At 37.3% G+C, this 252694-nt stretch overlaps 4 protein-coding genes across 9 annotated transcripts; 2 read left to right on the forward strand and 2 right to left on the reverse strand.

The window, feature by feature from the left end:
* Positions 1-15983: 15983 nt before the first annotated feature.
* Positions 15984-142079, reverse strand: LOC121316683 (PH and SEC7 domain-containing protein 3-like). Of its 3 annotated transcripts, XM_041251745.1 has the most exons (17): positions 141513-142079; positions 127170-128098; positions 107077-107188; positions 97964-99017; positions 96109-96585; positions 76942-77133; positions 75679-75759; positions 75307-75419; positions 73733-73791; positions 64465-64554; positions 34354-34397; positions 31495-31685; positions 28925-28995; positions 24000-24157; positions 23159-23303; positions 21926-22069; positions 15984-18250 (listed from the first exon to the last, which is right to left on the reverse strand). In XM_041251745.1, exons 2-17 carry the CDS (start codon positions 127965-127967, stop codon positions 18035-18037), a joined length of 3945 nt encoding a protein of 1314 aa, XP_041107679.1. In that variant the 5' UTR covers positions 127968-128098; positions 141513-142079; the 3' UTR covers positions 15984-18034. The 3 variants fall into 3 exon arrangements, with proteins under 3 accessions (XP_041107679.1, XP_041107687.1, XP_041107695.1); XM_041251753.1 differs by lacking the exons at positions 127170-128098; positions 141513-142079 and adding an exon at positions 115149-115381; XM_041251761.1 differs by lacking the exons at positions 96109-96585; positions 97964-99017; positions 107077-107188; positions 127170-128098; positions 141513-142079 and adding an exon at positions 92957-93093.
* LOC121316705 (SH2 domain-containing protein 4A-like) lies at positions 119626-189049 on the forward strand. 4 transcript variants are annotated; one of them, XM_041251787.1, is made up of 10 exons: positions 119626-120209; positions 162135-162266; positions 173128-173475; positions 174091-174250; positions 178542-178704; positions 183576-183717; positions 184599-184794; positions 185692-185822; positions 187339-187559; positions 188044-189049. In XM_041251787.1, the coding sequence occupies exons 3-10, from the start codon at positions 173301-173303 to the stop codon at positions 188134-188136; spliced, it is 1281 nt and encodes a 426-aa protein (XP_041107721.1). In that variant the 5' UTR covers positions 119626-120209; positions 162135-162266; positions 173128-173300; the 3' UTR covers positions 188137-189049. The 4 variants fall into 4 exon arrangements, with proteins under 4 accessions (XP_041107721.1, XP_041107748.1, XP_041107732.1 ...); XM_041251814.1 differs by lacking the exons at positions 119626-120209; positions 162135-162266 and adding an exon at positions 166351-167043; XM_041251798.1 differs by lacking the exons at positions 119626-120209; positions 162135-162266 and adding an exon at positions 169867-170474.
* On the reverse strand, positions 189025-204550 carry LOC121316701 (sodium-coupled neutral amino acid transporter 9-like). The gene is made up of 15 exons (XM_041251771.1): positions 204457-204550; positions 201677-201829; positions 199046-199175; positions 198658-198779; positions 196959-197022; positions 196753-196846; positions 194412-194582; positions 194235-194294; positions 193807-194004; positions 192867-192974; positions 192184-192290; positions 191927-192040; positions 191455-191603; positions 190558-190647; positions 189025-190076 (listed from the first exon to the last, which is right to left on the reverse strand). Exons 2-15 carry the CDS (start codon positions 201778-201780, stop codon positions 189911-189913), a joined length of 1677 nt encoding a protein of 558 aa, XP_041107705.1. The 5' UTR covers positions 201781-201829; positions 204457-204550; the 3' UTR covers positions 189025-189910.
* Positions 204551-208019: 3469 nt separating this feature from the next.
* On the forward strand, positions 208020-233604 carry LOC121316719 (probable ATP-dependent RNA helicase DDX4). Its single transcript, XM_041251828.1, has 19 exons — positions 208020-208132; positions 210404-210452; positions 216797-216877; positions 217907-217954; positions 218262-218351; positions 218651-218722; positions 220092-220148; positions 220285-220329; positions 220926-220970; positions 224219-224358; positions 224470-224622; positions 225007-225161; positions 225827-225956; positions 227784-227950; positions 228256-228401; positions 228680-228779; positions 230994-231264; positions 231607-231714; positions 232719-233604. Exons 1-19 carry the CDS (start codon positions 208058-208060, stop codon positions 232797-232799), a joined length of 2013 nt encoding a protein of 670 aa, XP_041107762.1. The 5' UTR covers positions 208020-208057; the 3' UTR covers positions 232800-233604.
* The last annotated feature ends 19090 nt before the right edge of the window (positions 233605-252694 follow it).

Below are 252694 nucleotides of genomic sequence, written 5' to 3' on the forward strand. Positions count from 1 at the left end.
CCAAAACTGGTTTAGAGTAGCTTACCAAAAAAGAGAAACAAGAAATGAACCAGTAATTCCTAACAAGCCACACAAACTCAATAATAAGTATACCTCTATGTACAGTGGTCCACTATGAGCGGCGTTATATAAAATAAAGAGTGACTGATTATGGAAGAACTAGAAAATCATCAAAAAATTAGTCAAATCTTGTCTTCAGAATCTGAAATCGACTAGCAGCAGGGAGGTGCAGCTCTTACAAAGTGAATGCCAGGGAGTCTGTTTGCACAACAGATTCATCAGCTACATTGCAGATCGCAGATGTTTCTAATTGTTTGTCCAATCCCTGTAATTATATTCTCTGAACATGATTTCCTGGGGGATGTCACTGGTTGGCATTCTCGTCCTGCCCTCATTTCGACAGAGATGACAGCATTATGCTCCAGGGAGTGAGACCTTACACCAAAGCCATGCTTATGCCTGCCACGGCTGTAATATCATCCATCATTCCTTGCTATTAACTTACAATACTGTTCTAGAGATACCTATTCATAACACACATGTTCCACATGTTTTTAAAGTGAACTCTTTATTAAATAGCCGTGTATCATGAACACCCAAGTAGTACGATAATGGCCTGGATTCTTTGTTAATTAGAAATTTAAAATGTGCAAAATGTGCCTTTAGCTGCATCTTAGTTAACCAGTACTTCATTTAGCGAGGAATCATTGTGCTGACACTGGCATCCCTAACACAGAGCAGCAGTGCCACCCTCTGTCTGTAGAGGTTATGCACTGTTTTTTTTTTTTTTTCTGTCAGTTATGTTGGCTGTTTTCACAAGACCTTCAAAAACAAAAGCAATGAGTCATTCTCTTTTGTGTTAGTTGCTGTGCGTGCCATAGCAACTAGAAATAATTCTTGCCTTAATGTTTCAATATTTCAGAATACTAAGCTGAAAGACAGCAGTTTGTACTATATATATATATATATATATTAATTATATATATATATATATATATAATATATATATATATATTATATAGGTATTGTCCCGGTCCTCGGGACATGTCCTCTTCCCCCTTCCCGTTTTGTTATTTTTATATCATTCTTCTTCTTCTTCTTCTTCTTCTTCTTCTTCTTCTTCTTCTTCTTCTTCTTCTTCTGTATTTAAATGAAGGCAAAAGCCATGTTTTTATTTGTGTTTATTTGTAAATACGTATGAAGGTGTAGCCGTGCATTGTTGTTTTGTTATTTTAAATGTTCTGGCAGAGGAAAGGTTGGCAGCTTGTCCTCTGCCAGGAGTAATAAAAAAAAAAAAACTTGCGCAGATTGTGTAAAGTAAATAAAAACCTGCAGCTCTCTGCATTCTGGGTGGGTTGTTCAGAGGAGAGAAAGGATGAAGAGAGGTCTCCCAAGTGGCACATCCAGCAAAGGTGCTTCATGTGGATGTGCCCTACAGCCTGGGGATCACAGCTTCAAGTCCAGGCAATGTCACAACCAACCATGACCAGGAGTTCCTATGGGGTGGCGCACAATTGGTCAAGCGCTGCCTGGGTCAGGAGGGCTTAGGTCAGTAGGGGAATCCACGGCTCACCATGCAGCAGCTACCCCTGTGGCCAATAATGCGCATGTGGTTCTGCAGTGGAGCTTCCAGATCTGTGTTTTATGTTTTATGATGCTGTTTATGTTGAGACAAATGGCTTTATAATGCAGCTTGTGGGTTCTTGTTTATACAAAATACTACACAAATACAATCTGTTTACCGACATATTACGCCGAACACCCAAGACCACTGCTTTACCCATTATCTTGGTATGAATGTTATTCATCATTATCTCAACATGAAAGACCCTTATTACCGGCTAGCACCCGTTTAGACGGATGCATCCACTGGTTCACAAGGAAGAAAGGCAATGCTCCCTTAAGCTAATTTTATTTATGACATTTCCCCACCCTATAAAATACTATATTACTTGATTAAAATGACTACACCGTTTAAAAGAGGGTGGCCTTTATAAAAGGGAGACATTTATTAATAATACTACAATTTTCAAATGTTGCAATATTTGATTACATGATTTATGACATTTTAAAAGTATCGGATTGCTTATTTTCTGTAATGCGGTGTAGCAGTGTGTGTGGCTAACCTACTTTGACTACAGTACATTTATCTGTAACAGTTACTAAGAGCCTAGTAGGTGGGAGTTGGAAGGTCAAAGGAGTACTGTACCAGCGAATCAGGACTGTGTATTGGTTGTTAAGGGGCGAGACAATGCTGGTGTTGCAGTTAAATCCAAGAGTGTGACTGTAGCAGGGAGAGATCTGTGCTGACTCTGCTGGCGTGTTCACAATACTGCAGGAAGAGGGCGGCAGTCTTCCAACAACCGCCTGTGAGTCATGGCAGTGACACGGGGAGGTGGGAAGGTAGGTGTGTGGACTTTCCCCCTCTCTGAATGGCTGAGAGGCGAGTCTTGGCAGATTGCTAGCCCTATAAAAAAATGCTCTGTGTTTCCTCAGGTCTGCTCACTTAGACGCAACGAGAGTGCAGAAGCTCTGATCCAGGACTGGGAATCAGGCGAAACAAAGAGTTTCACAGCGAGACAGAGAGAGAGCGGGGAACCCTTGGGCAGACCCCGGCGTATTGTAAAAGAGCAGGCTAGTTAGCCTACAGAGTAGGACGGTGATCCGGGTCGTGCGGGTAGCGGCGACCGGGATAATGCTGCCGAGTGCAGCACCTTTTATTTGTAGTTTTATTACTGTTTTATTTTCCATTGTTCTTTTCGCCTTCTGTTTTCATTATTATTTCGTTGAGCACCTGCGAGTGCATTGCTGTTCGCGTATCAGCTGTGGTATTTCCGTGGTGCTGTCTATCATCGTTGATAGGCAGCCCACGGTCAACAGTGCCCTCTGCCGGAAAAAGCAAGAACTGTTCTCAAATAAAACTGGGCACCTGGGTGGTGTTTTCAATTACACTTGTCTGTCTCCTAGTCAGTGAATTACCCACACCCCTTCCACAGTGACGTAGATGTTTTTCTGCACCAAAAATTATCTCAGAATATCAGTTTGATTTTTGTAAAAAAAAACTACAATATATCCTACTCGGATATTTTTTTTGTCACTTTATTGCTTGTTTGTAATTTCTCTGCAAGAGAAATCGAAACTAAACCTTCTCATACATAGTAAGCACAATGTTTTTGTATGCCTGAGGCGGCATTGCCTACTTTAGGCCGCATCAAAAAGTTGGTCTAAATTTCACCCGGCCAGGGCCACCTTTTCATTTTTCGAGCGTTCACACGTGAGATAAGGCAGCCCTGGGCTGGCCTAAACCGCAAGTGTGAACGGGGTCTTGGAGAGTGAACAGAGCGGGTGGAGAGTAAGCAGAGTAAACAGCGAACAGAGTTGAGAAAGCGAGTAGAAGCAGAGGGCAGGAGGAAGAACATTAGCTGGGTGGACAGAATGTTCGAGTGCGGCGTGAGAAGCGAACAGACGGCTTCTCCTCCCCCCCACCCCTCCACCCCCCCTTCCTTGTGTAGGTCTTAAAACTGTCTGCATTGAGAGTACAATTAGGAATCCTAACCTATTCAAATTAGAGCTAGTCGCTCCTGGGGCTCTAGTGCACATACTTCACTAGGTGGCGCAGACACGACTACAAATTAGAGGTAACACACACGGCCATGACATTTACTTATTATACTGTGATACATCACCATTTTTGAAATTATTTTTTATACTAATATTCTGTGCATTGCTGCAGCACGGCATACTATAAGCCATTTCAAACATGGTTCATGGCACTGATTAATTTCAACCAATGGTTATAACACAGATTACATCATGTTTCCAAAGTATTTTCTGTAATAGGAAAACAGTGATTTCAGATGTCAACTTTACTCACCAAAGTGTAGAAAACATGTAAATAAGCAGGTATATATTTTTGTTTTTCAAACTGCACTTAAAGATTTTTTTTTTAAAGATTATGTACTCAGCTGTAACAGGTTTTTCCAGCAAATTTGTGGCTTTAAAGACAAAGCATAGGAGCTATTTTGCACAGGGAAAAGACAAATTACATAAAATGTAATTTAGACTTTAACTTTTTTTTTGTTGTTGTTGTTAGAAAATGGTCATATAGCCCTGTTTAAGTGCAATAACCCACTCCAGGGTTGGCTCGAAGACATATCGTACTGCACTTCTGGATGGCTGAAGGCACTCTGCCCCAGGCCTATTGTGGGTTACTGCTTACTAAACTAACTGTGACTTACTTTTTATTATTTGTTAATACTCATTAACACTCTTTCTCCTTAAAGTAATTTCTGCAGAAAACAAATTTTTTTCTTTGCAGATTTTAGAAAATTTTACCGCAGATTTCCGTGGGGACTAATTAAAGACTGGAATACACGCTTTGGAAGTACGGCCTAGAAGATATTAAGGATACAGTATACTGGAGATTATAAATCATTTTGGTTCGAATTGTTTCACATGCATTACCCGTTCAAAAAAATAATGGGAGACTTTCTTTCCTGCTCAATTATTGATGAAATTGGTATAGCCAGTCACAGCTGGAATAAGTAGTGCATGTAAAATGAGGATTTACATGAGTGCAGAAAAAAAAAACATGCTTGCAGACACTAGCAGAGGAAGTCAATGCAGTATTAAAAAGGCAATACAAACAATTAGGAGGTTCCTCCCCATGGGCATGAACTTGTCCTGCTGCTGTATGCTTCAGATGTTGAACATTATCTTCTAGACTGATTGGAAGGAGACAGGTGATATGCCTGTATGGAATTCAATCACACAGTTTCTATTCAGTTTTCTTAAAATGTATTTTTCATTTCAGTATGTATTACTTCTAAAGGATTATTGCTTATTCCTACGCAGTCTTCCTACTCACTGTTCAGAATAATTTCAAACCTTACTGCAAGCAGGTAACCAGGCAACAGACACAACATCGAGGGATCAGAAGGAGAAGTATGATTAAAGTCAAAACAATGAAATAAGACCTTCAATATCTGCTTTAAGACCATAAAATTGTAGAAACATAACACAGGTAAATAAGATCTAGCATCTACAGGCTTGCTAGCCAAGTCTCCGTGACAACCAGAGAGATAAGGAGTGGTAACCCTGTTCTTTTGAGTTACACTTATTTATAATTGCACTGCAACTCCACAAATTGTAAACAGAAAATGAAAAAGGGTGTGAGACTGGCTCAGTAACTATAGCAACACAACGTTTGAAGCCATGCTCGACCAAGCTGCTAGCACAATCCAGTCATTGTGAGCAATGAAATATATTGTACATTTGAAAAAACTTCAAGGTCGGAAAAAGAAGAGCCTGCCTTTGTTTCAGTTAGTTTGTATAGCCAGTGAGAGAGAGAGAAAAGGCAGCATGTAACATCTTGAACTGCCTGCTGCTAATAACATCCAGCAAATAGCCATATACATGAATCATGTCAGAAAAGGGAAAGGCAGGCACTTGAATTGGCCGCTGCTAACAACATCCAGAAAACCCACAATAACTGCAAATTGTTGCAACGAGAGAAATGAACAGCAGCATATTGTAGTGTTCCGGGGTAACCAAAAGGGAGGCAGATGACCACAACAAGATCTCTTTCGGGTTTTATTGAGGAGGTCAGCAAACCACAACACAGCCTACAGCAGTGTGTAACCCTGTGTGGAACCCAGACACATTATTGGACAACATTCACAAGCACACCTGGACCACGACTCAATCACTCTTCCCCCACCCCAAAGGTGCACTCATTCACATGCACAGGAACTCAGGACAATGACAAAACACAGAACAGCAACACAAAAACCATATAACACATAACAAATAGTCCAGATCGCTATAGTATGAATAACTGGAACTGTCAGCTACGCAGAACATCGAGAAAGCACCTTGAGTGATTCAATTGGAAGAAAACTCAAAGATTGTCTGGAGAACTTCAATTACAAAAAGAACCACCGTTAGGATCATCATTGAAGAAAAGGACAACTAATGATTTCGTAATATCCTATTAAATGTAATTCATTGAATTTATATTCATTTATTTACTAACTCATAATTACAATTATCCTGTTTGCATATTCATAATATTATATCTACTGACTTACAAATAATGTTAGTTCTTATAGAAATACAAATTATAGACAATGAATGTATTCTAGCTTTCACACTTAGTTAATATTTACACTGAAGACCATTATTGATTACTGAGATTAATGTGCTGATTTATGCTATTTTGAGATTAACATTATTTTCTAACTTTGTACCATATTTTATTTAAAGAGGTTTGATAAAATGTATGAAAGATATAACAGCGTTGCATGTTTTATTGTGCAATTGTTTCCTCGCAATCTTGAGCTCCACTGGGAGAAATCTGTAACTAAGAGTGCTAACTGAATTAAATAATTTACACACATGAATTAATTGTTTTAAACTGGGTTTAAATTGGGTATGCTAAACATCAATTCTCCCTACAAAATCAAAGTTGAACTATTTACTGCAAGTCATCCTGAGTTGTAATTATCTACTTTGTGTTTTTTAAAAATAACCCTTTTAGTCATACTTTGGCCAAAGATTTTTGAACAGACCACCCCGAGAACCTGCTTTCAGTTTGTTGATGAAGGCAAAGTCATTCCATTCTCTTCAAAATTACATTGTTTTTAAAAAATCCCATGAAAGAACTGCTAGACAAAAAATTGTTGCATAATTTCAGATGGTTTTAGGTCTCCCATCTCAGCACTTAATCAATTCATACACACACTGATTGTATTCCATGTTATCTGCACCATAAAAGCCATTTTAGTTAACAATTCCAAAAACATGACAGTATCTTTAGAAGAAAAACAACTGAGGTAGTCTTGATTGAGAGAACACAAGTACTCTCAAAACCTTATTAACCCTTTATCTTAAATCCATGACTGTTAATTGCAGGAAAGGTCATTACTAAACCTTATACTAGATACTCCCTTTCATCGCCTTGATTGGTGCTCTCTAATCAAGCTAAAGAGCACTTAACATCAGAGTCCGACATCTTGTCACTACAATACCACACCGGTAACACTTCCATTGCTCATAGGTCACAACAGACAGGGATTATATTAAGAACATAAGAAAGTTTACAAACGAGAGGAGGCCATTCAGCCCATCTTGCTTGTTTGGTTGTTTGTAGCTTATTGATCCCAGAATCACATTAAGCAGCTTCTGGATGGATTCCAGAGTGTCAGTTTCAACAACATTACAGGGGAGTTGGTTCCAGACCCTCACAATTCTCTGTAAAAAAGTGCCACCTATTTTCTGTTCTGAATGCCCCTTTGTCTAATCTTCATTTGTGACCCCTGGTCCTTGTTTCTTTTTTAAGGTTGAAAAAGTCACTTGGGTCGACATTGTCAATACCTTTTAGAGTTCTGAATGCTTCAATTAGGTCGCTGTGTAGTCTTCTTTGTTCAAGACTGAATAGATTCAATTATTTTAGCTTGTCTGCATATGATATGCCTTTTAAACCCAGAATAATTCTGGTCGCTCTTCTTTGCACTCTTTCTAGAGCAGCAATATCCTTTTTGTCACGAGGCGACCAGAACTGAACACAGTATTCAAGATGAGATCTTACTAATGCATTGTACAGTTTTAACATTACTTCCCTTGATTTAAATTCAACACTTTTCACAATATATCCGAGCATCTTGTTGACCTTTTTTATAGCTTCCCCACATTGTCTAGATGAAGACATTTCTGAGTCAAGATAATCTCCTATGTCTTTTTCATGAATTCCTTCTTCAATTTCAGTATCTCCAATATGATATTTATAATGCACATTTGTATTGCCTGCATGCAGTACCTTAAATTTGTCTCTATTAAATGTAATTTGCCAGTTCTGAATCTTGTCTAGATCATTTTGAATGACATTTGCTGCTGCAACAGTGTTTGCCACTCCTCCTATTTTGTGTCATCTGCAAATTTAACAGTTTTGCAGAATCTAAATCATTAATGCAGATTAGGAATAGAAGAGGACCTAATATTGATCCCTGTGGTAATCCACTTGTTTATTTATGTTTACTGGAGTATTTATACTTCTAAATAATGCAGGAAGATTGTTCTTCACTGATTTTAGTATTCAATTATACGACGAGTTAAAAACTGTAAAGTTCATGAGCAGCACCGAGCAGCACTCTCTACAGAGGCAGAATCGGCAGACGCCTGCTTCGCCCACCTTGTAGATTCGCTGGTGCCTGGGCGAGCTCTACACTAATGTGATGTGCTTTTTTACAGAAGGAAATCAGTGAATGAGCTGCAAGACTGACACAAATATACTTGTGTTAATGCTTTGTAATATTGGTCTCAAAATAATAGGTTTACCCCGAGAGGCTGGAGTCTCGATTGAGGTTGATATTTATGATAATAACTTTCGAAAATTAGTAAACTGAGTGCGAAGGTTGTTGTTGCCAGTTACTGCGAAAAAATAAACGCATTTTAGAGGGAACACTGGATGTGATCATGCGGACATTCCAAAGGTTTTCCATTAGAGGATATAATGGTAAACTGTTGCCTAAAAAGGGTTATAAAAGCCATTGTTGAATAAAACTCACATCAAATCTTGGCTAGAGTTTGCCAGAAGGCATGTGGGAGACTCTGAGACCAAGTGGAAGAAGATTCTATGGTCTGATGAGACAAAAATAGAGTTTTTTGGCCTCAATGCTAAGCGCTATGTTTGGCGCAAGCCTAACACCGCACATCATCCTGAGAACACCATCCCTACCATGAAGCATGGTGGCAGCTTCATGCTATGGGAAGATAGAGGGCAAAATGGATGTAGCAAAGTATAGAAAAATCCTGGAGGAAAACCTGTTGAAGTCTACAAGAGACCTGAGACTTGGGAGAAGATTCATCTTCCAGCAGGACAATGACCTCAAACATACAGCCAAAGCCACACTGGAGTGGCTTAAAAACAAAAAAGATCAATGTCCTGGAGTGGCCCAGTCAAAGCTCAGACCTCAATTCAATGAGAATATACAGAAAGAGTTGAAAAATAGACTCATGGTTGTAATTGCTGCCTCTACCAAATATTGACTGAAGGGAGTGAATACTTATGCAATCAACTATTTTCTGTTTTGTATTTGTAATTAATTTAGAACAATTTGTAGATTTTATTTTTCACTTTGACATTATGGACTTTTTTTGTGTTGATCAGTTGCAAAAACTCCTAATTAAATCCATTTTGATTCCATGTTCTAACACAATAAAATGTGGAAAGGTCCAAGGGGGGGGGGGGTGAATACTTTTGAGAGCCACTGTATATATAGCACCAAAAGACATTATACTCGCAGGGTTCCCTCTGGGGCATCTGAAGGTACTGTATGTGCTGATTATACCGTTTTCATTAGTTTTCTTGCAGGTTTCATCACATTTACCTTGTAGTAAAAGTCACTGGGGCTAAGTCCTGTTGTACTGTATTCCTCCCCAGAGGGCCGTTTACCTTGCGGCACTCAACTGATATTCAGCCAATGAGAAATTAAAGATGTTTTTAGGAAAAAGAAAAAAACATATTGTTTTCCTTTTAATAGCAGCCATTCACCAAGCAGCCTCTCCACAATCCTCTTCCAAAGTGCGTCCTTCCATCTCAGTCTTAGTGAGAATGGGTAACAAATTGGATGACATTGGAAAAGAAAGTAGACACGACATAAATAAGACATAAAGCAGGTAGTTGTAAAACATATTGATGCAAAGATGACTACAAAGGACCATGGCTTTCTAAAGCAGGGATGGAAATAAAGCCCCACTGCACAGCAGTTTGATCCATTCTTGATTTTACAAGGAGTTTAATAAGACACTGAGCTTGTTACCTATACACTGACTAATCAAGCTCATTTTAAAACCTGGAATGGGCGAAACTGCTATGCAGAAAGAGTTAGTTCTATTCCAGTAAAAGCATCAGGAAATGCCTGCAATAACCAAAACATGGATTCCAGGTAGCATGGTAGTATCTGCAGAGGAAATGACATAGTATACACTTAGCAAGCAGCAAGCATCTCTTCCCAAGGGCACACAGTACTGTATTCACTTAAACTCTAGTACAAACACATAAATATACAGGGGAATAGGCATGGTACTAATCTGAGTAATCCAAATTTACTTTAGATGGGATTAATTAGACTTATTTATAATTGTGAAGCCTTTTGTTTATAGTACCGAATGAGAAATAGCTTTTGAAAGATTGGAGAATGCAAATAACTTTCAATATTGCGAAGATCTGTGTAACTAATCCATAATAACTACTAAAGCTTCTATTTATTTATTTTTGTAAAGCGTCCTTCCATGGGTAATTACAATAATTGACTGCTCCTTTTCAGCTTAATAAAATATCCAATAAATCAGACTGGAAATCATGTTGATAGTTATTTGTGCATTTTAATAAATGCTGTGCTCTATTGCTCTCTGTTGATACTGAATTAACATTACAGCTCACTAAATGACTTTTCTATTGTGCCTGGCATTAGATGCCTTTTTCAGGGAGGAGTGTAGAAGCTAAGAAAAGAGCACCCATAATCATAGAAACATTTGAGCAGAAGAAATGAAAACCTCTTGCTGTTTAAGTGCATCATTTCCCCTAGGGGGCGCATCTAATTACTCCTTGAATGACCTCAATGTCTTAGGCTCCATGACCTCACAATGCAGACTATTTAGAATGCAAACATATACTACCTGAGTAGAAACAGTAGGACATCCCTGCTTCTGTTTTCATTGTTTGTATGTTCCATTAATGGCCCCTGGTATTGCTCTTGTTCACTGAAACTAAACTAAACTAAACCTTGTGTACAATATCTGCATAGCTAAGTTTTTCAGAGGGGCCAATCCTAACAAGATAAAATAAACAGATACAGTTATGCAAATATATTTTGATAAATTAGTGACAAATCTGGTCTGAAAGTGATTTCATAAATCTCACCTGTTGTCCTTTTGCTATATGGTCTCAGTTTGTTTAGTTTTGAACAAAGTTAAATACATCTTTGCAGGTTTAACCTCTATGAAAAGAGTCAGGCTTGTCTGCTTTTGTGGTTATAGATCTTTCAATCTCGCCTCACACACAGGGGTTAGAACTTTCTGTATTGTCCCATGTTCTGGGTAAACGGTATTCCCAGACTGAATGTCTGTTATAGAACAATCTCGTCATTTCTTTCTTTCCCTTTGTATATATATCAAAGCCAGTGACCCTTGCAGGACCCCACTCAATGCTGTCTCACGAGACATGTCTTCAGGCACTTTCTGTTACCTTTATCAATTCTTTATTCAACCACATACTTTACCTTTGATTTCAGGCTGCTTTAGAAACAGTCTGTCATATATACTTATTTACAAAGCATCTGGACAATCCAGGCAGATTTTGTCACGTGCCCTGCTGCTGTCTGCTTTATCAGCAACACTCTGAAGTCCAGGAGGTGAGCAAGGCAATGTTTCAGGAACCCGTAACCCATCAGCTCTATGCTGATATACATACTGGTCTGGCTAACTTTTTAAATAGCTTTGCTTTATCTCACTGAGGGTTTTATAACACTATGTAACACAATTTTTGTTCCTGGGTAGTAAGTGTTATTTCCTAATTGCTTATGCCTCAAAAGTATATAAAATGGCTATTATTCCCCACAAACTTTGCTTTTGTGACTAGGACAGTGATATTTCAAAATATCACTATTTCCAATGGCAAAATGGGCAAATGTGTGTCTTTTCGTTCACATAAAGTCAGAAAAAACAACATATGAATCCAAATTAATATGTATTTATACTAAAGTAATACAAAGATGACTACAAAAGATTTAGGAGTAGTTTTTCAAGATTTACAGTTATACTATATTTACAGTATAATTGTAAATCTCAAAAAACTACTCACTTCTAAATCTTTTGCAACCATTTCGCCATTGGAAATAATGATATTTTGAAATATCACTGTCCTGGTCACAAAAGCAAAGTATATGGGGAATAATAGCCATTTTCTATACTTTTGAGGCATAAGCAATTAGGAAATAACACTTACTACCCAGGAACAAAAAAACACAAATAAAAAATTTGTTACACAGTGTAATCATTGTTTCTACACTGAAGTAGTTCACTGTGTTCACTTAAATGTTGTCAACATAATGGCTCTGTAATTTGACTTACCCGTTGCTATTATTCGCTTCCTAGTTCTTTGTTCAGTTTATCTAGCTACTGTTAACTCTCTTTTACTTGGGTGCCATTCATTTATTTAATCTATTTTATTATGCATATAATGGTGAATCAAAAATTGAGTATTCTCCAATTTTTGCCTCGGTTCTGTTCTTCGTGAAATAATTGAAACTTGTTTTTTATAAGTTTAATGTCAGCAAGCCACTGCCCAGCTGCTGAAGATCATTTCAACTTGCCTGTTCAGTATTCCACTAGGGCTTCTTGCATCATCACTGTGAGACTATAGGTGAGAGTGAGGCTAATTGCATTATTAGTCTCACCTTATACACCAGTGTGAGTGTCCCTGCTGTCAATGAACTCAACCAAGCACAATTGTAAGCAGGGGAACCAAATAACATGAATGACACTAGGATAAGAGAACAATCAATTTTTTGAGCCCTTTCCATTCTACCTTTGCACTGCATGCTACTCAATAGAACAGTTGTATACTTCGTATTCTTTGTCCTTCATCACTAAAGCAGATAGGGTTGGATATAAAATGGTTTACTGCATACCATGAGTAAATATACAGAGAATCTAAAACAAGCTAGGAGAAAATAATTTAATACACCCACACACTACGTACTGGTGGTCAAGCTAAAGCAATCAGCGGCTTATGTAGTTCTTTGTTTACTAAATGCAGATATTCAGTTAACATTAGCCAAACTGGTATACATTAGTCTTGCAAATGAGTTTGAGGCAGATTGAAGGGCATGCATTGTGTACAGAAGAGCAAATCACTCAGCAATGTGAATGCAATGTGGGTGTACAGCTTGCTTCATCAGTACTAGTCAATAAAATTGCTATATATTTGTATTATCTACCCATGCCCAACTTTTGTATACAATGACTGATAACTGCTGTAGCTTCTTTTCATCTACCCGTTACACCTTTATTTTGATAACATAAGCAACCAATTTGATGATATGTCTGCTTTTTTATTGAATGAATAGCAAATCGAATGCAAGTTCTAATTAGAGTATTTCAATTCAAGTATTAAGTCAGTGATTACATTGTTTTCTACTGTTGTTTTTCCCCCAAACAGTGACATTCTAAACACCATCCAGAAACAAACTATTTATCCTATCACTGTAAAACTGGCAAATTACCAATTGCACTGTATTACATTTAAACAAACATAAATGTAACATGGTTAAACTATAGGCAGTTGTGTCTTTTGAGCACCACTGTTTATAATGATCAGAATAGATCATTGTTTGCAAGATCGAGACAATTCATCTCACAGGAAATGATTCGTTACATCAAAACAAGCAAACGTTATGACTGCTAAGATTTTCTTTGCTGTTACATTTATGGTCGCTGACAGACAGACAGTAGCCTTCCCTTTGGGGTGAAATAATCTGGCACCTTGCTGTATTATAATGACCTTCTAATTACCACTGTTATATGGGTTCATCTGTCTTTTTGAGGGTTTCAATACCTACATCTTCTGTGAATTACCTAAATGAATAGGCTGAAACATCTTTCATGTTGTATGTTGGTTGTATTGGTGAGATAATTCAACATCTAAAAAGCAAATTGGTATCACTGTATTCCAGAGAACTTTATAACATTATTATTATTACTACTATTATAATATTTAAATGTTCAGTTGACTAGCTGGTACAGTAGGGGGCTTACATTGTACTTACAGACATGAAATCAATTTTACAAATCGGACTTTAAATTGTTGAAATCTTCTGACTTCAGCATTAGACCTCCACAAACATCTGAGTATGGATTACCCACACACAACATGGTTGTAACTGAAAGTAATATACTTTTAAATAAATAAATATATCCCATTTGTAGCAAGGACAGGCCCCCACCCCATTACAGATACATATTTTGCAATCATGCTAGGTGCTTAGGTCTACAGGTATCCTTAAATCGATATAAAACATGCAATGACTTTAGATTCTAAATACTTACTACTTTCTAAATACTTACTACTCAACTCAATGCTGCAAATGCATTTTAAATTAATTTCATTGTTGTACTTTTATATTGTTTTTCAATGTCAAAAGCTACAACCCTCCTGTAATGTTTGTATATAAACCTGCAAAAAACATTCCAAATATTGAAAACGCTGTACACAAGTTAGGTTTTAAAAGAATGAATCAGCTTCCCACAAAAGCCCTTCAAGATTGACTTTGCTTTTTCTTGCAAATTGCTACTGTAGTTTCATTATTGAAAAGTAGGCTATCAATATATTTTGAGGGCTATTTTGAGGGCCCCTAGTTTTTGAAAACGGTAATTACAATCTTAAAATCTGACAAATACACAGTAATTAACCACATACCGAAAATTATACCATATTTTGGTAACTATGGTAAATAGACCACCCTCACCCGAAATATCTACCAAATTTCACTGGTCGTTTATAGATCAATGGTTTTAGTTCTTAGTCAATGGTACTTTAAGAAAGGCTATTTTGCAGACTATTTGACCTACTCACAATACAGACTTACTTTCAATGCAATAGGAACCAAGTTCGTATCTAAGTATTTAATTCTACAAAAACAGATCCAAATCAGATCAGAGGTTCTACTACTATTCTGAGAAGGTCAAAAACAGATAATCCGATTAGTATTATGTGACCTTGAACTGCAGGTCCAGTCAAATGCCTTGGTCTACCTCTGTGACAATGACCTCCATAACATACTTTGTGAGTTACTAAGTGTGAAGGATGGACAGAAACCTCCTCCCTGCCCCCCTCCTTTAGGAAACTAAGTAGATGTAAATAACTGAGGAACAAAAATATCAAGATGAACTACAATATTTTATTTGAGTCCTTCTGAATTATTATATTATCTGAAACTTCAACGTTGTTTTATTTTTCTTGACATAAAGAACCATTTCCAATGTAGTATTACTAACAACCAACAATACAGCCTGTAACCATAATAAAACAAGAGTGATAGTTATATTCAACAACATTTACACAGCTAAGGATTGTACAATATCACAATTTTCAGAAATGTTGCAATGTATCTGTGTGTTTAGATTAATAGAGCCATTCTGGGGTTAAATGTGCACATTGACATGTAGGGTGAAAGCACTTGTATGCATGTGTGTAAATATATTTGGATGCTTCCATGTCTATAGTGGATATATTTAAATAAAATTAACAATACCCTATTTTGTTGTCCTTCAGAGATTTGACTTAAAACACGTTTTTCGAACCTTTTTAGAAAATGCATGCCGACTTCAATAAATGAAGCGTGTTTTGTCTCAGAATAATATCTAAAATGTAATGAACAAAGCGACCATGATAAGATAAAAAAAAAGGAACAATCACAGTTCAGCATCACCAGCCGACATCTACCAGAACTTACTTTAAATGTACTCTTGTTTAGCAAAGCTAACAAATTTAAACCATGAAATCTTTAATATAAAAACAGTACAATAATATTTGAACATTAAATATATCCAGATTTGTATTTGTCAGGTATAGTTTATAGTGCAGTGCACCCAAAATTACACTAAGAACAGCACCTAACTTTGCCTTTTTAAACAGCAGTTATGAAATCGTACAGCTACTTTTGAAATTTTTGATTAACTCCAACTGTAGTAGTAACAGTTTGAAAAGTTATTTACCAGCATTTGAGGAGTTAAATTTTAAGATATTACAAATAAACCTAGAAGTGTATAAATGTACCCTTTTATTGTCCTGCACAGTACCTTGTGTTATGTGTTTATATATATATATATATATATATATATATATATATATATATATATATATATATATATATATATATATATATATATATATATATACACACACACACACACACACACACACACACACACACACACACACACACATATATATCGGTCCCAATACCCTACATAACAATGTATAATATGCAGTTTCAATTTAGCCAATATGGGACTTGGTTTAAGTTGATGCTAGTCAATCCGATATTTCAATCCTTCACAAAATGTACTAATAATAGTCTGTATTTCAGAATGTATTTTATGTGGGCATAACAAGTTATATTTTATAGTACATCAATGCAATTTGAGTGGAAAAAATCTATTGTTTTCAATTGCAATTTGAATAGCAGTTGTCACTTGAATCTGTTAACGTATGTGTTTATTGTTACCACTTGTAATATGAGGGCCCAACTCTTAATTTATTTTGTTCTAGTGCAGTCTTTTATATCAACTTAAATCATCATGTTTTCCAACTTGTTTACAACAAAATCAATTAGGACACACACATGGGATTTCAGTAAATTACCATGGCATATCTGTACCTTGTAAGAATGTGAATATTAAAATTAGCTTTATAAACCTGCAAGTACCATAAGTGAAATCGAGGGATAGTCTCTAAAGACACACTTCTATTGAAGCTAACATGGACATTTAAATAGACAGTATGCTTGCGGTGGGGCCATCAAGCTCACAATTTGTAGATTCTCCTTTAAGTTCAAGAACTTGCTTAGACTTTAAATAAAACCTCTCCATCAAAACTTCATAACAGCTGAAAGTAAAACTGCAGTATGTTATGTGCATGCCTCCCCCTTCTCTACTGCACAACTGAGCTGAGCCATGAAAGATGAAAAAACAAGCAGGGAAGCAGACACTGCTAGAATTTCCATTCCAAAAGTGACTTCTACTTGTAGCACTAATGATATCCATCTAGAAAAGCGCACATACTGTCATACTGTCTTCAGCACTGAGGTATTAACACAAACTAAGTATCAGTCTACCCCTTATAAAATGTTTGAAACAGATTTAAAACGAATTTATAAAGTGCACTATAAATACTAGTTCTGTCTTTACAATATAAGACAATCAAATTAGAGTTCAAAAATCCACATAAAAGATTATAAGACACACACTAGGATAGCTGGCATTTACACTACTTAAAGAAACAGATATATTACTTTTTAAACACACTGGATAAAATAAACGGCTCAGCTATTGAAATGGAAAACTCTGGTTCCTACATGAAACTTCGATGCTCACACTTGAGTCTAGAGTCTTAACATTTGACTACATACATAAACAATATAAGGGGTTGTAAAGACTAGTTCAGAATCAATGCATACCTTACAGATAACAAAGTACAGCTCTAATCTACAGTGCCATTTTAAGCCTGTGTGCTTGATGGAACAGCATGTATATTGTGGTAGCCATAAAACTTTGGATTAACAACCAAGTTTTGTTTTTTTTTGTTGCTTTTTTTAAAATAAAGATTATTTCATTTTAAAAGCAAAGCAAAAGTTTGTACACCTTTAGTACTTTTAACTAGTGAAACATCAATCACAGTCACTATTTACACCCTGGTATTTAATCCTTAATTTTAAACTAAACTAAATGTTAACACTTTAAAAAAGGGACCCCATTTAGAGTCTCCTCTCATAACATGTTGAAGTGTGACCTTTTATTTGTCATCTACGTGAAACTACAAATACTTTAAACAGGTTAACTACCAATCAAGTCTGTTTGCACTGGCATTTTATTGTAATACTTTTCATACACAGATGTTGGTTGGGTATGTTTCACTAAACTGAAGGATAATATAATACTTTTGTTTTGTACTGAAAAGGCAGAGAAATGATTGTTCTGAAACAGACCTGGCAGTTCAGCAAGGACAAGGAAAGTGTCACTTATCTGAAAGCTTCAGAGTAAAATAAAATCTACAACAATTTATACAACAAGCAAAAAAAAGAAAAAAAAAAAATACAATATAAATTGCCACACAGGCACCAGTCAGTCAATGGCTACTCTAATATTTGTCCATTAATGTTCATTTATAACAGTTGCCAGATAAATAAATTACTTAAAACATATTTCACAAATATCTGTATCTGATGGGCTTGTTTTGTTGCATTCCTTCCATTTCCTAGGTGACCTTTTCCTTAGAGCTGGGTGTTTCAGGCCGGTATTCCTTCCTTTCTGAGACATTGCGCTTGACCTTTGCGCTGGCAGGCGATGACTCCTGGTTTAGCGATGGACTTGACTGGGATTTCTTCAGACCACTGCTGTCACTTTCTTTGCTGCCAAGTATCTCTTTTACTCCCTCCTTTAGAAGTTTAACATACATCTCATAGCGGTTCTCCTGTCAAGGACAAAAACGATCACAAATGAGCTACAAAACACAATTCACTTACCATGTTGAATACTAACGCATGATTACCAAGGAGCTTTATAAATGGGGTACACTGAAGGAGATAAAGCACTATAAAGAAGAGAATACTGTGCAATATGATGGGCTTGCCTCATTTTTTGGTTGCCTCATGTTTATTTATTAGAATAAGGACAGGCAACAGGCTGTCAATTAACATTCAACATTGTTATTTAATTTCATTAATAAGAAATGTTGTGTTATAACATTTAATTAGTTCAACACATCAAGAATGTTTGGCACAGTTAAACAGAGAGTTTCTTGCTTTTCAGATAGTTTCAGATCATGACAACAAGGACTTTCAAGAATATACGTCTTGTTGAATTTAAGAGTACTAGAAAACTAGGTACTCTACACTTTGGGGATTACTCCTTAAGTTATGCAAAATCATTTCTTATATTTTCACAGATTGCCACAGCCAATCAGGTTCTAAATAGAGTTGCTATTATCCAATGGTAGATGCTCGCTATGCAAATATGGCCTAGACAAAGGATGGTGGCATGATGAACAGGTTTCTACTGACAAGTCACTATAAGGTTGTGCCTATTATTACAAACAGGTATCCCTAATGTTACTTTGTCTAGAGGCAAGTAGGCTACCCATAGAACAATATATACTTTGCCGGGCTACAGTACCTGCATACATTTTTTCATACATTTTTGAAAATATCTTTTTAGGTAATGCTGAGGAATACCACACAGGAACAAACAATTATCCTTTATCAAAAATACATTATGAAAATGTAACTGAAACCATGTGGTATAAATATGCTTAGCGCCACTGCCAAGAATCGTGCGTTCAATCCGTTTGTGTCACTCAAGATTATATTGGTCAGTTTCTTCTGATTTTCAGATGCAAAACACCAAGAGAGACTTTTAAAGCGTTTGTATATAACAGTTATTCTTCAGAAGATCTGTGTACAGCGAGGTACATTTTTTCCTAGCCTAGGATTCTGAACAGTAATAGTAACATGCTGGGTAGCATACATGCTTGATTTTCAGGGCTTAATGTTTTAAACATGAGCTCAGAGAGTTTTAGCACATACCACTACCGTACTGTAGGAGGGTGCCCCGCCATCAATGTGTGTTAGAAATGTTGTGAAATGTTTATTTATCAAAAGGATACTCAAAAACATTTCTTGGATACAATTTTCTTAATCCTACTGTACATATGCCATGCTTTTCATACATTAAAAACCAGACAGCAGCAGTTTTATTACAGACATTTATCTACTCAGAACCACAGAACACAAACAGAAGCAGAATAAAAGTTCCGGAAGGAATACCTAAGAAATAAATGGAGTTTACAAAGCCAAATAAAAAGAACTGTTATTGAATTCAAAGTCAATCTGTGTACAGATCACTAGTATTCCACCACATCCTACGTGGTTTCTCATTACTCCCATTGTCAGGAAATGTGGGAGAAAAGAAACAAAAGTAACGCCCACACAGAAATATACACATTTACATCTACTAAAAACATTTTACTTTCAAATCGACTTTCAATACGTCCTTAACATCACTGAGATCCTTTTTGCCAATATAAGATACTTCAATCTCCACAAATTTGTTGAAGTTCAGCTTTTGGACAGCCTACTGATGCCTGCACATGGGAACAGGAAGTCATTATGGCATGACACTAAATTGCTCAGACGGTTTTGAATTACGCATTTCTCATACTTGTGTTCAATACCTACTGCAAAATTGAATTCCTAAATGATTTCCAACTTGTCTGTCATTCCACACATCACATTTAACAGATCTTCTTGGGAATGATTAGAAAAGAAGTCGATACCTATCTACAGTGGCTATAGTAAGTATTCTACCCCCTTGGACGTTTTCAGTTTGTTGTGTTACAATCTGAAATCTTGATGCATTTAAATGGGATTTTTTTTCCTTTCATTTACACAACCTACTCACACTTCGAAGAGGCAAGAGAATTTTTATTGTGAAACAACAGTTAATCAAAAAAAAAAAAAAAAACTGAAATGTCTTGGTTAGATAAGTATTCACCCCTCTGAGTCAATACCTGGTAGAACCACCTTTGGCAGCAATTACAGCTGTGAGTCTCTCGGGGTGAGTTTCTATCAGGTTTGCACATCTAGATTGTGCAATGTTCGCCCATTCTTGGCAAAATTGTTCCTCTGTTAAGTTGGATGGGGATCGTTGGTGGATAGCAAGTCTTGCCACAGATTCTCAATTGGATTCAAGTCTAGGCTTTGACTGGGCCACTCCAGGACATTCACTTTCTTGTTTTTAAGCCACTCCAGTGTCGCTTTGGCTGTGTGCTTGGGGTCGTTGTCCTGCTGAAAGGTGAATCCCCGTCCCAGTCTTAAGTCGTTTGCAGACTGAAGCAGGTTTTCCTCATGGATTTGCCTGTATTTAGCTCCATCCATTTTGCCCTCTACCCTGACAAGCTTCCCAGTCCCTGCTGATGAAAAGCATCCCTGTAGCATGATGCTGCCACCAGCATACTTCACAGTAGGGATGGTGTTACCTGGGTGATGTGCTGTGTTGGGTTTGCGCCAGACATAATGCTTTGCATTTATGCAAATTATTTAAATTTTTGTTACATCGGACCACAGAATCTTTTGCCACATCTTTTCAGAGTCTCCCACATGCCTTTCTGCAAGTTCCATGTGGGATTTAAAGGTTTCCTTCTTGTGACTCTTCCATACAGGCCAGTTTATTGGAGTACCTCAGCTATTGTTGACATATGGACAGTTTCTCCCATCTCAGCCATGGAACGCTGTAGATCTTTCAGGGAGTTGTCATTGGCCTCTTGGTGGCTTCTTTGACCAATGCCCTTCTTACCTGGCTGCTCAGTTTGGGAGGACGGCCTGCTCTAAGCAGATTCTCGGTGGTGCCCTATACCTTCCACTTCTTAATGATCAACTTGACTGTGCTCCAAAGGATATTCAAAATCTTTGAAATATTTTTATAGCCCTCCCATTATCTGTGCCTTTCCACAACTTTATCCCGGAGTTGTTCTGAAAGCTCCTTGGTCTTCATGGTAGTATCTTTGCTTTGAATGCACTAACCAACTGTGGGACCTTACAGAGACAGGTGTATTTAATCCGAAATCATGTGAACCACTTTTACTGCACACAGATGGACTCCGTTTAACTTATTGTGTGAATTTTGAAGGCAACTGGTTACACCTGAGCTTATTTAGAAGTGTCATAGCAAAGGAGGTAAATACTTATCTAATGAAGACTTTTCAGGTTTTTATTTTTAATTGATTTGTTTTTTCACACCCCCATTTTTTCATACATTGAAAGTGTTGAGTGGGTTGTGTAAATAAAATAAAAAAAATCCCACTTAAATGCATCAAGATTTCAGGTTGTAACACAACAAACTGAAAATGTTCACGGGGGTGAATACTTCCTACAGGCACTGTATATTCTGTGGTAAAATAAGTAGAAAAAGAACAATAATTGTGGTCAAAGTCATTGTAGGCTGCTGTCCTGGAGTGCCGGACAGTAACCAAAAACTATTTGGGACAATCATCAGGTTCTAAAAAGTTGGAATAAATTGCTTGGACGCATTCAGTGAACGTGGGAATTGCATGCCTTCTTCATTTCAGTTTGTGTTGGCACTGAAGACCTACCTCAAACTCCAGATAGTGTTCTTTGAGTCTGTACTCCTCAATCTCCTTTGTTTTGACCTTCTTATCAGGTGGGTAGGATCTGTGTTCAGCCAGTTCAGTGGTGATGTGCTTCAGCTTGGCCTCATGAGATTTTAGCTGTTCTTCCTGCACACGAGACAACTTAATTCTAATCATGCACTTAATTGCTTATTTTAAGCAGAAAACAAATAACTAAACAAGCAAAACATTGGCAAATCAGAAATCACTACACCAGGCTGGGTATTTTAACTTGGAAATAGAATGGTTTAGTAAGTGTGACATCAATATTTAATATCCAGCATAAATAACTAACTAACAGCAGGTACTATCAACTGGGAATGATCTACTTCCTGTACATTACTGTTATCAGCAAAGAAATATCCGCTCCCCAAAAGTTAGTGCTTTTAAGCATTTCTATATAATTGCATTTTAACAAATGCATTTAATGCAGTTGTAGTTTTCCTTCTCTTATATAAACACCCCTTCAAAAGACAGCTTCATATCCCCCATTCTGTACTAGCAGTTTAAATAAATTTATTGTTTTAACCTGGTTAAAATCTCCATCCATTTCAGTTGTAAAAAGTTACTGTGCACCTGACTGCTTTCCAATATTTACTGTGTTTTAAAATAATTTTTCATATTAAAATTAAAGATTTTATACTGATTAGGGCATAATTAACAAAAGGCTTTGCGCATATAAAAGAACAGGCTCTGTCTACTGGGTTTGCACAGTAATGTGTCTTGAAGATTTCCCTGCGTTGCAAACAAATCCCCTGTGGTGCAAAACTCCTGTGGTGTGCTGCTGAATTTTAATAGCTTTTTAAACCCAGCTCTTGACTTGTAAAATCCACTTTTAACAGACTTGCTTGCCTACTGAATGTTAGGAATACAAATGACTGTGTTTTACATGCATCATGACATTTATTTATTAGAATCAACAGAGACAACCGCTTACTAAAGTCTTTATAGCCCGACGGACAGCAAACTACTAAATGTGAAGTAGTTAATTGTTTCCTTAAAATGTATCAATATTAACCAGTTAATGTAGCGAACCAAGACCAGTTACCAGGCAGATTAATAATTCTACCCAATACATCAAAGCTGTGCATTACAGTTTATCAATAACATTAACCAAAATGGTTACAGAACAGACACATGAATATATCCAAATGAGAAACTTCTCTTTGAAACAGGAGTATAACACCATTGCCTTACTTGTGACATCCTTGTTGTAGTTGCAGGTAAAAGAGGGCGGCTGAACTTCTTCTGTGAGCCGATCGCAGAAGGAAATGATGGTGCGGAAAACATGGCTGCCACTGAATTGATCTTTCTTATCCAAAATTCCATTTCTTCAGGAGTCCTTGGGGTTAACACAGAAATACACTGTAAACTTCTGCTATACGCACACAAATTGTGAACAGGTTTGATTGAGTGTGAAGGAGGAATTTGATATTCAAATTTGTTTTAAGAGAAATTCATTTTGATTACAAATATGAGAAAATGAAGGACATTTTAATGGGCCAGACAGGATTATATTCCACTTTTATTAAATTTTTAAGCCATATTATTGAATAAATTACAGAAGTTGTCAAATAATGTCAGTATTCTAAATGAAATTTCTCATTGGCTTTTAGCCTTGAATTAACTATGCCCTCCTGCCAACATAGTAATGCTAGGAGATAAGATTAAAAAAATCTAAATACTTTTAAAGTGCAAATGCTAAATTGCAACTGATCGTCTGGGGAAAGGGGAGGGCATTGTTGTTGTTCACAAAGCCTTAGTGCAATGCGTTATCCAAGTTTGTTTCACTGATAAGAACTTTTATTACTTTTTCTTTGAATAACAAAATAACACTGTAGAATAACACTTGCAGTCTCACAGTACTAACAGTGAAGATAAATGTGTTTTCATTTTAGATTCCAACTAGAGCATGAAATTAGATTTCCGTCAAGTAAAGCTCTTATACGCCCAACATATCCATACACCCTTCAAGCCCAGGGAGCAAAACATACTCTACAAACTGGAATTATTTAATGCAGGACAACAGCACACATACTGGGCTTGGAAAAGGAAAACTCTCCAATCAGCTGTTTTAAGCTTCAAGACATTGGGTTTCTTCTCATAGTCCGTTGCCTTTATAGCCAGAGCATGATGTATGCTGACTGCATTTTTCAAATCGTCTTCTGACAGTGCTTTCTCTGGTTTATATTCATCCTAGGAGGAATAAAAAGACACAATATAAAATCTAATATCAGTAAACTGGTAAAACCACTTTCTATAGATAAAATGCTCATGTCAACCCAATAGAGAATAGCAAGCAGTGTGTTCATGACAAAGTGAAGAGAAGCAGTATCCGCATCATCCATGTTCCTGCTGTTTTACTAAAAAGTCAACAGGTGGGAGTCAGCTATGCCAGCAGAACAAATGACAAGACAGTGTGGCATTTCACTTATGTAAATACTGTACGTGTGTACCACAGCTGCATATTCACACTCTTTCATGGGGGGACAATGTTTTACATGTTCATAAAGTAAGTTTAATAAAAGATAAACCGATTCACCTAGCTCTGGCTTCAGTATGGGATTAGACTGAACAAGGAGCCTGCAAGGAAGACATATGTACCAAACAACTACAGCAAACTATCATACAAACATAAAAATGCATCACAGTACCCTAATAAAGTAGTTAAATTATTTGCCTAATCATATTTCAAACGAGAAATTAAAAGCATTGCTAGGCTTAACAAAATGCCAAATCGATGGGTCAATGTTTATTTTTAGAGACAAAGCCCCTACATGAAATTAGTGGTTTTTCAGAAGGTCAAAACAATCTTCCATAATCTTTGTGTATTTGCAATCACAGTTTTCTTCTGACAACCACTACATCAAAAAGCAAGTTGTTGGGGATACAAAGCAGTGGTTGGATGAACTGGCCTTCTACATCCTGAGGCGTAGTGTTAGGTACCTTTGCATGTAGTCTTACTGGAATGGCTCCATCACCCATTAACAAATAATATTCCTGTATCATCAAAAATCATTAAAGAACACAAACTGCTTTATCATACAAATCTCTTCCAATGTACCCACCAGTAAATACAGGTTGGGTTTTTATAAATCAGTATCAGTCTCAAAAAATAAATTACTAGAATATGGGAGCAAAATTCATATAGAGCTAACAGTAGACAGTTGGTTGCAAAATGTACTGATGTATCAGAAGGAGGGCTCCAAAAGCTTGGATAGCTCTCATTTGGGAGAACCACTAACTAGAGGTGGTTTATCTTTGAGGAATTGCCATGTAACCCAACAGGAGAAATTGTTACAATGTCAAACCAGTCCCACCCTGGCTTCCCATTTCGGCCCGACACTAACCACAAAATTCCACAAGCAACACCTTTGACAAACCACCATCCCTAATCCCCGACAGGTTTTAAGTTGCTAAAAAATATCAGACATGATAAACAATACCCATAACAAAGCACAAACACCAACCCAAATAATGTGGCTCAACACAAGTAGCTTTACCACCATTAGTCAAACTTGATAAACAGCCTTTGTATGCTCCTTAACGAGGCTATAACAGTTATCTTAAAATAGAAATTAATACATTTTAAACCATGGCTTCACATTAGAGCTATTAAAGCTGCCACTGACATCTTAAGTCAAGCTGAATGACATGATATAACATCCTGCATCAGTTAATGCAGTATAAATGTACCGACATAAGACAGCAATGTACAGTCGATTGTACAAGTACCTTTCATATCCTGGCATATCATTTTAAAACTAGAGATGGGAGTTTTTGTGAACAAAAATAAAGCACCTCTAAGGTTTTGTAAACATGAAGTAAAATGGTTATGTCAAAAAAATCACTGATGCGGCATGGCAGTGAAACGTTTAATGGAACCCACTGTAACTGAGAAAATCAAAGAATACAGTTTTGTACCAAACATCAAGACAATAACTCGGAGCACTGTCTTTACACAATAGAAAGAATAACAGTCTGACTCCAGCCTGATAAGGACCAAGGACCATTTGAAAAGTACGTACATACTGTAAGGAAATGAGGACTCATGTTATAGAAGCTGAAGTATGTATTGTGCTCCTGACAGGATCTACTTAATTTGCCAGTACATGAAGCAGCAGCCTTGAGGGCCTTGAACACCGATTTATTCTTCAGGTATAAACCTCTGGCTTATGTGAAAAAAGGGAGAACCTTCTGAAACAAAATCCATAAGAATATATAAACTGGTCTTGAAGCCCTATAAAACTGGAAGGACGCAAGGCGGCTGGCCTCCAGGTGGCAATTCTAGCTGCAAGCATATCACTGTATAAAAGCAATACTTCCCAACTGTACTGAGAGTAAAGGAATCCCTGTAATTTCTACGATTACAGAAGATAGCTTCTTTTTTTTTATCTTACAAGTGCACTTCCTAGATGACCTTGAACACTTATTGGAAGCTGTCACCAAGGATGTCTGAGAAACTAAAGCTCTTTGCCATTATCACACACCAAGCACTGCCAGTCAGCTTTTTTATTAGATGAAATGGCAGCGTAGAAGACTCCCCCCGCAGGGCTGTCTTGGTTTCCTCCAAATTGAGATGCACAGAGGATAGAGTGACACCTGTGTCCTGCTCATTTCTGAATGCAGACTGGCTGAAACCCCCACCATTAACAGCAACTTCATAGTTTTAATCATCTTCACAGAAAACATATTTGTATCTGTTTTTACGAACCCAAGTCAGCCTTGGCAGGGAGTACTTGTAGCCAAGACCACAAAGGTGCTGGCTTAAAAACCTAAAATGTGGTGATTTGAAATGTATAAAATGAGCTGTGTCAATGTTAAGTGTCAACACGAATAACACATAGAGAATCCATGCACCCCGACCACACACAGACACTATAAAAATGGGTGAACAAAGAACACCAGTTATTGGAAAATATGTACAGTAATAGAAGAACAAAAAAACAAAAACACTACAGAAACTACAATAGCTCAAATGAAAACATGTGCTACATGTAATGCCACTGTGAGGTAACAAGGGTCAGACTAGCAAACAGTCCTGGCAACAGCAGATGCTTTCACAAACAGAAAAGGGAGAATATATGGCTCTATTGGAGAAGTAATTCCGATTCTCAGCTACAACTGATTTCACAATGCTTAACTGATTATAAAAGTACTGGTAAATCAAAGTCACGCAATGCACAATATAATGTTTATAGAAAAATAGTGTCTGAGTTAATGCATCTGATACACCATGATATCTTTACCGAGATTTTAAAGCTTCCCAGATGGGGTGATAGTAAAGTAGCATTGCACAGGAATCCTTGTGGTGAAAATATGAACATTATACAATTAAGAACAAAATAAAATTAATCATGTTAATAAAATGAGTTAGTTTGCTTATTTCAGTGTTTAATGTTTAATAAGATTGCATTTAGGACACTGCAATTCTGTTCTGGATTCTTTATTTCTCTGTTTGAAACCTTCCGGTTTTGGAATAATTGTATTAATGCATTTATTGCTTCACACTCACCATGTTTACACTATTCTGTGTAGTATTCTTTATTTGGCAGATAGGTACATTTTATAAAACTTAAAATATTATTTTACTAGAACAGAAACTACAAACTACCAAATGCCTATAAGTATATCATAACCAATATGATTTATTTTCTTGATACACATTACACTTCTAAATTCTTTTTCCCTTTCTTATGCCTTAAGGATGATCATTTCAAACCCATGTAATAAAGTAAAACTGGACTTTAATTTAAATGCAATTGATTTAACCATCACAATCTCAGTGTGCTTGCTATTTGCTTTATATGTAAAAGTTGAAATTTTTTTTTTTTTTTTTTTTAAATAAAAAAGCTCAACTGTTACATGCCTGCTTGCCAAGTCATTACTGTAATGGAGTACTCACATCCGATTTCCTATAATCTAGAAAGAGCGATGTGATTTTAAAAGTTAACCTGTAGAGCAAGCTGGATTAAATCAAATTAATTTCTTATCACTCAGGCTCATTTAATTTAATAGGGTCATTATTTAAAGAACCAAATGCTAATGAAACAGATGCCTCTCCCTTTTCGTACCAGTAACTGTGGCCTAATCGTGATCATGATTTTTTGTTCTATAAAACATTCTTGCTTTAGTTCTCTCTTTTTTTGTGATGTGTATGTTGTATGCTGATAGTCACTAAAGCATTTCTGTAAATTTGACATGACCAGTTGTGTACCATTTATAGAAATATAATGCATGTCTTTTAACAAACTGGGAGATGTTATGCAAACTAAATATTTGACACTCTTCAAGTGGATATTAGACTGTAGATCCAGACATGTTGTCCCTTTTGTAGATAGAGATGTTGTCTAAATGTGTCATTTTCTAACAACGCTAAAGATTCACCTTTAAGTCCCTATTCACAACACTAAGGCCATTCCTAGGAATGTTTTGTCAAAGGCTTTTTAAATCCATTTAGATTAAATCCCTTTGCAGTTCATTAAACGTTTTCTGAACGGTTTAAAAGTTAACTCTCAAAACACAGTTTAACTGAAGACATTTTTTTTTAAAACAGCAAAAAAAAGTCCTTAAATCTTTAAAAAAAAGTCACCACAAATTCCTATTACAGGTTACCCTACAATTATTTTCACATACATACATTCAATGTAAACACAGTAAATAGTTATGAAACTATAATAAGTGCTAGTATTATCTGCTGTAGTTTTCAACCTAAACAGAACAATGTTTTCCTATTTAGATTAAAATTGTCTTTACCAGCTATTCTCTGTCAGCGATGAAAGTAATGCACCTACAATTAATGCACGATTTACATTATTTCTGCAAAATATTGCAAATTTGGACAATACAGAATTTCTTTAAAAGCCATGTTTCAGGACATGATTCACAGACAATCATTTTACAGACAAATACGGAGTAGATAGATCAACAAGCCTTTTACTAGCACTTAGTAAATTGACTTACCTTTTGCAAATAAAGGATCATTCCCTTGAGAACAGCATAAAAGGTCTTCCACCCTCTTTTGCCTCGAGGAGCTGAAACATAAATGAAAGTATAATCCTCATCTTCACTGTTCAAAGGTTGTGGTGGAAACAAAATAATTAGGAGTTAGTCGTAAAGAACAAATTACGGTTGTTGATCAGAAAAGATCAAACCAGTCATAGGGTTAATTGCAGTTGACAGACTGATATTTTCTTGTAGTGGACAAAACCAGCAGACTATAATGAGAACAAAATATATAATGTCTATTTTCTAGGTATCTCATTAAAATGTAATTTAAATTAAAATGTAAAATGTTACAGATTCATTTTATGATTCATTCATTCATATATAGAGAGAGAGAGAGAGAGAGAGAGAGAGAGAGAGAGAGAGAGACGAACACACACACACACACACACAGTGCCTTGCAAAAGTATTCAGACCCTTCCTATGGTGTCCCATTTTGTGAAATTATAAAATGATGCAGACATTTTTTTAAACTTAATATTTTATTAAAATCCTGAATGCTCAAACTGAAGACTTCTAAGGGTAAGATAAGTTACAGTAAATGTCAGCAAAAACTAAAGAGAAAAAACTGAAATGTGCTGATTGCATAAGTATTCAGACCCGTCAACTCAATATTTGGTGGAAGCACCTGGCGCAGCAATTACAGCGGCAAGTCTTTTTGGGTAAATCTCTACCAACTTTGCAGTTTCTTGGCAGACTTGCTCAAGCTCTCTGAAGTTGCTTGGGGATCGCTTATGGACAGCAGTTTTCAAGTCTTTCCACAGATTCTCAATAGGATTCAAGTCAGGACTTTGAGCTACTCAAGGACATTCACTTTCTTATTCTTAAGCCACTCCAGTGTAGCTTTGTCCTTGTGCTTTGGATCAGTGTCCTGCTGAAAGGTGAATTTTCGCCCCAGTTTTAAGTCTTTACCAGACTGAAACAGGTTTTCCTCTAGTATTTGCCTATACTTTGCTCCATCCAGGCTTTGAGATGGCTTATTTTTAGTAATGGCTTCATTCTTGCCACCCTGCCAGGCAGGCTACTTCTGTGAAGTGTTCTGGATATTTTTGACTGATGCACATTTTCTCCCATTTCAGCCATTGAACTCTGTAGCTCTTTCAAAGTTGTCATTGGCCTCACAGTGGCATCCCTCACCAGTTTCCTCCTTGCCGGCTGCTCAGTTTGGAGGGACGACCTGATCTCGGAAGTGTCTAGGTGGTACAATGCACCTTCCATTTCCTGATGATTGTGTAGACAGGGATATTCAGAGACTTTGATATTTTTTTTATACCCTTCTCCTGATCTGTGCTTTTCAATTACTTTATCCCTGACTCTTTGAAAACTTCTTGGTCTTCATGGTCTTTGCTTGAAAGTCACTGCCTGACCAGGGAACCTCAGACAGGTGTTTTTATTCTGAAATCATGAAAACCACTAATACTGCACACAGACAGAGGCAATTCAACTAATCGTGTAGCTCGTTAAGGTCATTTTGTGCACCTGAATTAATTTAGGTTTGCCACAGCAGGGTTTGAATACTTATGCAATCATGACACTTCCATTTCTATTTCATATTATCTATTTACTTCTTTCTTTTTGTTTTTGCTTTGAATGTATGGAGTAGATTGTGTATAGAACACATATTAATTCCTACTTCAAAGTGTCACGACTGCAAGCTTTAAAGCAACAAAATGTGAAAACTGTGAGAGGGTCTGAATACTTTTGCAAGGCACTATATATATATATATATATATATAATATATTATATATATATATAATATATATATATATATATTTATTGGACTAAAGCCCTTTCCTAGCTGTGATTTTTTGAAAAATAAGTTTACTGCACTGTGTAGAAAAGAAAAAAAAAAATTTTTGTACACTGCAGTTATACCTCCAATATATCAAACCAACATTAAAAATCACACTTATATATAGTATCTTATTTGAGATTGACTGCATTAAAAAAATATTAGAAAGCTGAGAAAAAGATATCGTACTGTAGCAGTTATCTGTATTTAATCAACTTTGTATTGAAAATAAACACAGTCTATCGTATTATTGGTAGCATCACATACCTGTCATTATTTAGAAATTGTTTAGTGGGCCACATTGAATTTGCATCTGACGTGAACATGAAATGGACCAGGTAAACTGAACGAAGACTATAAACAAACAAAAAATCATAATGGAGCACCAGCTGCGAAATAGTGTACATGAGAACTGGTCCTGAAAAGCAGACAATCACATCTGTGCACAGACAGCTGAGATCACCTCTTCTCTACAGCTTAATGAAGGAGAAACAGCAGCTCACATGAGAAATCTGTGGTGCACAGGGACATGGGACAACATTTGGTTGGAAATCAGGACTTTCTTGACGATATAGAAGTGTTGGCATGTATTTCATACTGTGATGTTCTTTAGCAAGCATGTGGAATGGTTTGGTGAGCATTTAAACCTGTTGTAATTTGGTATTTGTGTTTTTCCAGATTTTAAATTCCCACTGTACATCTATTGAGTCACAGGAATCTAACCTTGCAACTTACTTTTCTTTCCATCCATGTCTGCATGGATTTTACGGGCGAGAAAGCCTGATTTATAAACTGCAGCATTTGGGTCATGGGAAATATCAATGAAAGGGTTACTGCCACTGCCAATTCTACTGATGCCTTTTAAGTGGGCATTATCAGATTTGTCTGCAAGCTCAGACAGAGATTTCTTCAGCTCATCATCATCTCTACAATAGAAAGAAGAAAAAAAACGTTAGTCAGAAAAAAAAAAACCTAACATATGGGTCTATCCAGTTAGTTTGATCTAAATACCATGGACCCCCTGGCACTTGACATATTTTACAGACAGAAAATCCACTGCAGATGCTGACATGCATGTTTAGATGTTTGATTTTTGTAACACTGGCATACAACTTCTAATTACCTCTGGGGCAGTGTGACAGGCTGCAAGCCTGCATGGGTTAATAGTTTGGGAGTGTTTTTATTTTGTTTGGCAGGGATGGGGTGAATTCCATCCCTGCAGAATACACCTGTGGAATGTGGCTGGGTCTTGATTGAATGATTGATCATCAAATCAGGTCTCAGCCACATGGTCTAAAAGCAGCAAAAATCCTTTGTTAGCAAGAGGCAGTAGGGAGGTAAAGCTCCTGCTTACATTGTCTGCATATTTAGAGAACTCAAAAGGAGTACATGTGTAATAGTTTGTACATTTAATGCTGTTTAAGAAGCAGTCAAAAGCTCCAAAATAAAACAACAACATGTTGTTTTAGTGTTTCAAATACTAAATTACACTATGTGGCCTTTGGTTAAAACACATTCCTGCTCTACAGGAAAAGCAGTTGCTAAAATATACCATTAGCACTACAAAAAAATCAATAGCCAAAAACAGAATGGGGGATTGGGTAATAATGACATAATTCAAGACTGACAGTAAGATCGCGTCAAGTAAGTAACTGTGTTGAATTCCAAAAACAAATATTCGTTTGTTTTGCCATTTGTCCCCCTCCCCCCAAAACAAAAGTGAATCTGTCTTGCTCATGTTAACATGATCTAAAAAATAAGATGCACAATTATATAAAAACAATCACTAACTAGCCTGCTGTACTAGTACTAATCAAAAACCTGTTTTTAATGAGAAATAAATCAGACCGGCAGCGTTTTCTTTCCAGACACAAGCACGAGAAATGGGTTTTAAACTATAGAGAAAAAACTGCTGTGCTGACTGTGAGCTACATGACTCACATAGTAATCACACTGGAGGACATGCAGTCAATATCAACACCTTTAAAGTTGCACTAGTGACTAGTGATGCTGTAAAGCAATGGGATTATGAGCTCACATTACACTGCTTTATTATGCTTTGAATAATTTATTCAAAATGTTACTGGTGTTTTATAAGCCTCAGACAGGACCTTTAATACTAAATGTAAGCAATGCATGATACATTTAGATACGACCTAAAATTAATTAATACCTAAATTGAGGAAATATCATAATTTCAATTTGGTACTGAAGTGTCCAGCTTAGCAAGAAATGGTGGAATGACATATAACCTTCATCAGCAAAGTCTGTCTAGTCAGAAGTGTTGCATAATAAAGTCACTATGAGCTGACTCAAGACTTGGTGGTAAAGAGTGTCAACACCAAAGTGCATTTTGAACCGATTATTGAATTGTAATGAAAATGTGACCGTTATCATTTTATCACTGCTTACCGATCAGTCTGACAGAAATTCAACAGGTGGCTTGTGAGGCCTGATCAGTATATTAACACTTTAAATCACAACACCATCTGTATATTTTATTAGATCACAGGGATTTTATCTATGAGGTTTATCTACAAGTTTACCTTGTATAAAATCATACTTCGGTGTAGTTTTATTACCAACACAATGTGATTCATTTCAACCATTTCAGCACATGCAGCAAAATCAATTGTGTTCTAATATCAAAATAAATCAGCAATGGCAGCCTATGTCTGGACCGTTTCAGAAAGCACAAGACCACATTTACTTGTGAAGGCACTGAGAGCAGGCATTATTTTTTTAGATTACAGAGTACACAACTAGACGGCCTTCCACATTATAATCATCTGTGTTTTTTTGGTGATGCAGAATTCTAACGTTTCTCACCTGCAGTAATTATTCTACTATTTATCTAATAATAATAATAATAATAATAATAATAATAATAATAATAATAATAAAGTCTTAAATTAGGAGTTATAAAGTATTTTCTGTATGGGATATTTAAAAACACAACATAAGGCCTCAGTCAATCATAAGAAAGTCACTCAATACTTTTGCTGAACCTTCATCTACCTGGCATTAAAATGAACAAATTCAAAGGATACACGTTACCATCTACATTTTTGCAATATTAATTTCTTAAAATGTTTGCTATCCTGTTATTTATGTAGTTATATATTGTTGTTACTGCTTATACCATAATTGTAATTTTTCAACCAGAAATCCTGTCATTTCAGTAGCAGAATCGGTGGTTGAATTTTTTTTCTTAAGTGATCTTAGCAGAAATAATAGAGAATGACAGAGAACACATGGTAAAAAATGAAACAGGTAAAAAATGACATTTTTAAAATGTAGATTGTAACAATAAGTATCAGTCTGGTTTTACTACAGTACATGCAACTCAACACAAATTGAAGATAAACATGTTATTACAATCATAATACAATAAAACATAATAAAAATAATAAACAAAAAAACAACATTAATAACTTAGATATTCCAAGGATGCATTTGCATAACAAAAGAAGTCATCACTTAAGGACCATCATTTTCAAAGTTTTTGTTTCCATTTTCAATATCTTAGAATATACATTCCAATTTTGTTAGACTGTTTCTTGTAAATGAACAGCAAAATATAACAATACTTACATAGCCCATTCCAGCTTTTCGTTTTTGATTGAATTGTAGAGGGCCTAAAAAATGAGAAATAATGTATTATTAATAATAATTATTATTATTATTATTATTATTATTATTATTATTATTATTATTATTATTATCTGAATATACACTATGTTATTATTGTAAACTTATGTACTCCTTTCACTTAACATATCCGATTTATCCACACCCTTCTTAGTCAGGAGCTTGCCTCCAGTCACCAATATGGTCTAGTGAAGGTGCAAATCAAAAGCTTGTAAGCTGGTACCCAGGCGTGTCTAATGTGCAGAAAAGGATAAGGCACAATATTAATGGGACAAATGTACACAGGTGGAATTACAATTCAAATCTGAGTTAGAGCTAGCAATTTTGCACTTTCAGACATGGGTTTGAAGCGAATCCATGAGACACCAGTGTCCTTTCAGTTATTTAAATTCCCATGGAACATGCACACTGTTAAAAAAAAAAGATCTTCCACATTAGCAAACTGTTATGTATATGGATCTATTAAAACACTTGCATAAGTTTAATGCAGAACTTTTAAATACAATAACACTACATTATTACTGTAGGTTGTAAAAGGTTTACACCTCCATCGTGGCGATCAGCAACCCCTTGCCAGGCCTCCTTGCCAAAATGAAGTAAAGGAGTGGTTTGTTTTTAAAGATTACTTCACCAGGTCTCACGACAAAGGTGGTTACATAATGTTTTAATAAGCATGACACCAATGTGAGCCTTTCAGAAGCATCCCAGTCCCCAAGACATTAAACCACCCAAACTTTAGCAATACCATACAGAGGCTCATTATGCCAGCCAGACAGCTGTCCTAGACACATATCTGTAGGCTTTTCTACTGAACACAAGAGCACACATTGTACATGGAGAGTGTGCACAATACAAACTAAATGTGTATCGGCAATCTTGAGTTAAAAAAATAAAAATAAATAAAATGATCTATCTATCTATCAATCAATCAATTTATCACAGTTAAGTTTTAGTAAGCAAACTTGTTTAATTTGCAGACGACACAAAAATAGGAGGCGTGGCAAACACCGTTGCGGCAGCAAAGGCCATTCAAAATGATCTAGACAGCATTCAGAACTGGGCAGACACATGGCAAATGCATTTAATATAGAAAAGTGTAAGGTACTGCACGCAGGCAATAACAATGTCCATTATAAATACCATATGGGAGATGCTGAAATTGAAGGAGGAATCTATGAAAAAGATATAGGAGTTTATGTTGACTCAGAAATGTCTTCATCTGATAGACAATGTGCGGAAGCTAAAAAAAAAGGCCAACAAGATGCTCGATATATAGTAAAAAGTTTCAAGGGAAGTAATGTTAAAACTTAACAATACATTAAAAAACACCTCATCTAGAATATCGTGTTCAGTTCTGTTCACCTTGCTACAAAAAGGATATTGCTGCTCTGGAAAGAGTGCAAAGAAGAGCAACCAGCATTATTCCTGGTTTAAAAGGCATGTCATATGCAGACAGGCTAAAAGAACCGAATCTATTCAGCCTTGAACAAAGAAGACTACGCAGCAACCTGATTCAAGCATAAAAAATTCTAAAAGGTATTGACAATGTCGACGCAGGGGGACTTTTTCGACCTGAAAAAAGAAACAAGGACCAGGGGTCACAAATGGAGATTAGATAAAGGGGCACTGAAAACAGAAGGCACTTTTTTTACACAGAGAATTGTGAGGGTCTGGAACCAACTCCCCAGTAATGTTGAAGCTGGCACCCTTGGATCCTTCAAGAAGCTGCCTGATGAGATTCTGGGATCAATAAGCTATTAACTACCAAACGAGCAAGATGGGCCGAATGGCCTCCTCTCGTTTGTAACCTTTCTTATGTTGTTATTATTTCTTGATGTTTCCTTTTGTAGAGTTTTTTTGTATCAATACACCAACTTCTAAGGGTAAGATAAGTTACAGCAAATGACAGCAAAAACTAAAGAGAAAAAACTGAAACGTGTTGATTGCATAAGTATTCAGACCCGTCAACTCAATATTTGGTGGAAGCACCTGGCGCAGCAATTACAGCGGCAAGTCTTTGGGTAAGTCTCTACCAACTTTGCACTTTTTTTTTTATTATTTTAAATACACACACACACATATGTGACAAAGTGCCCTCCCCTGTGTATATTATCTGTTATATGTTGCGTGTGGTGTGTGTATCTAAACGGGTCTGTGTAACACAAGTGTTTAAAATGTATAATTGCATTTAGGCACAGGATTGTACATTACTTCACATGCATTTAAAGTAGTTAATATGTGAGCACGAGGTTGCACATAATTAATTCACGTGCTGGGATTCAAGTGAATAATTAATTAGTAATTGAATCCCAGCACACCAGTATAAATAGATGCACGTTTTATTCACTCGGGGTTGGGTGTTCGGTGAGTGGAGAACGGGATAGGAGACGGAGGTAGAAATAATAAGAATAATATTAATCGTTAAAATATAGAAGCGCACCGTGCCTGTTTGTTGGTCCAACGGACAAACAACCAGTAACAAACAAAACAATCTGCAAACAAGTCTGGATTTTTAAACCGCTTAAGCGCCGTGTCACTGGACAAAAATATTACAATGTCTGCAAATTCTGTCTGTTTGTTTATTTATTAAATGCCAGCGCGGTCGAGTTGGTTTGAGGTGGTTGCTTACAACCTGGCTAAAGTCTGACGCCACCAGACTGCGGTCGGGTGAAGCCGGCCGAAACACTTATATATTATATATATATATATATATATATATATATATATATATATATATATATATATATATATATATATATACACACACACAAACACACAAACACACAGTACCAGTCAAAAGTTTGAGTACACTTGCTGGAAACTAGGTTTTTTTCATAAATTTACAATGTTTTACGTCTTATACGTTTCTGCAAATACTTGAAAATGAAAACACAGGTTACAATATACAGAACAAAACATGAGTATCAAAGCAATGTTCAAGAAAATTGAAAATTGTCTCTAAATCTTGGATTCCTCAAAATAGCCACCCTTTGCCTCACAAACACAAGGCATTCGGTTAACAAGTTTCAGCAGGAAATCACTCGACATGTCTCCCCAGCTCTTCTGCAGCAATTCCCAGAGATGTAGGGCATTTGTGGGTAGCTTTGCTTTGACTCTTCTCTCCAGCTCGTCTTTTCTGTCCAGTTCTATGGGATTGAGGTCTGGAGACTGGACAGGCCAGGTCATTAGATTGAAGTTGTCCTTCACTTTCCTTCTTCACCAGATAGTTCTTGCACAACTTTGAGGTGTTTCGGGTCATTATCTTGCTGAAGAATGAAGGACTGCCTAACTAGCCGTAATCCTGATGGCATGCCTGACCATGACTCTGCCTCCACCATGCTTGACAGTGCGTCTTACAAATACTCTGCAGTTGGACCCAAATATTTCAAATTTTGACTCATCGGTCCATAAGACCAACTTCCACTCCTCAAAAGTCCAGTTTCTGTGTTTTCTGGCACAGGCAGGTCTCTCCCTCTTATTCTAAACTCTTAGCAATGGTTTCTTTGCAGCAATTCTTCCAGTTAGGCCAGCTTCACGCAATCTCCTTTGAACAGTTGATGTTGAAACATCTGTACTTCTAGTAGCATTTAGCTGAGCTTGTATTTCAGGGGCAGTTAATCGCCGGTTTCGCAGACTTGTGACTCGAATGAACTTGTTCTCCGATTCTGAGGTCACCCTTGGCCTGCCTGACCTTGTTCGGTCCTCATGAGTGCCAGTTTCTTCAAAGCGTTTGATAGTCTTGGCCACAGCATTTACAGACACTTGCAAAGTTCTTGCGATTTGTCTTAAAGATTGACCTTCATTTCTTAAAGTAATTACATTCTTTTTTCTTTGCTTAACTGAGTGTATTTTCTGCTCTGAAAACATAGCAATTCACCTCAACCTGACAAATACTGTGTCGCCAAAATAAATAACATAGTCATGTATAATAATTTAAGTGTGTGTGTTTTATACAGTTTTTAACGTGGTTTAAATTAAAAGCACTGAATGCCCCTACCTACAGATTGATATAAAACATAGATTTGTCAAACAAAGTGTTCTATGTCAGCAAGCCAGCACAACAAAATGAAACCCAGCAATGCCTATGATCTCTTCTATCTAATGACTATGATAATTGTTTTTTTTTTATATATATATATATATATATATATATATATATATATATATATATATATATATATATATATATATATATATAAGGAAACTGATAAGAAAATATACAGCATAATTTGAAATGCATTACGGTGAGTAATAAAAACTGACTCCATTGTGACTTAGCAGTCTTAGTTTTCTGTATAACTCTAAATAAATATAAAACTATAAAAGGGGGCAATGATATTAATCCAGAAATAGGACAACACTGATATTTTATTCTGGGCTATTTTTTGATGATGATGATAAAACACAAGTTTCACTTGTATAGCGCTCATCATGCAAGCGTTCCAGGACACTTTAGGAAAATAAACATAAAATAGCCTATATCTTATATATAATTCAGCTACAAATAAACAGACCAAAACAAATCCACTTTCAAACAGGATTTAAAAGATTCAAATTGTACTAGCATCCCTGATCTGAATCGGGAGAAAGATCCAAAGACAAGGGGCATTATAACTAAATGCACAGTCTCCGACGGGACTTAAAACGAATTTTAGGTACCGTCTGAAGATTAACATTTATCAATTTAATCGCAAGATTAATCATGCTTTTCTTGTTTTAATCACCTGACAACCCCTATAAATATATAACCTAAATTCTTTGTACTTTTCCATATGAAGGTCTTATTTTAAAATGAACCAATAGGGATGAAGCCCAGCTGAAGGTCTTTAGTAGGTTTAACCAATAGTAAGATTATTTTATCACAGCAGTCTAATCATGAAGTGAGCGAGGCAGTACATAATAAATTTGACGAGGTAGGGACACATCTTCCACCCTGTAAGCTGAAGGTCTTTAGCCGTCGACTTAGATGTCCATTAGAGTGATCATCCAAATGGGTAAGCTACAGGTTAGTACTCACATCTCGCGCAATACCCTGATCGATGTAAAGCGCGTTATTAGAATAATATCTCTGTGAATTACTCTTAATATAAATCTTGACAAGTACATTATAAATTTTAACGAAATGTTTAATTTTTTATCAGTATTCTGTTGTCTCCTTTATAGAGAAACCAATGCTTAGGTAATTTTTTTTCTAAAGACGACAGCTTATCGCCATATAAGGTCTTTCACTTGTGATTCTTCCACAGTATCCAGTAGAGGGTACCCTGCTGCGAACATAATTCCGAAGTGACTTAATCGCTTAAGTGCCACAGGTTCTGCTGGATTCAGGCATCGACCGACGTCACTTTCGTCGAATTTCTGCAGTGAAACTCTTAAAGCGTGGAATGAATGGAATGAAACTTACCTTACTTTTCTGGTTAAGTCTTCATTCCAATTGTGGGAACTCTGTGTAGTTTTGTGTTCTCAAGTTTTTTAAGGTCTCAAAGCTTTGTTCATCAAATGACAATTTATTAATAAGCAAAAATAAACAGGACCACACATGCAGCCTACATATCCAGCATTTATGAAAAATGTGCACTTTTGCTGGCTTTTAAAAATGACACCAAAAAGGTACCACATTCACACAACTTGAACATGTGACCTCAATTTAAGCTTTGGCTTTTTTTTTTTTATGATAAATAACGTTTTGTTCACTAAATTGTTTTCTGGCACAAATCCGTGACAAGGTCTTTATAAACACATAAGGTAACGTTTTGTAGAGATTCACTAAACAAACAAAAATATTATCTAACTCCTACTATCCTGAATGTTGTAAAACAAAGCCAGCAATATGTCTGTATTCTATGTGACACATCCCAACATTGCCAAGCTCATACATAGTTTTGAAGATTATGAGCCATATTTATAAAGCATTTTCTGTCAAGTTCACCGGACTGTTTTAAAAGGAAAATCTAAATAAAAGTAAATGATAATACAAGGTAAGTGGTGACCTACGCATAACACGGAGAATAATAATAATAATAATAATAATAATAATAATAATAATAATAATAATAATAATGTTGCACTTTAAAATACAGTTAATAAACAAAGTTAAAACAAAAAGGTTCAAAAGAAGGAATTTGTAAAGAAACAAAATTGAGATTGCAGTTGTACATATCAATGTATAACAATAAAAATCAATTCTGTGGAAAATATCAGTTAAGCCATACCAGGGATGCCCAACCTACAGCCCGTGGTTCTTATATGGCCCACCACAGCATTTCATACGGCCCGCGACCTGCTTGCTGGCACAGCATAACTTACACATGATTCACAGGTTTTATATTATAATTTTCACATTTCACATACGGTACTTGCAATGTTTTAGTGTTCCACGCAGGCCACATAAACTGCTCAGTAATGAAAGCACACCAAGCTGTCCCCACGAGTAGAAACAAAATGAGGCAGGCTACCTGTGGTAACCATGGTAACTCTCATTACAGAATCGTCAAGGTGGAGTTTAAGTATATTTTAGCCATGGGTTCAATTTTACACAATTACAGAAGAAATACAAAGTCGACCTTTACCCTGTAATCAACTGGAGAGCATTTCTTTTGACTTCTTAATATCTACATAGGCTACTGTAACTGCACTGTAATATCTGTACTATGACTGCACAAGAAAGAAGATCTAAAATAATAAACTTGGGGTGAAGTCAAAAGAAATGCTGTCCAGTATCGTTAAAAAAGTCGATTACAGGAAATAAGATGAAAATAATAATAAAAAAGCGGTTGACATTGTATTTTTTCTTCCATAATGTTTTGTGAAAATAAAGATAAAAAAAAAACAAGTAGCTAAAAAAAACTTAAAAACAGAATCTTTACGTTCTTCAGATTTTCCAACTTAAGTCACACGCAAACGACATCCATCTGTCTGAAAACCCCTTTGTTGACGAGGTGGATAATGACCCTGCTTCTCTTCAAATGGAATTTATTGATCTGCAGTGTAACTCAAGTTTAAAGGATATGTTTCACAAGAAGAAATTGGTGGAGTTTCATTCCCTGCTTCCCAATGATCAATTCCAAAATCTGCTGATGTCGCGTTTGACAGACGATCACCTGCATGATGTACTATGGATGAGGGTTTCCAACTTTGACCCAAACTTTGAGAAACTGGGAGCTGAGAAACAACCTTTTAAAGTTCTCACTAAGTGTATATTTTTCTTTATTCGTAGTTAGAGTGAGAATTATGTGTTTATTTATTTATTACTGTTTTTAGTCTGTCTTTGGCAATCTGATGATTGTTCTATTTGACAGATACAGTGTGTTGTGTGACATTTTAACTCTGGTTTATTTATTTTATTTTGAAAGAGACAGTCCTGTGCACAGAAACAAGCATTTACAAGCTAAACGCAAATAAATAAATACAGATGACTTTAAATTGGCAGACATTGAAAACTGGAACCTATATATACGGTTCTTTTAAAATCTTATGAAAATATATATTTGATAGGCCCATGCAAGGTTGCCCTTAGGTCTATGTGGCCCACACATGCAAAAAGGTTGGGCACCCCTGAAATATAGTACTATTTGTCCACCTGGAGATTCAAATCGGATGACTACTACTACTACTACTGGTACCACAAAAAAAAAATTAAAACATACTATGACTACAACTGTACAATTACTACTAATAACAATGATAACAATAAAACTGTTGGATATATAGGGATGTTCAATAACTCTTTTACAGTTTAGTCCATTTTAGACCAGAGTTGCCGGTGATCAGGGTGGTAGCCTTTTATCAAAACAACACCTGTTTTGTAAAGGGACAGCCCATCTCTAGTGTGTCCAATAGGAATGCACGGGCGGGGCCATGTATTTATTTCCAGTCTTTTGGTTCATTTCCATGTCGTGTCTGGTGTTGACTGACATTCGGCGACTTCGCTCTCGTCGCTCTGTCCTGTGTGAATGCAGCTTCAGACGTTTCTGGCGCCAGACCAGTGTCTGTGACAATATGGCGAAGCAGTTTTTTTTTTTTTTTTGTACAGTCAGATGCTGACTGCTCAAGTACAGTAGTCTTCACGAAACACTTAAGAGAACACTTTGCCTAAGGAAACACACTAGTGAAACTTTTTTTCTCATTATAAAAGCTCTTGCTAAAAGAAACAGGAACTTCGCTTAAAAGAACACCTTCTTGACATCTATAGTGATTTGTTCACAATGGATACAGTACGGTTTTGTAACCTAATAACTCATTATCATCAAACTTAAATTAAAATGGTTTATTCAGTCTTTTCAAAAGCGACGTGTCTTGAGGCACACAGATTGGTTTATTAAATCTTTGCAGAACCACCTTCATATCATTGACTCATTTTGTATTTTGATTTCTAAGAGTGCACCTCATTTCTACAAAATGGCATGTAAACAAAATGGCGAAATGCGCTGCTGTTTCTCTTGCTACAAAAAATTGGAAAATTGATCGAGTTCTTGAAAAAAAAAAAATTGGAATCTGACACAAGTCGCCGAGCAATTTAGTGTTTCCCGTTCTGATGAGTTGCTTCACCATTCTGTTAAATAATGTGCACGTCTTGTATAGTGCTGCTGTATTATGTAAAATATGTAGGGGTGCTGTGTTGATTTAGTTTGACAGTTTATTAATGTTAGTTTGTCTGTTAATTTATTATTATAGCTTATTAACATACACTTGCCTATTGCTTTTCTTTTACTTATTCAGTTAATTTCATATGCTGATGCATGTGCGTCATGCAAGTAATACATATTTATTTATTGAGTCATATTTTGTCTTGTGATCAACTCCGAGAGAACACTTTGCTTGCTTCCTGAGGGGGGTTCTCTTAGGTTGACACTACTGTACTACAGTGACCAAAGCGGTTGCAAACAGTACTAATGCCGAAAAATGCAAACAAAAAATCTGTTCTTATAATTCTGAATGGGAGATGAAGTACCCGTGGCTTGTTTACCGAGATGTACTGGGCAAAAAAAAAAATGGGCAAAAAAAAGGCAAACACACACACACACAGATATACAGATTTTCAAGAATCTTTGCTTAAAAGACACAGACAGTGATGTTGTTATGATGATGTTATTGGAATGCAGGAAAAAGTGAACACCCGTTGACATAGACAACAAACACTGCTTAGAATCCCGTCTCGTTGTCATGGGAACGGTCTATACTAACGTAAAGAACAGTGTACTCACATGTAGATCTACACACAGACAGAGATTGCTTAAACTATGATACAGCATAGAGTTTAAACGTTCATAAAAAAATTACCAAAATGTACACCCCTGGAGTGTATAGCCTTTGTGTTATCAGCTGATTGTTTAGTACCTGATGGATGGGACACAAAATTTTGGGCATGTGTGTTTCAGGAAAGCATGAACAGAAAAGCTAGTGCGACCTCTGTATGTGTGTGTATGTATGTATGTATGTATGTATATATCACAATTGGTTTGGTCTGATAAAAAAGTGTTTACTTGAATGACTTCTTACACGATGATACCGATTGTCCCATTACAATTCTCTAATTCATAAGCACATAGTACATGAGTATTTGGGAAGGACATCATACAGTTATATAAAAAAAATAATAAGTATCTGCCACTTGGAGCAGGCAAATGGTATTCAAAAACTGCATGCCTTTAAAAATATAAAACAAGATCTATGGATACGTATGTGTACATGTTCCCTTTATTTTTTACTGGAATAAAAAAATTGGAATAAAAAAAGATCTCTTTTTTTTGTATCACCTAATGTAATCTAGAACTAGTATCAAAATTATTTCAACCTGCCAGGTGTACAAGGTTATAATATGGGGGAGCTAAGTAATTAATTGACAAAAAAAGTGTAGGGGAACTTAATTAGTTTAATTTCACTAGCTGAATATATTCAAAGCTTTCACTTGAGAGCTGTTTACTGAAGTTAGTAATTCAGTAAGCAAGGTTTCTAACCAAGAGCTAATTACGGTTTTTAAAAACACAGGAACTCATTATTTATTTACATACACTGTAGGAATGATTTCAAAGTCATGAATTATGTTAGTACTACCATGCTGCCACATCTGCTAAACTACCCAACATGTAACACAATAAGCATTTCGCTTAGCAATGCATTACAATATACACCAGGGGATTCTTAACAATGGAAAGAACAATGGAAACATTACATTACCCTCCTTCACAAAGATCTTTAAAGCCTCTTTACACACTCATATTTTACCTGTTCTCTCTTCAGTGTAAGCTTTCTTCATTGTAGAGTATAACTGATACTTTAGAAAGCAGTACTTTTATATTTAAAACAAAAAAAAGGAGGAACGCCATCAACTGCCTAGAAATAAGGTTTCAATGCAGAATGAAATTACACAGAAAACACATTTAAAATACAAAAACAAACTGCAAATGACTGCTGCAAAGGACTAGCTCAGTTTTAATAAAACCTTGCAGATCCACTGCAGCACACAATAAAACCAGGCTATTTTTTTAGATGATAAACTAAATCACTGGTGCTACTGTTGTTTATACAAGTATTATTACTTTCTAAAAAAGCATTTTAATAAATCTTGTTATTTTTGACATTTGCATAATCTCACTAGTTCTAGCCAGTGCAAAATCAATCTTCTGTTCAAACTGACTTGAATACTTTGAGGTATACAACACATTAAATTATCTTTACTGCAATTATTATTATTATTATTCCATGAAATATTATAGGTAAAACAGCACTCACTGTTGGCCCAAAGAGATTGTTTTACAAAAAAGATGAAAAGGAGTAAGTTCAACGACTGACCTTGCAGTATACATTATTTTGTGTTACTGGCATGAATCATAACCACTTTTAAAAAAAAAAAAAGAAACAAAATTGACAAATCACAGGCTGCGAGTCAGTACTATTGACGTTTCAAATATAAAGCATTATATACGCTGCTGACCATTACTGCCTACCCTCAGGAAAATGAAGAAAAGTATAAAAGCAATACATCACATCTATAAACCCAATTAACCTTCGCTGGTTTGCAAAGTGTAATTAACAGAAATGCAGTGTTTCTCTACTCTATAGAATACACAATGCATATTGCAGAAAAAACTATCATCATACACAAGCATGTTACAAATAGGTATTCAGATTGTATCCTAAGCCAACAAGTGGTTATTTTGCAGTCATAAATATGCATGCTATAAAATCACCTTATAGGAAAATAACCTTCTAGCTTGATTGACTCATACTGAGGTTACAGCAAATATATGATAATAAGCTTAAATACTCTGCATGGATTTTAACACAAAATAGGTTTTCACATGATGTTTAAATAACAATTACCAATATCAGTCTGCCTATGTAAATGACCACATTCATTTTGATGGTATTCCATTTTTTAATTTTGCAATGTTTTACCAAAAAAAGCACAACAGTTAGTGTTTCTTGCAAGTATGTTAGAAAGCAGCAAAGCAAAAGGTATTTTTTAGCGTTTACATTTGCGGTAGGTACTTTTTAAATTTTTTTTACCTTGCTCTGTTTGTGGTGTCCGGCAGAAAATTCTGAAGAACTGGACACTTTCAAAGACTTGGAACGAAGAGACTGTCGACGGACAGCCTCATCCCTGGCATACTTGACTGAGCCTGGGGGTCGCACACGCATCTTGCTGCTACCCTGGACGCTGTTCACACCAATCATTTCCACAAACCAGTTCCAAAGGCTATTGTACAGTCAACTCAATGGAATGCAAAAATAAATAAATAAATAAAATATATATGTGAGGCTTGTGAGTTTTATGTGCTGCGTCAAACAGCACTCCCTTGTGTGCACTGGACGAGAGGGAAGTCCTCAGCTTCAATGCACTGTTGCTGTCTCAGCTAGCATCTTCCACTAGTGTTTTGATTCAGCCTGATAGTTCCAAGGGAAGGCATACGTCAGTGACTGGGAGTTAAAGAAAAAAACAAAATCACCCCCTCATATGCACTGAGCCAATGGCCAGGCAGGCAATTCATTTATATTCTAAATAGCAACACTATTGCTCTTGTGATGCCGAGCTGCAAGCCCATTAATGTCTGCAGCGAGATGACACAAATAAAAGCTTCGAGCAGCCTGTCACTCACCGTAAAGCAGCCAGGCTGAAGCTGAATGATCAAACAGCAGATGCTGACGAGCTCAGGAGTTGCAGGGTCTTCTAGTGTGTAGCTCAGCTCAAAACAATCTGTTCAGTCAGACAGAATGTCATGCGACTAAAATGATCATGATACAAGAACAAATTCCACACTAGCTTCTGTAACTATGCGAACCAATACTGCACTGTCACTTATGTAAAATGATGTGTTTGCCATTACCTTCTTTATTTTTCTTTAAGCAAGCAAGCTATGTGAAGAGAATATTCTACAATTCCTGCTGTGTTAAAATGTTAGTGACCACAAGCTATGTGTTACTTGTCAGGTTTTACATTTGTATGATTCTGCTTTCTTTCATTTTATCACTAAACCTGTACACTTGCAACCAAGCATCCTGTACGAAGAAAAGTGTTTTTTTTTTTTTTTTTTTAAATGACCAAACTACTTATTGAAGAAATGTAATATTGATAGGAACTAGGATGATTCTGGTACACTGAGATTACTATTTCAGAGTCAAACCATTCCAACATCCAACAATTACCGTATCTAATCGAAAGCTGCATTCCAGGGTCGTCTTTCTGCAGCCATATTTAATTGAATGTCAAACATCCTTATTGTTTGTTGTACAGAAATCTTAAAAGCCGCCTAGAAGGTTAGGAAAGCTGCATTAAAAAGTGCAGACATGCCCTTTCCAGTGAACTTTAATCTCTGGTATACTGGCGGTCTCCACTGTGAGAAACAAACAAATTTACTTTTCACATGCACCTGGTTGATATAGGAACTGTCTGGGATACACAAATATTTTTTTGGTGACAAGAAATGTCCGTGTGTTTCACAGACCCGTTTATATCCCGTGTACCCATGACTATACACCAACGTTAACACACAACACGCAACACAAAATACACACAGGTGCAGGCACTTTGCCACAGTCTCCCATTTGTTTAACTTGCAAAAAATAATCTTAAAGATTAAGGGATGATTTAAATGAGGTCTGCACATTAAACAGATAGGTATAAATAAATCATGCTTGTGGAAATAGAAGAATGATTGATATCTGCATTGAAAATGCAGTGTGGGAAGAAAACCATAGGTTATTATCATAACCCTGGTTCCCTGAAATAGAAGCGCAACCATTCATCTATGGGTAAACACCCAATTTGTAATAGTTACACTTTGTACTTAAAAGGGAATCAATGACATCCACCTCGGGACCTCTCCAAGCAGCCCCTGCTAAATTAAACATCAATTCCGGTCACTTCTGGTGATCTATTTTGCCATGTTATGGAAATGTGTTCAAATGATAAACAGCAGCAGCTCAGCATTTACAGAAAGGTAATTTGCATATAATACCAAGATGTTAAGTACCGTTACTTACATTACCTAGGATTTAATGAGTCGTTAGGTTAAAAAGTCAACTCCCCAAAGCTCAAAAAAAAGATGTCAACAACTTTTAATGACTGGTTGAGGGGTTAAGTCATACTTCTGTCCACCAAATGGTATTGTGTGAAAAAATGTTGAATCTCTGTTGGATTGTTCTTGGTTAAGTACCTACTGTACTTACATTGTCCTTTGTTTAAATCATTAAGAGAAGCTAGTGATATTCTTTGACTAGAAGTCTTTAATACCGTCCTTCTAGGGTATAATGTGGTTTATGAGGATTCTTGTACATTAGGAGTTTGGTGTTGACTTTAGTGTTGTAGGAACAGAACAGGTTAATACCATTCAGCATATTGGTCTGGAAGCAGTTTGCCTAGTCTCTATGACAACTGCATAGATAAGGAGTGTAGACTTTTATTCTTTGTGTTTTAAACTTATTTTTAAATTGTATTGAATCCGCAAAAATGTTTAAAAAAAAAAAAAAAAAAAAAAAAGAGGTAAAAGGGAGTGAGCCTAAGTTGGTAACCACAGCTACACTGACAAGCGAGGCCCACAGGCTCGATCGAGTTTGACTCCCTAGAATTGCCAGTTGTTGCAGCTAATTCAATATAGTTATTATGAGCAATAGGAGATACTGTAAGTGTGGAAATCTTCAAGGGCAACCAAGAGGTTGTCTCTGTTTTAAAGTGAGTTTTGTAAAGTTAGTCAGAGAAAGGAAACAGCAGAGGTAACATCTTGAATGGCAACACCGCTTTCAACACCAAGCAAGCAAAGTCAGGAAAAAAAGGAGCTTGCATATAATATTTTTAACCAACAGCTCCTAACATGAACGAGTAAGTCAGAGAAAAAAGGAGAGATTTTAATAACTGGACTGCAAGGGCTGAATAACATCTAGAAAACACCCAATAATTAATAAACTTGAAGATGACTCAAAGATTGTTTAAAGGACAGTAACATACAGATAACTTCACTACCTGGGATTGGCGTTAAAGAAAAGGACAACTAATGAGTTACAGACTCAATTAATGGACTGAATTGACCTACCGGGAATGGTCAAATTTACTGGAAGAATGTATGTTTTGTTAAACAAAGGCTGAAAGGGGACAGCGCGCTACAAGATGTCACGCATGCTCAGCACTGCGTCAACTCTGAGGATTCCCAATTAAACTAAAGAATAGAAAAGGGTTACAGAAATTATATTTGGGAAATTAAATAAATGTATATTTGCAGAAAAGTTGATATGGGTGTAATGTAAAAAAGGTGTGTGTTAAATTGTTTTCTTACAAAAAGAAAGCCTAGTTTTAATGTTCCATGAAAGTGAATTACAGCCAACAGCTAGAATTATTGCAAGGCAATCTACAAACTTGAATAAGGGGTGTGGAATCTTATTTTTCTTAAAGAACAGATGAATGGGTGTTAAAATGTTTTTGTGCTGTGATTCTAATTAAAAGGACATATGTTTGACAACTGATTGGTAACAAATTAAGAACAATTTTGTAATATCCTAATAATTAGAATTCACTGAATTTATATTCATTTATTTACTGACTCATATTTACAGTGATCCTGCTTGCATATTCATATTATATTTACTGACTTAACATAATTACTTCTTACTGAAAACAAATTAGACAATTAATGTATTGCTTTCACTTATTATTGAAATTTATACTGAGATTTTGCCTAACCATTATTCCTTACCGAGATTGATGTGCTGCACTTTATTTAGAAACGTCTGATAAAATGTATAAAAGATTGTTGTGTGTTTTATTGTGCAATTGTTTCCTCGCAATCTTGAGCTCATTTGAGAGAAATTTGTAACTAGGTGTTAAATTACTTAAAACCTAAATTATCTTCATTGGGTATCTATAGCCAATCTCCCCTACATGTGACATAATATACAATGGCTAATGGTGTAATTAGGAGTTTTAGAAATAACAGCTCTAATGTACCTAATTTCAAGGCGCACCGTGTTAAATTACAACAGTACAGTCCTGGATACACTCTAAACGCACTACTTGTTGCCTTTAGTTTGTTTAGTAGTTTTGTGACTTTCTCAGGCGCAATATTTACATGCTGAACCCACATATATGTACACTTTATTACAGTTACAGGCATGTTTAAATCTTTACAGCGATCAGTACAGCCAGATGGAAGCCGACATTACAAATGTTAGGATTTAATTTAGACTGAGACAGCAGGACTGAAGGCAGCCCTGCTGTCTGGCCGAGCCACTGCTGTGCCTTCCATATGTACACTACATAACACTACCAGGTCTCACTTGCACAATAACCTTTTCAACATATGTCCAAAGATACCGAATACAGACAAGGTGGTTTAATACCAATCTATATTAAAGTTAATTAAACCTGGCAGTTGTAAACCTAACTGAGACCTGATTTTTTCTAATGTTGGAATTGGTACATTTACGGTGGTGCTTACTAACATAAGCATTTTTTGATTTTCACCTCTGGAGACCTAGGTCCAAATACAGCAGGTTACATGCAACATGAGGTTGATGGTCCCAGCTTAGTCATTATTACAAGTCAACACTTTTAACATACTCTTATTGTGAGAGAGGGATGGGACTAAATAACGGGGGGGGGGGGGGATTCAAGTTATCATTGTTAACCCTATAGCATGCTACAGCTGGGCAATTACACAGGAATGTCGCACCAAGGATTCATTTTTTAAAATTATCCTATCATTTTTGTTTATCATGGTGAAATTACAACAATTTTACAGGAAAATGTGTCTACTTTTAGGATTTATAAAGCATTACCAAAGAAATGTTTGGATTATAGGTGAAAACATACATTTTTTTGTTGATAGCCTACTTGCCAGTTACAAAACGTAGTGGGAAATGAATGGAGTAATTGCAATTTTTTCATGTTACTAAAGAAAAATACATTTATTTTCATATTTCCTTCTAAAGCAGACTGTGTGAGCTTAATGATAAGGGCAAGCTGCTAATTTCATCATCACTCCAGTTTGTCAAATTTAATGTGTTTACAACGAGCCTGACTCTCAGTACGTCCGATACTGAAATGTCATATTTTTTTAGTTTGCTCCTGCTTTGAGTTTGGAAACGATTTCATACTGTACGTTTAATGCACAAATGGTACCCTCAACATATTTACCATATTGATTGCTCACCACAATCTCTAGTTTAGCAGAAATCCTGGTGTCGGACCTACATGTTTTTGTACATCCGACACCATATTTTAAGTGTTAATTACTGCAACCTGTTGGTCATGTGCAATCATATATCACTTTCAACTTCCTGGTATGAGCACATAATTGAACAGGTGGTGTGATAATCCACATTCATCCAAGAATACAGCACACACTAAGATAAGATAACTATCAGTAGGAAATATTAGTATGTCCACATTAATCTGATGGAATTTTTTTTTTTTAAATGTTTTGTTCAGAAAGGTTCTTAGTATAGCTTATATATTATACCAAACATATTAAGGATAATTTGATGGTGATCAGTCGTAGCAAGTTTTGTTCCTTGAGCCCTCAAAATGTTAAACTTTTTGATGACATCCCCCATTCGGTATGCGTTTGCTAGTACCATGAAAATGTAAGTCTCCTCCTGCTTGCCCTGAAACCATCCAGGCCTCCCAGATGACATATCAGCCTTCCCCGAAAGGACAGTCAGTGATGCGTCATGACTGCAAGGATGAACTTGATAAGTATAGACCTCAAGCACATTATGTCACATACTCTCAAAGATAGTTGTCCAAGTTGATTTTGCTGAAAATTCTACCCTGAAAGATCAGAATGAAATCCAGTCAGTTCACTGGAGCCACAAATCAAGCCACTCTCTTCACATCATATGCTTGAATTTCCACAGAACCTGAAGAAAAGAACAGCATTGTTATTGTGTCCGATGATTTGAACAACAGCAAACTGAGTGCAAACACCTTCATGATCCATATCCTTGAAATCACTGAAGAACAAATACCATGCAGTCAAAGATCTTTTCAGGTGGGGCTAGCTCCCAAGTCAAACAGCGGTTCCTCTTCTCAAACCTGTATTTGTGGGAGGAGAAGTTCAGCTTCAAAGTGAGCTGGCATTTTTTCGCAACATCTCATGGCAAAGGGGTTGTTGACGGGATTGGAGGAACAGTGAAAAGATCAGTTTGGCGCTATGTTCATAGTGGTCAAACAACACCATTTGCCTTCTACAGAGCAGCGAAGGAGAGAAAATCCAGGAATAAATATTCTGTAGCTCTCAAGAGAGCAAATTTAAAAGGAAAGGAATATGCATAAGTCTCACTGGGAAGTAACCATGGTAATTCCAAATACTCAAAAAATTCACAGCATTCGACCAAAGGGAAAGTATACTTTTATTGTAGCTGAAACGTCCGACTCCAGTCATTTCACAGCGGTGCCAATTAAAGTACAAAGATCTGGATGAGACCCTTGATGAGTCCAGCAGTCAACCAAATCAAGAAGAGGATATCTCTTGCAAATAAGTCTTCTTGGTAGGGGATTGGGTTCTAGTGAAGTACAATGGCAACATATTTCCAGGAGTTGTCACCAAGATGAGTAAAGAGGATGGTCAACACATCCATCCAGAAAGTCAATGCCATGTGCCCATCTGGAACAAAATGGAAATAGCCAGATACTCCTGAACACATTATATACTTACAAAAGGATGTAATTAGGAAGATTGAAGCTCCAGTAGTTGCAGGAAATAGGGGACAGCAGTTTTGTACTTTGAGTTAGATTAGCTCCAATAGTTGCTTGAAATAGGGGAACGTTCACTTTCACAACCCCATTCCCGGCTCTAGAGAAGCAGGTCACATTAGGGTGTACTGGACTTCAGATTACAATAGGTTACAATACTGTTCATGTATCCTCTATGTAATATACTGTATGTCAGAATGGAAGTTAACTTTGGGCATTTAAGTACATCTTTTAATTTCCAGCTAAACATTGTTTAGTTGTTAGACCTCATTTTGAACTGTGAAATTAAGTAAATAAGGCCTATTACTGTTTTACTAGAATTTATCAATACAGAGTATCTACTGTAGATGTACAAAAGGCTTAATATATAGAATCAACCACTTGAAATATTTTTAAAAATTAACCCTCCCATTGACAGCTTAGGAAAATGTATGATACTTGGAAAATATATATATATTTTTTATTTTAATTAAAATAGTATTTGCACGTCCGACACTGAAGAAAAACATTCCTATTTCAGAACTAATGTATGTCATTTTAAAGTAATGAATTGTACATTAAGTATTTAAGTCTTACCTAAAAGATAAACAGAGTTCATTACCATTGTCTTCCTAATTTAGAGCAATCTGAATGTTTCTGTACCTATGCCAGAAAAATACAATTCTCCGAGTATATCCGACACCAAGTGTTTTTAGCCCTCCCCCCCTGGAGTGGATATTTAGTATTCAAATTTTGATATGATGAAACAACTATACTAACAGAGGCATCTATCATGCCATAAAAGAAACCCAGCAAGTTGTGTCAGTGTATATGCTACAGGTCTGCAAAGAGTCCACAACGTACGTCTGACACCATGAATTGCCGGGCTATTAAAGTTGCCTTGCCTAACATTAAAGCCAGTATTTGGAGGGTTCACAACCTTGTTTAACAGTTCTGAAATCTCTAGAGCAAATAACTAAAATGCAAAAGCATAGAGGCTAAGAGAGTCAACAAAGCACTTACTTTTGTTGTTTCTTATGCAGTTAATATGCCCTCGCCTTTCCTTGCTGCTGACTTGTGCAGTCATTCAAAAAACAGTGCAATCCTTCATTGAAATGAGCAATTACCTCTAGCTATTTGTATAATGAATAGAATATTCAATCTCTGGCCCCGTGTCTAAATAATACTTCTTGGCTCCAGATCAGAACATTAATAAAACTGTAAGACAAACACAGTAATGAAATGATTTAGTGCCCTTGCCAAGATGCTGCATTTTGCTACCATGGAGCACAATCAGGTGCTACAGCATGTCTTGAAAGTCAGAGCAAGAAAAAATGTAGCTATTTCTAAATATAGATCCTAATACACATATTTGTTAAACTAAGCCCTTTGTTAAGAAATAGCACAAACTTTACCAGAAGTAAATAAATATTTTAGCATAGACAATAATAATCATTTAACTTGCTTTTAAAAATAAAATACGGTTAAGATATATGTTGAGGCCAGCAACAGATTTAGGTGGATTTATTACATCCATGTCCCATCTCCCATACAAATCCACTGCAAATGGAAACTGTATAATCCACATCAAGTGATTGCAAATGCTAAATGTTTAGTACAGTAGAGAAAGAATATGTTAAGAAACAAGAATTTAACCTTGCTAGTGGATTTTCTTTCAAGAAACTATGTCACTTCGAAGACACTACACGGTTAAATTTAACCCTGTCTATCTAGCTTTGATTTCTGATTAACACAAGGAACTGAGTAGCTGTTCAAACTGTTTCTTCTTAAAATACATTTGAGAGTGACTCAAGTATCACAAGGAAATTGACCATTTAGATAACCATAACCAACCTGCCAGTAAATGTTAAACCCTGTTTCGTGCACCTCATTGCAAAAATAAGAAGGTCAGCAGCATCATTTTATTTGTCGGACTCTTGTCGCTTGTACCTTAAAAGGTTAAGGTGTTTTAAATGTAACATTGACTTACACGCATCAAATCTTTTTCAGCACCCCTGCAGCAGGTAGACGTGAAAACAGCAGTATGATGGCCCACGAAAAAGACACAATTCTGTGATTGACACTGGCTGAACACATAAGGGAACTAAATTAGAATAAACAATTCGGTTCAAGAAATCAATTTCTACTGATACATGCTAGTCAACAGATATTCAGATGGCTGTTGCCAGACTGTTGTTGCCACCAGAAGCTAAGAAAGATAGAAGAGTGACTAACAACTTGTGTTCACAACATATTACATATTTCTGAACTTTCATTACTCTTTTACTCCTTGCATTCCTTTACTATTATTTGACTTCATCAAAAATCTGCCACTTGGGACACCCTCTTATATTAACCACACAACTGTCAGGGCAGCTAATGGATACTTCAAATAAATTAGGAAGGAAATTTCACATTTAACACATCTTCAAATATTTCAGGAGGAGTGATGCATTAGAAAACACAAAGAGTTTCATGCATTCAACAAACCTGTAGTTATATACAATTCAGACTAAAACATTGAGGGTTATATTGTAGATTTTCTCAACAATAAACACATATATTATATATACCCTCAATCAGCTTAAGTCATTATAAAGAACAAAGAGCAGCCTGAATTTAATTAACTTTTTATATGTGAAGTCACCAGGAGAAAGTCTGCAGCTCAAAGTATTTTCAAAGACATACTACTAAATATCAAATGGGTTATTTGCTGCTTCAGCCTTCTATGGTATGCCCTGCTTGAAAACAAGTATCAACATAATCTACATTATGGTACATTTTAATTAACATAACTTGTTGATTGAACAAGATCCGATTTAAAAAAGTAAACAATTTGTTTACATTTTGGATAAAATGAACATACAGTGCCTATAGGAAGTATTCAGCCACCTTGGACATTTTCACAGTTTGTTGTGTTACAACCTTAAATCTGGATGCATTTAAATGGGATTTTTTTCCCTTTCATTTACACTACCTACTCAGCACTTTCAATGTGTGAAAAAACAAATTAATTAAAAATAAAAACCTGAAAAAAAAGTCTTCATTAGATAAGTATTCACCCCCTTTGCTACGACACTCCTAAATAAACTCACGTGCAACCAATTGTCTTCAGAATTCACACAATAAGTTAAATGGAGTCCATCTGTGTGCAATAAAAGTGGTTCACATGACTTCAGATTAAATACACCTGTCTCTGTAAGGTCCCACAGTTGGGTAGTGCATTCAAAGCAAGATACTACCATGAAGACCAAGGAGCTTTCAATACAACTCTGGGGTAAAGTTGTGGAAAGGCACAGATCAGGGGAAGGGTATAAAAAGATTTCAAAGGCATTGAATAGCCCTTGGAGCACAGTCAATTGGATCATTAAGTGGAAGGTATATGGTACCACCCAGAATCTGCTTATAGCAGGCCGTCCTCCCAAACTGAGCAGCCGGGTAAGAAGGGCATTGGTCAGAGAAGTTACCAAGAGGCCAATGATAACTCTGAAAGACCTACAGCGTTCCATAGCTGAGATGGGAATTCCGCTTGGAATTTGCAAAAAGGCATTTTGGAGACTCTGAAAAGATGTGGCAAAAGATTGTGGTCCAATGAAACAAAAACTGAACTATTTGGCCTAAATGCAAAGCATTATATCAGGCACAAACCCAAAACAGCACATCACCCAGGTAACACCATCCCTACTGTGAAGCATGGTGGTGACAGCATCATGCTACAGGGATGCTTTTCATCGGCAGGGCAAAATGGATGGCGCTAAATACAGGCAAATCCTTGAGGAAAATCTGCTTCAGTCTGTAAAAGACTGAAGACTGGGATGGAGATTCACCTTTCAGCAGGACAATGACCCCAAGCAACAACAGAGTGGCTTAAAAACAAGAAAGTGAATGTCCTAGAGTGGCCCAGTCAAAGCCCGGACTTGAATCCAATAGAGAATCTGTGGCAAGACTTGCAGATTGCTGTCCACCAACGATCCTCATCCAACTTGACAGAGCTTGAACAAATTTTGCCAAGAAGAATGGACGAACTTACCCCAAGTGTCTCACAGCTGTAATTGCTGCCAAAGGTGGTTCTACCAAGTATTGACTCAGGGGGGTGAATACTTATCTAACCAAGACATTTCCGTTTTTTTTTTCATTAACTGTTGTTTCACAATAAAAATTCCCTTGCCTCTTCAGTGTTGAGTAGGTTGTGTAAATCAAAGGAAAAAAAAAACATCCCATTTAAATGCATCAAGATTTCAGGTTATAACACAACAAACTGTGAAAACATCCAAGGGGGGTGAATACTTACTATAGGCACTGTATGCTACATACGTCTTCTGCATAATATTTACAGATGTGTAATGTTTTGATAAAGTCCAGGCATAACAACTTAATTGAGTAAATACATAAAAAAAAATCAGGTTACTGACCATTTGTCGCATAATGCAGCCTGGGGCTGACACATCCAGGAGAAAGAATCAAGCCCTTCATATTGTTGGCACTATGAACTGCAATGGATTATGAAAGGCGTCCAGCACTGTCATTACCAAATAAATTAAACAAAACTATTTCATTTCATAATGAATCTGTTTCTTCGATAGGCATTTTCTATACAGCCAGCCATGACCATATTATCTTACAACTAATAACCCTATGATGTGGGTATGATTTTACTTTATTCCAATTAATTATTTTTTCACTTTTTGTAATTAACTTTAAATGCTAAAGTTATGCTTAAAAGTAATCTAAATGAAAATGTTATTTTGGTTACCTGTATATCTTTAAAAAAATATAATACTGTTATTATGGTATATTCTTCTTATAAATGGACTTAAGGTACTACTATTAAACAAAAACAACAACATAATTTCTCAAAGGCTGTATATATTTATATATTAGCAAGACAGCTAATTCCCTAAGATGCCATTATGTAGTTATTAAAAAGCAGGTCTTCAGACGTTGTGGTCGCCCCTCAGTGAGCAGTGCAATGAGTTATTGACAGCCTCTACTTCATGTTGTACAGTTAGGCATTGCTCACCTACACGCTGCTCAGGCTTCTCACACATCCATTGCCTACTGGCTAAGAGTCCTCTACTTTTTATTGAACAATGTCAACAACACAGTCTTAGGGGTCTATGAAATCCGCGTTGCGAAGAACATGGATGGAATCACGGAATGCAAAGAAAAAAAGAAAAAAATAACTAATTAGGCACTGTCACAAAGACGGCCGGAGTGGGTGGCGTCAGAACAGAGCCAGGAAATAAACAAAGAGAGAGAGGTGGAGTTTGGTGGAGCTGAGCGAATGGTTTCACTCAGCATTTAATGAACAGACAGCCAGAAAATAAACGGTTGTAACAAACACAAAAACACAGGACATTATTATATTTTATTATTTATTACCTCCGTCTCCAAACCCGTTCTCCACTCACCGAAAACCCAACCCCGAGTGGGTGAAAACATGCTGCATTTATGCAGCTGTACCGAGACTCGATTGTAATCAATCATTCAACTGAAGTCGCGGTACAACGGCACGTGAATTAATAAAGTGTAATTCCCTGTGCTTACATATTATTACTTTTTACTTGCATGCGAAGTGCTGTGCAATCCTCGTGCCTAAATACAAATATACATTTTAAACACTTGTGTTAGACCCGTTTATATCCCATGTACCAATGACTATACACCAACATTAACACACAACATATAATGGAAAATACACAAAGGGGCGGGCACTTTGCCACAGGCACCTAAGGATATTACCACAAAATATATATGTATATGTTTTAAAAATTACATTGAACAGTGTTTGTATAACAAGAGGCTTCAAGAAACACACATCATGGGAACGCATTAAAAAACAATTTTTGCACCTTTTAGCCATCATACACTTCACTTGCCAGCTACCAGCATCGCTTGGGCAGTGCTTAATTTGTAAAGAGGTGCTGGGTGCAAGCAATGACAATAATACCAACGTTAAGAATTATTGTGTATAAAAAACTTAAAAGGCACTCAAGCTGAAATGGTAAGGTAGTTTAAAGTAGGCTCAAACGTGGCAGCGGACCGCCTCTCTTCAGCGCACGCAAGAACTCGAAGACTTGATACAACTGTGTTGAGAATTTAAATAGAAAGCATTATGAGATTTTTAACTAGAGGTACCGGCGCTATGACTCTGCAGACTCAGAGGTTTCGGGTCTGAGTCTTGACAAGCCCTGGCACAAATTAAGCAATTAAGCTATTCTGAGCAGATAGTACTGTAAAGACCACTGCAGAATGTAGTGTCTAGTTGCTGCATTTTTTCTCCAAAGTTCTCAGGAAAATATTACTAAGTGCCTTTTTTTATTAAATTAGAATAAATCAACATATTTACATTGTTTAATGATAATTAAATATATGTTATAGCTCAGCTTGTGTTGAAAAGAAACTACTAAAAAACACTTTTTTAAAATGTACAATGTTCCTAGTTTGTTTCTATAATATTGTGCTAATTTGTACCCTTTTCTTCTGAAAGCACTTTGATTAAAACTGTTTAGAAAGTTTTTTGTTTTTTTTGTCATATTTTTTCAAGCATTTCTAGCTTCATCATTGCTGTCAATGTATCAAACACTTGTGGTTACAAAAAACAAACTAACTAATAAATTACAGATTTTTAAAACCGAAAAATCTAAATAAATCCGAAAATTCTAAATAAGAGAGTTACAAAAAACAAACTGCAGATTTTTAAAACCGAAAAATTTAAATAAATCTGAAAATTCTAAATAATAAAAACGGACTTAACAGTACAACTGCAGTTCCATACAATGACCTTTAAAATTGGATAGTTGTGAAAACCAACCTCTAATGAAACGCTGACATTTTCTATTTGTATTCAACAGATTTATTTACCTTTACCCTATTTAATTTACACCAACATTATTGTAGCAGTGATGGCTTTTACAACATCTATATTATTCCTTGTAAATATTAACAGAAAGTCAAAGGGGATCAAATGATGCCTGGGCCATGAGATCAGTTTTCCAGCTTCAATGTGTTTAAGCGATAAGGATCAGGAGCCCACTGAATAGTCAAGGCATTTGTTTACAGCAGAGTTTTTTTCTTGTAGGTTATAGTTTGATGATCATTATAGTTACAGTAGGATCGGCCATACATTTAGCACAGTATATACAGATGAACCTGCTTTATATCACCTGGCTTAATATCGTACCCTGTTTATTATCACGATTTTTGCCACTTGCCATGCACCATAGGTTCTTTGAGAAATTACCTCTCTTAATATTATCTCACAAACCCTCTTAATGTCACGCTTTGTGGAGCCTGTCAAATGCTGCTTGGCTGGGCTTTACTAAGTAACCACAGGATATAATTAAAATTTCCAACGCAGCTAACAACCAATAATCATCTCGGCTGATAAACTGACATTTTGTGCAGCCTGTCAACAAATTCTGCGTGGGCAGTCACGGGATACAGACTCTGTTACAAAACACCAACGACACCAAATATTTCTTCTTTAACAGTCAGTCTTATACATATGGACACAATTCATGCCTTTTTTTTAGATAATGACACAAACAGTTTAGTTCCAGTTAACGATACACAATGTACGTGTCCTGTAGTAAACTATATGCATGGGTTTAAATGTAAACAATGACTAAATGTACAGTATTAAAACACTGCTCTTTAATTCACTGTTAGTTTTCATTCTTTTCCCCTCTCACTCGTAATGTGCTGTCATAGGCAAACGTGTAACCTGGTTTATATCATGGTCCACTTTATATCAGAAATTCTGACTGCACAGCAATCATGCTATAAAGCGGGTTCATATGTTTTAATAAAATATCTGCTTACGGCACTGTGTGACAGGATAGCGTCACGGCCAAGGCTGGTGACAGGAAGCACACCCAGAGGCGGAAAGCTGCAGTTTTAGTACTGATGCATGCTTTTAATTAACAATACAGAAACACAAATAAAAGGGTTAAACAAAAACACTTGAAAAAACAACACAGCAAAAACAGCACTCAAGCTGCGCTATCGTGGTGCTTGGACTGCTAGCACACCCTGCTGCACTCAGCCTCCCTCTCAACTAACCAAACAAAGGATCTGACTCCCTTTATATAGCATGTGGCTGGTCTTAATTGATCCTCAATCAATCAATTAAGCTCCAGCCACATTCTGCACAAGGGTTTCCAATTAACCCTATCCCTGCCAAACTTAAATACAAAAATAACAAAACACACACAATTTACACGGGCTGGGCTTCCGGTGTAGTCTTCTGTACACTTGGGGTAGGCAACCTCTAAACACCTAGATTGGCTTTCTCTGTTAATGTTAGGAGCATTAAGAAAAAATAAATGCTGCTAACATTAAATGGACAAAATTAAATTTAGGAGTTTAGAGATTGCCTACACTCTCAGAAAATGTTTGAGCCTTTATTTATAATTGAGGAAAAATACAATTAAACCCAAAGATTTTATACTGAGATTGTACAGTTTATGCTTATTCTTTACATTGATAATATTGAACATAGGAACACAGTTTAAAAGTATGAATTATCCCACAACATTAACCATTATTCGTTGCTTTACAACTCTGTTTCTAGCATACCAGATGAGCGCATTTTTTTAAACTGCTCATTTATGCGCACAATGTATGGGATGCCAGGGGTCTCCAACCCAGGTGCTGGAGAGCTACAGCAGGGCTTCTGGTTTAGTTTCAGCCAAGCTCTGTTACTTTATTGCCCCAATTATTGGCTTAATTGGTCAAGATTAACAGGTGTTCCAGATCTTTAAAACTCAGGACGTGTTCCAGCCTGATACGACGATGGCTACCACTACAACTAATAAACGAGCTTACAGATGAGGGTAAAGACATACCCATTAAGTGATTGATACTTAATTTCCCATGCAAATATTAACCTTTACCCGCTAACATGCTGTACAACCCCAATCACTACATGGCTAGCAAATTACAGTTTGTAACTCGATCAGATCCCCAAATGGGATATGTGATACAACCTCCTCATAGGTACTGTTGAATATTTAACAGCGGTAACATTTTTTCCGTGCATACCACAGTTTGGCAAACGCTTTCAAAACCTGACCCCAATGACTTGGAATGTGATCTTTTGTCTCACTCATAGTAGATCAAGCATTGATGTGTGGAATCAGATTGTATCTGTTCAGAATAAACAGGCTTTGGTCTTAAGGTAACATTTAGGAAGCCATATTAAAAGAAACCCCAAAGCAATGGCCAGACCAGTATTCGGACAGTTTTTGGTCAACAACCTACACGATCAATTCATAGAAATATCACAAAATAACATTTTAAACCCATCAGCTCTGTAAGTAGAATTACATACTGTATTCACAGTGTTTACTCTTTCATTCGCCCTCTGCTTTGCAAAGCCCCTCTTACAGATTAATTAGCTAGATAGAATGGGCTGATCATCAAGCTGGAATGAATGTGGTAAACATTGTATAGTAAATATAGATGGAGTACAAAACAAACTAATGTTTCTGAAAAATAAACAAGTCTCCACTTCCCTGATGAACATAGCTTCAAACTATGCTTTATTTAAGCAGCTCACACATTTCAGAAGGCAGTAAGGATTTTTAGTTTAGTTTTTTAAATTAAAATAATCATGACAGGAATATTTGAGGTAACAATTTTAATATTTTCCACATATAGCCTTCCCACATTGGCAATATAGGCTAGTTTTAAAATATATAAATTGGGAAAAAAATATAATTTATATATGTAATATTTTTTTTTTTATAACTCTACATTCATATGTGAAGTTCAGAAAGACGAGGACATTTTACAGGAATCATGCTAAAAATGTGTGTCGGAATTGGAATGGATTTAAAATAAAAAAATGAAGTCAATAAAATAAATTACAAAATGCCAGTTAATATTGGCAGTAGCCATGTAATAATTAGGAATAATGGACATAATGGAATGGAATTTGTTTTTACTGGGGCGTTTGCGTTTGTCTTTTAACACACTCCCAGAGCCAGGCCAACAAATACTGCACATCAGACTAAAAACATTTCACTTTAGAAAAACAGCCAAGTTAGAATTCAGGGATGAGTTATATAGGACACACAAAGTATAAAGCCAAGTGAAGAAAAATACAACAAGATAATGGTGGCTAACTTGCCACTGTGACTTTCAGTGCAGCAGGAGCTACTAGCAGCATGGTCGTTTTTCCATTTTGCAGATACTGCATCTTTATACGCCAGATCCCTTTAATCTTACTTGGCAGGAGAAGCCATGACCCTCAATATCCAGACCTCTGAACAAATCCACACAGTGTCCGGGTGTGTGATGCACGCAGTATACACAAAGTTCTGACGTTTATTACCATGTATTTATTTTCTCAGATTTCTACTGCAAACATTCTTGATCTCCTTTATATCAGGTGGCAACACCAGGGTATTGCCAGAGGCTCCCTCTCAAGTATGCATTAATGCTGAAAACAACCCTGAATAGCGGAAACAGGCAGTTGGCTTGGGAAATACAGTCTCCAGGGCCATGGCAAAATGCATTCCTGGGAGCATTATCTAAGGCAGGGGTGCCCAATCCTGGTCCTGGAGGGCCAATGTCCTCCTGGCGTTTGTTATAAATGTCCCCTAAATTACTTAATTGGACCAATCAAGCACTTTAGAAGCTTAATTGTCTGTAAACATGAAATGTGAAAATGTCTTCTTCTCCGATATGTCCAGCAGTTAAAATAATGCAGGGCCAAGGTTTTCATCATCTAAAAACGGAACAGCTCATGAGAAAGTACAGCTGTCCTATTAGATCAAGTTCAAGGACACCTTGAACAAGCAGATTTACACACTGAAACACAAACCAAGGAGAGTTAGATAAGCTGGTTAGGGAAAAAGGTCAACTTTTTCATGTGCTTACCTCAAATGTTTTATTTGTTTATTTATTTTTGCACTAAAGACCTTTATTCCCTAACCAGCTGGCTGCTAGCACCAACAGGGTTGTTTTCCGGGCTCCTGTCATTTCTGAGCAGCTTTCAGCTGTACCCTGCTATTGCCACTTGATATACACAAAAATGGAACCAAGGACAGATTAACCAAGTGAAAACTGCCAATTTAACACTGTTTGAATGCACAATTGTTCACACAGCGGCTTTCAATAACATCATCCCTTCCCACATACATTCAGCGGCATTATCAGCTAGAAACAAACACAACCCTATTATTCATCCTTGAGAGCAATGAGACATCTTTTGAGACGCAAGACTAAAATGAAGGTTAGCCCCATACTGTACAGTGCATGACTGCAAAAGAACACCTATAGAAAGGAGAGAAATACTCTTACAGAAGACTCTAGATTGCATACAGATTGTATTAAAACTGGAAGCAAGTCAACTTCTTTACAAATGTTTGCATAATCAATATTAACTTACGGTTGCCGCACAAAGTAGTTGAGCAAGAAGCTATTATCTTAATGAAACTGTCGACGAAAGCGGATCCTACAGTGACATTTCACGAATAATGTGTATTAGTACTATGAGCTATTAATTTGTTCTAGACAAAAGTAAATCGGTGGACAGGAACAAAGTGTTTTTATTACCACAAAAGGGCAGATATTTTAAAAACTACTTCTTAAAACTACACACGTTTATATTGTTTCTCCACTTTCCCTTGGAAGATGATCAACAAATACAGTACAGTTTCAAATCTTTATATATTTCATTCACTTCAAATTTAAGGAATCTAACAAAATGTAAATAAAAATGGCACAAACACTAGAGAAATCTATTACAAGTCTTTATGAAAGTAGATGTTTACATACTAAGTAGACAACTGAGAATAAAACAGCAAGTTATGTTACAGTAGTTAATACAAATATCCTCTACTATAGAGGGCATGTATAATTACTATTAATACTGTAACTACCTTAAGGAGATCTCTGGGGAAATCCTGCTCTCCATTCAGCCCATCCAAGTTGGTGATGAACTCCTGGCACGTCATCTTCTTTCCAATATTCTGAAATAATGCAGGAACAGTGTCACTTCTGTTTGGCAAGGAGCGCGGAGGTCATATAAATACAAAAATACTGTGGTAGAGCAGAATATTCTTTGTAAATTTGGAAGAGTCTAAAAGTAATAAACACATGTGTTACACAGATACTGAATTGATACTAAAATAGCATATGCAAAAAAGTAAATCCTATTATCATTTTCCAACTTCTTCGTTTTACTTGGACCAGGACCATCATAATAGGGGTACATGTCATTAATTAGTAAAACCAAAACCTTCACAATATGTTGAATGAATGAATGAATGAATGCCTAATCAACACAGACGGCCCAAAGTATATCTCTTTTATTAAATCCTGCAGTTGGTGGGGGGGGGGGGGGGGGGATAAAATAAAAATATAATCATAAAGGGCCAACATTTGAACCCTGTCTACTACAGTATGTAACTAGCTAAAGTCTTAAATATGAACAAAGCATGAGGGATGTCAAACAGTTCACTGCCCTGCCTGTTTAGAATTAGTCCCACATGACCATCATCTATTTCCTCCATGTTGAACTGAGAGGTGTCTTGCGTGTGTTTGAGAACATTGGGTTATGCACATAATCTTAGTTTTGTAAAAAGCCTTCAAAATTCATTAGAATGAATATCCGAACATAATGAATACCGATCCTTGAAATAAACATTTTATACACAATTTTAGCTGGCTAACTGTTCGTCCAGATGTACGGCCCTTTAGATTAAAGTCTTGTGCAAGTCACCACGTCAGGTCAATGTCGGAGCTCGATTCAAACGTGTACTGAAATAACGTTTTCTTCACCCCCCTGTAGACACCCCTGTGTAAACTTTGGTGGAAATCTTAGCTGGACAAATGGAGTTCACTGGTCCATATGATACAGAATGTCTCATCTCTAGTCAAGAAATCAATACCAAGCAGCAAAAGCTGAAACACATTGCTTGTTTTTCAAATAAGGAAGAAATACCGATTTGCAAGGTATTTGGTAATGTCCTCTCTTTGTTTTAATAACATTAATTTGTGGGTTAAATCATTTTTAAGTTTGCATGTGTTTAATTTGTAATCTAAATAGGCCTGCAAGCACCAAGGCAAATTTGATGATGCATGTTTCATTTTGTAGGTACAGTATCTGACATTTATGCTGACACGGTTTGTTTTTCAGTGTTTTGTGAAAGTGATGGTGCAGCTAACATAAACAGGGATTGTAGGTGGGTGGTAACACATGTTCTATCTGGCAAGACATATCAGAACAAGCTACACAGCAATGGAATTAGAACAGGACTGTATATGTTACCGTAAAAGACAGTTTTACCAGTAAATGTCAACATGTTCGAAATTATGAAGAAACCAATTAATCTTATGAATTACCAAAGCGTACTGGTAAATGCAGGTATATCAGCGAAGAATGTATTTATTCCTGCATAGAAATTGTCAATGAACAAAATAATCAGTGGTACAACAATATATGTATTTCTGCATACAAATGTTCCATTAACAAAAAATATTAATGACGAAGAATATATTTATTTCTGCATACACATTTTCCATTAAGAAAATAATCATTAACGAGCTTACAGTAATGCACAGATTGAGCAATTCAACATGGTACTGAACAATATTGTGATCCACATAAGAATAACCATCATTCTGTTAAATTTCACAATAGTGTTGAAGGATATTGTACTCCAATTACATAGTAGTTTAATGAAAAACAACATTCTGTTAATGCAAATTAAATCATTTAGTACCTTTGTTTTTTCAACAGAAAATCACTTTGGTTAAGGCACAAAACATAACAAATACAGGCACTGAATAGATATATTTACTCACTGCAGCACGGTAGACTCTTGTGGCACTTGGAGTCACACAGGACTTACAATGTATGAAAATGAGACAATCTGTCATTAGCCAAAGTCACTTGGTTATTCTTGAGATTTACCAGTAAACTTCCAAAGTAAATAAAATCAAAGTTTTTTTGTTTTTGTTTTTTTATATATAGCACCCTTCATATAGGTGTATCTCAAAGCACTTTACAGGGCAAAAAGTCAAATTTATAAAAACAAAAACATGTCAGATTGAAAAAAGTTTAAGAAATACAAAATGTATACACCAGTAACTAATAAAAAAAAAAAAATATATATATATATATATATACACACACACACACACACATATATTTATTTACAGAGACCACTGCAATAAGAGACCACTGCAAATTTTTCTTAAATCAGCATCTCTACATGTATGTCAGCCATTCCATTCCAGTGTCTGTTGAATTCCAACACAGGCACACCTCAGGTACTGATTAGGGGATCACCTGAACCAAATCTTATTTAACGAGGAAAAGTATAAAAACTACTCCTGTGTTCATCACTATCCTCTTGCAATAGGACCAGCTGGATGGCAAAACAGTGCTAGTAAGTACCTCAAAAGTAATTGGAATAAAAAAATAACTATTGACCATGCCCAAAGAGTTGAAAAGGAAAGTTTTGAGTGAGGAAAAGAAGGGTTCAATTCTGGCTTTACTGGCAGAGGGATACAGTGAGCGTCGGGTTGCTTCCATCCTTAAAATTTCAAAGAAGGCGGTTCATAAGAACAAGGTCAAGAAGCACACATTGGGGACAACAAAGCTACAGCTGGCAGAGGGCGAAAATGACTCTCCACTGACCGGGATGACCGCCAACTCATTCGAATGTCACTCAGCAACCGTAGGATGACATCAAGTGACCTACAAAAAGAATGGCAAACGGCAGCTGGGGTGAAGTGCACGGCGAGGACGGTTCGAAACAGGCTCCTAGGGGCAGGGCTGAAGTCGTGCAAAGCTAGAAAAAAGCCCTTCATCAATGAGAAGCAAAGAAGAGCCAGGCTGAGGTTTGCAAAAGACCATAAGGATTGGACCGTAGAGGACTGGAGTAAGGTCATCTTCTCTGATGAGTCCAATTTTCAGCTTTGCCCAACACCTGGTCGTCTAATGGTTAGACGGAGACCTGGAGAGGCCTACAAGCCACAGTGTCTCGCACCCACTGTGAAATGTGGTGGAGGATCGGTGATGATCTGGGGGTGCTTCAGCAAGGCTGGAATCGGGCAGCTTTGGCATGAATCAAGCCAAGTACAAGGTTGTCCTGGAAGAAAACTTGCTTCCTTCTGCTCTGACAATGTTCCCCAACTCTGAGGATTGGTTTTTCCAGCAGGACAATGCTCCATGCCACACAGCCAGGTCAATCAAGGTGTGGATGGAGGACCACCAGATCAAGACCCTGTCATGGCCAGCCCAATCTCCAGACCTGAACCCCATTGAAAACCTCTGGAATGTGATCAAGAGGAAGATGGATGGTCACAAGCCATCAAACAAAGCCGAGCTGCTTGAATTTTTGCACCAGGAGTGGCATAAAGTCACCCAACATCAATGTGAAAGACTGGTGGAGAGCATGCCAAGACGCATGAAAGCTGTGATTGAAAATCAGGGTTATTCCACCAAATATTTATTTCTGAACTCTTCCTAAGTTAAAACATTAGTATGGTGTTGTTTAAAAATGAATATGAACTTATTTTCTTTGCATTATTCAAGGTCTGACAACACTGCTTCTTTTTTGTTATTTTGACCAGTTGTCATTTTCTGCAAATAAATGCTCTAAATGACAATATTTTTATTTGGAATTTGGGAGAAATGTTGTCAGTAGTTTATAGAATAAAACAAAAATGTTAATTTTACCCAAACACATACCTATAAATAGTAAAACCAGAGAAACTGATAATTTTGCAGTGGTCTCTTAATTTTTTCCAGAGCTGTGTGTGTGTGTGTGTGTGTGTGTGTATATATATATATATAATGCAGACAAAATACAGATACAACAATAAAAACTAAAACATATATACATACATATTAATTATAAAAATGCCATCTCAAACAAATGTGTTTTTAGTCTTGTTTTAAAAACAGATAGTCTCAGCTTCCCTCATATGTGCTGGCAGCTCATTCCAAAGTTTGGAGGCTCTATAACAAAAAGTCCTTCCCCCCCATTTAACAATTTATTTTAGGGATTACCTGCAATCCCATATCAGGGATATATGAGTGTGGCAATGTGGTGAGTGGATACAGGTGAGTGCAGTGCAGAGCTGGTATAAATCACACAGAATTACGAACAGGTGCAAGGGTGTTTATTGAAATGGTTTACAATGCCAAATACCTGTAAATAATAGATGATGAAAGCAATACAGCAGCGTGTATCACTTTAGGTTTGTATAATCCCATGGGTTTGAACCGCAACCTAAAGTCCAGTTTTATCACCCACACAAAACACAAAGACACAGACAGTTCGTACGGTGCATGAATTAAGTGATTCTGGTGATAAAGATTTCCTAGTGGAAAGTGAAGTGCTCGTGTCCGGATTTAATGCTGGCCTGCGGCTGCAGCTCCGGATCGTGCTAGTAATCTTGAAAACATATGAAACAAACAAACAATGTTTACAAGACAGACTAACAGAACACTCATGGTTTCTTTTAAATGCAGGGACTCATTTTAGGTTATTTTCTAACCATTTACAAAGGATCAGAATACTTTGCTACACCCCTATTTTATACCCTCACTCATGACCCCTTGGTTAACGAGCGCGTCCGCTCCTCCAATCCGCGGATGCCACGTCGTTTCCTGTTCGGGTCATTGAGTTCAGGTACTGCAGCTCCGCCCCTTTTCTAGCCGGCCGACTCCAGCTACCCACGGGAATAAAGTGTCATGCCTTTTAGTCCAGGGTACTCTGTTCCCTTTATCTAGTACCCTCTCAGGTCGGGATAGAGATCTAACACCAAGCGTCATTTGATCTCTGTCACATATCCCACTGCCCAGGTGAGCTGAAGGAACACTCGGCTAAATCTACCTTTCCTATTACTTCCCCCTCCTGGGGAAAATAATCAGCATTTTGGTGGTCTTTCCCCGCACGGTGTACATGAAGGGCTGCAATACCAGATACCACCGAGTTATTCAGGCATTGCTGTCCTTCATTGTGCTTAACCACTTGAGTGGGGCGTGGTCAGTGACGAGATCAAATGAGTGCCCCAAGAGGTAGTATCTCAAAGAGTGAGTAGCCCATTTGATGGCCAAATACTCTTTTTTGACAACGAAGTAGTTGTGCTCCCGTGGGAGCATTTTTTTCCTAATGTACAGGATGGGATGTTCTACTCAGTTTACCATTTGGGACAAGACTGCACCTAAGCCGACATCCAACGCATCGGTGTGGAGAAAGAATCTCTTGGTGAAGTCTGGTGCGATTAGGGTGGGGGCCTGGCAAAGTCTCTGCTTCACAATATCAAATTGTGTAACAATTCTTCTTACCACTTAATGGAATTTGGTGCGCTCTTTCTGGTGAGGTCAACTAAGGAATTAACCACTGTGGCATACTCTAGGATAATAACTGGCTAACCCTAGTAGTGACCCCACCCAAGCCTTGGTCTTGGGGATTGCCACATCCACCAAGACCTGGACCTTGGTGACAATGGGTTTCACCCTGCCATTCCCCACTATAAATCCCAAATATTGTGTCTCTTTCAACACAAAATTAGTTCTATTGGGTTCGTCAGAAAAAACATAATTGAATTCCTCAATTAACATACGCAGCTCATGTTGCTGATCAGGAAGTAACTGTTCCCCATCGAAATGTCCTTTGTGCTAGAGGTCTCTAGCTCAGGGCCCAAATCATCCTCTACACTGCCTGGGACTATAAATAAGGGCTTTAATAAATTTATGTGGTAAATTTCACACTCGCACATCTTTATGAAGTCCTACCCAATAAAATCGAGCCAATATTCGCTCCTTTGTCTTGTCAGCTCCGAGGTGCCCCGCAAAAGGGATATCATGCGTTAGCCTCATGACCACTAGCTGACAAGATGGGGGAACCAATAATTGTGTTACAGGCTGTCAGGTACCCGTGGCAAGGTTTACCCGATACAGTAATTGCCACTTGATAATGAAATGTGGAAATACTAGCGCCCCAGCACCTTCAACATCCTTACCTTCAATAGACCGGACCTGTCCCTAGGTGTGCACTAGTGAGGGGTTGTTATTTTGGCCCCACACTATGTCCGCACTTGAGTGCCACATGTCCGGTATATTGAGAGAGGCGGGAGTAACTTCACCCTCTCTGTCACACTGCATTCCGACCCCCTTTGACTGGCATTTGTTACCATTATAGCATTACACCACCAGCCCCCAGCCTTGTCTCATTAATGCTCCCCCCCATTTCCGCATCCTTCATTCTTTATTTGTTTTTTTCAGGCAGAACAGAGGAGAAAACATTGCATGTGACCACGTCACACTCCATCGCAGACGGGCACGACTTGGCCTGATACCCGGCTGGTGCCAAAAAAAACAGGTAGGGGGAAAAGGAGGGCATAGGGGTTAGATATTTGTCCCGCTGCTTTTATGGCAACGGGGCTGGGGAACCACCTCTACCCCAGCTGGGGGACAACCTTGATCTCCATGGAAGGGAGGCAAGGTTGCCCAACGTGGCCGGTGGTCTAGGAGGTCATTGACCTGGTCCCGGTGGTGGAGCAGAGAGGAGGTGGTGCTTGGATGCTTCGCTGAACTGAAGCGGCGAGTAGCCCAGACTGGGCTAACATCAGGGAGTCCTCAAAGTCCTTTGCCAGTTTCACGGCTTGTTCCAGGGTGTCAGGGTTGTGGCGCCGTATCCAAGTTTGGATATCGGCGCCGACCACATGGCAAAACTGCTCTATTACAATGGCCTCCCCCATCTGTGCGCTTGCTTTTAGTGTGGGGATAAGCCAGTCTACCATGTGGTCACAAAGTTTTTGCGCAACCACCCTGGTCACCTACCAATAAAACATCCACATTACTTTCTGTATTGCCAAATTCGTCAGCTGTCACCCATGATCTATTCAAGTTAGCATCCTCTCTATATAACCCTTTTATAATAGGACATGCAGTGCTTGACAATGAGTTTGGTTCCTCACGATCATTTGAGACCAATAAAAGTTAGAGATCTTGTTTACAGTATCTGAAGTTAACCAGGTGTTGTTTACCTCACGAACATTGTTTTCTATAAACTGCTCACTTGTATATATCTCTCTGAGTGTTACGATTTGATTTCAGCAACTTTCTGCGTTAAATGTATTCATAAGAGAACATTTCTGACAAAACTTCCAAAAATTGTGATGGCTCAACAACTCCACAGCACGCACTGCAGATTCCATATTTATTATAATACTCGCCTGATAAATCGTAAAATTTTCGTTCTCTCCTCAGTTGATCCCCAAATCTGAGAGGCTGCAAAATGCTTCCAAGTCGCAGACAAGCTCTGCACTTGTCGCGCCGTGCTTGCCTGAGCTGTAGTTGTTATGAAGCTGTCAATCCAGAACTTTCTCACAAGGTCTCCGCTGTCACCAGAGGTTGCAAGTAGTGTAGGGAGATGGAGTTGACACAGCATCTCATTTGAATTAGTCCAGCACAGGAGTACACACAACAGTTAAAGTCCAGCACAGAATCAAAAAGAAAGAGCAAACGCGCATAGCGCTTGCATGCGTTGTAGTTGTTATGAAGCCGTCAATCAAACTTTCCCACGAGGTCTCCGCTGTCAGAGGATGCAAGTAGTGTAGGGAGATGGAGTTGATTCAAGCTGTAGTTTCAGCGATTAGTGTAGATGAATAAAAAGTGCGTGAGGTACACAGGTACACTTAACACAGCACCTCATTTGAATTAGTCCAGCACAGGAGTACACACAACTGTTACAGTCCAGCACAGAATCAAAAAAGCGATTATGTTTATTATGTAGAGAGATTCGGTCATTAGCCAAAGCCATTTAGTTATTCTTGGTAAACGTCGACATTTAACAGTAAATCTTAAGATTTGCCAATATTCTGATTAAGATTTGCACATATATATACTTATATATATATACATATACATATATATATATATATATATATATATATATATATATATATATATATATATATATATACACACACACACACACACACACACACACACACACACACACACAGCCTCCTCAGTAAGGTCCAGTGAAAAAAATATTGCATTGTAAGAATATGCATGTGTTAGCAAACCCCATAAAACTGAAAAAAATAAAAAATAAAATAAAACTTACCACCTATTGAGAAAAACAAAATACAGGAAGGAGATCCAGTGAAGTAAAAAGAAATTGTGAAGAAGAAATGTGAAAGATTTGGTTAGTAATCCTCATGCAACTTGCATGAACGAACACTCCAATTAGCAAAAGCAGAATGAATTTCACTTACAACATGTCCTAATCAAATTCTAAAAGAAATTACCCAGAATATTCTTTCTAAAATAAATATGTGCCACTATATTTTAAGGAAGCTTATTGATCTTTATATAAAATAATGATATAAAAAGGACCCTAAGATTCCTCCTTCTGACCTGTAGTACAAAACGACCTGTTAAAGAGCTTATAGGAAGCTCTGACCAATAGAAGGAAGATGCTGCTGCAAAGAAACAGATGGGTATGGGGAGGGGGGGGAGGGGGGGCCTCTGCACAGAAACAGCAAATAAAATGTTAATATATTACTGCGAATACATGAAACCCCTCAATATGTAAAACATGCCGGGAGTAGAGAGACACTTATTCAGTTTGGGAACTCATCTGGGATATTCAATACAGATAGGAGTCAAGGAAACTGTATTAAAAATTAAGCATAGCTGGTCTTTGCAATAGACATACTACCTTACCTAGAATTATATTTGCTATGAAAAAAAAGTCACACACATAAAACTCAAGTGAGTTACACCAATGCTGTGCTGATTTGTCATGGATTCTTTGAATGTCTGATGGTTCCTTTAAGTTTTGGTAAGTGTAATATTTATGACCAAAAAATTTCATCTTTTCACAAAGCCTGTGAACATATTGTATTGTATATGGTTTTAATCTTGCTCCCTCTGTCCTGTCTCTCTATGTTTCTATGTACTGTGTGTGTGCATAAAGCACATGAACACATCCACAACCAAATTAGAGATAATAATGACTGAACAAACCATGCCATCTGGTGGCACACACCTTGTACTGCAACTGGTAACAGTTAGAGAGAGAAAAAAAAAAACATTAAGAGCATGTTCTGTGTATATTTTGAATGTTATGTTGTATTGCATGCAATATTGAATTTTAAAAGATTTGTATTACTTACATGGCCATGAAGGTCAGTATTTAGCAGCATCAAAGCACAAGTAAGGCAATGAACTCCATCTGCAAAATTAGATCATTTCAACTGTCAAGCCAATCCATGTACTAATAGGTTTACTTACCAATTCCTGCCACAAGGCATTTTAAAAGATGTCTTTGTTTTTCTCCTACCTTACGTTATGGCGTTTGATTTCTGAGTGGTAGTTTTCTGAGCAGGTTTAATAACTGTTCTCTATATACTGTAGTAGCTAACCGAGCTTGTTTCAAGGAGGCCTTGCTTGACCTTTTGTCTATACTATGTCGATAGTAACTTTGCAATACACCAACTTTAGCCCAATATATATCACATTGATTGCAACATCATAAAAGGAAAAGCATACAAAATATAAGACAACAATTTCCAATTTCTCTGCATAACGATTTACCATTTAGACAACAGCAGCGCACTTGAATTTGAATGTGCTCTTTCACACATGTTGCAGTTTATGTATTCCCACAGAGAATGGGAATATCAGCAATTCAAAACACAATTTACAAAGCAATTGTAAACTACTGTAGACATAAATTCTAGTTTCTGCAGTCATTACCTCACCCAGACATAGAGGGAGTCATAAATCAACAAGCTTGTGGAAAAGGCTAGAATACCTTGCAGACAAGACACTTTTCTATTCTACTGCAACTGACTAAATATGTATTTTGTGAAATATTCCTGACAGGTTTTTTTGGTAGACAAATATAGCAGTTCAGTATTTATTTTGAGGTTGCCTCAACAACAGGTTAGCTGTACTTCACTGAAAAACTGTTAAATTGTAACTCTGAATTCATTCAGTAGTCAAATACAAATAAAACATTTTTCACCCGTTCCACATTCTTAAAGACAAATTCCAGCCGTGGATAGCAAATCTGAAAACACCCAGTGTAGTCAGGTACAAGCAGAAGGAATGAGGTGAGAGGAAAATAGTCTACTGAGGGAGGCACATGCATTTTCCCTAAAAGTTACACTTCATAAAGAGACAAATTGATTATATTTTCGACCTGTACTCTATTGTACAGTTTAAAGTACACAGAACTAACAAAATAATTGTATAGTAATGTATTGCAATGTTATGTTAACTATTCTTTTATTTATATATATGTTTATAGCATTTGTAAACAACTAAATTGACAAACGTCTTTTTCACTCTTTTCCATGTTGCACGAAAAACATTCTAAATGTATTCCATTTATTTTATTTAAAGGAACTCAAAACCCTTAAGCTTCATGCATTGGCTCACATCTGAGAACCAATCAATGCTTTTCCTAGGACTGACATGTTTTAAATGTCATCTTTCTTCAGTCTACCTCTTGAGGTGGACCAGAAAAGCACTTTCTTCACTAACAGATTCAAATAAATGACCATCAAAAAATCGAAATCAAACAATGTGTGCATTTTTCATAGAAAAGCGAGAGGTTAGGGTAGCATGTACATTAATAAGATGACTATTCCATCAGAGGAAATGTTGCTTCAAGTAGATCAAACAAACACTCACTCTGGAGTACTGACAACTTATTTAAAGACATGTTATGCAAGTTCATTACCTTGTGAAGAAATTGAGCCAGGGTTACAATGATAGTATCTTTTGGAATACTGGATTAAAACCCGCTCTCTCTCCTGGGTTTCACCCATTAGTGCAAATGCTTTCAAGAAGCGTCTGTGAAAATAGAAAAAACAAGTTATTAATCAATTCTGTATCCCATCTTACCATTTATCATACACATTGTGAAACAGGTATATCCCTGTTCTGCTTTAAATCAGGTTACAAAATTATTTAAAACAATGTTAAGTGTAACGTAAAAACAACAACAACAATATACTATTTGGTTGATCCTCTTACACAGACTGGCATGGTAACACATCAAATAATATAAGAATGTGTAGAACTAAAGGAATAATTATTCATAGTAGTTTACCTAAGAGATTGGTCCAATGTCATTCCAGTGAAGTCAAAAAATGAGAGGTACTGTTCAGCCACAAGCTTGCTGAAGTCATTGCTGTTGGCAAATGAAACACATAGGATTTCTTTTCTTAACATAATTAAGCAGCAAGACAAATACAAAAGCTTTGGTAAAGCAAAAAGTCAGTCAAGTTATAAAAAAAATAAATAAAAAAAAAACAGAATAAGGTCAATGTTATGAATTGAAAGTCTCTGGCTTTTGGCACTGCTTTTGTCCCCCAAATTTGTATTACAACAATGCAATGTATTACTAAACAGAAATGTGATAACTTTTAAAAAACAAACAAAAACCCTAACAATTTATTTAAAAAAAAAAAAAAATTCTGCATTGTATCAGAAGATTCTAGAGGAGAATGTCTGGCCATCCATCTGTGAGCTGAAGCTGAACCAAGTGGGTAGGCGCAAGACAATGATCCTAAACAAACAAGCAGATCTACAAAATAATGGCTGCAGAAGAAGAAATTCTGCGTTTTAGAATGGCCTAGTCAAAGTCTGGACCTAAACCCCATTGAAATGTTGTGGCAGGACCTGAAGCGAGCTGTCCATGCAAGGAAGCCCTCAAATGTCACCGAGTTGAAGCAGTTCCATAAGGAGGAATGGGGCAAAATTCCTCAAAACCGATGTGAGAGACTCACCAGGAAACGTTTAGTTGAAGTCATTGGTGCTCAAGGGGGTGCCACCAGTTACTGAATCTAAAGGTTCACATACTTTTCCTCACATGGATATTGAATGTTGAATCATTTGTAGATTAATAAATGTTGAAAAAGTATCATGTTTTTGTGCCATTTGTTTAGTCAGGTTAACTTTACCTATTATTAGGACTCAGATTAAGATCTAATAACATTTTAGGTTTGAAATATGTGAAAATCCTAAGGGGTTCACAAACTTTTTCTTGGCACTGTATATAAAGTAATATAAAACAGCTCCTGGTCTGCAGTGGTCATGGTGTGCTGTCAACCCAGCTCCATACAGACTTTACTTTTCTGCAACACTGTCCATTATGCTCACTTATTACGTATTATGTATTCTAAAGTGTACATGATTATCCACTTAACATAAACAAATGGTATTATTCTGTTCTTGTTTTGGAAAGCAAATGAGAGCACAGCATCTCAGGTTAGGGAGGAACATTAAGGAATCACAACACTGTTTAAACTGTATTAAGGAAAAAAAAAAAAACAACTCTTAATTAAAAACACATAACTAAAGTTGCACTTACTTTTTTCCCAAGTGCTTAGCTACATCCGAGCGCTTGAACCCCTCCAAGTTGTACAGCCGCTTAGCTAGTCTCCTCGCTGCCTCCACGTCGCACCTGTTGCTATTGCCGAGAGTGTCGGTGCTGCCTTTCAGTCGCTCAGTGCTGCCCATCTCAAAGTCAAATTCCAAAAACCTTTCCTTCAGTCCAGCATCACTACAGCAAGAGGAGAAAGGTTCTCATGAACTACTCCTTAGGTTAAAGCATCATGGACAGCAAAATATACCTTCTTCTCTCTTAGTTAAATAATAATAATAATAATAATAATAATAATAAATAATCCTTGTGAACTGTAATTCAAGATTAAAAATCCAAACCAACTTTACAAAAAGACAAGAGGAAAGACATGATTCCACAGAACCTCTCCAGAGCTACCATGATGAAAAAGGTGATGGCACAGATCAACAGTACAGAATATTATAGAAGACAAATTAGCCACTGTTTAATTACCATTTAATAAGCAGTGTGCCAGCAAAAAACAATGATAAAACCAAGTTAAAACAACTGGAGTTCTTCACATATATATGAACATGTAAATGTGACCTACAGATGGACAGACAGACACCCCAATTTATTTATTTATATATATATATAATTACACACACATATATATATACATATACATACATACATACATACATACATATACACACACACACCACTTAAACTCAAAATCAATTATTGTAAGGTGACATTAGTTTTATGTTGGGAAATATTTTTAAGAAAAATAAAAAACTGAAATATCTTGCTTGCATAAATATTCAACCCCCACACTAATATTTGGTAGAGCCACCTTTCGCTGCAATAACAGCTTTAAGTCTTTTGGGGTAAGTATGTACCAGCTTTGCACACAGTGATTTTGGCCCATTCTTCTTGGCAGATTTGCTCCAGGTTGTTCAGGTTGGTTGGACGACGCTTGTGGACCGCAATTTTCAAATAGTGCGATAGATTCTCAATGGGATTGAGATCAGGACTTTGACTGGGCTACTGTAGGACATTCACCTTTTTGTTCTTGAGCCACTCCAATGTTGCTTTGGCCTTGTGCTTGGGATCATTGTCCTGCTGGAAGGTGAATTTCCTCCCAAGCTTCAGTTTTTTAGCAGACTGAAGAAGATTCTCTTGCAGTGTTTTCCTGTATTTTGCTTCATCCCTTCTTCCTTCAATTGTAACAAGATGCCCAGTCCCTGCTGATGAGAAGCATCCCCACACCATGATGCTGCCACCACCATACTTCACTGTTGGGATGGTGTGTCTTGAGGCATGGGCAGTGTTAGGTTTGTGCCACACATAGCGCTTTGCGTTTTGGCCAAAAAGTTCTATCTTGGTTTCATCTGACCGAAACACCTTTTCCCACATTGCAGCTGGGTCACTGTCATGCTTTCTGGCAAACTCCAGACGTGCTTTCAGATGGTACTTTTTTCTTTCTTGCCACCCTCCCATACAGACCAGTGCTATGCAGAGCTCTTGATATGGTTGACTGGTGCACCATTACTCCACTCCCAGCCACTGAACTCTGTAGCTCCTTCAAAGTGATTGTTGGCCTCTCTGTGGCTTATCTCATAAGTCTGCTGCTTGTTTGAGCTCTGAGTTTTGAGGGACGGCCTTTTCTTGGCAGTGCCTGGGCGGTGTGATGCAGCTTCCACTTCCTGATTATTGATCCAACTGTGCTTACTGGGATATCCAAACACTTGGATATTATTTTGTACCCTTTCCCTAATCTATGCATTTGTATTACTTTATCTCTAACTTCTGTAGAATGCTCTTTGGTCTTCATTTTCTTTCAGATTCACAGCCTTACCAATGATCCTTCAACAGTGGGGTTTTTATCCAGAAAATGTGACAGCAACTTTAATGGTTCACAGGTGGAGGCCAATGGTAAGGTAATTGTGTCCTCATTAGGGCAATTTCTTTCATCGGTGCAAACTGGGAGCTTCCACAGCACAGGGGTTGAATACTTATGCAAGTAAGATATTTCAGTTTTTTATTTTTCTTAAAAATATTTCCCAACATAAAACCAATGTCACCTTACAATAACTGATTCTGAGTTTCAGTGTTTAAAAATATAATATCAAACAGAACGAAATTTCAGTGTACCATTTGTAATTCGGTAATATGAGAGAATTGGTCAGGGGTCTGAATACTTTTGCAAGGCACTGTGTGTGTGTGTGTGTGTGTATATATATATATATATATATATATATACACACACACATACACACACACACACACACACACACAAAGCTAAGCTAAATAATGTTAATCCCAAGTTTCATGGCAATGGGATAAACGGTCTTCAAATACATAAATGTGTAAAGTGTGATCTACGTCTGTCTTCACCATATCACCTTTGTAGGGGATTTCACCCCCAGAGGGGAATAATTAATGTCCAACAGCGTTAAGCACCCAAAAGTGTGGTAATTTAACCAAGCAGAAGCACTTCTGATATTTTTGGGATTCATAAAAAAAATATATATAAAATATATAATGAGCAAGCACCATTTGAAAACTAGCTGCAACACTGTCATGCAGAAATATGGCATCATTCCAGTGCTAGATCTGTATTTCACCATCTGGCTTACACATCAAAAATTGTGACATGATGAAAACAACGAATTAGTGAAGGGCCCTTATAATACATATTACAATTTACTGTCAATGACCAAATTCCTGAAAATGTGAAATATCGGGGGAGCACTGTATGTACTATTTGGTGCCACACAAAGTAACACCTCAATACAGTAATTAATAATGCAATGAACATGTTCTCAGTATTCCCAATCTTTTTTGTATAAAAAAAAATTAAAATACTCAGCTATGCAGAAGTGGAAACTATTTACTAACGACTGTAATCACTAAGAAAGAAGTGGTAGTAGACTGCCTGCCTGTGTCTGTTATCCCCAGTAGAATGATCATATGCAGAACTAAATTACAATCACAACAGTGGAACTGTAGAGGTGGAGGGCAGGTTAATTAAAAATGCTAGACCTCTACTGTCCCCATTTGATTTTTCTAAAATCATTATTAATAGGATTTGAGTGCCACTTGTGTCCATTTGCAGGAATTACTGTTTAAAATCAAAATTGCCTCATTAATCATCAACCAGTGCCACTTTTTCAAAGCCAAATACCACATCTTGAAATCTAAAGGTAATTTCAGACAATAGATTTAATCAAAAGTGTTGTGTACTGTATAGTACATTAACAGACTCAAGTCACAATTGATTGTACATTGATACATCAGACTAGATGAACACTAGGTTACTTACAGAAAACCACAATATTAGGTCATGGTCCTATATATATATATATATATATATATATATATATATATATATATATATATATATAACGGTTATCAACATTGAGGTTTTAACAGAAGAAAGTTGAGGTTAGTGAAAAAATATATCCCCCAGACATGTGTGAATAAAGTTTACACTACTGTAGGCAGAAGTTGTAATGAATCCAAATGAGGGTCAAAGTCTAAATCAGACCATACACAGTGCCTATAGAAAGTCTACACCTCCTTGAACTTTTTTCAAATTTTGTTGTGTCAGTGCCTCAGAGTTTCATGCATTTAAATGAGGATTTTTTTCTACCACTTATCTACACACCATACTCCACACTGTTAAGGGGAAAAAAGGTTTTATTGAGAAAAAAAATTATATATTAAACATACAAAACTGAAAGATCATAATTGGATAAGTATCTACCCCCTTGAGTTAATACTTGGTGGAAGCACCTTTGGCAGCAATTACAGCTGTGTCTCTGCCAACTTTACACACCTAGATTTGGCAATATTTGGCCATTCTTCTTTACAAAACTGTTCAAGCTCTGTCAAGTTCATTGGGGAGCGCTGATGGATAGCAATCTTCAAATCATGCCACAAATTTTCGACTGGATTTAGGTCGGGACTCTGACTGGACTACAAGGACATTTACCTTTTTGTTCCTTAGTCACTCATGTAGCTTTGGCTGTGTGCTTTGTTTCATATTCATGCTGAAAGGAACTTCCATCCCAGTTTCAGCTTTCTTCGAGAGGGCAACAGGTTTTCCTCAAGGACTTCTCTGTACTTTGCTCCATTCATTTTCCCTTCAATCTTGACAAGTGCCCCAGTCCTTGTCGATAAGAAACATCCCCATAACATGCGTCACAGTAGGGATGGTGTTCTTTGGGTGATGCGCTGTGTTGGGTTTGCGCCAAACATAATGCTTTGCATTTAGGCCAAAAATTTCCATTTTAGTTTCGTCAGACCACAAAACTTTTTACCATATGGCTACAAAATCTCCTGAGTGTTTTTTTACATACTTCAAACAGGAGTCAAGGTGGGCTTTCTTGAGTAATGGCTTCCTTCTTGCCACCCTACCATACAGGCCAGATTTGTGGAGTGCTTGGGATATTGTTTTCACCAGTCTTGGCCATAAAAGCCTGTAGCTCTTGCAAAGTTGCCACTGGACTCTTGGTAGCCTCTCTGATCAGTCTCCTTGCTCGGTCATTAGTTTGGAGGGACGGCCTGATCTAGGCAGGGTCTTGGTGGTGCCATACACCTTCTGCTTCTTAATAATTGTCATGACTGTGCTCCAAGGGATATTCAAGGCCTTTGATATATATATATTTTTTATACCCATCCCCTGATCTGTGCTTTTCACAGCTTTGTCTCTGAGTTCTTTTGAAAGCACCTTGGTGCTCATGGTTGAGTCCTTGCTTTGAAATGCACTACCCAGCAGAGGGAACCTACAGGAACTGCTGAATTTATACTACAATTTAACACAGGTAGAGGCGACTTGGTGTGTGATTTTGAAGGCGATTGGTTACACCTGAGCTAATTTAGGATTGCTATTAGAAGGGGGGTAGACACTTATCCAACCAAGCTATTTCAGTTTTTATTTTTAATTAATTTTCTACAATATTTTTTTTCACTTGGAAGTTGTAGGGTAGGATGTGTAGATAAATGAAAAAAAAAAAAAAACAGTTTTAATGCATTTTAATTACAGGCCATATGGCAACAAACAACATTTTGAAAGGGGGTGTTGACTTTCTATAGGCACTGTATTTGGCCAACATTGGTCAAATGATAGTATATGCCATCAATAAAACAATAATCATTAATTGTTAACTAGATTCTTGTCTGCAGCTCTTTTCAAAGCAGAAGGTACAGTAGCAGTAACCTGGACCTTGTTGAATACATGTGGGTGCTATTGTTTAACGTCTCTGTAGTTCTCCAATTGCTAGTAATGTACACTTGAGAACATCATTTTGAAGATGTTTTATCCCACTTTGTCTCTGGGAATAATCATTGAGCTTCTACATGTAGCAAACAATGCATTTGTTTTTCTTGATGTTTACAAATAATCTGTATAATACAAGCTTTGGAAGCACAAAGACAAAGGAAAAATGTTAACCGATATAGTAATGATTATATCCAGTGTGTGTCGCAACCATGTTTGTAAAACAGACCAATTATGAAGCCTCTATCCTCAGACAGCTGGCCACCATACAGTACTGCCAAACTTGGATTAAAAAATTTTTCCCAAACATATTTGTTCTATAAGATAGTTGTCAACAAATATTTGTTTATCGCCTACTATATTATATCTCATCGTAGCATAAATACCTGAGGCTGTTGTGTGTTTTTTTTTTTTTGTTTTTTTTTGTTTTTTTTGCTTTTCAAGTTCGAGTTTATTCTCACCCTCCCTTCAAACATTTCTTCTACTCAGCAAATAAGTGATCCAAGTTATGTTAATGCCAAGTTTACAAATAGCAGCACCCAACTAAAAAAAAAAAACCTTCACATTCTACTTTAAAATTACATACAAGAAAAATGATTTTACAAACTACTTATTAGCTGTACATGGTATCATTTCCAAGTATTGACTTCTCCCTAGACCACACATCAGGGAAACACAGGGCTCCACTGGCAGTTATCCAACAGCCCAATGTCAGGGGTCTGACTGCACCAAAATCAAAGAACCAAGTCTGAATGCTGACTCTCAAATGTGTGATTTAAAAAAATATATATATTTCAAGCTGAAGTTGGGCAGAGCTATAATACAAACTGTCTGGACTATGTCAGGCTATTGTGCACATCATTTTATTATCAGCCCAACATTTTCAAAAGGAAACCACACTTTGTAAGGAGAGCAACTTTAACTACCATTTACTAACTATGCCTGTAATGCTGTGTTTCTATTTGCCACTGGGACTGACTTGAAATCATTTTGAAATCATACTTTTTCATTTTTAGCAGCTGATCAAGATCAAACTGATTTCAACTGGGAGTCCCCAGTAAGGACTCCAGGCTGGCAGAGCTTGATCTCTCCAATAAGAAAAAATAAACTGTACTGCTTGTGACAAACACTGACAGGTCGAAACTTAAATGTACTACAGCATTGAGTAAGCTGCTGAAAAATATTTTCTTTAAACTGTTCTCTCTCTCATATGGACTTGATGAATTCAGACAGCTGGCTATGGTTAAAAAAATAAGCCTTTATTTTTTTCTTTTAACCTATGTATTGCTTCCTTTAGAAAGGACAATCAACTAACCATATAGAATAATTACTGTAATTAATAGCAATTCATCCCCCAAATGACTTTAAAACAATTACAATTTTAAATAACATTAAAATCAAAACCAAGTTACAAAAAATGGTTCAATAAATCACTAAGACAGACATGCTGTCTACATGATTTTAAAGTTTTATAGCTTAAGAAAAAATAAACTACTTTGCCATACAAACTTAACCAACCAGCTCAAATTAGTGAGGCTTACTATAAACAATTTTTAAAAAGTACCCTAAACTTTTAAAAGGCAAGTACTACAGGTTATCAAACTTCAAACGTGTCTTCAGTTCATTCTCCAGCAGATAACATGTTTAACAAACGTAGTGTGAATGCATGCGATTTAAACATTCATCTGTCAGACAAAATAAGTTCTAATTAAATGCAGCACTGTTCCTAAGGTTTTAGGTTCGCTATCTGCCAAAATGGACCAAGCAACTCTTAAATTCACGCTATTGGTAGTCACATCACATTATTACAAATTATTAAAAAAAAAAAAAAAAAAGAAGAAACACAAATGTTTATTTAGAGTTGGAGGTATTCGAACTTAAAAAATAAACAAACTTTCATTTATAATCTACATGTGTTATAGAAATGTGACACTAAAATATTGCCGGTTACTTTTTTTTTTTTTACGAGAAACTTGGCAGCCAAAGTAAAACCGAGCAGCACAGCAGTTGTAATTCTCTGATACCCTCTGTAATAAATACTTTTAAAACGTGTTTTGCATTATTACATGCAAACGTTTACCTGTGTTCCTAAGGATATCCAAGCCATACACTACGTCTTCCTCAAACACACATCCAGTACGCCAACACCACACTTCGTTTTTGTTTTTGTTTTGTTTTTTGTTGTTTTTTTCTTTTTTCTTTTTTAGTTTTTAGGTTTTTTTAGTTTTTTTTTTTGTTTTTTTTTATGCTGATTTGTTTATTTCTGCTTAGTCAAACAAATTAGCTTCGTATTTAAAAGCATACTTTGGAGGTTGGAGGCGTTTACCCCATCAGATTTCAGAGAATACAGTTCATTTCCATTTGGTTGCAAACTTCCTCTTCTGTGAGGGAACGTCTCAGCTGCTTCTCTGGTCGTAATGTGAAGGCATTTCCCACAAGCCACTGCATCATACACAACAACCAGGCAGGGAGCGCCAGCGTTTTTAAACTTCAAGTGAAACTTTGAACATCCTGCCTCTTTCCGATTAAGCCACTCCACTTCCATTGACAAGGCTCAGAGAGCAGCGTGCTGTCTCTGTATTGCGATTTAGCACCTACAGCAGAAATAATGCCGCTATACAGTTCAGGCTATATGTTCAGGGCAGTGATGTTAAAAACGTTTATATTTTGTCTACTGTCTAGTCACACTGTAACAATAACTCGTTATGTAAAATGCATGTTTAAAAAAATCCTGAAGACGATGTAAAGCATAGTGGACCAGGGGCCTTTGTAAATACTGTTTCTGAACGATGCATTATTATTATTATTATTATTATTTATTATTATTATTATTATTAGTTTACTGAATATGCTGGTACAGTATCGTTGTAAAGAAAATGCAATAATATCTCATCTGATCGATAATAATACATGTTTTAATGGAACTTTTAAGTATAGCAAAGTATGGTATGTCACAAATAATTATCCAGCAAACAAAATAAAAAAGCATCATGCAACCTATGGGGAGTGCTGTCCAAGCTAGTTTATGAATTGATAATATTGGATTTATCTTTAATACAATATGGATGGGTCTTTATTCAAAATGAACGTGTCTAATGCAACAATCATATATATTATTTTTCAAACGTATTACATAGTATGATAGCGCTCATCTTAAAAAAAATGGATGCAAAATAGAAAAAAATTACCTTAAAATTAGCTAAATCATACAAATGGGCCTAAACAGGATTCAACAGACATGTGATCATTAACAGTGTGTCAACAGACAAGTCCCTTTTTGCAAATATAACTGATAGTAGTTCCATAAAAAGCAAAATTACTTAATTTGCTTGGCCGTCATTTATAGGCAGCATTTCTATACTATAGACCCTTATAGTACTTTAACATTTAAAATACATGTGTGATGTCACAACTTTTTACTGGAGAAATGCATACACATACAAAGGCAGAGATGTGTTATAATGATTCAGAAATAACACGCAGTGATAGGTCAGCTTATACTACATACTGGTAGAGAAACTTCAGGGACCTGAACATCCTTTAGGGGAGTGATGTCACTGCGGTCTGGGAGTCAGTGGAGTAAAGCCTGGGGCTAGACAGCAAAGCAAGCAATCCTACACCCAGTCACAATAGGGATCTTACTTCTTTGACATCACAAGTGACCTTCTGAACTGTTTTTGGTTTGTGCACAGCGAACAGAAGTTGGATGAGAACACACTAGTGGTGTTTGAAATTCTTGTGCCTTAAGACTTTAAGAAGGGAGTTTCTATGCAAAGGGAATCAAGTAGTTACAGTGCCTATAGAAAGTCTACACCTCCTTGAACTTATTTCACATTTTGTTGTGACAGTGCCTCAGAGTTTCATCCATTTAAATGAGGATTTTTTACCACTTATCTACACACCATACTCCACACTGTTAAGGGAAAAAAAAAGGTTTTATTGAGAAAAAATATATTAAAAATACAAAACTGAAAGATCATAATTGGATAAGACTCCAAACCCCCCTGAGTTAATACTTGGTGGAAGCACCTTTAGCAGAAATTACAGCTGTGAGTCTGTTGGGATAGATCTCTACCAACTTTGCACACCTAGATTTGACAATATTTGACCATTCTTCTTTACAGAACTGTTCAAGCTCTGTCAAGTTCCTTGGGGAGTGTTGATGGAGCAAGTGGCCACAAATTTTCGATTGGATTTAGGTCGGGGCTCTGACTGGGTCACTCAAGGACATTTACCTTTTTATTTCTTAGCCACTCCAGTGCAGCTTTGGCTGTGTGCTTTGGGTCGTTGTCATGCTGAAAGGTGAACTTCTGTCCCAGTTTCAGTTTTCTTGCAGAGGGCAACAGGTTTTCCTCAAGGACTTCTCTGTACTTTGCTCCATTCATTTTCCCTTCTATCCTGACAAGTGCCCCAGTCCCTGCCAATGAGCAACATCCCCATATACATGATGATGCCACCACCATGCTTCACAGTAGGGATGGTGTTCTTTGGATGATGCGCTGTGTTGGGTTTACGCCAAACAAAACACTTTGCATTTAGGCCAAAAGGTTTCATTTTAGTTTCGTCATACTAGAAAACTTTTTGCCACATGTATACAGAATCTCCTGAGTGTTTTTTTGCATACTTCAAACGGAATTCAAGGTGGGCTGTCTTTAGTAATGGCTTCCTTTTGCCACCCTACCATACAGGCCAGATTTGTGGAGTGCTTGGAATATTGTTGTCACTTGCACACTTTGACCAGTCTTGGCCATAAAAGCCTGTAGCTCTTGCAAAGCTGCCACTGACCTCTTGGTAGCCTCTCTGATCAGTCTCCTTCTTGCTCGGTCACCCAGTTTGGAGGGACGGCCTAATCTAGGCAGGGTCTTGGTGGTGTGTGGCAAACTGCCCGCCCCTGTGTGTATTTTGTGTTGTGTGTTAATGTTGGTGTGTAGTCATTGGTACACTGGATATAAACGGGTCTGTGTAACACGAGTGTATAAAATGTGTATTCGTATTTAGGCACGAGGATTGCACATCACTGCATAAAAGCAGCATGTTTTCACTCACTCTGTGGTTGTGTTCGATGAGTGGAGAACGGGATTGGAGACGGAGGTAATAATAAAATAATAACGTAAAGTAAAATAGAAGCTCACTGTGTTTGTCTGTTTGTTTTGGTGAATGTGCTGTGTCCTGTGTTTTTTGTTTGTTACAACCTTTTTATTTTCTGTTCTGTTAATTCATTAAAAGCTGAGCGGTACCAATCACTCAGCTCCACCCAACTCCACCTCTCTCTTTGTTTATTTCCTGGTTCCTGTTTCTGGTCTGACGTCCCCCACTCCGGCCGTCTTTGTGACAGGTGCTATATACCTTCTGCTTCTTAATAATCGTCTTGACTGTGCTCCAAGGGATATTCAAGGCCTTTGATATTTTTTTTTTTATACCCATCCCCTGATCTGTGCCTTTCAACAACTTTGTCTCGGAGTTCTTTTGAAAGCACCTTGGTGCTCATGGTTGAGTCTTTGCTTTGAAATGCACTACCCAGCAGAGGTAACCTACAGGAACTGCTGAATTTATCCTGAAATCAAGTGAATCACTACAATTTAATACAGGTGGAGGCCTCTTATCTTGGTGTGTGATTTTGAAGGCGATTGGTTACACCTGAGCTAATTTAGGATTGCTATTACAAGGGGGGTGGACACTTATCCAACCAAGCTATTGCAGTTTTTATTTTTAATTAATTCTCTACAAATTTCTAGAATATTTTTTTCACTTGGAAGTTGTGGGGTAGGATGTGTAGGTAAATGAAAAAAGTTTAATGCATTTTCATTCCAGGCTATAAGGCAACAAAAGGTGAACATTTTGAAAGGGGGTGTAGATTTTCTATAGGCACTGTACGTAAATAGATAGTGTTAAAAAACACAGTTGTTAAATCTAATTACGTCCTGGCATTGTGGGGGTTAATCAGAGAGAGGTACTGCTGGTCTAGAAGACTGTTGAGAAAATGGAGAGCTAGCTGGGAGTGATTTTAAGATGACAGGTATAAACAGGCAATTGTGAAATAAAGGAGAATATAAAAACTAAAAAGAAAACTTTGTTTGGTATAAGCTACTCTTTCAACTTAAACAATCATCTGCACAGACAGTGGTAGCTCAACATAATGATATGTATCCTCCTTCTCCCTAAAGTTTAAGGAAATGGTCACTAATTTAGTTAGGCTGGCCACTTAAGTTGGCCTGAAGTTGGAGTGGGATAAGTCTTTCCAGCGAGTATGGTCCTTACTGTCCCCCAGATTAGGTTTATGCTCAGCCTTCTTAAGATTTATCTCAGTTTGTGTCAGAAAAGTCATGTGTCTTGCATGCATGCAAACCATTACACCCAACCTGTTACTGTATGACAGTGGCATTTAAAAGACTTAGCTCCTGAGGATCTATTAAAACAGGAAGCTATTCTGTTAATGTTATGACACATAAGTGGTCAATCCTCAAACCCGTCACTTTTTAAGGAGCACGTATCTATACTTAATCAGAGTACCTGCTGCATCATTGCTGCATAACGCAATTACTAGCTACTAGGGATAACAAGGCACGCAGACAACTTACAATGCAGAGGAAAGATTCATTTTCTTAGCCCTCAGACATGTGAAGTTGAAAAAAAACTTTTTCCAATGCTGTCTAGAAAGCAAGCACAGATGTGTGAATCATGGCACACGGAAAGGTACTGTATGCGAACAGGTACCGGTACCAGCAGCCCAGTGCATGGCCTGGGGGTGTTTAGCAGCTTTTCTTCTATTGTGCAATTCATCCCCCTGGTCAGGTGTCAGCTGTTTAGTGGTTTCAGGTAGCGTTATCAGTAAAACAAGTAAAAAACATTTAAAAACACCTTTGGGGAATGTACACATTCTACACTGGTAGTCTAAACTATGAAAAAAATCTACAGACACAATCAAATTGTTCTTTAGTTTAAAGCTGATCAAGATTGTGCGGAACTGCAACAGCTTCCCTATTTTTTTTTCTATAGGCAACCGTTCCACTCCATTGAACTGTGTGTAACATTTAGCTCTATAGTTCCCTCAGGCTGGGGCTGTATAGTGACATTTAATTGAAGCCACACGCTGCCCTCACTAGATAGCAGGCTTTGTCTCATTTAAAAAGCCAGCTCATCAGTTTTACTGACCAGATTTAATATAAGGAATCTCTTCCCTTGCAATAATTAGCCTACAGTAAAATCATTAGCTATCAAATACAGAGAACACATGTCTAGAGAGGAATTAAAACTCAGTGTGTGTTCACTCTTGCTCTCAGTTCATCAATTCAATTTCCATTCCCCTTATTTCCAGATAAACTGTTTCACTGGAACCTTTAAAATATGTTTTCATGCTGGTTACTGTACATTATCAATCTGTACTAATGCTGCAAACTACAACATTTTGGGTCCAATTTTACTGTGGACATGATGTTATGATTATCAGTATTTTTCTTTACCCATCATCATTCAGTTGCATAAAGTGCTCCCCAGTGATAGCAACAATCTGAATAAATTATTTCAAATCTTTGTCACAGATGACAAAAAAACCATAAAAACAAACAGGTCTGGTTATTCAATTATATGTGCAGATTATTTATAGCATGGAATCCCTCTAAAGGTACTCATGAAAATGGTTGTGCAGTGAAATTCTCTTTATAGTATGTGGAGCTGTCCAGAATACAACTGTACTCTAAGTATGATAGCAAAGTGTTTAGAACACAAGTTATCATGTGGAGTACAGTTTGTGGATCAAGGGATTTTTGAGCTGCCTTTGAAAGAGGCATTTCGACTGTCTGCTTAACATCAACCTTGTTGTATCTGTGACTGACTGTGAATGTAGCCAAAACTGCTTTGGCTTTCTATAGGACCGACAGCTTATGACCACAGATGAGAATACTGTCAGAATCCCTCAGTCAAACTCACTAGGCAAGTAACAGTGTGGCAGGCTGGCCAGTGGATAGAGGCCCAGAGACAGTCTGTAGTTCAAAAAAATTACTATTTTATTATAAATAAACACAAAAATGAAAGGGCACAAGGGCCAAAATAAAGGGATTTAAACACAAATAAAGCAAGACAAAAAGCAAAAATAACAATTTCCAGGCTAGGCAATGCCTTCACAACGTTCAAACGTTCAAACGTTCAAACGTTCAAACGTTCAAACGTTCAAACGTTCAAACGTTCAAACGTTCAAACGTTCAAACGTTCAAACGTTCAAACGTTCAAACCACCAACCTGCTTCCTCAACTCCCTCCCCCTAAATGAGAAGCAGAGGCCTCCTTTTATGTCAGGTGGCTGGGCGCTGATTGATCGTTAATTAAACTAATCATCTAATCAACCCCAGCCACCTGAACACAATGAACCCAGGCAGGTAGGGGAATTTAACCCCATCCCTGCCAGTTTCTAAAGGGCAGAGCTGTGCTCTGCCACAAACAGTTATTGAACTTCAACTTTCTTCTGATAACTGTTGTTGTTCCCTTACCCTTTATGATGTTTGCAATACTGGAGTGGTTTTGTTACTCCAATACTGAGCTTTAATCTAGTTTCAGCACATTTCCAGTGGGCTGGACCGCTATCCAACTGCACAGGTTTTGATTTTCCTTCCTGAAATGTAATGCATTTGTAACCTCGATATACTATTAAACTGTGGGAGCCTACAGAGGCGAAAGGTCACAGCATCACATGAACTTTAAGAATGAGACAAGACAATTGTAAAAAACATGGATAACTTAATTATTTGTGTAAGAAAATGATCTCAAACAAGCAAGGTGAAAATATATATTATTATTATTATTATTATTATTATTATTATTATTATTATTATTATTATTATTATTATTATATTACATTCAACACCCCTCATTAGGCAAAGCAGCTATAAAAGAACAGACAATTTAAAATATTGATTATGAAAATTATTGTATTTATATAGCATTATCTTTTCGAAAGTGTTTTTAACACAAGGCAGCATTGAACGAATTACACCTGGCAATAATGTAATGAGGGACACCTGGCTGTGATTAAGCAGGCAGGTATTTAAACAGGTCTGTCTGCCACTGCACGAGAGCCCTGTGCCTAGGTGTCGGCCTGTGCCTAGGTTTCGGTCTGTGTAAAAACTGTGTCTAACTTGTTTTGCTGGACACATACATAGAATTGTTAAATGTTTACTCCTTGGTGGATTTAGGCTTTTCTTTGGTTATTTTATAAATACACATACAGTTACCGCCCTGTTTTTACTAGGTCTGCTGTGGTCTAGAATACTTCTTTTGCACAGTGATAAAGGTCCCGATACAGTGACAAAGCCATTAACTAAAAGGGAGTAGCCTAAGCCTAAGATGCTTTACAGCTAAAAAGAACTGTCAATCAATCAGTGAAATAAGCCTAAATAACAGCTCTTCACAAAGAAAGCTGTAGTCAAAGGAATATTGCAGAAAAAAAAGGTTACAGTGTGACAGACATTGCATCATTCCAGAGAACTGTTATGGTTAACCTCTTGCAAGGTTAGGGCACCCAATGAAGACTTCTGGAAAACAGAATACTGTTATTAGGGGAACAGCGTTTCTGAAATAAATACACAGATATTGTACGTACATCTCCACAATACCCCTGGGGATAAGGGAGGAGAGATACTATGCTGTACAATAGTGGGATGGAAATCTGAAAGAAAATGACACCTTGTCCTTCATGTGGGATATTATGTAATCATGCCTTTACACCGTACTATTTCATTTATAAAGCACAGAAATGCCATGTGAAACTTGGGGAAGTCTAAAAAATATTTTACCCTAGTTAATTTTTTTTTTTTTTTAGCAATTACAATATAAGAGCCTTCACTTGTTAAATCATTTTAATTGCCTGTATCTAAAAAAAAAAAAAAAACTTAGAATTTTGATTGCACATTTTGAAGCTGTGAATGTACCTACAAAGCCTAATCATGAATTAACCAAAGTGCTGGATTATAGAATTGTGTTGACCACTTGCTGAAAAAGAAAAGTTCTTAATTATATTTCCACAGTAACATCAGTTCAAGAAAAGTAAAAGGTACAGAAACCTCATTTTATTAATCTACTCTTTATCTTTCCAGTTCCAGTTATGTACTGTCTAAATAAAATATTTAAAAAACAAGCTTCGATGTACTGTATTAATTATTAAAACTATATTTTACTGAATTAAAAACGAGACAAGGCAATTGCCTACTACACACACAGCAGTGATTTAATTTCCTAACGCTTGTTACACAAAACACCTACTGTAGTCTATTATTATTATTACTCAGCACCTATAGTGAAGCAATATTCTCATTATCTATCAGAAAGGCTGTGTTAAAAACATGCAATACATGCTTTATTTTTCACAATTAATTAGCATTTATATTAATCCCTATTTGAGTTCCACAAGCATTCCATGTATTTTTTAAAGACAACACAAACATGGTAATCATCAGTGCTGCACCTCTTGATTACTACATTCCGCACCTTTATTAAAGCCTACATGCATGCCTACAAGCAAAAGCACCACCCAACTGCTTCTATAAAAGCTCCTCAATTAAGCCGGAAAACCAAAACCTGCCACTTACAGCCTTCACTTTATAAAAAAATTTGAAGCATCCAGGCCAGCATGCTGCTCAGCAGAGCCACTGCAGAGCTCACAAACTGGAGGAAACGCTGCCTGTTCTTTCAGAGTATGGAAAGCACTAAACTGCTATCGTCATGACGATAAACGAACATGTCATGCATACTGAAGGTCGAGACTTACTGAAAGGAGTCGTGTTCTGCATCGGATAGGCCAGGATGGGAGAAACACCCAGACATAAAGGAGCCCATGAGCCTCTAAACTGGAAAGTCAGTAATAACCACCTCTTTTCTGAGCCATGTGACTGGCCTTCAGTGGCAGTGCTGACCTACATGGACACAGAGGAGTAGCTGTTCCTTGGCTTGGAGGACACAGGTACTAAATTCTGCTTATTAATTAAAATAATGTTAGAGGGAACTGCCACGACTTCCTGAGAGCTCAATGGTAATTCTATCGTGAGGTCGGTCTGAAATCCTGTTTGGAAATAATTTAGCTTCTCCTTTTAACTCTGTCAGCACTGCAGCAGAGGACTCGCTGCAGACAGCACCCACAGCATCCTGCTGTTAGTATTACAGTACATTTCTGTAAGATATGTTGCAGCTTGGGTTTCAGTGTAATTGATTTTACTTGTGCTTCAGCTTTATTGTCACGCTCTGTTGATGTGGGATATTGTTTTGTGTTTTATATAGGTGCCTGTCACTATGTCTCTGTTCATTACACCACAGTTTGTTGTTTTTTTTGCTTTGTTTTGTTTTTTTAAATAAGAGTGACATGAGATTTTATAAGAAACAAGTATGTCTGTAACACACATCCCCTGCCACTGCAGTTAAGAAAAGGGTGATAACACTATGTAACACAATTTTGGTTCCTGGGTAGTAAGTGTTATTTCCTAATTGCTTATGCCTCAAAAGTATAGAAAATGGCTATTATTCCCCACAAACTTTGCTTTTGTGACCAGGACAGGTACATTTCAAAATATCACTATTTCCAATGAGAAAATGGGCGAATTTGTGTCTTTTCGTTCACATAACGTCATAAAAAAAACAACATATGAATCCAAATTAACATATTATTATATGCTTTATTATACTAAAGTAATACAAAAATGACTACAAAAGATTTAGAAGTGAGTAGTTTTTCGAGACTTACGATTATACTGTAAATGTATTTGTTTTTTTCTGACTTTATGTGAACGAAAAGACACAAATTCGCCCGTTTTCTCATTGGAAATAGTGATATTTTGAAATTTACCTGTCCTGGTCACAAAAGCAAAGTTTGTGGGGAATAATAGCCATTATCTATACTTTTGAGGCATAAGCAATTAGGAAATAACACTTTGTTACGCGGTGTAACCATGACCGACTGTACATACAGAACAGTATACAATAAGAGGAATACTGGTACAGAGGGGTCGACACATTCCCATTATAAGAGTACAGGAAGTGAAAGATTAAAGACAAATGCAGTCTAAAATATTTAGGAGGATAGGCGTGTAGAATAAAATAAGAGTCTAGAAACGTTAAGCAATGTGGGTAATTCTTGGTACAAGATAAACTTTCAATACATAATCTATTTCTACCTCGATAGCTTAATCCAGCAAAAACAGTTATAGAGTAGGTTACCGTAAAGAAAAACATGCCCCAGTCCCAATGAATAACCTTCTGGGATCTATTGTACTTGTGAGGAAGACTGCTTAATGAAACCATGGCCACATTATTCACAATGTATCTTAATTTGGATTACCTTTTTCTAACATCCCTACAGTTTATACCAGAGATTTGTCCATTCGGTGAAGAAGCTACAGTATGAAACACTGTCATTTACATACATCTTCTTTAAGGAACCTACAATATTGCACACTGGGTTTGTGGCTCTGGAAGATGAGTTTGGAGAGAGAGGTGGAGTTGGGTGGAGCTGAACGATTGGTTTCGCTCAGCATTTAATGAATGAACAGAACAGTAAATAAAAAGGTAGTCAAACAAAAACACAGGACACAGCACATTCGCCAAATTAGAGAGATAAACAAACCGGACTACACAGACAAACACAGTGAGCTGATATTTTAACTATTACTATTATTATTATAACCTCTGTCTCCAATCCCATTCTCCACTCACCGAACACACAACCATGAGTGAGTTAAAACATGCTGCTTTTATGCAGCTGTACCGAGACTCGATTGCTAATCAATCATTCAATTGGAATCGCGGTACAACTGCACGTGAATTAATAAACTGCAATTCCCCGTGCCCGCATGTTATTACATTTTACTTGCACGTGAAGTGCTGTGCAATCCTCGTGCATAAATACAAATATACATTTTAAACACTCGTGTTACACAGACCCGTTTATATCCCATGTACCAAGGACTATACACCAACATTAACACACAACACAAAATACACACAGGGGCGGGGCACTTTGCCACAGATGGAAAATTAGATAATATTTTGATACAGGTATGAATCTATGTGACTTGAAACAACAAGGATTCATTAGTTAAGATATTGTAACTGTGATATTTCATATCTGTACCAAATAGAGAGGTTACTGGAAGGATGGAATAATAGTAATACAAAAGAAAGCAGAGAAATAGAAAAGAAACATTACACAGGGAAATGAAGATAGACCTGCGGTACAGCACAGTAGAACCTCAGAGTTATGAACAGCAAACTTACAAACTGCCCGGTAAACCAAACACACCACTTTTAACTTTAAGTATGCAATCACTCAACCATGTCTACAATGCAACCAGAATCTAGTTTAAAAAAGCGCAAGGTTAATCTACTGATTTGGTAAGAACTAGGAAAAGCAAATGTGTTACAAACATTGTAAATATTTTTAACAACTTGACAGCGGTATCATCCTCAGCAATGGGAATATGATATCTGGAAATTGTCAGTGATATTAAAAAAGGCCAACAAAAATTAACAATTTGCAAAGGAGATGCTTAATTCTGAGGACTGTTTAGCTTGTGTTTACTCAGCAGAAACAAGATCAGTTCTGGTTTAGTTGCCACAATAGTTGACAACATTTTACAACACTAATGTATTTACTTTTAACCCACCCTTACTAAATGATCTTCAGTGACATTGCGGTGGTTCAATATGTAGTTCCATGGCACCTAATCAATACCAGTGTATGTTCATATAAGGACCAGCGTTCCAAATACTGTACCATGTGTTGCCATTGCTGTGCATTCTGTTATAGATTCTAATGGTTATTACAGAAGTATTATAATGGTATCCCAATGGTATTTCTTTACATTTCTGTGTCATGAATACATATTAGAAGATAAAATAAATAGCAGAATTTGGCATAACTATTGTACTTACCTTAAAAGGTTATGCAGCCAGTTAGAATCTTTCTTGATGTCTTCAACATCCTCATGAACTCCATTTTGAACAGGACCCACAGAAGTAGTATCTAAAATGTGGTCAGATTTGCTGTTACTAAGTGGAGACCCAGTCCTAACCTCAAGGTATGATGATGTTACCTCCAAATACCCTTCGCCTGTTCTACTGTCTGTAGACACACTCAGGATCTCATGCTGCCCTGCCTCCAGAGTGCTCTCCTGGAGACGGCTGCTCTCTTTGATGCGCTGCTGGATCATCGGTGTGAGGGGCATGTTGAAATTGAAGTGCATTTCGGACTCATCAGCAGAAGAGGGGGCATCCAGGGATTCCATGCTGCTGTGCAAAGTGCCCTTTGACCAGTGTGATTCCAAAATGCTTTCAAACTGCGAACTAAACACATCGGTTGCTTCCTCACCCTGCGATGTCAACTGTGGGTTTTCTTGACTATCATTGGTCCTGCAATATTACACCAAAACAAACATGCCTCAGTTTCAACACCGTAACTTAAGTATTTCTTTTAGTTTTCAATACAGACAGCTTTGTGTTGTTTAAGGTAAGTTCTGTTTTTTCTTTCCATTCATTCTTTGATTCCATATCAAGATGGATCATGTTACCTAGCACGTTTGTTATTGTTTTCCATCAAATCTGTCCTCTTCCACAGTAATACAGTTCAATTAAGGTGTCCCCAGATTTTGTTATAATAAACAGTATGCAGGAGGTCTCTTCCACTGAATTGTAAATTACCCTGATTACTTTCTTGCTTTTAAGTACATACACATAATTTATTGTACTGTAGCATGAAAGACATACTAACAGCCCCTGGAGTCTCAAGAGGACACAGTAATGCACGGTTGCATATTCCATTCTTAGTGGATTTATTTTTAATGGCCACATCTGGAATGTATAGTACAGAGAATAACAGAGTACACTACAGGGGATTCTACCATCTCTAACAGCAAACTGTGGCAGAAGCCGTTTGATTGTAGTTCAGTTTGGGATCAAAAATGTTCTTTTTAACATTCTTCTACTGTTTAATCTGGATTAAGGTTACTTAAAAAATGGTTTCCATCAAAAAGTGTTTATAGATTAGCCATATTTTAATTTACATTTCTCACAATACGGCACTGTTATTGTTTAGTGACTTGTGATAATTTATGGGAACAATGGTTTTCATTTACAAGTACAGCAGAAGGAAGGCAAGCTAAAATGCTGTTTATTGTTGCACAGGAAATATGCACAATTTTGTTCATCGAAAAGAAGAAAAAAGGTAACTATGATAAAGTTGCATAATTTGCCAATTTTTGCAAAGCAAACATGTGGATGTTTGGCACTATATCAATATACTCAACTTTAAATTAGAATTAATACCAAGACGTATGTTCTGAGGTTTCAATTACAAATGTTCCTACAATGTTCAGTATAATTACTTGAGTAGGTATAGAACCTGGCAATGCTTAGAGCCTGAACCAGTGGTTCACTGCAATCAAGCTCTTGTAGACATACAGTATTAAACAGTATGTCATTGTCTGGCAGTCTAAGCAGATACACGTTTACTATCACTATTTTAATAGAGGTTTCTTTGTTACTGTAAGGCTTGAAATACTGCTTGGGACTGCTGCGATTTCACCGGCACTCCCCCACATTTCACTGCCCAGTCTTCATTGTACAGTCAATACAGTATACTAAAAGCTTTTGAAATGTCTCGCTACACTTTCTGATAATACATTTTCTCTTTTATGGTACAATGTTGATTGAATTGAATTTCTATTCTTACAAAAAGAGTATAACGAGTAGGTACTGAATTTATAAAGAAATAAGGACAAAATAAAATTACCTGGCTTGGCATATGTCAGGTGTCACTTCACTCTCTGGGCTCTCAACATTTACTTCTGGAATCCTCCCAAACACCTCATCTTCTCCCATGTCCAGTTTAGAGGCAGGAAACACAATATCTGAACCTGTGCTCTTCTCAAACCACGCTGCACCTTCATGACTTCCCATTGGTCCATTTGCCTCCAGGACCATGGTGGAGCACTCCTTTTCACCTTCAAGCTCTAAGATCATATCTGAGGTTTGCTGTACAAGGTCCTCGCACATCTTTAGACAATCTGAAGCATCTATTTTATTTTCCAAAAACCTTATTTTTTTAGGTGTTTTTTCTCTGATGTGTGCTCCATCCAAGAAGGCAGTGAAGATTCCTGGAATTTCAGCAAGTATTTTACAAGATTCATCCACAGCCTCCTCGAGTTCTTGTCTGTCTTCAGCAGCAGCAGTCGGTGTCTCAGTTTTCGTTTCTTTAACAACTCCTTCACCCAGCTCTCCTTCCGTGGGTAACACGGGCTCCGGTCCAGATGTTAATTCAGCTTGAGCAAGTATTTCTGCTAGTTTTTCTTGGCTTGAGAGAGCTTTTAGCCTGTCTCTTTTCACCTCTCCACTTGTGGAAACAAGCTCTTTTTCCATAGTCATAGCAGAACAGACTGTATCCTTGGTCAGTACCTCAGTATTTAGTTCAGAAATCAGTCTTGATTTCAAAAGTAGATCAGCAGGTTTTTTCAGACTAGAAGTTTCCATACTTTGATCTATGTCAGTTGACGACTGAACCTGATTAGCCATGTCCAATTGCTCACCACTAGCTCCATTAAAGGATATCATCGTTGGGGGTGCTCTGGCAGCCCTGCATGGTTTTTCTGATTTTATATCCAAAATAACATCTTGCCGCTCATTTGGCAGAATAGTTAGTATGTGTGCATTTCCTGTCTCATTAGCCAAAGCCATCGGCTGTTCAGATGGCTCATCTCCAGTCCCGTCAACTGGGCCATACTCAGAGAATGCATTAGCAGCAGCACTGCTGCCCTGCTCAGGTGGAAGGTGGTAGCTTCCTCTTGAAACTGCAAATATAAAACACAGACATTAGACTAAAACACTGTAGAAGAACAATGGTTCATACAAAAGTGGAAAAATACGAAGAGATTCAATATTTTAAGAAACAGGAACAAACTACAACTTACATTACATCAGCTTGGGCAGGCCAGGAGGCCACAGGGACTGCAGAGTGTAATGTACTCTGTGTGTGTGTGTGTGTGTGTATAAGTTTGCAAAGTTTTCAAATTTTGTTGGCACCTGAGCCTACTCTAAGACGCTTTCAAATTAGATTTCACATGTACATTGATAAAGTTAAAAAATGCATATAGAATATAAATAAGTAATATTTGGAGAAAGAAATATTAATCTTGGTTGCATAAGTATTCAATCCCTTTACTAAATCAGCTCAAGTGCAAATGATTTGATTGAAAGGTCACAAAATTAGTGACATGGTATCCGCCTGTGTGTACTCAAAGTGGTTTAACTCCCTGAGGTATATAAAGACTTTCATGCTGCAACTCACATAGTGGTTACTGGGATGCTTCTCTTCAGCAGGGACTGGGAAGCTTGTCAGGCTAGAGGGGCGAATGGATGGTGCAAAGTATAGGCAAATCCTTGACGAAAACCTGTTTGACGCAACCAAAACTAGGGAGGAAATTCACATTTCAGCAGGACAATGACCCGAAGTACAAAGCCAAAGCCACACTGGAGTGGATGAACAAGAGGAGAATTAATGTTCTTGAGTGGCCCAGTCAAAGTCCTGACTTGAATCCAATCGAAAATTTATGGCGAGACTTGACAATTGCAGCCCATCGATGATCCCAAACAAACTTATCAGAACTGGAGCAATTTTCCTGTGAAGAATGGGCATAAATTTCACCATCCTACTGTGCAAAGCTAGTAGAGACCTATCCAAAAAGACTCATAGCAGTAATTGCTGCAAAACGTGCTTCTACCAAGTACTAACTTAAGGGGCTGAATACTTATGCAACTAGTAAATTTTGTATATTTTCTTTGCAAGTTTTGCTGACATTTAACCTCCTCCTCATATAAGTGTTCAGTTTAACCACTACAGCTTTGAATAAAGAGTTAGTTTGAAAAACTGTGCATACATTATTTGTAATTCAACAAAATGTGACATTATTGGTTTATTATTATTCTGCAAACCACTGTATATTGTGATGGATTGCCCTCTGGTCACACGTTTTTCTTCTTCAAATAAACACTTTTAGACACAGGATGCCAGGAAATGCCATAGCGTGCGTTTATTATTTACAACAAAAATAAATAAACAAAACAAAACAAAACCTAACCCGATCTCAGGCCCTAGCTAAACAAATGTTTCCCTAACTAATAACAAGGCAGGCTAAGCCTGTTACCTCGTCACCAAAACCAAATTGTAATCCAAATACGTTTTCCAATATCTCTATCTCTATCTCTATCTCTATCTCTATCTCTCCAACCAAACTCCTACCATCACCCACACTGAAACACACCCTTTTAAACATAATTAATTAGTTCATTGAATTAGCCTGGAGTTGGTTCCGACTCCAGTAACCTCTACTGGGTCCTAATGCCCCCCTGTATGGTCTCATCCAAACAAGACGTGTTTATTCCAAACCAGACTTAATTACTTTGTTTACCATCCAGTTAGTTTCCATTCTCCTTTCACATTTAATTCTTTTCCTAACCAATCCTTCACAATATATATACAAACTGTATTTATCATATATTTTATATTAAGGCAGGATCTCAATAAAACCCATGTCTCATATATACTAACAACAGCTATAAACAAAACTACTTATTCTCCACCAATCAGAAGAAATGTATTTTTAACTAGCCTAGACTACTGAATTAATTTGGCCTTTTTCTTTTAGGAGAATCCACATCTCAGAAGTGGCAACCTGCAACTCTGATCCCATGTATTTAAAATAAAAACCTGAATAAAGGCATAGCATTCCTTTTCTGAGCGGCGTATTTCCAAATGAAAACATGAAGTATCTGATTAGTGCTCTCAAGGTTTACATCGCATGGCTTTGCTTAACCCTTTAGGCTCCGGTATAAGGGATTTTGCCCACCGGTGGGCCAGTTACCTTTTGCTTTGTAGCTCTCACCAGGAAAGTCTGTCAGCAATGATTCTTTGCTTGTTCCAAAGAAGAGGAGTCAGGCTTCAATTCAAGACCCAATTCGATGCGATACTCGGCCAAACATGGATTTTAGAGCCATGCGCACATAATTCTGGTATTCTGGTCATTTTTGGTGCTATTGGGCTGAAATTTTGTGTGGAACTTCCCAACATATAGGACTATCATATAAACTTCGATATACATGTTTTCATGGTTTATTTTAGAAAAAAATGATAATTTTTGTAAATGTTTTCTTTTTTTTTCTTCACATTTTATCATCTGTGAGAGTCTAGGAAGCACTTTTTATTCCAGATTCCAACATAATATGAAATACAAATTTGTGCTTTAAATTTTGCTATAAATAACATGCTTCTAGGACATTCAGAAATGCGTTTTTTACAAGGGAAAGGCAATTTGGCAACAATAGGTGAAAATTGCTTGGAGTGTAAAGGGTTATTGTTTTTAATTAACATTCTTGCCGTCTAAAACATACTTTAAACACTGCATAAATTATTAATGTGTGAATACATTTTTGCTTCAGTATTTGTAAAATAAAGAAATACATTTATAAAATCCACATGTGCAGTATGTAGGCCTACATGTTTCCTCTAATTCACTGAATTCAATTTTCTGACCAAGTCCCTAACATTTCTGTATTGTACACATTTTTTAATTTGAAGAGAAATGAAGCTTGAGGGGGGCCTAACAGCAATGTGTGCTGGAAAATGACCACGCTCACAGATCTATTAATAGCCAGAGTACAGGTGTTATCAGTGTTTTACAGAACAATTTGTTATATAAAACAATCTTCAATTGCGCAAGTTTACCATTACGAAGATATATACAAATGTTCAAATCAATACAAAATCTGTCTTTGAATCAAACATCCATACAAGAAGAAAACATACAAAAAAAGTATGCGGTCGGCAAGCTCACACACATTAATGTAGCAATAGTATTACAGGTAAACCTACCATGCAGAATGCTCTCACAGCATACACACCTATGATCCTTAAGGCCCCAGCACAGTATCTTATCACTCACAATGCTCATGTCAACTGAATGTATTACTGCACACAAATTGTTTGTTTTTGGGTTTTTTTTCACACTTGGCTGAAATCCAGAGGAATGACTTTACAGTTTTTAATCAAAATGTCAGATATTCCAGAGTATTCCATTTAAAAAAGATTATAGAACTATCAACCACTCCAAGGGATCTTAAGAAGTTCCAGTACTACTGCTAGAATGACACACAAACCTGTGCACTGTCGGTGTACCAGCGATGCTAAAAGTTTAGCACCACAGTACTGTAAATGTTTGTTTAGTTTCTGTCATTTAAATTTGACTGTTTACATTACGTTTACATTTCCAACTTTAATATGTACACTACATTGTCAAAAAAGTTGTCTCCTGCATGGATTATTTGTGGGGTTTTTTGTGATACAGACATAATTTTGCTTATAGATTTGGCAACATCATCATTTGGCTCTGTGACAGAAATATAATGAAGGCGAGACTTCGTTGCAAGAACGTATTGACCTGGAAGGGAAACGACGTAGCAGCTGCAGATTGTAGAGACAGCTGCAATCGTTTACCAAGAGGTCATGTGTGACAGCATAGAAGGGGCCGGAGAATCGCAATCTACTCCTTCGCTTGGTTTTGCATTTAAACTAGAAGGACCGTGAGAGATGCAGTAACGACTGTTATAAAAAGAATATTCATGAGTGTTTTGTTTGTTTGTGCTTGTTAGTAATTGTATTTGTTTGTAACCCACCAGACAGCTAACACGCATCCGGGTCTATCGCCTTGAGCCAGCACAAGGATGGAACAGCACTTCATTCCAGTCACAAATAAATTGTTATCATCCACCATGAGCCCTACTGCACGCACCCGGACTGGTGACCGTGGCTAGTATTATTGTGGGGCGGATAACGTGTTTATTATCTGGGCTGCAATCCCTGTCTTTTCTATCTCTGTGCTTTACACATTGGTGTGTATACAGGCGCTTACTGTTTGGTCGCCAGACCAGTATTTACAAATAAACGTCCTTTTCCAAACCAGATTACAAATTGTCTGTCTGTGATTATTCTTGCATTGCATCACCTCTGCACATAATTAGCAGCCACTTTGCCACAGGCTGGTAACAGCAGCATACTGTAACTTTACAGTAAGTCACATGGCCTGACTGGAGCTAGAACAGGAAGTGATTTTGTACCAGGAAACACTTGCAACTTCTATAGTGTTGTCTTTGAAAAATCTGTTTATTATACATTTTAACTACCGGTAATTACTGTCTATACAAGCAAAGAATCAAAAATCAACAAGAAAAGAAGGGATCAGTGATAATATTGCTACTAATGAGAGGTACATATATTTTAAAAGCATAATCAGTATCCTTATTATCTCCCAAATTAATAAAATAATCCTCCTCAGGAGTTCAATTTCAGCAAAAGAATGTACCTGCTATAATGTAGAGCAATACAACACTTAGACAAAACCAGACACAACTATAATAATAATAATAATAATAATAATAATAATAATGATGAGCTAAATTGACTTAACCTTGTTTTTATTACTCTGTAAAATACAACTAATCAATTATTCACTAGATGGCAGTGTTTACCACAGTAGAATGCAGTTGCCTCTGCATTTCTAACCCATCAAATGATATTAAGCTTAAAAATCCTCATATCTCAAAGGCAGCTTAAACAAATGAAAATAGCAGCATTTGTTCTTCTAGGCATGACTGTTACTGTATAGCCGAATTTGAAATGTATGTTTCACTGTAGATAACAAATAAGTACATCCATTTTACTGATGAAGTGCAAAAAAGCAGCTCTGACTTCGCTCTGCTCCTTGCACAGGAAGATGATGACAGCTTGCATGTTTTTGTAATTTCTTGAATTCAGTAACAGATTTCCCTCCAATAGCTGTAATTGCAAGCCCTGTATAATGAGGTCCTGGATTCATCCATTCCACTACACCTGCATAAAACGTTAACTTTCAATTGTGAATCATAGCGTTTTTACAAATCACTCTCCTCGGAGCAGTGTTCAGGACACCTGATATGCTCAATAGCATCTTTAATTACATAGCAATAACTCATGAATGATCATTTTATATTGTATTCATGTTTTATTTTTTTTCTAATAAAAAACAATAGATGTATGTACTTTTGTATTGTAATGGAATAGTCCATATGGTGGACATTATTTCTGTGGTCCAAAATGTGTATTTTAGTGTTTCCTCACTTGACCCTTTTAATTGTTTTAACATTTTAATTTATGGGTAAGTAGAAGTGAATGTGCCATGGCCTGTCGATTATGCACTAAGAGTGTTGATATACTGGCAACCCATAGACAGACGATCACTGTCAAATATATTTTAGCCATATTCAGAAAAACCTATCGAGTGTTAATGATCTAATGTGTGCCAAGCTAGTTATTGCTCATACGGAGAAATAACCCTTAAGCAAGCATTACAACTCAAATGTTGTTTCTGATTATACTAATATGATAGAAACTTAAAATGGTTGGGTGTCATGAATGGGGCTTTTATTTGCTCCTCAGCAGTGTACTGTAGAACAAGACTGAACATAGAGGTATATGCAATACTAACTGCATTAAACAAAATCTATAGTATTCATAATAATAATAATAATAATAATAATAATAATAATAATAATAAATAATAATATAATCAGATTTGTCTGCCATTAATCTTTTCAAAACCATACCAGAATACCGTTCCACCTGCAAAATGTACTGGTACTTTTATATTGTTCCTTTTTGGTACTTGAAATATTCAAAATACTATTTCCAGCATTGTGTTTCAAAGGTTTTGGTTTGCACATGACTTCAGTTATTGCTGCAGCTGGGCGTGCCTGGTGAAGAGGATTAGCAGCTTCCCCGCCTCTGACACTGCTGTTCCACATAAACAGATTTAACAGCTGAAACTATTTGATACCTTAGTCTGGCACTTTTCTAATAATTGTCAAATCAAGAGTAAACTCGGGCACGTGGACTGGGTAACAATGTGCACGGTTACAGAAACACAAACTATACCATTAGCAGACCAGGAATTTTATAAATGTCCCCTGGTGAAAACCAATGGAAAAGGATGACTAATAGACACCAGACTGGCCTATTTATCCGAAACACAAACTTCATGCTGTGCCTGTTTTGTTGGGTTTTTTTTTTCATTGTAGTGCTTTTACAGGAAACCTGACAGATTCAAATTTCTAATCAAATTTAGCAGTGCGATTTTAGGCACAAACCCAATTAGCAAAGCTAAGTGTTGTATGACTTTCAGCCACTGCTCAAGGGAAAATATTGATGACTGAATTACCCTTTTCAGATGCAGGTCCTTTAAAAGAAAAGTGTGGAGAGGCAGAATAATAAAGCCAGGTACTTTCTGCTCTTTCTCTATCCATCACCACCTTTGGACTCATTTCCACTTGGCTATTTTATGAAGCTTTCACTATTGCACAATGCTTGAATGGAGTGCCTCTCGAGCATCTTTGACTAATCTTGACTCTAAAATCTGAATAACTGATCATGTACTGTAAAGACTCCAAACTAATAAACACATTTACATACCCTGTACCTTTGTATTTCTGTAATGACCCCGAAAAGAAAAACGCTGCAGGTGACATCCTTCAAAACCGACGTAAAGGTTGACTCGCTGAAGGTTTGCGTACATGCTTTGTACATAACTAGGTAAAGGTAGAAATCAGTACATGTACTTGGGAGTTCTCTTGGTTTTGCTTTCCAGAATCTGAACTTAAATACATATTTTACAAAGGAAAAAGCAGAAACAAATGTTGTAAAACTACTTTGAATACACCAAAACATTTCAACTCCATACACATTTCCAATGAAAAAAAGCAGACATAACTTATTATTAACTGTACGGTCATCCTTACATTTTGCTTTTGTCTTTAATTAAAATTGTACATTCATTTTCACATTTAATATTAAATGATAGTGTTAACAATGTATCAAGACATAGAAGTATAAATCTTATAAAACGATAAATTTACAGTTACTGTGCTGTTTAGGATTATTATTTTTGTGAAACATTTAAAACTATTAGAACTGAAACAGAAACTAAAAATGTAAAAAAACTAAACAAGCTACTACTTGTGACCTTTGCTGTGCATTATACATATCATAGTGAGTAGGGCTAGTGACTAGTCTCTCCTGCACTGTCCAGGCAGCGACAGTTAAGGGGAATGGCAAATCACAAGTGAAATGGGTAATGGTTAACACTAGTTACAGAACATACAGTACAAATTACAGAGAACCCTACACGTTCAGAGATAAGATAAATAAAAACATGAAGGCTTGTGGGGAAATCCTTCAAGGTTAGCGTTTTAAAGCAGCGATTGGACTCTTAATTTGGACTTGTTTCAGCATACTTATTGGAGTTTGGATTTTGAAATCATTTTACATAGTATTTTTTGTCGGTGTATTTGCACCGTTTTTTCCAGCTTTCAAAGGTATGACCCTATCTCAGATGGGGGTATGCCGTAGAGTACATTATTTGGAAAGGGGTGGAGGACCTTAAAAGTTTGAAAACCACTTCTCTAAATCATTTTGAGATATTTCTAAATGAACAGGAAGTTATTTAGATTATGTTAAATTGAATTATTTAAAGACATCTCAAAAACACTTTGAGATATCTTAAAATGATTTAAAGATGTCTAAGTATTTTTTTATTTATAACTTTTTTTTTCTTTTATTTAAACAGAAACAACAATAGAGAATGCCAGAGAATACACATGAATAATAATAAAATATTATGAAACTATATAAAGTATCCCTTTTAATTTACATATTTTGGATAGAATTAAGAACAGCATTTCTGTGAAAACAGAATAAATGTACAGTTGTTTTTGTGAAAATAGCAAGTATTATTATGCAAAATAAGGCTTTAAAAATAAAATACATACCGCTGTCTGATGGGGTAGCCTCCTCTACTTTTCCAAAAAGAAACTCATATTTGGCCTTTGCCACACTTTGTGCATGTGGTGACGTGCTTTTGACCCAAACAAATGTTTCTGCCTGTAAAGGAAAGAAGTTAATTTAAACAGTATATAAACAATTAAAAACTAAAATGTGTCTAATATCGTATCTAGCAAAACTGATAGAACAAACCTGAAAGGGCAGTTTAAACATACCGTCACAAACAGTTTCTAATAGACTGAAACTGCTCCTCATAAACTGAATGGACAGCCCCTAATTATTTTAGAACAAACTAACCAATTTTGTCTTGAGCACATACAAATTACCAAAACGACCAGCTGCCTAAATTACACATATGTATTCTGACTGTTTTTTTTTTTTTTCCATTTCCATCGGTTTTTACACCTTTGATGCCATTTCATAACAAACCGGTACTGTACATAAAGATACATTCAGAATAATACATCAAAATATACATGAGATATATTACCGGTTTTCTTTTTCTTAAATAGGCCTATATATTTGTGTTCTACTTTAATGATCTACAGTAAGATTGCACTGGTATTGAATTGCCCAGTCTTTGCTGGGTCACAGTTTCTAGTGACAATTACTTAAAGATATTTCACACAGGGACATTCAAAGTTAGCAGTTATTGTATGACATTGATCAGTACTGCCGCTATTTAATGTGTTGAATGTACAGGGAAGGAAATAAAACACCCATTGCATAGCCATTTCATTAGGTCAGTCTGAACTTGATGTCTCTGTGGTTTGCCTCATTAAAAACACAGATGAACTCACAACAAAAAGGACTGCCAAACTGCTATGCAATGGGAGTCTCATTTCCATCTCTGAAGTAACAGGTTAGGCACTTACTGTACTGAGCAGAACAGCAGGTAGGATACATTTAATAAGTCATCAGAAAAAATCTTTACGAAGACTACTTCAGTTAACGTTTCTTCTCCTAGCACTACTGTATTTGTTAAGAAAATGTGCAAAAGCAATATTTATTTTTAACAGAATTTATAAAATTTGTAAAGACGAACAGATTGATAAGTTCCTCTTTGATGATGATTTCAGTAGGTTAATGGCACGTTATTTTTTATCTTGTCATAATATACAACAGTTTGGAGGCACAGCCCTCCAACCCTCTCCCTCTGAGAACTGCAGAACCAAGCCCGGTAAAGTGCATTCAAGCCAGATTAAACTGGTCCTACAGTATGTACTGTAGTACAGTATCAAAAACAGTTACCCCACACATCTGGTGGGGTTTAAATGTGCAGCTCTGTAAATAGGATGCTTTTGTAGAAAAAATATGACTTGATTTCCATTGTATCAGGACCTGGAAACAAAGCCAACAGTACCTCCCATATTGTATGTAATTTAGGGTAAATATGTATTTTTCAAATCCTCTCTGAGAAAAAAACAAGGTTATTATTATTTGATATTCCTACCCTTTTATTGCCACACTTAAAGACATCTTATTAGGATTAACAAACGGGTAGTTATAAAAAGGAAATTCCAATTGTTAATGCTACAGTACTGGTTTAATGTGGAAGACTAGGACACAACCGAGGTTTTTTTCATTTGTTAAAGACTAGGGCACAATTTAATACAAATATAAAAATCTGTCCCAAGTGGTATACTTCTTTCATTGCAGCTGATGTGACTTTACATTTCAAAGAAATTATAACAAGATTATGGCAGGGCTGAGACCTTGCACAAGTAAATAGCGTACTGTATTTTGTTTGGGTTTTTTTTGTGGCCAGGTGTTAACTGATTTATTGATTATCAATTAGCCCTGGCCACATGCTATATGAAGGAGCTGGAAAGCCAGCTCCTTTGTTCTACCTGCAATCCTGAGATGGATCTGCTGAAGACTCACAACTCTGGGTCTCACTAACCAAGTACACAACCACCATGTGTAAAAAATCTGGGTTGTTAGTGCTAAATTTAGAACAGGAATTAATTCAGGGGATTTTAAATCCCACAATATATTTACAGAGGGTGTTTTAGAAGAGGGTTCCTGCAGTGGGGGCAGAGCTGAAGCTAACTGTTTGGTGTACCTTTATTTGCTAGCTATGTTTTTCTCCCCTTTTAAATTTTGTGATCAGGATTTATTAGAGGTAATGCAGTTATTTTAAACAATACAGAAGAAACCATGGTGACTACATGGATTAGACATTCTCAAATGTGAAATGAGAGCAGATGCTTACGCCTGTGTTTTAAGGCTGCCATGGCTGCCTCAGTACTCCCTGGGAATGCTGTTGTCATGACTTCGTAAGGAGCCTTGAGATTGTACAGGCCATTGCCCAGAGTTTCACAAACATTCAGGATGCCAATTTCACATCTAAGCAGTCATTTGGGTAATTGTTACTCAAACACTTGAGTATTGTATGTCTGAATTCTAAAGCACTAATAAAGTATTTAACCCCTTTTTATTAAAATATCAAACAGTAGCATACTTACAGTTATTACAGGCCTGTAGCTGTATTAAACCACAACACTTGCAGACATGCAACACGAAAACTGTTTAGCTCACACATGAGTTAAGTTTTGGTCTATAACTGTACATTTTTATAGGTGTGACTGTTTTTTTTGTTTTTTTTTTTCTTATCAAGCATTCCCAGTAACAGAGTTTTAAGTCTCAAACCTGTCAATCACTCTTCAATGAAAGGTCCTGCGACTCCCGTGTTGCTGAGGCAGCTGCAGTTTCTGACCGCTGCAGAGTGTACTTTCTGACAGCAAAGTCAATCTTCCAGAAGCATTCAAAGGGTTAAAATGCCAAGTTCCATTCAGAAGTCCTGTACAGGATACTGTACTGGGGGCTTGCTTTGGCATTTTTCATCTACAGTCTCTACCCAAAGCGCTCTCTGTGTCTCATCCTTGTGGCAGTTTTTATCAGTTGATAATGTATAACAGATATCCCTTTGTAACTGTGTATAGAAAGTCTTTCAGCTACCAGAGAGTTACAACTTTTGCGCAGTTTACTGTACGTCAAATTAAAATGGAAATGACTCATTAGGGTTAATTATTGTTTGTCTTCATTAAGCAGCATTGCTGTTTGTGTGTAAAAAGACATGCGACGTGTGGATGACCCATTCTTCTCAAAAACAAGGGTTTGTCAAAATAAAAAAACAAGTTCACCGAATGCAAAATGTGTGACTTGTTGAAAAATCTTTTCAACACTAGTGTTTTACTTGCATTTAAAAGTACATTTCCCCTTTGGTACCATAGGTTTCTCTAATATTTTACATAGCTAATGTTCATTTTACAATGGCTACTTGCGCAATGGTGGCAAAGTCCCATCAATGCAACATTTAAATCTCTTATTGCGCATTCACTCTGTGATTACAGAAAAACAGCAGTGTAATAAATCAAACTAAAGGTTTTCTTTTGTTCAAACTTGTGCAGTGAACGACAGCTGAAATGTGGATTACAGAATGATGCAACATGTGCATGGATTAAAACACACTAGGACATGTTATGTAAAGTTAAGGGCACTACAATTCCAGAAGAATGAGTAGAAAATGCTGAAAGGTACAAATTAATTAAAGAGCAGACAGCGCTTCTCTTTTTCAAGTGTGGAAATTGTGCTGTTTGAAATATTTTGCCTCAGTAGACAAATTGGAATATTTGAAGTGACACACATTACAGTAGGCCCCTACATCTGGGATCACATTGATTGCTATCTGCTTTCAGTTAACTGTCAGTCAATACCTTTAATGCTAGTCAGGAGATTTCTACCAACCCCTACAGCTGCTTCTGATTTCACTTTCTCTTCATTCCATTAAAGACACATTTTGATTGTTACTGTACTGTATGCCAGGACTTGCATTGTTCCACTTGTGTAAAGTTATGGCTGTTGAAACTCAGCACTCAGAACAGAATACTGTAACACTGCATTACGTGTTCTATTGGAATGGACGATCAGCTATATATTGTCATATATACCATATCTGAGGAAAAACTAAACCATCATATAAAGATGCACTTACAAAGATACAACCTAAATTAAACATATAAGAAAATGACGTTTGGATGCAGTAAGCGGCCATTCGTCTGCTAACACACCGAGCATTACAGTTATGCACTGCTTCTCATTTCCAGTCGCGATTACTTGCACCTGTTTTTCTCCCTTTTTGCAAAGTGTGGTATAGCTTTGCATGCAGAAGAATATGGGGGTCTGATCAGCATTTCCATGTACCATGTAAAGGTAGGGTGGGTGTCCAAATTAGGTCATGAATGGGAGGTCACTCAGGCCTACAGTTCAGTGTAACCATTTCTTCCAAAGACAATAATATGTGCCAAAGTTTATCAAAATGAGGTGGTCACGTGAAAAATTGCAGTTTTTTGATTGATTTCATATGGCATGACCCCTCAGCAACATATCCAGAATTTGCCCCTTCCTCTCTAACTACTCCAAGCAGCTCCTACTTCAGGCCCTGGTACTGTCCCGCCTTGACTACTGCAACTCCCTCCTGGCCGCCCTCCCTGCTTCTGCTATCCATCCACTCCTGCTTATCCATAACTGCTGCTCGCCTTGTCTTTTCCTTTCCTCGTTTCTCTCAATGCTCCACTCTCTATCGCCGCTCACATCCAATTCAAAACTCTTGTACTCACCTATCGCTGCCTCGACCTTTCTGTTCCCTCCATTTCTCCCTACAAACCCTCTCACTCCTCCACCACTGAAAGACTAGCTTTATGCCCCCACCATTCCCCGCTTCCAGAGCCCGCTCCTTCTCTACCCTTGCCCCTCAGTGGTGGAACGGCCTACCCACAGATATTAGGACTGCTCAGTCCCTGACCACCTTCCGGTGTCTCAAGACACACCTGTTCAGACAGCATCGGTAAACCTCTCAACTCTGGACCACACTGGACTAGAATGCACCTAATTGTACCAGTACTTGCACTGAACTGCCCCATATTTTGCTGTAATATACTACTGCTCTTAATTATAACTATTTTCTGTATCATGTAGTTGATTTTACTCCTAAATGTATCCACGCTTTTTGTAATTGCTCTTATTTTAAATCGTTCTTATCCATTTATTGTACTTAGTATGTGCTCTTAATGAAATGTACTCTTATAAGCAAATAGCTTTACTATAAGTTTAACTGCTCTCAGTTGAATTCACTTAAATATCATTTTTTTCTGTATTCTTTATTTTGCTCTTATTGAATTTGATCTTATTTTCTACTGATTTTGCTATACTTTATAACGGCTCTGAGCTGTAAGGTGTTATTGTGTTACTTTGTAACAACTGTAAGTCAACCTGGATAACGACATCTGCTAAAAAATGAATAATAATAATAATAATAATAATAATAATAATAATAATAATAATAATAATAATCATCACTTGTTAATGCTATAAAACGTATACACACCAGTCATATTTTACTTACCCAAACCAGTATCCTAAAATACATATTTTCTCTGACTGCACAGTAAATGAACGAAATTTAAATAGCACTTAATTGCTAAGTTTACATCATATTTTCATATTTCCCATATAGGATATTGTGTGTTATCCGCCAAGGTTCCTCATTGGACGTTAAAAATAATGTACTAGACAGCATGCAACACCTCAGCAGTTTGTAATCTGCTGTACTTAGTGACTAAAAAATTGTATTTGTATTTGTAAATAATACATACTGTAAGATGTTTATTGTGAACCCACCTGAACGGTTTAGTCTAACATTAAAAGAAGAATCCATACAAGAGCACACTACAGAACTCTGTTGTTCAGAGCCAGTTTTCATCAACTTAGGGGCAATTTAGTGCTGATGTGAAGAAAAGCAAGTTTATGCATGACATTGAGATAATTTGCATCATATTAAAGTCTTAGCTTGGCAATTCTTTCTGTGCAGCAAGAACCTTCCCAGCTGTTCTGCGAGGCAACACATTGTTTATGCAGCAGAAATAAGAAGATTGAAGAAAAACTCTGTAATGGTTAACTTTACCTGTAGGCCATTTACATTCATAATAAAATTTAAAAAATACAAAAATCAGACACCAGTGTCACTTTAAAAGTTTAAAAATAAAAACACTAAATGTACTGCATGACCTTTAAACAGATGTTGGCTATTCAAAAGGGGTTTACAGTAAACAAGTGAGTATACTGTACAATAAACCAGGCATTTAAGAAAGCTGAACTGCAGTGTTTTAAAACACTACATTTGTGTTTCTGTACTGCACACTCTGGACCCATAAGGCTCACATTGCAATTGTTCTAGAGCAAGAACATCTCTGATAACTGGCAGAGCTGATGCCCTCATTTGTGGATGAAATATTGTCTAAGCAATAGAGGACTGTTCAGCCCACGCTGATTCCTAGATTGAAAAGGCCTGTACTACATCAGTTACAATACACACAGCAAACGAGGAGACGGGTGGAATACAGTTTAATGTTAAAATAAGCAATACAAGTGAATCTAAAATAGTTTTAAAAAGTTATTTTGTATTCAAAGGTCAGAAATACTGAATGCAGCAGAATTGTGTCGTTAGAAATAATATCCACAGTAGAGCCAGTATTATCTTCAGATGTATGGGTTAGTGTTTAATAAGTGGTTTGTGTTAAGTATGATATTGTACAGTACATTTGAGTTTCCAGTGATGTCAACAGCATATTGTCAGTTACACAGGTTGGTACAGATGGAGATGAGCCTTCTTTCTGTTTGGTTTTAATATATGAATGTCAAGGCATATCTGAGTGCAGTCACATACAGTAATGTGATTCACCAAGAACAGCTGTTTTACAAATTAATATTGTTTCCCAAACTTAACACATATCCATAATCACAAGATGCCCCTTTAGACGCCCAAATATGCAAATCACTGGGGAAAATGTCTGAGCTGTAAGAGACAGAGCCTGTTCATAATGGGGATGTTTTTCCTACTAAGTTGAGTGCACAATCCAAAGACACAGTTCAAACTGTCAAAACAGTGTTTTATGATATATGGGACGAAAGGAAACAAAATAATCCTGGCATGTACAGCAGCCATACAAGAACGCATGCTCAGGGCGTAAAAACTGGCTATTAACAAATAAAAAAAAAAAAAAAAAATCCTTGCTTTGTATTATCAATTACTATATCCTGTTTATGTAACATGCTCTGGTATTATTCAATATTTAAAATAATGTGGCCCTTTGCTGCATAAAATAAAGATGCTCCACTACTGTGAAGAAAGAATACCCTTATAATCATTTCTTTAATAAGGCAAAGCCTGTCCTACAGAAATTGTCAATTGTAAAAAATTAAATCCTGAAATAGACATACAGTTGTGATGAAACCCATCAGAGCAAGTCCCTGTTAATTAAACTGCGCTAACTGAGGGAGGAACGACACACTTGGGGAGAAATACTGAGGACTGTGTAACAGATTCTTTCTATTTAACTATTCTCACGATGGAGAAGAACACACTTTGTATTGTTACAACTACAGTAAGTTCTAGCTATGTTTCTTTTCCACCTTACATTTTATTGCATTGTTTTCACATTGTATAGGAATAAGTAATCTATGTAAATGTTCCAGGCTACCGTCCCTATTTGACAGTACATACTGAAATGAAGAGACCCCTTACTACTTTTACAGTATGACTAGGTTAATGCTGATTGTGAGCAAATATTACATACAGTACTGGTACTAGTATAGTTACTATAAACCGTACCGGTGTTTTTGTTAGAATATTAAAATATCATACACTTTATTCATTATGATTACGCAAACTTAAGTGACAAGTACTTGTTTTCACCAGCCATGCGCATTAGTCTTTTGTAAATGTCCAATCAGGAGAATATAACAGATTACGTTTGTATGCTGTATTTATTATATAACTACAAATAACAAATAAATAAACAAATAAATAAATAAACTACCACATCCATGTTTTACCATGATCACAATATTTCTTTTTTCTTAGGATAATACAAACTGGAAGAAAGCTGCGTTACACGCAATGTTACAACTTTAGTAGCTGCAGAAGTCAAGCCACGAGTCTCAGCTTACAATACAAGAAGGTAAAAGTACGGTAAATAAATAATGCAGAGTGGCTTACCCCATCATTACCCTCTTCCATATCCCTTTATGTAATATCTGACTGCCAACTCTTCGTTTTCACTGTGTAGATCGCTCTAACAGCACCATTTCTTAATTGCTCACATCTCTGAGATGCATAAAGAGACCCATTTGTTGCTAAACATACAAAAGTCTCGTGGTGTTCCTTCCAGGCAACGCTGGCCTACATTTTAATCGTGACATACAAAACATTGTCAGATTACCTCCGGCAATGTCAATAAAGTAAGGAAGGGAACGGGTAGGCGTGACGGTTCATTCCAGGAGAATTCAAGGGCTGTGAGAGAGTATGCATTTCTCTGTAGCCTAAGGTATATCGGCGACAGTATTCTTTTTCATGGGCAAAATGGTACTTACCGAACATAGCTCTCCTTCAGACTTCAGTATTGCCTTTTCGTTTGCGAGTTAGTATGGCTTTTCCACCCTTACACTTTGACCGGCTTGTTTATCTTAACATATTTGTTTTTCTAACTCCACTCCCCCTCAGACATAGTGACACTTGGTACATTCCTATAAAAATGCCCCCCAGTTCTACCTTTCCCCCGACGAGGTTTTATTTGGGTGGTTTTGATGTGAGCTAGACACGTTTTTGATGGTACGAGGTCTAAACGGCAGGACTGAAGTAATGAATGGGTTTGTTGTGTTTGCTTAAACTAAAGGTTTGGAACGGAGGAAATCAGGATACTGTTGTGTTGTGGCAGTGTCCTCAGTGGTTAAGAATGTAAGCGACTGAAACCCATTTCCTGTCTACACTGTAAACTTACATTGAATTTAAATCAGTGATTATACACCGGGAATCACCAACTAAGTTCGTGTAATTGGTGCACTCAATTTTAAATATATGTTTTTAATTAAACATATATTTGAGGCTGTGTGGTCCAGCAGTTAACGAAATGGCTTGCAACTAGGTAGGACCCGGTTTAAGTTCCAGCTCAGCTGCTGTATGAAACTGAGCAAGTCACTTAACCTCCAGTGAGACGTTCTTGTGACTGCAGCTGATGCATAGTTCACACACCCTAGTCTGGTGTCTTGTATAGCGCTTTGTGATGGTGGTCCTCTATGAAAAGTGCTATATAAAAATTATGATTATTTTTAAAGAACAAAAGCCAAAAGAGTCTGAACACATCAAGATAATGTCCAATGTTACAAAAATTGATTTTACAACCTTGATTTATATCAAGTAGTGAATTACATATTTTCTCCAGAACATTCAGGTGTTAAGGAGTTGAGACCTTCTGTCAGTACTGCTGTATCGAATAAAAAGTACTGCCTGACATGATCAGACGCTGAAATCAATATATATATATATATATATATATATATATATATATTAATATATATATATGCTATCGTTATACATCATAGCATCTGTGGTAAGAGTGTGTGTTTGTGTGTCACCCTGCATGACTGTGAGTAAAGAGTGTTTTGTGTCTAGGCAGTGCTCTCGCGCTGCCTGGGGTGTCATATGCACAGTGCAGCCTCGTAGATTGGGTCTGTGTTTGCTGTATTGTGATTTGTGTTTGATTCCACTAGTCAGCTGCTTGCGCTGGACTGAGGGCCTGAACGATTGGTCAGTGTCTATGTAAATGTGCCCTTGTGTGTGTGTGTGCAAGCCAATAGGGCTCGGGGGGCAGGGGGGGGGATCTTTATTTAGGAGCTGCCTCTGAGCAGCTCTGGGCTGTGTTGTGGTGTCCTGACGCTGACCTTAATAAACATCTAAATGAGATCTTGCTGTGGTCATCTGCTTCCCTTTTGTATACCCTGAAATGCTACTATATATATATATATATATATATATATATATAGTAAGGTACCAGGGAGGGGGTTAAAATCCTTCCCTGCTAAAAACCTTGTGAGAATGCACATTTGGGTATTATGGGGTTTAATTGTGTAATTGTTTAATAATCCCGTTCACCTGATGGTAGTTGTAAATTAGAGCCAGGTGCAGGGTATTTAAGAGAGGCAGCCAGTCTGTTCCAGGCTGCTGAGTGAAGAGCCCTACTAAGTGTGTGTGTGTCCAGTCGTATCGAAGGTGAAGTACGGAGTGAAGCCCATGTGAGTTTGTATTTGGTGTTGGTGTCAGGTAAACGGCTTAGCCGTCCTGAATGTTTAGTTATGTTCCCGTTAATGTTAGTTAGAGCTCCAAGAGAGAGCTAGGTGTTTGTTTCTGTTTTGTTTAATTTATTTGATTGGTGTTTATTAAAAGTGAACGTCAGCGCTAAAGCAATTCCATTTCTGTGTCCTGGGTCTGGTCTTAAAGGGGCAATGAACTCCGTGAGTGTGAGGATCGTTTACAATATATGTGCCACCTTTTTGCTCGCCACACAGGCTCTCACAGGTTCTTCTCCCTTCTGAATCACGACCCAACACACAGGATTGTACTGAAACAGCACTCACGCGCACTTTTAATAAACACAAAAATGAAATACACACAAAACAAACATCTAGCACTATTTGGAGCACTCACTAAACATAAACAGGAACCTAACTATCACGCAGGATGGCTAAACAGTTTACCTGCCACAAACATTCAAAAACACACCCTCACACAATACCTCGATACAACTGCTCACTCACACAGTCAGGCTCTTCTCAGCAGCAGCCTGGAACAGACTGGCTGCCTCTCTTAAATAACCTGCACCTGGCTCTAATTTACAATTACTACCAGGTGCAGGGGATTACTAAACAATAAAACAATTACACAATTAAACCCCATAACACCCAAATGTGCATTCTCACAAGGTTTTTTAGCAGGGAAGGATTTTAACCCCCTCCCTGCTATCTCACTATATATATATATATATATATATATATATATATATATATTATATATATATATATATATATGCATAATCTTAATTCAGCACAGCTGCCCCCGACCCCCAAAAAATCAGCCGATTTTGTATTTTGAAAAGTTGGCAAGTATGTAATCAACAGGCTCTATCGCTTAATTAGAACCGGACTCGAGATTACCCCCTGAGGTGGTCTCGAGTATGGTATTAGACGCTGTGTTAGAGGCTAACCATATTTAGCACCTTTCAAGCCGTTTTAAAGGCATTGTGTGTGGACGGGTGCGTACGGTTCTCGAGATCGGTTATGTAGTGTGGATAGGGCCTTTGAAACCCTGTTTCCTGCTTTGGAATCGACAAACCGGATACAAATATCAAGGATCCATTTCCAGTGAGTACAATTATGTTTTTAATAAAACTGATTATTTAAAAACACATCAAACCATTATAATTATCAGACTTTTCATTTCTGTCAAAAATACTATATGATAACTATACTGACGCGTTCAGACAAAACAACCTGAGAAAAGACGCACTTGTGTTTTGTTTCCTTAGACTAGACTGATTGCGTGATGAGTTTAGTTTGACATACTTTTTGCTGTATGATTGTTCTGGTCTTTGTAATGGTTTTTATGCTGAACTGTAAGAGTAGTGTTTGTTTACATGTACCGTCCTGGAAGCCCTGCCGGTGTAAATAGTGTGGTTGTTGGTGGCGGAGGTTTTTGTTTTTGGTCCTTGTGCCTTTGTTTCTTTGTTTATGTGTTAAATAAAAGTGTAGTACCGCAAGGCTACCAGCTACAGCCGGGAAAGTGATATAACTGCTGGTAAAACTGCTTCCAGTGATTCAGCTCTGCTCCTGTTAAATATTTCTGTAGTCAGTGAACAGGATTTTTCACTTCTAATTCTCTGAACAGCACTGCCAGGGTAAATACACAGACACACAAACACACACACAAACTAGCATGTACACATCATATCTATCTATCTATATAAAATCTCAGGTATCATAATAGTAGTCTTGCACTTCCTCCGTCATTTTACTTGGTGAGTGAAATTGCTTCCACCCTATTATAATAAATACATCTTTGTTTACATATGTTTTGCTTCCCTGGGCAACAATGGATTGCAGGTTCAATTTTTAATGTCCTGCTGTAGTTTGTAGAGGGGCAGAGAGGCACAAATATGAAACACAAGCTAAACAAACTGAGCAGTCAACAAGATCTAGAGTGTGCATAATGATACACAATAAAAGTAATGAAGTAAAGAAGAATGATATTATAGGGCAAAAGTGAAGGAACAGCAAAGAGTATTTTTTATTGGTCGTTTGACCTCTCAAGACCCGCCTCCCGACCACTCAGAGTTAGACAGATAGACTTGACACATCTTCACCCAACCTCTCTGTGCCATTGCTGTGATTGACAGGCACATCCCACAGGGCTCCCAACCTCCCCCTGCAGGACCATGCATACGCCTGATAGCCAGCACAAGTCTCCCCCTGTCACAGGGTAATAATTTGTCTGCATTCTTTCTCAAACCTTCTGGAAAGGCTGTTGAGCTCACCATGAGGTAGGTCTGTGTGCTTGCCAATTTGGTGTGATGAGTCATGACTGGCTGAGGTATTGTTAACACATGATGCTGTTAAGATCACGTCACACACTCATTCCAACGTCTCTGTGACTCGTGTCTCATGATTAATTCATAGATCCTTTATTCGGTTCATTTTTCCAGATGATGATAAGTCGACAGCAATTGTGACACTCTTTATACAGAATACCATATATGCTTGCATCGCAAGTAAATTTAATAATCCATTATTGAGGTTTAAACAAATGTTTAAACCTTTGTAACCTCAATGAGTTTATTCAACTCCTTTTTTTTGCAAATAACAAAAATTGTGAATTTGTTGAAACCAAACCCTTGGATCTGAAGGTCTTTTTTGTTGTTTTGAGTGAAAGGTATACTGGGCACAAACATAAATTACCACTGGGAGGAAAGATTAGTACAGCATATGACAGAAATGAAATAGCTCACGAATGGCTCAGTAACGGCTTTGCTGGATGTAATGGATTACAGTATAGAATGATTAGACAGTTTGGCCCTGGATCTTGCCTTCCAGTTCCAATTGGATTCACCCTCAATTGAGGTCAACCAAGGCCAGGTGGCAGAGGACCATTGACCGCTGGGATTGGAGATGCAGTTGTGAAGGAGGCAATGGGGAAGCGAAGGAGAAAGACTTCCAGGACATTTTGTAAAAGGTAAACTCAGTTTTTATAAGATTTAATCAAGAGAATTTAATGAAGCCATCTATACAAGTATATCACTATATTATTAAGCTTGGTATTGTCCAGTGAGCATTGTGCAATAGATACCTGTGGAGTTCTGAGTCACTGCAAAATAATTAGCACCAATTCTGCCTAGACGAAGAAAATTCATACTATAAGGAAATGTGTCTAATCCTAGTTCGTTTTAAAGAGAAGACTGAGCATGTATGTGAATATATATATATATATATATATATATATATATATATATATATATATATATATATATATAAAATGTAAGTAAATTATTAGACATTTGCACAAGTCCTTTGTTCAGAAGAAGTAAGAGGTATGGAAAATAACATTCTTCCTTTCTTCCTGCAAGGACTGTCTCCCTCTCCAGAATAGACTCCTTGACCTAAAAAGGTCTCTGAGCAAATCCACTGAGAAGACCGTTCTCAGTGCTCTGTGTACAGTAACTCAAGTATAATAATGCCTATCACTGAGAAGTTATGTGTATTATTTTAATGCAGGCCACACCCTAAAGCCAGGTGCAGTTTCTTAGAACGGCAGTATCCGATGACCTTGAGAGCAACATTAGTATGAGGGAGCCGTATGTTGCAGATATACAGGCAAGCCTTGAGCTTCTCACTGCCTAGTAAGTCAAGAAAATTGATTAATATAGAGCAGGTGGTTTATACATATAAGTTATAAAAACAAGGAATAGCAGGACAATCTGCAGCTGAAAACTAGAGTAAATGTACACAATGTAAAGAAAGGGTTAAGTCAACATACCCTGGTTTCTGATCTCAAGTACACAGAAGTAAAAACTTTAAAAAAATAATATACTGTCTTAAAGATCACATGGTGCAGTCAGATTTGACTATTAAAACGGAACATACCAGAGGTAAATTTGCTTAGTGACTGTGTCATTCAACAAATATCAAAGATAGAAAAGTCTAGTCAAAAGGTTTGTTTCACTTAGAGGTACTTGTATAGAATAATGTTAAATTGCTACATCTTGACATCCAGTCAGTGACTCAATGTGCAAAACCATCTCCCTGAAGCTAAAAGAAAGTGCCCTGTTTGTAAAGTGAAACATACAGGGTTTAGGCTTGTATTACATTAATGATACATTCGGGACTCATAAAAAAAAAAAAAAAAAAAAAACTAGTTTGCAACAGCCTGAACACATCAAGCAGCATGTGTTGCGCCAAAGAACAACTATGGTTTAAAAAAAGGACAGAATTAGCTCTGGTGTGTACGTGTGCTGAGCAGAATTTGAGCAGAATCTGCTTATTCTGCATACTGTACATGTCAGAACATCTGCTTCATAAACACACAGGGCTAGATTCTCAAAACACTTTACTACTACTCGTCACCCGCACAATTTTTTCAGAGATGAAAAAACACCCAATAAAGTTACCAAACAAGAAATAAACAAGTCAAACGTATTATTTATGTGTCTGTAAAGTCAACACCAGTTTCTAATTAGCTTTAGAGTTGTATGTGATGTGTTTTCTTCACAAAAGGGCTTGCATGTGTAAATGAGGAAAAAACAGATACAAGGGGAACCAGCACTGCAATGGTGTTTCTGCTTCCTTTTTGTGATTTTTTTAAAAATTGATTGGCCTGGAGAAATTAGTACTGAATAAAGAAGCTATAATGGATCTCTGTATTGCTAGTGTGATACCTATTTTAACCTTCACTTTTTGGTACCATTCGCTGGTTCGGTGGTGGCCTCCTAAATCTAACCCAAACCAAATTCACAGAATGCCCATCTAAACCCTTTTCCCAAAGAAACAAAGACGTAAGCTGTAGAACTGTGCTATTGACAGTATGAAATGAAACTAGCTAAAATGTATTTTGGGTGAGTAAAATATAACAGCCTTTAAATCAAGAGTACTTGTGATAAATGCTACTTTCAGAGGTAACTTGAGTATGTATTAACCATTACTTTTAAAGTGGAATGTTTTCATTTTACAGAAAAAAAAAAAAAAAATGATTCACCCAAATATACAGGCTTCCGTATGGTGCTTGGATTTCTTGTATTTTTCATAGACAGCAAGAACTTCCCGCTAGTAACAAAAAGCAACAATATAATTCTAGTCATTCTTCCATTGTAAATATTCTTCTAGTATCTGTTATTTGACAGAAAAACCCAGATTGCTTGATCAAAATCATACAGAAATCAGTGTTTACACTCAAATAGGACATGCAAAAACCTCATATACTGCCTCATATAGACATTTTAAAATTAATTATCGCGTCCCAACCGAGACTGTATAGCAGGCAGAAAACAGCAGGACGGGTCAGGCAGACCTTTAAAAGAGAAAGTACAGGAGATGTGGTGTTAGTTCACAAACATGTAAAAATACAAGGTTAAATGTCTAAAATATACACAGTATTTCTGTGTTCTGTTTCAAATGCAAGTATCTAAAAACCAAAACAGGAAAGATCCCAGGAATGCCATTCTATATATTTAAACTCTCCAAATTTATAATGAGCCCCTTCATTGCTTCTTGAATAAGGTAAATATACCATGGTGGGAGCTAGTATTTACACCCTGCAAAGATTCTAAAGTCCACACCTATTAGCTAAATAACAGCTTATATTTTTAAATATACATACTCAGTCCTGAGATAACATGCCAGATTTGAACAAGATTTGATTCAGTTTTGAAATACATCTGTGCCATTGGACTTATTTTTAAAGTATATGTGCAAGGAGAGAAGACATAGCTTTAGAGCAATGCCAGTAAATTCCAGGGCACCTTGTTGTACATTCCAAACAAGTAATTCACCTTCTAAAGCCCCATTCACACTGGCACACCTACCCGGGTCTGGCTACCCGGATCACAATCCTGCGTTGTGTGAAACCACATGCCTGGGTTGACCCGGGTCCCAGCGACTACTCTCAGGATGTGGGTCGACATGTTTTGACCCGCGTTGAGTGAGGCAAATGCATAAAGGCCATTCATAAGCTGACAAAATAACAAACAGTCACGCCTGCGTGAAGGTTTCACTTCCACAAGGAATATCTATGTTTATTCTGTTTAGCCATATTTTTGTTGATTTAGACATAGGATGAGTCAGATTGCAGTAGGGATGAAGAAATATTTGCTCTAATCAACATTTGGACCAACAGTTCTATCCAGAGAAGCTTGGGTGGAAGCGTCCATAGCAAGCTGGTTTCCATGGCATTGAAACGCGTATTGTGTTCTTGCGTCTGTCACCCAGGTCAACCTTGCTTTATCAAAAACAGTGTGAAATCACGTAGCCAACCCGCATGACACCGGGCCCTGACCTGGGTAGGTTCTGACCCAGTTAAAGCATGCCAGTGAGAAAGGAGCTTAAGCTGCACCATAAAAAAAAAAAATATATATATATATATATATATGGAGGCTTTCAAATGATAGCATGGACTTGCATAAAAGAAACATCAGTCACATCATTGCATGTATGAATATCTTATGTTATGTATTAAAAGATAAAAGTCTGTTTCAAGGAAACATGCTGATGAGGTCTGTTGAAGTGAGAAAGTTTTAAACTGTTTCACCCACTAATATGCTTTTGCATTCTTGCTCAAATGCTACTCTGTAACACATGTAATTTAAAATGAATCAAATGCATCTCTTTCAAAGCAAGCCAAAACCAAGAAATTATATCTGTCATCTTGAATTATCTACACCTCTGGAATCCTTGTTGCCAGCCCCTTTTGCTTACTTTCTGATTCCAAGGAAATCAAGTGATTTTTTCACTCTGCAGGCACTGCCTTCTTCATACTGTTACTATGAGGACAGAAGAGTTGAATAGTCACCACTGTTGTTCCCATAGTAACAGTATGAAGAAGGTGGGGTCAGCAGAGTTAAAAAGGCACCACAGCATGTGATTTATTTGTAATAAGAAACCACTCAGATGGAGCAAACAACTAGAATTCCATAATTTTAGATAATTACAGATGGCTTCAGATGAAACAATATCCAATATTGAAGCAATAGAGCAAACAGCCACTAAGAAAGTTAAGAGGATGGTGAAAATTCAATTACAATTACAATTACAGTATATTTGAAGCATCTTAAAAATGTAAATGTTTTGTAGTGTCTGTGAATCTTTCACAGAAGAGGCTACCTTTGAAATGTGTTAGTTAATTATAATTTAAAGATGTATTGCTTGCCAGTTTCATAACTTTTCTCAATATGTTTTCTGTTTTTATTGACTGATCCAGTTTTCTTTTCTTTCAACTGTAATGTTCACAGCCTCATACTACAGTAGAGGGCGACATTTTACTGCAAGCTAACATTTGCTGCAGAGCCAGGGTAAGATAACAAGAAGACTGAGCTTAAAATGTCAAACCTCTTCCCAAGTGTGACTGCAAGATCAGTTCCTCTGTGTTCTTGTTACTCTCACTGTTAATTCATGTTATACACACAACCTTCTATACCTATTACTCATATTACAGTTTGTAGACTTATGACTGAAGAAAGAATTTGAATAATTTAATATAGCTTAAATGAATTGAGGGGTTTCGTCACTCTAAAGAAACAGGGAAGTGTACTTGAGATAACCAAAACAAGTACAGCAGAGAGTCAATTATCCAAACTTACTGGGACCGATGTATTAGTTTGCATAATCGATTTGTATGGATCATCATTCAGGTATTAGTAACAATTACTGTACCTTTAATAATGTATTGAAAAACGTTAACATACACAAGTACTTACTACATAAGTACCTACTGTTGATATATAACTAGTAACCTACTCTAGCACATTAAGCATACAAAATTACAAAGCTTTACAAATCATTAAATTAATGCAATTCAGTAAAACTTTAGTTCTGATAGGTCCATGCAGGTACATGGGAAGCCATCTTGAGGCAGGGAATGCAATTTAAAAGTTTAAAAAAGTGGTCAAAATGTTTTAAAAAAAGTAATAAATTAAACAATACACACACCTTGCGTAACAACACATAGGAACATGTAACACAATAAAATAAAAAAAGGTCTTTATGTACCCTTTAAGGTAATGAAATACTGTAATTAAACATACCATATAACAAACTTATATCATCAAAGAATACAATTCAGTACAACTTTGACTCATTACAGAACTTTAAGAATAATTCAACTTAAAAATAAATCAGTAAAATGCCTCTATACTTTGATACTAGACATCAGAAATGAGATTCCACAGACACATTCTATTAAGGATGACTCCAGCACCACTACACCTATTTTGGCTACTATGGGGGATTTTTCTTTGATTACCTTACAGGAACTGACAGAGGTAGTCTGACATATGAGAGCTACTACGTGCTCTGCTATCTCTACAAAACTATTATTGTGGTTTGTTCTTTTTTTCTGCTATGTACTGTACAGCGCTTTACGATACTTTTGTAGGAAAAGCGCTATATAAAAGCAATAAATAATTAAAGAAAATAAATACCTGCTGTTAAGGCATTGTAATAACATGCAATTGAAATTAATAAAATTAAAGTTATTAGCTGCTTAATAACATGGACAGGATCTCCAGCCCTTAGTGATGAAATAGAAGAAAAATCAAGAACGAGGTGACTGTTTTAATTTGCTTAACTGCAACAATTTAAAGCACACAATGCTCCTTCTAAAGTTTTGGTGGTTTGAATAATTCTGTAACATTTATTTGCCTCAGTCTGCTCTTCGTCGTTTTAGCAACAGAAGCTTTGTGCGTAATACACCACGCGTAATTCATCACCTGATTACAGGTGTGTTCGGTTGATTAGACAGATCAAAGATAATAATTGACTCTCTACTGTATACTGTACTATTAGCTAACATCCCTGGCCACAGTTGTAAAAACAAAATTAAAGCGATTTAGGGTAGACTGATCCTAAATTGTGACATGTGTACATGTATGCAGTGCATGGGGTAATCTCACCCTGAAGTTTGAAGGAAGTGAATTTTTAAGATGTACTAAAAGTTCAGATCCAATTTGGTGCTGCTTTGCTCAAGGAAGCACCTGTATGTTTCAAACTGGTTGGAATGATGACAAAATGTAAATACCAAAATGACACTGGGTCCTCTCCTAACGCAATATTGCATTTTACAAAGTTGTGTTAAATACACTTTCCTTTCATTTTCACGGTACTGCTCCTCAATTCCTTACTTGAAATCCATAATATTGCAGTGACCAATAGAGTTTTACTTCCAGCTTTAAGGTTTGGGATTTTACCATTGTTATAAATACGTTTCTCATCATTGCTATAACTTATAATAAGAGTATATAAGGTATTTGTGTTAGTATTATGAAAAATATTGTATATGGCTAGTATTAAGGCTACCATTAAGATGCCTTGTAGATCTAAATAAAACATTTTTGTCATAGGGAAGAACTGTCAGTCAGAGTTGAATCCTACAAAATCAAAGTCAAGGATATCGAATTAGAAACTCTAGGGGGGCCTAAAATGGAGCATTCAGCTTTTACTATTAATAGTTACATTATATAAATGTAACTATTACATTTCATGCAGCCTTGAGTGGTAACTGTCTATATTTAATTGATTTATAATTTCTTATAATTTAAATGATTGATTTCAAACTTTGATTGAAAACTTCAAGCAAATGAAGTGCTTCTGTGCATTTCTTAGCAAACCTTTTTATAAAAGGTTTCAAAACTATTTCCACAATAATCAATAAAGCAGCCAATTATCCAAAAGGGCTTTGGTTTGTCTCGAAAATAAAAATATATATATATATATATATATATATATATATATATATATATATATATATATATATATATATACACACACTCACAAATTCTGGAAAATCATTATCCAAATCCACACACTATCAACATTGATTAATCTTGTTAGCCATACTAAATATAAAGTGGGGTATCTTTCCAAAACTAAAGCACAATATTGTGTAAATTGTAACATATAAATTAAGACATAAGCCAGTATTCTGTCTTACCGTCTGAAGTGTCCTAGGGCTGGGTGAAACACTTTTTATTGTGCACGGCTGTTGAGATACAGGTGAGGTGGTGATAGAGTTAGTATCTCCTGTTTTTTTATATACTCCAGTTAGTTGGGCTGATCTTTCTATGACGGCAGATGTAAACGTTTTGCTTTCAGGGCTTTTGTAGAAAATTGGTGCGTCCACCAACGTTGGCTTATTGACTTCCACTTTCCACCAGATTCCATCCTTTTTTGTGGTGACGGGTGGGCTCCATGCTTTGGAGATATAACCCCTGTTTGTTAGAGACTGAGTGGTCAAGGAGTTTGAATGCTTCAATGCCTCTGTGCTCAGTCCAGGACTTTGAATTCCAGTCTCGTGTCTGTCTGTAGTCACTGCTGAATGTAGGAAGTTTACTTTTTCGCAGTTCACTACACCAGTAGGTACTGAATGGGAAACTGGAGTCCCACTCCTAGCTGGAGGAGCTGTTTGGCTTGCATCGCTCATTTCTCTGCCACTGCTGTCAAGGTGTGACCGCATGGGAAACTTCAATGTTTTCTCCAGGTTCCTGTAACCGCGGTCGCTGTCCAGCCCACTGCAGAGACAGTCTGAGCTGTTGCTGTTCAGGCAGGCAGCTGCTGGCTTTCTGAAGTCGCACACAGTGGCTGACTCATTTCTTGAGATGTCTGAGGAAAGCCTTTCCTCCCAGCCAGCTGCGCAGACTGTGTTGGCAGGACGTGTTTGAGCAGATGCCTTGATTGGTGACTGCAGTTGGATAAAAAGGAAGGAAGTCTTGACCTGATGATGATCATCCATTTCCTCTACATGAGATTTATCTCTCAACTGATTTTGCGGAGGGAGGCAGGATGAAATCCAACTATAGAAGGTGAATAAAAATACCAGTGGGAGATATTCCAGAATGTTTCATTTTTGTTTTGAGCTTTGACCTAAAAAAAAAAAAAAAAAGGAGCACAAAATTAAACTTGTCGTATTTAATTTAACACCTCAATGTCAGATTTTGGAATCAAAGTATTTTAATATGTATGGATTTGGTTTTTAATAGTAGAAATTCTTTATGGAGGTTGAGGTGATCCTGCAATCACAGGAGGCTGTGTACTGTACTTGCTGGTCCCTTGGTTTTATACACCATGATCCCAAAATATGAATATATCGTTGTTCTTTAATAATAATCATCTTTATATAGCACCTTTCATAGTGGAACACCATCACAAAGTGCTTTATAAGATTCAAGACTAGAGTGTGTGAACTATACATCAACTGCAGAGTCACTTACAACAACGTCTCACCTGAAAGATGGAGCACAAAGAGGTTAAGTGACTTACTCAGGGCCACACAATGAGTCAGTAGCTGAGCTGGGATTTGAACCAGAGACCTGCTAGTTACTAGCCTGTTTCATTAACTACTAGGCCACACTGGCAATGCTGCCCTGCCCCTGTTTGTATTTCAGTGTTGTATGTTGCGTGTTGTATGTTCATGTTGGTGTATAGTCATTGGTACACGGGATATAAATGGGTCTGTGGAACACGAGTTGTTTAAAATGTATGTTTGTATTTAGGCACGAGGATTGCACAGCACTTCACGTGCAGGTAAAATGTAATAATATGTGAGCGTGGGGAATTGCACTTTATTAATTCACGTGCAGTTATACCGAGACTCCAATTGAATGATTGATTAGCAATCAAGTCTCGGTACAGCTGCATAAAAGCAGCATGTTTTCGCTCACTCGGGTTGTGTGTTCGGTGAGTGGAGAACGGGATTGGAGATGGAGGTAACCAGTTAGTGTAATAGTTAAATACAAGCTCACCGTGTTTTGTCTGTGTTGTCCGTTTTGTTTGTCTCTTTATTTTGGCTAAAGTGCCGTGTCCTGTGTCTTGTTTGTCTTTCACCCTTTTATTTTCTATCTGTTTCATTATTAAATGCTGAGCGGTTGTCTTTGTGACAACCACACAGCCACCTCCTTTATTTTGAATGATTAATCCAGCAGTGTACAAATGGGTGAACAAAAGTATAACTGGGGGATACAAAAGTAACTGACTTGCTGAGGGATATTGTATGTACAGTATATATGTACAGTCCTCCCATAGACCCACATTTTCTCACCAATATCGTTTAGAATGACATAAGCCCCTTGAGTAGTGTAATTTAATGCTCGCTTGCCCTTTCAAAGTCTCTGATTTCTGTCACATGAAACGGAGCAGACACAGGCTGCTTAGCCAGGTATGAGGCAGACAAGTTTATGACATGAACCAGTGAGCTAGTCTAATGCTGCTGGCAAAGTATGCCTTTCTGTTAGCACTGAGCCTACAATAAGTATAGTACATGGATCTCAAAGTATGTTGTCTCTATCATGAGAAAACAAAAAATCTAAAGACCTTGGTCAATATCAGGATCAGTGACACACTTGGCCTGTAGTGTTACCTTGCAGATGCAGTTCCTGAAATGGAGATATGAGGTGGTGTGACTGGAACATTCCTGCCACAAATGATTGGAAGACACCTGGTATCCAAATAAACCTAGAGAATCACTGAATACTGTTGTTTATCAAAACTGAATCTAATAACTCAAAATGTTTTGTCTCTGTCGTCTCAAAAAAACACACAACCACAGTATTGGCAGCCATATTTATTAGCAGGAGTTTCCATACCAAGGAAAATATGAAGTCAGAATCTGATACAGTTTATGAGACATGAGCTGCTGAAAAAGTGTCGTGGGCAGCAGACTAATAAAACCACACCGCATAAACAAAAATATTGGAAGTTTATCTTGATAAAGCTAAAATAGGGTGCTACTGTGTAGATCATTCTGTAACTGAAAATTAACTTTCACAAACTGCTAAAGGAGAAAAGGGAACTTAAATAATTTAAATCGAACTGTAGCTTTGCTGAAGTTGCGTGGTTTGCTCTTTCAAGGACCCGGAAGTGACATGAAAAAGGAACTGCAGTCACAAGAGCACGTTTACTAACTTTCTATTTTGCAAAGCAAAAGATATTTGGGTGTAAAAGAGGGTGAAAAGGCAGACCTTGTGATTTCCTATTGTATTTCCAATATGAAGACAGTCTAATTTGGCACACAGATAGCTGCCTCCACTGTTAGTACTTTGTTTGAGGTTGTGCTGAAATGATACTGTAATTTAGGTTAGACACTGTTATTTTAAGAGACAGCCACTGGGTTTTTACTCAGCAGAACAGAACCACTCCATGCCTGTAGCTAAGCCAGTTTAATTTAAAGTCTGATTAAACAGGAGCCACCATGGCATACAGTAAAGGACATGCTTAGCAGTAAACTGATGTAGGATTTATATTTATTAGTGCGCCAAATTGTACAGCGTTCATGTATAATGCAAAACCACTATACAGCTGCCACAGATGTTTATTTACAAAATAATGTTTTTAATTAAATAAAACTGCATCCAAAGCTTTTTAACATTTATAAATCAAATATGGAATTGCACTGACACTGAAGAGCATTTAGTAAGAGATCAGTTTGTGGAATCAGTTCCTGTGTGGCTGTGTTAGTTCCAGAGAGCCAGTTGGGGGCCACAGAATGAAGCAATAATTATCTGTATTCCTCAGACACTATAAAGTTTTTCACACTTTCGTGTTACAAGCATCACTGAATTTGACTCGTACCGCTCTTCAGCAGTCACATTGGTCACAGATGCTTCAGATTTATCGTTGCCAGTTTCATGTCTTTTCTTCTTGGTATAGTTAATTTCTCAAATTAACTGGGATGGGATGTAATACTATCAGAAGGTGTTGTCATGGGTCCAGGGTCATTATGTGAAATGATGGAACCCTGCATACTGTAGCTACTTCCCTTTTAAAGGAGTGGACAAATAATACACCAATAAACCTCCATCCAGACCATAAAGCAGTTATGTCATTATACCAGTTAAACCTGCTATAGAATCACCCTGCACATTGGTTGCCCATCCCTGGTTTATATATATAAAACTGTTTAACATTCAAAAGTATACGGTTTTGTTCATAAATACCATAGGAATCCTCAGGAACTAAAATACTTGCATAGGTATGCATCCACCGTTTCCTCTCTAGTATAATAAACGTATACACATACATGTTAATGCCGAAGACTGCAATGGTCTCCCTAATCAAAATATAAAACAGCATGTTAAAAAAAGGTTTTCAGGAGTGTTTCAGTTAAAGGTAATAATATATGGAGTGCATTACCTATACCTAGCAGAGGGCATTACTGTGTTCAAGAGACTAACTGTGTTTCTTGAGAAGGAGTTGATGGAGGGACGTGTGAAGAAAGCAGGAAAGAGAGAAGAAAATAAAACAAAAAGAGGCCAGCTTTGTGGTGCTTTATAGTCTTTTCCTGTTCCTAAATGTTTTTGTGTTGTGCAAACAGATTTTGGTTTCCTTGTGCCAGAGCTGTCATTTAAGTTGTATTTCTAGGTTTAACTTACCAGTTTGATATTAGCATTATGCCAAAATAGGAATTGGTTTCCACAGTACCATTCTAACAAAGACTTATATGATTGCAGCTGCCCTTACGCTACCATTGCCCGTAAAGAACTATTACTGTACATTGCCACTGAAGATCATTTAGCTTTTTTAGTACATACTAGGTAGGTACCTCACTCTTCAGTCCTGAAAACTTGTATTTATATAAACTATGGTTGTATCAAAATCAATGCCTGCTAATACAGCTGAACTCACATTATGATTGTAATAATACACAAAACCATGTGTGTTCTGTAATGAATCTCCTACTAGTAGCTACTGATGAATTAACAAAGCTAACATCAGCATTAGACCTGTACTTCCCTCTCAATCACAGAGCTTGCTTTTTTAGCTGAATGATAAGGTGTTCATCTTTGAACCGTATGGTTTGCAGTGCCTGTCCAGCCCTTGCCTTTTCATTCAATTCAATGGGCTGAGATGCCAATTCATTACAGTTCAATGAGATTCTTTCCCTCTGGGAAAAAAAAAAAAATCACATTTTTCATATTGCCCCAGCAATTCTGTGTGTGGCAATTTTGTACAAGGCACCTACAATGTAGCCAAGGAAGCAATGCAGTTTTCAAATTAACACTAAAAGGTCAACACCTGGAGGAGTATGGAGAATAAGATTTAGTAGGTGGTAACAATTCTCGTTACACGAGGCAGCCTTGTAACTAATGAGCATTGAATTATTCTCAGTTCAGATGTTTTGGTTTATAATTTTCCCAGAACAGGACTATTGGAAATCATTACCATTAATCTACAGTGGCTTGCAAAAGTATTGACCCCCCTTGGCATTTTTCCTATTTTGTTGCCTTACAACCTGGAATTAAAATGGATTTATATTTGGATTTCATGTAATGGACATACACAAAATAGTCCAAATTGGTGAAGTGAAATGAAAAAAATAACTTGTTTAAAAAAATTCTAAAAAATAAATAACGGAAAAGTGGTGCATGCATATGTATTCACCCCCTTTGCCATTAAGCCTCTAAATAAGATCTGGTGCAACCAATTACCTTCAGAAGTCATATAATAAGTTAAGTAAAGTCCACCTGTGTGCAATCTAAGTGTCACATGATCTGTCACATGATCTCAGTATATATACATCTGTTCTGAAAGGCCCCAGAGTCTGCAACACCACTAAGCAAGGGACACCACCAAGCAAGCGGCACAATGAAGACCAAGGAGCTCTCCAAACAGGTCAGGGACAAAGTTGTGGAGAAGTACAGATCAGGGTTGGGTTATAAAAAAATATCCGAAACTTTGAACATCCCACGAAGCACCATTAATGCCATTATTAAAAAATGGAAAGAATATAGCAACACAACAAACCTGGCAAGAGAGGGCCGCCCACCAAAACTCACGAACCAGGCAAGGAGGGCATTAATCAGAGAGGCAACAAAGAGACCAAAGATAACCCTGTAGGAGCTGCAAAGCTCCACAGCGGAGATTGGGGTATCTGTCCATAGGACCACTTTAAGCCGTACACTCCACAGAGCTGGGCTTTACGGAAGAGTGGCCAGAAAAAAGCCATTGCTTAAAGAAAAAAATAAGCAAACACGTTTGGTGTTCGCCAAAAGGCATGTGGGAGACTCCCCAAACATATGGAAGAAGGTACTCTGGTCAGATGAGACTAAAATTGAGCTTTTTGGCCATCAAGGAAAATGCTATGTCTGGCGCAAACCCAACACCTCTCATCACCCCGAGAACACCATCCCCACAGTGAAGCACGTGGTGGCAGCATCATACTGTGGGGATGTTTTTCATCGGTAGGGACTGGGAAACTGGTCAGAATTGAAGGAATGATGTATGGCACTAAATACAGGGAAATTCTTGAGGGAAACCTGTTTCAGTCTTCCAGAGATTTGAGACTCGGACGGAGGTTCACCTTCCAGCAGGACAATGACCCTAAGCATACTGCTAAAGCAACACTCAAGTGGTTTAAGGGGAAACATTTAAATATCTTGGAATGGCCTAGTCAAAGCCCAGACCTCAATCCAATTGAGAATCTGTGGTATGACTTAAAGATTGCTGTACACCAGCGGAACCCATCCAACTTGAAGGAGCTGGAGCAGTTTTGCCTTGAAGAATGGGCAAAAATCCCAGTGGCTAGATGTGCCAAGCTTATAGATACATACCCCAAGAGACTTGCAGCTGTAATTGCTGCAAAAGGTGGCTCTACAAAGTATTGACTTTGGGGGGGTGAATACTTATGCACGCTCAATTTTTCTGTTTTTTTGTCTTATTTCTTGTTTGTTTCACAATAAAAAATATTTTGCATCTTCAAAGTGGTAGGCATGTTGTATAAATCAAATGATACAAACCCCCAAAAAATCAATTTTAATTCCAGGTTGTAAGTCAACAAAATAGGAAAAATGCCAAAGGGGGTCAATACTTTTGCAAGCCACTGTATGCTGCATTATTGAGGGCTAATAGTGCCACACAAACAAGTTCAAATAGGTGGGCCTGGTTTTATTACCCTGTAACAGGGAGAGATCTGTACTGACTCTGCTGGCGTGTTCACGGGCTGCAGGAAGAGGACGGCAGTCGCCCAACAACCGCCTGTGAGTCATGGCAGTGACACGGGGAGGTGGGAAAGTGGGTGTGTGGACTTTCCCCCTCTCTGAATGGCTGAGAGGCGGGTCTTGGGTGATTGTTGGTCCTATAAAATAACGCTCTGCTGTTTCCTCAGGTCTGCCCACTTAGACGCGCCAAGAGTGCGGAAGCTTTGATTCAGGACCGGGAATCAGCCGGGAGAAAAGAAAGATTCACAGCGAGACAGAGAGAGCGGGGAACCCTTGGGCAGACCCCGGCGTATTGTAAAAGAGCAGGCTAGATAGCCGACAGAATAGAACAGTGATCCGGGTCGTGCGGGTAGCGGCGACCAAGATAACGCTGCCGAGTGCAGCACCTTTTATTTGTAGTTTTATTACTGTTTTATTTTCCCTTGTTCTTTTCGCCTTCTGTTTTCATTATTATTTCTTTGAGCACCTGCGAGTGCATTTGCTGTTCATGTACCAGCTGTGGTATTTCCGTGGTGCTGTCTATCATCGTTGATAGGCAGCCCACGGTCAACAGTGCCCTCTGCCGGAGAAAAATAAGAACCGGTCTAAAATAAAACTGGGCACCTGTGTGGTGTTTCCAAGTACACCTATCTCGTCTCCTGGTCAGTGAATTACCCACACCCCTTCCACATACCCACATAAGAGTTCTATTAAATAATTATGCACATTCTATTTGCAAATGTAGCTCTGAATAAATGCATTTTCATATTTGGAAGGTTAGATGTATCCAATGTAAATAAAAGAAAATCTACTGCTTGGATTTAAGTTTTATTAGCACCCTGTAATACCATGCGGGTGATATTTTTCAATATTGTCTGTCTTTTTAGAAAGTTGCAGCTGTGTGTCATTTTAAAATTGTTAGTGCTCTTACCAAAGTTTTTCTTAAACACTGAATAAATTGGAACAAAATTTGAACTATAGTAGTGCTCTCTCTCCTACAAGAATTTTAAATTGAATTTCTAAATAGTCACACTCCCTATACCTTTATATGCTTATAATAATTGTCTTCCATGTATACATAAACACTGTATTTACAAATTTATTTAAGGCTAAAAATAATATGATATGATACAAAAAAAATGTCAGTTCTTATGGCGTATTTTCTGTCAGCCAACCCAAACAAAATTATGTAATCCAATATTAACACAGAGGCACACATGTGCTGTTCACATTTACCTTTTCAGACAGCAACATTGAGATTGAAATTCAGAACTATACTAAACTTTTCATGTCAGTTCTTATGGCGTATTTTCTGTCAGCCAACCCAAACAAAATTATGTAATCCAATATTAACACAGAGGCACACATGTGCTGTTCACATTTACCTTTTCAGACAGCAACATTGAGATTGAAATTCAAAATGAAAAAAAGCATTGTCTTGTAAGTCTAACAAACAATTCTGAAGGCAGTAATAAACAAGACCACCCACTACTGAGAATAACAGTTAGTCTCGTTTTCATTGCTTTCAGTGTACCACAACTGCCTGAGAGTGGAAAAGCTGAGAAACTTGAAAGCAGAGTAACTCTTCAGTATTGTATGCTTCTATTACCACTCTACCCTTTGGCCTTCAAAGTCACTGTCTTTGCCACTTTGTGAATGGATCAGTCTTTTCCTGTTCCTAAATGTTCTTGTGTTGTGCAAACAGATTTTGGTTTCCTTGTGATAGAGCTGTCATTTAAGTTGTATTTCCATGTTTAATTTACCAGTTTGATATTATCATTATGCCAAAATAGGAACCGGTTTCCACAGTACCATTCTAACAAAGACTTATATGATTGTAGCTGCCTGTGGCAGAGCAAAGCTCTGCCCTTTAAATTGGCAGGGATGGGGTTAACTTCCCCTGCCTGCCTGGGTTTATTATGTTCAGGTGGCTGGGGTTGATTAGTTGATTAGGTTGATTAACGATCAATCAGCGCCCAGCCACCTGATATAAAAGGAGGCCTCTGCTTCTCATGTGGAGAGGGAGCTGAGGAAGCAGGTTGGTTTTTTTTGGGTTGTTTAGAAAGTTTGAATCCAGTGAAGGCATTGCCCAGCCTGGAAACTGTTATTTTTGTAAGTTTTGCTTTTTATCTTTTTTGTGTTTAAATTGCTTTGTTTTGGCCCTTGTGCCCTTTCATTTTGTGTTTATTTATAATAAAAGTATATTTTGTTTGAACTGAAGTCTGTCTCTGGGCCTCTATCCACTCGCCAGCCTGCCACATTTGGTGTCAGAAGTGGGGTAGCGCCACTTAGAGGCTCAGAGCAGTATTTTTGCTTTGTTTTGTGGAATCTTTGGGATAATTTTTTTTTTTTTTTTTTTTTTTTTAAAAAAAAATGGGAAAGAAGAGCAGACAGCGACAAAAGCAGGAAAAGCAGCAGCAGCTGAAGAAATGTAAGCTGCTGCAGCCACCGCTGGAGGACCCGGCCAGCCTCTTCCCCTGGTGTTCCTGGTGTGGGAAGGAGGACCATCGTTGGCGGTCCTGCCCAGACGTGCCACCGGCAAACTGGTGTGGCCGGTGTGAGGAGGACGGCCACAACTGGGCAGGATGCCCCTACAACCAGGCCCAGGAAGAGGTGCCGTGTTCACCCCGGGCATCAGGGGCCACCCCACTACCTCTAGCACCACCACCTTCACAGGAGATCTGGGACTGGTTGATGCACCCTGAGGCAGACCTCGTCCACGATCTCCCCATAGTTATCAACACGCTGTGGCGTCGAGATGGGGAGAGGTGGGAACAGTGGGAGGAACAGCACCACCCGGCCTCCTTCCCAGAGGTTGCCCTCATGGTGGTTAATTACCTGGCGGTAGACATGGGAGATCCACCGGTCACTCCAATAAAGAGAGGTGAGCCGCCTTCCCGAGAGCCAGAGAGGGGTGAGCCGCCTTCCCGAGAGCCAGAGAGGGGTGAGCCGCCTTCCCGGGAGCCAGAGAGGGGTGAGCCGCCTTCCCGGGAGCCAGAGAGGGGTGGAGCCGCCTTCCCGGGAGCCAGAGAGGGGTGAGCCGCCTTCCCGGGAGCCAGAGAGGGGTGAGCCGCCTTCCCCAGAGCCAGAGAGGGGTGAGGAGCCGCCTTCCCAGAGCCAGAGAGGGGTGAGGAGAGCCAGAGAGGGGTGAGGAGCCGCCGTCGCTCCCAGAGCCAGAGAGGGGTGAGGAGCCGCCGTCGCTCCCAGAGCCAGAGAGGGGTGAGGAGCCGCCGTCGCTCCCAGAGCCAGAGAGGGGTGAGGAGCTGCCGTCGCTCCCAGAGCCAGAGAGGGGTGAGGAGCTGCCGTCGCTCCCAGAGCCAGAGAGGGGTGAGGAGCCGCCGTCGCTCCCGGAGCCAGAGAGGGGTGAGGAGCCGCCGTCGCTCCCAGAGCCAGAGAGGGGTGAGGAGCCGCCGTCGCTCCCAGAGCCAGAGAGGGGTGAGGAGCCGCCGTCGCTCCCGGAGCCAGAGAGGGGTGAGGAGCCGCCGTCGTCCCCGGAGCCAGAGAGGGGTGAGGAGCCGCCGTCGCTCCCGGAGCCAGAGAGGGGGGAGGAGCCGCCGTCGCTCCCGGAGCCAGAGAGGGGGGAGGAGCCGCCGTCGCTCCCGGAGCCAGAGAGGAGGGGAGGAGCCGCCGTCGCTCCCGGAGCCAGAGAGGGGGGAGGAGCCGCCGTCGCTCCCGGAGCCAGAGAGGGGTGAGGAGCCGCCGTCGTCCCCAGAGCCAGAGAGGGGGGAGGAGCCGCCGTCGTCCCCAGAGCCAGAGAGGGAGGAGGAGCCGCCGTCGCCCCCAGAGCCAGAGAGGGGTGAGGAGCTGCCGTCGCTCCCAGAGCCAGAGAGGGGTGAGGAGCCGCCGTCGCTCCCAGAGCCAGAGAGGGGTGAGGAGCTGCCGTCGCTCCCGGAGCCAGAGAGGGGGGAGGAGCCGCCGTCGCTCCCAGAGCCAGAGAGGGGTGAGGAGCCGCCGTCGCTCCCAGAGCCAGAGAGGGGTGAGGAGCCGCCGTCGCTCCCAGAGCCAGAGAGGGAGGAGGATCTGCCGTCGCTCCCAGAGCCAGAGAGGGAGGAGGATCTGCCGTCGCTCCCAGAGCCAGAGAGGGGTGAGGAGCTGCCGTCGCTCCCAGAGCCAGAGAGGGGTGAGGAGCCGCCGTCGCTCCCAGAGCCAGAGAGGGAGGAGGAGCCGCCGTCGCTCCCAGAGCCAGAGAGGGGTGAGGAGCTGCCGTCGCTCCCAGAGCCAGAGAGGGGTGAGGAGCTGCCGTCGCTCCCAGAGCCGCCGTCGCTCCCAGAGCCCAGAGAGGGAGGAGCCGCCGCCGCTCTCAGAGCCCGAGAGAGGGAGGAGCCGCCGCCGCTCTCAGAGCCCGAGAGGGAGGGGCCGCCTCCGCCACCAGAGGGAGCCGAGCCGCAGTCGCCGCCTCCGCCACCAGAGGGAGCCGGGCCGCAGTCGCCGCCTCCGCCACCAGAGGGAGCCGGGCCGCCGCCTCCGCCACCAGAGGGAGCCGGGCCGCCGCCTCCGCCACCAGAGGGAGCCGGGCCTCCGCCACCAGAGGGAGCCGGCCGCCTCCGCCACCAGAGGGAGCCGGGCCGCCGCCTCCGCCACCAGAGGGAGCCGGGGCCGCCGCCTCCGCCACCAGAGGGAGCCGGGCCGCCGCCTCCGCCACCAGAGGGAGCCGGGCCGCCGTCGCCATGCTACCTTGGAGATTCGGGGCCCCCTCAACCAAAGAAGGCTTGGGGGCTCCGACATCAACCCCGCCCACCACCACCCACCATAACAGCCCACCCAAGGGACATAATTGGACTCTTGGGGGGGGGGGGGGGGTGGGGGGAAGGGGGGAGTTGGCCGATTGCGGCCGGTGTACGTTGTACATGGGGGGAGGTGTGTGGCAGAGCAAAGCTCTGCCCTTTAAATTGGCAGGGATGGGGTTAACTTCCCCTGCCTGCCTGGGTTTTTTATGTTCAGGTGGCTGGGGTTGATTAGTTGATTAGGTTGATTAACGCTCAATCAGCGCCCAGCCACCTGATATAAAAGGAGGCCTCTGCTTCTCATGTGGAGAGGGAGCTGAGGAAGCAGGTTGGTTTTTTTTGGGTTGTTTAGAAAGTTTGAATCCAGTGAAGGCATTGCCCAGCCTGGAAACTGTTATTTTTGTAAGTTTTGCTTTTTATCTTTTTTGTGTTTAAATTGCTTTGTTTTGGCCCTTGTGCCCTTTCATTTTGTGTTTATTTATAATAAAAGTATATTTGTTTGAACTGAAGTCTGTCTCTGGGCCTCTATCCACTCGCCAGCCTGCCACACTGCCCTTACGCTACCATTGCCCCTAAAGACCTATTACTGTACATTGCCATTGAAGATCATTTAGATTTTTTTAGTGCATACTAGGTAGGTACCTCCCTCTTCAGTCCTGAAAACTTGTATTTAATATTGCTAACATCTTGACAGGATTAACTATAGGATGTTCCCATTGAGAGCTCGGTGATAAGCGGCAGCCAGTGAAAGAACCTTCAAGTCACAGCACTAATATACTGTACAACTGTGAAAGGCAACAAGTACAAACTGGATCCCTTCCAGTAATGCTACCCTGCGTACGCACCTACAGTAAATGAACCTGTACTGTTAAACCTAGACTTGAATTGTTCCAAGGTTTTCAAATAAGTACATTGTAAAATCCCAGATGTGCCACTAGTTTACAGTAACAGTGGGTTCAAGATGTGCTAATCACTGTTTCACATTATAACTTCTATTTTCGTAGTAAACTTATTTTTTTCAACCACTAAGAAAAAAAGGTTATGTTTAGGTGCTAATGTAAAGACAAGAGCCCTTTCTACACAGACACTTATTAAAACAAAGCAACAGTCAGGGAAAAAGCGGGCGTTTGCACTGCAGCCTGCAGCTGTGTCCCAGGGGATGACGAGTGCATAGACTTTTGCAGTAAAACAGTGATCTCTTTATAGAGGCACTACAGGACTGTTACAGAATGTTTCCCCAGCCAACAAATCAATATTTAAAATTCTTGCAATATCAACACCTATAAACCCTGAAGAAAGCATGCCTTTATCATTTCGCGTTTGTTTCATGTTCAATGACCATACTGTCCAGTATCTGAATTTGCTATAGAGCAGTTTTGTAGGCATGCCAATATATTTCCTTATGTGTTCATAAAATATATCCAATAAGAGGTTGTACATTAAGAAGAAGAAGAAGAAGAAGAAGAAGAAGAAGAAGAAGAAGAAGAAGAAGAAGATTTTATTTTTTTTAAATTACACTAGCAATTTTTTTTAATGTTTCCAAATTAGGTTTGTCATTTATACTCTAACAGTTCCAGTTACCATAAATGCTACCAGAACATGTTTGCAATTCACTACAGTTCCACTCATTTATCTCTCCTAAGGTTGCTGCATAAAGAAATATGAGCATTTTTATATGCATGTGAAAATGTATTGCAGCTTTACCTAGAATGGGTAAATAAGTGATGGTCAACATGAGTTTTTGTCATCTATAAGATACATGAAAGAAAATCCAGCACAAACACAAAGTTTAATGACAAAATATTATTTTGGTATTACTACATTTACCACAATGGAGTGTTTTATAGTTGAGAAATATATTGTAGAAATGTGTGAATCAAATAATATTATATTTATTATTATAATAAACTAGGTCTATGTGCTCATTTTTAACTACAGATTATTCTATATATTCTGTATCAAATAGCTCTGTTAAATATTTAGTTTAATGTAATAAATACAGCATTAGTGGCACACCACTCAAACTGATATGCTGGTTCTGTGAACGTGTGAAAGCAGTGTGGTTTATGAACAGCTTAAAATTCCTCCCTCTAACTTGTAAGCACATTCTTTAAGTCTACCCATTCAGAACTGATGGAATCGTTTAGTTTTTTTCTTTTTTTTTTTTTAAACCATAACCTTTTCTACAGAATTGGTACTGTATATATATATATATATATATATATATATATATATATATATATATATATATATATATATATAAAATTCGGATACATTAAAAAGTGTTGTTGGTTTGTTTAAAAACTCTTATACAAAATATGCAGATGTTGACCTATTTAAAACACTACAGTACAGTACTTACAACTCGGAGATATTTTTGTAACTTTTTATTGACCCTACAAAAACTGTATACATGACCTTCAAACAAAAACATGTCTTAATTGAGTCCACCAGCAGCTGTCTATGGCCATTAAAGCTGTCCACATGTTAAATGATTGTACTATCAGAGTGATGCCTGTATGGATCTGTGAATGGCTTTGCAAACGCAGCCTCAGGTCTGTGCTAACAAAACCCAGCTCTCTCATTCTATGTCTACACTACCACACATGCAGCCTCAACAGTGCAACGGATCAAAGGACTTACCACACTGAGAACGATCTTTATCCTCCCATCTACAGTAAAACCCATAAAACCAAGAAAAAACTTTCTGATGCATTTCCAGTAGTTGATGGCGAGCCGACAGTGGGCTATCAAAGTTGTGACACACAAAGCTTCAGCAGCCCAAGTGTGTGTGCTAAATGAAAACAAGAAAGCTCCACACAGCCCCTGCTGCTGCTGCTACAGTTCTCCCTGGTTCGGCATGCCGAGGAGTCCCCACAGTCACTTCAATGACTTTCTCCTCTTTGCTGTTTCCTCACTCATTTCATCCACGTTTTCCAGCAAAGCCTTCCTGCTTTTCCTTAAAGCAGGGGTCTCGCACAGCATCTCAGCCCCTGCCCTCAATCTGTTCAGGGCCAACAGGAAGAGATACTGTCCCTTTTTACTTTCAAAACTGTTTTTATTTCTTTTTTCTCTTTGCAAGAATAAACTGTTGTTTTGCAATTTTCCATTAACTGCAAATGTTACTGGAAATTTGAATACAAAAAATAGAAACTAAAGATTAAATACTTTTAACACTGCAACAAGGAACAGTCTAGAGCACCCACTACTGTAAGCATGTGTTGCATCTCAATGTATTTTTGTACTAATTGACATTCTGCAAACTGCACCAAAAAAAAAAAAAAAAAAAAAAAGGCCTTGTGAACATTGGTCAATGAGAGACTTTTCTAGTTTAAGTGACGATGCATTCTTGGAATCTTCTAACTGTACATTTTCTTATCAATATTCCCATTCAAAGCTCAGTCTAGTGTCAGGTGTTTTGCTTTAAGTTGTGGAGTTATTGATAATAATATCAAAACCAGAAAGAATCTAGGTGCATAGGAGTTCTTGATTACTAAATATATTTTCAGTGTCCCATGTTTGTATATGATATTATATATGAACCTCTTTTTTATTTTAAGCATTTACTCTTGTCACAATCTTTTTGCTATACATATTTTCAGGGAGTGGTCTTATATTAATTTTAATGCAAAGCAGAAAAACAAATACTGCTGATACCATAATAAATGTACTAATTCCGGTTCTGTACATACTGTAGTTAGAAAAATGTTTTCTGTTTCTCCAGACCCCCCCCCCCCCTTACTTAATGATTCTTAAATCAAACATATCAGTGAAAAAAGTTTCATTTAAAAGACAACATAATTTTTAAAAGTTTAGGAAATATTAACTCTACGTTAACAGCGAAACAAATTTGTTAACATGTTGGTAAGCTAGTAAAATAAAGTTACCACCAAAATAAACCTTAAAAGTAAGACTTTAAAAAATCTATCCATTATATATTTGTATGTTAGAAAGTGAGATACATGTTAACAAAGAGATCACCAGTTTAAAAGGACTAGTAGTTATGATATAAATCACTTCCTTGCTCCCCGCTGTTGTTCTTTTGAAGTTCTTTGGTTCAACTTGTTTTTTTTCCCCAGATGAATCCAACAAAAAAATTGTGCATGTTGAAAAACAAAATCTGAAGTGACGGTGGATGACAAGCAAAGCTCCTCTCTATAAGCCTAGAGCACAGGCGTTTACAGTTACTGTGAGTTCCATAATACAGAAATAAAGAACTTGCACACGTAAAGCAAGTGTCTTTTCCCTCTGTGTAAATACAGAATCATTTTAGCACTTGATACTTCATCAGCTTTTGATCTGCTTATATTTTGTATGATGTATAGTCCCTGAATGTTATAGATAATCTTTTCATGTACTTAAACAATGGATCCATGGATACCCCCTCTCCTAATATTTTTTTGGCAGAAGCACAGTGTTGTTTTTTGTGTAGGAAAGCTCAACAGTAAAACGACATTGTTTTTTTTTTCTTCTATAAAGTAGTTATGCTTGTACATCCTCTACTAATACAGATATATTCTCATGGGTGTGGATTGTGCAAAACTCTCATCTATAAAAAAAAAATCCAGATTGATTAGGAAATTACATCATATTAATATTCTATATTATGTTAATCATTTTAAATTATATGTATAACTATGATTATAAAAATAGTGTGTGTGTGTGTGTGTGTATATATATATATATATATATATATATATATATATACACACACATACAGTACTGTGCAAAAGTTTTAGGCAGATGTGAAAAAATGCTGTAAAGTAAGAATGCTTTCAAAAATAGACATGTTAATAGTTTATATTTATCAATTAACAAAATGCAAAGAGAGTGAACAGAAGAAAAATCTACATCAAATCAATATTTGGTGTGACCACCCTTTGCCTTCAAAACAGCATCAATTCTTCTAGGTACACTTGCACACAGTTTTTGAAGGAACTCGGCAGGTAGGTTGGCCCAAACATCTTGGAGAACTAACCACAGTTCTTCTGTGGATTTAGGCAGCCTCAGTTGCTTCTCTCTCTTCATGTAATCCCAGACAGACTCGATGATGTTGAGATCAGGACTCTGTGGGGGCCATACCATGACTTCCAGGAATCCTTGTTCTTGTTTACGCAGAAGATAGTTCTTAATGACTTTTGCTGCATGTCTGGGGTCGTTGTCATGCTGCAGATTAAATTTGGGGCCAATCAGATGCCTCCTTGATGGTATTGCATGATGGATAAATATCTGCCTGTACTTCTCAGCATTGAGGAGACCATTAATTCTGACCAAATCCCCAACTCCATTTGCAGAAATGCAGCCCCAAACTTGCAAGGAACCTCCACCATGCTTCACTGTTGCCTGCAGACACTCATTCATGTACCGCTCTCCAGCCCTTCGGCGAACAAACTGCCTTCTGCTACAGCCACATATTGCAAATTTTGACTCATCAGTCCAGAGCACCTGCTGCCATTTTTCTGCACCCCAGTTCCTGTGTTTTCGTGCATAGTTGAGTCGCTTGGCCTTGTTTCCACGTCGGAGGTATGGCTTTTTGGCCGCAAGTCTTCCATGAAGGCCACTTCTGACCAGACTTCTCCGGACAGTAGATGGGTGTACCAGGGTCCCACTGTTTTCTGCCAATTCTGAGCTGATGGCACTGCTGGACATCTTCCGATTGTGAAGGGAAGTAAGCATGATGTGTCTTTCATCTGCTGCAGTAAGTTTCCTTGGCCGACCACTGCGTCTACGGTCCCCAGCGTTGCCCGTTTTTTTGTGCTTCTTCAAAAGAGATTGGACAGCACATCTGGAAACCCCTGTCTGCCTTGAAATTTCTGCCTGGGAGAGACCTTGCTGATGCAGTATAACTACCTTGTGTCTTGTTGCTGTGCTCAGTCTTGCCATGGTGTATGACTTTTGACAGTAAACTGTCTTCAGCAACCTCACCTTGTTAGCTGAGTTTGGCTGTTCCTCACCCAGTTTTAGTCCTCCTACACAGCTGTTTCTGTTTCAGTTAATGATTGTGTTTCAACCTACATATTGAATTGATGATCATTAGCACCTGTTTGGTATAATTGTTTAATCATACACCTGACTATATGCCTACAAAATCCCTGACTTTGTGCAAGGGTACCTAGAAGAATTGATGCTGTTTTGAAGGCAAAGGGTGGTCACACCAAATATGGATTTGATGTAGATTTTTCTTCTGTTCACTCACTTTGCATTTTGTTAATTGATAAATATAAACTATTAACATGTCTATTTTTGAAAGCATTCTTACTTTACAGCATTTTTTCACACCTGCCTAAAACTTTTTTGCACAGTACTGTGTGTGTGTGTGTGTGTGTGTATATATATATATATATATATATATATATATATATATATATATATATATATATATATATATATATATATATATATATGTACAGTTTGTACAGTCAGGTTTTACATTGGTACGTTAATGTACATTTTACGTTTACTGTGGGGTTACTAAATGTGCTAAACTAAGAAATACTCAAAATGCACTATTTAAATTGTACATGTCACATGTCAAACATAATAAACCATCCAGACCATTGAATCGTTTTTTATTCTGCTTTTTAAAGAAGATTCACAGTGTAGTATGCCTTTTGACTTCAAACTAAAATAATTTCTTAAAATCCTAAAAATTCGAAGCAGAAGAAATAATGTGATTTCACTTTAATGGAGTTTCCACTCAGTCAACCGAAGAGCAAGCAATTTGAAATGATTTCTTTCCTGGGTTTGTTTCCTTAGAAACTATTCATCCATACCGACAGCCCAGGGCCCACTCTATTCAATTAACTGTTCAGTGCCTGTCTGCCACACGGAAAGAGAACTAGAGGGAATAAATACTCTATGTACTGTACAAGACAGGAGCATGCCTCTGCTGTTCTAGTGTCTTAAGGAATGATGTAATCTTCTGCTTGGTAAACAAAGCAACACACCTGCCTTTGTGTTACTGTGTTATGCAGTTCTGAATGTTCACTTACAGTTTCATGAACTTTGACAACAATCTTATTGTACAATCAAAGGGTTAAGCTTGAATGATTGTGACAGGGTGATGCTCGTGTCACGTGTATGGGTAGCTGCCTGGGTTGCCAGTTCCGTTTTAAAACCGCCGATTTGGGCTTCTATTTCCACAGAGTCGCTTACAATTTTACCTCGTCGCTTTTTACTATGTTTTGGGCTTCTTTTCATACTTGGTCGCTTATGTTGAAAATGGTTAACACTGCAAAAGTCTGTTTAATTAAATATAGTTCTTGTATACAAAAGCAAAACACATTATCTACCAGGTTTTTGTTTTCTCTGTAAGACATAGGGGGTCGATTGCAGCGTACCAAAGGTAGTCCACTTGATGCTTCTAACTAGTGAATTAAGCAGGTTTATTCCACTTGCTTGGACTAAAGTTAGTACACTTGTTAATCCCGATTGCAGCGTACCAGACGATAATCACCACAGGTGGATCATCCGCTAAATCGGACTAAACAAGATCGTGATTTCAGCTTACCAAATCGGACAGGAGATGATCCTGTTCAGGTGGACTAATTTAGTATTATGAAATATAAAACTAACTTAGCACATTTGCTCGTCCTACGTTTATAGAGCACATTTTAAAGCAAAGACAGCACCATTATTCTCTGAAATGACATCTGAAAATTATTGAAATGAAAAGTGAAGCCTTTTGAAGCATTTTGTTCAGTAAGGTTCACTCGCCAATGCCGAGTCACATGAAGAGCTTCACACTCAGTGGAAGGTATTGTAGACCCGCATAACCCAGTGTCTCAAGTGAAAGGCATCACTAAAATGTAACAGAATACAGAACTATAAACAATATTTTAAATTATTATATAAAATTGACAATTGCACCATGTGTAGTTGATACACCATATTAAATACATTTTCTAGGTAGACTAGAATGTGGCCTATAATTTAAACATACGGCACCTTTTTCTTTTTTCTCATTTATCTCTCTTTTTAAAAAAGTATACTGTAAGTATGCCCGGGTCAAAATATTATGGTTTTACTATAACTGCTATTATGCTGGGAAGCCTATTATTATTGTTAGTTTTTTTTTTTTCTTCCCAAAACTTTAAACTGCTGCTGCTTCGAAGCTGTGTGACTGATCAGTTTCTGACTTGGCAGCTAACAAGCTGGATAAATTGACTGTCAGATGCTGAAAAAATTTTGCTGCTGCGTCCTTGCAATTGGCGGCGTGACGCATTTTTCGATAAAACCTTTCGAAATCTTCTTCTTGGGAACCGGTGAAGCGATTGATCTGAAACTTGTCAAATATCATCAGCGTCTAAACCCGCATAAAGTTTGCGAAGCAGAAGTTTCTGTGATAAATTTGAATTTCAAAATGGCTGCCAGAAATCTTATCAAAACTCGCCCTTAACAGCAAACTGCTGCTATTTGAACACCGTTTGGCCAACAAATGTAGTTATTGTCCCAGTAACAATGGAATACAAATATGTCAAAATGGTTATGTTTTATAAAACAAGATGGCCACCAGGTGTATGTTTACATCTGAAATTTAAAAATGCCTCAGTTGACAAACGGTTTACTTGACTAACTTGAAACTTCACAAGCATCATCCTTGACACTGTAGCAATACAACTGACTTTTAAGAAACTCGTGTTAAACAAGATGGCTGCCTGACGCATTTAAAAAAAAAAAAAACTTTCAAAATCTTCTTCTGTGGAACAGTTGAATTTGCTGATTTTAAACTTGTCACATTGAGAACTAAACACGCTTAGACAGATACTGATACTGGGGCTTGGGAGCCATAAAACTGCCTGACAGTTTTAGTTTTATTTATTTTTAAATTTTTATGGTCGGCTGTGACATAGTCTGGATTCGAACCTGAGAAATTTAGACTATAGTGTGCATCCTGCATGCCACGTGGATCCCGTATTTGTTTTAAAGTCAGAAAAGTTGAATAACGTGATATAGACAATTTAATGTTCATGTGACCGGAAATGACATAGAAAGGTGGTTGTGCTTCTTTTGGGCTACTTTTTCAAATCCAGTTGGCTTTTTTTCTCACTTTGCTCTGGCAACCCTGGTAGCCGCTGTTCAAGCATGCAGAGACACAATGGAGGTGGAGTTGAAACACCAGCAGATGGATTTATTTATACAGACACAGTTCTAAAGTAAATAAAGGTGGTCATGTGACGTTACCAGCCATGGTAATGCACAGAGGACACACAGCAAGCTATACAAAAATGCAAAATAAAACGCTGTACAAAAAAACTACAAATAAAAGTGCTGTAAAAACGGATAGCCCTACTCCTCTTGCAAGAGACACAGATACATTGCTAGGGCAAGAGATCCAAGAAGGATACAAAGATTATTAAGGATTTGAAGCATGTCTTGTATAAAACTCGCATATAGGAAATCCAGCAATGGAATATACAGAGAACTGATGCCACACACAAATTAAACTTACAAATGAGGGCCATTACTAGAATTACCCTTACACTGACAAATGAAATAGATTTTCTAGCTGTACTGGAAATAAAAATAAAACTCTACAGTACTATTGGTTGTTTTATTCTCTCCCAGACCCCTAAAATACAATACAGGTTGTATTAATCAAACCACTGTGTTTTTCCTGGAAACATCAGTTGGAGATTAACAGTACAAATGGCTTGTACAAATAGTGCAACACACGTTTATGACTCATGTTATTCCTGGTGCCTGTCCATTTTGATTACCGTACTTTCTCCATTTACAAAACAAATGTAAAACTACAAAGTTGTATGTAATTCAACATGTTAACATAACATTATTGAGCAGGTTTCACTTCACTTTATGAGCAAAATGTGTTAATTTTAGAGGGTGCTGCAAAACCTTTGGCCATAGCTGTATATATAAATGCTGTAACTATAAATTAATTTGTGGAGTTCCATCTCAATGCATAGTGTTGGCTTTTTTGTTTTAGGTGAACTGAAGCTTTTCTGGTTTCATCTAGAATAGAGGTCACTGGACCTGTAAAGGCTGTGTTTACAATTGTGTGCAGTGATCATGGAATAGCAGAAGGAACACATGTAAAAGCTGTGTTTACAATTGTGTGCAGTGATCATGGGATAGCAGAAGGAACACATGTAAAAGCTATGTTTACAGTTGTGTGCAGTGATCATGGAATAGCAGAAGGAACACATGTAAAAGCTGTGTTTACAATTGTGTGCAGTGATCATGGGATAGCAGAAGGAATACAATGACATCACAAGAGGCATGGCAATAATTGCCTGCATGTTTCTTCTTGGTGTTCCTGTAATCAAAAAATGTGCACAAAACCACAATTTCTAGGCCAGTTAGTGTATAATGGCAGTACCTCAGACATTGTAAACTAGCGTTATAGTTCACATACGTTGTGGATAAATGCAGACTTTATTTTACCATACTGATCTGTGCATTATTATGCTGCATATACTATTGACACAACTGTATCCTTTACTCTCCTTTATTACACTTTGCTCTGCTTTTAACACGGTATACTGATATCCAGTCTTATCAGCGATAACACTATTTATAAAGAACTTATCATAATGACAATATGTAAGCCTCAAAAAGCATAACAGGGGAGGCAGGACACATTGGGAATGTACACATGATTCTAAATTTAGCTTTCCACAGTGATTTAAAACACTCCCGTCTCTCTGGGTTTAATCAATTAGCCAACAAATGGAAGCAATTACCTCCTATGATGTGACTAGCTGGTGGTTGTATAATCCTTGTGTCATAGACTGGAGGCTCGGAGACAGGGAAGGCAATGTAAAACAGCACAGCAGTGTTTTAGTTAGTGTACTACATAACTTTTAACGTGATCTAAAACAAGCATTTCCTTTCAAAGACCAATTCAGAGGCCATATTGTTCATTATTTGCTGCCCAAGATACACTAAAGGATTTTTTGAGCAAACAAAATTTAAATGCTTTTGTTTCAAATGTATTAAGCCTTTGCTTTAAGTCTTCAATGTTTTGTTTTTTTTTTAAATTAAAGTTATATAGAGAGTTTATTGGCTGTGAGAAGAGGTATGATTGTGCAATGTGTTAACAAATTTTACTGCAACAATTTGGCAATTATGAATTTCACAACAATGTATTCTATTGATCGCAGGTATTATCAAAGTCCTTGGTTACTTTAGCTTGTTCTGGTACTGAATTTACTGACCAAATTATGCCATGTTAGCAATACGATCTGTGCAAGGGTTAAAAAGGGTACCTTGATGTTTAAAGCAATGATTAATGAGATGTGATGTGCAAGAGTTGCATTAAAACAATAATTTCAGGCTATCTTGACAACATGCAGAGACACAGATGTGGAATCTGGAAAGGTCAGCCTAATTGCACCAAAACGTGTTTTAGGAACTATTTCAGCTAAACAGGAGGTCTGAAAGGGACATTGTCAACCACATGTGAGGTTGTGTGGCTGCTTAGGATTTGGCCAGATTCACAATAGGTTTAAATTTGCACATGCTAAATTGCACTGTTTCCAAAAGCAGGACAAATTACGTGTATTAGTTTTCATAGGGCACATGCAGTATTATACTAGTTTACCACAATGAATCCTAACATGTTATAAACTTAAAACTGCTTAAAAGCTGCCCCTTACACAAATAAGAGGTGACTTTGCTACTTGTAATATTGATTTCTTCTCTAATCCCTCAAAGCTCAGGTTAGCTAATAACAGTACTGTCCTGTCAACATGGCCTAACCGAGAATTAACCAAATTAGTGAAAGATCCAACCGTGAAATATCGAGGCAGCTCTGTATTTTGAAAAACTTAAACCCTTGCAATTTCTACTGGCCTTTTTCTTTGTGTTTATTTGCACAGAAATTAATAATATAAAAAAAAGCAGAACATGGACATGAATATACCCAAAGATTTACCTCTGAAATTAACAGCGTTGTGTGCAGTCTGATACAATCACACTGCCAATATTGTATATCGCCTGCACACTGTGTGTATGGCAGACAGTTTATACCAGTCATTCTATGCATTTCAACCTACTTTTCAGTTTTCCATCTGGTCAGCTTGTTTTTCTCATTCATTTTATCATGGTTGACAGGTAACAAAAGAAGCTCTGTGTCAGCATGGCACCCAAGGCACTATTACCTCATGGAAGCAAAACACATTTGATAAATCTGGGGCAGACGTGAATAAACCCTTCTAAAATAAAAGTAAAATAAATTAAAAATAAATTATACTCAGTATCCTTTTTGTCTTGCAGAACTTACTGACAGCGAGACCATATGGCAACTTCTGACATTTTAAGTATAGTAATTTTTAAGCATCATTGAATATCTTATGGCAGTGAATCTATTAGTAAACATTATATTTTCAGATCAAGATTGCATATCCTGTCGTCATGGATACAGTGGAGTTGCACTACGTCACACGTTAGTTTTTATGGTGTATGGAGGCTGTCTGTCAAAGAATAGTTTTAGTTTTATCACATTTGGACATGCAGTTCTCTAGATATAGATAACTTGTACATGACTGTCACAAAGATGGCTGCAGTGGGTGACGTCAGACCAGAAACAGGAAAAAAACAAAAAGAGAGGTGGAGTTTGGTGGAGCTGAGCGAATGGCTTCACTCAGCATTTAATGAGTGAACAGAACAGACAGAAAATAAACAAAAAACACACAGGACACGACACATTAGCCAAAACAAAAGAGACAAACAAAACGGACTATACAAAACACGGTGAGCGATATTTACTTATTTACTTTACGTTATTACCTCCGTCTCCAATCCCGTTCTCCACTCACCGAACACACAACCACGAGTGGGTGAAAACATGTTGCTTTTATGCATCTGTACAGAGACTCAACTGCTAATCAATCATTCAATTGGAGTCGCGGTACAACTGCATGTAAATTAATAAAGTGCAATTCCCCGTGCTCACATATTATTACTTTTTACTTGCACGTGAAGTGCTGTGAAATCCTCGTGCCTAAATACACATATACATTTTAAACACTCGTGTTACACAGACCCGTTTATATCCCGTGTACCACTGACTATACACCAACATTGACACACAACAGAGAACACAAAATACACACAGGGTCGGGCACTTTGCCACAATAACATACGTACTTGGGGACAGATATGCGTCCCCACTGGGAAATAATAAACTGCCTTGTTGATTGTTGCTGACAGCATCCTAAATAATAAGGTTATAGATGATTATTTATGGATCCATGAACTAGATTGTGCTCCTTGCATCCAGCTTGCCTATAAGCCAAACAGTAATAAGAAAATGCCATTAGGTAAAGGTACATCTTTCAGTGGTTGATGCAGCTAGAACTATGTACAACTGGACTTTATTACAGATGAAGAAAAGTAGAAAACAAAGGGCCCTTTCACTGAGGGCAGGAAAAGGTTTGAAAACAAGGGGGGTGCTCGCTCCTACATTGCTGTGGCTTTCTTCGCTAATCATGGTCTGAAACAACATTGGCCGTTTGAGTCAGTGTGACCTTGAGACCCCACCATTGTGAGCTTGACTTGGGTTTTGGGTGTCTGCCAAGCTGTAAAATCACCCAGATGCCCCAAAAATGTTTGTAAGTTTGAATGTTGTGTGCTAATCCCCGGTTCTATTTTGAATATTGTCCTCTCACAACGTTAGAGTGTGCATGTTCTAAACATCATGGGAAGGATTACACTCTTGTTATTCAGTATACTACATATCAGGAACTATTTGATGATGCAGGACCAGATGAGGACCTAAAATAAACAATCTTTATATTTACTTTCTTTAATGTGCAGGACAAACCTCTAAAGCACAGGCTTTGAAATGAATGGTATTTATTTGATGATTATGGAGCATGGTACAAGGTCAAACATTTGATTATGGAGTATGGTACAAGATTAAATATTTGGCCTCAAACCCACTCGGTTTAAGGGGTCTGCTACTTTGTACGAGATGATAGACACCCCTGGTGGGATAATGAAAAGTGGAGAAAGGGATGTGAAAAGATTGAATGAACAGAGGTGTAGGTGACAGGTCAATTTGAAAGATAGTGGGGCTTCCTTGTTTTAATAATGAGCGAATTTTAAAGACTTGGTTATTACACATGTCAGCCTGCAAACATCAGCCACTTGCTAAAGCAAACTAACTATATAATATTATATAGTGGGATCAGATCAATAGAGGTATTGGGAAAAATAGATGTTGTTACATGCAGATCAATGTTGAAACACTGAGATAATAACGGAAAAGCTTTTAAGAATAATTTAAAAAATATAGTTGAGTCTTGAAATTGATCTTGTCTTACACAAGTAAATATAATTATTTACTTTGGATAGCCAAGTCAAGATGCAGTACTTCCCAGCTGGGCAGCACTGAGCAAATAAATTGATCTGCAATTGATCTGAGGTTATTTGGGTTTTCTATAAGCTGTATTCTTCAAAATGTACTTTTTAAATATTGGTTACAGTTTCTTTTATCATGGCAATTACCAACCTTCCAGCTTCATCTATACTCAATTAGTAGAATTAGTTTCAAGACAATAATAACAAATACAAATTTTACTAGGGCTTCTGGTAATTCAAAAAAGCCTATTGTCTGTTTAATGTTACTTTCTTCCCTATAAAAAGCCCACCAATGGGGGTTTATTAAGGCATTTCCTCTTTAATCAATTTATTTTGTAACATTAAGTTTGTTATTCCTCTTTGAATAAAACAGTGCCAAATGCATTTTGGTACAAAGACCTTAATAAATGTGATTGAGTCCTTGTGACAGAGACAGAATGAGTCTTGGTGATAAATCTCCCTCCTGACCTGTGAGGGCCCTGGACTGGATGGTCTGACAATTAATTCCCAGGGTTAGGTGGAAATCAGCCATCCAGAAAGGGGGCACAGCTGCGGTACATTAAGTCATCGCTCCAGAGGGAAAGAGATGTGGCAACCGTGGACTGGAGGAGAAACTGTTGAAGTTGCTAACCAAGGGGGCGTGACTGAAGGTATAAAAGTGGAAGTGGTAATGGTTACGAGAGAACCGCTGAAGGATGAGTGTAAAATAACCATGAGTGTTTTGTATTTTTTGTATCGCCTAATTGTAATGTTTGTTATTATTAGACGGCTAGCATGATCTGGAGCTGTCTTAAAGACAGCACAAACCCAGACGACACTGCACCAATGTTCACAGATTAAAATTGTATTTCACCATGAACACTACAGCATTCACTCTGGACTTCGTGACTGACCCTGGTGTTTATTGAACAATGCAATACATTTTGTTGTGTATTGCCAGACCTCCATTTCTTTACTGTTGTCATCAGACTTTGAATTATAAATAAATCACCATTTCACCAGTGATTTGTTGTTTGTTATTGTCTTGAGCACTGCATCACCTCTACACCTGCACACTGCAAACCACTTTGCCACAGTCCTTTAAACCCCCACTTGTGTAACAGTAGCGATTCAACCGGAATTGCATGAAGACCTTCAACTACTTTGACACACAAATGTTATCAGTGGTTAATGATTCACACATGATCATGAGTAGTACAGCGTTGATTAAAACCAGGTAATGCAGCAGACAGCAGTCCATAAAAAAGTCATCCTCTAACCAAACGTTACTAGAATGGATCAAAACAATTGTCAGCTTGTTCACATTGCTTGGCCTTGTCCAATGAGAGGGCTTTCAAGTTCTGGCATGGGATCAGTGCCGGAAAACGAGACACTTGCACCAGCGAGATTTAACCAGCCTCAGATAAAGGATGACAAAACACCATTCGGTCTTTGTAGTACGCTCAACTGTTCTGCATTCGAAACCCTCAGCAAAAATGCTTTGATGATAAAGCCTCCACACCCCTTTATAAAAGTTTATATAGCAACTCATTATGGATATGAAATAGTATCCTTACTAAAGCACTCTTCTTCTTGTTTAAATTCTCTTGGCATAATGTTCTGTTTCAGTATTACCACAATGGTGACTTTTCATAGCACCCCTTTTATCCCAGTGGAGCTCTCTGAATCATATCTAAACTAAGCACATCTGGCCGCAGTGTAAACATTAACCTGTCCCTCTAACCCTATTGGTTATACAAAATGCCTCATTTGTTTATATCCACTAGACGCAGATTGTTGCACAGGGTTACACTGTAATGTGACTATATGCACCATATGGAACATATGAGGTTTGATTCTGAGACCTATAGTGAGGGGTGCTTTAAGTTCTGAAAAGGATGTTATGATGTTGCACTTAAAATCAGTAAACCATGGCAATGTAGAAAAGCATAGAGAAAGAAAGGGAAAAATAGGCATGGCCAAGCACATAGTCTGTGAAAAGAATGATAAACTACAAGTTATTGTTTAAATAATAGCAAATCTGTTGATGAGTTTGAATTTAAGTAATAGAATAGTCCTTTCCCCACTTCAAGCTAAACATTTTCATTATCAAGAAGCATTTTTGTCTCTGTTTTCTCATGTCCCTGTCTTGGTTAGAAACTGCAGTAGTGAAATACTGTATAGATGTGCTAACAGTACTTGTTGATCAGCAATGCCAAAGACTACTGTGTGTACAATTCATTCTGACAATAACAATAATTATTTTTATATAGCACCTTTCATAGTGGCCCACCATTACAAAGGACTCTACAGAGGTAGGCTGTGAACTGTGTATTACTTGCAGAGTCACTTACAATAGGACATTGATTTAACATCTCATCTGCAGGATGGAGCACAATGAGGTTAAGTGACTTGCTCAGGGTCACACAGTGAGTCATTCAGTGGCAGTGGTGGGATTGGAACTGGTGACCTTCTGGTTACAAGCCCTGGACTTTAACCACTGGACCACAATGCCTCCATGGATATACTATTGCTTTTGTTTGCACAGTTTGTACTGAAAAGCTCAAGGAAATTGGTAAAAAAAAATAGCTTTTTTATTTCTAAAGACTCACATTAGTGAAGCCTGTTCTGTGATGAGCTCGACTGAACCATTTACAGGGTGCTCAGATTCCTGGGGTTTCTGACCCATAGCTCCGGAGGTTTGGTAATTGTTTTAGTTTGGACTGGCAATTGCTCACATTTCCTACAAAGCTTTAAAGACAATGTGAAACAAATTTAATAACCTTTGCATTCACGAACATGCAGCAGGAGTATTCTCAACTGTATGGAAATCATTAGACTGTTGGCTTGCTTCCACATTACAAATAATTTTTTTTTTCCAATATAAGACTTAAGAGTTAGTGCAGTGTACCAAACACTAAGCTCACATTAATGCTTTACATCTGATTCTACTTATAAAGTGAAATGGAAATGTTCATGAATACCAGTAATGACTATAGTATTTCCTATCAATAATTAATGGGACTGCACTGAGAAACATATACATTAAATGTACCTCAATATTTCCTACAATAATTAATGGGACTGCACTGAGAAACATATACATTAAATATATTGCATGTAATATTTATATAATTAAAATAAGTGTGGCTTTTCACAAGTTATTATTTAAAAAAAAAAGAAAAAAAAGATACATCTTAGCAAAAGGCAACGAACAATCCTTGTAACTATCAGAAATTACCAAAGGACTGTGTCAATAGACAGGAGCACATTGTGATAGGACGGTATACCTAACCTTTGTAAAGTGATAAGAAATAAAAATCAATGCCATTAATAACTACATTTAAATTCATGTCATTGAAACTATCTATTAATTTATATTACAATGTGTGCATGATGCATAACAAAAAACCAAAAGAAACAGCTGAGAAATAATACTGCTCTTCTACATGCATACATTGGTAACACCTTAAAATAATGATTCGATGAAATTCAATTGAATATTGCAGGAATAACACCTCAATATCTTCTACATGTCCTCTGAGTTCTGAAGTAATTCATTTTGAATTCAGCCCTTGTTAATTCATGTGGATTTAATTACCCGTATTCATTTCATATTGCTTTGTAACAAATTATGTTGATAAAATTTGTAAGGCATGCATGAATTAACATTGTTAACACTGCTGAATGCATGCCTTGTACTGTTCATGGGATCAGCATAATTCATTACAAAGGAACATTGAATAAATATAGGTAATTAAATCCACATAAATTAACAGGGCTGAAAAATGAATTACTTCAGAATATTCCAGTTATTCCTCTGGGAATTCATTATCAATTTGTGGATGTGAAGTGTTACAGATGCACTAATTGGGGTTTGCTTAGCAGATGTACTGTATTACCAACCATGGTGTAGTTAATTGATTGTATTTGTATATCCAGCAGTTAAACTCTCTGCCTTTAGGGTAAATTACCATCCAAACTGCCCTTAATGTCTTGTAATGCTCATTCTGTTTAAATGTAATGATACATGTGGTGGAAAATATTACAGCACACTTACTGCTCTTCCACAGAATAATGCCATTGTTGTGGAATCTGATTAATTAATAAGCATTCCTTAATGCTGATGTTGAAGTTATACACATGAACACAACATCATTTTGTTTTATAGTTTGTAAAATCAAATTGGATTTTTCTTATAGGTTTTTTTTTTGTATGTGTTTCACATTGCTCCAATCTATTGCTACAATGTGTTTGTTATTTAAAAAAAAAAAACTGTGATAAGCCAAGATTATTCTATAAATATTACATATACAGAGGTAAGGTTAATGTATATATGTTTCTTTGTGTTATTCCATTAACTAGTAGTATAAACTAATGTATTAAAAATAATAACACTTTTAGAGATTATAGTTTAACATGTGTGCATAATTTTGGCTTGTGCTCTACTGCAAAAATACATTGGGCCTTTCCCTTTTTCTGTAAAAAAAAATTAAGTGAGGTTGTAAGAGGACGGCTGAATGGTGACGTGCCCAGACCAGGAAGCTGACTGTGACACAGGACTGTGGGTGGATGCTCTCTCTTACTTTTGTTCATCCTCTCAAACACCCACCACATTCAGCCAAAGCGATGGGTCTTTATACATGTGGCCATCTCCAGATAAGCAATAAATGAATCAATCTGGAGATGGTCACATTCCATACCAGTTTAGTGGGATGGGGCTTTAACCCCTTCCTCTCTGCCAAAAAATAACACACATTCACCCGTTCTAAATAAACACAACACAATGCATTTTAAATCATAATACCCCCACAATAATACAATTAACAGAAGGGCTTTTCCCTCCATTAATTATATGCAGGGCACTCCTCTGCCCTGCTACAGAGGTTCACAGAAGTACTTTGATGGGATACTGGCTCCTCTGTTTTTAGATCTGCTGTGTTGTCCATTGTGACTGAAACGGACTTGTAACCAATGGATACAGCTTTTATTTACTTCAGAAACCTTTTCTGGGATTTGCATGTCTCTTGATGGTGTTTTATAGTTAAGTACATGTGCAAAACAAATTAACCATTTCCACGAAGGACATTCTATTCACTCAAAAGTGTCTGATATTTAGTCGAGGTGTTTTTTTATTTCTCAAAGGCATATAAATACAGGAGGGACTTTTGAAGTAAGATGAATACCAAAACATACAGGGACAACTGAGGACATAGAGGTCTACAGACCTGTGGCAGCTTGGACACCTGGGTAAAGTTATTGTAAGGTTTCTTCAGTTGCTATTACATGTATCTCTCTCTAGTGAGACACTGGACAGGAACTAGAACACTGGAGAATTCTCCCCAGCCTTTTCTGTCACCCCTGTTCATTAATGGCCTAGGGTGCCAAGGTGCTGCTGAGCTGACAGGAAGTCATGTCCAACCTTTCTTCCTCTGTGTCAGGGGGTCGCTCCACCCCTCAGCGGGGTGTCTTCACCCAGCACAAAGATGTTTTTAATACTGTGCTGCAGCTCAATTTTATACATGAATGTAAATTGTGTAAATTTGTACTTGTTTTATTTGTACTAATTTGGCTTTGAAGATTCCTACCTAACAATTTGATTAGAAATCTGCTTTGTATTCTTAAGGGTTACCACATTCATCATCTGTTAAGACAAACTTGGGATTCCTACCTGCAGCTGTTTAGAAAAATTGTATGGCAGATTGCATCAGCATTATTTCACTGTTCCTCCTAATGGTTTACTGTTTCTTAGTCGGCTTATACTTTGCAGAAGTGCTTGCCCCTAAGATAAACATTTACATGTTTTCCCTTACCATCTCAGATGAAATTTGAGGAATTTGTAAATATTTGTTAATTTTTGATTACACAGAAAAGACACATACTGTAGGTAATAAGGGAAAACCTTTATACTGATACTAACCGTTCTTTTTAATTAGCAGTGTTACAGTGAACTGTGCTAGTAAACTCATTATTTTAAAGGGTTTACTCAAACAATAATACATGATACATTTTTTACAATTTCTTAAATTAAACACAATCCTTTCTGCTGCAGTATTTAAAAAACACCAAACATTGAACTTACCATATCAATTGTTACTGTCTCCGGCTCACAGTTGGTTTACATTCTGCAGTAAACTGTGGATATGACTCCTGCCGCAGTGTAAAACAAAACACTCCACACAGTTACTCCATTTCAGCTGGTCTGCCTCGGAAGCAGTGCATCAAACAAGGGAGCTTTGTACCTTCCCAACCTGCCCTTCTCATTGTCGCCCAGAGCCTTAGTTTTGCTCATCAGAAACAGAACATTGTGATGCTATAAACTGGCAGTTTATGCTGTCTGCCAGTACTGGGGAGCGATTGGTTCCGATTTCAGCGGGAACAGACGGCTGGCTCTGTCTAGGTGCTTGTATGTTGGGAAGCAGACAGGGGTCGAGCTCCCTCCTGGTTTACTTAAAGTTCACTTCAGGAAACGCGGTGGCAGCGAACATTGACCTCCGGTGACCTCCCCAGATGTCAGAGTGATTGTTTATACTCTGACAATTTAATAAAGTTTTGATAGTTGTATAAGTTTATAGGAAGGCTACTCAATGTTTGAAATAGGTAAAATGATTACAAAATGATAAATAAACAGCCTAACTTACTTAAACTTATATAACTTTCCCAGGCTTTTTTTTTTCTTTCCCAGTTGAAAAATTGAGAAATCTACTCTTTGGAGTAAAAATACTTTGAAAATAAGCACTATATTTGTAATACCCATTTTAAAGCATCTGTGCTTCTGATACCTCTTACTTCAGTGAAAAAAATCATAACTTTAAAAATTATGGCATTTTAGACAAAACTGAAGACAAGAAATTTTTGTCTTTCTTGACTTATGTTTTGGCATTATTAATATTTAAAAAGAAGAACGAAGCAACTGAGGTGCATGTATTTGCCCTCAGTGCTACAAATATCCAGTCATTTTTTGTTTTGTCCTGTACTACACTGAACAAAAATATAAACGCAACTTGTAAAGTGTTGGTCCCATGTTTAATGAGCTGAAATAAAAGATCCCAGAAATTTTCCATATGCACAAAAAGCTTATTTCTCTCAAATTTTGTGCACAAATTTGTTTACATCCCTGTTAGTGAGCATGTCTCCTTTGCCAAGATAATCCATCCACCTGACAGGTGTGGCATATCAAGAAGCTGATTAAACAGCATGATCATTACACAGGTGCACCTTGTGCTGGAGACAATAAAAGGCCACTATAAAATGTGCAGTTTTGTCACACAACACAATGCCACAGATGTTTCAAGTTTTGAGGGAGCGTGCAATTGGCATACTGACTGCAGGAATGTCCACCAGAGCTGTTGCCATAGAATTGAATGTTCATTTCTCTACCATAAGCTGCCGCCAATGTCGTTTTAGAGAATTTGGCAGTACATCCAACCGGCCTCACAACCGCAGACCACGTGTATCCACGCCAGCCCAGGACCTCCACATCCGGCTTCTTCACCTGCGGGATCGTCTGAGACCAGCCACCCGGACAGCTGATGAAACTGTGGGTTTGCACAACTGAACAATTTCTGCACAAACTGTCAGAAACCATCTCAGGGAAGCTCATCTGCGTGCTCGTCGTCCTCACCAGGGTCTTGACCTGACTGCAGTTCGGCATCATAACCGACTTCAGTGGGCAAATGCTCACCTTCTATGGCCACTGGCACGCTGGAGAATTGTGCTCTTCACGGATGAATCCCGGTTTCAACTGTACCGGGCAGATGGCAGACAACGTGTATGGCATCGTGTGGGCAAGCGGTTTGCTGATGTCAACGCTGTGAAGAGAGTGCCGTATGGTGGCGGTGGGGTTATGGTATGGGCAGGCTTAAGCTACGGACAACGACCACAATTGCATTGTATCAATGGCAATTTGAATGCACAGAGATACCGTGACGAGATCCTGAGGCCCATTGTCGGGCCGTTCATCCGCCGCCATCACCTCATGTTTCAGCATGATAATGCACGGCCCCATGTTGCAAGGATCTGTACACAATTCCTGGAAGCTGAAAATGTCCCAGTTCTTCCATGGCCTGCATACTCACTAAACATGTCACCCATTGAGCATGTTTGGGATGCTCTGGATCGACGTGTACGACAGCGTGTTCCAGTTCCCGCCAATATCCAGCAACTTCGCACAGCCATTGAAGAGGAGTGGGACAACATTCCACAGACCACAATCAACAGCCTGATCAACTCCATGAGAAGGAGATGTGTCGTGCTGCATGAGGCAAATGGTGGTCACACCAGATACTGACTGGTTTTCTGATCCACGCCCCTACCTTTTTTTTTTTAAGGTATCTCTGACCAAGTCATGTGAAATCCATAGATTAGGGCCTAATGAATTTATTTCAGTTGACTGATTTCCTCATATGAACTGTAACCCAGTAAAATCTTGTTGCATGTTGCGTTTATATTTTTGTTCAGTGTATCTAGCTCCTGGACTAAAAAGAAAAATAATTGTACAATAACGTGAAAGTTTTATTCTCCTATTTAGTAACAGCCTTAGTGCACACCATTTCAGTCAAATGGATTTCTGGGAAATGGGCTCCCAGCCTAGCTCCTGCCATGATTTCTTGACTGACCTCTGAGCACGGCAAGGCAGCACAGATGCCAACAGTTCTTGTGGATGTCCTCTAATCACTTAGTAAAACTATGGGTATGGAAAAAATAAAATAAAAACTGCCTGAACATAAAACACTTAATGATGAAAGAAAGTAAGGACATACAGCGGTGTGTACAACCCATGAAGCAGCTAACCAGTCAGAGAATCTGTATCCCAGACTGTAACTGCAACTAGCAAATAAAGAGCCGCTGTTTTTAGATTTTAATGAATGATAAATAACCCCAAATGCAACTGTAACTGTGAATGTCAATAATACTTACGAGTGCTAACAAGGTTTTGTCAATTTTCTTTTCTCTTATCAGGGTTGGCAGGATGATCATTGCTCCCTTGGTGAAAGATTACCTAATGGTGGCAGTTATGTACCTAATGAGTGTCCAGTGCACTGGCTTCAAATCTTCAACTGCAGAGACAAATATATCGGCTCAACCCAGCCCGTAAGTATAATATACTGTCAGGTAAATAGTGCAGGCTGTGAATTCATTCATAAAAAGCAGTCAAACAAAAAAACATTATACACACATGTGAACTTTGACTTTTGTGTTATGTCTGGTTGCAGATGAAGCGCAGATGTAACCGGCTGCAGCCCAAGTTTAATATTAGAAGGAGATGAGATTGAGTTTTATAGATTGCTTTCATGGAAATGTGGCCCAAGAAATGCCGGGCCAGGCCAAAAGATCGACATGCTTTTTAGCTCTGGGGGTTTCGATCCTAGTAAGGTCACAAATAAAATCCCAACCTCACATCACAACACACACCACCACATTTTCCCACTGTGAGCTGTTTTAACAGTACTAATGTCTATTTGTGTCCTCCTGTGACTAGATGCAGTCAGTCTGCCCTGTTGATCTTGTATCCTAATCTCTCAGCTTTCCTGGGGAACAGTGAAAACCAATGCCTCTAATGTACTACATGTCTACATGGTTCACTTGTAATAGTTATAAGAAAACAAATATTTAAAAAGGAGTATCACGCACACACTATGATAAGATCAAGACTTTTGTAAATATCTACAAATTATATTTTTCCCAAAAGGAAGCAGGAAACGTTTATTCCCTTAAAGCTGCACCCCATGACTAAGAGATGATGTTATTGCTCCAAATCTGTATGGAAAAACAAGCAATTTTGGGATTAATTTTAGGATTGTTCAGTAGATGTAACTGCATAGCTAAAGAATAATAATAATAATATTAATAAATAATAATAATAATAATAATATAATAATAATAATAATAATAATAAAATCAATTTGATATTAAATCCTTCAACAGCATCATAAGGCCATGAGGAATAAATGATAGAACCCAAGTTTTTATAATGTCATTATGTTTTGAATACTGCATATTACAATGATTGTGCTGAGGTCTGGCATGCCGTATTTAAAGCTCTTCATCTCTTCAGATGTCAAATAGAAGATATATATTTTAACCTTCATATTTTAACTTATAACATTGTATACTAGATTACTGATACAGAGTTAAAAAGGAATAGCAAATCCAAATTGAATTACACAAGGCTGGAATAAAGTCACATGGTGTATAGCAACATATGCTGTGGTTTATGTTGCCACCATAGAAAGCTGAAAGTATGAGGTCCTAAGCAAAACTTAAGCAATAAGTTTTACCAAGCTCACTGACCCCTGGAGGCAAGGGCCCAACAAGAGAGCTCTCTGGACTTGTCTGGTGCCGGACTTGCAGTGGCTGCTGAATCACGGTGAGGCGAACTAACCCCAGACTGTCCCAACCCTGTGGGTGCGTTAATGGGGATGTGTTTGATAGCAATGGGTGACAGATTAAATTTCCCTGATTGTCTCAATACAGACATGACCTCAGCAACATAAAGCCGTTCTCAGGGCTATGCCCAGCTCCACCACACGATTTTCATTAAAAAGAGAATGATGAATATTAATGGTATTTCCAAATGAGGAACATTCCACACTAACCCAATGCACCATACGCACGACTGTGAAACAGCAGACCAGAAATTGAAATCAGCAGGCGAATAAAGTTCAGTGGCGAGGGGATTCTAACTAGACCATTACACATACCATGTCAGGCTTCAAGCCAGGGGCAAATTATACAAATTAAAATAAACCTTTAGTATGAGGCGCAACTATAGTGTAGAAAACATTTAATTCAGCCCTATACAGGTGACAAAGAAACCCAAGTGTAGATATTATTATAGGCACAGGAGGTAAATATTCTGAAGAATTTAGGCAATTTCAGGCATTATATGAATTACATCTAAATTAAAACAATCCGGTTTGTTGAAATATTGACAGAAATATAGGCATTATACTACTTTAAACAACTGAATAATATAACAACGTTACCAAATTTATAACGCTTCCCTTATCTTGTGCTGCAATATTAAAAAATAACTAATGGTGTTTGTTTGTCTTTCATTCATAACCCTCCCTCATGCTTTAGCAGCAAACACAGCATCTCTCTATTTTGCACATGTATTTCAGTTTGAAAATGATAGTTAAATGATGTTTACAATATCTACTTTGTTTATTTATTTTGAAAAAAAAAAAAAAACAGGCTTGATTCTCCTTGTGTTTTAGCCACATAAGTGAGTCAACTGATTATGTTTCTAAACAATTAACAATCGGTACAAATATATTCTTTACTTCCACATCTTTTTTTTGGTGTGCATAGAATTAATTTGGTATTTAAAGTAATATAAGTACCATTCATGTGGTTGCTCATAAACTTTTATTAAAATAATAAAAGTTTTGCATACAAAAACCTGTTTGTTTTAGTCCAGGAAAGGCAAAGACTTCGGATGAAAGGCACATTATGAGCCGAGGAGCAGAATTCAAAGCTGGATTTCTTCTTGTGTTGTAATAACACATTTCTGCCCTTTTTTTCCACTAGAAGGTTATTCCAGCGTGATGAAGCAAGACAAGCAAATGAACACTTTGCAATGGACTTCCTAACAGATGGGATGTACAGTAGATGAGAAGACTATTGTTCAATACATTGAGTAATTATTAAATAAACACTATTAAAACTGCTCTTTTTTGTACACTTAAAAATAAGTTGATACCAAGTCAATATATGTCATACCAGTCTCAAGTTTCAAGATACCATACAAGTTTCTAAGTTTCTAAGAAAACTCTACAGTTTTCCTAGGCAAAGGTTTTGCAAGAGCATTTTAAATGAATCCTCCTTTGTTTCATTTTGCTGTTTTATATCTTTTTTTTACCCTTAAGCTGTCCAGAAAAAAAAAAAAATCCCTACAACACTGAAGATTTCATTTGTAACTGGTTACAAGTATGTGTGTGAATAAGTATGACATACAGATGGATGGGTGGACAGACAGACACTCCCTATATCCCCAGAATCTCATATTCTCAATAACTTATGACAGATAGTGTTCATACCAAGTTTAGATGAACAATTCTCCAGATATAAGGAGTGACCTGTGAAGTGTATATTACTGCCTCTAGTATATTCTAATCCAGAGATGTGATACACTAGGTTGTTCAGCATGTTTTTTGTTTTTGTTTTTTTAATGGCCAGTTTTCCAAAATAAACTTAACAGTTTTTTTTTTTTTTTAGAGTGTATATATATATATATATATATATATATATATATATATATATATATATATATATATATATTATAACAATGCAGGAAGCAATATTTTTGTAGTTTTACATCAGTGATGAATGAACTGTTTTAAGGATAAACTTCGCTGTGATCGCCATCTTGTGTCTAAAACAGAATACAACCACAACATTGTTGAAAGTGATGTCTTCCAGATTGTATCTCCAAGAGTATCTATTTAAACAGAATATATATTTATACAGAATCTACAAGGTGACACATTTGAGGGAGGAAAAGCAAGCTTATTTTAGAGATATAATCTATTTGGTGTGAGGTTGTATTTACAAATAAATAAATAAATAAATAAATAATTTGATATAACATGTCCAGAACCACAATGGATGTGAGGTACAGTAACTAGCAGTTGAATCCTATATAATAAATGAAATGTTCTATTTTGTTCATTTTTGCTGACAAAAGAAATTGATGTGCGTGATAATTAATTTCCTTACCCTTGTCATTGCAATATAGAAGTGTGTGGGTTACCGTGGTTACAGAATAGCACAGCTTTGTTGGCCTCATTGAACATGCCACAGCTTGTAGCACAGGACAGGTGTCTTTGCACCAATTCCAACAGCAATGATTGTTTGACAATACACTGAAATCACTTGCCAAATAATAACGAAGCACCAGCTAGGTAGCTCAGTGCAATGTGATGCTAAACCTCTGTTCATAGTTAAAACATGAACACGGGTGCAGTTTTTGTCATTTTACATTGTTAAAATCTGGAATAATCACTTTTTAGAAACAGCATTTAAATCCAATTAAATGAAAAAAAAGAAAATCCGATTAAACTTTGAAAACAATATATTATTTTCGCAGACAATCTTCCACATAGGTGTCAAAACATTTGGTCTAGTTTATATATATATATATATATATATATATATATAAACAACAATCAAGTCACTGTTTAAACCAAGTTCTATTTATTTCTTCTCATTACGAAGATTTTCCATAATCCCACCATAAACCCACAGAGTCATTGAACAAAGTTAAGTCTGGACACAAATTACATTAATGGAAAAAAAAGAACATGTGAACTGAAGCAGTATCCAAGGAACGACTTAAGAAATGAGACCAGAATAATTCAAAGCCTTAAGGGAAACTTCAACTGTTTAAAAAAAAGAAAAGGGGGGGGGGGGCTATTTTAAAGCCATGAAATTTGAGTTGAAGCTTCCCTCAATGGTCTCTTAATTGCCTTTATATTCCCAGAGATCAATCTGCTATGTACTTCCTTCCTACTCAGTCTTCCCTGCTGAGCAGCACTGCAACGATACCACCAATACCAACACAATGTGACATTAACATTTCATTATTATTATTTTTTTACTTTGTAAACACTATCTGTAGTTTGAAGAGCAGCTGCGGCATGCCTCCTGCTTCTCTTTCATGGATTTCCTGGCAAATCTAGCACTGCTTCAGGAAGACTCGAATGATATTGGCTAAGTATGAATGGTGCAGATTGTAAGAAGTGGACATGTTGACTCTAACTCCCACTGTGTTTTCGTACTCTTTCAACATAGAAAATGGAGTGTTTGTCTGCTGTAGTGACATCTTCCAGCCATTTTCTCACGCTGGATATTTGACTGAAGCAAAGTATGTGTTTACTTAAGTTTTTTTTTTTTTTTTTTTTTTAACTCTAACTACCCAATTATATTGGTTATTTGTTTTTAAATATCTTTTAAATGAATTCTAAATATAATATTCTAAAGAGTCAGTGCAATAACCCCCTAGGGGGGTCCTTATAAAAGTTTAGCACAGTGTTTTGCTGTTTCTTCCATGGTTATACTATGCATTTACAATAGTTTACAATGCTTATTAATATGATTTACCATACTTCTCTCTGCTTTACAATGCTTACCTATGATTTAACTTTCACTGTGCTTTATTACACTTTACTATAGAGCATGTTACTATGCTTTCACTGTGCTTTATTACACTTTACTATAGAGCATGTTACTATGCTTTCACTGTGCTTTATTACACTTTACTATAGATGTTACTATGCTTTCACTGTGCTTTATTACACTTTATGCTTATCTTTCACTGTGCTTTATTACACTTTACTATAGAGCATGTTACTATGCTTTCACTGTGCTTTATTACACTTTACTATAGAGCATGTTACTATGCTTTCACTGTGCTTTATTACACTTTCCTATGCTTTTACTTGTACAAGGGGGCATTTAGGGTGAGATCTCAACATGGAGGAGTCTGAACCGACTCCCCAGCCAGAGTGACAGCTCTGAGTGACGCTCTGAAAACGTGCCTGTGGAGCCGGAGCAGTCAGAGAGTGCTGTGAGCAGTTTTAACTCTTACAACCCAACTTCAACGCGTCATCTGGACAAATAAACACGGGCTGGGTGCATGCTCAGGGCATCTGCATGGAAAGAGTTTTTCCTTTTGTTTTTTTTTTTTTTTTTTAATGCACTGATTTCACAAAAGCGATTGGAAGAATAGAAAATGATTTCATTGTAAAACAAAGAAACTGAGGGTTTTCTCAAGCTGTCTTTTGTATAACTAGTTTAGTATCTGTCGTGGGCTGGTGATTATTGTCTGTAAGAAACAGACAGTATGTTCTCACTTTTGGAAACTAATATCCTGTCGGATTTCATGCAGCCACTAGACAACTTTTGTTAAGCAACATAAAATGAAATGTTGCTATAATACAAGTAACTTTATATAATGGTTGTATAGAAACAATCATTTCTTATTCAATTCATGTTGGACATTAACAGCTTAGTGCTTAAAGTAAGGAAACGTCCCTATAATATGATCACCAAAGCAAATTTCCCACTCCTATATCTATACAACACAACACCCATGATTATAAATCTGGCTAATGGCAGGATACCAAGATATAGATCTACAGGTGCCTGTCAAAATCATGGCACCAGATTATGGGCTACAAATTCTTCTATTTGAATACACTGTAAAGGTGTGCACTCAACACATCATTACTCTTGTAAGTCACAATTGTATCAGGAGGGAAGAGTTTCCTGGAGACCCCTGGAGAAATTCAATACAGCAGGTATATGAAAAACGATGTGCCTGAAAGAGTCAGACTGTAACAGAGCACAGTAGCCAGTGTGTATTTGTTTACTCCAAAACACCTGAGGGTGGGCGATTGTGCTTAGGCATCTCAGACACAAGGCACAAGCAAGCAGTTGTGTTATTGTGCCTACAAAATATACATTAAAAATGCATTATGTGCTGAAACAATTTGCATGGGTTAGAACACTTTTTTATGGGTTTGTCAAGGACATTTTATAAGTGTTAGCAAAGGTAGGAGCACTTAAGTTACATTTCTATCTTACTGATTTTACTGTTTGTTTTTTGCTCACTGCTTAAGGATGCAAAGCTCAGCCTGGAACTGAAGCAAGGTCTTGGAATCTTCCTATCAAGCCATGTTACCGTGTAGACTGCCTGTCCCTTGTATGCTATCAACCAGAGCTTTTGCCGCCTTGCAGCTTTGTCAGCTAGACATGGCCTGGGAATTTAAATAAAATATGAATTAACAAACACAGAAGCAGAATTATTAAACAAATAAGATTGTTTACTGTATTTCTGAATGCTGCTACTACAATGTAACTTAACTGATGTTAACTTGCTAACAAATCTTAATACAGTAGCAAAACTGGGACTATTTACCAATTTTACTGTTTCCAACCGGGAACAAATATGAAGGCTGAAAACTAGGACAATCCTACCTTGTTAAACACTGCCACGGAGTGCATTTCAAATCCTGAGTCTGTCCCGTGCTACCAGTGGATTTTGTTTCTGATGGTCCCGGGTCACTGTCTGTTGTCCAGTATCTTTGGCATAGGCCATGATTTGATTTTCATTTCCATATTCAGTGGTTTTGAAATCCCATTTACAAAGATGTCCTGGCAATACATTAACAACACACACAAAAACAACAAGACTCTGAGAATTATTAGCTTAGATAATATTGTACATACATTTGCTTAAACTATTACAAAACTATCTGGCTTTGAAAAGAATGAGCATCTAGCTGCAGACTGATTGAAAAATGATTCAAGTCCATATGAATAACAAAAGGTATCTTGCCAAGCCATGCTCTGTTACATGATCTAAGTGCACCGGAGCATCACTTGCGTAATACAGTACAAGTTATACACTCTTCAAGCACTGGTACTTCTTTGGTATTGGGACTTTTGATGTATAACAGGTGGGAACACTACATTTAATAGAAAACTGTACTGGCAGAGCTATGATTCAATACAATTCACATTTCTATAGTGTCTTACACCCAAAGTGTAACACACACACACAAATAAATAAATAAACCATTAAAAATGAAAAACAGTAATACAAAATTTTATTAAACTTAAATTGAAAAAGTAACAAAAACGTATTTTTAATATAGAATGAGAACAAATAAGATATAAAACGAGTTTGTAATAATAAAACAATAAAATATAAGATTTTTACTACAATATACTAATCTCTCAATAGTTTAGTTTACTTCTCCTTACGTTACCAGACCTGTTTCCAGAGCAGCTTGTTAACATTCCCCTGGGGCTGTTTTCTTTGTTCGAGCAAATACCTCTCACGCTTTGAAACCTGTATGCAGTTTACAGGTTACATGCACTGAGGAAATTGAGGTGTTGTTATTGGTGATAGGGGGATCGTATGCAATCACACTTACTGATCAGACTCCCTACTCAGTGAATGCAGACTGCTTTTAAAAACATGCGGTATGTGTGACAATAACGATAATGAACGACAACGCATTGGTATAAGCAACATACTTTACAGGTAAGAAGAACTTTCAATATGATTCGTCTTCTTCGTTTGCGACGCTTATTCAAACGGGTTAGTCGGCATGACTCTTGTTTGTTCTATTCTACATCCAATCGAAGAGCATTGAAGGGGGAAGCAAAAAAGAAGTGTAGCGGCTGTGGAGAACAAATGCCAGTTAAACTTTCTAGGACAATATCGACGTCAAGAAGAAAATAATTTTGAATGACCTGAAATACAACTCAATTTAAAGCGTTGTTTTAGTAAGTTCATCCAAAAAATATCCATATCCGTGATTTGTTTTGTTTAATATAACTAAATATCTTTTTGTATTCAATAATCTGTAAAACAAAACAAAAAACAGTTCTCCAATAACCGGTCAGGGCTGGTAGTTTCCACACAGGGTGACATGATGAGGTAAGTTATATCACTTGAGAAATGGAAACGCTAGTGTTTTACTAGTCAGAAAGGTTTGCTGATAAAGTACACGGCTAAACTACGAATGAATGGAATTAACACTGAAGAATACGTTTTTAAAATTATTATTTTAATGCCCGTTTAACATGAATGCAAGCCAGTGCCGCGTTAATTTATGTGCTTCATAAGTCATTAGCTCATAGTTTTGAATTCTTATTGATGTGGACTTGTGTGTTACCATGATTTTAAATGCAGTAAGTCATTTTTATAGGTACATTAAAAATGTACTTTGCGGCAGTAATTTTACAAAGCCACGCTGCAATAAGACACGTATAGTAGAGGCTTAATAACGTGATGTATTTGCAGAATACAAACTGTATGCGAGTTAACCTGTGTAACCACAGCGTTAATTTATATAATGATGGCTGACATTGAGGCCATGTGAATTACTTTGAGTTATTGTTCTTTGAGTTGTTGTCTTAATAACAGTATTATATGGCAATATTCTATGTGTGGTTTTTTTTCCAATTAAGTTCTGTCTCCCGTGTTTGTATAATAATAATAATAATTTTAACCTCTGGCCATATCCATGATACAAACTATTCCATAACAGGTGACACGCCTCTAACATGCCAGATGCAGTGGGGTTTTTTTTTTTAATTTATTTTGTTGAGTATTTTACTATGTATGCTTTTCAAAGGTTTTTATGTTTATTTAGATAATGTAATGAAAAACACATTTCTAAACGTGTATATCTATAAATTCTCTTTGCTGCATTTCTGAATTTTCCCAGTAGATAATTTTACAAGCACATTGTAAAATATTTCATTCCAAGAATAGCATGTTTCTTCCTTATTTCTTTTTTTGCTTGTGTTTGCATTAACAAGAAATGTTATATATATATATATATTATATATATATATAATAATATATATATATATATATATATTATATATATATATGGCAGCATCAATGTCTTGCTGTAAAGAGTTTACGTCTGAATGCTGTGGGTGGGGATCAAATTCCGCGGCATTTGTCATATGGGTGGACTTTACAGTTTAAACTAATCACCATTCTCTTATCTGAAAGTTAAACATTTCTAGGAAAAAGTTCCATGAAGATGTCATTGCTGAATGTCCTTGTGTGATGTCACCTGTGTGTTTTGGTCAATAATTCCTGTTTCAAATAGACATGAGTCATTTTTAGTTTCTTTCACTTACTACAGTGGGAGTTAGGATCAATTCCTGTTTTTCAATTCCATCTCTAATTCCCTTTCAAAATCAATTCCGAATTCCAGTTCCTTCAAAGGAACTGGAATTTTATACTTTAGAGACAGTTTGAAGACAGTTTAATTGACTAACACAGTTACATGTAAGTAATTTGTTGTCACTGAGAGGCTCATTGCAATTGAGATGAATCATGTATTGGAACTGGGAATTTATTTTAAAAAGGAATTGAAAATGGAATTGGAATTTAAAAAAAACAAAACAGGAATGGACCCCAAACCTCCTTAATATTGACTCCTGCTCGTAGTTTTTCTGTTTCAATGACACTGTAATAAATAATGAAACTTAATGGAAGTAGCCTGCTTTGGAGTTCTATTGCTGCTGTACATTTAATAATTAAAAAAAATAAAATAAAGGTAAACGTCATATAACAAACATTTGTAATTGCATATGCTGTATATTACAGATCGCTTAGGATCGTGTATTCCATGACGCGTCAGAGAAATCCTATTCATGACATTGACCGTGCCACTTTCAGTTTTAACCGTGATGTGTTCTCCATATCGGCATGGTTGATGTCCTCTGCTTTAAAAAATCATACCTGAGGCACCTCTAGGAATTCCATTATCTGCAAAGTCCATTCAAAATGGTGACATCACAATCGTCTGTGCAGCTTAGCCACTGACCGGTATTCTCTTCATCAACCTTTTCCCATGTTTCAATGAAACTGACAAAGGACTAAATGGTAAAAAGATTAGAAAACAAATCCAGCTGGGTTTGTAAGTTGTGGGTTAATTATAAAGCACTCTATAATAGAGGATGGGGAATGTTGCTGTATAGGTAATATTGACAGTCGTAGTAGTTAAACGGACCTCAGCTTTCAGCCACAGCCCCTTCACTTCTACTCGTGCTGATATTCTAACAAACACTAACGTTCATCATCCTATAAGAATATACTGTATAGAAGGGCTGTCAACGATGGCTCCGGACATTCAGTTGTTTTTGGTTGAAGCAAGTCGAAGTACAAAAACAAATGTGTAGGCTAAGAGTTTAAACATGTAACCTGTTTCATGCACGGTGTGTAGTCCACTTAAACTTTTTTTCCTTTGTGACTTTTGTGTTTGTGTTTGCTTTTCATGTCAATGGTTGCACAGTCTGGTTTGGTAAGCTTCACCCAGTGACTATACTGCTAGCAGAAAGAATATGTAATCATTAGTTGACTTGATGCATAACAATTTGGCTCCACTTTAATTTTGAGTCTGTTTCCTTGCAGGAATGAAACAACCTCCATGAGGATATGATAATAAGTTACAAAATTGAGCTGTAGTTTTTACAGCCTTCAGTTCCTGCCATTATTTCTCAGCGTGTTGAATAAAGCGTCTACTGTCGTCCCACGCTGTGTTTTTAGAAGACTTTGAAGCAGGCTTGAGCTGCGTGGCTGTTACCATGTTGGAGCAGATTTTGGCTGATATGTGGATTGAGCCGGAACTCTTGGCTGAGCTAAATGAAGAACAAAAACAGATCCTCTTCTTTAAGATGAGGGAAGAGCAAGTTCGGAAATGGAAGGTAAAAGAGGCCCTGCTGGAGAAAGAGCAGTCGCTCAAGAAGAAATCAAAGAAAGGTAACTTAAACACAGAGTCGATAGAACACGTATAGTATTTAGTGGATGCGTATGTGAAACGCTGGTTCCATTTAAACTGAATTTTTTATTTTTTTTGTGAAGACATGAGCTCCAAGGATCCCACCTCGTACACAATAAAAAATACATACCTATGTACCATATTCATAGCTTAGTCTTCCATTTTTGGTAAAAGGTTTTTGCATATCTTATACAACTTTGTGCACAAAGTTTAGCATCATTTAGAATGACACTGGCAAGTATAGATTTCCTCAAACGTAGCTGAGGATCAAAGGCTAGGTTACTTACGCACACTCAGTTAAACTACGTCAATATTTATAAAACTGTCTGTTCCAAAATTCTGCCTATTTGAAAAAAAAAATTGTGTTCACGGTGAAATGACTTCCCCTTGTACCATGTGTCAAATAACCAGCCTAATAAAATAATTCCATCAATCTTATCTTTTGTGCACTTTTAATCGCTCAGTGTCTTCTGGGTAAAACCATTAATCACCGGAAAAAATATGTTGATAGAGCTGGGGAAATTGCATTCAACTTGAATTTCCAAGCTGCCAGTTCAGTAATCAGAAGTCTTAACATGCATTGATTTATGTTGCAGCCAATGGAAAGTCAGTGAAATGGCTGCTGGGTTCAGACAATGATGTGTGGGTTTGGGTAATGGGAGAACACCTTCAAGACAGAACTTACGACGAGATCTGTGATGACATCATGGCAGAGAGAGCACGCCAGCAAGCACAGCGAGAGGCAGAGGAGGTCAGGTACCAGCTCACTTACTTCCCCTTGTCCTCATGCCATTATCCAATTCTTTTTATATATTTTTCTTAAATTTTTATTCATATAAAGTAATTGAACCCTAAAATACTTTTATTCATTCATAGTCATTCTCACCTGGTGTTCAGAGTGCAGCTTGTCAGTTCTACAGTACTTGCACAGTCTCTCTTGTGAAACAAAACAATTTAATTTCCAAATATTTGACTACATTGCAGTTTATACATTCGGTTGTGTGGGAATAGGTAGCTTAAAATATGTATTATTGTCAAGGCATGTCAATAAACAGGGCAACAAAAACAAAGAACAGGCCACCAGTAAGCTTGTAGAGGGTACACCTGCATTTATATGTAAAATAGTCACAAATGTTCAGTATGCGAGTGTAGGCTGTTTATGTTCACATATTATGCTGATTCATAAAGTAAACTCTACAGCTATGGCCAAATGTTTTGCATCACCTAGAATTTTTAGGATTGATAAATAAAAATAAAAAACTATATGAACATAATTTAAATGTCATGTAATCAAAGAAACAAAATAATATTGCAAAAGTATACCAGAAGTCGTAATAGTACATTATTTCATGTTAGATTTTGAAAATGTCAAATTTTTGTAGTTTGTCAGTTTTTCGTTAAATATGTGGAAAACTACAGAGCTGTTTGTTATTCAATAAGTTAACGTAACATTATTGACAAGGTTTAATTCGACTTTGTGAAGCAAATTTAGTTAATTCTATAGGGTGATGTCAGGATGATGGCTGCTTGTATGGCTATGCTGAGAGGTGATGATGGACTATTTGGTCGCTGGTCCCACCTGTTAAGGGGAGAAGAAGCAGCCACCGCCTTCTGAAAGAGGAACTGATCTGATGATGCCAGGATCAGCGGGGTGGACCGGACAAAGCTTAAATGCAGGAATAAACATAATAAATGAATAAAATATACCCAACTCCTCACTCTATTGATCATGGCTAGTTGAGCAACAGCTATGCATTCCGGAGAAGTTCTAATATACTGTTCTACAGCACTGGAGGCCCATCTGCCAAGGAGTTCGATTATGGATAGGAAAGTCTGGCTGCTCCAGTTCTGAAAGAATGGCCTGTAAAATGTGTGGAAGAGAAGCCTGTGCAAAGTAATGGCATGGATAGGTGGACTGAGAACCACGATCGAGTTACTGGTTCATTTGTTTCTGTTATGAACATGGGATCTTGGGGAGCATTATTGAAAGTCCTGGCAAAGGTGTACTTGTAGATGGAGTTGTAGGGGGCAACAGATCAAAGGAATTTTATGGTAGTGAATGGGCTCCTTGCTAGGATTGGGTGAGGATTTTTGAGTTCCTCGTAATAGTAAAGATGCTTGCGGTAGTCCAATGATAGAAGGACAGTTCAGTTTAGTCTTAGGTTCAATTGGATGCCTAGTATGTTTTGATTGTAGATAGCTGGAGGTGCAGTTTTCATGACAGTGTGTGATGAAGACCAGGAAGTGATCAGAAGACCCGGTGTGGCAGGATATATGGTAAACTGAACCGAAGTGAAGATAGTATTGTATGATTCTAGGGCCCAGGGGGCTAAATAGTTCATCGTGAGTTTACGGGCTGAGGAGAGTAGATGGCTGGGGAGGACATTTATAGGATTGGCTCTGGAAGTGTGGAACTGGTGGGCTGACTAGATCGGCGATTGGGGCCAGTCTCTTGAAGCGTTGTTGCTTCTTACGTGCTCTGTGACGGTATAGGCAATTCACACAGACCAAAATGCAGTATCGGTGCTGTCATAACTCGTTTGTTTGAAAGGGGTACTAGAGAAAGCGAGAGAGAGAGAGAGAGCAATCATTCAACTGTCTCTCCCCCAAATATCAACCTAAGCTTCCAACAGCTGTAGACCAGTGTTTGTTGTTAACTAAACGTGACCTCTCAATGAACCTCTGTCAGCTACCAGATAACAGAAAGGCTTCAAAGAGCAAGAACTCTGCTTCTTTTTTTTATTGTTTTTTTTTTTTTTTTTTTTTACTTTGTGAGCTTCTGCTTTCTTTCCTTCTTTCTGTGAATTTGAAAGGAATACTTGGCAAGCCTTTGAAAGCTTATCTAGTAATTATCTAGTAATCCCTTAATTTAATATGCATTGTAGTAGGAGTTGGTTAAAGAATGGAGCTTTGAAAATATGGCCTGATATGGTTTCTATTAATGAATCACAAAAATAATAGTGCAAAGTGTGGACTTGATATTGGATTATCCCCTCCCCTCCCCTCCCACTGGTTTAGAAAGAGGCTTTTAAGTTAATGGTATTTTTCAATAGTACTGTAAAGGTAGCTCAGAACTGGTGCACAATGTGAGTTGTGTACTATAGTGCATTTTGCAACTGAAGGGTTTAGTTTTCCTGCACTGCAGCCTGTCGCATCTTGACAATCTGCTGCAGGTATCAGGTTTTAGTGTGCATCTGTGGGGGGTGTCAGCAAGGTATTGTAGCTAACAAACCAAGCAGATGGAGGCACTGCTGTGTCGTTCTATTGATCTGAAATAATGACAGAATAATTCTGTGAGATTATGGCATCTAGTCCCAGGGACCTTCAGTGAGGTTGTTTTGTTGCTTGTACTATGGCACCCACCCGTTTTTACATAGATTTAGAGAACCGCTCATCCACTTGTGATAAAACCTGATTGCAACATCCTTTACCAAAATGAGACCCGGGGGTATGCCTATACATATATTACATTTACATTTTCACATGCACACATTTTTTTTTAATCATGTGTTATTTATCACGTTGTATGTGCAGTTCTTTAAGGGATGTCTAATACTAACATACTTTTAGTTTTGCAGTTGAAGCCATTGAGTACTACTGCATTATAGTATGCACCTCATTCTGGAGGTTCAGGGGAGTGGTTTGGTTACATAGTTACCAGACGTCTATTTACAGTAGATGGTCAAAGAATGTACAGTGGCAAGCCTGTTTTTCATTTTTTAGGTATCGTAATTAGTATTTGTTTTTGAGATTGTGATGCCCCTTCTTGGTACTGTGTGTGTGTGGTTTTTAAGTCACAGTTTCTGTAGTGCACATTAACCCTGCAAATCTGATTGTTTGTACTTTGCCACCTTATCCTTAATACTGTACATTTTGAAATTGCTAAATAATGTTTCAGTTGCTCTGTTTCAAAATACACATTTAGTTTTTTTCATAAATAGCAGAGACAATGGCTACCATTTCAAATCCCCATTTCAGCATATTAATGGAATTACCTTTTTGTTTTCTTAATTTCTTAAACCACCTAGTCCCCCTTGATAACCTTGCACAGATGGGGTCATTTTGGCTAAAGCATTTGTAGATAATTTGTAGATGACAATACTTTGTGTGTCCATCTACAATCAGTGATATTATCCAACATGTTGTGTGCGAGAGACAGTAAGAGTAGATTACAGGGAGCCCTTACTACAAAAAGTGTGACTTACAAAGTGTTGAAACAAATGTTTCAATAAAACCTGTTTATCAGTTCTATACCGGTTGCTTATATAATTAATGGTTGCTATTGTGTAAGTTTGGGCTTTTTTAAACCCTTGATGTCATGTATTATGAGAGTGAAACCGCAGATTTGTTATGTACACATGTCTTGAGAGCAAGCACTACCTGTATTTAAACATTGCTCAAGACTCTCTGTTAGTTGAAGTGGTCTCATGCTTGCAGCTCTAACTCATCTGTCCAGCTAATTCCAAACAATTTCAATAGCCAATAAAATGGATCAACTGCATCAGCACAGGTTACCAGATAGCCTTCCTGTATCTAAATTATTTTGGTCAGTTCCCTTCTACAGTACTGTATGTATCCATTTAAATTCTGTCAAGCTTGTAATTTGCATTATTTGGTACAGTATCTTTGATTTCCTCATACATAATAAGCATGAACATGGCTTTTAACATTTAAAAAATGTTTACAGTCGTTTCACTTCCTTCACATTTCCCTGTTCTTTATTTTACATCTACAGTAAATCATGAAAAGCAGCATTTTCATGCACAGACTGTAGTGAAGCAACCTTTCTTAGGAACTTTAGGGCTGTCAGGTTGCGTAGAGCTCTTTGGGTTCAGTTCACTACGAGATTGTTTAATATGTATTATTGGATTTATTGAAAAAAGATTAACTTAAATGTGTACCAATCCTTTTAAAAGGCAAGATCTTGAACGCTTTTTAAATGTACCACCTAATTGTAAAATAAGTGTGTTGTGTTATAAAGTAATTTGGAGAGTCTGTAAGTATTTATGGAATATCGAATCCACTTTTTCACTGTTTTTATGTTAAGGAGAAAGAACAAGGAGGAGCTGGATAAAAGATTTTCCAATGCGCTGTCCCTGGAGCCCCAGATGGACAGCTCTCTAGACAGCTGGAAGAAGGCGGCTCTTGAGGAAAAGCAAGCCAGACTAAGTGAGGCTGCTGAACAGAAGAGAACCGAATTGGAATTAAAGGTAAATCACATACAGTACCTGGCTTAACAGTTAGGAGTGATGATAACACGAAATTGTACAAAACTTAGTAGTTGTATTATATTGTTAAAAGTAATACATTCTGAATTATAAAAGTGATAATTGGTGAAATATTTTAAACTATGCTCAATCCAATGCTATTTAAAAATAAACAGCTAATTGTGTCAGGTAAGGACTAGTTACAGAATATAAACAAATACCCTTACAAAAGGTTTTGTGTGGGCATTTGTTACTCCATATACGGTGAATGTAGCACACAGCGAGCTACTTTTTAGGAAACATATTTTTAGAAACATCTGGGGCTGTGGAAGATTCCATTCTAAGATAGGTATCACCCAGTCCTATTCTGATATTCTTATATTTCCTTATAAAAGTTGCCCATGGTATTTTTGCAGTTGTGTCATGCTTTTCCCATGATTATACTATGCATTTACCATAATTTACTCTGGTTTGCCGTCTTTATTGATGTGCTTTACTTTGCAATTCTGTACAGTGCCTGCTTGTGCTTTGTCACGTTCAAGCATTGTAAAGGTAGAGCTCAGGAGGAACAGTTCTCCAGGTGGTTTAAAAATTTTTTACTCATGCACTGGGCTGGAGTGAAATGAGCCTAAAAACCCAGTAGACTTTATGAGAGGAACAAAAAAACAGACACCACACTTATATTAGAATAACAGCTTCCTCCAGAGAAGCTATATTTAATTAAGAACATGTGACACCTCTATTCGGAACGCATCTCAATCTTAAACATTTTACAGTTTACATACTGTTTTATACTGTTTGCGAATGTCATCCTGTTTTCTTTAATTAAGCTTTGCAAAAAACTATCATGAAACAATGCTGTGTTATTCAGGCGTACAGGTCTATCTCAACCACCTAGTATATGCATATTCTACTTATGCTTATCTATTTTTCAGGCGATTAATATTTGCTTACCCTCTTTGAAGTGTAATTAATTCAGAGCAGGTAGGTGATGTCAAGTAGGTGAGGGTTTTTCAGGCAGTTTCGATTCTAGATTCGAGCTGCAAAGGCTGGGTCTGGCAACTCAAGAGTTCTGGTGGGCGCTCAGCCAATTGTGCACCACCACCTAGGAACCCCGGGTCACGGTGAGCAATGATATTTGACAATGACAATGGATTCGAACCTGCGATCTCCAGGCTGTAGGGCGCATCTGGCACTCCCAGAGATCCGAAGTGCTACGATTTTGCTGTAGCAGCTACTATTTTGGAGGGTAAAATACGGTGCTATGACGAAGGGTTTGATACTACGAAAAAATATATGTATAAAAAAAAATACATACAGTATAATATATAAAAATATACGTATAGCCTGTAAATATACATAAAAAACACTTCTTCAACAGGCTACCATATGTGTGTTTTTTTCCTGTCTATTTATATATACATATTATTCTTAATAGATTTCACTGGTATTTTACTTAACTTACTAAAAACGGTGAGCTGGGTTGCTTAGCAACCAGTGTAGGGAGTCCTAGAGAAACTGCCGCGCAGTTGCCTTATACAGTCGTTCAGGTTTCATCACCAGCCAGATATAAGAAAAAAAAATGTCCTACTCTCCTCCGTCTAAAAGAAGTCTGCTGTCCTGCCAGAAATATAGACAGGAATAATGGCCTTTTATTAAAACAAGTAAAATCTCTGACTCGCATGCCTACTGTGAATATTGACGGACTGACATCTTGGTGAAACACGGTGGATGTCACGGTTGCATCGTTTATGTAGGTACAAAAAAAAAACATCAACAATTTGCAAAATCTATTGGAAATCATAAATCTGTGCGTGAATTTGTGGTGAGTACAGGTGAACATAATGCAGTGACTTTTTGCAAACTTTATTGTTGAGCACAATCTTTCAATTGCTGTTTCGGATCATATCACTTTCTTGATGAACTCGACTATCTCCTCTCCTCCCTCCCCTCTGTCTATCTCAACTGTCCTGTTAGGTCATTTCAATATCCATCACTCTAACCCCACCTTCTGCCGGATTTTTTCTTATCCTCCACCTCTCTCTCTCTCTCTCTCTCTCTCTCTCTCTCTCTCTCTCTCTCTCTCTCTCTCTCTCTCTGTCTCCATCCCCTCCTACCCACAAAGCTGGTTGTAAACTGGACCTCACCTTCTCCAGGGCCTGTTGCCCCTCCACCCTCTCTGTCGCCCCTCTGGACCTCTCATCACTATTTCATCTCTTTTTCTCTGTCCCTACTCCACCTACCCCCCTGTCATCTCCGGTCGTAACCTCTGCTCTCTCCCCCTATGTCCTTGCCTCCACTGCTCTTTCTCATCTACTCCCTATCGACTCCTTCTCCTAACTCTGTAGACTCTGCTACCTCCACCCTCTTCTTCTCCCTTGACCCTCTGTCCCCTAACCTCCCGACCTGCCCACCCCTCCCCTCCCCTCCCCTACCCTGGCTCTCCTCTGTGCTCTGCTCGGCAAGAACAGAACTGGGCTGTGCTGAAAAGAAATGGAAGTGAACCAAAATCCTTGTTGCCCTAGACCTCTACTGCTCCCTCTTCTCCCCCTTCTCCTTTACACTCTCCTGCTAAACGCTCCTATTTCCAATCTATTATCCAGTCCTCCACTAACAACCCCCAGAAACTCTTCTCTACCTTCTCCTCCCTTCTAAATCCTCCCCCCACCTCCTCCCTCCTCTTCTCTAATGACTTTGTTTCTTTCTTCTCTAAAATTTCTTATATCTGCAAACTCTTTAACACCTCTCCCAACCCCCCCCAACACCCTCTGTCTCACCTACTAACTTGCCCTCCTTCTCTACCCTCGCAGACTCTGACCTCTCCTCCAGTGCCACAAACCCACCACGTGCACCCTGGCCCTCCATACCACTCACCTCTTTCAAGCTGCTGCTCCTGCTCTACTCGTCTTCATCTCCTCCCTTCTCATCACCTCTCTCCTCTCTGGCCTCTTTCCCTCTGCCTTCAAATAAGTCTCTATCACCCTGCTCCTCAAAAAACTTACCCTACTCTGCTGTCTCCCTCTTACCCTTCCTCTCTAAAACCCTCGAGCGGGCAGTACACCGCCAGCTCTCTGCTTTCCTGTCTAATCACTCTTTGCTGGACCCTGTTCAATTTGGTTTCCGCTCTGCTTACTCCACTGAAACTGCTCTCTTGTCTGTCACTAACTTGCTAAACTCTGCTTGTGCTGCCTCTCTCTCTTCTGCCCTAATTCTCCTTGATCTCTGCTGCCGTTGACACTGTCGATCACTCTATTCTTCTATTCTCTCTTGCTGACCTAGGACTCTCAGGCACAGCTCTGGCCTGGTTCTCCTCCCTCTCCAACCTCACCTACCAGGTAACCTGGCACGGCTCAACCGCCACACCTCACCCTCAATCAACAGGAGTTCCCCAGGGATCAGTCTTGGGTCCTCTCCTGTTCTCTCTCTCTCTCTACAGCTACTTCCTGGGCCCCTTCATCGCATCCTATGGTTTCTCATACCATTTCTATGCTGATTATGCTCAGATCTTCCTCTCCTTTCCCCCCTCTGACCCCACCATCCCCTCCCATATCTCTATGTCTGTCTGCTATCTCCTCCTGCATGCACTCGCATCACCTCAAGCTCAACCTCTCTAAATCTGCTGCTTTTCTTCCCTTCCTCATCTTCCCCCTCCTCTGATCTCTCTATCTCCATTCCTCTGGAGTCTACCATGCTCTCCCCCCTCCTCAGCCAAGATCCTCAGCCAGTAACCCTGGACCCCTGCCTTGCCTACTCCCGGCACATCTCTACTCTAGCACGCACCTGCCGATTCTTGCTGAGCAACATACGAAGAATCGACCCTTCCTCGCCAACTACTCCATGCAGCTCCTCGTCCAGGCCCTGATACTCTCCCGCCTAAACTACCGTAACTCCCTCCTGGGCAGCCTCCCTGCGTCCGCCACCCGTCCGCTCCAGGTCATCCAGAACTCTGCTGCTCGCCTGGTGTTTTCTCTGCCTGGCTTCTCAGACGCTATACAACTGCTCCGCTCACTCCACTGGCTCTCCATCACTGCTCGTATCCAGTTCAAGACTCTTGTACTCACCTACCGATGCCTTGACCAGACTGCACCCAGCTACCTCCAGACCCTCGCCTCTCCCTACACCCCCACCCGACCTCTCTGCTTCGCCTGCACTAGAAGACTGGCTGTACATCCTGTATGCTCCTCTGTCTCCAGAGATCGCTTCTTCTACACCCTCGCCCCGCAATGGTGGAACAACCTTCGTACGGATGTCAGGACTGCCTAATCCCTGACCACCTTCTGGCACCTCCACAAGACACACCTCTTCAGACAACACCTGTAAAACTCAACTTTTCAATAAAGAATATAGCATATATCTGCTTTTAATGCACTTTAGCTTGCACTTATCTGCTCCCTATTTTACTGTATTTAATCCTGCACTTAATCCAGTCTGTAGCATTTTGTATTTCACTTGCACTCGTATCTAACCCTGATGTAACTATCAACACTGTTTCTTGGTCTTGAACTGCCACTATATCAAATCGTACTGTGTTTTGTATTTGCTTTTATTAGAACTGAAGTCTTTGTATTTGTATCTTGCTCTTGATTGTACTGTAATTCTTGATATATATTTTATTCTGTATACAACTGTAAGTTGTCCTGAGTAAGGGTGTCTGTTAGGAAATAAGTAATAATAGATGGTTATCACTGGGTACGGACTTATTTTTAAAAAAGGTGGTTAGTTTGGAAAGTACCGGGAGCTTGAGGTGTTAGTTTGAATTTGTTATTTTCAGAGAAATGGTTATTTTTCAGAAACTGCTGGCTGAAAAATGCAGAGCAAGAAGTTCAATGTGTGTGCAAGTTGGCTATGTTACATACTGGTCTTGTTCATTTCAGATGAGGGAGGAAGAAGAGAGACGGCAACATGAGGAAAAACTGAAACGATTAGAGGAAGAGAGAACCCAGAGGATTTATATGGACCTCAGGGAAGTCCAACAATCCGTGGAGAAGAGTGAAGACAAGGAGTGGCAGGAGTCTCGTACGTGTCATTTGGTAGAACTCGAATACATGAATAGAATAGCAGGAATGTCTTCAAGAGCAAATTAGCTGGGGTACAAAAAAACAGCATTATAGTAAAAATCTGTGTTTATTTTTGTATGGAAAAGCTCCATAATGCAAAGCGTGTAGTGTATAATAATAATAATAATAATAATAGTAATAATAATATTAATACAATTAAATTCCCATTGCCCCTAGGGGGAGCGGGGGGGCAGGGACTTATCTGCTCATATAATATTCACTTGTTGCTGGGCAACAGAGGCTCAAGAGAATTTGCTCCAAATTCTGAGACCGTCCCTATAAATTCATATAGTCCACCCAAGACTGTAGCGAAGCACAGACCTAAAATGTGAAAGTCATAACAAAAAAAACGAATTAAAGCCGGAACAAAACAAGTCAATATAAGTCGGTATTCGTGAACCGATCTTCTACCATGTTGCTGTTTATGACCCCACATGTGGAGGGACTCCCTGTTCAAGGTTTTGTATACCATTGCAATCCGTTTCTACTGCTTAGCTGTTTGCAAGATGGAGAAGGTACAATACCAACTATTCCTCCCAAGTGTTGAGATGGTAAGTGTGCACTTGATTTGAAAGACATGTGTTCTTGTTGCAGCTAGAAGAAGAATATATGAGCTGTTGCCAGTTTTTGGGAGAAAAAAACATTATCAAGCCAGAAGGGGATTTACCCCGTTTTTCTTTGTGTCTGAATTTGTCAAAACTGTTTGACTGCATAACTGGGTTTGTAATCGTGGTAACTTCCTGTAACGCGTGCAGTGAGTGGGCTGAATATAGTTCTGCACTGGACTAGCACTCATTTGAAGTTCAGAAAGCTTACGGCACTCCTTGTCTTCATGGTTAGTGAGGAAGTCTAAGGCAGCAGATGTGCAAAGGAGGTTTATTGCGAAACAAGCAAGAGATGACCACAAGCGTCACTCGCTGAAGGCTGTCAAGCATGGTACAGTGGCGGCCATGTCAAAGGCATTTGGTGGTGGAAAGCCTCTTCCACCAAAACCGAAGCCAAGAAATAACACCCACAATGATCATGTGACTGGAAGGTAAGAGCTGCTTCTAAATCTAATTAAGGGCTTGTGCATTACTGTGATGGTGGCCTTTTTCAAATTTACATCATTTCGATAATACTAACAGCAAAACGTGTATAGCTTTTTCAAACCAGAGGAAATAAAATGTTGTAAAACCACCTTGATGCCACTCCCTTCACTTCAACAAAACATAAACACACACAAACCTTACAGTTTATAAGGCCAGCAATGACACATGTTCAATGCTGTATATTCGAGCACCCTTACTTTCAGTTCAAAACTACATTTTAATAACGTGTGCTCTACATTAATTCTATAAGATTACCTTTCCAGGCCAATTACTCATAGAAACATTCATTGTAAGGTTGACAATGTAACATGTGGATCCCAGTTGACTGTTTGGTACAGTCTTTCAGTCGGATCTTCAGTGCACACTAGTTCATTGCAATTTAGCCCTTGTTTTCTTACAATTTGGGAGGTTTATGATAAAATTATAGATTTAGTTGAGGTTTTTTTTCTTTCAAATTACTGTACAATGGAGACTGTATAATCCTAGTGTTGAATTTGCATTGTGGTAAACAGTGACCATCAGAACAACCTTTTGTTCAGTATCATTTACATGTGGTGGTAACTGAAAGAATAAATATGTACTGTATAGCAAGTTTCACTTTGGTTGGACATTGTTGGATTAGCTGCAGTGTCATAAATCTCAGTATTTCACAGCCTTGCTGAAACCTGAGATACATGCATTTGTTTGTCTTTCCACCTTAGTAGAATATGTGTTAAAATGAAACGGTTACCTTGTGCTTTTCCCACCAAGCACCTGTTTGCTTGTGCTGATTACACCAGTCTAATCATTTCCTGCGAGGTTAACTGTTCGCCAGGTAATATTTTCCCTGTTGTGATTTCCAGTAAAGCAGGACTTCGGAGGACACTCTCTACCTCGACCCGAGAGGTCATCATCAGGTGGTTTAAAGAAGAGCAGATCCCACGTCGAGCTGGTTACGAAAAGCACAGTGAGCGTATTGCACCCTGGTTTCATGGTGAGCTATATATAGGTTTACTTTATGAGGTTGTCCTTGCCGCTGTTGAAGTGTCCATCCTAACTCATCCCAGGCTTTCTCAATGGGGTTTAAATAGGCTGAAAGCGTAGACGAAATTCATGACTTCTAGTGCAAGTGTTTGTCATTGAATTTTAGTTTCTTTTAGTATTTTTTAATTCAGAATTATTGAGTGGTTTGTTACAGTAATTATTGATAATAAGGCAAAATCCAGTCAAACTAATCCTCTGCAACATTTAACACACAATGGTTTTTGGATCAAACCAGCCTATTTATAAGGGGACCCTTATGTGCTGATCTATGTCGGTACATCCGGCTGTCTGTCATCACACTCCATATGGTGAACAAGGTGACTGACTTGATCATTACCAATCTCATACTCTCCTACTCTCCTGTAGATGTTTTGGATTGCATTTGGCTAAAATCTGATTATTTTTTATTTAAAAACCTTTAGCTTGTTTAATTTATTTTGAAATATTAAAAAATAAATATTTGACACAGATTCCTGTGCAACCTCACTCCCTACTTACCAAGTAGGCATTCAGACCTCACCTGAGACCTGCACTCCTTTTTGTCTGTATTTTGAACATAGCCCTCCTGTAGGTAGAGTCAGACACTTTCCTGAAACCTATTGAAAAGATTGCCCGTTGGTCTTTGTCGTTTACAAGTCTGTACAGTTTGAAGTTGTTTACGTCGACAGGAACCATTTAAAAAACTAGTAAGCAATACAAACTAACATTTGCAGGAATTTTTATTCAGTCAAATTCAATTTTAACCCACTGGTGTATTCTTGTATTTTCATATGAATTCATTGTAGTTCTGTCATGTCATGCTGTTGTTGAGCCAGGACAAAACTGATAACAAAACGTCATGAGACCGTTTTTTTTTTTTTTTTCTTCACCCAAGTGATTTATTATCCTGATTAAATAAACACTGGTATTGCTATTAATGTTGACTACATTAACAACATTTTAGTTCCCTGTTTTGAAGTCCACAACTATGTACTGTACTGTACAGCATTATGAAACATATTTTATCCCTAAAAAACCCATCTCTGCTAATGGTTTTGTTGGTAAGACTCATTTGCATGTTTTCCGTATCCCTTGTTTTAAGCTTTGTCAGGACTCACCTTGCTGACCTACTGTAGCATGGCAGTTTCCTTCTCCCTTTGAAAGACACGACAAGCCCAAATCAATAACAAGGGTGACAATTCCAATAGAAGTGACCATGACTCAGATGTTACTCCCTGTCTGTGTGTGGAGAGGGGAGCGGGGTTAACAAGTTCAGTACAGTTTTCCTTCTTTATAAACACACTTGTGTTTCACATTTAATTATGGATTCAATGTGAGGACTTCTAGTCCAGTCTAAATTTTATAAACACTTTTCCATTCCCATTCTTTCTCATCTCAGGTGTTTGGTATATTACTTCATATGGTTCAAAAATCAAAAAAAAAAAATTTTACATTTTCAGCTTTTTTTTTTCCTGTTTTTTCTTTAGGCATCATATCGAGAGAGGAGGCAGAGGATCTGCTCCGCTCAAAGGGGCAAGGATCCTTTCTGATCCGAGTCAGTGAGAAGATTATGGGCTATGTGCTTTCCTACCGATGCCAAGACAGTTTCAAACATTTTCTCATCGATGCCTCTGAGGATTCCTACTGTTTTCTTGGCGTCGAGCAGTTGGTGCATTCAACACTGTCTGATCTTGTTGAGTATCACAAGGTAACCTCCTCTTGTGTTTCTCTGTGCACCTCTATTTGAAGTTTGTTTTATGGAACATGCAGCAAATTCACGATTTGTTTTTAGCTTGTGTATTCGCAGCAGGCCATCCATATTTTGGTGACAAGAACATGCACCTTCTCTTTTACACTGGTATCTGAAAAGTGGTTTTACAATCTAGGAAATATAATTACATACCGTACCTGCGTATGTTGCTCGTGTTAGAGAATCACTTATCCAACTGCAATAAAAATGTGGATACATTTTAAGAATATAGGAACCTGTCTCTCCTATATACATGTACACACAGTTGATGTACAGCATGATGATTTGCTTTCTTATCTTATTGAAAATGGTAGCTCTTATTTTGTATTTGCAATTGATATATTTGATCATTTTTGCAGCACCGCAATTAGCTGTTGCTTTTTGTAAGTGCTTTTAGCCAGATTTGTTGGTAAATATATGTAATATTTTTTTCTTCCAACAGGTGGAGCCAGTTTCTATTATGGGAAGAGAACAGCTTCTTGAACCCTGTGGACAGATGGGGAATTGCCTGGATTACTCTGATCTTTTTCAATGACAGATATGTAAAACATGCCATGCAGGGATTAAGGTCAAATCACCGGCTTCTGTGGTTTTAGAATTTTGTACTTGTGATCATACACTTCTCTACCAAAGTACCATACCTGTTCTTATAAAGTAATCTTTTACCCGGATGCAAAGGCTAGAGGTAAAAAATTGTATTTACTGTCTTCAAAAGGTAGGTTAGTGGCTTTTTACAGAGTCTGGTGGAAATAACTAATATTGCATAGTAGTTTCATTCATTCCAGGTTTTACTTCACGCTTGATTAGCCACAGTCTATAGGTAACAAGCTCGGGTGTCTTAACATAGTAAAACCAATAATGGATTAAACTACTATGCAACAGGAGTCTTTATTTCCATCCCTGTTACTGTGTGATCTACTACTATTTTGTTTTTAAACGGCAAACTAAAAAAAAGTTGTACTGTGCAAACCAATACGATCATACATATACAAAATATACGTAGGCAGTAAAAAATAAATAATTAACCTGTTAAGGCCTTAATGGTAGAATGAAGGTTGACTCTGTAGTTCTGAAGTATCGCAGCCAAGTAAGCTATCTGTGTATACAAAGGTTTCATTTTTACTTTCGACACGTCAATATCGTACTGACATTGCGTGTTAGTGTTACTTTTATGTCAGTGCTGTTTTCTACTAAAGAAGGTTTAGTGGTGAATACCTATTTTAATATCAATTTTGTGATTGGTCATGGTCATTCAAATGCAATTTTATTAAAAAAAAAAATTAAAATAAAAATGGGGCAATTTATTGTGTACATAATGTATGGTAAGTGAAGAGCACGTGTCTGAATAACTGACTGGACTGAAAAACAAATGTGTATTAGATGTGTGATTTAAATGAGTAATGTTTTTAATATCACGAGTATATCATTTAATAAAGATATGAACACAATTGTATGACTTTTTATTAAAAGAAAGGTACACAACTGTTCAGCAAGACATATAGCTGTGTTATATATATCTGCAGAAATACCATACCAGTCCTAGCATTGATAATAACCTTTAACATGGCAAATACAATTGCATTTTATATTTGTATTACATTGTTCTGTAAATCCCATTCAACTACAGATGAGTGCTTTACAATTTTACAAAAAGTCTAGCAATAGCAGTTAGCAAAAGTACTCGTTTTAGAACAAAATGTTGTTAAACACATTTACCTATTCTGGGTATTAAAAGTAAAAATAATAGTAGTGTCCACACATAAAATATGTATGTTTCCCTTTATGATTTTTAATGTAATGTACAGATATTTAAAATGTATTCCTTTAATGTGCATCACACCAAGTCTAGAGACATATGCTACCCACAGTGTCTTACATGTGCTACATTTTCAGCGCTCTTATTAAGAGCACATTGAAACCCATTTACACAGTGGAAGCTGGGTCACCTTTTCCCCTTTTATTAGAATAGAGGAATGCAGCAAATCAAACTGTACAGTTCTCTACAATGCACATAACTGGTAGAAACACTGTATCAAAATACATATTTACATTATAGAACAAAATCCTTAACATTGAAAACAATGCCCTAAATGGAAGCGAAAAAAAAAAAAAAACCTGTGAATATCTTCTGTATTGAGTTTAAAAAGTGTATTCAAATTAACTGTTGGTATCAAGTAGATCCGGTCTCCAATTATTGCAACAACCCATTTTAATAATAATAATAATACCGGTAAGGACAGCAATGTTTTAAATCCTAATTACCATTAATGCTACCAGTATGGTTAACAGATATTTTGTGGGGACTGCGTTCACATTAAGAACTGTCCAATCAGGTTAGCAATGCCCAATACTATAAGAAAACTATGGAAAACGACAGACGGCCACCGGAGCTGTCCCAACCGATGAAGTGAAATCATGTGGATGACCGAAGGAAACACAAACACATAGGCAAGACCACAGGTAGCTCCGGAATACCTGGAAAATAAACACAAAAACAACACATTACACACAGCTTCTTTTATATTCTAGTACAACACATTAACATGCAGAATACGAATAAGCAGCCAACAATGTTTAATCCTGTTATAGGTTAAATTCCAGCTTTTTTCTTAACTCTTTCAGCACTAAGTGGTTTATTTTATAACCCTATTCCCCTCTGCAATAAGACAATAAAAACAGTGGTGGTTGATGAATTCCAGGAGAATTTCGTGGAGATGTAAACTGTAATGCTCTACTAAAATCAAGCTGTGGATTATCAACATTTATATAACTTTACAGAAAGACTACCCAAGCATAACTAAATATTCAGTGTCATATAAAGAACACCAAACGATGATCATGGATACATCCACAGCATTCTTTCTACTGTACTAATGTAACTGACCACTTTGGTAGTATTAAAATGCACTAAAACATTTTTTTGCATTAAAAAAACAAACAAAAAACCAACATGTACCTGATAATAGAGCCTATGTTTGGATAAAATCTTGCCATAAGCACCCCTGCTCCCACAATTATTAGGTTCAAAGTCATCACATGGAAAACACTTTGGAAAAAAAAAAAAAAAAAAAAAAAAAGAAAGCATATAAATGCAATCTGACACAGGAAGTCATGTACATGAAAAACTTGGGAAACATCTGCTAGATTACCCAAAAACTTAGCAATTACAGTAAACCTTTATAGTGTGGTAGAAAGTTTACACCACAACCCAAGAATAATTACAATCAACCTATGCAGCCTACAGCCTCCAACAAAATAACTCCTCCACACCAGGTTCAACCAACACAAATATTCAAGTAACCTTAAACTCAATGACAAATGTTAATGGAATCGCTTTTTCAATGATTGTCACAGGTTTGTCAAGTCTGTTCGGTTTCAGAAAACAAAAAAACAAATGACGGGCCTCCTGAGTGGTGCATCCAGTAAAGGCGCTCCGCATGGAGTGCAGGATGCGCCCTATAGCCCGCAGGTAACAGGTTCAAGTCCAGGCTATTCTTTTGCCAGCCATGGACGGGAGTTCCCAGGGGGTGGCGCCCAACTGGCCGAGCGCCTCCCCGGAGTGGGGAGGGCTTAGGTTGGCCAGGGTGTCCTCAGCACACCGTGCACCAGCGACCCCTCTAGACTGGCGGGGCTGCAGACTGAAAAGAAGCAGACAGCTGACAGCACACGTTTCAGAGGACGCATGTGTTTGTCTTCGTCTCTCCCGAGTCAGAGCAGGGGTTGCAGCGGTGAGCCAGGCTTATGGATTGGGCATTTCAAATTGGGTAAAATACAATTGTCAATTCCAAATTATTAAGAAAAAGAAAAAGATTATAGTTGTACTGCCTTCACAACTATAATAAAGCACACTAACCTGGGGTAGGGTTTCCCAAAGATCTGTCCCATCAACTGGACTCGAACGAGGTAGCCCAGCAATGGATAAACTGTACTCATCTGGAACAGCAGGCATGCTCTGGCTATGAACACCAGAATGTCACTGCTAGGAAAGTTGTCCAAAAAGTTCTATAAAAAGAAAAACAGTAAATATGCAAGCAGCTGAAAACAGGGCTTTGAGATTCACACAACCTTAGCTGTATGAATATTCGAACCATGAATTCTGCTGCAAAACATACCCTGCTGTTTATGGGTTCAAGACATTTCTATGACCTGTTCAGATTTAGCCAACATACAAAAATAAAGTTCAACAAAAATGACACCAAGATGACCACAACAATATATATACATATTTTATAGGTTATTGTAGTTTTACTGCCACCTACTGTACATTTCTTGCACTACTACACTGACAAGCAGATAATGACACTAAAAATCTCTGCTTTTCTTACCGGCTCAATACAATCTTTAGATAATGGTGGGGAGGGAAACACTGCAAATATCAAAATCCCAACATAGAGGTATGTCAGTCCAACCAGTAAGTAAGCAATGGAGAGGTCCCTTACCTAAAAATAAAGAAATAACAAAGGGGGAGAAATATTATTTTATTAAGGGCACTTCTGTGTTTTACAAACAAGTGAAAACAGCACAGGTACATTGTCAAGTTGCTTGCAACATTTTATTTTTAAGCAAAGATATGTTTACTTACATTGTTTTCCTGGTTCTTGTTGTTTTTCAGCAGCGTGATCACACAGTTGTGAATAAAGAAAGCAAGGGTAAGAACTCCAGTAAGCTGTGGGAACAGCGATCTGAACTCTTTAGGAAAGAAAAAAAACAAGTCAGGGTATTAAAATAAAAACGTATATAAAACAAATATGCAAAAACAATACCTCTACCAATAATAATAATTTTATCCATGAACAAGATCAATTTTACATTCGAAGAGATGAGGGTCTACACTTTCTGGCCAACTTCCCATGAACAGAAAGACCATTTTGATACTGTTAATAGCCACAAACTTAAAAATATGACCAATCCTCACAGTTGAAAGAATGACAAAAGATCAAAGATGCTTTCTTTACTGAGGTAGACCAGAAACTATTTATGCTTAACCCCATTGAGGGAGACAGCCACGCACTGATGGAATGGAGACGGCTTGGGTCACCAGCAGGGATGAAAGTCAGGATAAACTACAAAAGAGCTGAGAGGACAAAAGCTGACTGAGCGTGAGTGAACAATGTGCTCCCATGTCTGGCAGATACACCACAGGTCTGGAAGAAAGCTTAGGAGAACCAGTTAGGAGTGGAGATATTACAATCAAGACAACATTTACATTCAGGAGACACTGAAACTCTCCCAGTGTCTTGAAAAAATATTATTCACAGGGTTTACCTGGAACAAAAAAGTCTGTTGAATGAAACCAGTGAAACTCTAGGTGAAATCCAAGATGGGCTGCCTTCAAGGTTACCAAAATAATCAGATACGCCACTGAAACTGTACCTGAGGTTAAAAAAAATAATTAAAAAAAAAAAGGTAAATGTAAACAGGACAACAAATAAATACGTCAAAAAATGTTTGAGCAATTTGACAGAAATAGAACAGTCATACAATCCTTCATACACAAACACTCAAAACAGACTTGCTTTGCAGGTGCTATGAATGTAAAGAATCAAATCCATGTCAATGCCTGTGTCCATTCAAGCGGTTATTAAACCATACAATCAGCAAATCATTTTCAGAATCGACACTCGGGCTGCGTATTCCAAAATATTAGCAATATGGGTGCACAAATTCATCACAAATCAACAGACTTTTTAATACATCATTTATACTTATTGCCTTTTCCACTTAATTACTTATATATATATATATATATATATATATATATATATATATATATATATACATACACACATACACACACACACACCACAGGATATATATATATATATATATATATATATATATATATATATATATATATATATATATATATATATATATATATATATATATTAAACAGGATAAGCGGTTCTCTAGAAAAGTAAAAATGTAAATGTGACACATGTACATATATAAAGACACAGACAGGCCTCTCCTTATATCTCTAGAGTCTGACACTCAAGAAGCTGTGTTAAATACGTCCAAACCAAGTTTCACCACAATTGGATAATTATTTGTTTATTTAGCAGACGTCTTTATCCAAGGCGAATTACAAAGAATATGTGTAAAACGTGTGTGATATACTGTATATACATTCATACACACACACACACACACACACACACACACACACACACACGTGTGTGACAAAAGTAACAATTAAACTTACCTAGGAAAGTAAACCTTGCGAAGAATGATGCCGACTTGAAATTCAACAGTGGCAGCAGCAGAATTATTAAGTATAAGGGTACAGTTTTGGTTTTATGCCACCACTGGTCAAAAACATCTTCAGTATTATTGCCATACGTTCTATATAAATCAGCACTGTGATTTGCATGGTGCTCTGTGTTGGGATATGGGCAAATCACTGAAAATAAAAAAACAAAACAAAACACACCATATTATCAAAAATGATAGAATAAATTAAAATAAAATATGTAGGACTGGTTCATCAATCATAATGGATTACAAATTCTTTAAAGACAAACACATTTAAATGATTCTGACCATGCAAAACCCATCAAATCTACGATAATTCTGTAAAGTGCATAAAGCAATCCTTAATTAAAAAAGATAGCACAACATAAGTTTACTTACCTCTGTCAGTTCCATTTGTGCTAACATCTGTGTCAGTAACATTAACATGATGAATGTAATCTACAAGCAGAAGGATGATTAAGTTTTACAAGTATGCCCAGCACATTTCTGTGGTATCATTTCTAATAGCACTCACACTGTAGCAACAGGTAAAGTATCATACCAGCAGTAACTTACTGTAAATGAATTTTCCTGTGTTAAACAAGAAGTTGGACATCAGCACCCAGTAGACGATCATTGCACCAACCAGAGACACCATTGAGAATACAAGACTAGACCACTGTCCAAACGAACCAAAATAGTATTTGCAAACATCTGGAAACTCCCAGCTTGATGTATCTATAAAAGCTGGAAAATCAAATGCAGTCAGAAGTCAGATTTAGTTCTCTTGCTGCATATAATCAACAGTTAAAAGAAAATTAATCACTGAAACACACACCATGAAAGTCATTTCTATAAAATAATGCAATACTAGTTACTGTGCTTTATTTTATTTATTTTTTTACAGACTAATCCATTCAAACAACTATTAATAAAATGTCAAATATAAAATATGTTTATATACATTTTAATAGTTGAAAGAGCAATATTACACACTTGCACATATCTATGCATATACAAAGATACATATATAATACATGGATGAAGGCTACACTTGCATCCTGAGCCAGTCGAAAAAGAAGGCATAACAACACAGAGGTGATGTCAAAAACTGGTAATTCCTCAATAAGTACATATATCTATTTAGTGCCTGTATTTGTCGTGTTTTGTATCATAATCAAAGTGTGATTTTTTCTGTTGAATGAAACAAGGTCCTAAATTATTTAATTTGTATTTAACAGAATGTTATTTTTCATCAAACTACTATGTATTTGGAGTACAATATCCCTCAACACCATTGTGAATTGTTTTATATGTACATTTACCTGAATGTTGGTTGTTCTACATAAGTGGATCACAATATTGTTCAGTACCATGTTGAATTGCTCAATTGTGCATTGCTGTAAGCTCATTAATGCTTATTTTGTTAATTGACAGTTTATATGCAGGAATAAATACATTCTTTGATGATATACCTGCATTTACCAATACGCTTCGGTAAATCATAAGATTAACCACCTTATTTGGTAAATGTTGACATTTACCAGTAAAACTTAAGACTGACTAGATTCTTACTTTTACTGTAACATTATATACACACACACACACACACACACATATATATGTGTGTGTATTTATATATATACACACACACACATACATACATACAGTATCAGTCAAAAGTTTGAGTAACCAGGTTTTTCATGATTATCTATGCTTTTAACTGTATAAACTTGTCTAAACACTTAATATTTCACTATATGACACATGTACTCATATAAGCTGATAATCATAAGTGAATTGCATTCAAAAATGTAATTTTTAAATGAAAATGTAAATCTTGTCAATTTCAATGAAACTGTCAGCCAAAGCAAGGGGATATCAGTCTGAAGCCCAAGTCAGTTAAAAGTCTGAAATGTGTATAACACGGTGTTAGAACACTGGCCTAAGTAAAAAAGAGTCTTTGTTAGAGGTTCTCTGAGTTAATTAGCATGTTACCTAATTAACCTTTTGTCACCAATTATTGTTAACAGGTGAGGGTCCATGATTACTATAAATATAGGTAGCATAGGCACAATTTTGTCATTCCTGAATGTAAGGGAGCAGAAAATGGCAAAATACGCTCAGTAAAGCAAAGAAAAGAGACAGTCTATAATTACTTTAAGAAATGAAGGTCCTTCATTCTTCAGCAAGATAATGACCCAAAACACACCTCAAAGTTGTGCAAGAACTATCTGGCGAAGAAGGAAAGTGAAGGACAACTCAATCTAATGACCTGGCCTGCCCAGTCTCTAGACCTCAATCCCATAGAACTTGTATGGCATGAACTGGACAGGAGAGTCAAAGCAAAGCTACCCACAAGTGCCCTACATCTCTGGGAATTGCTGCAGAAGAGCTGGGAAGACATGTCGGGTGATTTCCTGCTGAAACTTGTTAACCGAATGCCTCGTGTTTGTGAGGCTGTTATTAAGGCAAAGGTTGGCTATTTTGAGGAATCCAAGACAATTTTCTTGAACATTGCTTTGATACTCCTTATGTTTTGTTTTGTATATTGTAACAAATGTTTTCATTTTCAAGTATTTACAGAAACATATGACGTAAAACATTGTCAATTATGAAAAAAACCTAGTTTCCAGCAAGCGTACTCAAACTTGACTGGTACTGTAAACACACACACACACCCCCCCCCCCGATTGGGTCTATGAAACCAGGAAGAATGTTTTAATTCATACAGATTCACTGCAATAAATAATCAAATGGGTAATCTTCTTCTGCAATACAACCGAGTAACCAATTCCTGCAGCTCAGAGACAATCACAAATATATTGTTTTTATACCATTATGACCCAAGTTAGCCACCTTGTAGAACTGTTTTTCTTTTATAGTTTTAATTCTGAACATATAAAAATTAACTTACGTATTGCAGCACGAGATTTCAACACTCTCAGACAACAGTAAAGCGTCAGAACGCCCATCAGAATAACGACGATGACTCCAAAAGTGAATCCTGCCTGCAAGAATAAAATAACAGTGTGTGATCTAACAGAGAGAGTCAACAATAAGTAGCAGGGGCATTTGAATTTCTGTTAGCAGTAAAACAAAAATAAGAGGCGTTGAACTGACCTGCTTGATTCCCCATGGAATGCTAAGTATAGATGTTCCCATCATAGTATTCCAAATAGCAAAGCTGAAACAATTCAACGGCAGTTAAAAGGCAGGAACATTATAATAAAGCTGCACAGACCCATCAAAGTGCTGCAAGACAGTTAAGTGATTAAAACTGTTAATGTCAACACTCACGTATAAAGTCTGGACTTCAGCGATGGTTAAAATTGCGTGACGCATATCTAATTATTTTTTTTTCTTTTTGACCTGTTCCAACCCTTGTCCGTTGTTCAGGGAACACAAAAAATGCTACAAAATGCTAACCATCCACAGAACTACATAAAACATAAAATGCAAAGCAATTTAGCAAAACATTAAAAAAAAAAAAATAACACAACAGTTTCCAGAATTAAAACAGTATCTAAAGTCAGTATTCAAAATTGCAGAATATAGTGCTCGATAAGGCCTTAATGTCACAGTTCACTTACAAATGAAAATGCACAAAAGAAACTAAAGAACTAAAAAAAAAAAAAACACATCACAGTAAAAAACTGTTTATTTATTAACTGTTTTATATTACAGTAGCTCTCGTTCACTTTGTTGTTGCTGGATTTTCGTCAGGTGAAACTGGAGAAAGCACTTGTAACTGCACAATAAAAAGACAGGCTGGTTTGCGCATGCAAAACAAAGCCTGTGACGGATAATCAAATAAATTGTAACACTGAGGAGATGGGCTTTGTATCAGAAAACTGGTGACAGAGTCAAAAATCGTGTGTCACGGGTAAGTGGATTAATTTGTTTCATATATATATATATATATATATATATATATATATATATATATATATATATATATACAGGAATTAATACATGAATACAAGGATGGTAAAAGCGACTGATGTGTATCTGAGTTTCGTATATCCGAGTGCTGACTGTATATCAAAATTATGTAGGCAATAAATTCAGGCTGCTTACTGGGTATCACATAATCAGGCACATGGGTGCATTTTTTTTGTTGAGAAAATGCATCTACTTATTTTGGTTTCTAAGCTCATGCACCTGGCTACAAGTACATAGTTGAATTGAAGTGCAAATGAATGTCACATTTATAAAAGATGCATTACTATACAAATGATAACCAAATTGACCATTTTAAGGCCTCTATTTTTTCTAATTCCCATTACTAAGGACGTCCAGGTGTTTGAGGAAGAATGTGCACTTTTCCTTCCTGTGTAAGATTCACTCATGAAACCAGACCCTGGATATTGACCTTCACCACAGACAGCAATATGGTTCCAGGATGTGTACACTTTTTTTTGTACAGTGTAGTGCATGAAAAATCTTCATGTCCCCATTTAAAGCAGAAAAAACAACTATAAACAGTGTGTCTCCTTAAGATCAAACTCTGTCTGGTCACGTCTGATTACAGAGAAGCTGTAATCTTGTGAGATGTTATAGTAAAACAAGTTATACAAGGGCAAGTTTAAAATGCAGCTATGCAGAAAGAAATGCAATTTTACATGTCATGATGTTTCTAATTAGGAGACTGCTTCAAACTGTTTACGGCATAAACTTTTCTTTTAAAAGTTCCGAAAATGTTTTCTCCTAGATAATATCAATAATTTAATGTTACAGTCTGTGTTACGTGCAGCGTTGTGTTCAGCGTTTCTTCTTGTTGCGGCTGTTGGGAGAGCATGTTATAATGCGGTACACTTACATGGTGATTATGCTGGGATTTTGTCCTGACCCATCAGCATTCCCATGAATTTTAAAAGCCGTTCCTAAAGGACTGTAAACATAGATCTCATCAGGGGCAGGAATCACATGATCTGGAGGGATCTGCAAAAACAAGGCATGGCATTTTACACTAAAGTGAACTCACTGGTAACAGCTCCTGTATCAAAATTGTACTTATAAGCACATAATGTGTGCTTAGGGCCAGATTCTGTAAGCTTTTTATTCCTAACTGTCATGAACACACTTTGTAAGTAAGGCACAATGCACCCAATAATCTTACCAGAAAACACAAACAGGGGATTGTAAATAGTTGATCCACTTGATTGGAATTTTGAAAGAGAAACAAATGCGAGGAAACAGGGTCCTACCAGCAGCCTGTCAGAGGAGCCTGTTAATCTGCTGTAGTACTGCATTCTGCTGTTCATCACAGAGGCTTCTTCAGAAACTCGCTCCTGCGTATCCTCGTCCACAATATTCCTGGGCTCCACATAAAAAGGCCTGAACAAGAGAAAAACAAAAACCAAACGCTGTTAAAAAAGCCCTGTATCCATACTGTAATTGGTATAAATATCCCCAACAGCAAACATAAACCCAAATAAATAAACACCTTAAGACTACCTTAGGCATTCACAAAAATAGATAACTGTGACAGATTCGCTTCAGATATCTTGCTAAATGTCTCAAACCACTGCCGTGGGAACAGTGACACGAGTTAGCCAATATAGAACTAAGAACAGAGCTTGCTTTGTGCTGTAAATGTATAGCAACACAGAGTTGAAATATCTTTTCGTCTTCAAAATAATGTCAATCCTGTTTTGATTTACAGTACCTCCGCTAACTGTGGCACAAAGGCCTGCAAGCTGCCAGTATCAAACACAGCAAGAAAAATAATTCACCAAGAGGAAACCACCTATCGACAGAAACTTCACAAGTATACATAGAGTAATACGAATTAGGTTGCCTGAAAGGAGAGGGGAAGCCATGATATAGGTATGACCTAGTTGAAATCTATGCATGCATGTAATTTGATAATATACAGTATATCTTACTATATAAATGTCAGTTAAAAATGCTACTCTAGAAATACTTAAGGCTACTTCATTTTATTAATCTAATTGTATTCAGAGTACAGTTTGACATGTCTGAGAAGACTATAAAATAGTTCCCATTGTAATTACTTTAGACTACATTACAACTAAAACAAAGTGTTAAGGGAGTACTACTTAATGTCTGTACGAATAAAATTAAATAATTCTGAATACTCTCAGTTGCAAGCTTGCCTATATAGTATATACCTCACTCCAGAACTTGAATCAAGGTTAATGGTCTATTACTGTATTTGTTATAAATCTGATGTTATTTTCAGAGAATAATATCACAAAGGGTTTATGCACTCTATGCGTACTAATTGTTAACTTCTTAATACACTACAAATCTCCCTTAGATCTTCATTCATTGCACCTGTCCAATGTTCGTTCTGTTGCTAGAAAGACACTCCGGGTATATTTACATTCTCATTTACATGTACAAACTTCAGTAAACACTTAAACTCAGAGACATTAGACTCAAATTCATTACATTATTAATTTGCCACAGCATTTAAATGTATTGTTTAAGTCATATTGTACTAAAATTCAAGTACCACCAAAGAACCAATTTCCACAAGAAGTAAAACTAACATTGATACAATTTCTCTGAACGAAACATTTACCATTTAGAAAAACAACAGAGTTCAACTATTTATTTATTTATTTTTAATCATTCATCATTTTCTGTGTAGCTATAAATATACTCCAGCCACAAACAGCAGCCTAAAACATACTAAGAAATACTACGAATGATCTCTAGTATATTAAGATAAGGTACAAATTGCATTATCTAAATCAGTGCACTATCAATAGCCATGTTATTGGAAAGAGGAAAGTATGGGTTTGATGATATCAAACTGACCAGATTCATAGTAAAAATAACTTGTTTTAATGTGCCCTGAATGTAGATTCACCTAAAGCATTTAAAATCATTAGGGTTTACCACAGTTATTCTTACTTTATTACCACACTATGAGAATCAAACAACTCAAAGGTGCTTAAGAAACCTTGAACTATACAACTTACATATTTGGCACTCGTTTTGTAAGAGAACAGGATGTGATTATCACTCATTTCTGCAAGGAGTCCTACACACAAACTTCCGAATCAGGACTGTCTCAGATCTCAGTGCTTGATCAGCACAAAGCAGAGTACTGTGTTTATCATACATGATTGTTAACAGTAATTATCTGTGGCATACCCAATTTGCTGCTAAATTAATTTAAAGTAATTTGCATGGTTTACAAATTGCATGCTGGTAATACATTAACAGTGGAAGAACTGCACACCAGTGTACCATGAAGTGGCTTTATAAATGGCTAGTGAAGGCAAAACCATGAAATAACAAAACACTCAACCCACTCACAGTGTTTCAATAACTTAACATATGACCCTAATGAGCCATTCCTTCCAAACACTGAAAGAAGATAGATTATTTTAAACTACATTAATCTGAATAATGTGTTCATTTCCAGCAGTATCAACATGGATTTTATGTGTTCTTTTGTGTAAAATAGTGCTGTAAAACTGAACCCGGACAGAGTCCATTCTCTTTTTTAACTATTAACTAAATCCACTGCATTTTATGACAGTGGTAAATGCCACCTTGTGTTTTTAAGTCTGACCTGAAATTACCAAAATTGTGTTCTTCACTGCAGACTCAATTTTAATTCTACAATCCTGAGTCATTCTTTATTTTATATGTTTCCTGTGAAATACTACATTTTGCAGAACCAGGGTAAAATAGTAAAAAAAAAAAAAAAAAAAAAAAAAATACTGGAAAGGTTTACATTATAAAAGAGGGAGCAGTGGTCAAGTCCAGATACAGGTTGAAGGAAAACAACATTTTACAACCAGTAGCTGTGTACACACCATTATTGTTTTCTTACAGGTTAAACTAAATTTGTGTACCTTTTAGATTTTGGATCCAGCGAGTCAAACCCATTCTGATCTGCCTCAATATAGCTCTCTCCAGCTCTAACTGGATCCAGTAGAGGCTTTCTGTCATCTTCCATGCTGTTTGACTTTTTGCACCAACACAAAACCTCATTTAAAAAACATAACCTAGGAGAAAAAGAAGTTACTAAACAGATTATCTACAGAGTCATTGTTTAATAACACTTCAATTGAATACTATTTGAATAGAAATAAGATCTGGTATATGCACGGGTGGTTGTTTCCCGGACCTTTTCATTTATATGTCATCTCGAAAGTTGCCAACCATAAGACTGTGAAAGAAATCAGATTACAGCACACATGCTTTCAAATGTTTCACTGTCTATCTTTAATGTAATTTATAAAAAAATAAATAAATAACATAATCCAATTCCTGTCAACTGATAGCTGACAAAATGCCCTCCATAGAGAATGATCTTGTGATGCTTGTCTACACCTAGTTTCTGTAACAGCACTTGAAACTTGGTAGGCAATCTGACTTTTAAAAACAGCATAACTTACACTAGCTGAGATTTGAAAAATATCCTCTATGTGGCTGATAATAAAATGAAAGCTTTGGAGCTCCAGAATGTATTTATGAGAAGGGTTTCTACCTGGTTACTTCACACAACAAAATGAAAGCTTTGGAGCTCCAGAATGTATTTATGAGAAGGGTTTCTACCTGGTTACTTCACACAACAAAATGAAAGTTGTTTTCAAAGACAGCTGCGTTCCTTACTTTAGTTAATCTAAAAATCTAAAAAGTTAATCTAAAAATCTTAGTCTAGTAGCTAAATGTTTTAAACAAAGCGCCTATAATTGTTTAAAACATTTGTTTTTTCGGGACACACAAAACAGGAACTTTATTTAAAGCCAGATAAGTAGATTACGTTATTTATTTATTTATTTGCAACCAGAATAAGGTTTTCTTTGTGAGTGTATTAGAAATGTAATTCCTTTCTAAATGTTTATGAAAAGTATTTGCGTGCAAGTGAAATATTAGTAAGATCAATACAATGACTATTTCAGGGATGGAAATAAGACCTCATGTACAGCAGTGTGATCCATTCCTGGTTTTACTATGACACACCAGAGCTTGTTACCTATACACTGGGGCTAATTAAGCTTGTAGTAAAACCTGGAATGTGTTAAGCTGTCTTATTTGCATCTCGTGATTCAAGTGAAATACAAAGATCCATGTAAAGAAAAGTGCAGTGTCATTGAATGCTTAACCTCACTGGGATAAGTTTGTTTTGTCAAGCCACACATTCCAAAGAGAATGCGATTCCCATGTACCTGTGTGCAGAATCTGAAACCAGAATTACAACAATATGATTTTTCAAGTGGTAGATCCTGCAAACATTTGATGGCTCTTTTTCGAAGATACTTTAAGACTAGCTGTAAAAATTGAGCCGCTTCCATAATTAGATTTGTTATTTAAAGCCATATTATTCAGCAGATAATCCCCCTTATAATTATTCTGTGCATTTGTATGCCAGCCCATTTTATGTGTGACACCCAGCACCTGTGTTCTTGCTTTATCTGTTCAGCTTCTCCTTTTTTATCGACTGACTGGTTTGTTCAGCACCACTGAACCTTCAGGGCCTACATCAGCAATGGGTATTATTAAAATGATTCCACACAGTATACAAGTCTTAGTGTGTGTAATGGTACAAGTTACTTGTGACTCGATCCAGAAACTTCATTCATTTGCCAAAACATTTTACTGGTACTGACAATAAAATCCTAAATCGTGTGTGCTGCTTGCAAGTTTACCACTGATGGCGCTTGTTGTGTATCTTAACTAGTGAACTACAATGTATTAAAGCTACTCGGTCACAAACTAAATCATACATCCATCAATTTACATTAGCATTAATGTTAAGACAAAGAAGAATACAATTCTGTTCTTATGATGGACTAGTAACTGTTTTTTTTTTTGGTTCACTATGACTATGATATATAATATATATATATATATATATATATATATATATATATAATATATATTACATTACAAGTTGTTCACAAAGTTAACCCTAATTACTTTAAAAAGTACCCCCTATAATATGGAAAGTACCAGAGAATGCTTCCAGGAGACAAACAACTGTGGAAAGCACCCTGTCAAACATGTAATCGAATTGAAGGCAACTGCAAAAAATTCAGAAAAAGAAAGGCAAGTTGACATTTACAGTACCTTGGAGAATCCGTGCCTCAACCGAGCAAAATAATGCGGGGGACCCAATGTTAACAGCAAGGAATATTTTAGCTCTAGTAATTGGTTTCGGGTGCCCCTTGTTTTCAGGCCAGCAACCTCGCCCCCCCCTAAACATGGTATTCCGCCACACATGGACTCTGGATGCGTGTGTAAGAAACTGTGGCAGGCTCACTGCTGTGCGGAATCCACCGTGTGTTGCGGAAATGATATGTATTGATCTCATTGATGATCGAATTAACATCACAATTCGACCACCACCTGCAACATGCTGACCCAGTCATACTTAACAGCACTAATCATCTTTCAAATATAAAATGACACACCGCTGGTAAGAAACAAACCCCTTACTTCCAACTTTTGCTGTCCTATAACTATATACACGTATCGCAATGCATTAGTGCTTATTGTTTACTACCTGATCATCATCATATATTTATTGTTACGTCAATTATATTCTTAACACAAGCACAAATAAAACAAAATAAAATAAAAGTACTCTGCAGCTTTTTATTCCCACGTGACATCTACTTTTACTTACCTAGAATTAAATGCTAGGATTCTGCCTCGGAAAGCCGGTACCCATAGCAGAAGCTAACAGCTTAGGCTACAGCACTACCAACACACAGTACTCTGAAAACAGGAAACGAACACAAATGTAAACTGCACATGCTTGGTTAACAGATTGACTCATGGTATCTGTAGTCTTTTAGGTCTTTGTCAATTGTTTTTCTTTTATGGCGCTTGAATCATACTACAGTTCCCTGAATAACCCTCACTGAGTGGTCAGCATGTTTAGACACCCTAAGGTTCAGTCGGTTTGGATGGAATATGCATGCCATTACCAACAAATAAATCTTTATGAACGCGCAAGTCAGTCGAATTATCATAGTCATTACTGTGGTTTTTCTGTTATGCTGTGCATTGACCAGCCCAGCAGTGCAAATGCAGCATGTACTGTGTACAGATACGTCACTGACATAAGAACGAACATTGTTTGTTCTGGAACCATGTGTAGCACTGGCAAAATATGAGAGTGGGGTTCGGTGCGCTTTGCCTCTGCAACTCTCTTCGTGGACGAAATCGGCCGTTCTGGTTTGCGGGATTGCAGCTCATTGCTGGCACAAAATCTGTAGGGAGTCCCGGTGTTGTGCTAAATACTGTCTCTGCCAAATACTGTCTCCTCGCAGGATTTGGGACTCTAGTTGCCAAATACTGTATAAAATTGTAATAATAAAGTAATAATGCCCAAAATATTGTATAACCGTATTGATTTGATATTTTAATTGTATTACAAGATCAGAGAACATCGTACTGCAAATTACTGTGTATTATTGTAGCAGAGCAGAATACCGTCTCCATTCACTTTGCAATATGTGTAAATCATATGCTGAGGACGCAAAAATAGTTCTCACAGACCCTATTTTAGAAATATATTTTTTATTTAAAAAAAAAAAAAAAGTCAAGTCAAGCTATATGAAGATTGAGATACAACAACAAGTTCATATACCAGTATTAAGGATGTACATTCGGACCAAAACCATTGAAATACGACCCTTTTTGGCAGACAAGATGATTGCAAACGCGCAAATTAATTTGACAGATCGCTTGACTACAAATGAGACACTTTTCTTCCGATGACACTATTTGGCATAACACCTGGAAGTGTGTTTACCAGGGGACGCCTTCGTAAGGCTCGGTCGAGGCTAGCCCACACGTGCTCATCAATGCGGTTCGTGTCCAGTGATTGGCCAGGCCATGGCAGTTGTGATGTCGTGACTCTCGTTCTGCCTTTGCTGTAGGTGGGCAGTTCGGGATGCAAAGGCACGGTAACTTCTGCCCGAAACAGCAATATTCGCAAGAGGAGTTTTGCCTATCTATGCCAATGGTCATCTATCCAAAGAGGGCAGTGTTTTAAAGGAAGCCGGTGCCCCAGTTTACACCACACCTGCAACCAAACATAAACAATCGTGGCATCATTCACAACTCTGCAATCATGACCAGTCACCTGACATGAACCTCATGGAGCGATCGACCAATCGCTGCGAAAGCCTCCCAGTAAACCCAATTCCCGTAACTCCCTACAGATTCAGTGCCAGGAACGGGCTGCAAGCAGTGTTGCCAAGTCTCTCTAGAAAAAAAAAAAACCGGCACTGCCTTGCAAAACAAGCTCAAAACAACCATGTTAGAGTATGGGTGTTTATGCACATTCCAGCCCGCGACTTTCAAATTCCACATGTAAACAATATGGCAAAAGTTAAGGATTAAATGTAAAAACTACTTGCCATAGCACCACAAAGTGTTAACCCCATTCGTTTACCTGTGCAATAGCGCGTTTTTTCGTCTTCAAACATAACTGAATAAAGACCCTTTGGTCGTTATAATCTGATGTAACTGTCAAGCAGAGAATTTACGAACATACATACAATTCAGTACAAAAGAACACATATAAAACTGTACAGCAAATGAAATTTCCACGTGTTCAATTCTCCAATACACTACACTCCCCAGAATGCATTATGCGCTGTGACACAAATGTTCCGTTTAATAAAATAAAAAAGTTAGTTACTTGAATGCGTTTAAAACTGCACGGAACGGCGGTTTGCAACCCCAAACATTATACCTTATATATTATAATATATATATATATATATATATATATATATATATATATATATATATATATATAATATATGTATATGTATGTGTGTCTGTATAAATATATATCAATTAACACTGAAATCTAGTGAGGTAAAATAAATTACCTCACTTACACAAAATAAAAAAAATACGAAGCACGAGTTTCCCACGTGTTACGTTCCCGCCGTTCCTTTCGCGTTTACTTAGGTCTGAAGTTTTGTCGGTCTTTCCACCCACGTCTAAACAGGAGCCGGTTCGGCGGTCCTCCTAGTAGGTATGATTCTTCTCTGTTTAAATTAGTATTTCGTTGAAGTTAGTTTTTGATAGTTTGCTTAAAATATAGTACGTGTCCATTTAGAACACAAATAACTGAAGCAAAATGTATGTAAGAGTAATTGTTTTTTTTTAATGCAAATAAATTAACTAATATAAAAATTTAAAAAAATAAAACATAAATGCAATTTGCATGAGACAGCAAGGCGATTTTGCATACATCTGGTGACTAAATTTAAGCAAAGCTTATCGTCTTACAACATGGAGACAGATTCGACGTCTTCATGGTGCTGTGTGGAGAATGCCCATATTTACACGCCATAGACTAATAGCATCTTATTTAATATATTGGTGATGACAAAAGTCGATGTTTGAGGACCCACATGTTGTGTTTTTTTAATTTGTTATAAACCCATTTCAGTATTCGTTGGCCAAATTAGTTCTACTAATACAACATTTGTAGGTCCCACACATGGAGTCGTGTGTAAATCTTTTCACAAGGTGAAAACGTTTTTTTGCTGACTAGTTTACAAACGAGAGGAGGCCATTCGGCCCATCTTGCTCGTTTGGTTGTTAGCAGCTTATTGATCCCAGAATCTCATTATACATCTTCTTGAAGGATCCCAGGGTGTCCGCTTCAACAACATTGCTGGGGAGTTGGTTGCAGAGCCTCACAATTCTCTGTAAAAAAGTGCCTCCTGTTTTCTGTTGTGAATGCCCCTTTGTCTAATCTCCATTTGTGACCCCTGGGCCTTGTTAATTTTATTTTTTCTGGTCGAAAAAGGCTTGGGTCGATATTGTCAATACCTTTTAGAATTGTAGTCTTCTTTGGACATACTGTACAATTGAGAACGATTGTTACGATCGTTTTGGTTGTAGTGTTTGGGGGCGAGGCGATTGTGGTATACTTGCCCCAGCCAGGCCCGCTCATTTTGGAAACTTTTGAGCACATTAACAGCCGCCCTCATAATGAAAGCATTGTGAAAATAGTATTTACATTTAAATATCACTACATTAAAAAAAATAATAATAATTAATCAAATTGCTTGCGATGTTTTGATTGTGCAAGTTTAAGTTTTTTTTTGTTTAAACCTGTAGAAACCTCCGAGGTCACCCATTCACGAGTTTATAATGGAATACTGAACATGAACCTGTGTTTAATTTATTGTTTTACTGTTCCAATAGGTCCATCCTCCAAAGCCTCAAAGAAAACCTAGAATTAAGAAAAAATGGCAGATGAAGACTGGGAAAATGAAGCTGGAACATCGAGTGCTCCATTGTTTTTCCCAAACAAAAATATAATGGTAAGGCAGTAAGCTACAGTAGATCTGTACACATTGGCTCCTACTGGGGTTGCCACCTGGCTCCATAATTCCAGAACATTGCCAGAGGGAACAGAATTTTGAAGTTACCTTTATATTGAAAATCAGCACTGCTGATTAATTATCTCGAGGCAGCATGACAATACAAGAATAGCATTTAACAAATTAAATAAGTACTATATGTAGTTATTAATATCTTTAAAAATATATATTTTAAGTTTCTTTATAGTGTCTAATAGTATATCGTCTTTTCCTGCTCATATCATTAATAATGACCGGCTGTTCACTATTCCTGACACCAGAGAGCGTGAACACCTGATCAGTGTTATTATTTAATTGGGAGAGTTAGTGTAAATTAGGCTATATTACTAATTAACAGGTTATAAATAGCAACTTTTAAATATTGAGAACTAAAATACTAATTTTACAAAACAAAGTATTTTGAATAAACCTACACACGTTTATTCAAGATACTTTTTATTTTGTAAGATTTGTATTATCACATTGATTTGGATAATTAAGAAGCAGAATAAATTAAGCAAGTGTTTAGTGCTCTGTTCATGTGTTTATTTCTTTTCAGTTTAAGGGCAATTCTAAAAACCCTGTCCCAAGGTGTTCTGGAATTATGGGGCCAGGTGGCACCTGTAGCTCCTACAAATGTCTAGTGAGGTTCCAAATACCAATACAGGGCTCTAAATTGGCAACAAGAGCAAGGCCAAAATTGTCTTTAGTTCAGTATGTTTGTAGAAGGCACCAAGACCACTAAACTTATTGGTAAGTCAAGAACAAAGTGTTGTGTAATTTTGCTTAGGATTCATATATAAAGCTAATTACTGGCTACAGAAAGTTACTGAAGTGGGTTTTTTTTTTTTTTTTTTTTTTTTCCCTATTTATTTATTCAGAAATGCTCTGGGTTTTTTTTTTTTTTTTTTATGTCAACCAGCAGCCTAGACGGGTCCAGTCTAACTTTTTGCCTTTGGAGGCAATGGTTCTTAGACCAAAAATAATTGGTTGCCAAATCTAGTTGCTGGGTGCCACCTTAAGAGCAAGTTGGCTGCTAACAACGTAAGACACTAAAGTGATACTAAAATAACAACTTATGTTAGTACTTATGCTGCCTCATTCTGTTGAATAAATAATTTATGCAGCCGATGACTGCAATGAACTCTGCATTTTACGTTTTGAGATTTTGGAAGTGTTGTGTAGGGAATTGGTGACTTTTAATTGTGCAGTTGTAATATGGGAAATAGCTTGCTACAGCTTACATGCCCTGTTAGTTAGTGGAGTCCTGGTTTGAGAGCAGGTGCAGCCAGCAATTATGTTTTTTTTTTACTGTACATGTAACCATTTGTTTCAGTAAAAAAAAGTGTATGTTTCAGCGAGGTTTGGTTATTGCGACATTAAATACGTCACAGAAAACATTATCGTATAGAATAGTATTTCTAAACCATTCTTTCCCATTATCACAATCTGAAAGCTAAGTTTAGTGAGTGGCAGTTTTTCTACTGTAATCAAATAAACTGCAGTACATCTCATTTTATTGTCTAAATGTTTCCTAATTACACTCGCGAGTATTTGTATGTATTCTGTCCCCTTAAACTGGTCAGTTTGAGAAATAAACTTGATTTTCCCAGCAGCAGAAGCTGATCCCTGCATTAGTACAAAACTGAAGAGATATTATCAGGTGGTCATGTAACTAGATCAATTAAACCATCCTTGGACTCCTGAAGGTAATGTAACTGAATCTATCAAGGATGGATGCAACAAACGATAAAAAATCTGTTTGTGTCAACTCAAAACTTCAAGTAGGCACCCTGTGATTTCGAGTGGCGAAAGACAACATTGGTTTATTGTAGCTCACAAATAAAACCTTTTTCAGCTTGATATGGTGACCTTTTCACTTCCTTTTTATTTGTTTTTGTTATTGCCCTTTTTGCTGAGTTTCAGCCCTTTATTACAGTTCTTTCATTTTGTTAATGGCACATCTCCAATACACAAACCTTAAGTGTCATTTTAGTTTTTTCGTTCTTGGTCTAAATCTCTTGAAAGCAGCGTTTTTATTGTATGCTACATTTTTTAGTCAACGGTACTCGACACCTTTGGTCACCTTCACAACGCTGCATGTAACTGGGGTTATTGTATACTGCTGGTGTTAATACAGCACCTCTGGACTTCCAGGCATTTGCATTCTATCAGGTTATTGGCCTTCTTGCTCTTCAGTCAAATACGTAACTGCTTGCTTTTACCTTACAGGACACCTTTGGCAACAAAGATGATTTCAAAAACAACATGTTTACTACAGGTAGGAAAAATATGGGCGGGCGGGGGGGAGGGTGGATAGGATTGTCTGAATCTGGGGCTGTATTTAAATGTCTATCCACATCACAATTTCATAATAGTGTCTTGCAGGGGTGTGCAATTTGAGAAAAATGTTTGAAAAAACTACTTGTCCTTAATCTATTTGCCCCCTTCCCATCGCACAAAAAACACAAAGTTGAGTAACTTGTAGGATTTGAGTTTTATTTAAGTGAACACAATCAATCAATTAGTGATTAACTGGTTCACTAAATTCAAGATAAACAAATGTTCCCTGTGATCCCATCTCAGCTCAACAAATGTATAACGTACTTTCTCCCACTCTTTCACTCTAAGCTGAATTCCTCTCCTGATGTGCAGGTGTTTTTGTTGCCTCACAGATACGAAACATGCTGCTGTTTTGTGGAATTTGTTTTTCTGTAACGTTTCACTTTTGTGTTTGCTGAACTCCATGTTTTTAGAGGACTTTTGTATAACATGTTAAGATTCTCAGCATTTTCTACTGGTCTACCAAAACGCACAAAATATTTACAGTAGGCTCCATGAAATTTTAAAAAGACAATTTTTTTTTATTTCTATAATATACTTTTTTTTTTTTTAACTGTACAACATTTGACAGCTATTTTTCCTTGCCTAGCATCTTGTCCCATGCTGGCTAACTGGAACACTGCTGCAACAGGTTGATCCTGGTTTCATACCCTGGTTTTTTTTTTTTTTTTTTTTTTTTTGGAAGGGCAACATTTTCCCTTCACTACACTCACTGAAATGAATACATTAATATATAAACACATGATTTACACGGTTTAAAATAAAATGTTGTACTGTAATCTTATAAGCATTTCTGTCATTATATATCTGTCAATCTTCATGTTTTTAATAGTTTCACAAGTTTGGATTGTGCACATCCAATAAGTAACTAATATCACTTCTGTTCAATTCTAGTAAACATTTTTAATATGGAGCGTTTAAATTGGGGGGGAGGGAGTAAGTGTGGTAAATGGCAAACTAGGTAAGCAACACCAAAATGGAAAGAAAAAAAATCATTCCGCTTTTTGCCAGGGAAAGTTTGCAGCTCACATGCCCTGTTAGTTAGTGGAGTCCTAAACAGAAAACTTGACTTTGTTTAAATAAATCAATAAAATGAAAAATAAAATCCCAGCAAGTACACACTTGACCACAAAGGAGACTCTAAGGTTAAGTTACACGTCACAATTTTTTGCTAATCTGCCAATACCTTTGCGACCTATGGTGTGTTTTATATATATATATATATATATATATATATATATATATATAGATAGATAGATAGAGAGAGAGAGATTATGCACGTGTTCAGCAAATTGCACAAGCATGCAAGCACATCTGAAATGCCAAGTAGTGCATTTGGCTCCTTTATAATCGGTGAATCTGTGCATCTTAAGCTGGGCGGGCGGTGGAGAACCCTCCCTGTTGTAGATTTAAATCATGTTCCTAACCTGTGTCAACTTACATTTTTCCCACATTTCTTTTGGATTGTACTTTGGCTTTCATGGTTGCACGTTTGTAAACGTGCGCACAAACTGCCACTCTGCCTCTTCTAGTGGAGGCTCGTTTCATGGCGTTTCCTGTGTGTTACTGTGGCAGTACTGAAGAAAAGCCCTGCCATAATTAGAGAGGGGAGGGGAGGGGAGGGCGGGCGGCAGGCAAAGCCCTGCTGATAAAGTTTGGTGTTTGTTTGGCACGAGTAAATGCATTATGATTTAAAATGTATTTAAGGTTATTTAAATGGGGTATGTTGTATGATTTTAAATGTATTTAGTGTTTAATTTAAAAACACCTCAACATCTTTACTTCATTGACTGTCTTCCATGCAAACAACAACTCGTACGGAATGTGACCATCTCTGGATTGGTTTCATTGATTGTTAATTTGGAGGTGGTCACATGTATAAAAACCTGCAGCTTTGCTAGTCGGGCTGGATGTTGACAAACTATTCCATCAGAGATGCCCTTGCAACGAAGGGTGCTTTGTGCTTTTTTATTTTGTTTTGTTCAGCTTAAATATAGACTACTCAGGCTCTTTCAGCCAATTGGTGCATACTTTTCACCTCCTGTATTTTGACACCTCACGGAGAAACCCTATTTGTGACAATCTTTCAGTCTTTACTGTGCTGTATTCTCCATATCAACACATCTACTTAAACAAAAAAAAAAGTTCCTCTGCAAAATCCATTTAGTAACTTGTTGATATTCTCCATCAATATTCTTTTCAATGAAATTGTCAGTTGACTAAATGCAGTTTGGTAATGAATATAAAACAAATATAGCTGAGCTTTTATCTTGCATATTAATATATAATAGATTTATAGGACTGTGTCTGAATGGGTTATAGCAGCACGTAAAGCCCTGTAAACAGACCTTAGCTATTCCGCCTCAATCTGTTCAATTCTGTTTGTGCCAATATTGGCCATATACCCACACATCCGCTGTCCTATAACACAGCATCTGAAGAACTCATTATCAAATTGGGATGAAGCTCGTACAAATTCTTGGTGTTCTATTTGTGCATGTCATGGGAACTGTTCATCTAACTTAACTTTTGCAAGAGGCATGTTATGAAGTAATGGTACAAATATATTAAATGTAAGCAATGTCTTGATCAAAGGAGAGATTTTTAAATACTTTTTTTCATTTTGCTTGGACTTGGTGGGTGCAGCTATATTCTAGGTTAACCACAATGTGTCAAGGGTGCACTAAGTTAGTGTTGCATTAATGCTTTATATGGCCACCGTTCTCTAGGAGGGTTTTCATCCTATGGACAGCCTTTTAAACCACAGGGAGCCACATTTCATTGGATGCAGTCTTGTAATGACGGCTGGTGTACTTCAGTTGCACAGCAGCACAGAGATGGCAAGTGACTGTATAACCATGCTGTATTTGGGTTCTGTGAGATGTGAAACATTTTGTCACATGTGTTTTGGATGTGCACGGGGGCTGGGCTAAGATGCATGCCATAATGTGTACCATGTTTGGCAGTTCTACTTGAATTCAAGGTCATAAAGGGTATACTTCTGTTTTTATAAACAGGCTTTGTTGTCCCAGATGTTGTTCTACAGAATATTGACTGCATGTGCCTAATCTTGTGTGTGGTCTTTCTTAGTGGTGGCTTATGGTTACTATTTTATCTTTTCAATGAAGTTCAAATCACCTCATCTACCCTCACCCTTGCTATACATAGTGTTGAACTATATGTCTATTTGTATGTGTGTGTAGTATATATTGGGGATGTCACGGTATACCGGTTTTACGATAAACCGTGGTATAAACTGCCATGGTTTTGAAACCACAACTATTTTTCTATGCCGTGATTACCGAGTTCACACGGTTTAAGGTAATATGGATGCGTTTTTATATTCAGTTTATCCATCAGTGAGCCACTGTGTTCATTAGAACTAACTAATGATCTCTGACATCTCAGGTTCTGAAAACTGCCATGCATGAGATTATCCGCATAGGCTATTAAATAAGTGATGTCATATTTAATATAAACCACCCTACTAAACAATGATCACTAGCAAATGTGATTGTCAGTAAATGAAACACAAATATCAGCAAGAACAAGGCACTAACTTTTAATCAGTGCCTTCCTAAAGTACTATTTACAATGTTCGCTCGATAAATGGTACCACAGTTGCAATAAAAGGCAGAATAATCTGGTTAACACATTTCTTTTTTCTCCCGTTTTATTTAATATAATTTTACACAAGTCTGGGACTGACAAATTGCTGAAACAGAAAACCAAACAGTAGGCTTCGTTCTTAAAACTTGGATGCAAAGAATTCAAAGGTAGTATTTAGGAATCTTTTGCTTTCTATTGAGAAGTCATTATAAATAACAATATACTCTGCTTACGCCTACCCCTAGTTGAAAACCCCTGTCTTAACTAATAGGATGCCATCCAAACTGATAAAGATGAAGAGGGTATTCAGTTGCAGTGGTCACGTCCTTACTCCCTATCATTCCAGACTGAGCCCAGAACATGTTAATATTTTGGTGTTTCTCCACAGTAATTTCAAATAAAGAAGCATTATTTTGTTGAGCCGGTGGAGCTGGAGTGAACACTACTTCAAGTTAGGTAATGCCTGATAGAACTGTTATGCCAGTGCGTTGTATTGGTTTTAAAAGTTTAAAGTTATTTTTCTTAAATTACTTGTGTTTCTTTAAAATAGCCATTTAAAAATGGATTACAAAAAAGACACCGCGGACGACGATAACCGTGGAATATTTTCTGACGTCAAATTTTGATACACGACATCCCCTATATATATATATATATATATATAATATATATATATATATTATATATATATATATATATATATATATATATATATATATATATAAAATTTATCTATATAGTTGTAGTCAAAAGTTTACATACCCCAATGGAAATTTCTCAATTTTAGGAAAAATCTCTTGTAGCAAGTTTGGCTTTTGTGGATGAGGAAAATGTTACAAGAAGTCGATGTCTACAATTTATTTCAGAAACTTTTTTTGAAAAACTCAAAATGCCAATTCAAAACTATTCATACCCTTTGATGCTATGAAAGTATTGTCTGCAAGGTGCTAGAAATTTCAATATGACAATGCAGAACCTAATTCTAGAAAAGTCTAGAAAATGCTGGATTGTAGGTAAACATTCTTAGAACGTATAAAAGGGTTAGGCATAGGATTATTCCTGTTACCAATAAGTCAAATGGGGGGGGGGGAGTAAAGAGCTAGAAAATCACAGTAGGTAACATAATTTTTGTTCCTGGGTAGTAAGTGTTATTTCCTATTTGAAAATACAGTATAATTGTAAATCTCTAAAAACTACTCCCTTCTAAAGCTTTTGTAGTTATTTTTGTATTACTTTAGTATAAATACATGTTAATTTGGATTCTTGTTTTTTTCTGACTATGTGAACGAAAAGACACACATTTGCCCGTTTTCCCATTGGAAATAGTGATATTTTGAATATCACTGTCCTGGTCACAAGCAAAGTTTTGTGGGGAATAGCCATTTTCTATACTTTTGAGGCATAAGCAATTAGGAAATAACACTTAATACCCAGGAACAAAAAAAATAAAAATAAATAAATTTGTTACCCAGTGTTATTTATTGTCATAAAGCTGGAGGATACAAAAAGATTTCCATGCGTTTGAGTATCCCAATTTCAACTGTTTCTATTATCAAGAAGTACAAGACACATGGTACTGTCACAACACTCCCTCAGTCTGGAAGAAGGTTCTTTCACCAACAAGAAGCAGAATTGTGAAGAAGGTTAATATAAATCAGAGATTGACTGCTAAAGATATTCAAAGTGAACTGGCTGCAAGTGGAACTGGAGTTTCCATTTCAACCACAGGTCAAGTATTGCATGGTGAAGGTTTCCCTGGTCACAGACCAAGGAAAAAGCCACTCTTTGGAAAACATAATTTCATTGTAATCGCTTAGTTTGCAAAACTGCATTTGAATGATGGCTATGTGCTGGTCAAAGGCTTTGTGAAGTGGTGAAACAAAAATTGAGCAGTTTGGTCTAGGTGATAGTCGTTACATTTGTAAAAGGCCGGGTGAGTTGTACAAAGAAAAGAACACCATTCCAACTTCAAGCATGGAGGTTGTAATATCCTTCTATGGGGCTGTTTTTTGTTCTATAACGCAGGAAATTTAGCTCCAGTACATGGTAAAATGGATTCCATGCATACCAAAAGATATCGGCCAATTGTCTGAAACCCTCCACTACAAAACTTGGTTTAAAGCGCAGCTCCATGTTCCAATATGACAACGGTCCAGAGCACACATCAAAAATCTAATTCAGAATGGTTAAAGAAGAATAAAATCAAGGTTCTGGAATGGCCCAGTCAAAGTCCCGATCTAAATCAGATTGAGAATCCTATCAGTTGAAGGCTGTGCACAAGAAAAGTTCTCGGAATTTGAATGAACTGGAACAATTTTGCGTTGAATGGTCAAAAATCACTAAAGAATCATGCCGAAAGCGTATTGACCAATATCCTAATTGTTTAAAAGAGGTTATTGCTAAAGGTGTCTCAAGTAGTTATTTCAATTTCCTTATCTGGGTAAGAATACTTTAGAATTTGCTTTTTTGGAGTTTTGCAAGAAAATTGCACAAAAATAATTGTAGACATATATTTTAAAGGTTCCCCTCCCCCTCAACAAAAGCAAAACTTGCTACAAAAGATTTCCTGTAATTTGAGAAATTTCCATTGGGGTGTGGAAACCTGACTACAAGTGTGTGTGTTTTTTTTATATAGACATAGACACAAACAAATACCTGTGTTACTTTTTGCAGGTAATGAAAACAGTTCCTGGAACAATGACCATGACAAAAGCCGTGGCTTTGGAAGAAGGGGTGGCTTTGGGAATCAAGGAGGTAAGAAGTATAAAGACTGATTTTGCAAATGCGTCTGGTTCTATATTGAGCAACTTCCAGAAATGCAGACCATATACCATGCATTCTTAATATGTTGAGATGCAAGGACTCTTAACCCTGCCCATATTTTTCTGAACCTTGCCTCTCCTGGATTTATGGCATGTGTATTTACGTGATTCGGTCTATATCCAAAAATAAGATTGACATTTAGTTAAATGTTTCTGTATTTGCACATCCAAAATAATACACTAGTTATTAGACTGCCAGAAGTTGCCCCACATGGTTTTAATGTCGTTTTATGATGGTGTCACTATTGCATGTTACAAGTTAAGAGTACGTGGAGAGTGGTTTTATCTGCAAGGATGGAAATGCTGCTGGATGTTTTAGGTATTACTTGAAATTTTTTTTTTTTCCCCCACGTGGTGGCAGAGTAGAGAATTTGAAAGTAGTCCAATAGGTGATCGTGGATGTTTTGTAAAATGTCACTGGGTAACAGCAGAGGTCTCCAGATAACTTCAGTGCATCCTTGGGTATACTCTTTGGTAAATCCTTTCTTGTGGTGTAATGCTGAAGCACAGAGAGATTGAGTTAAGATCTTGGCATACAACGTTGTTTCAAGTGTCTCGGCTCAGCAGTTTAATGTTCCAACCCAATAGAAAATGTGTTTCTAGTCTGAAATGAGTTTAATAAAGTCTTGGATGGGTTAAATGTAGTCAAGCTTACCTGTAATCAAGTTGGATTTGAGTCGGTACAAATGTTTAAGTATAATATGGAAGAGAGGGATTGCTGATATACATGAATTAAATATGACCTACAATGTGCAAGGACCCAGCCCCTGTCGATCAGGTGTGTGTGTTAAGGAGTGAAAGTTCTCTTCGGTTACTCCTTGGTTTGTTAAATGCAGCATAATGAATGTATAACTTAAGCAGCGTATATAATCTGAGCTGTTACTGAACTATAACTAGACAGAATGGACCTGATCTCTTGACTAAATTAACATTGGCATTTCTCAATGCTTTTTCCATGCAGGCACTGACTGTGAAAATGGGGGAGGCAGTTTTGGAAACCGTGGTGGAGGTATGTTTACTGCCGGCTGGAAGTCAAATGCTGACTCCCCCTCCAAGAGCATTCTCTAAATCTTATTCATGAGCCTGAACTTTCACATTTCCATTATGTTTATAACCCATTTCTGTGTAGCAGCACACTGTGTCGTCTCACTCCATTGATCAATGCCGTCGGTGAGGTGTAGCTTTTTGCTCCAGTTTCTGGGTAGACGGTGCGCCTCGGTAGTTGACCCTAACGAAGCAGGTGCACCCTGTCTAGTACAGTTATTGCAGTTGTGCGTTTATGGGGTATAAGTGTTTCATCTGTTTGTTGGCTGTAGGGTTCAGGGGTTCTTCGTTTGAATCAGGCGGTGGACGAGGCAGAGAAGGAGCCCGTGGGTTTGGAAGAGGGAGAGGAGGATTCCGGCAGGGTGAGTGACAATGGAATGAATTTTAAATACATTCAAAATAAGTTTCAGTTATTAGTGTTGGTTAAGTGTCAAATGGCAGAGGCACAAGCCTGAATGGATATTTTTTTTTTGGGGGGGGGGGTTCCATTTTAACTACTAATTGTACGTGGTTATACTGTATAAATATAACTGTATATTTGAAGACTGGATGATCATCACTACATCTCTATAGGGATACTTGGTAAGTGTTCTAAGTGAGCTGTAGCAGGGGTATGTATGCATACATTCCTATGTACTGTGGTTTTTCTTTTTTTTTAAAGATAATGGAGACAATAGTTTTGGCAGCTCCTGTGGGTTTGGAGGCAGAAGAGGAGGATTTAGAAGTCGTTCAGGTTTGTTTTGATTCCTGGACGTGTTACTAACTGAACCTCTGCGTTATGGTCAGGATTTTTAATTAGAGGTATATGGCTACTTGCAAGGTAGTAGAGGGCAGGGCACTGGTCTCCTTGTGGCACGTAGGGACATTTTCAAAATGGAATTAAAATGGTGCATTCTAGTGCAATTTTGGATGGTTTGAGCATGTGCTAGACAAGTAGCGGTCTGCTTGTAGTGTCTGACGGAGTACCCCATTAGTACACTGAAGGAGCTTTATTTCAGCACTGCTCACTGCAAAGCCAGATCAACAAGAAAAGTGGACTTTTGGAGCATCAAGGCCCCTGCAATACAAGACTGCCTGCAAATGTGTGTAATATTTGTGAATGCACCTTTAACTGTTTACAGTTGTAATATGGGAAACCGCATGCTGCAGCTACTTTGCTCAGTTTTAGTCAAGTCCTGATCAGACCGCATGTAACAAAGACAACTCTAAAAAAGTTTAAATTGCAATGTATTCTGCCATAAATACCACAAAAAGCACATTGTCATTTTTGTTAGCACAATCCTGAGAGCTAAATTTTAGTGAATGGCAGTTTTTTTTTTTTTTTTTTTTCCCCCTCAGCAGTGCACTTCCTAATTAGTCCCCAAGTATTTCTGTTCTCTCTCCATCTTTTTGGTCAGTTGGAGAAATTAAACTGTTTTCCCTGCAACAGCTGTCCATGTTTTAGTACAAAACTCTATTACTGTTTTTTATTATGATAATGTCTTAAATTATTGTACTTGCTGCTTTGGCTGAAGAGATTTCTTATTTGATTATCAGCTCAGCGGGACGTGAAATAACAGACGGCAATTACAATGCTGCCCAACCCCTTTTGCCGCAGTGCTTCTCCAAATAAAAAAAATTGTGGTAAAACTTAGTGCCCCACCGAAGGCAATATTGCCTTGCCCTTCATGACCTTAACTTCATGCCCTGCAACAGTACTGTCACATGCTTGGTCACCATCACAACTGTTAGATGAAATTAAAGGTTACTCTGTTTTGCTGGTGTTAATACAGCACCTCCTCTGCACTGAAGCACTTGTATATCAGCTAAAAAAAAAAGGGCTCAGCTGATATCCTATCATGCCTTTCTTCTATACATGAACCACCAATATCTCTGACAAGCACCTGGGTACATATTTTTATGATATCACAGCAAGGGAAGATGTTTAATTTTAGTACATATCATTTAATACTATCATGTGTTTGATCTTGTTACGGTACGATTATACGACAGATTTACTGAACAATAATACCGGTTGGTGCAAATACATTATTAGGTGGTGGATTCTTTTGAAAACCCTGTTCTTTGAGAGAGGGTTTATCTTTTCTGTACTCTGGTTGCAGGTGATGACGATGGTGAAGGAGGAGGACGAGGAAGATTTGGCCGGGGAGGATCTCGAGGTAACTCAATTTGCATTTTTAATAGGAGAATTGGTAAGTTTTTAGTACCTACTGCTCATCTTCATTGGAGGTTTTGTATACTGATTAACACAGCAGTGCTCCTTGGAATATAATGGCAACTGTTTTTGCTTTTTAGGTGGTTATAAAGGAAGGGATGAAGAAGTACTTTCTTCAGAAAAAGGTAGAGAGGGTCCATCTCGGCTAATGCAGATAAAACGTTGGGAAAATAAAACATAATCCTAATAGACCGCAGCCATGTTAATCTCTAGCTACACTAAGAATAAAATAATAATAAAAAAAAACACCACTGAAATCTGAGTATCCCAACAAAGGTAGCCATGCTTCATATATTTCCTATGCATTTATAGCCTGGCTCCATTTTTCCTTTTGAGAACCCATTGCTAATGTGTTTGATTAAATGACTGTTGTAAAGGTGTTTTTTTTTTTTTTTTTTTTCCCCCTGGTAATCTTGTTGCACTATTTGCATTGCTCGCCTAAGGTGTGATGTTCCATTTATTCCACTAGAGGGGGCTACCTTGTTTCTAGTGTTGTGTTTTTTTTTTTGTTTGCTTTTTTAATCTTCTGTACCATACAAAGTGTCTGGTTGTTGGAATGCTGTATTTACTTGGAAGTTCTCACAAATGTATTTACTGCAAGTTAGAAATATCCTAAATTTGAGGAGGGGGTTGTAAAATTTGAAGCAGTTTAATTTGAAATCCTGAATCGGTTTTTGGTGAATTTGAATGCAAACTTCTGAAAACCTTTATTTTTTACCAGCACCATTTAGGTCTGATAGAGAGGATGAAGGTGGTGAAAATGCAGGTATGTATTGTCTGTAATGGATTGAGGTGTTTAACAATAGTTTTGAATGGAATTATTTCATATACTATATTTGAGTAAGCTTTGAACAAGTATATATTTGTTTATTAAGGTGCTTAATAGTATTCTGGTTTTTTTAGTCCGGTCTTTTGTCTGCATTTTGTGTTTTTAAAAAAAATTGGTATTTCAAAAAAGTGTGTTTTTCAAATATTCAGTAGATTGATTTGTGGTTTTCAAAGAGAGAAAGGTAGAAATATTTTATTCTGTACCTGAAGGAACCAACAACTCTGAGTTTTGTTATAAAACAAACACATGGTTTAGAACTGTACTTTTATTTAAATAAATACTGTGAACACATATTACAGTTATATAATGTACATATTAACTCTGTTAATCCCTGCAACTACTCAACCCTTTGAAGAGGCAAGAGAATTTTTATTGTGAAACAAGTTAATGGAGAAAAAAAAAACTGAAATGTCTTGGTTAGATAAGTATTCACCCCCCTGAATGAATACTTGGTATTGCCACCTTTGGCAGCAATTACAGCTGAGTGTCTTTTGGGTTTACATGCTTCACAGTAATGATGGTGTTACCTGGGTGATGTGCTGTGTTTGCGCCAGACATAACGCTTTGCATTTAGGCCAGATAGTTCAGTTTTTGAACAGAATCTTTTGCCACATCTTTTCAGAGTCTCCCACATGCCTTTTTGCAAATTCCAAGTGGGATTTTACATGGGCTTTTTTTCAGAAATGGCTTCTTCCTTTCCACTCTTCCATACAGACCAGATTTGTGGAGTACCTGAGCTATTGTTGACACATGGACAGTTTCTCTCATCTCAGCTATGGAACACTCACTATAGGTCTTTTTAGAGTCGTCATTGGCCTCTTGGTGGCTTCTATGACCAATGCCCTTCTTACCTGGAACTCAGTTTTGGAGGATGGCCTGCTCTAAGCAGATTCTGGGTGGTGCCGTATACCTTCCACTTCTTAATGATCGACTTGACTGTGCTCCGAAGGATATTCAATGCCTTTTGAAATCTTTATCCCCCTCCCTTGATCTGTAGCTTTCCACAACCCAGAGTTGTTTTGAAAGCTCCTTGGTCTTCATGGTAGTATCTTTGCTTTGAATGCACTACCCAACTGTGGGACCTTACAGAGACAGGTGTATTTAATCTGAAACCCGAGTTTCAAAGCAAAGGGGGTGAATACTTATTTAATGAATACTCTTCTCTGGTTTTTATTTTTAATTGATTTGTTTTTTCACACCCCACCCCCCATTTTTTCACACGTTGAAGGTGTTGAGTAGGTTGTGTAAATTAAAGGGAAAAAAAATCACATTTTAAATAAATCAAGATTTCAGGTTGTAACACAACAAACTGAAAACGTCCAAGGGTGGTGAATACTTCCTATAGGCACTGTACATAAACTGAATCACTGTCAGAAGATTCTAATACACCAGAATCAGGTGCCAGTATTTCTGCCAACAATGATTCAACCAATTGTCTTGCCATCTTAAAGAAATTCTATGGTGTTTGCATTGTCTGCATATCAATTGCTGTACATAAACCGTAAACATGTACAGAGTATTCAATTATAAAAGCAATGTTTTATAAACTGAACTGTTAAATACTACAAAATGCTAACTAGTATAAGCAAACCTAGTAAAATTGCAACACCATAATAAATGTTTATTGACACTACTGAAAATACACTCCAAAATAAATATTAATAAAGTTGAGTCCATCTATAATTGGTTTAAATTGTGAAACTATTTGCTTTTATCCACTTGTTTCTTGATATTGATAAATGTTTTAAAAACATATATAACATGTGAGACACCTTCAGTGATTTGTTTTACATGATCTTTGAACTGTAGTGATCATGTCCTTCTTATAAAATTAGGTAATGTTGAAGCTGCCAGACTCGTCGTGCTATTGCAGAGGTTTGTTATAAACAGAACCTTGCTATGTCGAAGGGGTATAATACAATTTTTATTAAATAAATAAATGATGGATACTCCCTGAATATTTATGAAATGCTATTTTAATACTGTGTGTGTTTTTTATGATGAATTGTTAACTGTATTTCATGGACACTTCGATTTTTATTGTGGCATTTAACTGGCATACTAAAAGCTCTGGGCCAGGTTGCTTAGTAACCGGTTTTAGGGGTCCTTTAGGAACTGCTGCGCAAATGTTGCCTTGCTATCATTATCAACAACACATTTACTTCGTTGCTTATCCATTATTAAAATAGAAATCACATCACTCCTCCATCTAAAAGATTGAGAAGAATTTAAAACAGAATGGTCCATCAAAAGTAGTGTCTGAATCTCACTGTGAAGTACTGCCAGACACACTTCTCTGTGAAACACGATGGGCTTCACGACTTGTTCACATAGGTACAAGGGACGTCAGCAATACTCAAAATCGGACACTTCCGTTGCTGTTCGCAAATGGGTTTTGAGGTTTAACTCTCTTCTAAATTTTGTGTTTTGATAGTTGCAGAGTAGTACAAATTAGTAAAATCTTTCTTGGTGTTGCTATTTTTATAAAGTTTTGAGGTTGAATATTTGTCCAGGTTTGCGAGATCTTAAAACACTTCATAATATTTAAATCCAGAATAAATAAATCAACCCCCCCCCCCCAAAAAAAAAAAAAAAATCAGTGAAGTATTTCTATTGGGGGTTTAATTTTTAAGTGTGTCTTACAATTACCAAAATTATCAATTGAACAGCAAAAACGAGGTCATTGGCTTGCCTAGCCTAAAACCATTTTTCATTTCTAGGGGCTAACAGCCACTGGCTTTTTACTCCCCAATTTAAAAATAAATAAATAACTGCTTCGCTCGACGTGTGCTGCTATTTTCTGCTTTCACAGTTGGCATCTTTGTATAAAGTAATGCTAACTTAAATGATTTAATTTTCAAATAAAATGCATAACTTGAAATTCAGCTTTATTTTCAAGTATTCACTTTGAATGGATTAAATGCTTGTATAAGATATCTGCTGTGCTTTTTAAAATTAGTTTGACAAATGTTCACAGTCCACATGCTTGTAGTAATATACTCCCCACCATTTAAGCATGACACAGCCTTAAATAAAGTACTAATGTTGTATAGTATATAAGAAGATAAACCCTTCCGAATTGTTTAATTCTCTTTGCTGTGTAAACAAGCACACATTTGGTGTTTATGAAGTATTGCACCTTCTCAGTACCTTTGCCCTCCACTTTGTCAACTCTCTTTCCGAAGGTCCCAAGGTGAATTATGTACCCCCTCCACCTCCGGAAGAGGAAGATATGATTTTTGCTCATTACGAGACCGGAATCAACTTTAACAAATATGATGATATCCTAGTGGATGTATCTGGAAACGCTCCACTGGCAATAATGGTTAGTCATTGTTTTTTAGATCTAAGATGGGTACCAGGATCTAGAGAAATACTACTTTTGAGGTGATGCTTGCAAAGTATTCGTTTTATTTTTCTCCTTTTTTTGCTTTAGTCTTTTGAAGAGGCTGGCCTATGTGACACTTTAAGCAGGAATATCAGTAAATCGGGATATGTCAAGCCCACTCCAGTTCAGAAGCATGGCATTCCGATAGTTTTAGGAGGCTGTGACTTAATGGCATGTGCGCAGACAGGATCTGGAAAAACTGTAAGTGCAAATGAAGGGGAAGGCTTGTGATATTCCTACATCTTTGCATTTAAGTATATTAAAAAAAACTCCATTTCAATAAAGGATTTGGGGATTTATAACAAACAGGGTGGTGTTGGCTGATATGCAGTCATCCAACTAAATGATGACCCAATTGTCAACCCTGCATACCTGCCCGAATACTGTTGTGTGTGCTGGAAATGAGTATCTTGAGGTATGCCTGTGTAATTCTTTTAATCTGCATTTGTATGCATTTTAGCTGCAGTATATAGTGTGTTGTTTTTTCTCCTTGTTAAGGGGTGTGCATTGGCTTTTGTTTAAATAATAAAACCAGTGAAGTAAGGGTCCTAATGCTGACCAGCCCTTTCTATATTTTAAATACAGGCAGCATTTCTGTTGCCCATCTTGCAACAATTGATGAAGGATGGAGTTGCTGCTAGTAAGTTCAGTGAACTACAGGAGCCTGAAGCAATAATCGTAGCTCCAACAAGAGAGCTAATAAACCAGATCTATTTGGAGGCTAGGAAATACGCGTATGGGTATGTATAGAAAATGTATTTAATTTATGCAATTCAGTAAGAAATGCAGATTGGCACGCTTCACACAGCCCTTCTGGAAGGCAGATAAGACTTTTTTAGGTGTTTTTTTAGGGTGTGCTCAAGTTTCCCTGGAAGTGTTTGTGGGAAAAGTGTGTGGTTTTATTTTATATTTAATGGCTTTGATCCAATCTTTGCAGCACAGTGATCACCATCTGGTGTTTTAAAATAACTAATTTTGTGTTGACACTGCTTTCTCTTTTGCTTTCACTAATGTTTATGAAAACATCCATGTCCAGGGTGGTTCCAACTGCTGCTGTGGGGCACTGTCCAGATCGCGTAAATGTTCATATGGTACATGCTTGTAAATTTATTGGGACCAAGTAAGCATTTAAACAAAAGATTTAAATGGCTTTATACTCCATGGAGATTTTTAAACAATAGAATATTTTTTATTGGGTGTAAACCTCCTAGTAAAGCATTAAGGCTCTGCATTTACATTAACCCTCCACTACACCAGTAATTCTCCAGTACCAATGAAGTTCATACAATTGTAAGTTAATCAATTTAGCAATGAACATTCCAGTTAACATGAAACAAAGGGATACATAAGATTTAACATAGCAGTAATAAAGGATGTTGTCTTCCTCCATACTGGTGTTTTTCAGAACCTGTGTGAGGCCGGTTGTAGTGTATGGCGGGATAAGCACTGGGTACACAATACGGGAAGTTTTGAAAGGATGCAACTTATTATGTGGAACTCCAGGAAGACTCATGGATATCATTGGTAGAGGGAAGGTAAGGACCCAGCACCAGCATTTGTTTGGTTAGGTTTATTTATTTGTTTTTTGTGTGTCAATACCTATGGCTATACTAAATAATGAAGTGCAAAAACAATTGGAATATTGCGGTTGGTATTTGCCAATTTCAAAATCTGGTACCTGGAGTGCACATTCATTTTTGCATTTGGATTTGAAGAGATTAAATTAACTATTGCACAACGCAAGCGAAGCAAACTACGTATTTTAATTCTCTAGATCGGCTTTTTAAAATTGTATTCATTTGCTGGCCTGTGCATTGCACAAAGTCAAATAACATTAAAAAAATACTCCAAATCAGTTAACTTTCTGATTTACTGTTGACATAATGTTTTAATCGGCCTGTCTGTACTGGCTCTTCTGTGACCTGTACTGTGCAGTAAGAGGTGGGATAAAGTCGGTGTTAACAAGTTAAATCAGTACTGTAGGGACGATCTAGCACAGCCACCTCACTTCACTTCAGATAACCTGCTGCTTACTTTTTAAATGTAGTTAGAATTTTATACCCGAAATAGGCAACTTTTTTTTTTTCTTTTTTTGACTCTGTACTGATAAAATACATTCTTGGATGGGACAAACTTGACAACAAACATGTTGCATCAATCAATCTTTTATAGAGCGCCTTTCATAGTGGACCACCATCACAAAGCGTTTTACAAGATGCAGTAAAAACAAGAATCAGTTATACTTCAAATACAGAGAAATGCATAATACATGATATACAAAAAAAAAAAACAATACATTAAATACAGTGGAAAATACATGTAGTACACTACAGTGGAAAGTGCATAATACATCATAGTAGCTTAATACATGAAATAGTACAGTAAATACAGTGGAAAACGCATCATACCTGATAGTAACATACGTGAAATAGCAGCAGCGAATAGCAGATATCAGGCTTAGAGCATGGAAAGCAAGAGAGAACAGGTGGGTCGTGAGAGTTGATTTAAAGCAAGCAGTGGTGGGAGCATCACACACCAGAGCTGGGAGAGAGTTCCAAAGAGGAGGAGCCATGAAGCTAAAAGAGTGTTGTGCAAGTCTGAGTCAGAGGACCTCAGCTTGCGGGCAAAGACATAGTGGGTCAGCAGGTTGAGGAGGTATTCAGGGACCTGTGTGATGAAGGGCATTATAAGTGAGCAGGAGAGTTTTGAACATAATCCTGAACTTTACAGGTAACAAGTGCAGCTGGGCAAGACAGGGGTGGGGGTGATGTGGTCATGTTTTTTACATCTGGTAAGGATCCTGGCAGCAGCATTCTGAACTAGCTGCAGTTGGTTTATAATGTGTACTGGGAGACCACCATATATGGCCTTTATTGAAGAGTGGCAGATGCCCTTGGGTAACAGAGTTTTGGGACTTTTAATAATTTCCACATCCTGTAAGTTGGCAAAGTGTTGCCTTACACTTCCAACCAATTCAGTGGTTGCAGAACGTGCAGTCTGAATGCATGGGAAAGTCTTTACAAAACGGCAGCAGCTGCTGGAGGATGGTGTATGCTTGCCTTCAACAAATGACAACACACCATTTTAGTAAGGAAGCAACTACCACTTTTTAAGCTTTTTATAGTGCGCAGAAATATTATCTACTTAGATTTATTTAATGTTTAATCGGGTCTGCAAAATGTCCACAAAATCCAAATGTTATACCATAACCTACCCAGGAAAAGACCCCTGGCTGTCTGCCCACCCCCCTCCATATGTTATGCTTCCTTAATGCTTTGTTCTTAAATCCTTGAAGCCAGAATATATACCACAGTCGTATTCAGTGGCATTGCTACATGTGCTCCCTTCTGCTTTTTACCCAGGTCGGACTAAGCAAACTAAGGTACCTAGTACTGGATGAAGCAGATCGGATGTTGGATATGGGATTTGAGCCAGAAATGCGCAAGCTGGTAGCATCTCCTGGCATGCCTCCAAAGGAAGAACGGCAGACACTTTTGTTTAGTGCCACTTACCCAGAGGATATTCAGAAGTATGTGGAAAATTATTTCAACTACTTTTAGGTGCAGATTTTTGTTCACCTTCAGTTTACTGTGCAACCTTTTTTCTGGGCTGATTCACACCCATTTCAGTTATAATGTGACAATCCCAAATCACACATGTTTCAGTCATTAGAGAAGGAACAGTTGTTAACCGCTTGTATTGGGAATGCGTTGTTTGACTAAACATCAAGGCATAATTTGGTTAAATTCATCTGTGGGATGTTTTGCAATTTAACTACCCAACTTTATTTTATTTGTGTGAAATCTTATCTGTATCTGTCTTTGAATTTTAAAGGTTAGCTGCAGACTTTTTAAAGCCTGGCTACATATTCCTTGCGGTTGGTCAAGTAGGAGGTGCTTGTAGTGATGTGGAGCAAAATGTGCTGCAAGTCTCTCAATATTCAAAGAGAGACAAGCTGGTTGAAATGCTTCAGACCACAGGTGAGCTGATTTTAGTGACCCTGTCTCCCATCCAGTTTTATTTTCTTCCCTAACTTTATTTTTGCTACTCGGGTGTCACAATCCACTTCAGTGAGCAGTGTGGTACTTTGAAGAAACTATGTATGGGTTTTTTCAATCACACATTCTTGAGGGTATTGGAGGGTGCATTCAAATGTTAAGTGATTAATTAAAATAAAGGATTGGTAAACAAGGTTTGAAAACCTTTCTTGGAATAATAAAAGGGGTATCATTTGTTTAAAACGACTGTTCTCTTTCAGGCACTGAACGCATCATGGTTTTTGTTGAAACTAAAAGAAAAGCAGACTTCATTGCAACTTTCCTCTGTCAAGAAAAAATCCCAACCACAAGTATTCACGGGTAAGTTATACTTGGTGTTCTGCATTTTGTGTTTTTTGTCTTAAATTTTTCAGTGGAATTTGAGTTTATTTTGCATATATTAAAATAGGGGTAAAATGCGTAAAAATCAGAGGGGGGAAGAGGAGAGAATCTCATTATACACAGTACGCTGTTTTGCATGTGGAATATGATGCTTAGCAGTTCTAGTTTCTGATTTCAAGTTCAGTGTCCCTGGGATATATTATGAAGCAGAATCTGTAAATCAAGGCCACATTTTCCCAAGTTACCTGGTACTTGGCAAACTTTGGACAGTCGCTGTGCTGACGGCTAGTTTCTGCAGAAGGTATGAATGAGACATCAGCACAAAACAAGTCAGGTTTATTTGCCTTGAAATCAAAAAGAAAATTGACAGAACTGGGCGGTCTAAGCCATTGTCACACTGGACATTGCGTTCGATTCGTTCCATAAGTATGCCAACTAAAGAATCATTATTTTTGTCAAATGTATTTATGATTTAAGATTGGCGTTTGGCAGTGTTTAGCTAAAGGAGAGTACTTGTTGCACAGTCACCAATACATACCCCGCTGCAGTAAACAGTGGCTGTCCAGCAAAGCACAGAGCTCTGACAAACTCTGCGTGTCATTCTGCGCTCTTACTAAAACGTGTGTAAAAGCAGCATAAATGGATTGCTTGTCTCTCAGTTCAGTTTCTTGATTTACTGTTACTTTCAGTATGTTTTGTCAGTGTGTGAACATGTACCTTAATGCAGCAGTATTTACAATGCATTCTGTCTCATCTGGCCACTTCTGCTAATAGTGCTATTTGGCTTTTTATATACCATGAATTATTATTTTTTTTTTAATATTACTAAACTTATTTACCCCCCCCCCCCCCCCCCCCCCCCCCCCCCCCCACCCCTCATCCACTCAGAATATATTTGTGTAAGTATTTCAATTTAGTTTTTGATCAAGCTAGTTACTACATCCAGCAATTGCTACATTAATCAGACTTTGATTGGCCAACAGAATCAGGCGATAATGTGTTTTTGAAAAAACAAAGAACCGATTGTGATGTTGAACATTATTGGCTCCTCTGTCTAAACGTACATGCTGTATCCTAGGATACACTGCAAGCTGCTTATTACAATGTCTGAGCCAAAATAAAACAGCATTTTAATCCAATGTTAATTTCCTAAAAAAAAAAAAATAGTATTTGAAAAATACGGAATAGTAGACTAAAAACTGGTAAACGGGTTCAGTTAAATTGTATAAGCAATTTCTGTGTGAACTATAGTGATGTTTTCTTTTGATCAAATACTATTTTATTTAGAAGAATCATGGAACTTTCTGTAACTAAACAAATAGATCTGTGTAAACTGATCGGTGACTGAAATCTGACAATCCATTCTATAATTTAATGTGTTGTTTTTTTTTTTTGTTTTTGACAAATACAATGCAAAATAGAAGAGCATCATTTGGATTACATATTGTATAATCCAAAATCATTAGCACTTCCCATTATGTGCCACTATAGCCTGCTTTTTATTTCCACTCTCACAAGACATTGTTCTATGACTTAATTTTTTGATTACAAAAATAGTTGTTGAGCTGTAATATTTACAAAAAGTACTACTGTCATTTTGATCAATGGACACTGGAATAGGAATGTAACAAAACTTGTTCTCCAACTCCCATTTTAGATACCAAGTCTTGTCTGTGGTCATCATTGCTGCCGTTTCTTGTTTTTTCTGCTAGAAATATGGATAGAATTACTTTGTGTGTGGGGAATGATGTCAGCTTGCACATGTGCAGTACACTGTCGGAATAAGTTTTCTGAAGCGTGTTTACATGACAAATGCTTGTTTCGGAATACTATTGGACTATTCTAGGTCGGAAAATATCACACTTTCTATATTTTCCAATATGTTTTCTGAAAACCAGTGTTTTACATGACTTCATATCAGAATTACTTTTTCAGAAAATCATATATATTGAAAAATGTTGTAGTTATGTTCATGTAAGCAGACGGCACATTTCTGAGATACTGGCTTTCCAGTGGGCACACAGGTGTTTTCCTAAGAGAGTTCAAGAAACATAGTGGTTATCAGCAAACCTTGTTTCACTGCTGCATTGTTTTATCCTTGTTGTATCAAATACATTTATTTACAAACTGCTCCATATATTTATTTTTTTTTAAAGGTAATGTTTTGACATATGTAATTGTTTAATTTTGAAGGGATCGAGAACAGAGGGAAAGGGAGCAAGCACTTGGAGATTTCCGCACTGGGAAGTGTCCTGTTCTGGTTGCAACCTCTGTGGCTGCTAGGGGGCTGGATATTGAGCATGTGCAGCATGTTGTAAACTTTGACCTCCCGTCTTCCATTGACGAGTATGTCCACCGTATTGGTCGCACAGGGCGCTGTGGAAACACTGGCAAAGCAATATCCTTCTTCGACCCGGAGTCTGACTCTCCCATAGCTCGCTCCCTGGTGAAGGTTCTTTCTGATGTGAGTTTATCTTCATGAGCTTTTACTTCATTATTTCACGTAATTAACATTTTTTTAGTTAACTGTCATGAAAGCAAACAGTGGGTAGACTATTGTCCTGATACTACACATTTTCTGTATGGTCCCAGGCTAACTTAGTAGTCACTTACGGTAAATTTACTTGCAGTACTAATTTACTTAACATGAATTTCCTGTTTTTGTGTGAGTTATTTTTGGAGCGAAAAAAATGGAATAAATCAAATGGCCCTTCAGTGAAATGCACAGCACTTCTAAAAGTTTAGTACTTTTTATTATACCAAATGCTGTGTGTGTCTCTCTCTATAAACTTTTTTTTTTTTTAAGGCTAAACAGGAAGTTCCTGCTTGGCTGGAGGAAGTAGCATTCAGTGCTTACGGGACTGCTGGCTTCAATCCAAGAGGAAATGTGTTTGCATCAGTGGACTCCCGTAAAGTATGTGTGTTTACATAAACTTATATAGTCAATTGGCATTACTAACTCCTCTTGTGTCGGTAATGTCATAGCCTAGCTGTGTTGCCTCAGTAACTTCATATTTGAATGAATATGTTAAAACTGCATGCAAAATATGTTAGGAGCTTGGCATTGACCTTTACATTTGGTACTTGGTTGTAGTCTGTTATTGGAGTTAAGTTGAGACCTGCAAGGCTGGTTTTCGTAACCATTTCACACTACACATTTTAAAACAAAGTTAAGCTGTGGCCATATCAAAGTGCTTTAAGGTAGTGTTGAATGCAAAGTTGGACCATAGGGTACACGGGGGGGGGGGGGGGGGGGGGGGGGGGATTTTAGATATGTTAAGTTCTGCAAGAATACACTAATCTAGTGTCATTAACCCCTTCAACTCCAGATGTAAAAATGAAGGTGCATGCCAGGTACCAGATTAAGATCCAATTTTACCCCTAAAATTGCTATTAGAAAGATGATCATGTTAACCCAGTGTGCCAGTAAAATAAAACACACATTTTGATATGTACTTTTTTTAAAATTATTTTTATGGTTTGAGCTGAAGTGGTTAAAAGTGAAACAATTTGTACCGTAAATATTTTTATTTGTCTACTCGATGGCAAAATTCCCATCCTATTAGAGTTGCAGGTGACAAGTTCGTTTTTTGTGTTTATATGTAGACAAACATTCTTTGTGTGTGTGCGTGTTTTTTTTTTTTTTTTTTGTCCCCCCACCCCCTGTTTGTTTGGTTTGACTCAAGAGGGAATGCTCTCTTGTATTTAGCTGTACTTGTTTGCCATGGTACGTTAAGTGCACAGCCAATCGGATGGTGGAAGACAGTATGGGAAGGTTGAATCCCTTCCTGACACCTGCTGAAATGAACTAGTTTTTTTTTTTTTTTTTTTTTTTTTTTTTTATATAACTTGCAGCTTGTACTTCTGAGTTCTGCTGTGGCCAAAATATATTACAAACCAGGTGACTTGTCTTTACAGGGTCCTGGTGGGAATAAAAGCTTTGGAATTCGTGAGTCAAGCCAGCCAGCAATCGCTGTGGACGAAGACGCTTGGGAGTGATTCCTTTACAAGAACACAGCTGTTATTGGAGCATGACACTTATTTGAGACGTGTGTTGAAATGAAGGGTTTTGTTTCTCTTGTTAATATATATAAAGAGTGTTGTGTTTTAAAGAAGTGCTGTTGCACTTTGTTCTGTTGTAATGAAAGCTGACACATGTCGCTGTTTTTGTTTTGTAGATGTGCAAGTTCTGTGTTTTGGATTTAATTTTCAACTTTATGTAAAATTTCATAAACTGGTATGCATGTTAAACTGGAGCATCACGTGTGTGTGTGTGTGTGTGTGTGTGCATTACCATTGCATATGTCAACACACTAGCCTGAACAACATATTTTACTTTTTTTGGGATCAAACCTAGTTTAAGGGTATTTCCATTTTTAAATTAGTAAAAATAACTAAACAAGTGTGTATGCTGGGCATTTATATTTTATTTATTTATTTTTTTCTCTTTGCAAAGTTGAGTTTGGGATGCCAATGTTTTAGGGGGTGGTTGGTACACAATTAACTTATTGCTTTTATACTATGATCCACTTGTGTTGTATTGAGCAGTAAGTGTTTGTATATGTACTTGACTTCCAAGCAGTTATTTAGATCATGTCATGGTTGATATGTTAAAGTTGTTTGAGTCTTCAAATGCCGGGTTTGCCTTTTGTAGCTTGTCTTTAGTTTGCGTTGCTTAGCAGTGGTTTCAACCACATATGACCTAACTGAAATAGTTAAGCTTAGGTTTCATGAAAAGATCTGTTGATCTACAGAAGTGAATGTACAAACTAAAATAAAGTAAGCATTCATTTTTCAGTGTTAATTGTTCTCACTTTAGTTTCTTATTTAACAAATCAAACCTTAGCCTCACTCCGGCAGTGACATTACTCCTGTCTAGTGAATAGGTTACATGGATAAAGTCTCGGGGATAATGCTAGTAAGCATTACCAATGTTCATTGTTATCTTTGAACTGTCCAGCGTGCAGGAGGGATCAGTATGCAGCGTGTGTAGACGAATGGGAGAATAGTTTTTCTCGTGTTGAACAAAGAACTACACATAGGTTGTCTGAGGAAGAAAGAGTCTTTACGAAGGGGCTGGTCTTCAAGTGTTTTAATTTAAGAGGTTTGTCAAATAGTCCTCACATTTTTACCTTTTCAGTTATTAGGGTTGAGTTGGACTACCAGAGTACACAAATCATTCTTGCTTTTATTGTTTGATTTACTCAATGTAATTGATCAATGTTAATTTTAAATCTATTTTCATAACAATTGGCAAATACCAACTTTTATTTCTTCAAATAGGAAGGGGTTTGGCAGTTAATACAAGATGGAATAAGGCTGTGCAAGTGTAGAAGGGTGTGAATAAATGACCAACACATTGTCAAGGGCAGTATTATACTTGGTAGTATTTTAGTTTGGTGACTGAGGACTTGCAAGTAAAGGTTGGGATTTTCTCTGGATATAAACATTATGCACTGGAATCCCTATAAAAGTACATGGGAGAGTCCTTTTATTAAATGCATGCTGGTACTTCAATTTTTTGTAATGAAATTACAGTAAGACTCGGCAAGCCATTTTAGTGTGAAGTAAGTTATGATTGTTACTCTAAACAGATCTGAAAAGGGCCTGGTTCCAACTACAGTCAAACTTGTACTAAGAGACCACTCAAGGTACAGTGCAATAGTGGTCTCAAGAGGGCCTATAACAATAATTTTGTGTTTGTCTTTGACATGCTTTCCTGTAATTGTCTTACATACACTAAAAGCCAGGCGATGTAATATGAACAAAAGGAAGTATGTAATTTAATAACATTCATTTAGATAATGCATTTACAAAACAAATTGTATTGTGAAAGTAATGAGTGCTTGCCTGTCTCAGGTCACACACAATGTTTTAAATCCTTTGCAAATTTCAATGCCTGTGTCTGCCTTTTAGGTACATGTTGATTCATTATATCCTGAAACTAACGCCAGCATGTAAGCATAAGATCTTTTTCAATTACTGTACATATTGTTTTCATACTTTTGTATGGCTTGAATTTTTCGATTTATTTTCCTTCTAATGGTTTGCCTTTTAAGTCTTAAGCCACTACATCCTAATTATGAGAACATTGTTAAATTGGCGGGAAAGAACAACACAACATGAAACGGACACATCGGAAGCTACCTAGTTTCCAGGCAAGTGTGAGAATGAAATGCAAGTAAAAGTAGCATCTGGGGGAAGTGATTTAATGTCATTTAATTGCTTTTGTGTTCAGAGAATGAAGAAGGTGAAACAGAATCAGCAAGTCAATCTGGACATAAAGGTAAAAAGAAGCGACTTTGTTTAGTAATTAAGTTTAAGATATTAAATCCAGTCCAGCACAGTTGTGAGAATCATATTTACAGTTTTCTACCAACGGTAGTTCAGTCTACAAATAATAAGGTGTTTTGAAAAGATTTGTTTAGCTTATTGCTGGCATTTACAATAGCAATAAAAAATATGACTGTTTAGTAACAGTCCAGCAATGTCATGTGAGAGTAATCCTATGTACTGCATTATGATACTTAATGGTATTGACTCCTACATGATCATGCTAATTAGAGCAAAACTTTAAGAATACTATCGCACCATCCTCATAGATAATCAGGTTTATTTTAGCACTGTCTTACTGAAACATCGTTTTGTTTCTTTTTCTGCATTGGTGCATCTGCCATGTTGTTTCAGCAGAGACATGGAGTTGTCACATGATGAATAAACAAAAAAAAAAAAAATGGACATGGTATGTCTTCAATTACTATATACTTAAATGTTTTTTTTTGACTAATTTCCTGGTTTACATTTTTACCTGTTTCAAAACACTTGGGTTCTGAAATGTTTTTTTTTTTCTTGCTTTGTAAGAATGGTCTCAAAATAATAGATTTACCTCGAGAGGCTGGAGTCTTGAGGTTGGTATTTATGATAACTTGCGAAAGTTAGTAAACAGTGCAAAGCTTGTTGACTTGCGCGCATTTTAGCCTTGGAGGGAACACTGGTTGTGGGTATTTCCGATAACCTTAATACTAAAAACAAATCTTTTACTTACATCTGTTCAGTTTAGGTACATCTATCACAAAAGCAATCATTTAATTTAGGGCTTGAGTCTATTTTTGTAAGTTTATGTATTTAAGTTACTGCTTGGGTGTTAATCTGTTGGCAAAAAAGAGTTTTAACAACGAAGTATCTAGTAGTTAATATTTGTTAATGCTGATTGTGTTTTTGTTCAGTGTGTTCAAAGTTTATTCAAAGCCTCCTTCGTGGCATTGTGATGTTACTGTGATAGGCTGAAACTAATCTTACTGCATTCAGGTTGTTTTTTCAACTTCATTCAAACTGGAGACTAGTTGCTATTGTGGCTACTGTAGTGTTGCTGACAGCTTGTACTAGAATAGAGATTTTCTTTTCAAGCAGAAAAAAAGTAAAATACATGAGTACTTAAGTAATTTCTGGCAAATTAATTTGGAACAGTGAGTAAACATAGTTTGAATGATAACATTTGAGGTCCTTTAACAGAGATTAAGGACCTATTGACCAATTGGGTTAAAGTAACTCGCCGATCTATTTTGAAATTGGCGAGAGTGAACTGCACCAAGCTGTACAAATCAGTTTTCATAAAATGTATCCAATCCTATAGCTTCTGTATCAGGTCTTCAGAAAAAATGACTTCCTCTGATATAAAAATAATGTATTATCAAGAAACAAAGCAACTAGTCATTGTTCCTCAGATTACAACATGGTCTCATTTGAAGGGATTTTTAAAAACCAAAAAGTAACGACTAAAGCTATGGTTTTACAATTTTTAAAAAAGGTTAACTATGAAGTAATGAAACAGAGACTAACAAGTAGATTGGAGTAAAATAGATAAAACATCCACAGAAAAAGGATGGCTATTTTTTAAAAATGTAGTACTAGAGGCGCATAACAATTACATCCCAAAAGTAGAAAAATCATAATGGCCAAAATGGTTTAATAGATCAATTATTATTAATATTCAGAGAAAAAAGGCTCTCGACAGAATTTTTAAAAGGGACCAAGAACAAAGTTTACAGAAAGAGTACTTGGAAAAAGGAAGTTAGAAAGGCCAAGAGAGCTATACATGAGCATTGCTAAGGGGGCTAAAACCAATTCCAGAAGGTTTTCCAGTATTATAACCAGTGCTTGGAGGGAGGAGGGGGAGTGCCGATACTCTCGGGCTCCACTTCCACTACTGTCTCCCTGCCAAACTGTCTCTCTCCCTTTCCATCTCTGTGTCTCCTGTCCAGCTGTCTCTCTTTCCCTCTCTGTCCAGCTCATCTCGTCTATTCAGTACTGCTTCTAATCGTGACTTGACCTGGACCATTCAAAATAAATTCCCCTGCTCTGTTTTGCAATACACTCTGGGAGTTGCAGTTGTTTTGTAATGCACTCTGGGAGTTGCAGTCTGTCCTGCTGTGATGTAAACCTTGCAGCTGCTGCGCCGACACCAAAGTAACAATTAGGAAAGTCACATAATTGCAGCTGACAGTTTGGAATAGGAAACTGGCAGATAGCGCAACTCAAATGTTTTAAATTGAAGTGGCGGGACTCTGTACCGGTGAGTAGCGCCCCATTTCAAGCACTTATTATAACAGCAAGAGAACATTCAAAGAGGAGGTAAAATGTCTAAAAGATACAAATGGCAAAATCATAGATGAAGAAAAATAAATACTAAACAATTACTTTTCACAAGTTTTTACAAAGGAGAATCCGGACGACATGCCGCACACGTCGACCTGTTCTTATCCAGTCTTAAAGTTTAACACAAGAGGCAGAAGTGTTAAAGGGACTAGGAGCGCTTAAACAAATCCCCTGGGCCGGATGAGATCCTCCGAATAGTGCTTACAGAAATTAAACAAGTTATTTACAAGCTGCTAACCAAGATCATGCAATTGTCTCAACACAGGGGTTGTACCGAGAGACTGGAAAATTGTAAACATAATAGCTATTCAAAAAAAGGAAGATGAAACCGAACCAGGTATCTACAGACCAATAAGCCTGACTTCTATTATATGTAAACTTATGGAAACTAATAATGGAAAATTACTTATATGGTAACAGTATCCTGGGAGCCAGTATAGTTTTATGAAAGGAGATCATGTCTAACTAACCTGCTTGATTTTTTTTGAGGATACAACATCAACAATGGATAATTGCAAAGCATATGGCATGGTTTATTTAGATTTCCAGAAAGCTTTTGACAAAGTCCTGCATAAAAGATTAATTCTCAAACTGAAAGCAGTGGGAATTCAAGGAAATGCATGCACGTTGATTAGGGAGTGGTTAATATGTAGAAAACAAAGTACTTAGAGGAGAAACCTCAAAATGGAGCGAGGTGACCAGTGGAGTACCACAGGGATCAATATTAGGTCCTCTGCTATTTCTAATCTACACTAATGATTTAGATTCTGGTATAGTAAGCAAAACTGTTAAATTTGCAGATGACACAAATAGGAGTGGTGGCAAACACTGTTGCAGCAGCAAAAGTCATTCAAAATCATCTAGACAGCATTCAGAACTGGGCAAACAGATGGCAAATGACATTTAATAGAGAAAAGTGTAAGCTACTGCACCCAGGCAATAATGTGCATTATAAATACTGAAATTGAAGAAGAAATCTATGAAAAAAACCTAGGAGTTTATGTTGACTCAGAAATGTCTTCATCTAGAGAGACAATGTGGGGAAGCTATAAAAAGGCCAACAAAATGCTTGGATATATAGTGAAAAGTATTGAATTTAAATCAAGGGAAGTAATGTTAAAACTTTACAATGCATTAGTAAGACCTCATCTAGAATATTTTTTTATTTTTTATTCAGTTCTGGTCACCTCGCTACAAAAAGAATATTGCTGCTCTGCAAAGAAGTGCGACCAGAATTATTCCAAGTTTAAAAGGCATGTCATATGCAGATAGGCTTAAATTTGAACAAAGAAGACTACGCGGTGATCTAATTCAAGTATTCAAAATTCTAAAAGGTATTGACAATGTCAACCTAAGGGACTTTTTTGACCTGAAAAAAGAAATAAAAACCAGGGGTCACAAATGGAGATTAGATTAAGAGGCATTCAGAACAGAAAATAGGAGGCACTTTTTTTTACACAGATTTGCGAGTCTGGAACCAACTCCCCAGTAATGATGTTGAAGCTGACACCCTGGGGATCCTTCAAAGAGCTGTTTGAGATTCTGGGAACAATAAGCTGCTACTAACCAAACGAGCAAGATGGGCCGAATGGCCTCCCCTTGTTTGTAACATTTCTTATGTTCCTATGAGTTGATTAGTGGAGGGATTTGTACATAAAACTCTTGAACCTTTGGTCTCCAAAAAACAATTGCATAACTAGGTAAAAGAAATCCAGGATGGGTTCAGGTTTTTAGGTAAAGTTTGTATGACAATGGTGGCTAGCTGGGTAGGTTGAGGGGCCTTGTCCACTGGTCAGTAAATGTAAACTAGATCTTTTTTTTTTTGTGTGTGTACGTTTTGAGAAGCTTCCATAAAAGTTTACCAGTTTGTTTTTGTGCTACAACCACAAAATCAATTCAACCACTGAAAATAAAACAAATTTGAGTCGCTGTAAATTCACCTTAGTTATGAGGTCAACTGTGTGGGGTTTGCTAATGTATTAAAGTAGTACAGCAATGATAATAAAAAGGGAGAGATGGCGGGTTCTAAGGAAATCACACCATAACGTTTTAAAATGTTTTGTTCAACCACTTTGATGCTCTCAGCAGTTGGGGAGTGTGCTATTAAGAGGGCTTGTAGAAATTAAAGAACACAATTGAAAGTCTATACCAAAGTTAAAATTCTGAGGTTCCTTTATTTTACTCAAACATTCTGCAAAGGCTGCTGAACCCCAGCCAACATCCCATTAACTTTTAAGCCTTGTTTCCTGCTCTTGCTCTTCCCAGTACTCAGTCATTGAATTTCCTGTTCCTAATAATTAGCCAAACAGTCCTTATCTTAGGTCTGAGTGTCTTGCTGACTCTTATTAAAAATATTTAAAATGATGTACAGCCATTAGGCAAAACCTATCCCTTTTGATGGACTTTGGTGACCCACGTTGTTTACTACTGTTGTGTACCAGATGAGTTAATTCAAGAAGTGCTTATTGTCTAAATGTGCCTTCTAACCAGTCAATAAGTGGGCAATGCGCCTGAAGACCTAGTAAATATACATATCATGTATTCTACTAAGCTCAAATGGCTGAAGCAATGGAGATTTCAGGAAGGTTGGGGCACACAGTCTTTCAATTTCTAGGCTGCCCCCTTGCAACTACGAGTAAATTGGATCATTTGTAGATGGATATTAATTTATTTTAGAAATTCCATTGCAGTTGGGGAAGTTTCCAGTAACTAAATACAGTGCGTATAGAAAGTCTACACCCCCTTGAACTTTTTTTCACATTTTGTTCAGTGCCACAGAGTTTCATGCATTTAAATGAGGATTTTTGTTCCACTTATCTACATACCGTATATTAAAAACAAAACTGAAAGATCATAATTGGATAAGTCTCCATCCCCCTGAGTTAATACTTGGTGGAAGCATCTTTGGCAGCAATTACAGCTGTGAGTTTGTTGGGATAGGTCTCTACCAACTTTGCACACCTAGATTTGGCAATAATTAAAGAAAACTGTTCAAGCTCTGTCAAGTTCCTTGGGGAGTGTTGTTGGACAGCATTCTTCAAGTCATGCCACAAATTTTCAATTGGATTTAGGTCGGGGCTCTGACTGGGCCACTCAAGGACATTTACCTTTTTGTTCCTTAGCTACTCCAGTGTAGTTTTGGCTGTGTGCTTTGGGTCGTTGTCATGCTGAAAGGTAAACTTCCGTCCCAGTTTCAGCTTTCTTGCAGAGGGCAGCAGGTTTTCCTCAAGGACTTCTCTGTATTTTGCTCCATTCATTTTCCCTTCTATCCTGACAAGTGCCCCAGTCCCTGCTGATGAGAAACATCCCCATAACATGATGCTGCCACCACCATGCTTCACAGTAGGGAGGTGCGCTGTGTTGGGTTTGCGCCAAACATAACGCTTTGCTTTTAGGCCAAAAAGTTCAATTTTTTTTTCGTTAGACCACTAAACAGTTTGCCACATGGCTACAGAATCTCCTGAGTGTTTTTTTTGCATACTTCAAACAGGATTCAAGCTGGGCTTTCTTGAGTAATGGCTTCTTTCTTGCCACCCTACCATACAGGCCAGATTTGTGGAGTGCTTGGAATATTGTTGTCACAAGCACACTTTGACCAGTCTTGGCCATAAAAGCCTGTAGCTCTTGCAAAGTAGCCATTGGCCTCTTGGTAGCCTCTCTGATCAGTCTCCTTCTTGCTGAGTCATCCAGTTTGGAGGGACGGCCTGATCTAGGCAGGGTCTTGGTGGTGCCATACACCATCCACTTCTTAATAATCATCTTGACCTTGCTCCAAGGAATATTCAAGAGCCTTTAATATGCAACAAAAGGTGAAAAATTTGAAAGGGGGTGTAGACTTCCTATAGGCACTGTAAGTGATGAAATAAAGAGTATATTTCATGATGGAGGAGGAAACTGCAAGTCAGTTATGCAGAGACTGGATCACAGTAAAGAACACTTCTATCAATTTGCATTGCAGCATCAAAGTACCGCTAAATACATTTGTTTTCTCATCTTTAATGTAAACTGAAAACACTGTTGGGCAAATCTGTAAGGAATCTGAGCAATAGAAACTTACATTTATCTGCTCTGCAAGTGGAGCCCAGTTGCATTTGCACCTGAAACTGATGTTCAGGTACTACCCCCTAGTGATCCTCACTGAGCTGGGAATCTACTGCTCTGTGTGATGGAGTTGTGCGGTTCTCATGCGCACAGTTCCCTGGAGCTAAACACTGGTTGTTGTCTGCATGCCCTTAATTTAAGATATGGCTTTAGAAAGGGCCCCCCTACTAAAATGCAATTATGTTTGGTTTACCAATTGATACAACAATCTTAAGATTGCTGGGTTCCTGTTCCAAAAAATGTAATCAAAGTACTGTAAATTGTTTATTAGGAAGGAATGATGAAAAGCAGCTGTTGCCTTCCCTTTCAGATATGGAAACACTGTTCATCGATGTTACATTTTCTATTGCCAAACTAGCCAATTAGTGCTGTAGCCTGTTTTTTTTTTTTTAAAGCCCCACTTTTCATAAAAAAAGCACTAGCAGTAAAGAACAGCAATACACTGCCTGCTGTAACCAAGAACACTGCACAAAAAAACAGAAGTGCTAATATAATATAATTAATGAAAAAAATATTTATAAAAATAAGTAATTTATATTAAGCTATGCATAGAGTCACATATGGTTCTGCCATGTCTCTTTTGTGATCCTTTTGCATGGAAGGCCTCGGTTGCAAAGGTGTGCAGTTCTTTGATGGACCCAGATTTAGTTAAAAATGTGTTTGCCCACTGATGATGGGAATGTAGAGATGGGAGCCCAGCACCTCTGATGTAAAACACTGGATGCATAGGCCCATTGTGGTGTTTGCAGAACCAGCCCGAGCTGAACTTGGCGCAGAGTTTGAATGCTGTTGGGAATGTGCCGAGTTATTGGATGATTTAAACTAACCTGTATTGATTCAAATAATATGATGTACTCTGTCAATAATTATAGTAATACTGTATATGTTCCTTTCAAACAGATCTGTAAAACCAGTAGAAAATATTATTAGCAGTCTGTGAAAGCACCTGCTGGAAGGAGTCAAATTTGGCAGGCTCTTATCATAAGACCTTGTAAGCCTATTCCATTTTTATGAGGAAGTAGCTGATTTCTTTCATTACTTTCTTTACTTTTGGATAATAGAAGGCAGGAGTATTAGAAAATGCTTACGGTCTTGTCTCATACTAATCAACACCAAAAAAATTGGCAAAAGGCTAGGATGTCTTAAAACCTTATTCAACTAGATTTTAGAGAAGGGGGTCAGATTTAATTCAGTAAAATAAATTTACCATTTCTAGGAGCAGCTGTTATACTGAAGTAACTAAATTAGAAAACTATATTATAAAATAATGTTGCGTTAAACTGTTATACAAATAACATTATTATTTTTGAAGTTCAGTACTAACTGACACTGTCAGAATATTATAATTGTAGTGTGTTTTAAATAATATAAATGTTTAGTTTATATAAAGGTTTTGCTGCAATAATAAAACGGGAACTGTTAGGTTGGAATATTAGACAAATAAAGAATAAACTGTATTCAGTAATTTTAGTACACAAATCTACAGAAAAATCTCGCCCTTATCTGCTTGCAAGCAGAGTGGTACTAGATATGGAAGGTTCTTTTTGCCAGTCAAAGCGAGATTTATTTGCAGTTTTGAATCCAAAACGTTTCTATAAAAAAACCTGGCAGTGGAAATCGAGCATTCCACAAATTAGGGGTGTTGTCTCCAGTATCAGTTCTTATCAAATAAGTGGCGACATTCTTTTGGAGAAAACTGAATTCATGCAGTGAATTTGGAGACGTGCTTACAATGGTGTTTCATATTAATCAAAACAACAGTCTTACAGAGAAGAAAACAGTGTCTTAAAAACTTGCCTGTGCAGGCAAGTTTTAGAAATAGAGGTTAGGCTCAGTCCAAGCATGGAACCGTTAAATAAGGTTATTATACTTAACACGTTTATTATAGCTTAAAATTGAAATGAAAATAACTGATCTGACCATTTTATAAGAACATAAGAAAGTTGACAAATAAGAGGAGGCCATTCGGCCCATCTTGCTCATTTGGTTGTTAGTAGCTTATTGATCCCAGAATCTCATCAAACAGCTTCTTGAAGGATCCCAGGGTGTCCGCTTCAACAACATTACTGGGGAGTTTATTCCAGACCCTCACAATTCTGTTTAAAAAAAAAAAAAAAAAAAAAAAAAAAAAAAAAAAAGTGCCTCCTATTTTCTGTTCTGAATGCCCCTTTGTCTAATCTCCAGTTGTGACCCCTGGTCCTTGTTCCTTTTTTCAGATTGAAAAAGTCACTTGGGTTGACACTGTCAATACCTTTTAGAATTTTGAATGCTTGAAGTAGGTCGCCGCGTAGTCTTCTTTGTTCAAGACTGAATAGATTCAATTCTTTTAGCCTGTCTGCATATGACATGCCTTTTTAAACCTGCTCTTCTTTGCACTCTTTCTAGAGCAGCAATATCCTTTTTGTAGCAAGGTGACCAGAACTGAACACAATATTGAAGATGGGGTCTTACTAATGCATTGTACAGTTTTAACATTACTTCCCTTGATTTAAATTCAACACTTTTCACAATGTATCCGAGCATTTTGTTGGCCTTTTTTATAGCTTCCCCACATTGTCTAGATGAAGACATTTCTGAGTCAACAAAAACTCCTAGGTGTTTTTCAAAGATTCCTTCTCCAATTTCAGTATCTCCCATATCATTTCTTTCAGTACTATTGGGAAGATCTCATCCGGCCCAGGGGATCTGTTTATTTTAAGAGCCCTAGTCCCTTTAACACTTCTGCCTTGGTTATGCTAAAGTTTATTTAAAACTGGATAGGAACTGGATGACATGTGGGGCATGTTGTCCATATCCTCCTTTGTAAAAACTTAATAATTTACTATATTTGCTTTTTTTTCTTCATCTATGATTTTGCCATTTGTATCTGCTTATTCAAAGGCAGTCTTTGTCCCATACTATTCAAAGGCAATCTTTGTCCCATATTGTTCAAATATATATATATATATATATATATATATATATATATATATATATATATATATATATATATATATATATATATATTGGAAAGGTCATCTTGAGCAAGAAATATATGTCTCTTCTATACTGTTGCATTGGTATAAGGTATAGAAATTATGTTTGTCTTAAGAGCGTGACATATATTGAATGTTCTAGAATTTAGCAGTGAGCATTTTTAGATTTATGCATGCATAGCCTGAAGGCTAAATATATAATAACCACATTCATATTACTGTATTGAAGTACTAATGTGGTTAAACCTGTAAAGCACTGGATCGCCCAGACTGCTTTATACTTGGGATTTACGGTGGCCTGTGCAACCAACCAATACAATGATAAAGCATTTAATAAACTTAAGAACACTACCACTGCTCTGATATGTTGAAATTTCAAATTAAATGAGTCTGTATGATTTTCTTGATTATTGCTACAAGTGCATTCTGTAACTATGACCAGTCCAATTCTATTTGTTTCTATATGATTAATTAGGTTTACACAAAAGCATGTAAAGAATGGAATACAGTAAAAACTGTCCAATCCAGCCCTGCTTCAAACTGGTGTCACATGAAATAGTATCAATGGAGAGCGGACGCTATTTCATATCGAAGCCACATGAAAGACTGCTTGTAGTGAAACAGTGTACTGAGGAAACAGGCACTTGAATTGGTATTCAGTGCAGTGAAGTTATGGTCATAGCTATGCTTTCTTTGAATAGTATGTTTTAGAGAACCTACTTTAATTAAATTAGAAATAAATAAACAACAAAAGTTAATACACACACAAAAAAAAATAATTTAGAAATAAACAACAAAAGTTAACACACACACAGTCACAGAGAAAAGTATTTGGTTAGTTCAAAAAATGAGAAAAAAAAAAACAAAGCGGTTTCTATAATTTCTAATTGTTCTATTGAAAGACAAAGTAGAGATTCAGCTTTAAAATAAAACAAATTATTACATAACATGCTTAAAATTGCAAAAACTAATTTCATACTTTGACAAAGGTATTTGGGCAATCAACATATTTCGTATGAAACTCATCTGTTGCTAATTATTGACAATTATCAGTAAATGCATAATCGTCAAGTGCTGAAAAATAAATTGGAAAATTGTGATAAAATAAAGCAACAAAATGGTTAAAACTAAATGGCCGTGATACAACTGAACTAAAAAAGAGAAACTACACTGTGTGCCCCGTTACTGATAAACACAACAGAATACTACTACAGCAAGTAGCTCCAGGAAGACCAAGAAAGATTTCTCTCAAATCTGGAAGAAGAAGAATCGTTCGAGCCTGGTAAAATCCTGGGATTACTCCAAAAGATTTGACATGAGAATTGATGGTCAAGAAATTTACGTGCAAACAATTCAACAATACCTTAACAAGATGAATGTTCATGGGTGAAAACAAAGATGCAAACCTTTTTTTAAAAACAATACACAAAAGAACGTGATTGGAGTTTTCCTTTGAATACTTGAAGAAGCCTGATGATTCCTTCAACCAAATTTTATGGTCAAATGAATAGAAAATATAACTTTTCACCAAGAAAGCAACAATATACTTGGAGGTAGAAAGGAGAAGAATTTAATGAAAAGTTCATCATTCCCAGTGTTAAACATGGAGGAGGCTGTGTGATGGTATGGGTTTGTTTTTCTTCCTCAGACACTGGCAACCTTTGTATTGTAGAAGGATCAATGAATGCTACAAAATATCAAGGCATTTTGCACTCTCATTTGTTACCCAGTGCTAGAAGGCTTACTGGACGGAAGTTTGTATTCCAGCAGGATAATGACCCTAAGCATTCTGCAAAGTCTACAAAGAAATTTCTGAAAAAAAGGAAGATTACAGTTATGGATTGGCCATCTCAGTCCCCAGACTTGAATCCCATCGAGATGTTGTGGCGTGAGTTGAAGGCTGCTGTTGCAAAAAGGAAACCAAAGTCGATTGCAGAACTCAAAGCTGTATGTGAATGGGCAAAAATATCTCCAGAAAAATGCCAGGAACTGGTTTCAAATTAGAAATGAAGACTGCAAGCTGTAAAGGAAGCAAAGGGTGAGTACAGAAATACTAATGTAAGGGTACCCAAATACTTTTGTCAAAGTAAGAAATTAGTTTTTGCATGTTATTTTTCATTTTATGCATGTTATGTAACAATTTGTTTTATTATAATGCTGAATCTCTTAATTTGTATCTTTCAATTAGAAATCACTTTCTTTGTAGTTTTTCAATTTTTTTTTTAACTGCCCAAATACTTTTGTGTGTGTGTGTATAAATAGCTGAACTTGAACACAGAAGACAATATCGTAACCAGGGGTCCGTACCACCAAGTTGCGCGACGGACACTTAACAAAATTACCGGACTCGGTGACGGACATGGGGGGTTGTGGCAAAGTGGTTGGTAAGGTGAACAGGTGTAGCGGTGATGCGGTGCAGGAGTGATGAACAGACAACAGTGATTCAGTGAACAAGGTGTTTTAATTCGTAATCCAGGTCTGGTGACCGATAAATAATAACTCCCCGGCTATACACACCAATGTGTATAGCGCGGAGATAACAAAAACTGGGCACAGTCCCGAACAAAACAAAAGACGCGGTCACCAGTCCTGGGTGCGTGCAGACGTGCAGGTGCTCGGTGTAGACACAGGTTTGTGCTCTGCAGTGGTGCTCCGGATAGTTATCTAGGCATAATAATGAATTCAACGCATTTAGTGTTTTTGAATGTACCTTGCCACCGCAGCTACATCGAAGTCCTTTGTGTTTGTTGTTGCAGTTGTAATACGTAGACATGCATCAACACGACAGTTCTCAAGGCGATTCCTTGTGGATGTTTTAATTGAGTTTGTGTTGCTGAAGCCTCGTTCGCAGCAACAGGTGTCAGGGCTCAGTGTCAGTAAAAGAAGTGACAGCCTTGCTAGTTCACTGTATTCATCCTCACTACTTGACTTAAACAAAATACACATAATTTGGTAACGTCACTGCCACAGCAGTCTGAGTTGAAAAGTGTCTTCACAGCCTCATCCTCGCAGTACAATGTATATTGCATTTCAACTTTGCTGGAGTTAATGTGCTTTATAAATCTTGCAGCAAGTTTTTGAATTTTTGAGACTGGTGGATTTTGGTCGCAGGAGTCCAAATAAAGCATGCATTTCACCAGCAATTTTTCAGGCAACCTGGACTTGAATGCCTGTTCAAGTTTTTTTGCATATTCAATGAACGTTGTTTTTACCTTAGCAATCTCCGTTTCTGGCAAGTAGTGCTGCTCCTCACACTTGGCACTAGGGATAGACAGGTCGCTTGGAGTTCTGAAAGATTCCTGTGTAGAATCCTCATTTGAAGGCTGTTTAAACGGCTTCAAAATTACCTTGCAGTATTTCTCCAGAGAACAGTATGCGTTGTATAGATTTGAGTTCTCTTTCTACAGCGCTAGATTCATTGATGCAATTCCAATTCAAGAAACTTAGATATAGAATGAATTTAGGAGATTGTAGCATGTCATGGATATTCTGGCAACTTGTTCTATAACTCGATGACCCATTCCCAAATGTCTCTCTCTCAAAGTATTGCACTAGAGAATCCTGCAGTAACTCAAACCTCTCAACACAGGCAGCCAAACTTAACCGGTGAATTTGTTTGTAGTTAACCAGGTTTGAGTATTCCTCTTCATTCAGCTCACAGATCTGTCTAAAATCCTTTTTTCTTGTAGCCCCACTGAAATGTCTCAGTGTCACTTTGATCGTGTCTTCCACAAAGTCAGGTATGACTGATTCAGCGTCTTTAGCCATTAAAACTTGACGATGAGTCATACAGTGCTGGACAAATAAATAGCCGTAGCGATCTTTCAATCGCCTTGAAACACTTTCACGTTGGGCTAGCATTACAGATGCCCCGCCCCGCCCCGTCCGATGTAAATCCCACAATTTTCTCTACACGGTACTTGTTTCGGTCATTTTCCAAACAACCAACGATGGCTTCACTCAGATTTTGTGCATTACAACGCTCGGTTATTTCAATTAAGCTAAAAAACTCAGAGCGAATTTCACCTGCGTCAGCATTCACAAAATGATGATAAATTATTATCTGACTCTTGTAACTGTGATTAAGTTTACAAACGGTGCATCTACTGCTGCTTGAACAGTTTCACTGTAAAGATAGCCACATAAATCCTCTGTGTTTCTTGATACAGTTTTTGGACTGCAATGCAGTCTTTGAAAAGGAACAGAGTTTGGGTCAATTTTTTCACCCATTTCTTTGAAAACGACGCCTGCTGTAAATGGCAGTTTGGCTTTTGCTAAACTGTAGGCAAGGCAAAGATCATTCTGTGCATCTTTGAGATTGCGGTCATTGACTTTACCTGGCTTCCTCTGTTGGCTTTGGCCTCCTTGATGAATCTATCCTTCTCTACACTCGACATGTTTGAAGTCTTAGATATTTTTTTTGCACCATTTTCAGCATGGTCACGAGCTACTGTTGACTTGAGTTGTTTCCTTACTTGGCCACATCTTGCGCACTCCATAAAATAATCTGTGGGTCTTTCAAAAATGAAATATTCTTTCCCAAACTGGGTTGCCGATCTTTTTTTTAATTTCGACGCCATGTTTTTTTTTTTTTCAATGTTAAGAAAAAGAAAACAGTGCCAACGTGAACGTAACTAACTTTTACTCGGATTGTATAACAAGGCTTCAGTAGGCGGCTCAGTGTCATCGAGACTCTGCAGTAACCATAGTTACGGTAGAATATTGTCATTGTCAGGGGAGAAGCAGAGGCCAAATCTAGCCGGTTCGCATTACAATTGCAATATGTACATAGATAAATCATGTCTTTTTTCAACAAAGATTGTAAATCGTACTTTTTAAAAATAAATTACCAGGGACCTCAAACTTTTTAGCACGGACAGTGGTGTGCGCGTACGGACACCTTGCCGATCCCTAAATTCGTAACCAAACCATCAACCTGTTATTCCTACAGCTAAATGTTAACTACAACCAACCAACGAAACAAACAAACACATGGAAAAAGTTACTTGTTTGTAATAAGTTTTTTTCCTTGTAGTAACGGTAACGTTAGCCTGAGCTTGATCAGTCTTTCACAAAGAAATAGGGGCGTGGCGAATAGGCTGGTGGAGTGACGCTACTATACAGTCTGACCAATCAGACTGAACTTAGGACACTTTCACAGGGATACTATTTTTCATGACACTGGCAGGCAGAGGTGAGATCACCTCTACAAGCTAGAAACTATCTATAGTGGAATCAATGGAAAAATGACTGTAATCAGCCACCCACCGGGTTATGTGATTTTTCTTTTCTAAGTTTAAAATGAATAATTTATTTATTTATTTATTTATTTATTTTTTAAACTAAACAAAGCAAGACATTGCGTATATACACACGTCTCGCAGGCGGCTTTTTAAATTGGGCATCAAATAAATGATTAAACATCCGTACAACAAGCTTTCTCTTGAAAAAAAGTGTGCTTATAAAAACTAGGCGAACGCTAAACGAACACAAGAACAGCTAAATGCAAAATTCAAAACGCAATGCACCCCGTTTTAGGCATTCTGAAAAGATGCCAATTTAAAAGCCAACACGGAGAAACCCTGAATTCCAGCGCAGTCCCTGAACCCCGAACGCAGGGAGAGTATTAAGAAGATTTCTATGGGAAAGTTTTGATGTGTTTATTATACAATGTATGTACGTTAGAGTTCCAATAGTTTTGTTATTTTACCTTTTTTAGGTACAGTGTTAGTAATTGTAATCCAGCACACTATCCTTGTCCCATGCCACACGGAATTGTACAGGTTTTACTGTACAAGCAATTTAGTATAACATCAATTGTCATTTTCAACTGAAGACAACCACAATGTTTGCTTACTAAATTGTTGGCAAAAATATTACAGCAATTGAATAATATTAGCAGCGAATCTATTGTTACACTACAATAATAAATGTTGGTTGCCGCACAAAAATGGGCAGATTATCAAACTCTTTATATAGCCAAATAGTAAAGCAAGCAGGAAAAGGAAAGGGCATGGCAGGCTGTCCTGAGGAATACAGAGGATATTAATTGTGTCCAAAAAAAAAAAAAGTACAAGTGAATATGCTCTTGAGCTGCAGTCAAAGTGTCTCCCCTAGGAATACATTCTACTTACAGTTTTGCAGATTTGAGGAATGATTCCTGGAAATAATAAAAAGAAAAAAAAAAAAAAAAAAAAAAAAAAAAAACAAATCCACTGTGGCTCCAGTTTTTTGTGGAATGGAAAAAAAAAGTGTATGATGCTCAACAGTGAAAGCTGCGCTGGGCTGGGGTTGCAATGGTTTTCAGGAATAAGTGAAAATATTATTTTGAGAATGCACTTTTATTTAAAACAAAATGTGCATAAAGTTGCAAAACATAAGAAAAGCTCTTCTAGCAACATTCTTTAAGTGTCCTCATAAACCTGTAAGAGTACAACATTTTAAGGAGTCTGTAAATGTGGGATTAAGAATCTGAGTGATGTTAGTGAGGCTGGATGGTTCATTGGAAAATAACTTAAAAGCCTTGTGTTTTATAATAAAGTACAAATCTTTCTTGCCATGGCATATGTTCTAAAGGCTGCTAAAATTGGTCATTGCCATTCTAAGATTGTGTTCTGATAAACACAATTATTGTTAATGGCAATGCTTCATTTACATCAACAGACACTGAATCAGAAATAGTACGAACATAGGCAAAATAAGGCTGTATTTTTAATAGATATCATCAATCAATAATTCTTTTTAAAATGCACCCTTTCAGATTGTCAGCTGTGGAAACAAATTATATATAAAGGTAGAGAACCAAAGTTCACTGTGGCATGCTTTAAAGTAGTGAGTGAAAGGTTCTTGGGGTGATTAATATGTTTATATATAGTTGTAATAAAGTAATTTATAAAACATACAATAACCTACATAATAGGATACTTGTAATATATGTAATTAACACGTCTTATAAGATATTTTATAACAGCTTTATAAATTGACCTTGACATTTTCGCAACATATTGTTATTAGTGGGAACATGACATGTTATATATTACATTATAAATACTGTTATAATCTGTTATAATCTATGCTACTTTTAGTGCCTTTTTATAACATGTTAGCAAAAAAAGGCAAAAGTATTATAAGACTTATTATTTTTAATCATACTTTATGCTGGTTAATAACATAGCTAATAACCTGTTTATAGATTGTTTATAACCACTTATAACGGATAACTAAACTAAAGTGTTACCATTATTCCTACTTAGGGTGCCAGACAGCATAGGAAAGACAACTGATAGAAGGGTTAAAATGACAAGTAAGCATCAAAAAGCTTCCTCAGTGGTGGGTATCTCACTTCGGACCTGTGAGGGGGACACCCTCACTGTAATATTGAATTGCTTGTTATTGTGATTATTATTCTACTGGCCGTGGTTTATTATGTATCGTGCATGCTGTTGATCGAGTGTTTTTGACATATTAAGGCATATTGCTGTATTTAGATTAGGGCACTTCCTTAATGAAGCTTCTGTATTATGGCGACAAGGGTTTTGTTATAGCCATATGTTCAGTAATCTCCCAATAGAAGGGGTGATGCTAATTTTCAGTCTTTACTGGTAATACTTTAGGAGTAAAGATAATAATGACAATGATAATAATACGGAGTACACAATATAACGACTGTTTGTGAACAGACAGTATTCATCACACACACACACACACTGCTGTATGTTCATTTTCATGTAGGTCTGATAATTCCAATCAAAGGGAAAAGGGCACCTCTGTTTAACAGCATATTGTGATTGCTTATAAAGTTGATGTTAAACTAATCATTTAAAACTATTTACAATACCCAATATCTTCAGCAGTTCAAAATGCTATAACCTAGTATTACTTTTTCAATATAGTAAAGTGCCCTGCTTACTGGTATTATTATAACAATAATGCAAGATATGACTATCATTAAAACACACACGCACACGGTAATCCAGTGTTACCTATTACATAGTTTCAATGGTTTATATTCTGACAGTCAAATTGTTTTATTAGTATTTAAATCCACGTAGGATTTTTTTTTTTTTTTTAATTATCACATATACAAAAAATTACTTAACGCAATTATTTTTAGTTCTCAGACAAAAGCTTGACTCCTGATAAATTAATGAATATCTTCACAAT

This window comes from Polyodon spathula, chromosome 1, assembly GCF_017654505.1.
Source record: "Polyodon spathula isolate WHYD16114869_AA chromosome 1, ASM1765450v1, whole genome shotgun sequence".
Classification (NCBI taxonomy): domain Eukaryota; kingdom Metazoa; phylum Chordata; class Actinopteri; order Acipenseriformes; family Polyodontidae; genus Polyodon; species Polyodon spathula.

Coding starts and splice junctions, on each gene's coding strand:
- LOC121316719 (XM_041251828.1), top strand. CDS start 208,058: ATGGCAGATGAAGACTGGGAAAATGAAGCTGGAACATCGAGTGCTCCA. Junction 220,330..220,925: donor AGTACTTTCTTCAGAAAAAG/GTAGAGAGGGTC, acceptor ATTTTTTACCAG/CACCATTTAGGTCTGATAGA. Junction 231,715..232,718: donor CATCAGTGGACTCCCGTAAA/GTATGTGTGTTT, acceptor TTGTCTTTACAG/GGTCCTGGTGGGAATAAAAG.
- LOC121316683 (XM_041251745.1), bottom strand. CDS start 127,967: ATGGATGATCATCATCAGGTCAAGACTTCCTTCCTTTTTATCCAACTG. Junction 77,134..96,108: donor TGGCTGCATAACCTTTTAAG/GTAAGTACAATA, acceptor CTCTTGCTGTAG/TGATGCTGGACTGAAGGAAA. Junction 34,398..64,464: donor TCCCCAGAGATCTCCTTAAG/GTAGTTACAGTA, acceptor CTCATTTTTTAG/GCCCTCTACAATTCAATCAA.
- LOC121316705 (XM_041251787.1), top strand. CDS start 173,301: ATGTTGGAGCAGATTTTGGCTGATATGTGGATTGAGCCGGAACTCTTG. Junction 178,705..183,575: donor GAACCGAATTGGAATTAAAG/GTAAATCACATA, acceptor TGTTCATTTCAG/ATGAGGGAGGAAGAAGAGAG. Junction 184,795..185,691: donor AATGATCATGTGACTGGAAG/GTAAGAGCTGCT, acceptor TGTGATTTCCAG/TAAAGCAGGACTTCGGAGGA.
- LOC121316701 (XM_041251771.1), bottom strand. CDS start 201,780: ATGGAAGATGACAGAAAGCCTCTACTGGATCCAGTTAGAGCTGGAGAG. Junction 197,023..198,657: donor AATCCCAGCATAATCACCAT/GTAAGTGTACCG, acceptor GAATTGTTTCAG/CTTTGCTATTTGGAATACTA. Junction 192,041..192,183: donor ACAAGAACCAGGAAAACAAT/GTAAGTAAACAT, acceptor CTTTATTTTTAG/GTAAGGGACCTCTCCATTGC.